This window comes from Rhineura floridana, chromosome 22 (genome assembly GCF_030035675.1).
Source record: "Rhineura floridana isolate rRhiFlo1 chromosome 22, rRhiFlo1.hap2, whole genome shotgun sequence".
Lineage (NCBI taxonomy): Eukaryota > Metazoa > Chordata > Lepidosauria > Squamata > Rhineuridae > Rhineura > Rhineura floridana.
The window spans coordinates 12,893,833-13,127,556 of record NC_084501.1 but is presented as its reverse complement, the minus strand read 5'-3'; the positions used below and the strand labels follow the sequence as shown (position 1 = coordinate 13,127,556).

At 46.3% G+C, this 233,724-nt stretch overlaps 8 protein-coding genes, 1 long non-coding RNA gene and 1 pseudogene across 37 annotated transcripts; 3 read left to right on the top strand and 7 right to left on the bottom strand.

The window, feature by feature from the left end:
• Positions 1-2,167: 2,167 nt before the first annotated feature.
• On the top strand, positions 2,168-29,283 carry LOC133375166 (hepatocyte nuclear factor 6-like; annotated as a pseudogene).
• Positions 11,072-18,633, bottom strand: LOC133375042 (uncharacterized). The gene is made up of 3 exons (XR_009760053.1): positions 18,556-18,633; positions 17,208-17,286; positions 11,072-11,422 (listed from the first exon to the last, which is right to left on the bottom strand). It is a non-coding gene; the product is annotated as an uncharacterized LOC133375042 (long non-coding RNA).
• A 3,605-nt stretch (positions 29,284-32,888) lies between the features above and the next one.
• On the bottom strand, positions 32,889-57,191 carry GOLPH3L (golgi phosphoprotein 3 like). Of its 3 annotated transcripts, none has more exons than XM_061606227.1 (5): positions 57,115-57,191; positions 43,160-43,358; positions 34,837-34,968; positions 34,610-34,724; positions 32,889-34,055 (listed from the first exon to the last, which is right to left on the bottom strand). In XM_061606227.1, exons 2-5 carry the CDS (start codon positions 43,340-43,342, stop codon positions 33,628-33,630), a joined length of 858 nt encoding a protein of 285 aa, XP_061462211.1. In that variant the 5' UTR covers positions 43,343-43,358; positions 57,115-57,191; the 3' UTR covers positions 32,889-33,627. The 3 variants fall into 3 exon arrangements, with proteins under 3 accessions (XP_061462211.1, XP_061462210.1, XP_061462209.1); XM_061606226.1 differs by lacking the exon at positions 57,115-57,191 and adding an exon at positions 46,670-46,783; XM_061606225.1 differs by lacking the exon at positions 57,115-57,191 and adding an exon at positions 46,481-46,663.
• Positions 51,053-71,707, bottom strand: HORMAD1 (HORMA domain containing 1). 2 transcript variants are annotated; one of them, XM_061606223.1, is made up of 15 exons: positions 71,618-71,707; positions 70,001-70,068; positions 68,581-68,725; positions 68,101-68,164; positions 66,824-66,860; positions 66,671-66,691; positions 66,536-66,562; positions 61,256-61,323; positions 59,212-59,363; positions 58,445-58,662; positions 58,195-58,267; positions 57,115-57,191; positions 56,186-56,269; positions 54,066-54,158; positions 51,053-52,180 (listed from the first exon to the last, which is right to left on the bottom strand). In XM_061606223.1, exons 2-15 carry the CDS (start codon positions 70,031-70,033, stop codon positions 52,100-52,102), a joined length of 1,173 nt encoding a protein of 390 aa, XP_061462207.1. In that variant the 5' UTR covers positions 70,034-70,068; positions 71,618-71,707; the 3' UTR covers positions 51,053-52,099. The 2 variants fall into 2 exon arrangements, with proteins under 2 accessions (XP_061462207.1, XP_061462208.1); XM_061606224.1 differs by lacking the exon at positions 54,066-54,158.
• Positions 71,708-73,975: 2,268 nt separating this feature from the next.
• Positions 73,976-85,169, bottom strand: CTSS (cathepsin S). 2 transcript variants are annotated; one of them, XM_061606222.1, is made up of 8 exons: positions 85,004-85,169; positions 82,113-82,248; positions 80,378-80,500; positions 79,462-79,617; positions 78,470-78,694; positions 76,658-76,823; positions 75,486-75,591; positions 73,976-74,450 (listed from the first exon to the last, which is right to left on the bottom strand). In XM_061606222.1, the coding sequence occupies exons 2-8, from the start codon at positions 82,242-82,244 to the stop codon at positions 74,351-74,353; spliced, it is 1,008 nt and encodes a 335-aa protein (XP_061462206.1). In that variant the 5' UTR covers positions 82,245-82,248; positions 85,004-85,169; the 3' UTR covers positions 73,976-74,350. The 2 variants fall into 2 exon arrangements, with proteins under 2 accessions (XP_061462206.1, XP_061462205.1); XM_061606221.1 differs by having other exon boundaries at positions 73,977-74,450; positions 82,113-82,245; positions 85,004-85,168.
• Positions 85,170-89,579: 4,410 nt separating this feature from the next.
• On the bottom strand, positions 89,580-101,120 carry CTSK (cathepsin K). Of its 2 annotated transcripts, none has more exons than XM_061606578.1 (8): positions 100,910-101,120; positions 98,024-98,156; positions 97,391-97,513; positions 95,714-95,869; positions 93,297-93,515; positions 92,151-92,316; positions 91,701-91,806; positions 89,580-89,857 (listed from the first exon to the last, which is right to left on the bottom strand). In XM_061606578.1, exons 2-8 carry the CDS (start codon positions 98,153-98,155, stop codon positions 89,758-89,760), a joined length of 1,002 nt encoding a protein of 333 aa, XP_061462562.1. In that variant the 5' UTR covers position 98,156; positions 100,910-101,120; the 3' UTR covers positions 89,580-89,757. The 2 variants fall into 2 exon arrangements, with proteins under 2 accessions (XP_061462562.1, XP_061462561.1); XM_061606577.1 differs by lacking the exon at positions 100,910-101,120 and adding an exon at positions 98,426-98,651.
• A 4,623-nt stretch (positions 101,121-105,743) lies between these two features.
• ARNT (aryl hydrocarbon receptor nuclear translocator) lies at positions 105,744-152,966 on the bottom strand. 11 transcript variants are annotated; one of them, XM_061606568.1, is made up of 23 exons: positions 152,868-152,966; positions 140,613-140,718; positions 139,540-139,584; positions 138,048-138,092; positions 131,052-131,096; positions 125,658-125,871; positions 123,818-124,031; positions 123,310-123,409; positions 123,012-123,077; positions 121,386-121,471; positions 120,636-120,712; positions 118,220-118,354; positions 117,593-117,673; positions 117,303-117,422; positions 116,304-116,455; positions 114,485-114,595; positions 113,906-113,981; positions 113,346-113,469; positions 111,893-111,992; positions 110,061-110,232; positions 109,370-109,529; positions 109,066-109,220; positions 105,744-107,973 (listed from the first exon to the last, which is right to left on the bottom strand). In XM_061606568.1, exons 2-23 carry the CDS (start codon positions 140,714-140,716, stop codon positions 107,884-107,886), a joined length of 2,472 nt encoding a protein of 823 aa, XP_061462552.1. In that variant the 5' UTR covers positions 140,717-140,718; positions 152,868-152,966; the 3' UTR covers positions 105,744-107,883. The 11 variants fall into 11 exon arrangements, with proteins under 11 accessions (XP_061462552.1, XP_061462548.1, XP_061462550.1 ...); XM_061606564.1 differs by lacking the exon at positions 152,868-152,966 and adding an exon at positions 147,964-148,106; XM_061606566.1 differs by lacking the exon at positions 152,868-152,966 and adding an exon at positions 147,964-148,106 and having other exon boundaries at positions 109,066-109,217.
• On the top strand, positions 151,083-152,049 carry CTXND2 (cortexin domain containing 2). Its single transcript, XM_061606358.1, has 2 exons — positions 151,083-151,116; positions 151,829-152,049. The coding sequence occupies exon 2, from the start codon at positions 151,873-151,875 to the stop codon at positions 152,047-152,049; it is 177 nt and encodes a 58-aa protein (XP_061462342.1). The 5' UTR covers positions 151,083-151,116; positions 151,829-151,872.
• A 173-nt stretch (positions 152,967-153,139) lies between the features above and the next one.
• SETDB1 (SET domain bifurcated histone lysine methyltransferase 1) lies at positions 153,140-184,113 on the top strand. 8 transcript variants are annotated; one of them, XM_061606036.1, is made up of 24 exons: positions 153,140-153,260; positions 153,992-154,086; positions 155,579-155,687; positions 156,757-156,982; positions 157,740-157,900; positions 159,017-159,054; positions 160,962-161,061; positions 161,831-161,959; positions 164,605-164,806; positions 165,774-165,847; positions 166,353-166,558; positions 167,065-167,194; positions 169,026-169,164; positions 170,669-170,836; positions 171,559-172,161; positions 174,781-174,897; positions 176,459-176,628; positions 177,665-178,272; positions 178,585-178,613; positions 179,633-179,765; positions 180,123-180,291; positions 181,679-181,881; positions 182,317-182,405; positions 183,720-184,113. In XM_061606036.1, the coding sequence occupies exons 4-24, from the start codon at positions 156,768-156,770 to the stop codon at positions 183,835-183,837; spliced, it is 3,801 nt and encodes a 1,266-aa protein (XP_061462020.1). In that variant the 5' UTR covers positions 153,140-153,260; positions 153,992-154,086; positions 155,579-155,687; positions 156,757-156,767; the 3' UTR covers positions 183,838-184,113. The 8 variants fall into 8 exon arrangements, with proteins under 8 accessions (XP_061462020.1, XP_061462021.1, XP_061462023.1 ...); XM_061606037.1 differs by lacking the exon at positions 153,992-154,086; XM_061606039.1 differs by lacking the exon at positions 155,579-155,687.
• A 2,631-nt stretch (positions 184,114-186,744) lies between these two features.
• On the bottom strand, positions 186,745-231,189 carry CERS2 (ceramide synthase 2). Of its 7 annotated transcripts, none has more exons than XM_061606141.1 (12): positions 230,983-231,189; positions 230,676-230,814; positions 205,015-205,185; positions 199,294-199,411; positions 195,851-195,969; positions 194,753-194,810; positions 194,580-194,630; positions 192,270-192,362; positions 191,819-191,947; positions 191,069-191,175; positions 189,458-189,611; positions 186,745-187,609 (listed from the first exon to the last, which is right to left on the bottom strand). In XM_061606141.1, the coding sequence occupies exons 3-12, from the start codon at positions 205,182-205,184 to the stop codon at positions 187,454-187,456; spliced, it is 1,155 nt and encodes a 384-aa protein (XP_061462125.1). In that variant the 5' UTR covers position 205,185; positions 230,676-230,814; positions 230,983-231,189; the 3' UTR covers positions 186,745-187,453. The 7 variants fall into 7 exon arrangements, with proteins under 7 accessions (XP_061462125.1, XP_061462126.1, XP_061462127.1 ...); XM_061606142.1 differs by having other exon boundaries at positions 231,078-231,189; XM_061606143.1 differs by lacking the exon at positions 230,676-230,814.
• Positions 231,190-233,724: the final 2,535 nt, after the last annotated feature.

Genomic DNA, 233,724 nt, shown 5'->3' with positions numbered 1-233,724 from the left:
CACACAAAAATAGGCAGCTAATATTGCCCTTCTGTGTGTCACACAAATATATTTGGCTGTAATGATGATTGTTGTTTTTTGAAAAACCAGCGGACAATTTCAACCGAAAACCACCTGGTTATGGCAACACAAAATGCAATGTCAATAGTGGCACTGATGTGCACCAGCAAAGGTCTCTCTCTCTCTCTTTTCCTTCCCTCCATTGCAGTTTTCTTTCTTTCTTTTATTTTCAGTCTCCCCCAAACATTTTTTTTCCCTCCTGGATCCAGGGCCGACTGGGTTAAATCAGGTTGGCTTCTGATTGCGATCTGTCAATTTTTTAGGGTGGTGACGTGGGGAACGCAAGAAAGCAGAGGGTTTGGGTTGTGGAATCAATACGAGTGGCTTTGGGCTGAAAGAAGCTAGCAGGAGCAGAGCTCTCTGGAGAGAGGGAGAGGAATCAGAAGGAGAGAGAGAGAGAGAGTGAAAGAGACAAAGGAGGAGGTTAGTTGAAGCTGGACCCATTTCAGCCAAACCGAACGTGGACATGGACACCAGCCTTTTCAAAAAGCAGATTTCAATGCATTTGATGGATTTGTCTCTGGAGCACACCCACCCACCCACAGCCACTCACTCCATTCCGGCAGCCAGCCAGTTTGACAGATCTGAAGAGAGTGGGACTTTTATTTTTTTTCCCCTTTTTTTGGCTTAAGAGGGTGGGAAATGCAGATGGGTCTTTTAAATTTTTAAGCCAAAGAGGGAGTTTGAATGTCTGTGTGTTCAGGAAGTGGTTTGGTTTTTCTTTTTCTTTTAATTTTTAAAAGCACCTCTGAAGCCAGCGAAAGGAGGGGGAGGAGGAGAAGGACGGGGGGGGGCTGGGGAGGGAATGCATTTGAAGAAGGGGGATTGGTGAAAAGAAATAAACAAATGCAAAGGTTGAAAAATAATTTCTTCTTGGTCTTCCTTCTTTCCTTCTTCCCGCGGTCCTGCATGCTTCAAAAATGCTCAGAAAATACAACACTCAACACTAGGTAAGACACATCATCATCATCATCATCATCATGAGGAGGGGGTGGAGGAAAGGGCTGTTTTTGCACTTTTCCCTGGGGCTGAAAGCAAGGGAAATATATTTATTTCCTGCCCTTTGCATTTTGTCCCTTCATCTCTTGGTTCCCCTCAAATCCACCTTGAATTGGATGGGGGGGGGGTGTCCCTCACTTTGCATGCAGAGAGGGGGGTTCCTCCACACCACCACTTACTTATAGGGCAAGAAGGTCCTGTTGTTCTCTCTGCTTATGTTTGGAAGCTGTGGGCATCGTCAAGCAGTCTCCCTCTCCTCTTTACAATGCAGATCTGCCTGCGTCCAGAGCCTTTAAAACACACACGCTCACAGAGATGAGATGAGCTTCAAAGTTTGGCCAGTGCATGCTTAATTTGGCCCTCTTGGTGAATCCTTGATACACTTTTTTAAAACTCAACGGCATTCTCTTCCACGCCTGTGTGCCCCCTCCCCATATCCCACTTACAGCACATAATTTAATTATGGGATTTGTGCCCCCAAAATGTAATGACAGCAGCTACCAACTTGGATGGCTTTGAAATAAGATTGTTGTTGTTGTTGTTAACAATAATAATAATAATTTGATTTATTAGCCTCCCTTCAGCCCCAAGGCCCCAACAATTGCAAACACAGCATTACAAAGAGTTTAAAATGTGTTCCAGTTGCAAGAATGGGGGAGGTATTTTAAGACAAATTCATGGAGGAGGCCATCAATGGTGACTCGCTTCAACGGTTATGTTCAACCTCCCCTGTTGAAGGCAGGGTGCTCCTGAAGGCCACTTTCTGGGAATCGCAGGCAGGGAGAGGGTGCCGCTATGCTCAGGTCTTGCTTGTGGACTTCCCACTGAGGCATCTGGTTGACCACGGTCCGAACACAAGGCTGGATTAGCTCGGCCTTTGGCCCCATCCAGCCCAGTTTTTCTTATGTGTTTATGTTCTTCTGTCTCCCTGAAGGTTCTCAAGAAGGATCATAAATACCACCCTGGTCCTGCCCATCCATCCAAGCATCCCTCTGCCTTCCAGAGGCCACCGTTTTATTTGGCCAGAGCTATCAAGGAGCCAGAGGTTTAAGATTGGGTTCGCCAAATGGATGGGAAGATGATGGCCTAGGAGGGGGGTTGTGGAACCATGAATGTCCAGTTGGGTTTGGAGAACGGCGGGGACATGTCTGTCCAGGAGCAAGATCTCATGCACACTGACAGCCGGGCCTTGCATTCTGCGCTTCAGAGACCATCGCTGATGGCCTCTGTCTTGGAAGGAAGCGAATACCACCGGGCCGAGCATGCCTTGGCCACCACCCTGCACCCCGGACTTGGCTTTGGCGGGGAGTCACCCTCTGCCGGGGCGGGCAACAGCTACACCACCTTGACCCCCTTGCAGCCTCTCCACGAGAAGTTCCACCATCAACACCACCACCACCACCACCACCAATGTCTGCCAATGGGCAATGTCATTGGCAGCTTCACCCTCATGAGGGAGGACCGGGGGCTGGGGACCGGCGGAAATTTTTACAGCCCGTACCACAAAGACATTGGCATGGGCCAAAGCTTGTCCTCGCTGCCCAGCCCGCAGCTCACCCCCATGCACAACTACACGGGACACTCCGCCGGGCCCCTGGGCAATGAGAAGATGGTGCTCAGCAACAGCTTTGATGCCCACTCAACCGCCATGTTTGGGAGGATGGACCAGCACTTTCCGCGGGAAATGTCCCCCTCCCAGAACTCTACCATGGCCTCCCCAAACGCCATGAGCCAAACCCCTTATGGTCACCCCAGGCAGGACATGAACTCCAGGCCCAACCCGCCCATCGCCAGCCAGACCACCGTCCTCTCCAGCCAGCTGGAGGAGATCAACACTAAAGAGGTGGCCCAGAGGATCATTGCCGAGCTCAAGAGGTACAGCATCCCTCAAGCCATCTTTGCCGAGAGGGTCCTCTGCAGGTCGCAGGGGACCTTGTCTGATCTCCTTCGCAACCCAAAGCCTTGGAGCAAGCTGAAGTCTGGGAGGGAGACCTTTAAGAGGATGTGGAGGTGGTTACAGGAGCCAGAGTTCCAGAGAATGGCAGCTTTAAGGTTAGAAGGTAAGATAATTTTTGGGCCCCTCCCCAGCCACAATCAGGGACCCGAGGCTGGGACAATGCTGTCCTACTGACAGCCAGTGGAGACTGGCGGCTCCGACGTCAGTGGGGCAGCGAAGCTGAAAGCACCTTGGACAGCTCCTTCACAATGCAGACAAAAACCCAGCGCAGATTCCCTGCCCCACTGACATCAGAGCCACACTCTCCACTGCTGAGAGCAGATCCTTTGAAGTGCATCAACATGACTAACTTAGGTTAGTTGATTTTAGTGGGTCCCCTCTGAGCAGGACATAGTTGGATGCAGACCTAGGGACTGGGGACGGCACTGTTGTCCCTCTGTCCCCAACGTCCACGACAGAGGCAGCCATCCTCTGTGCCCACTTACTTCGGAGTTGAGCCTCATTGAACTCTGTCAGGCTGACTGCGGAGCAAGCAGACGTGCTGCGGATCGCGTTGCATGCATGCTTACTCAGGAGGAAGTTCCTGTCCAACATGGGGATTTGGGACAGACAAAAAGGAAGGACTTCTTCACAGAAGTTAAACTGTGGAATTTGCTCCCCCAAGGGGCAGCAGTGGCCACCAATGTGGATGTCGTTAAAAGAGGGTTAGATGATTTCGTGGAGGAGCAGGCTCCCAAGGGCTGATTGATTGGTATTGGAGGCAGAATCCTTCTGAACACCAGTTGCTGGAAACCGCAGGAGGGGAGAGTTGCTGTTGCGCTGAGGTCCTGCCTGCGGGCTTCCCATTGGGGCATCTGGCAGGCCACTGTGAGCACCGGACGGTGGATGAGACCAGCCTTTGGCCTGATCCAGCAACCAGGCTCTTCTGATATTCTTACAGTGGGGCATCCTCAGAATAAGCATCCCAGACGACATGACAATGAGCCCAATTTTAGTTCACAGCATGACTGTAGTGGCAGGGTCCCTTCACAAAAGTGCACCGTGCCCCTCACAACCACGCCCCCTTTCCCACTTTCCCTCATGCCCCTTGCTTTCCCTGTCATCTCTGAGTCCACACTCCACTACAACAGAGGTCCCTAGGAGCCAATCAGCATGAAAGGGGAGGCTGTGTGTTAGCTACCGAGAAGAGTCTTCTCAGTGGCCAACTCACCTCCTTTCACTCTAATTGGCTCCAAACACCACGAAAGGAAAAGGGCTCTTTCTCAGTGGCTAACCCACTCCCCTTTCATGATGATCAGCTGATACATAGGGACCATGCTCCCAAAAATGTAAGGAGTCTACAACCCCCCGCAAGCCCGGACAACTACACCCCTGGGTGGGGGGTGGGAGGTCTTCAGAGGTGGAGGCCAGAAAACCACTGAATGCCATTCCCCAGCCACAGGCCAGGCCAGAGGCTTCAATGGTGGGGGCGCCATCCTGCCACAGGCTCCCTCCCACTCAGTCCGCTCTAGGTCGACCACAACAGGTTTCATTCAGGCCTGCAAAATGGCTGCGTGGGTCTGTGTAGGCGGGGTGGTGGTGGAAATGAATGGTTTTACTTCCTTGCTGGACCCAACATCCTGGGCTGCAGAGTAAGGTCATTCTCCATCCCTTGCAAACAAAAACAGGAGCTTGCTCCCACCACGGAGAGGCTGGCGTAGAGGGAGGTGGGCGGGTGGGAGAGTCAACACTCGCAGTTATTTAAAAAAAAAATGGAGTGCAAGCGAGAGGGGAATGAGGCAGAAGAAAGAGGCAAAAGGTCACCATTAGGGTGACATCTTGGAAATGGTTAAGTCCTGAATACTGGAATGCTAGAGGAGTAAATCACCCTCCTGGAACCATTATTGTTGGGTAATATGAATCTCGGCTATTGATTAGGCTTTTGTGATAGAGAAGGATCCAATATCTATAACAGCAGGAGAGGTTGCAAATACACACACACACACACACAGAGTGGAGGCTGGTCCGTTGGGGCTGGCGGGACACTGCCCCACCAAACTCACTCAGCTCTCAGCCGGCCTACATCTGCCTGCCTTCTTACTTGCAACCAGGAGAATTGGGGATCTCCTAACAGCTCTCAGCACCCTTCACAAACTAATCTTCCCAGCATGCCTTGGGGGAAGCCATGGCTGTGCAAAGTGGAATAACGATGGGATAAATGTATGATGTGATTGTCAGGCTTGGTTCGTTAGTCCCACCTCTTCCAGTATAAGAATATCGGAAGAGCCTGGCTGCTGGATCAGGTCAAAGGGGGTCCGTCTAGTCCAGCATCCTGTTCTCATAGTGGCCAAATGCCCCCAAGGAGATAGGAATCAAGACAGACTGTCTCTGGACCTGGAGGCTCCCTAAGGTAATCAGAAGAGCCCTGCTGGATCAGGCCAGTGGCCCGTCTAGACCAACATCCTGTTTTCACAGTGGCCCGCCAGCTGCCCCAATGGGAAGCCCACGAGCGGGACCTGAGCGCAAGAGCAACTCTCCTCTCTTGCAGTTTCCAGCAGCCAGTATTCAGAAGCCATCCTGCCGCCAACAGTGGAGGGAGACCCCTAGCCACTGTGGCTAGGAGCCATTCAGTACAGCATTGCTCACTTCCACCTTCCACCACACCCCTTTTCCCCTCAAACCAAAGCAGGCCCTCGCTCTGGTATAAGATGATTTATAAACTAGCAGAGACAGCCGTGTTGGCTGCTGTGATTGTTGTTATCCCGCCTTGCTTTGAAGGAGCCGAAGGTGTAATGCCTGGTTCTCCCCCCTCACCTTCTTATTCTCACACAACAACCATGTGAGGGAGGGTAGGCTGAGAGACAGCGACTGGCCCAAGGACCCAGCCTAGGGACAGCTGAGTGAAGATTTGAACTCAGGTCTCCCAAGTCCTAGTTCTACATACTAAACCGCTACACCATACAGGTATTTCTGCACCACCAAAATGCAAACTGTGTACACAGCCATACCTTTAATGCACTTTTAAAGCCTCCAAAAAGAATCCTGGGAACTGTAGTTTACCCCCTCACAGAGTTACCGTTCCCAGCGCTCTGAAATAACTACAGTTCCCAGGATTCTTCAGGGGGAAGCCAGGCACGTTAAAGGTTGCATTAAAGGTTTGGTGTCCATGCAGCCACACACAACACCACTGTGTGGCCCTGTTTATGTTACTCTTTGTCTTTGTGCATCCAGCTCTCTTCCCCTGCTAATCTGAAACCTAAACCTTGGGCTCTGTTCATCCAGTGTGCAATACGAGTCTATGCCCGAGTCGAGGGAGGGAGGGAGAGACACTGCAAAAAGGATCTACCAAAGGAATCAATGTCTCTATACTTAGATATGCTGAGGCGCTCTCCTTCTAATAATATTTCCAGCGTGGTGGCGCGCCCTGTCAAAAGCTGACTGTAAACCCTGGCTTCACTCTGCTGACCATTGCAAATGATGTATAATGGCCAAGTGGGCCTTGATGGGAAATTTAAAAGATTTTCTTTTCTTTTTTTAAGATCACTTAACTCGCTTTTAACTGGTTAGTTAAAAAGAGAGAAAGAGCGAGGGGGGGGACACAATGTTGCATTTAATACACAAGTGTGAGAAACAACTAAATATCATCGTCTGTGCGATTCGAAGGAGACCTTGCTGGGGACCCCTTTCTTAATTGTGGAACTGAGCTCCCTCCACGGCCTGAGCCTGTGCTTGTTCAGGGTATGGTGCCAAATATTGGAAGTGGTTGAGAAAGGGCCACAGGTCAGTGGCAGAGTACCTGCTTTGCATGGTCCCCAGTTCAATCCCCAATGGCATCTCCAGGTAGGGCTGGGAAAAGACTCCCTGCCTGAAACTCTAGAGAGCTGCTGCCGGTCAGTGTAGACAGTACTGAGCCAGATGGACTGATAGCCTGATTCTGTGTAAGGCAGCTTCCTGGGTTCCTAATTAAACTAGTCCTATTGGGGAAGGGCCCATAGCTCAGTGGTAGAGCTGATGCTTTGAATGCAGAAGGTCCCAGGTTCAATCCCCAATGGCATCTCCAGTTAGGGATGGGGGAGAACCCTGTCTGAAATAGGTGGGTGAGAAATCTGATTTAGTTTGCATTTCAAGCCGAATCTATCAAATTTGTACTTTCCAAAACAGTCTGAGAACCGAAACATAGCTGTCCTTCAAAATTTGCACTTCTTTGAATTTTGCAATGCAGTTCACTAACCAAACAGTGTTTACAAAAATGCATACATGAGGGGAAAGTGCATAAAAATGAATATATGAGTGAAAATAATATGCAAAAATGCATTATATTGGGAGAAATTGCTTGCAGAAACATGTACATTAGTCAAAACTCCCCCCAAAAAGGTGTCGATTAGGAGAAATTCGCACTAAAATGCTGAAGAATTTTCATGGGGATTAAAAAAAATCTGTCTGGAGATGTTGGAGAATGAACTGGGGTCCTTCTGCATGCAAGGCCAATGCTCTACCACTGATCTTCCTTCCCCCAAGGATCTGGTTGGCTGCCGTGGGAACGGGATGTTGGACTAGATGGGCCACTGGCCTAATTCATCAGGGCTGTTTCTGTGTTATTGTGAGCCAGCTAAAAGATGACTCTCAATAAGAAGATGGGAACATCTTAAAATCAACCCAAACACTTGGCAAAAAAAGGAACCATCTTCACACAGGTGTGGGGAACCTTTGGCTCTCCAGATGTTGCTGAACTCCAGCTCCCATCAGCCCCAGCAACCATGTCAAATGGCTGGGGATGATGGGAGTTGTAGCTCAGCCACACCTGGATTGTCACACCTGTCTTAGCAGATCACTGAGAAGCCAACAGGGGAAGGGGAGAGGCAGATTGGCTTTCTGCAGTATCAGCCAGACATCTCCAAATCTGGGGACCACAACTAAAAAGGCCCTGCCTCACATCTCAACTAATTTGAACTTTTGATGGCAGCAGGATGTGGTTTGGGGATTCGGATGAAGATTGCAGTGAAAAGGCAGCTCCACAGGGGAGAAGCTGTCCAAGTATTCTGGCCCTAAACCTTTTAAGGCTAGCTAATTGGCTTATAACAAGGGTTATAATGGCTAGTAGGCAGACACTACCTGGCCACCTCTCCAGGCAGGAGCAGCTGACAACAGGGATTGGTTATTGCTCTCGTGCCCTAATTTATGGACTCCTTGAGATACCTGGATGGATGCTACATCGGGACACATAATGCTAAGCTAAGTGGGGCCTTTGGTCTAACACAACTTATTTTGTATCTGTTTTCTCTGCGGCAAATGTACAAAATAACAACAACAACATTGTACAGTATAGCCAGGTTCTGGGTTTCATCTTGTAGTGACATACTGCTACACAATCCCTGATAGGTTGGCCATCCAGCCTCTGCTCAATGGCCCTCTTTCAATTCTATGGAATTCAATGGCTCTCTTTCAATTCTATGGAATTCAATGGCTCTCTTTCAATTCTATACAACAATCCTATGGAATAGTTTCAGTTTGGGATATAGATAAGTGGTGGGGGAAGGAGAAACAGTTATCTAAGCTGTGAGGCAGAAATGTTCCCTACTTTCCTGTCCAGTCCATAACAACAATGTTCACTGAACTAGTTCTTTTAATCAATAGTTAGACAGAAATTTTTCTTTAATAGTTAAGATAAGAGATCATGCATGTGACTTTGAAGAATCCTAGAGGTGTAAGGGTACCTCAGAGGCTATCCATTCCACCCCCTTGCCAATGCAGGAACATCACTGCTACACAATCCCTGATAGGTAGAGCCCTCCAGCTTCTTCTTCAATACCTCTAATGAAGAAGAGTCCAACACAGTTCTTCCTAATGTTGAGCTGAAATCCTCCTTCATGTAAGTGGAACCCTTTGGGTCCTACCCACATAAACATCGGTATATAATTTTGCTCTGTCATCTACTTATTTATTTATAAGGTTATTTATATAAACCACCAACTCATAAAAGATAGCATGGCAGTGAACAGTAAAATCATTGCAACAATATCATAAAAACATAAAACACAAAACAAATAACTGAAGCAAAAAAACCCTCAAAAAATTATTGCCAAACAAACAATGTTTTAGCAGGTGACAAAATATCAGGATTTTAAGTGCCTGTCTGGTTTCAAGAGGGGGAGTTCCAGATTACCGATACCATTACTTTTAAAAGCCTTAGTTCATCTAGTCCAAGCAATGCCCCTTCAAATATATCATACCACTTCTTCAGGCCAGGAATGGGTGGATCTGTCAATTTTGGTTATCATCGTTTCTTATTTTTCCAATCTTAAATTTGGTTCTCCACATTTCTGCAGCAATTTGCAATTTTTTCCTTTAAAAAAAACCCTCATGAAAAATCTTAAGCATTTTAGTGCAGTTTTCTCCCAACACAGTTGAGACTAATGTACATATTGTTGCAAACAATTTGAGTATAATGCATTTTTAGATGCTGATTTCTCTAATATATTCATTTTTATGCACACGTTCCCCTAACATATGCATTTCTGTAAACATTGGTTGGTTGGTGAACTGCATAGCAAAATTCAGATAAGTGCGAATTTCGAAGGATGGCTGCGTTTTGATTCTCATATTGTTTAGGAAAGTGCAAATTTGATAGATTTGGCTTTACATGCAAACTGAATCAAAGTTCTCACACGTCCTTACTCATGCTCAATACAAAAGCCACAGCCTAATAATCAGACAAGGTTAATATTACAAATAGCAAGATAGGGGAGTGAGATAAGGTAACTCATTCCTGGACACCACCTGAGTTTCTGTTAAAACCAAGATATGAAAGGGGTGGTGGTATCTGGTTCATACTACATGCCTTTAACCACAGGCCTCTTGTTAACTCCATCTGCTAGTTTTAAAGTATGTTATAAAAGCAAGGGGCTGACATTTATTTATAAATGAAGTCTGAATGACAAGTGACAGCTTTGCTTTCAAATCTGATTTCAAAAGGCTGGGTGGTGCCTAGTCCTGGATAATGCAAAATGTGATTTAGAAAGGAAACAGCTGTTCCAAGCATATGCAGAGTGAGATTCCTCCCCACCAGTGACCAATCAGGGCACATCCTCCAAGACTGCACATATGCAAAAATTTAAAATAAAGTAGGGGGACATTCTTGTAAAAATTCGAACCATCCCACCAAGAATTGCTGCTTAAAGACTCCCCCCCCACTGCTATTAGAAAAGGACATTGGACATCCATTGTATGCCGTAGCAGTCTATTGCATGCAGACGTTTCCCAAAACAATACATGAACCGCAACACAGCTACCCTTCAAAATGTGCACTTCTCTGATTTTTTGCAGTGCTGTTCTCTAATTCCCAAATGTGCATATATTAGCAAAAACAACATACAAAAATATCTGGGAAAATTGCTTGCAAAAATGTATACATTAGGAGAAACGCACTCAAAAACACAAAAGATTGTACTTTTTTTTTAAAAAAAAAGGAATATGTGGGGAGGGGACACACACACACACACACACACACACCTTTCTGGCCACAGCACATGAAATGACAAGGCCGCATGGCATCCCAGCACTCATGCACACACGTTTATGTGCATCCATTCCCCAGTCAAGGAATTCAGCTTCTAAAGACCCAGAGAAGGGGCTGAAACCCAAACAATTACAAGTCTTACTAACTCTCCATTTAAAAAAAAAGAATTTCTCAGAATCTTCTTAAGAGGTAGAATGGGGACAACAAACGTCCATGGTAAATCAGGACCATCAGAGCCTATGTCCTAGTCTCTCCCCACAGAACTCATCAGGTTCATTCATTACATTTTTAGCCTTCCCTTTCCCCAAAGAGCTTAGAGAGCTGCCCAGCCCACATACTCTTTCCTCACAACAACCCTGTGAGGCTAGGCTGAGAGCGACCAACCCAAGGTCACCCATCAAGCTTCAAGGCCAAATGGGGATTTGAATCCTGGTCTCCCCAGGCCCACTCTGACACTAGAACCACCACACCATGCTTCCAGGTAGCTTGCCTCTTTCCAAGCAAACCACTGGACACATTTGCACATTTAAAAAAAAACAGTGGCTTTTTATTCATGGTCAGTGTTGATGCATCTCCTTTCAGCAACTGATATTTTAAAAATACATCCAGCCACTGTTTCTCTCTTGCCACTGTTCCTCAGTGACCCTCCCTGGCACCCCATTGTCTCCATGCACCGCTCATGCCTTGTGAGTGCCATTTCCCTGGCAGTGCATGGGGCTGCATCACCTGCACTGAGAGAGCAGCCTCTTGCTTGTTAGGAGGTAATGAAGCTGTCAAGTGGGTGATGGATCCATCAGAAGAACAGTCATGCACTGGGATGCCCCAGGGGCCCAGACAGCAAGCGATGGCACGATTTCTCTCTTCCCTGGAGCAGCAGGGAGTTCCAGACCACATTTTTGGAACAGGCTTCCCTAGGAGGAAGTGAGAATCAACAGTGAAGGTTCACGGGGGATGATCCAGCTCTGGTAGATCCTGCTGATTTCTGTGGCAGAGAGCTGAATATAAGCTTGACTTAAAGCTTGATTTAAAAATCAGCAGGACCCAGAGGTGCTGTGCAAGACAATACTAAGCATGTTTACCCAGAAGTAAGTCCTATCAAGTTCTATAAGCCCTTATCTCAAGTGGTTCAACACGAATCCAATCCACACTTCCTAGAACAATGCATGAACCAAAACACGTCTTTTCTTCAAAATTCACACTTTTTTGAATTTTGCAATGCAGTCCTCCAGCCCCACAATGTACATATTAGGGAAAAGTGTGCATTAATTTGCAAATGTTAGTGAAAATAACGTGTAAAAATATTCAGAATTTTTTTTGCTTGCAAAAACGTGTCTATTAAGGAGAAATGCACATAAAAATGCTTGACAAATTTTCACTTTTTTTTAATTGAAAACTGTGGGCAAATGAACTTAAGGTCAGAAAAGTGAGAAATTGAAATGCCTCCTGCCTAGGGCAAGTGCCGCTTTCTGAGTTTGGCTGGACAATGCCAATAGTATCTAGTAGGGGTTGGTGACTCCATGTCAGTGGGGCAATGGAATCCACTCCAGGTTTCAGTTTGAACTTTCAAGGAGCTGTCCAAGGTTCTTGCACCTTGAAGACTTTCTTGATAATTTGGACTAAAATCCAGAGCGGATTTCACTGCCCCACTGGCATGGAGCCACCAGCCAGCACTGATCATATAAGAGAGAGAGAAAAAGTCTTCTTAATTTTACAAATGGGATTGACGCGCTAGTCCAAAAGGGTGGTATTCAATGCTAATCCTACTCAGAGTAGACCCACTGAAGTGACTAATGTAGGCTCATGAATTTCATTGGGTCTACTGTGTGTAGAATTTAGTTGAATACAACCCAAAGTAAGCAATAAGAACATTTGTGCAGAAAAGTGACTGTAAACAAAACCCACTTTTTAATTAATTAATTATTGGGACGGTCAACTTATTTCCTTAATTTTTGGTCCATCAATCACTTTCCTTTTTAACCAATAAACTGACTTCATTTAAATGTAAATTTAAAACCTGTCCATTCCCCAAACCTCAAGATTGCTGGCTCACTTATTTTTAAACACGCCTCTCCCCATGGCTTTCTAGAAGCTCAAGAATGCAGCTGAACACTTCATTTGTTAAAACTAGAGTTTGCACTAACAAATTATATTGAAAGTACAATTTACTTAACAAAAAATCCGACCATTGCTTTTGTGAAAGAAAGGTCATCTTTACACATTTTTAGACGTCTGTAGTGACACCCTCAGCACCAAAACCCTGCTCCCCAAGAATTAAACCAGGTGCATTCTTAACATGCGTGTTGGGCTTTTGATGAACACCCGCCTAGAGCAATTAACCAACTTGAATGTACTTATTTGGCATTAAGTCCCAATGAACTCAATGGGGCTTATTTCTGAGAAAACAGACATAAAGGCAGCACTCTTCAGCTTGAATTGATCCATTTAACCGGCCCAAGTTGTCAGCCCTGATGCTAATATTAAGGCTACAGGATTCCGTCAAGAGATTAATAGGTGAGGGGCGTATTTAAATGGAGGGGCAGTCAGTGCCAGATTAGGCTCAATCCTAATTAGTAATGGGGGAGGGGAGCATCATTTGGAATTTTGGCCATCAGGCACTCGTGGGTCAGGACTGCTATGGGAGACCAAGGTGCGCTGTTGCAGGAGCGCATAAAAGCTGACATGTATGAATATCAAGATTTGGGGATGTTTTCCTGATGGGTCAGCCATGTTGTCAAGAGTCCAACTGTACGGCAACTGGATATTAATATCATGATGGCCACAGATGCATTTGCAACATCTCTGTGTGTGTGTGTGTGAAAACCTTGGTATGAAAGGTGGGCGATTTCCTACTCCCCTCCCCCCAGTCCACAGCAATTTAGCAGCTATGTGGGGCAGGACGGGGTGGGAAGGAAAACCATTATATTCCTGCCCCCCTCGCCCTCGACCTAGTGAGGGACTTCATATAAAGGGAAGCCATTGATTTTATTTTCTGAGGCAGACACAGTCACAAGCTAGCAAGCAGTGCAGTCCCCCAGAATCCTTCTGCTCTGTTCCCCAGGGTGTTTTGTTCTGCAAAGCAAAGCATTGATTTTTTTTCTCTGTTTCGATTGGCCCAAAATTGCCCCTTCTTGGTTTTAACCCTGCCCCCAAGTGTGGGTTTTTTTTTGTTCATTTGATGGTGGGGGTAGGTGGGTGGGAAGAGAGAGAGAGAGAGAGAGAGAGAGAGAGAGAGTTTTAATTTCTGGATTTTCCCGTTCCCGTTTGACCCTATAGTTATTGAAAACCAGAGGTAGGGGACCTGTGACACACCAGATGCTGCTGGACTCTGATTTCCGTCAGCCCCAGTGGAGGAGAGATTCGATTCAGTTTTCATTTTAATGTGAAGCTACCTAATTTGCACTTTCCAAAACCCATGAACCAAGACGCGGCCATTCTTTGACATTCACACCTCTCCAAATTTGGCGAAGCAGCTCTCCAAATAAAGAATGTTTCCAAAAATGTGTCTGTTAGGGGGAAAGTGGGCATAAAAATGCATATATTAGTGAAAACAAAATGTAAAATGCTAAATTGCTTGCAAAAACTTATATAGCGGGCATAATTTGACAGCCACTACGTGTGTAGTGGTTAGAGTGTTGGACTAGGAGCCGGGAAACCAGGGTTCAAATACCCACTCAGCCATGAAGCTTCCTGTATGACCTTGGGCCAGTCACAGTCTCTCAGCTTAACCTACCTCACAGGGTTGTTGTAAGAAAAACAACAACAGAGAGGAGGGAGAACCATGTATGCCACCTTGAACTCCTTGGAAGAAAGGTGGGATATAAATGAAAGAATAAATAAATAAATAAAGTTGCATTACAAAATGTTTATATATAAGAGAAAAACATGCTAAAATGCTGACAAATTTTCATGAGGACTTTGGGGGAAAAAATCACAGATGCAGAAATGTGGAGAACTGAACTTCAGACCGAAAAGCAAGGAGAAACTGAAATGAACATATTCCTGCATCTCCAGGGGTAGTCCAGCAACATGTGGAGGGACACAGGCATCCCTTTGTGGTGCAAATCGCTCTCGAGATGCTTGTATATACCCCCCCCCAAAAAAGCATAGGGCTCGCATTTAGAGACCCAGGCATACCACCGCATCTGGTTGGAGGAAGTTCACTTGAATGAGGCAAACTGCATTCAAGCAGAAAACTTCAAAAATAAAATTTAAAAAAATAGTAAGAATTACTGGCTGAGAGGCAAATCGTTTGGCAGCCACAAGTGAGGTTAGTGGTCATTTTTTGTTTCTACCAGTATCAGGATCAGCTTGCTTTTGATCCCAAAGGAGGGACTATACATGTGATACCCCCATCACACTGATTATCACAGGGTACAATTAACTGTGGGGGCAAGCAGATAGGGTCAAAGTGGGTGCATTCGTTGCCAGAAGGCTTAGATGACTCTAAAGAAGGAATTGACCATTTATGGAGCAGGGTACAGCTTTTAGCTGCGGTAGCTAATGAACCCTCTGAAGGCAGCATCTTCATGGAGGGCGGTGGGAAACAGAGCCCAAACAATCAGGGTTCATAGTCTCCAGCATGCCTGGCTTGTCAGTTTCTGAGCAACCCTGCTTGTCCGTTTCCTACACCGACACTGGGTGATATACTTGGTCTGGGCATCTGGTTGACCACTGTGCGAACAGGATGCTGAGCCAGATGGGCCACAGGCCTGATCCAGCAGGGCTCTTCTTAGTTTCTTAACACTGCCAGAGGCCTGGCTCCAGGTTCATCTGGCAAGAGCTTGCATGGAGCCGTTTGGGGGGGGGCACCAATGAGATCACTTTGAAACTGTCACCTCCAAACCTGTGTGCTTGCTTCTGCATCCCCAGAAATGTTCTGCTCAACCTGTCCAGAAGGACATTATTCTAAAAGTTAAAATCTGACCCACTGTTCTGGGAAGGGAGAACACAAAACTGTAGAAACCTCTCCCTCAATGGGTTTGCTCGCTCTCTGCACCCCCAAACAGGACTCCCGTGTTTCCAAAGGGCGAGCGGGACCCTCATCTCCTTTTACTGGTGTCGGGCGAGCCACTGATCCCACCCAGCAAGGGTTAACGCAAAACCGGCTGTTCTTTCCAGCCGGCATAGCTTGGATCTGATCAATATTTTCTATCAGCGTGCAGCCAGTGCAAAGGCGGGGGGGGGGGAGCTGAGCCCACTCAGGGAAGAGGTGGAGAGGGATGGGGGAAGATGAGAGAGTGAAGGCAGCCTGTCACGTTTCACGGCCGCAAGACAGATGCATAGATCTTGGCTTTAAAATGGAAAAAAAAAAAGACTCGCCAATATAGGCCAAAGGTGTGTTATTAATTAATAATTAATAATAACGATATTTTCTAATCCACCTTTTCAGAATTCAGTTTCATTCTCTGGCGTCTCCAAGCTGGCCATGTTCTGTAGCTGCTATTTCATTTTTATTGATCTTGTTGAAAACGGGGTTGTATCTGTTGAAATCAATGAACCTAAATTGGCCATGCCCATTAACTTCAGTGGGTCTACTCCTGAGTAGGACTAGCATTCAATGCAACCCTAAGATTCCTAGTAATGGTGACAGATGATGAATCAATGTTGATCATGGGTTGTAGCCAGCTAAGTCTTGTTCAGAGTAGACCCACTGAAATCAGTGAATCAAAGTGAGTCATGTCTGTTAACTTCAGTGGATCTACTCTAAACAGGATTAGCATTTGATACAACCCAATGTTTTTGTGCCAACTTTAAGTTGACATATAATAAAGAAACACATGGTTACTTATTACTATTGAGTTGTATCCTCCGCAGAGCAGACTCACTGAAATTAATAGACATGGCTCACTTAGGATCATTAATTTCAGCGGGTCTACTCTGAGTTGAACATAATTGGAATACCACCCACTGTAATTATTTTCTAATCCACCTTTTCAGACTTTCGTATCTCTGCCCTGGCACCGTGCTATAGCTACTATTTTATTTTAATCTTATTTAAATTATGTTTATGCTAAATTTGAGGAGCAGGCAAGGGGGTGGTTGGAAACCTCCCAAGGCAGCGTACAATTAAAATATAATAAAATCATTAGAAGGCAGTAAAAATAAACCACAAACATCCCTCCTCCTCTCCCAAAAAATTCAGCATTTCACTACAGTAAAGGGCATCTGCCGAACAAGCAAAGCTGTCAATGAATTAAAGCTGTTCAAAAAAGATTTTTTTTAAGTGGATTTTATGGCTTTTTGCTCACATTTCAGGTGACTTTTATTTCTTTTTCCTTTAGTTCCTTACTGAGACCACACTTTAAAAATATAAAATTAAAATAACCAAACTGGCTTACAAAAAGAAAGGAGAAAGTGAGAAATGTGACATAGTAAAAAATGTAAAAACCAGTATTACACACCCATTTTAAAAGATAAAAGAACAGCCACTGACAACATAGCAAGCTGCCTGATACTGAGTCAGGCGGTTGGTCCATCTAGTTCAGTATTGCTGACACTGACTGGCAGTGTCAGACAGGGATTTCCCCCAGCCGTACCTGGAGATGCTGGGGGTTGAACCTGGGACCTTCTGCATGTGAAGCAGATGCTCTGTGACTGAGCTACAACCTTTTCCCAAAAAGCAAAGTAAGATTCTGGTCATTGCTCTGAATAAAGGGCTGCCTTAAACAGGAATCTAGAAAACTAGTTGCTTTATACCTGGTCAGGCCACTGGTCCATCTAGCTCAGTACTGTTGATTCTGATGGGCAGCGACTCTCCAGAGGCTTCAGATGGTTTCTGAGATCAAGAAGCAGGTTTTTGTCTACACTGGGATACAACTGGATGCCATTTTCAATCAAGATGGCAGACTGAACCTTTCAAAACAGCCCTGGTTTTAACCACTGATTTATAAACTGCACTGATTTTGGGGTTTCTTAGAATTCCTGGGCAAGGCTGGGTACTTTCTGCTAGAAAAGACATATATAAAACAACTGCATATATATACATAAAAAACCAAAGGAACATAAGAAGGTGTTCTCCAGGATTTCAGGATAGAGTCTTTTTCCCAGCCTTATGTAGAAATGCTGGAGATTGAATTTGGGATGTTCTACATGCTAAGCAAAGGCTCAGTTACTGAGCTGCTAGAGCTGTTCCCTCAAGTTAAGATTATAGTGCTCACAGTTCTGAAGAAAAGGCTGATTTAAACAGGAACAGAGAAAGCTGCCTTACATCAAGTCAGACCATCTAGCTCAGTATTGTCTACACTGACTGGCAGCAGCTCTCCAGGGTTTCAGAGAGAGGGTTTTTCCCCAGCCCCACCTGGAGATGCCATGGGGCATTGAACCTTGGACCTTCTGCATGCAAAGCAGATGCTCTGCCACTGAACTACAGAACTTTCCGCTGTACGCTGGGCACTGTACAAAATATAGACTCTGAAAAGATCTCCTGCAAATTGTTAATTAAAATAAAAGACTCATTTAGAAATAAAAAAGTGAAAGGTTTTAACACGGGGCAATAAAATCTTAGCCCATTAAATGTTAATGGAGACCCTCTGCCAGGTTGCTTAACAACATCTTAGCTTTGCAAAATTACATCTTGTTTTAATATTATGATGGACCTGGGTCGCTAGTGCTATCATTTCATTCCCTTCCCTTTATTTTTATTTTTTTATGCATCGCGTCCCTTTTATGCCTGTTTTTGGCAAGGCAAATGGATGCAAGGGATTGCCAACTGATCAGAAAAATATAACGATCTGGCTGTTTGCATGCTTTTTACAGAACTTGGCAAGTCAACACTTTTCATGGCGTGGAGATGCGTTGGCAGTGCTCAGATTACAGGGGTCCCATTTCCTTTTTTAGTGCCCACCCTCAGCAAAGATGGAGAGCATTTATTCGGGTAAACTTGGAAGGACTTTGTCAGCAGGGTCTATGGATGTCATTAATGCCTCCACTTCCTCTTCCCCTCTTAACTGGATAAATAGGACCGGCTGCTGATATCTGCAGGTCTCGTGCTGCCGTTACAAGCAGAGGAAAAAGGGGCATTGAAAAAGTTGGCAACCATACTTACACAAAGCATTAGGGTAAAGAAGAGTCCCATCACATGAAATCAAGCATGGCCAGGAACAGAGTGATCTTAGAACAGGAATGCCATATACCTAAAATGGAAGAGTGTAATCTGGGTGAGGGGGAATTCCAAGGCTTTCACACACCCTGCCTTTGTGGGGGAACCTCTGCTTCTCTGCCCCTTAATATCCCACAACTGCTTTCCTTCTTCACTTCAACCCTCGCAGCCCTTGAGCTGCCACCTTCCCACCTCAGAATAGGGGGTATTTTATTTATTAAATTTGTTAGTTGCTTTCCTACACAAAGAAGTGCATTCAAAGTGACTTACTGTTAATAAAAAATTAAAATTAAAAAGTAATTTCTTTAAAAAATATATAAACTTAAAAACAAAACAGTCTAATAGGCAGTGGAGCAACTCTTCGTAGCCTGCACGACAGAAGCCCTCCAAAAGCCTTCCAAAGTGAAATTTAAATCTGGTTCAGAAATCTGGTTCAGTTTGCACTGAAAGGTGACGCCACTTAATCCGCACTTTCTGAAACAATACGCAAACCGTAACCCAGCCCTCCTTTGAAATTTGCACTTCTCCAGATTTGGCAGTGTCGTCGTCGCCACCCAAGTAACGTGTACAACAATGCACATGTGTAGAGGAAAGTGCACATTAAACCCTCCCCATATATTAGTGTAAATGACATGCAGATGAGCATTATTGTAGGCAAAACTGCTTTGCAATGATGTCTACATTCGGAATAACAGCATACAAAAATGTGCAACGGTGTACAAAAATGTGCATTGTAGGAGAAATTCACACTAAAATGTGGATGAGTTCCCCACCCCCTGCAAGCTCATGTGGAAATGTGGACAGGTGATTTTAAGATTGGGAAGAGGAGAAACTGAAATGGATGGATTTGCCCATCCATACCTCAGAAGGCCACCACTGGTGCCTTTAACAATTGCACAATTGTGTGTTAAGGAGTAGCAGCTCTGGGGTCAAAATGTGGGCCAACCTATTGGCAGAGATTTGGCAATCGCCTCCCACTCCTGTAAAACTGACCTGGCTTTGCAATCAGAATTACTCCAATTATATAAATGTACACGCTAGTGGCCACATTCACACCATAGATTTATTCCTCTATTATTCCATTTTAAACAGTCATCATGGCTTTCCCCCAAGGAATCCTGGGAAGTGTACTTTGTGAAGGGTGCTGAGCGTTGTTAGGAGACCCCCTATTCCCCTCACACAGCTACAGTTGCCAGTGTGCTTTAACAATCAATCCCTCTTCCCAGGGAAGTCTGGGAATTATAGCCCTGTGAGGGCAATAGGGGTCTCCTAACACCTGTCAGCACCCTTCACAAACTAGCCTTCCCAAGATTCTTTGGGGGAAAGGAAGCCACAACTGTTTAAAGTAGAACAATAATGGAATAAATGTATGGTGTGAATGAGGTCACTCTTTGGGATGCTTTGGGGGGGCAGGGGAGGAGGGAAGAGGAAGATCCCAAATTGCACATAGCCATTCTGGAAGCTTCCTGTAATTCACCTAGAAGTAACCAGGAAGCCCTACTTTACTGGATGGCTCATTTGGGACATAAATAGAGCAGGGTTTTCTTAGAGGGGAAAACTATATGGGGAGAAGAGAAGCACGGGCTTTGTAGGCAAGGAAGACTTCAGTCACCAGAGCTATTGATTTGGCATTAAATTCCTTTCTCTTTCTCTCTCCCTCCCTCCCTTCAATCCATGCAGTTAAATGCAGGCATAAAAACAATGGAGCCACATTATTTTAAGGTCGTCCCCTAAAAAGCAAAACTTTGACACGTTTTGCCCCTTTGCCAGTCCCACGCCCAGAGAAGAGAAATAAAGTAATAATGCAGAGAGAGAAATCGTATTTACAGATGACCCCCCCCCCCAGAGATCCAGTCAATTCACAACCTGCCCTTGCAGGCATCGCCCCCTTCCCCGCTGCATGAAACGTAGGAGAGTTCTTGTGGTTTTAAGAGGGGTGAGACAGGCAGACATTCAACCAGTATCCCCCTTCCCCCTCTCCCCCCGTTTTCAACCCCTTTGGTATAGGGAAGCATGAATCTGGCCTTTTTTCCAGTCCTAAATTCAGTTCTCCACATTTCCCATTTTAATTTGCAGGTTTTGTTTCCCAACAAAATCCTCATGAAGATTCATTAGCATTTCTAAGTGAATTTCCCCATTTTAATTTTTGCTAACATGTACATTTTGTGTGTGCACACATTATCCTAGGACGTGCACTGTTGTTCCCATTACTGGGCTGTAGAAAGGCACTGCAACATTTGGAGAGGTGAAGATTTCAAAGGAGGGCTGCGCTTCGATTCGCGTTATCATTTCAGAAAGTGCAAATTAGGCAAGTTTGCCTTTAAATGCAAAGTGGGCTGAATTTCCCTCTCGGCCCTACTCTCCTGACAGAGGCACATGCTAAAAGGAGAGAGAGCACACACAGGTGAAATTTCTCCGCTCCAAAGGGGAGGGAGGCCACGCCTGTGGAAGTTCTGCCAGGCATGCCACTGTTCGAAAGGTGCACGGCCCCTGCTGTCAAAAAAAAGAGATCACGGCGTTGCTGGATCAGGCCAAAGGCCTATCTAGCCCAGCATAGTGGACAAACAGGAGCAGGTCAGAAGGGCAACAGGCCTTTCCCACTTTTCCTGCTTGGCAGCCTGGAACTCAGCTGCATGGTACCTCTGAATCGGCAGCCTAGAAACTGCTAGGGCCTTCCCCTCCTCCTCTGTGACCTAGCAAACACGGGGGCCTACTGCCCCCCCCATGGCTGAGCAACCACTGTATACTTCCTCCTCCCCTGCAGCCTAGAAGCCTCCAGGGCCTCCTTCCCCTACAGCCTAGCAACTGCCAAGGCCTCCCCCCATGGCCTAGCCATCTTGGAGCCTCATCCTCCTTGTGGCCTAGCAACCGTTGGGACCTCCTCCTCCCCCCCCCAAGGCCTAGCAGCTGCTGGGACCTCCTTCCCCTGCAACCTAGCAACTGCCAAGGCCTCCCCTCCCACAGCCTAGCAACCTTCAAGCTTTCCTTCCCCCTGCGGCCTAGCAACTGCCAGGTCCTCCTCCTCCTGCTCCCCCCTGCAGCCTAGCAACCATTGGGACCTCCTTCTCCCCCCCCCAGCAGCCGCCAAAGCCTCCTTCCCTTGCAGCCTAAGCAACTGCCAAGGCCTTCCCCTCCCAGCCTAGCAACCTTAAACCTTTCCCCCTCCATAGCAACCACTGGGACCTCCTCCTTCTCCCCCCTGCAGCCTAGCAACCACTGGGACCTCCTCTTCCTGCTCCCCCCCTCTTGCAGCCTAGCAACAGCCAAGGCCTCTCCCGCCATGGCCTAGCAACCTTGGAGCCTCCTCCAGTGCTCTCCCCACTCCCCTGGCAGCCTATTCAATTCACTTTCAATTTATTTAATTGATATAAAGTTTAACCCTGCCACAGAAGGAGTCCCGAAGCAATTTATGGGGACGATAGCATGCAAGATAGCAGATTGTTGCTGTGAGAGTAGCCGATTGTTTTTAGATGCGTTTTAAATATGGCTGTTGTTTTATTTTTAATTGTATTGTTATAAGACTGGTGTGTTTGCTGCCCTGACCTCATCTGGGAGGAAATACAAGAGGGTCGTTTTATTTATTTATTTATTTATTAGATTTATATCCCGCCCTTCCTCCCAGTAGGGTTTGTTTATTCAATCAATCCAATACAGAATAAAATCAATTAAAATAAAAACATTATATCGAAAGCATTCATCCACAAATCCACAAAGTGTTCGCCCACAAGAATCACTCCAGGACACAAAATAACCACCACACCCACTTAAGAACACCCCAAACCCGCCAAAAGCCTCCCTCCATGTCGCCTAGCAAACGCCAAGAGCATTCCACACTGTCCCTGAGGCTTTAACTCTCCAGCATCTCCAGGTAGGGGTGGGAAATACCCCTGCCTGAAGCGTTTGAGAGCTGCTGCCAGTCAGTGTAGACAATACTGCCCTTGATGGATCAAGGGTCTGACTTGGTATAAGGCAGCTCTTTCTGCTCGTGTTTAAATCAGCCCTTTCTTCAGAACTGTGCGGACTAGAATCTGAAGTTTATTTTTAAGGGAAAGGCTGCAGCTCCACAGCAAAGCACTTGTGGCTATAGAACTTCCCATGTTCAGTCCTCAGCATCTCTACATTAGGCTGGGAACAAGACTTCTGCCTGAAATCCTGGAGAGCTGCTGCCAGCCAGTGTAGACAGTACTAAGCCACATGGACCAGCAGGTCTGACTGGATACAGACGCACCTTCCTCTGTTCTTCCTTTTGATGCCTGTGTGTGGTGTGTGAGTGACGTAGGGATGGGTGAGAAATTCTATTCAGTTCCCATTTCAAGTCGAATCGATCAAATCTGCACTTTCCAAAATGATACGAGAACCAAAACACAGCCACCCTTCGAATCCTGCACTAATTCAAATTTTGCAATGCAGTTTGTCAACCAAATAATGTTTACACACATGCTTAGCAGCAGAGCTTTTGCCTTGCATGCAGAAGGCCCGAGGTTCAACCTCCAATGGCATCTCCAGGCAGGGCTGGAAGAGACCTCAGCCTGAAACCGTAGACAATACTGAGCCAGACTGACCAATGGTCTGGCTCAATACAAAACAGCTTCCTGTGTTCCCAAACCTGTTGGGGAAGGGCCCATAGCTCAGGGGTAGAGCTGATGCTTTGAATGCAGAAGGTCCCAGGTTCAATCCCCGGCATCTCCAGGTAGGGCTGGGAGACAACCCTGTCTGATATAGGGATGGGCGAGAAATTCGATTCGGTTTGCATTTCAAACCGAATCTATCCGATTCACACTTTCTGAAACGATCCTAGAACCGAAACACAGCCCTCTTCAAAATCCGCACTTCTTTGAATTTTGCAATATAGTTCCCCAAACAATGTTTACAAAATTCATATGTTAGCTGAAAGTGTGCATAAAAATGAACATATGAGTGCAAATAACAGACAACAACGGCATTATATGACAAGAAACTGCTTGCAAAAATGTGTACAGGAATTAAAACTGCCTACAGAAATGTGTTCCTTAGGAGAAATTCACACTAAAATGCTGGAGAATTTTTTTAAAAACAATCGCAAATTGCTGCAGAAATGTGGAGAACTGAATTTAAGATTGGAAAGCCAAGAGGACCAAAACTGACAGATCTTTCCATCCCTCGCACTGATGCATTCTTATTTTCCTCCCCCTCTTTGCCGTCGCCCGCCAGCCTGCAAAAGGAAAGAGCAAGATCAAAGCAAAGCCGACAGAAACCACGTCCCTAAGCGCCACCGGCTGGTCTTCACGGACATCCAGCGCCGCACACTCCATGCCATATTCCATGAGAACCAACGCCCTTCTAAAGACCTTCAGATCACCATCGCCCAGCAACTGGGCTTAGAGCTATCCACCGTCAGCAACTTCTTCATGAACGCCCGGCGGCGGAGTCTGGACAAATGGATGGAGGAAGGCCGCTCGCCGTCCTCGGGGGGCCATGCCGCCAACACCGCCTCAGCCGTCACGTGTACCAAAGCATAACAGGCCATGCTGCGAGCCTTCCCATACCTTCCCTTACACCAAAGATGGCGGAAGGGCATTTGGCCAGAAGACAAAATGGCAGAACAGCACTTGGCCAATGCATTTTTAAAAAGGCTGGGGGGAGGAATAGGAGAGGGAATCCAATTCGAGTTTTTCTTCCTCTCTGAATCTAACTTCACTGCAAAACCTAGCGGGATCCTAGGTGAGGGCAAACATTTTTGTTACCTAAAATTGGGAAGAGAGAGATTCTCCCCTTGCAAGGATGGTGTCTACAGTCAAGGCTATTTCAATAACTTTTTGCTTCGATTCCCCTGTTGCGACCTGTTCCATATTGTTCCTACTGAGGAGGCAGTGCCATCTAGCGGTGAGAGGGAAACAAAAAAATTGTATTTGGGGGAGGAAGGAGGGAACCTGGATTATTTTCATCTTTCTAATTCTATTTTAATGGGAAGGGGGCAATAGTTAAAAAGAAGGAAGTGTCTTCAGTCGTTACCACCCTAGAAAAACAGGGAAAACTGATATAATTTATTCCACCTAATAATTATAATTTATTCAAAAGACCGGTGATTCATACTGATACAGAAAGGGGCTGACTTTTCTGACCAGCGCGTTGACCCATCTAAAAGCTGGTCTCTCATGCAAAAGCACATTCATTCATCAGCTTGCACAACTCAAAACTTAGTTAATGGATTCCTTGTGCTTGAAGCTATGGTCCCCCAAACCTGGAATGTCTGTTTTTTTCCTCTTTTTACTGAGGCCTCCTTTGCAACCTCAGACACTTTCTTAGTTGGCCCTCCCTACAAAAGCCAGTGCCAACCGTTGCCTAGCATTGCTCATACAAGCCAAGCAGGATACACACAGGCTGGATTTCCAGTATGCTTTAGGCCGCAGATTCCAGACAGAAGTGCCATCTTTGCGCCTTGAATCTCAAATCATGTTTTTTCTCCCAGAAATTAAAAGAAAAAGGGCATTATTTCTGAGATGGTTTCAGGCATGACAAAAGCTAATGTTCACCCTGCCTAATACTTAATTATTTTTTGTAAAGGCATGCAAGCTCTGAACCAGTTTCCAAATCAGATAAAACTACCGAAAGAAAGTTTGCAAAAATAGTTTAGTGACTCAGGATCTGTAATGACAAAGAATGAACAATTCTGGGGAATGGGTGTTAAGACTAGAGCCACAATGTATTTAGTATTTTATATATAAAATGCTAAGAATCTTAAAGTGATATATATCACTTTAGCAGTCTTCCAACTGGTTTAGATTTGTAATTGTAAATCTCCTCCTATGAAAAGATAGGCTAGCATCTTAATAAGTTCATCAGTTCTGAGCCTGTAGGCACAGAGGTATCAAACAGGCAGTATTTGTCTGCTCTGGTGGGAGTTGGGAGTCCACCAATGTCTGTAGGGCCACAGATAAGCATGAGCATGAAGGAATTTGAACATTATCAACAGAACCACGTTGGGAAAAGTTCACTGGGTTCTACAGATAGGGATGGAGGAAAAATTTGATTTAGTTTGCATTTGAAGGTGAATCTATCAAAGTAGCACTTTCCAAAACAATTGAGGAACCAAAACAACAGCCATCCTTTGAAATTCACACCCGAATATTGTGATGCAGTTCTCCAAGCAAGCAATGTTTACACAAATGCATATATTAAGGAAAAGTGTTTATAAATATGACTGTATTAGTGAAAATAACATGCGAACACAATTATATTAGGGAAAATGGCTTGCAGAAATGTTTACATTAAATCAAAACTGCATACAAAAACGTGTATTTTCACATTAAAATACTGATGTAATTTTCATGAGGATTAAAAAAAAATCAAATTGCTGCAGGGATGTGGAGAACTGAATTTAAGACTGGAAAAATGAGAAACCAAGAAATCCATCCCTGTTTGCAGATCTCAGTATTTGGGGGCTAGCAACACTGAAGACACCCCCTCAAATTTCTATGCCCTTTAAAAGGGGGGGGCTCTTTTTTCTTCTGAATCATTTCATTCCAGGCCCTGGATAAAACAAATCTGATAGGGAATAGCAGTTACACTGGTGTCTGTGTACCAGGGTTAATCTTTCCCCTGCAGTAAGCCCCTACTTGCATCTCAGTCGGGGGCTTCAGACACTTGAGCTAGCCTTTTTTAAAAAAGGGAATTTACAGTTGACTCCCTCCATCACATATTACTTGCCCCAGACCCTCGGGACGCCAGCTAGATGCTCAAAAGGGCAACGGGACTTGGGGTTTTGAAGATCTTCTTGACATTTTGCAGTCAGAACGGAACGGGAGGGGTTGGTGTTTACACACAGTAGGCTTTAGAGAGTCTCAGCACTGGGGCAAGAGGAGTTGGCATTGGCAGGAGGCCTTTGGTGGAAAAGATGAAAGGGCAAGTTGTTAGGGATTCAGTGGCGGCCTGATCTCAAGCGAGCTGTGAGCACAGAAGAGCGCTCTGTGTTTAGAAGACAGTTTCCCAAATTACGGTAACTGTAGGTATGTTCTAAATCAAATAAGATACCCATAGCTCTTTGCACTTGAACAGCTTTATGTTTTGAGCAAGGAAGAAGAATCCCCCAGCCTCACAGGGGTGTATTCCTGGGGTGTCTCCCCATGAATTATGGTTCTGGGAAAACTTCCCAAACGGAAAGAGACCAGACCAGCACAGTAGCTCTCACAGAGAAGCATCAGCCAGCCTCTTTAGAGGACAGATCATTCTGCTGCAATCAGGAGCGACGGAACAATCCAGTTGTGTTTGATGGCAATAAACAAAGGAACTACCGACCCCTGGCCCCAACAAAGGGTTGTTTGAAAAGAAGCAAGCCCAGAGCAGGGAATCATACAGGGAAGCACTGGGCAGCCTCCAAGTTTCCTTCCAGCTCTAAACTTCTGTTATCTGTGGCTGGTACTATAGGCTCGCAGCCAACTTAATTTCATTATTTTGTGCACCACGCAAACTGTTGCTCTCGCAACATGCCCCAGCATATAGATTGTTGGGGAGTGATTGTCCCCAGTTCTTCCAGAAGCTGATGCCAAAGACCCATCTGCCGTTATTTCATGGTAAAGGCAGGTGCGGGGAACCTTGGGCTCAGGGGATGTTTGGGGCCCCCAGGCCTCTCTCTCCTTGGAACTCACCTCAGGCCACACCCCTCACCAGTCCTGCTTCACACCTTCCTGGAGTGTTTTTGCCCATTTTGAACGCGTCCTCAAACTCCTCCTGCTTGCCTGGATGGGGACAGAGAGAGGGTGAGGCTGCGTGTCTCTGTGTGTAGAAACTAGCCTACTATACAGGGACAAAATTTTCATGTTTTGCTCCGCCCACTTTTACTAATGGGCCCACCCACGAACAACTGGAATGTGGCCCTCAGAAGGTTGCCCAGGCAGGAATGTGGCCCTCAGGCCAAAATAAGATCCCCACCGCCCTCATTGTAAGAATTATTCAAATAATGTAAGGGACACATTTTTAAACCCCCTGAAAGGCCATCGCAAACAAACTGTGTTAGCCATATGCTTTGGAAGCCTGCTGTGGTAAAATTGCCCCTGCTGGCTTTGCTTCTCTCTGATTGGTAGCTGATACAACATATCCCAAGTTCACAAGGTTAGCTCCCCCCATTCCCACCCAACCACCATGCCACTGGCCACTGCCTCCTCTCCCCCTTTCCCATTGGGTGTTCCCGCTGTCTGAAATTTGTCAAAATCACACCGGGGGGGGGGGACGAAAAGAAACTTCTACCTCACTTTGTCTCTTGCACCAAAAAAAAAAATGATACCAAAGATGATTTTTGTTTTTGTTTTGCAAAGGAAGTCTTTTGTGCGTCCGCGTGGGTGAGCATGTGTTTCAAGGATGCGTGGGTGGACGGGTGCATCGTCCTATAGATATATTTCTATATTTTTCTTTTTGCATGGCTTCTCAAAAAGTAATCTGTTTTTGTGTCAGAACTCTCAGCCTGCGCCGAGCAGAGAGGGAGATGGTCTGCCTGCTTGGAGGGAAGGACCAGATCCCCAATTTATCACGAAATCTTCCCTTTCCCCGCCGTGTTCCACACGGATATTACTGCTATTGCCACTAATAAAAAATGCACTTTAGTATTTACGCCACAGGGTTAGGAGATGGAAGGTCCTTCTGAACAGGCCCTAAGCCGCAAAGTTAAAAAAACCCACGTTTTGTCAGTTCCAAAAAAACACCCTCGGTTCTTTGCTAAACAGTTATGGGTCTTGGGAAGAAATAAAAACACTCCCAGGTCAGACCATCACCTCACAAGATGCCACACTTACTGATCGGCCTCCCGGCCTCCCGCCACACCAGTCCCAAATGGGCAGCTCTCCTACATGTAAAAGAGGCATGCCTGCTGGGGACATTTGTGCACCAGTATATATTATCCATCTCTCGCTCAAGAGAAATTAACCACTGGGAATCACATGCCCTATTTAAACACTGGTTAGTTTCCCTCCGTGGCACAGAGTGGTAAGCGGCAGTAATGCAGCCGAAGCTCTGCTCACGGACGGAGTTCAATTCCAACGGAAGGAGGAAGTCGAATCTCTGGTAAAAGGGGTCGAGGTCCACTCAGCCTTCCATCCATCCGTGGTCAGTAAAATGAGTACCCGGCATATGCTGGGGGGTAAAGAAAGGCCAGGGACGGAACTGGCAATCCCACCCCATATATATGGTCTGCCTAGTAAACGTCGCAAAACGTCACCCTAAGAGTTGGAAACGACTCGCACTATAAGTGCGGGGACACCTTTACCTTTTTAGTTTCCCAACCCTGCTGTGACAATATGACCTCAAACACATTGTGTTGACAAAGCCCTACATTGGGTGGGCTGTGGTGGCAGATGGAATGCGCCTGTCAAGTTGACACTTAAACATACGTGTTTTAAATAGGTTATTTCTAAATAACCCCTTCACGTTGGAATACAGGCAAGCGCTATGGAGTGAATGGCAGCCCCACATAGGATCACCTTTTGCCATTGCATAAAAATGACAGATACCTTTCACCTATACACATGAACTCACCATCAAGCAAGATGTGGAAATTTACACACATACCTGCATGACAGGTAATTTAGAACGATTAGCTTCAATGTCCCGCTGAATTATGCCAGCCTGCACATCAGCATTGCCTGCAAAGTGCAGAGTGTTGAGCGGCTGATGTGCATCCTGGAGCACACACTGGGGGAGGTCTAAGCTATAGTGCCCATGGTGTTTGAGAATTTGTGTTTGCCCTTCACACGCAACACATTGTCTGCAGGAGACGCAGGCAGGACTCAGACCTGAGATTCAGGCTTGGAAATGACAAAACGACGACATTCGGAGCCAGTTTTTCATCATTCGACGGCTCCATTAGACAAGTCTCCTCTAACTGCTACATTTCCTATAGTCCAACTAGGATTCTGAGCTCTGGGACCAGAGAGGGCTCTTTCCCCTAAATATTTAAAGCGGGCTGCCTGCTTTCAACAAGACAACTGGAAACCAGGGAACCTCACTTATATCACACACAAAAAAATCCCTCCGCAACCTGGCAAAAAAAATCAAGCTCTATTTTAAAAGTGGCGACCCTGCGAATCTGGTAGCCATCTTTTTTAAAATTGGCGAATGCTGCTGTGCTGTTCACAGCAGCTCAACAGGCAGGGAAAAAAAGCACAAGCGAAGCTTTTTCAGGCACAGACAAGCTTTAAAGATGGCAACCTTATAAATGCTGATGCATTTCCTGTAACCCCTTTCTTCACCCCCACCCCCACCCCAATTCCCTGGTCGGTGTAAGCTGAGTGACGTGGTCATGTTTTTAATCAAAGCAGTGCATTATTATATATTAATAAACTGAATGTTTCTTTGTTTGTCGACCGTGATAACTTAAAAAAAAGAGAGAGAAAACCAAAGTCTTTTTTTTTGCCTGTAAGCGAGAAAAGGAAAAACAAGAGAAGAAGCTGTACATTTTATACCAAAGGTTTTTCCCCTCCTCCTTCTTCTTTGATACCTCATCCTGTACCTGTTTGTGGTGAAACGTTATTCACAAAAAGTAAAACGTCCTGAATTGAAATACAACATGGCTCTTCACGTTTAATGGGTGAAAAGGGGCGGAGTGTGTGTGTTTTCAGTTTATTTTTTTAAATGCATCCTTACAAAAAAATTTTTTAAAAAAGGTGTCAAAATCCTGAAAAGGGAGAAAATCCCTAAAAAAACCCAACAGCAACCGAACTGCTGGATAGAATGGGCAATCGATTTCAAACCATCAGGAAAGACCCAATAAGAAAGTCACCTGGCTCAACCCCCCCTTTAGGCCAGGTGTGGGGAAACGTTGACCCTCCAAAAGTTGCTGAATCACAGCTCCCATCAGCCCCAGCAAGCACGGCCAATGGCCAGGGATGATGGGAATTTTGTCCAGGAACATCTAGAGGGCCAAAGGTTCCCTGCACTGGCCTTACGCTGTTCCAACCCACAAAGAGCAAACGGCAACATTTTCCCATCGGCAAACACACAGCTTCTCAAAAATGGACAAGCCAGATGGCTGCTCCCACTCTTAAAGACTCCGGAGCCAATTGGAGCACACCTTTGTGATAGCCAATCTGGAGAGGAGGAGATCGGGAGGAGTGGCCACACACACCCTTGCCAGGGGAAGGACAAAAGAGAGAGAGCTCATTACCAGCTAAGCTTGTGTTGATCCAGAATCGGAGAACCTCAGAGCAAAAACTCTGGGGAGAGCTCTGCGGTTGCGCCAAGGTCCTCTTTTGTGGCTTCCCTTTGGGGTATCTGGTTGGCCACTGTGAAAATACGAGGCTGGACTGGATGGGCCCCCTGGCTTGATTTTCCCTTTTGAAGCCCATCTATGCTAGTCTTGTGGCAGTGAATGCCACCAGTTCATTCTGCGTTGGTCGAAGAAGCCCTTCCTTTGGGTCTGCGCTGATTCTTGAAAGAACACACGCTCTCAGCTGGATCAGGCCAAGGACCCACGTAGTTCTCACAGTGGCCAACCAGATGCCTCAAGTAGGACCCAAGCGCAACAGCAACTCCCCACTTGCAATTCCTAGCAATGGGCACTACTGCCTTCAATGGTGGAGGGAGAACATAAGCCATAGTGATGACCCATGACTGTTATTTATTACAAACGTCTATGGCAGGGGTGGCCACTCTGTGGCTCTCCAGATGCTGCTGGACTACATCTCCCATCATCCCTGACCATGAGCTGTGTTGGCTGAGACTGATGGGAGCTGTAGTTCAGCAGCATCTGGAGAGCCACAGAGTGGCCACCCCTGGTCTATGGTCTGCCCTTCCCAAAATGGTCCAATGGTGAATTGCGTACAGCTCAATGCAATTAAACCACCCAACACCTTCCACCCCAGGAGGCCTGCGTGAAAAGGTGCCTCTTGACCCAATGTCAAAATGTATGCAGCAATGAGGCCAGAGGGGAGGGTGTTCCATGATCTGGGGAGCTGCCACAGAAAAGACCCTTCTGCACATCACCACCACAGACTTCACATAGCAGTGTAGATCTGCAGGAGAGGTCCTGCTGGCAGGTCAACAGCTGGCTAGGTTGTTAAAGGAGGAACAGCTCCTTCAAATATTTGGGGCCCCAAAACGTTGAGAGCTTTCTGTATGCCAACATTAAGTATCTTGAATTAAGAAGCACACTGGCAATCAACGCAGGTCTTTTAAGAACTGGTGTATTATGAGCATGGCCAGTCGTGCCATTGCATTCTGTCTGCATTGCACAGAGCAGGAGTAACCAATGTGGTGTCCTCTCGATGTTCTGAACTATGACTCCCATCATCCCTGACCAATAATCCCTGATTTTGTTGCTGGAAACCTCAGGAGGGGAGAGCTGCTGTTACGCTCAGGTCTTGCACGTGAGCTTCACATTGGGGCATCTGTTTGGCCACTGAGAGAACCGGATGCTGGAATAGATGGGTCACTGGTCTGCTCCAGCTAGCTCTTCTCATGTTCTTATGACCATTGGCCATGCTGGCTAGGGCTGATGGCAGCTGGAGTCCACAACCTCTAGAGGGCTAGTGTCTACTGAATACATTGTACCGCACCCAAAACAGTGGCCTAGGTTCAGAACCCGAATGCGCCATTTCAGTACCTCACTGGGAATTACAACTACAGCTTAGTGCGGTTACCAAAATAAAGTCTAATACTTGCAATGATTTCCAACCTTCTTTACGGCGGGATGGACACTCTCACTATACAACGGGGGTGGGGTTAAGCACAACTTAGTGGCAGGTCACATGCTTGGATTGCAGAAGGTCCCAGGTTCAATCCTAGGTATTGCCCATTTAAAAAAGATAATCGTCAACAGGAACAGGTAATGACTCTGCTGTACAAGAGCCAGATTCTAGTCAATGCAAGATACAGCAATGGCCTGACTCTGTTTAAGGTAATTGCTTCTGGTCATCCTTTGTGAAAAAGACATTGCTCAGTGGGCAGAACATGTTTTGCAGTTTAAAAGAATCATGAGTACAGAAGGGCTTGGAAAAGCCTACCCAAGACCTCGGAAACTCTGAACAAGGTGAACCAACAGCATACCCCTGTCTAAGGTAGCTTTGCATGTTTCAAAGGTGCTGAGAGTTGCTGGGAGACCCCTGCTCCCCTCACAGAGCTACAATTCTCCAGGTTCCCTGAGGAGAGGAATTGATTCTTAAATCACTCTGGGAACTGTAGTTCTGTGAGGGGTATAGGAGTCTCCTAACACCTCTCAGCACCCTTCACAAACTACAGTTCCCAGGATTCTTTGCATGACTGTTAAAAGTGGTATAAGAGTGCTTTAAATGTACAGTGTAGAGGACACAACTAAGTCTGGATCCAACATTTAATTTGTCATTATCCCGGAACACATGGAACATCAGTTATGGGTATTCCCTGCATACTTAAGCACGACACGCAATTGGGAAGGGGATGGAACCCCTCAGAATCAAAAGGGGGAGGAATCACACACAAGAGATTGCATAGAGATTTGTGCTGTAATGGTCTTTTTCAGCAGAACACAAGGATAAACAGCACAAGGAAAAACTGGATCAAAACACAAGACCGGGCAGAACAGAGGTTGGAATGATAAGATTAAAAAATACACACACAAAAAAAGAACAAAAAATATCCCAAACGCACGTCGCAATTCATTCTTCCCTAAAACAGCAAAAAGGAAAAGGGGTTGAAATAAAAGAAACAGACGGCTCAATCCATTGCTAGCAGACAAAGACCTTCATTTTAACGGCATGGGGGGGGTGGAAAGGGAGGAGGGGAGAAAGTGTTTCAGGGAGGAGGAGAAAACGGCGCACGAACTTCTCAGCTCATTCTTTCAACCTAACAAATCCCCAATCTGAGGAAGAGGAGGAGGAGGTGGTGAAGATATAGGCATTCCTGTAACAGAATGTCGCCCACCATGCCCAACAACTGTGGTGGTGGCGGTTGGGCATGGCAAGTCACCAATGCCCGCTGCTAAGGAGCATGGGAAGATTCCACAGAACGAAAGGTTCAATCCTAGAGAGGAAGAGGGTCAAAACCCACTCAGAACAACCTCACCCAACTGGGAGGAATTTAGGACTTATTGAAGGCCGCCAACACAGCCCAAATCATCTCAGTGCCACCTGCTTTGGCGGCCTCCACTTCGGGGTCTCTATCTAGAAGGTCCTTGGACCGGTTCATCGCCACGTCGTATTTCTCGTCGACCAGGCTGGTGAAGACATTCTCCAGCACGTCGGAAGCGTGGGCCAGGACCAGCAGGGCTAAGGTCCGCCTGTCCATGCGGTGGGGGTCGTTGACCCATCTGTCCAGGACGCACTCCTGGAGCTTTTTCACCAAGCGCTGCTTCTCTGTGGTGTTGGTGACTGGGTGGGTGGTCATGTCGAAGAGGAGGAAGTTCTGCTTCTCGGTCGTCAGGATCCCCTTCTCCACAAGGTTCTTGGCGATCCGCTCGCGGACATTGCGGAGCTGGTACTGCAACTTGAAGGGGTTCCAGGTCTCGCCTGCAGGGCACAAGCGAAGATCGTCAACAGTAAGAACAAGCTGGGACAAGTCACTAGGGAGCAGAGGAAGCCACCTTATACCGAGTCAGACCCATGAGCCCATCTAGTCCAATACTGTCTACACCAGATGTTGCTAAATTATGACTCCCATCAGCCCTAGCAAGCACATGCAATGGCCAGGGATGATGGGAATTGTAGTTCAGCAATATCTGGAGGGCCAAAGTTTTGCCATGCTTGGTCTACACAGACTAGCAATGATTCTCCAGGGCTTATTATTATTATTATTATTGTTATTAATTAGATGTATATCCTGCCCTTCCTCCCCATAGGAGCCCAGGCTTCAGACACAGGTTCTCTTCCAGCCCAACAGGGACTGAACGCGAGATTTGCAGCATGCAATGAAGGCACTCTACCAGTGAAGGTGTCCTATGAGGGAATGGGGCCCTCAGGCTGAGTCACTGGAAGGTGTGGGGATTGGAGGGGGAAGAAATAAGTAGAAGCCACAAAGGTTAGGTAGCCCCACCATGCGCATAAACGCTCCCCTCCCACCTCACCTGTCAGCAATTCAATCCAGGTTTGCACGGTCTCAGCAGGCTCTGTGGCTTTAAGGTGTCGCAGCGTCTCGTCCAGGAGCACATCTCCGGTCGGGGCATCTGACTTCAGAAGAACCTAGAAGGCCAAAGGAAAGGGAGACAGAGAGGCACTTCTTCCAGGCTCGAGAGGTATCAAACAGCTCCCCCCCCCAAATATAACACAGGGCAGGGTGCAGAAAAATCCTCACCTTCCGGTCAAGCAGGCGTTTTTTCCTCATAGTCTGCGGCTCGAGCTGTATCCTTCCTCTCATCGCCAGCTCAATGAGGATGCCCCCACGGAGACCTGAGGAGATGCAGTCGTTCCAGAAAGACGTGTAGCCCTGAGGAGGAGATCAGGAATGAACATCAGCAATGATTTGAAGAGGCAGAGAAAGAAGCTTCAAAACCTGCAAGGTCAGGCCGTAAAGAGTGAATCGTTTGTTCCGAGTCAGTTAGAGATGATCAAAAGGTAGAATTATTAGCCAAGGGTGCTAGAGTGGCTTTTTAAAAAAAAAAAAAGGAATTGTGGTTCCCCCCCCCCCCCAACAGTTAGATAAATTTGTGGAGAAGGCTATCAATGGCTCGCAACCCTGGTGGACATGTTCTACCTCTACTGTCAGAGACGGTATACTTCTGAATACCAGTTATTATTTATTAAATGTATATCCCACCCTTCCTCCCGGTCGTTGGAAACCGCAGGAGGGGACAGTGCTGTTGCTCGTAGCTCCTGCTTGCAGGTTTCCAATAGGCATCCAGTTGGCCACTAGATGGGCCTGGTCAAGCAGCCAGGCTCTTCTTATCTCCTTAGGGCTAGATGGCACTGCCAGGCATGGAGCATCAACCATCAGCTGCTTCACCCGTCTTGTAAAAAGACTCTTTATCTTCTTTGCCCACGCTTCCACCAAGCAATAGAATCGGACCGCGATTGACGGGTACGGATCCTCTGCATCCCTGGTTTATTTGATTCGATATTGGCTTTAGGATGCTTTTTTGTTTTAATGGATAGTGTTTCTGTACTGCACACTGAGAGATTTTTAAAATGTTAAGCGGTTTAGACATACGGGGCTCTTGCTCAGTGGGTAGAGCATCTGCTTTGCGTGCAGAAAGCCCCAGTTTTAATCCCCAGCGGTATCTCCAGGCAGGGCTGGGAGAGGCTCCTTTCTGAAATGCTGAAGAGCCACTACATCCAGTGTATGGAGCAATGGTCTGGCTCCGTATAAGCAGGTTCCTATCTTCCTAGATAAAATAAAACAAATCAGACTTTTGTTCTGATCCAACTGGGCTCGTCTTAATGAGCCGGGGCAGAATGGGGGAAGGGAGGATTTTCAGTGATAGCTGGAAACACAGTGCAAGAGGCGTGGAGAACCTTTGGCCCTCCAGATGTTGCTGAACTACAACTCTCTCACCCCTGGCCATGCTAGCTGGGGCTGATGGGAAGTGTTGTCCAGCAACAACTGGAGGGCCGAAGGTCCCCCACACCTACAATATCTACATATAGATATATTTTTTACATCTACGTCCCACCCTTCCCCCAAAAGAACTCCAAGGCAACAAACACACAAAGTGATTAAAAATATTAAAACACCTAAAAACAATTCCAATACAGATGCACACATTATATTTATTGGTAGAGAGGTGGTAGTACAAACACACACACATTCAGCACAGTGCTCCTTTTCTAACTGTTATCAGTTATCGGTTAACTTTTGACAAAGCTGTTCCAAGTTGACGAACAAACCCAGATTCCTTTAACACAAAATGCAGAGAAAGGGGTGGGTCAAAAGAACAGCAGCCTGCCACCGGTGATGCATCCTTCCTGCGCAAACACAGCCAACCTACATTTCACCTGCTACTTTGACTTATCCCCCCACTGCTTATTTCAGCTTAGGGGAAAAAAGTTTAAAAGCCTACTCACTCCAGTATGTTTAAGCTTACGCAAGAGAGCTTGCCTTCGCAAACATTTAACAGTCAGAATCGGTCTTTTATTTACCTTAAAAAAAATATCTCTACTTCCTTATAGCTCAACATCCTGGGTGTGTTTTGGGAAGAACTCAACAAGAAAAGGTCTCTTTTATGCCAATGACCTTTCTGGTGTTTCTCTTAAGATACTGAAAACAGCCTTAAGTTCAAGTGTTTATTTCTTAAGAAAGTAAGTCCTGTGACATCGATGGCCACATGTTATACCAGCTTTCAACAGCGCAACTTCGCTGTGTGTATCTGTGATACAAAGAGAGAAGTTGCGTATATCAGTGTGGAATTTGTAACCACAACTCATATCTCATTTGGAATGAAGAGCAAGGCCCTAGTCCTCCTCGGCAAGAAGTTACTCAGGATCTGAAAATTCACGTTTTACGGAATCTGGCATCTGCGATTTCATGTTAAAAATCAGATTTATAGTAACCAAATGTGTCTGTGCAGTCTTGGCTAACCTCTGAGCTGCATTTGTTCAGGTGTCACCTTATTTTTGCAGACCTTCAGGGCACAGTAAGACTGGCCCTGATAATAGAACCGTATCACAGATTGTTTTGAGCACTGTAGTTTAGATTATGGTTTTCCTTTTGTCTTTAAGGTTGCAGTTTTAAATGTTGCTGGCTGCCCCAAGCAATTTATAAGGGTGGGCTATAAGAAATAAAAATGGATTGCAGCCAATTAAGTCCTACTCAGAGGAGACACATTGAAATCAATGGAGCTAAGTAAGTTATGCCCATTCATTTTAGTAGGTCTACTCTAAATAGGGCTAACATTGGCTACAACCTAATATAATGCTACTAGAAGCCTGAAACGTGCTCCTAAATCCCAAGAATTTCTTACAGAAATTGAAAACCTACGAAAACAGATTTTGAGTTTCAGATATTAAGTCTGATACCGGCATTCTTGCATTCTAGATTTCAGGATTGATACTTCAAATTATTATTAAACATTTTATAACCTGCATTTTTGCATCAGACAGGTTCAGAATAGATCTGAAAAAAAGAGAAACAGTAAGTCTGTCAATAAAACCCACAATTTCAAGAGAGTGTACTTCCAAGTACGTATGCCTCCGATATCACAGCCTCCGATAAGCAAGCAAAATCGGCTATGGATAATTCCACAGTCTTTTGTTGTTGTTTTCTAAAGGACCCCCAGTATTAACGCTTCCTCTCTCGGTCATAAAGTTAGCAAGTTAACATCTGGAAGAGTGCCTCGCCCAGCCAGAGAAAATGAGGCTGAAGAACCAGTCTGAGTCAAACTACTGAACTGGAAAAACATACAAGGATTAGAGTTCCGGCATGACTAGGGCTTTAAACCAAAAAAAAAAAAAAAAAAAAAGTTTTCATTTTAAAAAATCACACACAGAATTACCACCAAAATGCTCAAGCTCTTGGGGTGGGCTGAGCCGCACTTTCTTCTCGAGGTTCCAAAGCTGACTGGCTTCGAAAGCACATAGTCAGGCCCAGTTAAAATGGATCAATGATCCCTTAACACAGGAGTAGCCCATGTGGTGCCCCCTGTTAATGCCGGGCTACAGCTCCCACCATCTTCCCTGGTCATTGGCCACGCTGGCTGGAGGGACTGATGGGGGATGTAGTCCAGCAACATGTGGGGGAGGCACCAGGCTGGCTATCTCTGCCTTAACACATTTCAACTGTTACACAGCTAGCGCAGGCAAAGGGCGACAGAGAAGGTGGGATTCTCTGCTGCCACTGCTGTGTGGTAATTAAAGAGTGTCTTACCTTAATCCTCAGAACAAATCGTTATCTTGCTGCCTAACCTACCACCTACCTCACAGGGTTGCTGTAAGGATAAGAAAGGGGGAACGCCCAGCCCTGTTTTCCTTGGAGGAAAGGCCTGATAAAATTTCTACTAGGGGATGGTATCCATATTCAAAGTCTGCTCCACTCATGACTTAGTTTAGTGAAGCATTTATTTCAGATATTTATATACCACTTAATATCCAGAATTTCTAGGCCATTTACATTAAAGGTTAAAAAGAAAAACCTTACAGTGAACAATAATTAAAACGCATCGTTTTAAAAACAACAACTCAGAAATGCCTACTGAAATAGGAACATCTTTGTTATGCACCTGAAGTTCTGCAAGGCCAACCGGAGGCTGCATCCTAGCTTCCATGCAAATGTCACAAGGTCTCTCTGCATCACATGCACCCACACACCTCCCACCACCCAGGCAATGAAGAGGCATCGCTGCAGCGCAGAGGCACATTCTAGCCAGGCAAATGCACCTGAGGAGGGCTAAGTGCAGGGTCTGTGAGAGAGTCATGGAGGCCTTGCGACAGAGCCACACAGATGCCTGTACGTGGCCCTCACTGCTGCACTGGCTGCTTCCCTTTCACCCCAAGCTCCAAGCAACCCCTTCTCTTCTGCTACCAGAAGCTGGGGGTTCCCATCACCAGGCCTCCTTTCTGCAAATACACACATGCACAGATCGGAAAATCCCCTTCTTACAGTAAATCCTTGCCACTGCATCACACAGCTTTCAAGAGCAAGAGCCACCTTTCGGATTGCAAGATCTGGGATAAGAGCGCCACACATGCCAGTAATTTCGCAACCCCCTCAAAAAAAAAAATCCCCCCAGCATGCACCCTGTTAAAGATGCGGTTGTAAGAAAGCCTGGCCCGGCTTCTCCATGGAGGAAGTCAACAACCGACTGTCAAAACATGCCTGTTTGGTGTGAGGCCATGAAAATGCGTCTACAGTTACAGGGAAGTGGGAAATGGATGCCCCTGGGGAGGGAAGAGGCAGAGAGAGTACAAAACAGGTGCAGTTGTAGTTGGGATGCCATGACTTCGTTGAAAAGGGTTCCCCAAAGGACAAGGAGTTACTTGCATAACACAGCAGGATAATAACCGGAACCAAGAACAGCACTGTCTTTATGGATTGGCAAGCAAAGGGAACTCTCCGTGGTCCCTAACAGAGGTGGATTCTTGTTTTTTTTAAAAAACGTGCAAAACTTCAGGGCTTGTACAGGAATACCCCACATTAACGTACGCAATGGGTTCACAGCGAGTACGTAAACCGAAAATGTACTTAAATCTACACTACCTTTTTTCACTTGCACCGCCACTGTGCCACCTCTCCTTCACGCGGAGCCTCAAAGCCCCGCGCTAAAGCCTCTGCTGCTGCGCCGCCGCGCCTCCCAGCTGATCGCAGTCGTGCGATCGCATCTCTTTCCACCACCCCCACGCACCGAAAGAACAGGCCACAACCAAAGGTTAGGTGTCCGTTCTTGCGAAGCGAGCGTATGTAAACAGGGGAATGGCGCTACTGTAAGTATGTCTGTACTCGCGAGTGTCCTTAAAGTGAAGGTCTGTATAGCGGGGTATTCCTGTATTCTACCACAGTGCTATATCCCCATCCCAAGATAGGGACTCCAAAGACAGGGATGCATTTTAAAAATTTATTTATTTATTTAAAAATGTTACCCCGCTGCTGGAAGCATTGCACTGGCCGCCCACAAGCTTCCAGGCCAAGTTCAAGGTTCTAGTTTTGGTGCACAACCCCCCACCACACACACACAGCTTGGGACCAGGATACCCGAAAGATTGTCTTGCCCCTTATATACCCAGTCGACCGCTACGCTTTGCAGGCGAGGGCCTCCTGCAGATACCATCTCATCAGCAGGTCTGCTCCGCACAACACAGGAAGCGGACCTTCAGTGCTGTGGCACCTGCCCTGTGGAATTCCCTCCACTTAAATACAAGACAGGTGCCATCTCTGTTATCTTTTTTACTGAAGACCTTCCTCTTTCAACAAGCCTTTTAAGTAGAAGCCTTATTCCAGTCTGCACCTGCACTGGAATTGCTTTTTAAGATGTTTTTAAAGTTGTTGTTTAAAGATGTTTTTTAAGATGTTTTGTTTTAATACGTTTAAAACATCTTAAAAGCAAAAGACTTTAAGAGTGCCTTTAGTATTTTTGCTTGCCACCCTGAGCTCCTTCGGGAAGGAAGGTTGGGATGTAAATTTAATAAATCAATCAAAATCATTCAATCAATAAAAAGTCCTCTCTAAGTAGAAATGGAGGGGGATGCCAAATCATAGGAGCCCGGGGCACAAGCCAGCAGGGCGGGACAGAAGCTATCAACGGCTATGCCCTCCCTTCCCTTGCGAAGGCAAAATGCATCTGAATTATCCCCATTGCTGGGAATCGCAGGTGGAGAGAGCTGCTGTTGGACTTAGGTCCTGCTCATGGGCTTCTCATGGGGACATCTGGTCGGCCACTGTGGAAACAGGATCATGGACTAGATGAGCCCTCTTTGACCTGATCCAGCAGCCAGGCTCTTCTGATGTTTTTAAGAGCCTGGCAGAATCTAATGTCTACTGGTTATTCAGCAAATTGGATTCTATTTATCCAGGTTCTCTCTCTCTCTCTCGCTACCAATATTAACTAACATTTTGGGTCTCACAGCACATTTTTTACAAACCAAACGAGGATTATAATATAACTCCTCCCTACCCTGCACTACTTGACAATGAGGGTCTTGGCAGTCCTCTTATTAATTTTTCTGCCTGTTGTAGCCATTGAAATGTGGTGTGCCAGATGCTGTACGATTTTGATTTCTACAGACACACCATGGACCACCTTAATGAACCTTGCAGATCACTGGTATCCCATGGACCACAGTTTGGGAACCCCTGTAACAGCAACTGCACCAGGAGATCTCCAATGATCTAGCAGTGCCAAAGGGTAGTCCTTTGTAAGAGTGATTCTGGGATACGGCTCCCAACTTCCATTGTGGGGGCGAGGGGGGGGGAGATACGTTACTAAACACAATCAGCGGCAAAAGCTTGGACACGCTTGCCTACAGAAATACTGTGCAAATGTGCAACTCCAAAACATTCTGCTTCGAAAATTACTAACAGGAACTGCCCAGTGTTTGTCTGACACACCTTTGGACAAGGGATTTGTTGCAAGGAGGAGGAGAAGAAACAAATAAATAAAAGATGCCTACATGGTACATATACCAGTTGGATCAGTTCAGAACTGGTTTTAAAATGCACCCCACCTATTCTTGCATGGACACTGCACTCCTTCATGAAACTTTTGCTCAAAAAACCCAAGTCAGTTTGAACCTCTACAGAAGATCAGTGGGGTTAGAACCAGAATTTGTCGGCAAGTTTGATTTTATTTGTTTAGGACTCCATCGAAACCAATATTCTCTCACTCACAACAAGTGTTAATTTAACTTAGTCGATAGTTGCCAAACATCACTAAGAAGACTGTCTTGGGTTTTATTAGTTAGTATTTTGAATTCTCGCCGTGTTTTATTGACCTGGCGGCATTTGCTTGTTTTTCCAATGCATTTAATTGCTTTGAATCGTTGCTCTAAAATGTTATTTATTTCATTTGTATGTTGTTTTTAAGAACATAAGGACAGCCCTGTTGGATCAGACCAGTGGCCCATCTAGTCCAGCATCCTGTTCTCACAGTAGCCAGACGCCCCAATGGGAAGCCCAGAGGCTGGACCTGAGTGACACAGCAGTGCCTTCCCAACTTGTGATTTCCAGCCACTGGCATTCAAAGGCATCCTACCTCTGACAGCGGAGGTTTAAATAGGAAGATTCTGTTATATTACCAATTATTGCTGCCAGGGATGATCACTGTGCTTCTCTTGTATGTATTTAGCCTGGGCAGAGATTGAACCTCTCGCATTTCATAGCTTTTTGACCTATATATATTTACACTGCGCCAACTTCATACACCTGACAAAATGGGCTCTGGTTCATTAAGCTTACGCCATAATAAGTCAGACACCTTTAAAGAATAGCAAAAGACTCCAGGTTGCAGCCAACTGAGTTTTACTCAGAGCAGACCGGCTGAAATCAATGAACCTAAGTGAGCCATGTCTGTTAACTTCAGCAGGTCTACTCTGAGTAGAACTAGCCTTGAATATAATCCAATTTTGTGCCATGGTTGAAATGTGGTGTTGGAGGAGAGGTCTGCGGATACCATGGACTGCGAAAAAGATAAATAATTGGGTGTTGTAACAAATTAAACCAGAACTATCACTACAAGCCAAAATGATGAAGGTGAGGTTCTCATACTTTGGACACATAATGAGAAGACGTGATTCACTAGAAAAGACAAAAATGCTGGGAAAAACAGAAGGGAGTAGAAAAAAAGGAAGGCCAAAGAAGAGATGGATTGATTCCATAAAGGAAGCCACAGACCTGAACTTACAAGATCTGAACAGGGTGGTTCATGACAGATGCTCTTGGAGGTCGCTGATTCATAGGATCGCCATAAGTCATAGTTGACTTGAAGGCACATAACTACTACTACTACTGGGTAGGAAATAGGCAAAGAACACTCTGCACCAGAGGGCATCCACGTTCTGGGCCAGAATTAGGGGTGAGAATCAGTCGAAATGTTTGCACGTGTGTATTCAGACACTTCTTTTGACCCGCTTGTTCTGCCTGTGACAAAGACCGGCTTGGCGAACTGAATTCCACAACCATGAACCACTGGAAATCTCGCCCTCCTCTCACCTAACATCAGGACCAGAAACGAGAAGCACTGTTGATGGTTCTGTACCTCTTTATCTTTCAAGCCCAGGAGCAGCACCTCCTCCATCAGGGTGAGGCGGATGTCTTTGGAATCGCTGGGATCTTCCTCGCCCAAACACTGGTCTGGCGCCGAGTCCTCCTCGCCCTCCGTCCGCTTGTCAACATTCCGGCCAACATCCGCACGCCTCCCCCGGTGAATTAATGTCGTCATGGTCTCCCCGTTGTGCCTAGGAACAGAGGGAAAAAATATGTATATATAGACTGCAAATAGTTCTTGGCAATGCCATTTGCTCCTGGCCTCTGGGGAAAGAGCCATAGCTCAAGGGTAGAGCAACTGTTCTCGGGAAGATCCTAAATTCAGTCTCCAGCATCTCTGGGTAGGGCTGGGAAAGACTCCCTGGCTGACACCCTGGAGAGCCACTGCCAGTCAGTGCAGGAAATCATGAGCTGGATGGACCAATGGGCTGATTCAGTATAAGGCAGTTTCTTCAAGCACATTTCTTCATTGCTTCACACAAGCAAAGTCACCTACGTCAAATCACATCATCCCTGCTTAAGAGGTTCTGTGGCTCAACCTCCTCACCACGAACCCACACGTGAAGGCCTTCTCTTCCTCCCCCAGAGGAATTGGATTAGTCACTGGTGAGGAAAAGGTTATCTACACATGCTCAGAAGCATTCTCCTCTATGATTACTTCACCTATCCCGGTGCTTAGAAACAAGTTCCAGAATCAAGCTGTCAGTCACATTAAAATCACACGGATTGCACATCATCTGTCAAGTTTATGGATCCTCTCTCTAGCTGTGGCTTAGAAACAGACCATTGCTTGGTTTCCTACGGCGAGTCAGAATAGTCTCCAGGAAGCCAGAATGTAAAACTTGTGTAAAATTAGACAAGGCGCCCCCCCCCCCGAAAACACACCTCTTTATGTTTTTGAAAGGCTGCAGCTTTTACATCGGTTAGAGTAACAAAGTTAGGAACATTTTAATCAACCAAACAGGGTTCCCCAATTAATGAGGCAAATCTCCCCCCCAAAAAATATAAGTGTGAGGGTTAATTATTTTAATCAAAGTATAAAACTGAGGAGGACAAGCTTAGAAGCAGCAATCTCCCTTCACTCTCACACACGAGCAAATGCTCAGATTGCATCTGCAATGACATGTGTACATATCGCCTAAATGCAAAGCAGAAGAAAATCATAAAACGTATGCTTTTTTCCTGCAAAGCTATTGTGTGTCATATGGAATGTATGAAGGCTTAAACTGATAGATCAAATCTCATTTAATTAACCGGCTTACTTCATCACTTTCTTGCATTTATATACTATTTACCCCAAACAGCTGGTACAGCACAGTGGGGAGGAGAGCCTGGCTGGGAGTCCAGAGTCTGCGAGTTCAAATCCCCACTCGTGTCTCCTAGGCGTCAACGGCCAGCTAAAGATCACCCCCACAGTGAGTGGCTCAGGGGTTACGTGCCCTGCCACCTGTGCAGCCGTGGGCAAGCTGCAGAGTCCCAAGGAGCCCAGTTGTCCCCAGCTGACAGTTGCGGACAAGGAAGGGGCTGGCTTGTGCAGCTGTGGCAAGCTGAGCAGGCCCTAGCCAGCTGGGGAGGACTAGCCTCAGAGGGAGGCAATGGGAAACCCCCTCTGAATACCGCTTACCATGAAAACTCTATTCATTAGGTCACCATAAATCAGGAGCAACTTGAAGGCAGCCCATTTCCATTTCACTATTTACCCCAAGAAAACCGCACTAACACGGTGGAGAATTTTCATGGGGATTTTAAAAAAAACAGTTACTGATTGCTGCAGAAATGTAGAGAACTGAATTTAACACTGGAAAAATGAGAAACTGAGGGGGCAAAACAAGAGAGGAGGGCTACAGCCTTTCCTGCACTGCTTGTGCCTCTCCTGTCTGCCTGGTGCTGGAAACAGGGCTTCCAGACCAGACGAAGCTTTGGCTTGATCTGGCCAGGGTCTTCTCATAACAGTCTGCATTGGAATTGCTTTTTAAGATGTTTTTACATTTTTTTTAAAAAAAGTTGTCTTGCTTTAATATATTTTAAAGTCTGCTCTTAACATGTTTTTTAGTGTTTTTGTTTGCCACCCAGGGCTCCTACTGGGAGGAAGGCAGGGATATAAATTTAATAAATAATGACAACAAGGCAACTCTATAGACCCGTCCCCTCTCTTCAGGCTGCCTGCGATCGCTAAATGGACCCTACATAGCCAGGGGCAGAGTGTCACAGGCCCTGCTGCAGTGGTAGAGTGCCTGGTTTTGCATCCAGCAGTGTAGACAACCCTGCGTAAGATGGGCCAATGGGTCTGACACAATATAAGGCAGGTCCCTGTCATCCTATGATCAGGCTACACGGACACGTATACACATGTGGGTTTTTTTTTCAATTTCTCCTTCCTAACCCCCATAGGATGAAGGAGTAATGCTACTGTAGCTGCTTGGCCAAAGCTGGAGGAGGCCTCAAAAACCACATCTTTAGCTAGACGATTCTGCCACCACAAAATTAGAGTTAGCCTCCTTTAAAATAACAACAGCAACTGGTCTTCCTCCTGCACCGCTCACAGCGCCTGAAGCGTTTCCTGGCCCAGGTTCAATCCCCAACAGCATCTCCAGGTAGGGCTGGCAGAGACTCCCTGCCTGAAACCCTGGAGAGCCGGCCGCTGCCAGTTGGTGCGGACAATACTGAGCCAGATGGGCCAATGGGTCTGACTCAATAGAAGGCAGCTTCCTATGTCCCTATTTAAACCACCCATTTATTCAGAACCATGAGGACTGGAAGCTTAGTTGACTTTTAGGGCAAGGGCTATAGCCCTGTAGCGGAGTACTCGGCTGGAACGTGGAAGGCCCTGAGTTCAATTCCCCAGCATCTGCAAGTAGAGTTAGGGGAGAACCCTGCCAGAATCCCTGGTGGGGATTTGAAGCCTGGCCTCCCAGGCCCTAGTCTAGCACTCTAACCACGTAACCCCCTTTCTCTGTAGTCCACCCCATTGCAAAAAGATCATTTTAAGAAGCAACGCGTCTGTGACTTTATCTGCATTTTACGCCCCTTCAAAATGCGCTTCAAACTCAGAGCGGCTTGCAAACGGTCTCAGGAACGGAACAAACACAGTAGCTCAACATGTATTGCTCCACCGTTACAATCAGGATTATTTGGGTTTTGTTTTTTTGCTTTTTAATTCCCAGATCGGGGGGGGAGGAAGTGAGGGGGGGTCAGCAACAACAACCCCTCCCCCACCTCTTTAAATTTACGTATTAAAACGAAGACTGGGTGAGATTCCTTTTGCACCCAAGGGTGCATAACCGCGGAGAGAAAGCCCTTTTCCCAGACTCACCTGTAATAATCTGATCTCTCCACCTCTTGCTCAGATTGTTTGCTTGCCTCTCAATAGGAAAGCTGGAGAATCCCAAGCAGTGCAAACTTTACTTCCTGGTTCATCTACCCAAAAGGAAGGTTGCAGAGGAGGAGGGGGGGGAAATACACCCCCCGCACATCAGCTTCCTGGTATCCCTGAGAAACCTACCCTGGTGTGTCTGCAAAGGACAAATGAGAAGACCCGCTGCAAGGCAAGGCACCAATAGGCTCCGTAGAAAGGCGGGTTTTCTTCTCGCTCTGTTTCCACAGCCAAGCTTGCAAAAGAGGGGACACGGTTAATTAACTAAAAAAAGGGAAGGGAGGAGCTAGTGGGATGGACAGCAAGGGGACCAATAGGGAAGAAGAGAGGGTGGCTGGCTTTCCAAGCCCAAAGAGCCAATGACCTTTTTGCACGTGCGCACACTCGCGCGCACACACTCGTATACCTGCACAAAAAGCAAAAATCGATGTACAAAGTTCGGTGGCGGTCAGAGAACGGTGCGAAAGGAATGCAAGCAAAGGAGTCAGGCCGATGTTTGCATGCAAACCCTAACCCGGGTTAGCAAGCATTTCCCGCACATCTTTCCTCTACCCTTCCCGTTCCTTTTTCCTTTTGTGTCGCGTCTGTTAGAGTGTGAGCCTGGAGGCAAGGGGCTTTTCAGAGCTTGGAAATGTTACTTTTTTGAACTACAACTCCCATCAGCCCAATCCAGTGGCCATGCTAGCTGGGGCTGATGGGAGTTGTAGTTCAAAAAAGTAACTTGTCCAAGCTCTGCTTTTACTATGGGTTTATATTTGAGGTGCTTTTTAAAGGAGATTACAGTAAGTGAAGCGCAAAGAGATTTCCTTGTGCAAGTAAGCGTGCACGAGATTACAACTTTACACCCCTTCTGTCAGGATGGCCACTGGAAGAACTGATCTTCCGTCTTGTACGTTTTCCCTGGATGCCATGCCTTGCCTTTTTAATTGGAATTAATTTTCATTTGAATCTTGCCTTTTTTTAATTTGAAAGCCTGATCACAGGGCCCCATCATCATTGATGTGAGCTGCTTTGAAAGTAAGTGCGAAGGCCTGGGGGAAAACTGGATTTTTTTTTTGGAGGGGGGAGTTTTTTTCTTCTTTTTTGATTGTTCAGTTTTTTGGAGAAAACTGAAAAAGTGTGTTTCCTGCCCAAATGTGTCTTTTTTTCTGGGCCTCCACATCTGTTTGATGTGCAAGTATTTGCATTGAAATGGTTTGCTCGGTAAATAGCTTGGAGGTTGCCTGTGACAGAAAGCAGTCTACGAACACTCAAAATAACTATATAAATGTTAGGCTAGGCAGCCAAAAAAAGGACATTCTACTAGAAGTTCCTTAAACACACACACACAATTTGGAATTTTATGCCTTCTATGTTAAATTTTACCCTTGTAGTCCCCTTGAGTACCACTCCATGTATATTATGTGTGTGTATATATATTGTATTTTATGTATTTTAACTGTATTTTATGTATTTTAATTTATTTTAATGTTTTTGTGATTTTATTGTTTACAATTTTATTATGTACATGTCTGATTTTATTTTTGTAAGGCGCCCTGAGTGCCCTGTTACAGGGTAGAAGGGTGGGATAGAAATATTTTAAATAAATACATAGTAAATAAATAATTTTATCCATTTCTAGCTGTGAGCCTAAGGTCTTTTTAGTTTGACCCAACGTTTCTCTGCAGGAACTTCTCCTGGGGCCAAGAGCGTGTCATTCTCTAATTTTATATATTTATTTATTATTCAATGTATATCCCACCCTTTCCAGGGCAGCAAACAGCAAGTGACAAAACACAAAAAACTGCTTAAAACCAAAACATGTTAAAAAAAACAACCTACACTTCCAGTACCGAGGCAGACTGGGATAACGCCACGCTCGCAAGAAAAGTGGACATGACGGCGGTCCCTGTGAAACCGCCTTTTGAGACATCATTACAGGGCAACTTTCCTCTTTTCAACTAGGACCTGGAAGAGACAGGTTCAAATCCCAACTCGGCCATGAAGCCCACTGGGCCAGTCACTGCCTCAGCCTAACCTTGCAGAGTTGTTTTGGGGATACAATGGAAGGAGGGAAGAACTATGGATGTATGCCACCGTGAGCTCCTTGAAGGAAAGATGGGATGTCAATACAATCATGAATAAAATAAAATGTTTTGGGGGGAGTGTCTTCTGTTCCAGCTTTCCCCCCGATTTGCGCTCTTTTCCTCCACAGATTCAGGAATGGAAAGGCTGCTAAAGGCCGCTCGTGCGGGAGACAGGGAGCTGCCTCCATTTTGTTTTAGTACCTCAGAAGATACGCCTCAGCGCTGCCGTTTGGCTTTTATTTTCTTGTATCGTTTATTAATTTTTATACCCTTTAAAGCCAAAATAGGCTTCTTGCCACATTACAGCCTGATGAGCAGAAGGGGAAAACTGGCCGCCTTTCTCTAGCCTGCTTGCGCTGTCGCTGTGAGGCACTGAGAGAGCAGGAAGCTGCTGGTAACAGTGCTAAGGTTTTTTTAAAAAAGGCGGGAAAATAGGAAAGGCCTCATGTAACTCGGGTTCACTGCCTTCTTGGCTGCTGCTGGAAGCCACTTTGTGACCACCGAGGAGACAACGAAGCAGACGTTGGACTCCAAGCTGGCCACATCTGAACCATACATTTAGAGCACCATTATATTTATTAAATTTATATTTATTTTATTATTTATTTATTATTTGATTTATATCCTGCCCTTCCTCCCAGTAGAAGCTCAGGGCAGCAAACAAAAACACGAAAAGCACTTTAAAACATCTTAAAAACAAAATACTTTGAAACCTATTAAATAAAACATCTTGGAAAAGTTATTAAAACAAAGCATCTTTGAAAAGGACCCCAATAACTTTAAAAACAACTTAAAAAGCAATTCCAACACAGATGCAGACTGGGATAAGGTACCTACTTTTCTCCCAATATACATGTTTTTGGATGCAGTTTTGCCTAACTTGCATGTTTTTGCAAGCAGTTGCCCCAATGTCTTTTTTTGTATGTTGTTTTCACATATATTTTTATGCACTTTCCTCTAATAAAAACATTTTTATACACATCTGTGTTGCAAAATTTGGAGATAGCTGCATTTTGATCATATTGTGGTATCAGGAAATGCAATTTAGGTTCACATTAAAGTGTGAACCAAACTGAATTTCTATCCCATTCCTATTCCACCATTGCATTCAAAATGGCAGGCACGTAGGAGAATCTGTGGAACGCCATGGTAATGGCACTGAGCAAAGTGAAGAAATAAGCATCCTAAGTAAAATTCAAACAGTGCCACTCGATGCCTGAACTCTGCTGCTGGCTAACAAAGAACCAGTCTTGGGAGGTTTACTTAGGCATATTTATACCCTACATTTCCACCCAAGTTGGCTAGCAATATAAAATCCAAGAAACAATATAAAAAACCCCAATAAAAACAAACCAGGACTCTTGGTGCTATTTTTGCTGGAGGACGCTGCCTGTCAACCAAGATGGGATATTTCTCAGAATTACTGGCTGCTCCCACCCCAAGAACGAATGGGTGCCACCAGTTTTTTTTGGCAGGGTGTGTGTGTGACATTCAGGAAATAAATTCCTGAAGACAGACTATGGGTCCGGGTGCCACTGCTTCTCACCAGATTAACACAATCATCTCCTTCCATTGCTATTCCAGTATGCTTTTGCTTCCTTAAATCACCCACCTGTGGATTACGTCAGTGGTGGTTGCACAAATATCTAAGTCATTTCTTGCTCTCCATCCAGTATTCAGAAAAAGTTGACAACGAGGACATTGAACTTGTCAAGGATTATCAATACCTTGGCACAATCCTTAACCAAAATGGAGACAATAGTCAAGAAATCACAAGAAGGCTAGGACTGGGGAGGGCAACTATGAGACAACTAGCAAAGGTCCTCAAATGCAAAGATGTATCACTGAACACTAAAGTCAGGATCATTCAGACCATGGTATTCACGATCTCTATGTACGGATGTGAAAGTTGGGCAGTGAAAAAAGCGGGTAAGGGAAAAATCAACTCATTTGAAATGTGGTGCTGGAGGAGAGCTTTGTGCATACCATGGACAGTGAAAAAGTCAAACATGTTGGAGGAGAGCTTTGCGGATACCATGGACTGCGAAAAAGACAAATAATTGGGTGTTAGAAGAAATTAAACCAGAAATATCACTAGAAGCTAAAATGATGAAACTGAGGTTATCATACTTTGGACACATAATGAGAAGACATGATTCACTAGAAAAGACAATAACTCTGGGAAAAACAGAAGGGAGTAGAAAAAGAGGAAGGCCAAACAAGAGATGGATTGATTCGATAAAGGAGGCTACAGACCTGAACTTACAAGATCTGAACAGGGTGGTTCATGACAGATGCTCTTGGAGGTCAGATTCATAGGGTCACCATAAGTCGTAATCGACTTGAAGGCACATAACAACAATAACAACAATCACAGAAAGATTGGGAAAACCCAGTGATGAGGCAGGAATCAACATTTAAAGCAAATGTTCTGAAAAGAGGCGGCTTGTTTGAGTTGTAAATATTTTATTGTGGCTATAAAAGTGGAAGGTCTAAAACAAAGCACATGGATTGCAGACCTCTATAAACATTTAATTAGAAATCAATGTTCTTGAGTCATACTTCCATTATGTTTCAAGAATTATATAGCATAAAATTATTAACGTTTTCTCTAGTGTTACACTTCTAGTAACAAGAAACAAAATAACTATTGCTTTATAAGTTAATTGTTAGCTCCAGTCCAGAGAAAGTAAGATGTGCCTAAGAGGTATTGAAATCCATGGGCCTCTGAAGTCAATTTTGTGACATCTCATTTCACATGACTTAGATGTGATTAACTTTTTCTGTGGGTGAGGCTATTAGTTACAATACCCTGCCCCAAGCTGGTGCCCATTTCGCCTTTTTTAGACTACAACTCCTGTCAGACCCAGCCAGCATGATGTAGTCCAAAACCAACTTGGTACCAGCTTGGCGAAAGTTGGCTAAGGTTACAAACATTTAGCTTTTTCCTTCTAATTCACATGGCATCAATAGTGTTGTGTGAAGTTATTCCAGTTGGAATCAATTTATCAGTTTCTTAAGGAAGTTTTCCTCAGGCCCAAGTTAAAACTGCAGCTGTTGTCTTAGTTTGTTTGCACATGCAAAATTAAGCACACGAGACCCATAGCCAAGGCACTCTCTATGGATAACAGCCGAGAGACCCAAGTTTAATGTGAGCCTGGCTATGTGAAATGGCACCTGGATTACCTTTTGTTTTTGCATGTCAACCATTAACATTTAAATCAGGCCTCAGATCAAAGCAACAGTTATTTTATGATGTCTTCAGACAACAGCAACATCCCATCCCCCACCCCCAGGCTGACAGATGACATTTGAGTGTTATGAGACTGGATTTCATGTATACCTGAATTTGACTGCAAACAAAAGCACTGAAAAATGTTTGATGGCTTCAACAGTTTAAAATATAGCCCCATTAAAATATCAAACTACTAGGTATAAAGAGAAAAACATTGGATGGTTGGGGGTGGAAATAATAAACATTAGGAAGCCAATATTAAATCCGCTCCTTTGGTTCACTAAATTTTCTCCGTTTGGGACCTGAGTCTTGACAAGATGAGAATTCAAGATGATAGACCTAAAAAATAATATAACCATGAAGTCTTTGTAAAATGTAACACTGAACATAAATCATTACTCTGTTCATGGATTATATCCAAGTCCGACTTAGAGTAGAACTGTTGAAATTACCATGCTTAAGTCATCATGACTAATTTACGTTCATTCATTCTAATGTGCCCACTCTTGAGTATGACTTATTCAGAGGGCAAAGAGCTTAGTATCATCTTTGCTGGTTTTTCAGTGAAAGGGTTGCTACAATAGCCCTGTGAACTATTTGTCTCCCAAACAAGATCACTGATCAAACAGGAATTTTAATTCTATCTGATCAAATGGGAATTGTGCACTTTTACTAAGCAGAGCTATAAATTAGCCGTTCTCAAAGTGAGAGGAAGCAACTCAAGGAGGCTCAAGCAATTGCCAAGAGAGACAAGCACCTGAACAATTTTTTAAACTCTCTGAAAATGCACCTTGTGCAGCAATAATCCTCAATCACTTATAATGCAAGACAGTTCCACACAGAAGCCAGTATGAGGTTTTTGAACATATATTTCTTGACTTCAGTTTCTGCCCTAAATGAAGAGCAGTTGTTTTCTCCAAGTGAAAAAAAGGTTATCTCTAGCTACAATCCTGTATACGCTTATTTGAGATGAGAGCAAGGCCCACTGAACTCAGTGGGACTTATTCCTGGGCAACAAGCATGCATAGGGTTTGCTGTATGTGGCGTGTGCGTACATATGTCTGAGGCAGTGCTGGCATCATTAACAGAGGGTCTGTGCAGCAGAGCAGATTTGGGGTTCCATTCAGCTAGCTGAGCTGCATCCTCTGCCATGGTGACTCTGGCAGCCCAGTAGGCCCCACTGGGGCTATGGATTTGCCCCACAATGCCTGGTGCTGGTGTCAGGTCTGCCAGGCAAGGAGTCTGTTTCGGCTCTGATCAGCTTCCTTGCTTGAGAAAGGGAGGCTTTGAAGGTGCAGATTGTGAGACAGCCAGCACAATCTGCACCTTCAAAGGCTCCAAGCTAAGAAACAGCTGGTGGAGGGTGAATCTAGAAACACCTCCCACCTCACAAACAGCATTTTGTTGTGTGAGCCCTCATTTGTTCACTGTAATAGCTACAACTGGGGGGGCATAGAAGTGTATAAAATTATGCATGGCATTGAGAAAGTGGATAGAGAAAAGTTCTTCTCCCTCTCTCATAATACTAGAACTCGTGGACATTCAAAGAAGCTGAATGTTGGAAGATTCAGGACAGACAAAAGGAAGTACTTCTTTACTCAGCGCATAGTTAAACTATGGAATTTGCTCCCACAAGATGCAGTAATGGCCACCAGCTTGGACGGCTTTAAAAGAAGATTAGACAAATTCATGGAGGACAGGGCTATCAATGGCTACTAGCCATGATGGCTGTGCTCTGCCACCCTAGTCAGAGGCAGCATGCTTCTGAAAACCAGTTGCCGGAAGCCTCAGGAGGGGAGAGTGTTCTTGCACTCGGGTCCTGCTTGCGGGCTTCCCCCAGGCACCTGGTTGGCCACTGTTAGAACAGGATGCTGGACTAGATGGGCCACTGGCCTGATCCAGCAGGCTCTTCTTATGTTCTTATTATTTTCTCCACTAAAGGCTACAGTCCTAGACACTGTTGGAACCCCATTGAAACACAATGGGACTTTACCAAGTAAGCATGCATAGGGTTGTGCAGTAGGTCACAGGGAAATCAACAACACTAACAAGTGAATGAGGTATTGGATGGCTGCCCTATAAAATTAGCTAATTTTCCAAGATTCTAATTGCCACTTAACAAATGACAACAAAACAAGACTTCTGCTGGATTCATGAAGGGGGGGGGGAGAGAAATACAAGTAACAACCTTGTTACTTTCTACATAATACTGGTAAGAACTTACTGGCTTGCCTGATTCCGAGTTTCTTCTTTTCTGAGTGTCTATAGGATGCTTTGCTGCTAACTGCTTTTTGTTGCTGCTGCTTTCCACATCACCCTTTACAGAGACAGAGGAACCGTTAGCCCTGGAAAGGAGATCTGCAGGTGGCTATTAAGAAGCCTTCCGTGCATCCATAGGCTGTTACTCTTCCTCAACTTGTGTTAAAAATTAATGAAGGGTTCTTTAAGAGTGGCGACAGGAAGGGCAAGCCTTCGCTTGGTCATGACGGCATATGGTTTACTTTCACCGTTGTGCATTCTGAAGGGCATTTCCTAAGTTGCTGATTCTGGCAGAATCTTTCCCACAGTGTTTATAGGTTAAAATGTTTATGTCAGTAAAGCAGCTGTAGCAGGTGCATACAAAGGTTTATTTCTGTACAGACCTGGTACTGTGCAGAACAGGACCAAGCTAGGGAACAAGTTAGAGTAGAAACAGCATTGGTTTGATGGAAAGAGAATGGTGAGTCACTGTGTGTAAAAGAGCTGAGCTGAAAGATCTTTACAGAACTTTTCCAGCTCAAAAGCAGGACCCTCTGGATCTTACTGTTTTATGAAACTCTCTTCCTACTTGACTTTGTTGCTGTTGCCTGTTTCATAATCCTTTGGTGGCAGCAATTGCACTCCCATGCTCCAGCTGCAGGTGGGCAACTTTTTTTAAAAAAACAATGTTTTGGAGAAAGAGCAGGAACTATTTATAACTCTGAGTAGGTTTCGTGACCACCATGCCATGTCATCACGCGACACATTGTCATGACACAACAAGACTGGAGGCAACTCTTCCTGACCTCACTCTAGACTAGAGCCTTGTGGGTTAAACAAAAAAAAATGCAACCCAACAACAGCCAGAACTGGAAAGTTCACCCACATTTTACCTCTGCTTGCACCATCAACACTACCCCCAATATCACTCAGATCCCTCTGCAAATTTGTACCTGCAAATCAGGCCAGTGCTAGCTACTATAAATGTCAAGGTTCCTGTGCTGTGACATACACATGTCATAACCCTGGGGAAGGGGTGGTGAACCATTGGCATCTTATTTCACCTCCCAAACTGTAGTTTCATTACAGGTTACAGAATCTGAGGTCTCTCCTTAGAAGCACAAAGTAACAAAATCTTGTAAAACAAGAAGTAAAAACCTCTTTCAATGCATAATGAAATCTATTCCCTAAGCTTGTTTACAACTCATTTTTTACATTTTTAACACAGCCTGCCTCAAAACCTCAGTATGGGTAACAATAGCTTTGCCTGTTATTCACAAGCCTGTGAACTGGTATTTTATTGTTAAAAATGAACTAAAACGAATAAGTCACCCTGCTGCTACTACTATTGTTTTTAAAAATTTTGGTTGCCTCCAGACTATTAGTGTCTTGTAGGAGGGATTCAATCGTATACCAGAAATTAGCTTTGTGCAGCAATTAAGGTGGACTTGAAGTGCTCCGGAGTAACAAATCCACTTTCAAAGACAACAGACTTTTTAAGACTAGAAAAGTGATGGGGAAATGAACTAAAAAGTGTGGGTTAAATGAAATATAAATGGGAAGGTGTATAGCCTCCCTGAGAACAAATCAGAATGAATGCTCAATAAGGAGAGGGCACGTATAACCTTCCTGCAAACTTTCTGCAAGCAAGTTAGGATGAATGCTCAACAAAGCGGTCACCTGGAAGAGCCCTTAGTTAGCGCTCAGACATGCTAAGCATGAGAGAACATAGCAATGGTATAGCCACTGGAGTCTCAATCAAACATTTCCCAAAAGCTCAATATGATACTGTGAGAATGCTGGACTCGGATGCTGAGGGCCCAGGCTCAAATTCCATTCATCTGTGCAGCTTAACATGTAGCCTTACAGAAGTCTGAAGCCCTGGCGAGCCGCTGCCAGTCAGTGTAGACAATACTGAGCTAGATAAACCCATGATCTGACTCAGTATAAGGCAGCTTCCTAAGTCACAAGCTTAATGTGGGAATAACTAAGGTGTCATAATGCATTTGGAGTACTATGGGGAAAATATTATGGAAATGAATTAATACTTTATTAACAATTAATAATAATCCTGACTTTGTTAATTCTTTTTAAAACGACACTGACTGTGTTGCATTGAAATCTCCTTCCACTTCTTGTCTTGCCCTCAGCTACTTCAAGTTCTGATGTCTTATTAACTAGATGCTCCACCTAAAAACAATTAAACAGATATATAATTTAAAAGAAGAAGATTGTTCCAGCTTTGGTCTGAGCTTTTGGGTTGTGTACAAACATACTTAGAAATTCATTCACCCCCTTAAAAAATAAATAAATTATGAATAAAAATCAGGTTTTTTGAAAGGAAGAAACTGCCTCAGCATGGTGTGTGAAGGTGGATTCATGATGTCTCAGGAGCTACCCAGTTGGTACTGTGCACACAGCCAACTTCTGCAGCAAACCAAAAGAACCAGTGTTCCCCCCCCAGCTTGAACCTGAAATTAAAGCTTTTCTTTGCAAAGACCATGGTGAGAGCACTTCCTGCCTGTGTAATCTTTCATCTGTAGTTTCACTTGGAGTTACAAAAGAAACCAGCAAATATCTAGATTGCCAAGGCAGTGGATGAGACTAGAAAATAATGTGACTATTAGTTCATCTTTGAAAGCTTCTTTATGTGGAGGTCCTAGAGCATCCAAAATCTATATTCTGCAGGAACTTTTCAGCAAATTGTCAGATTCTGTTGCACTTGTTGAAATGGAAATGGACTGCCTTCACGTCGATTCCAACTTATGGAGACCCTACAAATAGGGTTTTCATGGTAAGCGGTACTCAGAGGGGGTTTACCTTTGCCTTCCTCTGAGGCTGAGAGGCAGTGACTGGCCCAAGGTCACCCAGTGAGCTTCATGGCTATGTGGGGATTCGAACCCTGGTCTCCCAGGTCATAGTCTAACACCTTAACCACTACCCGCACTTTTTACGTTTAGCAAATATTTAAAAATGCAAATTCAGAAAAATAAATGGAAGCAATGTTGGAACAGAATGAAAATGCAGCTTAATACCTGAGAACTACAGATGGAGAGAGTTTGGCTGTCTTCTATTCTCATGTTTTCATCTTCTTCACATACTAAATTAAGTTCTGTGAATGGCAATGGAAATAATTGTACAAATCCTTAGAACACTGAACAAACAAAGAGCTTAGATTTCTTTACATAGTAGAACATTCTTAGAAGGCGACTGACAGAAAGAGAGAAAGGCTGTGTACACACTATGCATTTAAAGCCTCATGGCCTCTCTGAAAGAGTCCTGGAAACTATAGTTTGTTAAGGGTACTAGGAACTGTAGCTCTGTAAGAGGTAAACTACAGTACCCAGGATTCTTTGGGGGAAGTAATGTGCTTTAAATGTATGGTGTGTATGCAGCCACAATGATAAGGCTTTGGTCATCTTTGAGTGAAAGGCAGGCCTTCCCTAGGAGGTACGGGCAGTTGCTAGAGGAGACCAAAGTTGCTCCTTAACACCTTCTTATCCCAGTTTGTGAGGATATTAACTGTGTGAAGAGGACGGCAGAATACTGTCCTCTTCCTGCTGTCATCACACGTTCAGACTGTGAAAACCCAAGTCTTGAACAGGATTAATATTTTTGTGATGAAATGTATGCAAAATGCCATCCACTCATTGGGTCTTTTAATGCTTCAACTTTGTACATTATTAGCTTTTGTTTTACTTCTATCATACAGGGGGAAATTACTTGTTTTTCCAATGTTCTTTGTGGTGATTTTGTTTTTTAAAAAAATCAAATGTTTAGCCTATTTAGTCTTATTTTATCATTATAATCCTGCCCTTTCTCCAAAGAGTTGCCCAGGGTGACAATGGTAAAGCACTAAGGGTTATATCTGACTAAATTATGCTCAGAGTAGACCCATTGAAAGTGATGGGTAAAGTTTTTCAGTGGGTCTACTCTGAGTTTCATTAACAATGGATATAGCCCTCTGAATACAAACTGACAATTATGGTCCAGAGCCACACACACAGTTTCATAAAATTAAACAGACGTGCAGAAAAGGTGTTGCTATGGAGAAGACATAACTGTGTACAGAAATAAAAAACAGAACAGGCCTAGACTACATATGCTTGGTGTACCTTTAGTGTGGGTATGAGGAGCTCTGTATGTGTTTTTCTGCTTTCTCATTCTATTTTCTCCAACAAAATCTTCCTGTGTGAAGAACACAAACAAGAACATCTTCAACAAAGCTAAGGGTCTTGTTAAAAGCATTTTAAAAAGATGGGCAATGCAAAGAATGCTTTCTGGGAATTTCAAGCAGCAACAACAACATTAATAATAATGCCAAAAATCATTACAAAACTACAAAAATAAATTTCAAATTCTTACATCCATTTCATCACAGGGCTGTCGTGCCTTTGGAGAAGTCAACGCATTGCCTGGCTTTAATAAGGCTGTGTCAATATTTTCCGTTGTCACTTTAACTTTCAATGTATGAAAAGGGGTCGGAACCTCACCGACACTTAGGTACATAGGCTCCCCCTCAAATGCCATCCCTTCGCAATAACCCTCTTTGAACCCTGGAGGGTGGTAATCAGGTGGTGTAACTAAAAATAAAAGTTTAGTAATAGTCCATATTTATTTATTCATTTGTTTGTTACATTTATATCCTGCCATTCCTCCCAAAAGCAGCTCAGGGCAGCAAACAGCTGCCAAAGCACCAAAAACATCTATAAAACATCTTAAAAAACATATTTAAAAACAAAACATCTTTTTAAAAAAATCTTAACCAATTCCAACACAGATGCAGACTGAGATATGGGCTCTACTTAAAAGTCTTGTTGGAAGAGGGAGGTCTTCACCAAGCACTGGAGAAACAAGAGAGATGGTGCCTGTCTAATATTTAACAGGAGCAAATTCCAAAGGCAAGGTGCTGCCACACTAAATATTTGCTTCCTATGTTGTGCGAAGTGAACCTCCTGATAAGATGTTACCTGCAGGAGGCCCTCACCTACAGAGTGCAATGATCGACTGGGTATATAAGGGATAAGATAATTTTTCAGGTATCCTGGTTCCAAGCTGGGGAACATTTGTTTCATCTGCTATGTTTTTGACATATCTATGTAGTTAAACAGAACTAAGATTTGAAATGGTACCTTCATCATAATAGAACAGCTTCATTGTCAAACAAACATCATCAGGCAGAGGGCCCAGGTTCTGCATCAGGACATAAATCTTCCGTATCATCAAGATACTAGCTTTTTTAGTATCTGCACATGAGATGTTGGAATTACTTCCCTGTTTTTTACTAGAAAAACACAAAACATCCATTAGTCATATTGCAAAGTAGGGATGGGTGAATATGTCAATTTTGGTTTCTCTCAGGCTATGAACCCACTAGTAGCCTACAGCTCCACTGGCCACACCTGGTGGGTGAACGGGTTGATCTGCTGAAACCTTTTTGAAGCTATTTTAAAAAAAAACACGCACTCAAGTGTTTACCACGTTTTACAGTAAAATGGGCTGGGATGACTAGTGTTGAATGCCACTGTTTTCATTAAAGAGAGGTGGAGACACACTAGAACCGGCAGAACAGTAAGTGTGCCTCTACCCTCCGTTTCTGATTTTTCCAATCTTAATTGATTTTAAGCTGGTGCCCCTACATCCTACCCACCAACGTATGGTATGTTTACACCACCACCATTGCCAATCTGTCCATGCAGCCTGCCCCAGCTCCACCACAGCATCTCCCACCTGCGCTGCTGTCTGCCTATCATTTTCATTGCAAAAATGTTACCTACTACAACGCAAGAAAGGGCAAGCCAAACAATCTGGGGCTGCTGAAGCACCTTCTCTACAACGAAAGGATGAAGTATTGGGGGCATTTTAGTTTAGGAAAAAGGATGACTAAGGAGGGACATGAAAGTAGTTTATAAAATTCCACATATTGTGTAGAAGGTAGATAGACACTAGACAGAGAACTTTTTTCATACTCAGAGCCATCCAATGACACTGATTGGTAGGAGTTACTAAAGGACAGACTTCTTCACACAATACACAACTTACAAACTTTGCTACCCTAATTTGCAGGGATGATGTCATAGGCCCTGTACACACCATACATTTAAAAGCAAATGACTTCCCCCAGAGAATCCTAGGAACTGTAGCTTACCCTCACAGAGCTACAATTGCCTGCACCCTTAGCAGCCCCCAGGGTTCTTGGGGGAAGTCATATGCTTTCAGTGTGCTTTATAGTCATTAGCTTAAATGGATTTAAAAGGGGATTAGACAAATTCATGGCAGATAAATCTACAAATTTCTTAAAATCATGATGTTCCCTATTCAGAGACAGTATGCCACTGAATACCAGTTGTTGGGGAGAAGCAGCAAAAGAGGGATATTGCATTCATGCCCTGCTTGAAAGCTTCTTGGAGGCCGGGTTGGCCACCATGGGAAGCAGGAGGCTGGATTAGATTCAACTTTAGTCTGATCCAGCAGGACTCTTCATATGTTCTTATGAGCATCCCATATGCTACAGTAGCTACAGAGGCAAAGCTGCCTTGGGCCAACAATAATCAAACCCTTAAAAATCAACCGAGTTGCTGAAAGAAGGGCTCATATACTCTAAATGATGTTTCAGCAAATTCAGTACCCCTTAAATAAGTCCTGATACAAAACACAGGTATGGAATTCTTATCAAAGATGTCAGCTAGCACTAGGTGCAGCAGACAGATTGTGCCAGGTGTTCCTGGTCTGTTCTGGGACACATCCCAGGATATAAATTTGAGTGCTGAAAAACATAACTTGCTCCATTTTTCAGTATCTAAAAAATGTGTTTTATAAAACATCTGTATTCTGGAAAGCGAATCTATATGTACATGTTTCTACAGAAGAAACTAGGAACTGATAAAACCAAATATTTGCTATTTGATAATATTTCCTGTGCCAGTTCTATTATGCCTTTCTAACAAATGTGACTAGAGACCAATTGAGGGCTGACTGTTATTGAGTATTTCTTCTGCAACAACAAAATGCCTTTTGTTTGGTGAACTCAGGGATGTGTTAACATACAGTTCCTAGAATCAAAGAACACATTTTGGTTTTTCTCAACTCATTAGGACAGATAGCTAGAAAAATGTCTTGTAAAACTACATGGTGAAAGCAGCAAGGTGAGGTAGGGGTGGGGGAAGAAGAAAATACCTTGTGAAATCCATGGATGGCCCTTGATCAGTATATTTGAACTTAAATTGGTAGCATTCTGTAACTGTCTAAACACAAAACGTAGTAGTTATATTTGTAGTGTGCAAGATGGGAAATGGCAAGCAAAATACAATATCAGGTCTATTTTGCCATGCTAAAAAATAATTTGTTTTTATCTCAGCTTCCTCCAACCTCCAAAAGCTCAGGATGGAAGATGTGGTTTCCCTTTCCCATGTTTTGTCACAACAACCCTGAAAGGTAAGTTAGGCTGAAGAAGAGTGACAGGCCCATGAGTGAGCTTTATGGCTGAGTGAGGAAATGAATCCAGGTCTCCACAATCCTAATCTAACCACCCTACCACATTGGCTCTCAATAGCAAGGTATACTGATAAGGTTGTATCTAATGCTCGTCCTACTCAGGGTAGACCCAATGGAGTTAATAGACATGACTACCTTAGGTTCATTAATTTCAAGGGGTCTACATAGAATTTAGTTGAATGCAACCCATAGTTCATAGTTTTTAACCCACTGTATCGAAATATTGGAGCAGAAGTAGGAAAGCAATCTGGCTAATTAACTGTGGTACTGAAAGCATCTCCTTATGATGGAAAGGCTGGTTTTAACCGTTTTAAATAGCTAAATAAATTCATCCACACTGATTACAGAATGACTGCATCCAGGCCACCCAAGCGGTAAATTCACAAGCCAAACCAGCAATTTGTTTCAAGGCTTCCCTGCACCATTCACTTCAGCAGAGGGAAGATCCACATTTGTTGTCTTCATAGAATGGCAGAGCTGGAAGGGGCCTATGAGACCATTGAATCCAACCCCTTGTTTCTGTGCCTCAAGAACAACCCCTCCACCGAAGCAAAGAGAGCAGCCCACCCATACCTGCACAGAGCTATCGGTGTACAAATGAGAATGGAAAGGGCCCTGGGTAAAAAGGCACTGGTTTAGACTGGGTTTGGGAATTAATGGTGCTGATGACATCAATACCATTTCCCAGTGGGCAACACACAGGGCAGGGCTGTTGCCTTCTTTACACCCTGCTTGTGGGCCTTTCAGATGAGCCTGTAGGAAACTGTAGGAAACACGATATTGGGGCAAAGACTGTCCTCATTCAAGAGGGCTGTTCTGCTGTTTTCAGACAGGTGAAACAGGTGTGCTTTCATCCAGGATGGCTAACTTGTGGCTCTCCAGGGACATTGATTGGGCTGTAACTTCCATCATCCTTGACCATGCGTCATTCTGGCTGGAACTGGAGTTTAAAGTCCAGCAGTATCTAGAGGGCCACAGATGTTCCCCATCCCTGCTTTAAACTACATCAGTACAATGAACTGGAATGTGCTTCAGCACAGAGTTTGATCTGACGCTACCCTAAATGTTGCAATCCAAATTTTATCCCTTTTTTTATAACCTCCTTTCCTGTGTGATAATTTGGATATTTTCTTAAAAAATAAAACTCACATTTTTCTAAATAAAATTCCCAGAATTAGGGTCAGCAAAAGCATCCACCGCATGCCAATTATAAGAAAACTCCCAAAAGGTCAGGCTGCAACTTTCTTTAATGTTATTATCACAGCTAGTATAGCACAGTGGGGAGGAGAGCCTGGCTGGGAGTCCAGAGTCTGCCAGTTCAAACCCCTCCTCTTGTCTCCTGGGTGTCAAGGGCCAGCTAAAGATCACCCCCACAGTGAGTGGCTCAGGGGTTACATGCCCTGCTACCAGTGCAGTAGTGGGCAAGCTGCATAGTCCAAAGGAGCCCAGTTGCCCCCCAGCTGGCAGTTGCAGACAAGGAAGGGGCTGGCTTGTGCAGCTGTGGCAAGCTGAGCAGGCCCTAGCCAGCTGGGGAGGACTAGCCTCAGAGGGAGGCAATGGGAAACCCCCTCTGAATACTGCTTACCATGAAAACCCTATTCATAGGGTAGACATAAGTCGGGGATCAACCTGAAGGCAGTCAATTTCCATTTTCAATATTATTATCATCACATCAAATAGAGGGAGAGTGACACCTAGTGGCTGGCTATTTTATCAAGGAATACAATTTAGGCTGCAATCCAGTACGTCTCCCCAGAAGTAAGCTCCATTGGATTCAGTGGGACTTACTCCTAGCTAAGTGTGTATTGGATTGCAGCCTTAATCGGCTTGTTCCCAATGAACAGAATGGTCAAACTATAGACGAAACTTGGGAGATCTGTTTCCTTTTCCACCTTCAAAGTCATGGCAGGGAGGTTTAACTCTTTCCCCAAGCACTGTTTTTCCAGTCTGAATTTATTTATTTATTTATTATTTATTTATTTGTTAGATTTTTATACCGCCCGACTAGCATAGCTCTCTGGGCGGTGTACAGCAAAAATACAGATACATATAATAAAAACCCATAATAATACAACAAGAACACATATAAGAAAATGAAAAATCTAAAATCAGTTATAGCAAATTTAAAACTAAATTAAAATTTAAACTAGATTAAAATGCCTTAGAAAAGAGGAAGGTTTTGACTTCCGGGAAGGGTGACTTAGCCTGTGCCTGCTTTTGAGACGGGCTCCTGCCTCAAAAGAAGCTTATTCAGATATATCAGTCAGTTTTTTCTTTTTTTTTTTGACTGATTAAACTTCTCCCGGGTAGGGAGAAACGAAGAGATTAACCTCAAAGCCTATTTTTGTTGGGACGACCAGATCTCATTAATTTATGGGACGAGGTCCAGCCGACGAAGGTGGGACGGATTTTCAACAGCAAGCTCTATCTGATAAAGCGAACGTTCACCTTATCTTCTAAGAGAGAACGCACTAACAGGCAAGCACCCTTCTTTCTATATTTTTCTTTTACTTGACTTAAATTGTTGCTGTTTAAAAGAGATTTGCCAGATTGATCGGTTTTTGACATCTCACTGGGGAGCCATAACTTCTCTCTGCTACGCACTAATTAATAGCTTATCTCTGTTTTTGTTGCAAAAAGCTGTCCTGGATTTGCATTCTAAAGATATACACAGAAGAGGGATTTCTATTCCAGATTTTTATTTTGAAGAATATTATATTGTCTGAGACTACTCTCTTTTTGGTCTATTTTATTTTGACGAATCTGTTTTCTGACGACTGCCATTAATTGTTTCGATCCTGGGAACTGCATTTTGTTTACTTAACTATGGAGAGATAAGGCTGTCTGCTCTGTTTATACTGTGATGTCACCAAGTTTGGAGTATTAACCCAATTGTTGCTGAAATAAGAAGTGGTTTTCCTATATTTTTCTTTTAAAATGGCAATTAAGAAAGTGGCTGAGAATCTGGAAATAACTATGTTTCAGAAAATAATGGATGAGATTGAGATAATGAAACAAAACCTGCGACAGGGTTGTAAGGAGTTGAAAATTGAATTGAGTAAAATGACGCAGGAGATTAAAGATATAGGGGTCCCTGTGAGAGAGGTGACCCTGGAAGGGGTCCCTGTGAGAGAGGAGACCCCGGAGATTGGAACAAACGTGGAACAGGAAAAAGATTTGGAGTCTATGGACTTTAGAAATAAAATCTATTGTTTGGAGACACAGGAGATTAAAGACATAGGGGTCCTTGTGAGAGAGGAGACCCTGGAGACTGGAACAGGGGTCCCTGTGAGAGAGGAGACCCTGGAGACTGGAACAGGGGTCCCTGTGAGAGAGGAGACCCCGGAGATTGGAACAAACGTGGAACAGGAAAAAGATTTGGAGTCTATGGACTTTAGAAATAAAATCTATTGTTTGGAACTCAATGTTGTCTCTGAAGAAATTGGTGAAGATTCTAGAGATAAAGTTATCAATGGCATGGATAATCTTCTGGACTGGAATGACGTGATGGAGCCCAATATAGAGAAAATCTATGGAATTGACTGCAGCCATGTGACAATGGAAAAACTTTCAAGAGATGACCCAGTGTATTTTGAAAAAAAGAATAGAGATATGATTTTACAGCAGTGTTTCAGCAGCCTATTCGGAATGGATGGCAAGAAAATGTTTGGGATGGAGGTGATTCCCATCAGACTCTTACTGTGTGACTATGGCTTTGACAGCAAGATTATTATGGAATACTGATAATGGAAGATTGGATACTGAAATTACTGGACTTAACAAGACTACTGAAGATGGAAGATGGAAAATGGAACTAATAGGGATAGTGGAACAATGGCTACTGAAATTACTGAACCTAGCAGATTCTGATGTGATGGATTAATTGAAATGTTTATTTTGACTATGGTTATGACAATAAGATTATCATAATTAGTAATGAGATGGATTAATCGATATGCTTATCTGGAAAAAAAAAATTGATAGATATATTTCTTAAAGAATTGAAACCTCTCTTTGACTTTTTGTGGAAAGAATAGAGTGATGTTTATGAGATTTGATGATTAAGTGGGATGGCTATTGGAGGAAAGTGATTTTGTAATATGACTTAAGAGACAGGATTGTTATATGTTATAGATTTATAACTGATCTGATCTTTGACAAATGGGAAGTCAATATTTTACTCTTTATTTTTTATTTTTATTTTTATTTTTATTTTTATTTTTTTTTGTTTAACTATTTTTGATTTTGTTTTTTGTCTTTGAATGTTTTATGATTTCGTCTTGTATGTTTTATGAAAATTTGAATAAAAATTATTGAAAAAAAAAAAAAAAAAAGAAAAGAGGAAGGTTTTAACTTGGCGCCGAAAAGATAGCAAAGTCGGCGCCAAGCGCACCTCATCGGGAAGACTATTCCACAGTTCAGGGGCCACCACCGAGAAGGCCCTAGTTCTTGTTGCCACCCTCCGAGCCTCTCTCTGCGTCGGAACTCGGAGGAGGGCCTTCGATGTAGAATGCAGTATGTTAAACCACCATCCAATAAAGCCCCACTGGGGAAAGCATACAGCATTAGTAAGATTGTAATGGAATGTACAGTCTTATCTTACTACATGCAATTTCTCAGGCAACTAACAAATTCATTGTCTTGTTATGGACTGGAAGCTTTTAGAGAGTAAAAATAAAATACAGTATGTAGGAAAAAAGATGCTGTTGCAATGTTGGGAAATTAGGAAATGATTCATATTATTATAAATTTCAGATAAACCATTCTCTTAGCTGTTTTAATGATTTCGATTAGTTGAGTCCTGTGAACTTTGATAGTTGTCTGCATCGGACACTGCTCAATGAACAAACAATCCACATTTATCAAAACGTGTTGTCACAAAAATTCTAATGTATGTTTTGATCCAGTACAAAACATTTATTATTTAAACTTGCACTTGTAAATGCAAGATCATAAACATACCTGAGGGTCCTCTTGATTGGTATAGACCTGTATTCAAAGATAAATAACATGATCAGGCCAACACAAAGGAAAATACAGCAGATAAAATATGAATTTATTATGAAATATGCGCATTAATTTTTTTTAAAAACTTACCGCCAAGACGATTAATCTGAGCTATTTACCCCCAACAAATAAAGTAAAAAATTAATTAGAAATTGGAAGCATTTTAGTGTGTTTAATTAGAAAATTACTAAAATGAATCTGTGAACATATAGTTGCTTATTAAAGATAAGATCATATACTTACATATTTTTTCTGCAGTGCATCGTAGCATCCTAGCATCCTGTAAAAATCAAACAATACTGCTGCTTTACACAAGTGCCTGCATTTGTTTATTTTATTTTTTAAAGAATCAGTAATGTATTTACTGTCTCCCTCACTACTGACTTTCATGAGAAATGTAAAGACATACCCGTTTACCCAGGCATCTCATATTGGCTATAACAACCTTAAATATGAAACTGTGGGGGTATATGACTTTAAAAAAAAAAACTGTTTTTAGATGGTTCTTACATTGTTTTTAAATGTTTTAGATGGTTTTAATTGTTTTAAATATATATATATATATATTGTAGTGCTTAACATTTTGATGTTTACTGCCCTGGACCCTTCTGGGAGAGAGGAAAGGACACAACCATCTTGGGTGCCTTTGCAGAAAGATGGTATATAAATGCGATAAATAAAATTGAATAAATAAATAAAACTTAATAATACTACATATATGTATTAGGATACAACAACCTTCATCGCAGTCCAGCACTCTGCAGCCATAACCTATCATTGCTTTGGCCACATCACCTTCAGTCTCAAAAATGCCTTCCACTCTTCCTGAATCCTGCACAAGCCCTCCACCATCACCTTGATTTCTTTACTCTTTCCTCTAAAAAAAAATCCCCCCCATAACCATTATTCTTCTAGCTCAGCCTTTCCCAACCGGTGTGCCTCCAGATGTTGTTGGACCACAACTCCCATCAGCCTCAGCCATGGCTGAGGCTGATGGGAGTTGTGGTCCAACAACATCTGGAGGCACACTGGTTGGGAAAGGCTGCTAGCTGTATCACTCTGAAATGTCTGACATTTAAAGCAAATGCCCTGCCCCCCCAACAAGAATCCTGGAAACTGTAATTTGTTTAGGGTGCTGGTGAATTGTAGCTCTGTGAGGAATAAACTACAGTTCCCAGGATTCTTTGGAGGAAGCCCAAATGTATGCTTTAAATGTATGGAGCATACCTAGCTTTGCTCCCTTGTTGTCCCTTAGGCTGGAATTGCTTCTCAGAATGCCTCTGTTATGCTGCCTCTCTACTTTCTTAAATCCACACCTTTTCCATTCAGCCTTTGACACAACCTTCCAGTCAGAGTATAGTACTAAATCTAAATGCATGTTACATATTCCTTCCTCCTTTGTTCAACCTTGCCTCCATATTCCTTCCTTTCCTTTGTTTTGAATGATAGATTGTAAGCTCCCTAGGGCAGAGACCTGCCTCCTCTCCTTATTTGTAATGTGGAAATCACAACCTACTTACCATTTCACCAGCTGACTGGAGCCAGGGCAGTTTTTATCTTCCCTCAGTATTTTCACACAGAGGTCTTTAAAGACACAAACAAAATGAATTTAAGAAACCTTAACTACAACATTTGATTATGCTATCAATGACAACTTGTTTTCTTTGCTTTACATAAGTGCAGGATTTTTGTTGTTGTTATTAAACAGCAGTTTGCAACAATAACCCTGCACTTTCAAATATTTGATTTGATTATGTGTTGTTTGCTTGTTTTAAGGATTGTCGTATACTGATTGTATTATTTTATTTTTATTGGTATTGTACCCTGCTTTGGGATCATATTCTGATGAAAAGCAGATAATTTTTAAATAACCTTATAAATAACCTTATGCGCAAGTACTTTTTCTTGGATATCACTGTTTTGTAACCTCTGGAGATCACACCACATATTTATCAACCACACTGCAGAGAAAGTTTACTGTTGTGTGGAAAGGCCGTTACCATCTAAATATCTTGTTCCATATGCACATTCTGGGAATATCCCTCTTAGGTAAGTAATGCAGGATACAGCTACTGCCAGCAGCCTTTTCACCAATACCAGAGATTGCAGCTCTGTTGATATTTTGTTAGGAAATATTACTGCACTCTAAAACACAAAGAAGAAAGAATTAAGGAGAACTTGCAATTCAGATTAGTTCTATGTATTCTTATGTTAATGATATTAAGCATACAAGCGACCTCTAAAAAATACTGGGACAGTAAAATCACCTTATGAGTCCCAAGACCATCACGTTGCATTCAGCCAAGTCCTACACAGAGAACTTACTGAAATGAATGAACCTAAGTTAGTCAACTCCATTATGTCAATGTGTCTACTCTGAGTAGGATTTAGTTGAACACAACCCATTGGTTTTCAGTCAAAACAAATTCTCAGTCCTCATAGTGGCTGAAGTGCTTTAAATGTGATGGACACAAATGTCAAAAAATATGAAAAGAAAAGGAGTGAAGATTCTTTTCAGGTCCATGTCTGAACATGTTCCCCTCTCCCCCAAAGGTTTAATATCCCCCCCCAGTTCAGTTGAAAATGGGTTTTAGGAATCATGCAATAATATAGAAGAAATGCCAATTGTCTGCCATCTGCTACCTCCACATTAATGAAAATGGCATGCAAACAACATGCAAAAGAAAAAATATGCAAAATAACTGCAGCCCTCTGTTGTCTTCCACTTGTTGCACAGATAAATATAAGAAGTGCTAGAAAAGTTTTCCACTTACAACAGAATGGAGGTGGGTTTCTTTCCTTTAATTTTTTCCTTATTAAAATAGCATTCAACATACAAATGCAAGAATTATTGCTCTACAAGTTAAAAAAAACTGAAAGAAAACACAGGGTGATATCCAGGTAAGTCATAGTCAGAGCAGAACCACTGAAATTAATATGACTATGACTAACATTGGATGCCACTCAGTGTTGTACACATGTATAGTAATTCTATATAATTGGACTGCTAAAATGAGGCGAAGGGGGAGGAGAAACTGGGACAGAACAACAGGTAGGTTTGAGGAACATTTGTGGCCCTCCAGAAGTTGCTGAACTACAACTCCCACCAGCCTAGCAAGCATGACCAATGGCAAGGGATGATGGGAGTTGTAGTTCAGCAACCTCTGGCTGGCCAAAGGTTCCCCACACCTACTGTAAAGCACCTGGCTCATTTTAATTTTTAAAGAGTGGGAACTTTCCAGCAACTGTTTGGATGAGCATGCTTATTTCTGTCCTCTGTTCTGATGCTTATCTCAACTCACTGCAACATTATGTGCATTGTACTGAGTTGATGTAATCACTGATTCTTGTAAACATATAATTACTATAAAAACCTTATTAAACTGCAGGATAAACACAATTTAAAAAATGGAACCATACCAAAGAAGTTCTTTGCTTTTGAGCAGTTGCCATATTTCGGGTTCTTTCTGAACTGTTATTGCAATTAACTGTTAATTTTTAAAAAAATGGTTGTATTAGTACATACACTGGTAAGAAATTCCAGTTTTCTAAATAAGAAGGAATGATTGGTCATGTAAAAAGGTTCACTTCTGAATCCTGGGGCTAATGCATGTTTTTGTAAGAAGCCCTGCTAGCTTTAAATGACAATTTAATAATTTAGGTTGTAGCTAATGTTAGTCCTACTCAGAGTAGACCCACTGAGGTTATTCACCATGACTAACTTAGGTCCATTAATTTCACTGGGTCTACTCTGAATAGCCAAACAAGAGATGGGTTGATTCCATAAAGGAAGCCACAGACCTGAACTTACAAGATCTGAACAGGGTGGCTCAGGACAGATGCTCTTGGAGGTCACCGATTCATAGGATCGCCATAAGTCGTAATTGACTTGAAGGCACATAACAACAACAATAACTCTGAATAGAACTTAGTTCGATACCACTCTTAATATTTATTATTAAAATATTTTATGTTCTCTTTAATATTATGAGATTTTAATGGTTTTAGATTATATTTTATTGGTTTGTTTTTACCTACCTGGACTATATGTCTTCTCTAAAGCCCTGCTCTGAGGGTTGTATCAAATGTTAGCTCAATTCAGAGTAGACCCACTGAAATTATTGGGCATTATTAGCTTAGATTCATTCATTTCAATTGGTCTACTCTGAGTAGAACTTAATTTGCTACAACCCCGAGTGGTTTTGCCTGGCTGAAATGTGTTCTGGAACTGTGATCTGACCTAGATTGCCTAGGTCAGAAGTGAGAAACCTTTGGCCAGCAAGCATTGCCTATAGCCAAGGATTATGGGAGTTGTGATTCACCAACATCCGGAGGGCCAAAAGTTTGCCACATCTGGCTTACATACAGAGACATTCCGGTGTGGGTAAATATCTCTGACTTTTGCATGGCTAGAATGTAGCCTCCTGCACAAGGGCTATAGTCACTTCCGTTGCACTTTTGCTTCTGGTCCTGTCCATCACTAGCATGCAGCCCCTGGAAGGTTGCCAGTGAGGGAATGTGGCCCTTGGGCTGCAGAAGCTTCCCTGGCCCTTCCCTACACAGTTTGGTGTCTGTGTGTTCAGACAAACATCTGAACATGCCCTCTGTCTCCCAGTCGCTGCTTACTTAGCATGCGGGGAAGTTGCTACTGTTGGTGGTCGCATTGAAAAGAGGACAGGGCTCTTGCACTTTTAACAGTGCTATAAAGCCTTCTTCACCCCTGTTAAAAGTGCAGGAGCCCTGTGGCCTCTTTCCTAGGTGATCACCCTATGTCCTACTATAGCAGGTGTAGGGAAGCTTTTGCCCTCCAGATGTTGCTGGACAAATCCCATCATCCCTGACCACTGGCCATACTTGCTGGGGCTGCTGGAAGTTGTCCTTCAGCAGAAACATCTGGAGAGCCAAAGGTTCCTCACACCTGTACTCCAGGGATGTTGCTGGATGACAACTCCCATCAGCCCCAGCAAGCATAGCCAACAGTCAGGGGATGATGGGAGTTGTCCTTCAGCAACATCTGGAGGGCCAAAGGTTTCTTACCTGGTTTCCCCAACTGAAATCCCTTCCCTCATTTACTCCACAGAGAAGCCTGGAAGGAGCAAGGGTTGCCATGTGGATCTGGAGAAATGTATGGGAAGGGTGCAAGTTAACTCCTTTCCTCCATCTCCCAGCACCACAGCCCACTTTTATTATGTTCTGACCTCTGGCCATTAAAACACAGCTGCACAGGCCAATTTAGCAACTGGTAACAACGCAACCCAGCTGCTAGCTTCAAGATGGGGGCTAGAGGCTGAAGGGACCAAAACAAACAATGGCGGGGGCCTGATGGAGAAGCACTGTAATTGTCTTGTAAAGTGCTCTCTCTCTCTGTCCTTTCAGGCGATTGTCTTGTTGTAAATTGCCTTGTTCTCATATATCCCTTCAAAAAAAAAAATCCCCTCAGGGCGGTTCCCACACGCTCTCCAACCCACCTTTTGCCTCCTCGCCTCCCCGCTCCCTCTTTCCCGCCGTTTCCCCTCCCTCCGGCTGCCTTAACGGACGCTCGCGCTCCCCTTACCCTGCCTAACTTTTTTCCCGCCTTTTTGAAACGCCTCAGGCGAGCCTTTCGCTCAGAGTCGCTTGTGGACACTAAAGCAATCATCCTTTCCTGCATCGCTTCACGTTTTATTTACCCTCCAGAGTTATACGCTTCACATTTCTGACTTTTCCACCGAAAAGGTTCCCAGGCCGGCTGAGGTGGCTTTAGCTCGTATCATAAACGTAATATCTCCGTGTTGTTACTGTATCTCCCACACAGAGTAGACCCACTGAAATCTGTAGCCACAACTACCTTAGGTCCATCGATTTCAGTGAGTCAGAATATGACTTAGTTCAATACAAATTCTTCTTTGGTCATATTCAATGCTAGTCCTACTCAGAATAGATCCATTGAAGTTAAAACATGACTAATTTAAGCTTATCAAGTTCAGTGGTTCTACTCTAGTTGACCTAATAATAATAATAATAATTTTGAATTGCCCCTTAAAACAGAACTATGGTGTAAGTATAAAAAGATTCCATTCTTTTATACCACACCCCTCCTTCAGATTAATATCCCCACCTCCCCCATTTTTTTCTTTTTATTACTGCCAGGCAGGATGAAATTTTCCAGGTGAAGCTTTCCCCCAGCAATTCATACCTTCCTGACAGGGATAGCTGAGCCTGTTATAATTTCTTGCCAGGCACGGTTTTAAAGGCACACAATGGGTTTGTGTATGTGTGTGCGCGCGCGTGTGTGTAGGGGATGTAGCCTTTTGTACAAGGAAAGACACTTCTAATGACACATATATGTACATTATATGCCCACTACCACATACTCAGAGGGATTGCCCTCAGCCTCCTTTGCAGACTAGCTACTAAAGTTGCCAGCTGGCCAGAAAAATATATTAAAGACCTGCTCCTCTGCCTGTAACAGAAATCAACACATTATATCCTTAACAACGCGCTGTGGCTGAACCTGGCATTCAAAATATGTCCTGACAAATGCGCCATATGTTCAGAAAGAACTGAAGGTGTAAGACAATAGGTATATATGTCCTTGGGAAATGTGCCGTGTACCCTTGCAACACATGAAAATTCCAAAAATTACAGGCAATGTCACCCAAGACATTTTGCTGACTGAAGTGGAAATGGCACCTCCCTTCCTTCATGGTCCCAAAGGCTGGCCAAGATATTTTGGCACCTGGGGCAAAAATCTCACAAGTCTCTCTCCCTGGGAATAAAAAATAAAATAATATTTGTTGCCCTTTCATGATACTCAAACTCACTCTGCTCAATGGTAGGACTGGCTCTGATTACTATAGTTTTCTTTTATGAACTGCATTTTATGTGACAGTATTCACTGGTACCTCTTTTTTTTGCTGCTCATGGCAGCACAGCACTTTTAACAAGATGCATAGGAGTACCGGCACCTTTTTTTTTTTTAAGCAAAAAAACCACAATATCTGTTTGCATCAATCTGTTTACTTTATGGGGGGCGGATGTGGCCCTCCAAGCCTCTCCATCTGGCCCTCAGAACTCTCACCAGGCCACACTGCTCACTGGTCCTGTTTTTGCACCTTGAGTGTTTTTGCCTGCCTGGAATGGGTCCTTGAACTGTGTTAATGCCTCATTCTGGCCTGGATGGAGAGGTGTGTGTGTATATAGAGACTGTAGCCTACAGTACAAAACTGTAGCCTACTGAACAAAGGTAGCATTTACATTTGTTCCTTCAGCCACTTTTGCCTCTGGCCATGCCCACCACTGGCATGTGACCCTTGAAAGGTCATCCAGAAGAGAAAGTGGCTCTCAGATTGATGAAGCTTCCCCACCGCCACTTTTTACTTCCATCTTTGTAAAGTGGCTTGCTTAACATTACCGGAGTCACTTTTTTTTTTTTTTTTACCTGACACAGCTTTTATTCCAGCACACCTTGAGGTGGCAACAGTGATTCTACTCAGCAATTACATAAAGTTTTGGTTGTTCAGAGCAGAACTACTGACATTACATTATTACATGATTAAGCCTCACAGCAGCACCCATGAGAGGGTTAGCAAATAGCATGATAAACCAAGATAAACCATCATTTTGGCTGCTTGTCTCAGATCTACCAGGTGGAGCTGACAGGAAGATCTTGCCTTTGGAGACTAATCATTCTTCTTAGAGCTGTTTGATTTTTTTAAAAGCCTACAGTTTAGTCGCCTAATTGGCTATTTTTCCAGTGAAGAAAAATCCATTGGGAGCTGCAAAATCTCTCTAAATTTGTGGATAGGAGCAGTCGCTGGCAATTCCACACCGATTCCCGTGGTTCCTTGCAATTCGAATATATCCTTGATCGCCAAACTTTTCACCCCAGCTGTTGAAATAACAACGAATAAGATATTAGGAGAACAATTGATACTTTTTTTTGCAAGCAAGGGACTCCTCCTTCATGGGTCTAAAAATGCTAATTAAGGAACTAAGACCTCCACTACGCCAGAGAGTGCCATACAAACAACTATCATGTAGCTTTAATATCTTATGCTGTGGATGCTTCACTTCCACATAAGAACATAAGAAGAGCCTGCTGGATCAGGCCAGTGGCCCCCTCTAGTTCTCACAGTGGTCAACCAGATGCCTCTTCTGGGAAGCCCGCAAGCAGGACCTGAGTGCAACAGCACCCTCCCCACCTGCATTTCACAGCAACTGTTGCTCAAAGGCATGTGGCTTCTGCAATGGAAGAACATAGCCATTGTGGCTAGTAGCCACTGATTGCCTTATTCTCTTTTATGAATTGGAATTGAATATGCCAAGCCTGGGGTGGTCTTCATGCAATGTTTGTGGTCTACCACTGAGCTATAGGAAAATAATATAATAGCGTCACTTCAGATGCAACTTGGTGTCCAAAGCATATTTGTCTCTGGTAAGTTGGGCAAAGTAGTACCGCTTGGACCACAAGTTAGACAAGATTACTGTTTTTGTATCTGCCAACTCAATGGAAGTTAACAATTTAAGTCCTATGCATGATCCCAGAATACAGTCTGCTTTAGAAAGTTTCAAGATAGCTAACTAACTGACTTTGTAAAAACGTAGGATATAAATCCATAAATAAAATACTCATGTACCAAAAACAAAGAAAAAATACATTCTGCTATTGAATTCACATTTATGGTAAATGCTTTAGACTAGTGTTCTTCAATCTTGGGCTCCAAAATGCTGTTGGACTACAACTCCCACCATCCCTAACCATGGGCTAAACTGAATGGGGATGATGGGAGTTGTAGTCCCAACAACATCTGGGGGCCCAAGGTTGAAGAATGCTGCTTTAGACCAAAGTGTCTCAAAATGGATGGGGACTGTGATGTATACAATGTTGGGCTCAGCAGCTGGATTCCCTGAAGGATATCCTCACCTGTTCTTCACAAGCCAATAGTCTTTGCCATCTTCTGTTCCATATCCAACTACAAGGACTCCATGATTTATATGCTGAGAAGAGCAGTCTGGATCATCGTATATACCTAGATGAAAAGGATTTAGAATTACTCTCAGGTGTGTATGAGTGTACGGTACATTTTTTTAAGTGAACCAAAGATGGGAAGCTGCCCATGCAAAACAGTCATGCTAGTTTAGGGTCAAGAAAATGTGCTGGTAGTTAACAGTAACAGCAGCTCTGTTCCAGTGATGGAATAGAGAGAGCTCCCTTCAGGACTGCCCCAAGACATTTTGCTGCATGAGGTGAAGGCTCCCATCAATTCCATGTACAGAATCTGTTCTGACTGGCGGCTGAATCTTACTTCAGCAGTGATGATGGGTCAACTTCTTCTATAGTAGCATCATGATAGCTTAGTGAGCACAGAGCAGGGTACTTTAATAAAGCCAGGGGAAACAGTGGGGCTGCCATTGGCCTTGGCACCTTCCTCAATCTGCCTAACAGCAGGACCGGCCACAGCTGCTTTATACCAAGCCAGACCATTGGCCCATCTAGCTCAATATTGCCTACAGTGATTGGCAACAGCTCTCCAGGGCTTCAGGCAGGAGTCCTTCCCAGTCCTACCTGGAGATGCCAAGGATTGTGTCTGGGATTTTTTGCATGTAAAGCGAGTGCTCTGCCATTGAGTTATATGAGGCTTTTGGTGTCATAGGCAAGCAGGAACCATAGGTGCATAGAGAAAATCATAATGTGTTACTAATCATTAACAATTATTTTACACCACTCATTTCAACACAAAAGCCATTCATTTCTAGGCAAAGGAAACAGTGTGTGTGTGTGTGTGTGTGTGTGTGTGTGTGTGTGTGAGAGAGAGAGAGAGAGAGAGAGAGAGAGAGAGAGAGAGAGAGAGAGAGAGAGGGAGAGAGAGAGAGAGAGGAGTAATCAATTACATAACATTTGCTGACTGAAAACAACAACAAATACCGATTGCATGCACTGGATTGATTTCTGTTCCAGACATGAGACAAATAAGCAAACATCAACAAATTCCTGTTCTGTCGGAATTCTCTGGCATCCCTAGTTGTGCCCATTGATTTCAATGGGTGTACTTGGAGTATGACTTAATGGCTACAGGGAAGGACCATAGAACTCACCCCGTTTAAACAGAAAGAATGATACTTGACTTGCATCTATGCCAACTGATACAGGCCCAACATTGGCTACGGCATCCTTCAGGGAAGCTTCATCTCCAGGTGGAAGAGCAACATATTTAGAGCAGGTAGCAGCTCGTGCAGAAGGATCATAGCGACATGTTCCATCCTGAAAGAAGCAGAGAGAAGATCAATCCTATATGTACCCTTAAGAAGGAGTGAGCCCCATTGACCACACTGGGCCTTACTTCTGAACAAACGTGTGTAGCAGCTATGGGGAACCGTTGGCCCTCCAGATGTTGTGGCACTACAACTCCCACCACCCCTCACCATTGGCCACGCTTTGCTGGGACTGAAGGAAATTGTAGTTCAGCAACACCTGGGTGTTCCCCACTCCTGATGTACAGTCATGCTCAGATCTATTCAAGAATGTTTGACTTAAAAACAAACTAATCAGCAACGATGCTTTCCATCTTCCCTCTAATTTTTTTAATAACAGGTTTTTAATTTTGGGGGACCACTGCTGGATCAGGCCAAAGGGGGCCCATCTAGTCCAGCATCCTGTTCCCACAGTGGCCAACCAAATGCCCCAAAGGGAAGCACACAAGCAGGACCTGAGCGCAAAAGCAACTTTTCCCACTTGTGCTCTCCAATGAACTGGAATTCATGAGCCAAAACCAAGCTCTTTTGAGGTGCTAGAGTAATCAGAGATCAGAGTTGGCCCAGTCTCAGTGACTGCAGACTTTATTCTGCATTGAGAGTCCTTTTAGGGTGCAAAAGCAGCTTTCACGTTTTAATATGAATAAATAAAAATGGATTAAAACTACCTGAAATTATGGCGAAGATCTAAGCTTTTACTCCTTTGTACTGGTTACACTTGGCAAGCAGGAAGATGATTAAAGAGTGTTAAAGGGGTAACTGACCTTTAAAAAGTGTGCCGTGACTAATGCTGTTACCCGACTAAAGAAATCAGCTAACAATCCCATGCATTTTAGTTGATTTGTCAAGTAAATCATTGATTTAAATTCTGCATAAATGTTAAGGTAAAAAGAATCATATTTCTAAAGAAAAACGGGATAACTATGAATTAGATGGTGCACACATATGATATAGGAGAGATCGTCTTGAAGAGGTGTGTGAGATACTTTAACTTTTGTATATGAGAGTGCATTTTTTCAGCTCTTGTATTAAAATAATTAAGGTGGTTTTTAAAAAATGCATGAATAGTCAGGGTCACATTGTAGCCAATCCAGAGGTTCTTACGTCACAATCCAATACATGTTTACTCAAATGTAGGTCCCACTGAATTCAATGGGGCTTACTACAGGGCAAGTCTGCATAGGATTGCAACCCCAAGTTAACTAATCTAGCCAATTAATTAATTTGGGCTGCAAACTTGAACTCGTTTACCTGGACGTAGGCCTCATTGAAGAGATGGATTGATTCCATAAAGGAAGCCACAGACCTGAACTTACAGATCTGAACAGGATGGTTTATTGGAGGTCGTTGATTCATAGGGTTGCCATAAGTCGTAATCGACTTGAAGGGATATAACAACAAAGGCCTCATTGAATTTAGCAAGGCTTACTTCTGAGTAGATCTGCTGGAGATTGTAAGCCTCTTTGTGGATGAAGTTCCTCAAAAAGTGGTGTACAAATTTTAAAATAAAATATGCTGCAATTCATTTGCAACTATTTTAATCCATTTGAATCTATTGCTAGCAGTCATGAAGGGATATACTCCGGGATAAATCTGCAGATGCTTTCCTCTGTAGCATTTTATACTTACATTCAAGATATATTAAATGATACAAACCTTGGCTTCATATGGGTAGGAATCTTCCGAATCAATGCCTTTGTTTTCTATTATATACTGGAAAGCAGCGGTAATGTACCCTCCATTACACCCATGGTTTCCATACTTGCTTGAGCAGTCAACAAGGTTCTGTGCACTGAGGGACACCAGTTTCCCTGTTTTAAGTTTCAACTGGCCTTCCAGGGACCCAATGGCACTAAAGGCCCAGCATGCACCACAGGAACCCTGAAATGCAGGAGATGGCCATCAGTATCTGTGGCAAACTAAGACTTTCTATGAAGAACATAGAGACAGAGGTTGTTTCCAGACAGGGATGGGCAAGAAAATTAGATTCAGTTCACATTTAAAGATGAAGCTTCTTAATTCTCACTTTTCAAAAAGTATGTGAACTGGAACAGCCAGCCTTCAAAATTTGCATTTCTCTGAATTTTGCAGTGCACTTCACCAGTCAAGTACTATGCACAAAAATGCATAGACTAGTGTCAAGTGTGCCTATAAATACATATATTAGTGAAAACAAAATGCATTAGGGAAAAATTGCTTTGTAAAAATGTGTATATCAGGCAAAGTTGCATAAGGACACATGTATATTAGGAAAAATTCGCTGATGAACTTTCATGAGGACTTTTTTGTTTAATTGCAAACTGATGTGGAAATGTGGAAAATTTAAGACTGGAAAAATTACAAACTGAGAGAGACCAAAATTGACAAATTCGCCCATTCCTACTTCTAGATGACCTGTTTATTGAACACTCATTCTGATTGCTTTGTGGGGAGATTAGACAACATTACATCAATCGTTATCATCTCACATTTTCCAGTGTCTTTCCCCATCACTTTCCTTATCGCAAAAAGTCAGATCTTTTGGAAAGTGGGTGGTTGCACAAGAGCCCCAAATCAGCTTTAATTGCACAACCTGAATTTGCTGATATTTGATTGAATCCAACCATAAAATAGTGACAATTTGAAAGTACTCAAAGAAACTCTCTCACCTGGTTCTTAACATCCGTGACACACCCTTTCTCCCTCCAGTCCACAGCTTCGGGGAGGGCTCCGGTCCCCATACTTGACCTGTAATATGTTGAATTCTGCCTCCGTGTCTCAGAAACTTTCAACCCAGTCAACAGAGCAGTAACCTCCTCGCTGGTCTATATCAAATAACATTTTCCAGAGGAAAATGTGTTAGTCTCTTGCAAGAAAAACAACGAAGAATCTTGTGGCAGCTTAAAGACTAAGAAATTTAATGGTTGTGACATAAGCTTTTGAGAACAACATTAATCAGATATATGAAATAAGAATGGAGAAGAAATTTGATTCAATTTGAATTTTAATGCAAAACTGTCTAGCGTGCAGTTCTTGAACCAATACGTGAACAACAGCCAACCTTCAAAATTCACACTGCTCTGAATGCAGTTCTCCAATCAAGAAATGTGTGTAAAAACATATATGTGGGAAAGCATACATAAACATGCATATATTAGTGAAAACAACCCACAACAATGCTTGCAAAATTGCTTGTAAAAATATGTATAGGGAAAATGGGAAATTGCAAAAATATGTATATTAGTCAAAACTGCAAACAAAAATGTGCTTATTTAGGACAAATTTGCACTAAAATGATGAACTGCTGTGGAAATGTGGAGACCTGAATTTCATACTGGAAAAATGAAATGAGAACTGAGAGATTTGTCCATGCCTAATGAAGGAACATACATGCATTTAATACAGAGCAAGGGTGGGCAACACTTCTATCAGTCTTAAATATATTTTAATTGTTCTGGGTTTCCCCCCTTCCCAAACAGGAGATAGTTCAACCAGTTCCAATCCTTTGGCTTCAATCAATGGCATATTTGTTTTAATATGGCAGAATTATTCACTCTCGTCAGTCAAGTATATTTGTTTACTAACCATATCGCCTAGATGATTCATGCCAAGTTCATAGGAATGCAATCCCAGTGAATATTCAAGGTTGTGCAACATTATAAACTGCAGATTCTTCTCCCAAGTCATACGGCGGTCTCCTTCCTCTTTCTAAAAAAACAAAAAAAACCCCAAAGCAGAAGCTCACATCACACAAACCAGAAGACATAGTTATGAAGTAAAATTATTCTTATTATCAGCCACTTTTCAATATGAATATGCTCAAAGTGGCTCACAAACGCAAAACCACAAATCAACACATCACTACAATAACAATCAAATGCTAAATTATTTCAGAACAGAAAAGTGTAATTATATGAACATTATAACATTTTGAAGTCATCACAAAACAAACTATTGATAATTAAAACATGTCAATATTTATTCATTTTTAAATATTTTATATATAGGTGTGTATGTGTGTGTGCATGCATGTACGTATGCACCTTTTTCACCCTACAGTGTGTGGTTTGGGGCTGATTTTGCCACACTCATACAAACAGAACCTGAACTTATCTCATCCCCTACCACTATATTTCCAGCTACATGCCAGTATAGCCTGTTGGTAGAATCCTTTTCCCCCACAGCCAGCCCAGAAAGTGGAGAACGTTGCAGGAGTTTTTTTGCTTAGCATTATGTTATGTGACCTTTCCTGAGATTCCTTTTATCACTCTCTACTTCAGTTTTCTAAGTGGCCAAACTATTATATCAACTTAACATCTGGCTGTGAGAGCCAGTGTGGTGTAGTGGTTAAGGTGTTGGACACTGGGTGACCTTGGGCCAGTCACTGCCTCTGAGCCTCATGAAAACCCTATTTATAGGGTCACCATACGTCGGAATCGACTTGAAGGCAGTACATTTACATTTTCAATATCTGGCTCTATTCTCTGCAATAGGGGTGAGGAACCCAAGTGTCCCTGTAGATGTCGCTGGATTCCAACTCCCATCATCCCTGACTGCTGACCGGGCTGATGGGAACTGGAATCTAGCAACATCTGGAAGGCCACAGGCTCCCCCACTTCTTCTCAGAAATCAAACCAGGCTGCCTTTGCATCTGGACTACCCTGACTCTTGCTCGCGTTGCCTAAGAGACTTAGCCTTATCTATAGATCGTGCCTGATTCCCCTGGAATCACTGGGTGTTCTTTTTCCTTGCATATTTGTGCTTTCATCGCTCTTGTGTTCAACTGGCACCCTTCTCAACCATTTCCTGGTTTCAGTCTGTCTCATCAAACCTTTCAAAGCCTTCTGCGTGGGCTCACTCATTCAACCCATCATTATATTAAGCACAGGGCTGGCCCTAGACATTTTGGTGCCTGAGGCAACAAGATGGCACCCTCCCTCCACTCCATGTTGAGAAGCTGCCTGGACTAGTGCATCCTCCATCAGACACCTAAGGGCAGAAGGTTAGCTTAGGAGGCACACGGCGGATTGTGCGGCAAACACAGCTGGGTCTTCCTCCATCACTCTGTAGCTTCTTCATCACTCTGCAACGGCCTCAGTCTGCCTAATGGTAGAGCTGGGCCTGGTTAAACATCTTCCTCCGGCTCAGTCCTGAAATAACACAGTGGATAACACTCCTAATTAGTCCTCAGCTGGACCATGTCTGCCACCTCTTGTTCTCCTGCTGGTCATGCTACTTGCTTGCTCCTAGAACTGGGGGACCTTACAAGTCATGGGGTTTCCACACCCTTAACACTCATGGCAACAGATTGTGCTTGTACCTCATTTTGATATCCTTTCCCATACTTTTTCTTCCAAAGCTCCCAATGCCTGTCAAGTGTGGGGTCCTTTTCCCAGTATGCAGATGCAGCAACAGCAGCAAAAGGCACAAAAAAACAGGCCCACGGCTTCATTCTGCTGAGACAGATATGGAAAGCCATTAAGTGTAGGGTTGTTGGTACAGAAGTAAGGCAGATGGCTAGGAGGGAAAGGGGTCTTCTCAGTAATTGTTGGATGCCCTCCCCCAGTAGGGATGCACCCCCCCCCTGTAGGGATATGCCAATGTCAGAGTCTCATTTTTCCAGTCTTAGGTTTAGTCCTCTGCATTTCCACATCAGTTTGTGATTTTAAAAAAAAAACTTCATGAAAATTCACCGGCATTTTAGTATGAATTTATCCTATTATCCACATCTTTCTATGCAATTTTCTCCAGTAAACACACTTTTGCAAATCAATTTCCCCTAATATAATGCATTATTGTATGTTATTTTCACTAATATATGCAGTTATATGGATACTTTGCCCAAGTATTTGCATTTTTTGTAGCTGGAGAAGTTCAAATTTCAAAGGATGGTTGCAATTTGGTTTGCATATTGTTTTAGAAAGTGCAAATAAAGAAAATTAACCTTTAAATACGAACTGAATCTACTCCCCAGAGAGGCTTGCCTGACACCTTTGGCATGAGATGAAGACTTTTTTAAAAAGGTAGACTATAAATGTAATAATATAAATAAATAGATACATTTGCATATATACATATAAATTAGCAATCCTGCACAGACATCCTGCACAGATGATAAAACCTGTATGTGAAAACCTCAGAGGATCATTTGTTCTTATTTTCATTATCAATATGAAGAGCTGATTTTTTTTTCATGGTTTATTGGTTTTTCCATTTTTTCTGTATGAGGAACTGATCTTGACAGGGGATTACTTGCTTCAAACCGCCATCTGAATCCACAGCTGATCTGAAGCCAGATCCAATTCTCACTCTCCATAGATACCTTGGATTTTTTCCAGGGCTAGTTTGGGGCATGCAAATTTGTGATAATAAGGAAATTGAATATATAATATTGTTGGCCCTACTGCAAACAGGGTGCGGAGGAAAGGAATGTCTGTTCCTTGGGCTGAAAGTTAGCTACATTGGCAGGGATGCGTCTTTCCAAAATGCAACTGAGCATTAAGTTTTCAGAGCCATGCTAAGTCTCTAAGCAGCAAAACCAATTGTGATGGCTTGAGTCCTATGGCCTTGCACAACAACAGCCAGAAAAAGGAAGCTCCATTGTGCATTTAATAGATTTCGTGGTTCTGACAAAGGCTCTGAAAGAGTGACATTCGAATGTTAAGAAGAGCCCGGTGGCTGGATCAGGCCAGAGAGGACCCATTTAGTCCAGCATCCTGTTCTCTCAGTGGCCAAACAGATGCCCCAATGGGAAGCCCTCACGCAGGACCTGAATGTAATAGCACTCTCCTGACTTGCGATTCCCAGTAACTGGTGTTATCCAGAGGCACACTGCCTCCAACTTTATTCCTCCAAAGCCACTCCACTTTTATCGCACATAATGTGTCCACATAGAACAAGAATGACCTGCTTGTTCGTGGATAGCCACAGTGCCAGTTCCATGTTTTGGGAAGGCAGAGGCAGCTGGTTCCCAAAAAAAGGGCAAAAAGCAGGGAGGCCAACAGGAGGTGGAGCCAGAGCTATGAGAGGCAGAGTAAACTAATCCGAGTTTGTCCCATCTTCTTCTCCTCTGCCAAGTCCCACAGGGTTTAACTCTAAGCTTTTTTGCCCACCGCACAAGCAGCCAGCACACTGCCCGCCCCCAAACAAGTCAAGTAATTACTCCAGTTAATACAAGGTTATGCTTTTAAAGGAGGCAATACTTTCACTTTTTAATTCTTTTTATCTTTACTCATCTATTGCTTTTTTAGAAACTACCTAAAGGTAAAGGTGTCCCCGCACTTGTAGTGCGAGTCGTTTCCGACTCTTAGGGTGACGTCTTGCGATGTTTACAAGGCAGACTGTATATATGGGGTGGGAGTGTCCAGTTCCTTCCCCGGCCTTTCTTTACCCCCCAGCATATGCCGGGTACTCGTTTTACCGACCACGGATGGATGGAAGGCTGAGTGGACCTCGACCCCTTTTACCGGAGATTCGACTTCGTCCTTCCGTTGGAGCTTCGGCTCTGTTACCGCCGCTTACCACTCTGCGCCACGGAGTTCTACCTAGCTCTTATTAAATCCCATATGCCGAATTGCACAAAAACATATTTCACACTGCACAAGGGTGTTTTTTTTTTTTACACTGCCCAAAATGTGTCTAGGCACGGCTAGAATAAACTGGAGTCCTGCAAGGGCAAAGCCGAGACTAAGGAGGAGACCACCACCTGGGAACTGAAAGCATGTGGCCTTGGGTTCCATGACAGAAGGAAGAAAGGTGGGATATTAAATAAAATAAATTATTTTTAAAAAAAACCTAAACACATAAAAAACCACATGAATGTGATAAAAACGAGGCTAAGGTCAAGGAGCTGACGAAGAGTTCTGGAGAACCCAAAAGCTTGCCACATTTGTGTATGTGTGCGTGCGCCTTTTTGGTTGGTCCTAATGAAGGTTATTATTTGTTTATTTCTGTTTATTTAAAAGCATTTCTAAACCAGCGAAAATTTTAAAAATCTCTATTGCCCGACTGTTGAGGGTCCCACCCCGCACTTCTTATGAATCAACATGGCTACCCGTGGGTTAATTAAGAGCTGAGATTGTTCCTTAACACAAGGAACACAAGAAAAAGAATTGTTCCTTTTTCGAAAAGAAAACCCACCCACAAAGTTACTTCCTCAGTTACCAGTGATTTGAAAGAGGGGAAAAAAACAGGGTCTCTCTCTGTACATACCTGAATGTCTTTCAGCAGACAGCGGCTGAGAATTTCTGTCTCTTGACCTCTCAAGGTATAAGAAACTTTCTTCTCCCAGGACAGTCCTGTTCTGTTCGTTCCCCGGGCAAACTTATCAACAATGCCGTCCCTGCTGCACCCACATAGTGATGACAAAAGGGCTAGTTTCGATTTCTTATGCTGGTCACATGAGCCTCTTCTCCTTCATAAAGGAAATGGGTTGCGATTTTTGCTTTCATTACCATTGTGGCCAGTTTGAGCATTCGGTGATGACTGTGAATTGATTTGTTACATCCTCAGGCTTGTCCTAGGAGATTCTGAAATGCCTTGTGCAACAGTTTGACTATGTCCACACAACAGGGCATCCTGACCTGCATACATCTTCTTAATCATATCTTTGTCACTCTCTCTGCAGTTTGCACACATTGGGCTCAGCCAGTAAAAACTGGACTGCATTCCCCTCTAGATGTGTGTCTACATTATGAATTTAATCCAGTTTTGAAACACATTTAAGAATGTAAGATCTGGATCAATCCAGAGGTGGGGAACCTTCTTTAGACCAGGGGCCGCATTTCTCACCGGCAACCTTCCAGGGGCCGCATGACGCTGATGGTTCGGGCCAGCAGCCAATGTGGAACGGATGTGACTCTTACCTTTTACAATAAGCTCCCTTCTAGCCATACAAAAGTCGGAAGTCTTGACACACACCTTCACGTCTCTCCATCCTCCATCCAGACAAGCAAGAGGCACTATTGCAGATCAAGGATTCATTCCAGCCAGGCAAAGACACTCAAGGATGGTGCAGATGGGAGCTGGAGAGAAAAGGTATAGTGCAGGCAGAGTCCTGGGGGCCCGACAGAGAGGCCTCACTGGCCACTTTTGGACCCCAGGCCTCAGGTTCACTCTGCCTGCGCCAGTCTACCATTGCATCTGTAATAGTGGATAGTGGGAAGCCTCTGAGAAGGATATGAAGATGGCTTTCCTCTCCTTAGCATCTAGTGTTCAAGGGTAGACTGCTTCTGAACATGGATGATCTATTTCCATGCTGAGACAAACAGCTATTAATAGATCTGTCCTCCGTGATCTATTAGGAACATAGGAAGCTGCTGTATACTGAGTCAGACCCTTGGCCCACCTAGCCCAGTATTGCTGACACTGACTGGCAGGGGCTTTCCAGTGTTGCAGACAAAGGTCTTTCCCCAGCCCTATCTGAAGACACCAGGGGATTGAACCTGGAACTTTCTACGTGTAAAGCTTGTGCTCTATCACTGAGCTATGGCCCTTCCTCGGTCCTCCTTCTTCCATGCCAGCATGATAGTTGGATATACAGAGGGTTACTAATTTAGGATGCAGATGTCTCTGCGTGGCTGTTAGTCATGATGGCTATAAGAAACCTCCAAGTCCAGAGGCAGTCTACCACTGAATGCCATTTACGGGGAGCAACAGTGGGTGTGGGCTATTGGCTGCCAGCCCCACTTGTGAGCTTCCTGGAGGTATCTGATTGGCCACTGCAGGAAGCAGGATTCGGAGCAACATAGACTCACTTTGGGCTGATCCAGCAAGGGTCTTCTTTTGACTTCCCAACCAATCAGGAGGCGAAGCAAGGAGCCAATCAGCTTTGCTGGAATGTGGAGAATTTATTATTATCGTTGTTATTGTTGTTATTATTATATGCCAATACGGCTTTTTAAAAAAGATCCCTAGCCCCTTGCAAACCCTGAAGTAGCCGGGATTCTCTGGAGCAGGTGGAAGAGGCATGAAAAAACAAGCTGGTTTAAATTTAGGGAGCAAAGAGAGGTATAGTTATGTCACAAGCAGAACCCAGTGATTGCAGAGTTTGGCTTTGTTGTACTAGAGAGGGCTGAGAGAAGAAACGGTTTTCGATTCTTGCCTCAGTGAAAGGTTTATCTTGCACTCGCACGTACGCACAAGAGGGGTTCTGACTCTGAGTTGACTGGCCCAGCCAGTGCACTCAGCGCAACGCAGCTGGGGCCCTTCTTCCTGTAATCGCCAGAAAGGAGAACCAAAACTCGCCCCAGCTGCCCATTTTATCTTCTTAGGCTCACTTATGCTTCCTGCACCCCCCTGCACACTGTAAAAACCAGGCCACGCAGGGCCAGGTCCAAGGCATTCTGCTGCCTGAGGCCAAGGGCAAGATGGCTCCTTCCCTTCTGGTCCATGTACAGACTGGCACTACTTGAGTCTTACCTAAGTACACAGGAAGCTGCCTTATGCAGAATCAGGCTGTCAGTCAATCTGGTTCAGTACCGGCTGCGATCAGCTCTCCAGGTTCTGAGACAGGGAGTGCCTCCCAGTCCAACTTGGAGATGCTCCCATGGACAGGACCTGGGGCCGTCTCCAAGGAAAACAGATGCTCTACCCGAGCGATGGTTCTTTAACACAGGAAGCTGTCTTATACCAAATCTTGGTAGTTCTGCTGCCCTCGGTAGTTTGGGGGCAGGATGGTGACCCAAGAGATGGCATTATCTCTGGTAGCCCCTTAAGCTGTGGAATCCCTTCCCCACAGAAGGGGAAGGTGCCTGGCACCTTCATTTGCGTAGTCTCCTCTTTACCCTGGCCGTTGACACTGTGTGTGTGTGTTTTACAGGGGTGGAAAGATCTGTCAATTTCATATCTTCCCCAAATTTCTGCACCAATTTGCGAATTTTGTTTTAGAAATAGCCTCATGAAAATTCTCCAGCATTTTAATGCAAAGTCCTCCTAATAAACTCATTTTTTCTTGGCAGCTTTGACTAATGTACACCGTTTTGCAATAAATTTCTCCTAATAGAATGCATTTTTGTATGTTATTTTCACTGACATATTCATTTTTAGGCATACTTTCTCCTGACATATGCATTTTTGTAAACATTGGTTGGTTGGCGAACTGCATTGCAAAATCTGAATAAACACAAGTTCCAGAGGTGGCTGTGGTTTCAGTTCTCATGTCGTCTTGGAAAGTGCACATTTGATAGATTCAGCTTGAAACGCAAAGTGGATTAAATTTCTTGCTCCTCCCTAGTGTTTTAAGACCCACTCTATTATTCTGATGGTAAATTGTTCTAAACAATTTTTGTTTTGCCAAAGGTGTTTGTTTCCAGAGACAAGAAAGTTCGGGATCTCCAAGACCATGAAACGCACTTGTGAAGAAGGAAAATTTAGTGCTTTATTGAAGCAAAGCTGTTGTTTTTGGCAGGCAGGCACTAAAGCTCTTAAAGCAGTTACTGATGAGCACAGATTTTATCTTACTTTCTCCTTTTCCCTGCTGGAAGCCCCAAGCAGCAACAGCAGAGAGATCCCTGTTTGGATTTACACCGTGCCACACTTCCCTTCAGGCCGGTGTTGAGCCTGGAACCTTCTACATGCAAAGCAAATCACAGGGGAGGGCTGGTGCCTTCTTGCCCTGCTTGGGGGCTTCCCAGGGGCATTCAGCTGACCTCAGCTGGAAACAGGATACTGAACTAGATGGGCCCCTACCTCTAGCAGCGACCTAGATACAGATGTAGAGGGCTGAAGAGGGGGCAGTGGCAGAGACTGGCAGAACACTTGGCCTAAACACCCCCCACACTCTGAAATCCCAGCTACTGCTGCCTCCAAGTCCATTAAGGAACCACCTCCTCCCCTCCAGGGCCTCCTGCCTGCTGTCCAATACAGGCAATGTACCCAGTGGACATTCACGGAGTATAAATGGGTTCAGTCAAGACTGTGCTCTGTTTGGGAGAAGTTGGGGGCTCTGTCGGGGACCTAAAAAGAGTAGCGCTTGACCACCTCTGTCTACTCAAATCCTGATCTGGGATTGAACCCTGTCTGGCTGTTTCATGCCTGGCCTCTCCCCTCTGCCCCAGACCACCTGTTGAACCGTGCATCCACCTGACTGCTCATGGGCTGTACCTGGCCAGGACTGGTCACTCATGCAGTGTGTGACATGGCTCACTTACCTGAGTGACCTATGTGCATTCCTTCTTGCCCTGTCTGCCTGTGATGTCCCGAGGCCCTGAACTGCATGCATCAGGGATGGGGGAGTCTCAATGCGGCCCTCCAGGCCTTTCTAACTGGCCCTTGGGACATTCCCCAGGCCATACCCCTTACCAGCCCTGCTTTGCATCCTCCTTGAAGGGTTTTGCCTGGCTGGCGTGTTGTCCTTCAGCTACAATAATTACTTCTTGCTTGGCTGGATGGAGAGGGATGCGCAAGGGGGAAGAAACTAGCTTACTGTACAAAAGATAAAATTTACATTTGTTGCTCCACCCACTTTCACATCTAGCCCCACCCACAACTGGCATTTGGCCCCTAGAAGGGAACGTGGCCCTCGGACTGAAAACAAGTCCCCTACCCTTGGCATGAATTGCTGCCCGAGAACTGGTAGGTGTTTCCCCCACCTGACTTCCCCAAAAGACATCAGCATACTAAAATGGCTCTTTCTTGTTAGTTCAAATTGTCGTTCTGCTGAAAAGGGTGCCATTAATCTACATTGTATATGGATTTTGTATTGGCAAATAATGAAGGTGCAGGGGAGAGATCCTAACGTTAGCAAGTTTCCCTTTTTTGCAAAGAAAAAAATAAAGAAAGTGCAACATTTTGTGTAAAAAAAAGAAAAGCCCTTTAATATGCTGTCAGAGAATCACTTATTGGCGACACAAAATGGCTTTCACGCTAGTCCTTTGCTCCTGAGCCAAGAGGTCAGCTCAGGAATCCAGCCATTTGCCGACACGTGGCCCAGAACTGGTGTGGCCTGGCACAGCGATGTGGGGGAGTCACATCTTCGGGAAGCTGGCCAGGTTGGCAATCCCGCAGGCGTTGTCCATATTCCGGGCCATCAGGACATAGCCCTTGTCACCCCACTCTTCCCCCCAGCTGTGGGGCAAAAGGAGAGAAAGAGAGAGAGAGGAGATAGTAAGAGCTTCTGTGAACACTCTCCATCAGTCAATGCAGCCCACAATCTTATTTCTGTTTGATCCATCTGCACAGGACGCCTATTTGTTTCTTGGCTCTGTTCAAAGTGGCCGTGATCAAGGCTGGAATTGTCTGGGACAAGGAGAGTCAGGGGCGTAGTGGTACATTTTGATGTGCCTGAGCTCACAATGGCTATGCCTCTGAATAATGCCTGTTGCTGAAAACTGTAGGAGAGGAGAGTTGCTCTTGCGCTCGGGTCCTGCTTTGGGGCTTCCCTTCGGGGCATCTGGCTGGCCACTGTGAGGACAGGACGCTGGACTAGATGGGCCTCCTTGGGCCTGATCCAGCTGCTGAAGGGCTGTTCTCATGTCCTTATGGAACCTCCAGGTCCAGAGGCAGTCTATCTTGGTTCCTAGAGTCTTGGGCATCCGGCCACTTTAAGAACAGGACACTGGACTAGATGGGCCCCCTTGGGCCTGATCCAGCAGGCTCTTCTTACGTTCATCATAGGATAACAGGAAGCTGCTTTCTGCAGAGCCAGAACATTGGGCCATCCAGCTCAGTGTTGTCTGCACTGACTGGCAGTGGTTCTTCAGGGTTTCAGATGGGAGATGTTCCCAGCTCTACCCTGGAGATGCCGACATGCAAAGCAGGTGCTCTAGCCCTGAGCTGTGGTCCTTCCCCTAAAAACAGACTCCAGTCCTCACGGGCCTGAATTAAGGGCTGGTTTAAATAACAACGCAGCAAGCTGCCTAATGCTGACTCAGATCTATTGGTCTATCTAGCTCAGTACTGTCTACACTGACCGGCAGCAGCTCTCCAGGGTTTCAGGCAGGGGACTCTCCCAGCACTACCTGGAGGTGCCATTAGAGAATGAACCTGCGACCTTCTGCATGCAAAGCAGGTGTTCTACCCACTGAGCTATGGGCCTTCCCCATGACAACAAATGTGGCCACGCCACCCCAAGGACAGCCCAAAGATGAAGGGAGCAAGATTGGCCTATTATATATAACACCACACACTAGCACAGAGCAGAATATCCAGTTTATTAGGATTAGCCTGACTGCAATCCTGTGCATAGTTTTTTAGGGGTAAGCTCCATGGAACTCGGTGGTGCTTGCTCCTCTGACTGTATAGTCTCAAAAATACAGGGAATATCTTGTTCAGGAGGGGCGGGGGCTGCGGCTGAAAAGCAATATAAAATTGTATTATTTAACTAATAATAACGGCATTGCCTCAGAGCTTCGGCTATGGGGCGGTATATAAATGCAATTCATCATCATCATCATCTTAAACAAAGACACATGCCAAACCAATGCCTTTTTAAAGAAAAGAAAGGATTTGGCAATTTCCAGATTTTTAAGTCTCATGCAGAAAATTTCCCAGCTGTTGTTTGCAACTGTAACCTTTTTGCCTTTGAAGATGAGCCCTTCACTTAGATGGTGGAATTCACTTTTTTAATGTATTTTTTAAAACTTGTATTCATTTATTATTAGATTTACACCCCAGCTTTACTCCAAGGACCTTAAAGTGCTACATCATTCATTGCACACATACACACCATTCCTTATCCTCACAACAACCCCGTGAGGTAGGTTAGGCTGAGAAAAAGAGTGACTGCTGCAAGGTCACATCCAATGAGCTTCATGGCTAAGAGGGGATTTGTGTATTTCTTCAGTGGTTAATTCTTTTACACATAGTTGTAGCATTGAGTTTATATACTGCTTATTAGGTGGTTGCAAATGTCAAAATTCATTTTTTTAAAGATTTAAGGACATAGTTTTAGTAAACTCTGGATTTTTACCTGTTTTTGATGATCCAGTGCTTGGTTCCCTTTTGGGTCCCGTAGCCCACAGCCAGGACAGCGTGGTTGATGTTCTCAGCATTGCAATTCTCGTCATAATACACTCCTAAGAAAACCAGGAGGAGAAGGTGTGCCTCAGTTATCCTATTGCAAACTCTGTGCTTCTCAAATAGGGATGGACATACCTGTCAGTTCTGACTTTTCCAACCTTAAATTCAGCTTGCCAGATGTTTGTGTCACCTTGTAAATTTATTGAAAAGCCCTCACAGAAATTTGTCAGAATTGTACTGTGCATTTCTCCTAACATACACATTTTGGTACACAATTTCCCCTAATATTCTACATTTTTGCATGCTGTTTTCAAGAACCTACACTGGTTTATGCACACTTTTTCCTAATAGACACATTTTTGTACCAGTTTTGCCTTGGAAGCCCACCATCCTCTCTTACCTCGGCTGTAGAACTGGAAAGAGGACAAACTGGCATCGATGCCCACGGCGATGGGGCCTATCCGGGCCACGGCTCTTTTCAGGGCTCTCTCGTTCCCTTTGGGGACCTCCCGGTAACCACGGCACTTGGCAGCTTTACCGGTTGGGTTGTACATGCAGTTTTCATCCTGGAAAACAGGAGAGGGTGAATATAGAGAGCGTGGCAGATTATGCAGAGGACGAAGAGGGTTTTGGTTCAGAACCCAAATTTTGTTCCTTTCTGCTGGGGTTGGGGAATACTTTCCACTCCCCAAATACGGATTGTCCCAAGCACGAGCTTTACCGTGAGTCAGACCATTGGTTCCATCCAGCTCTGTCACTGAGCTACGCTGTTCCTTTTGTGCTCAAATAGCCAAGAAATTTCACAGGGCTTAAAGTGGGGGGCAACTAATTTGGGGCCCTCCAGATATTACTGGATTCCAACTCCCATCATCCTCCCTGACCCATTTGGGCTGCTGGGAGTTGTGAGTCTTAACAATATCTGGAGGGCCGCAGGTTTCCCATCCCGGTGCATTGGATTGATCCTTAATTTTTTTTAAAAAAGCAACTCCAATTAGATTCATAAATAAAGCCAGAAAATCAAAGTGACTTATGCAGTAAAAATAAAACAACAAAGGTATTAAAACCAGATAAAAACAGCAACAAGCACACACAAACTAAAATAGCCACCCGGCAATATATTTAAAGGAACAACAACAACAACAACAAAGAAATAATAATAAAAAAGCAAAAATCCATTTCCATCTGTAACCAACAATAAGATTATCCCATCAATTCTGTTTTAAATGTATACATTAATATAAGCAGTCCAAATAGGTGTCCAGAGGAAATTGACGCTTATAAGCCAGGCATTCAAACACAGAAAGGGCAGTGAGTTCTTCAAACTGCTGGATGATATACTGTGGATGTTTGCCCTTCCAGCCTTGCAGGATAAGTCTCTCAGGCTGCAATCCAACACATGTCTACTCAAAAGTAAGCTCTACTGGGTTCAGTGGAACTTACTCCCAAGATTGCAGCCTTAGTCACCGTAAGGGCTTGCAAAACCCCACTTTTGTTGCCAATCTGTTAGTTACTAACCCAACCTCTAACATAACCTGAGTAGTCTTACCTGGCCGATGTACGGGTAGGAATCGTCCGAATCGATGCCTCGGTTCTCCTGCACATACTCAAAGGCATTGGTCATGTAGCCACCCCCGCAGCCGTCGTTTTTGGTGACACAGTCCACTAGGTTCTGTGGGCTGAGGTTTAGCACCTTGCCAGTCTTCTTCTTGAGTTGCCCCTCCAAGGCCCCCACAGAGCTGAAAGCCCAGCAGGACCCACATTGGCCCTGCCAAGAAAGGGGGGGGGCATGAACTTAAAACGAGAACTGGTCATTACAACAGCCTTTTACCAAACTTAGTACCCTCTGGGGTTGCTGAGCTGCAGGGTGGATAAGTCTCCTAAATCTCTGCATTGGGTATGTAACTGGATTAGTCCATGGCTCTCAAAACAGAATTATTATTTATTATCAGTACCATGGCTCCCTCCCCCCCCAAAAATATTATCATTTATTATCATGGCTGCCAAAACAGATTTATCATCCTAATTTTCGTGGCTCCCAAAACAGCTTTATTGCCATGGCTCCCAAAACAGAATTACTGCTATTATTGGTGTTCATACACAGCTTTTCCTCCTGAAGGAGTCCAAGGTGGTGCACAGCATAATAAAAATACAACCATTCACACACAATAATTAAAATATGTAAGAACTACTAAAGTAAAACAGCAACATAAGAACATAAGAAGAGCCTGCTGGATCAGGCTAGTGGCCCATCTAGTCCAGCATCCTGTTCTCAGTGGCCAACCAGGTGCCTGGGGGAAGCCCGCAAGCAGGACCCGAGTGCAAGAACACTCTCCCCTCCTGAGGCTTCCGGCAACTGGTTTTCAGAAGCATGCTGCCTCTGACTAGGGTGGCACAGCACAGCCATCATGGCTAGTAGCCATGGATAGCCCTGTCCTCCATGAATTTGTCTAATCTTCTTTTAAAGCCATCCAAGCTGGTGGCCATTACTGCGTCTTGTGGGCGCAAATTCCATAATTTAACTATGCACTGAGTAAAGAAGTACTTCCTTTTGTCTGTCCTGAATCTTCCAACATTCAGCTTCTTTGAATGCCCACGAGTTCTAGTATTATGAGAGAGGGAGAAGAACTTTTCTCTATCCACTTTTTCAATGCCATGCATAATATTGCAACAATATTAAACCCTGCTAGATTCAAAGCAGATTTTACTTCCAATGCCCAGGAGAGTGATTGATGAAGAAATGCATGGAAAATTCCCCTAAGGCAGTGGTTCTCAAACTTTTTTGGTTCGCGGCGCACTGTAAAACATATAAACATTTTCTGGCACACTTCGTGTACAAAATTAAAAATATATTAATATATTTTAAACTATGAATAAAAATAAACTATAGAAAACTATTACTTACCCTATACAAATGGGTTTCTTCTCATTTTTAAAATATACTTTCATAATATTTGAGGCACACCTAGCCACCTCTTAGGGCGCACCAGTGTGCCTGGGCGCACCGTTTGAGAATCACTGCCCTAAGGGGAGAGATCTTTTTTTTTTTTACTTTCTTGCTCCCTAAAACTAAACTTTTTTCGGAGGAGGATGTTAAAAAGTGAAGCATACTTTTGGTTTTTGTTTAGCAAAAAATAGGCTATCAGCTATCAGATGTCTGGCTATCAATCAGTGACTAGTAAACCATAAGAAAATCCCTGTAGCTGGATCAGGCTAAAGGGGGCCCATCTAGTCCAGCGTCCTGCTCTTACAGTGGCCAACCAAATGCTACCTGAGCGCACGTCAACTCTCCCTCGTAACTCTTGCTAGCCTTCTCCTCCATGAGTGTGTCTAATCCTCTTTTAAAGCCATCTGAGTTGGTGGCCATCCATCTGCGGGAACAAATTCCACAGTCTATGCGCCACTGGGTGAAGAAGTCCTTCCTTTGGTCTGCAATGGGATCCTTGGCCTCAGCCAAGAAGCAAACGGCGTCACAGAGAAGTAGGGATTTTGATTCGGTTCTCATTTAAGCTGGATGTATCAAATCCACACTTTCCGAAACAACAGGAGTACCAAACACTCCCATCCTTCAAGCTTCGCACTTGTTCGAATTTTGCTATGCAGCTTGCCAACCAAACAGGCTTTACAAAAATGCATATATTAGGGAAAGCGTACATAAAAATGAGTATATCCGTGAAAATGTTACGAATAGTTTAATTCTATTTTAATTGTATATTTTTGTATGTTTTTTTACCTATGAGTAGTTTTTATTTGTAAGCCACCCTGAGTTCCAGTTTTGGAAAAAGGGCGGGGTAAAAATAAAGATTCATTCATTCATTCATTCATTCAAAATAACACGCAAAAATGCATTATAGGCTTAGGAATGGCTTGCAAAAATGTGTACATAAGTCGACACTCCCTACAAAAATATTTGCGCTAAAATGCTGAAGAAGAAAAAAAAAAGAGAGAGAGACAAGGTGAGTTCACCTGATTTTTGACAGGGGTCACGTAGCCTTTCTTTCTGTAATCCATTTCGTCAGGGACCCTCTTTTCCCAGTCCGGGATATACAGGGTGTCATTACTGGGCTTACGTGATGGAGGGACTTTGAGCCCTGTCATCTTCTGAACAACCTGTTCACCGGTCTGGGGAAGAGGAGAAAAAAGAAAGATGGATACCCGCATTTGGTTGTGGTGATGGCAGGGTGGGCGGGTGGGACACGCAGCAATCCCCCCATCCCCGTGACCAAGAACAGGAGTCTGGATGCCTTCAGATACTAGGAATGGGATTATTTGTTTATCTCAACCATTTATATTCTGCTTCACACCATCATCTCTAAGCAGTGTCCAACAGGATGACAAAAAGGAGAAGATACAGTGAGTTATATCCTGTGCTAGTCCTACTCACGGTAGACCCATTGAATAGTCACGGCTAACTTAGGCTCATTAATTTTTGACAGCCTCTTCATTGTAAAAATTAGCTGCAGACAGCCTAACAGAGATAAAATTGGTTACAAAAAACTTGTTACAACGTCTGCTGAAATTTTAAAAAGTCTTCACCAAGCGCCAGATGTTCAACAGGGCAAGGTGCCTGTTGGATCTCAGCTGGGCAGGAGTTCTGCAGAATCGGGTCCACAATACTGAACGCCCACAACTCCTGGTGGATAGGAGCTGGGCATCTGAGCTATGGGGGAACACTAACAGTGACTTCCCCGAAGACCTCAGTGGTCAGGCACAGATTATAAGGAATCAGGGGATCCTTAAGATATCCTGGACCCAAGCTGTGAAGGGCCTTGGACATGCATGCCTCTAGGACCATCGCCAACATCACCTCTGAAAATTTATCATAACAGAGCAAGTGCCACTCCAGCACTGGTGTTTTATTATGGTTGTATTCTGAAACATGTTCTTGACATAACAATAATACATCAATGGTGCAGAGCTTGGAAAAGTTACTTTTTTGAACTATAACTCCCATCAGCCCCAGCCAGCATGGCCACTGGATTTGGTTGATGGAAGTTGTAGCTCAAAAAAGTAACTTTTCCAAGCTCTGAGGTGGGGATATTCAGCTGCGGTACGGACAACTTCTTGGAAGTTCAGAGTGAAATCCAGAGCAGATTCCACTGCCCCACTGACATGGAGTCACCAGCCGTTACTGAGCTATAGCAGGATAAACCCCCCAGAACCTTTGCAGTATGAAAAGTTATCAGGATTTCAGCAAGAAGTTATGGGCTGTGCACTGAAGGGAAATGAAACCTTTGCAGGTGCATGTAATATTGAAAGCGGGGTTGTGTGTGAACACCCTGATAGCATCATGACCACAAATCATCGCGCATGCACAATAAAAAGGACATCTGCGGTGATGGCGGTGCACATTACTACGCTCTGCTGAAACTGAGTTGAAAGGATAGCAGAAGCGAAGCCAGATTTGCAGATGTGAATTTTGGAAAAGAGAGAGAGAGAAAAACTCCTTCTGCCATTTGCTTCGAAATCTGGTCAGATTCCTGAGCTGGTTAAACGCACGGTGGGTTAACCGAAAGCGCTGATGTGGATGTAAAAGGAAGCCAGCCTTTTGCATAGGATTTGTCAGTTATAATTATGTATCATCACGGAAGCCAAAAGGTTGCCAATCCACACATCGAAGAGTTCCCTGCCACCTCCACCTACCATATCTCCCAGGTGGTTCATAGCCAATTCAAATGTGTGCCTTCCTAGGGAAAATTCCAAGTTATGGGTGTTGATGTATTTAAGGTTCTTCTCCCATACAAGTCTTCTGGAGACCTCATCCATCTGTGGGTTACATAGGCGAAGAGGTTAGTTCAAGATCATTACACACATTACAACTGAGTAAAAATCCCTGATGGCCCTAGGGATGGTACGTTCAAGAATGGGGCCAGGTGCGGCCTGCAGCCAGGTTTCATCGGGCCCTCTGGTTCCCTTCAAGACCATCTGCAATCCAGCAGGGAGGGGGAAGGGTTCTGATCTTGCACAAAGAGTGCAATTTCAGTTGCATCCTCTGCAGCAACATCTTTCTGCTACCAGAACAAAGGACGGGTGTGTCTCAGCAGAGAGGTAGAGTGGTGTTCCTTGCCACGATGCAAAAAGCAGTCCGTTTTGCAATGTATTCCACAAACTCTTGCAATGGCTGTCCATTGGGGACTGAACATTCGGGCAAAGTGGACACTCTGCCATTGAGCTATGGCCTTTCAGCACATGGATCAGTAGCTCTTGCCTTCAGAGAAAACCAGCTAGGGCCAGTGAGACCTCTTCCACCGCGCCGCACAGCTACCACGGCCATACCTTGCCGTTATATTCTTTCTTGTGGGTTTTCTTCCAGAGTTCCCACTGAGAGTCCAGTGTTCCATCCAGAGAGGCATCGGTAGCCTTTGCAATCGGCAACAGGGCAGCCAGTAGGAAGGTGACTCCCCACATCCTGGAATGGCAAAAAGCAGAGCTTGGAAGATTACTTTTAAAAAGGAATAATTTACAATTACCGTTACATGGCCCCAAAAAGGAATAAATTACCATTGCCATTACAATTGTTCTGAAAGGAATTGATTACTTTACCATTACTCAAAAGTAATCGTTGCAATTACACTTCAGTTACTTAAAAAACAAACAAACACTAGAGTGCCTACAAGGTGCTGGCTTTGGCTGCTGCACACTCAGTTGCCTAAAACAAAATTAAAAATAAACACACACAGAGGTAGCAGAATAATTCTTTTTATCCGTAAGATGGTCTCTCTGCTGGTAAGGGAGGCGGGGAGGGAGGCAGAGGGCACTTGATCTTTGCACATCAAACCAAGTGCAACTCTCACTCTCAGCCAGCAAGCATAATCTCTCTCACTCAACCACCTCCTGGACCTTGCCCTGCCACCAACTAAAGGCTTATCCATACGGGAGCATAACTTTGTGCTAAAGACACTTTCTGTTTTCTGTTTGCACCGTCCACAGTAAGAGCTCAATGCCAGCTGCAAACAGGTGTTTTCCAGTCACACTTGAGGGGATGCATCAATCATGCAGTTTCCTAAAGATCACGCCCTCTAATTTAGCATCTCCACTCCCTCTGGTTACCTAGCAACTGGGCATGCTCAGTTCCTCCAAATGATTGGAACAGAAGAGAGTCACATGCCACGGGACAGCTGGTTCCCATTAACATGCCAAACAGCACAATACATCCTCCATTTTCGGCAAAACCGAGATCCAGTTACCCAGTTGCCTTAGCTTCCCCTTCATTCAGCTCCATAAAGGATAAAAAGCACGCAGCAAAAACCAGGGACAGTTAATCTTGATGGAACTATGCATGTCGGGCGGGGGGGGGGAACATACGTGGCCCTCCAGATGTTGCTGTATTCCAACTCGTAGGAACACAGGAAGCTGCTTTATACAGAGTCAGGCCCCCTGACCTATCTAGCTCAGTAATGTCTGCTCTGACCAGCAGCAGCTCTCCAGGGTTTCAGGCAGGGAGTCTTTTGCCAGCCCTACCTGGAGAGGCCATTGGGGATTGCACCTGTCTGGCCTTCTGCATGCAAAGCAGGCGCTCTGCCACTGAGCTACGGCCCTCCCCTTAAAAATAACAGTAAGATTCTAGTTCTCATGGTTCCAAACAAAGAGCTGATTTAGACAGGAACATAGGAAGCTGCCTTATACCGAGTCAGGCCCTGGTCCATCTAGCTCAGTATTGTTTACCCTGACTGGCAGCAGCTCTCTAGGCTTTCAGGCAGGGGATATTTCTAGCCCTACCTGGAGATGCCAGCAGACTGAACCTGGGAGCTTCTGCATGCAAAGCAGGTGCTCTACCACTGAGCTGCGGCCTGGCAGCCAACATGGCCAATGCTCATTAACAATAGGAGCCAGAGTCTCAACAACATCTGGAGGGCCATGCCTCCCCCATCCTTGCTGTACGTCGACACACTAAAAAGGAAGCTCAGGCAAAATTTAATCGGAGTGCTTCCCCAGAACTTAATTTCAACGCCAGTGAGGAGCTCCCATCATGCATGAAGTAACACTCCTATTTTTTTTTAAAAAAGGCAAGAGTGCCTCTGAGTTGCTTCCTCTTCAGTAGCTACAATCCGTGCAGTATCTCTGCAGCGAAGTGGCAAGGCTCTTAGGACAGAGTGACTGCAACAAGAACTGACAGGGTTAAGTGACAGGAGGGGAGATTTTGGCTGAACCTTAGGAGACGCGTCCCGACGGTAAGAGAGACTGACAATGGAGAGGCCATTGTCTAACAGGGTGCGGGCTCCCCCCCACCAGAGGTCTTCAAGCAGAGGCTGTGCAACCATATTTTGGGGACGTCCAAGCTACTCCATGGATCAAGCAGGGTTGATCTAGACCAGGCGTGGGGAACCTGTGGCCCTCCAGATGTTGCTGAATGACAGCTGCCATCATCCCTGCGCTTTGGTTGTGCTGAGGCTGATGGGAGTTGTAGTTCAGCAACCTCTGGCAGGCCAAAGGTTCCCCACACCTGATAGATGACCTACAAGCCCCCCCAACCTGTGACTCTATTCCTTCCAGAGGTGTAGTCGTCCAGGAACTCAGTGGGCCTTTACTTTTTGTGGAGCAGGGTCCCAATGTCTCCAGCATCCTGTGAGCCAACCAGCACGAAAGGGGAGCATATTAGCCCCTGAAAAGAGCCTTCTAACATGCTTCCTTCTCCTTTCCTGCTGATTGGAATCAGTCAGAGTGAAAGGAGGTGAGTCAGCCACTGAGAAAACTCTTCTCAGTAGCTAATATTATCTTCTTTCATGCTGATTGGCTCCTAGGGATGTCTGTTGTTGTGGGAGAAGGCATTAACGAGGATTTCATTCTCAGCCTAGCAGCAAAACAAAACGAAAGAATGGGAGGGGTGTGGTTGTGCCTATCAAGAAGGTACGTTTGAATTTGCCACTACACTGCTGATTCCTTCTACAACACACACGAAGGAATCATATTAAGGGCAACCGCTTGCAAAAATATGCACTTTTATCCAAACTGCTGGCAAAAAAGGTGTGTATTATCAGAAATGCACACTAAAATGCAGAAACTTTTTCATGAAGACTGAAAAAACACAAACTGATGCAGAAATATGCCAGACTGGATTTAAGATTGGCAAAATGAGAAACCAACGGTGGCCGCTTCGTTGCCCCCTCCCCCTGCCCGCACCCCAGTCACCCCCTACCTTCCTTCTGCAGCAATTTCCCTTACCTGAGTGAAAACCAGCGGTTAAAGTCAAGCCTGAGGAGAGGACAGATCTGCACAACAGAAATTGTTTTAAAATTTGCCCCTGAGTGGATGGATGCCTGCAGGCCACTTGGCTTTATGCTGAGCTGGTTTTGAGGAAGTCTGGCTGACAGTGGAAAATCTGGGCTGTTTGTCTTGGGCAAACTTTACTCAGATTTGCAGTCTGACCGATTAGGTGAAAGAGGGAGAGGGGAGGAAGGGGGTGGGGAGCAGGCAGGCAGGCAGGGTTGCGGGAAGAGGATCAACTTCCTCACATGATCCTCTGGCAAAAATCACATCAGCTTTCCAGCTGGCTCAGGCTGCACTGACAGGAAGGAGTCAAGGACGGAGCTTTAAAACCAGAGAGATCATGTTGTTTTGCTTGTTGGCGACAGCTTTATAAATTTTCATGTACATAAAAACTTACCGCATGGAAATCAATAGTAAACATAAATAGCCGGAAATGGCTAGATGTTTTGCAGACATTAAACCAATTTTGCAAACAACCATAAACCCAGGTTCGCAAACTAAAGAATGACAACAAGAAATTGCAAGGCGTAGGAACTCCACCATTTCCCAAGATCCTGTTCATTTTCAGGGACTTGCACAAACCGTTTTGAGAACGACAGAGTTAGGGAGAGTTCTGTGCATCTCCTGTTTGACAAAGATTCCTGGGAACTGTAGTAAGTTGAAGGTGCTGAGAGTTGTTAATAGGGTTCCCTCTTCCCCTCACAGAGCTTCAGTGCCCAGAGTGGTTTAACAATCATTCGTTCTTCCCAGGGAACTCTGGAAATTGCAGCTGTGTGTGGGGAACAGGGGTCTCCTAAATTAACTCTCAACACCCTGAACAAACTACAGTCCCCATGATTCTTTGGGGGAAGCCATGACTGTGAAAGTGATAAGGTTACTTTAAATATATAGTGCAGACAGATGTGGCCAAAATGGCTTCTTTAACCAGTTTTTTTGACCCATGGCAAATCTCTGATGTGCAATCTCTCAGAACCAGTGAGGTGCAGCATGGTGTAGTGGTTAGAGTGTCAGACTAGGAACCTGAAAGATCTGGGGTTCAGATCCCCATTCACTGATGAAACTTACCATGTGTGACTTTGGAGCAATCATCTCACTGCCTAATCTCCCTGACAGGGTTGTTGTGAGGATGAAATGGGGATGGAGAGGACATCGCCTTGAGCTCCACGGAGGAAAAGGTGGGATATAAATCTAAGAAACAAGATAAAGAAATAAATTAAAGCTTATTTGTTCCAGAGCACCACGACCCCAAAAGACAGAGTGGATGTGCCCTTATCAGTTGCTGATATTTAGCATTGCGAGGATCTATCTACAATGCAGACGTATTTCCATGTGAAGTATTTCTAAAAGCCGTCTTTTACAAAGGCCTCCCCTGCTCCCCGCTTCAATCCATGCCCATTTTATCAACTCAGATTGTTTACTATCAGGATACTCAAAGCTGGAGAGATAAGGAGGAAAATCTCGATCAAGACAGGTTGTCCTGATAGCTTCAAAAGGAGATTTTGGGATTGCTCAGAGGTGGCCCATTTTATTTCATCAGGTTATTCACGTCTTCACTTTAGATCCTGACCTTCCACCGAAGAAGCCCAGGGCTTTATTCCTCTTCTCGCACAGAGGCGCTGTCCAAATTCTGGATTAGACTGGCCCAGGGTGCTGCTGTGCCCTATGGCTGCCTGACGGACAGAAGACCTTGGGCTCACCTTGACTGGCAAAAAAAAGAAGTATATTCCTCATAAGCCGACGCTTGTGTGTGTCTTTATGAATAACAGGGAATTTCCAACTGTAAATTCATAAGAAGCCACATGATGACCCAGAGAAGACAAGAGTCATATCTAACACAATGCATCCTGACTCCCTAACAAGGCAAAATGGAGGCCAGGAACACTTCAGGTCAACGGTAATTTGATTTTATCGTTTGAATATAGCCAACTGTGCCAAGGTAAGAGGCATATCCATTGCTCCACCTACTGTTGCCTCTGGCCCTGCCCACCACTCACACATGGCCCCCAAAAGGCTCCCTATAAAGAAATGCTGCACTCAGGCTAAAATAAAAAATTCCATCACCACCCTTGCTCTAATGTAACCAAGCCTAACTATTTATGTACAATTGAAATAAATACATATTCCCCCCAATCTACCCCTGCCTCCCACGTCAAACAAACCTCAGATTGTATGCCCCTTGAGGCAGAGAACCGTCCCCTTGTCCTTCTGTGCCAACTTCCATTTCCCTCTCTGTTATTTATTAAATTTATATCCCGCCCTTCCTCCCAAAGGGAGCCCAGGGTGGCAAACAAATGATAAGGCATTAAAAACAGAACATCTTGAAAATGTCTGTCGACTCTTGTGTGCCACATTTTAGATTCTAAGACCCACTCTAAGACTTTGAACAGTATCAAGCACACAGGTGGTGCCTTGGGCCGGCCAGCCCAACCCAAGGGTAAAAGGGGGAGGGGGGCTACCATGTATGCTATCTTGAGCTCCTTTGGAGGAAAGGTGGGATTAGAAATCTGATAATAGATAAATACATAATAAAAACATTATATAGATCCTTTCTGACGTGCCTCAGGCCAACTTTGCAAACCGATTACTGGCGTCCAGGAAAAAATTCAGAAGCGAACCTACTTCTCTACTGCCTCATCAACTAAAACGTTAGTTACAAGATTAAACTTTGCACTCCCATTTTCTTTTAAAAAAAAACTTTAAAAAAATTATTAAGTAACAAATGCTACACAAAAAAATGAACATTAACCCAATATAAATCATTACTTATAGTGGCAAACCGTGGAGGTCAATTACTTACCAGTTATAATCATATTATTGTTGTCATTACTGAAAAACAGAGAGGTTGCAGCACTGAGGAAATACCTATGGAAGTTTAGGAGTTTTTTAATTTAGGCATGGGTGGAGGAAAGCCTAAGGATGAATTACGACAGGAGAGAAAGAGATGCGTTACATGAAAACTTGTGACAAAGTCAGGAGCTTCTGACTTCTCCGGGATTAGGATTTTGCTGAAAACTGCACTTCCTCGCCTTCCGGAGACAAAGCAAACGCAAGAGGTTTTGATTTGCAAGAGACAGCCTCACACTGCAAAGGGATCCAGCATTCTTGATTAGCTGATGCCCACCCTTTGCCAACCTGGTGCCCTCCAGCTGGTTCGAACTACAACTCTGATCAGCCCCCCCCCCCGAGAGTCGTAGTCCAAAACAGCTGGAGGGCATCAGGTTGGCTGACACTCTCTCTCTCTCTCTCTCTCTTCTAGAGCTTTGCATAAAAGGCAGCCTCCAACACATTTGGCAGCTGCCTCCGCAGGAAGCAATTCAACCAGGGACATGTCTGGAGTCTCACTCTGCTAGGAAAAGCTTCACCTGATGGCTTGCCGCCTGTCCCACAGCAGCTGTTAAAAGCACAGGAGCTGGAAGGGGGCAAGTTGAAAATGTATGACTGTAGCTATGGTGTTTTTTTGGGGGAAAGCAAATGGGAAATGGGTCTTAGGAACGATTGACAGCTTCATTGCAAGGCTTCAAGCTGCAAATAGATCTTCTTCAGCACAGGGGCCACTTCCCAATGACAGTTTATTCATTACAACTTCACTTCCCTGGCCATTGACCAAGCATGCTGGGGCTGATAGGAGTTGTAGTTCAGCAACATCCACAAGACCAGAAGTTTCCCATACACATTTAAGAAAAGCAAGAGCGCTGCCTGGTGGGAGCAATCAGGAGTGCAGATACAGGAAGGGAAAAAAAGTGTAATTCCAAAGGCATCTCGGGGAGAAATGTAAGAATCTAAGAAGAGGCCAAAGGGGGCCCATCTAGTCCAGCATCCTGTTTTCACAGTGGCCAACCACAGTAGTATAGCGGCAAACTCAGAAGTGTAGGTCCCTTCATGATAGTCACACACACCCTTTTTGCTGCTGGGTTGGGAATGAGATCCTTGTTAATGCCTTCACCCACTACAACAGATGTGCCTAGGTGCCAATGAGCATGTTAGCTACTGAGAAGAGTCTTCTCAGTGGCTGACTCGCCTCCTTTCACTCTGATTGGTTCCAATCAGCAGGAAATGACAAAGGAACATGTTAGAGGACTCTTTTCAGTGGCTCATGCTTTCCCCTTTCATGCCGATTGGCTCACAGGATGCTGGAGACATCCAGCTCCCCAAAAAGCAAGGGGGTCTAAGACCCCCTGAAAGACTACATCCGTGGCCAACCACATGCCCCCAAAGGGAAGCCTTCAAGCAGGACCTGGACGCAAGAGCAACTCTCCCCTCCTGCGGTTTAATACCAGAAACTGGTACTCAGAAGCAAACTGCCTCTGACCACTGATGGTATGGAAGACTAGCCCTTGACAGCCTTCCCCTCCTGCCTGAATTTGTCTCATCCTCTTTCAAAGCCATCCGAGCTGGTGGCCATTGCTGCATGCAGAAGGTCCCAGGTTTAACCTCTAGTGGCATCTCTAGGGAGGGGTAGGGGGAAAGACTCCCTGTCTGAAGGCCTGCTGCCTGACAGTGTGGACAATACTGAGCTAGATGGAGCTGTAGATCAGGCACCAGCTGTCAAATGTCCCCCCCCGGCAATGGCTCACATCTGGAAACAAACTCAAAAGGCAGCCCAAAGGTATTCTGGGCCCAAACATCATCTGGGGGGGAAAAAAACACAGTTTCCCCCTCAGAATGAATTGGCGCAGCATCATTACTCTGGCCTTGCAAGGGCGGCGCATTCCTATCTCCAAACCCGTCAGCCGGAACCGAAGAAAAAAAAAAAGTTCATCAAAACCGAGTACACTTCATACTAAACAAATGTATGGCATATCCTTTATTTTGCATAATTGCTCCATAAGTCAGGGTGAGAGTCAAGCCCAAAAACACTGACAGTTTCAGAGGCATGGCCCACACAGATCCTTGAGCTTATCCTCTCAGCCGTAAGGGCTAGAAACTTGGCTTTTAAAAATAAAATAAAAACAGAAAATTCTCAGGATGCTGAATTCTGTACTCATTACTTTAAAAATGTCCAAAGTGGCCCACTGTCACATTTTCAGGAGCTTATCCTTATGCGCTGGCAGCAATGGCTGAGTTTTTGCAAGGTAGAAATGAGAGTCTCTGGAGGGTTTTGATCGTGACGATAGGTTTTTCTTTTTTTCCCCTCTCGGAAAAGACCGCATTCCCTTGTTAAAAATGGCCACCGTCATACATACACCACAGCTGGAACATGGGAGGTAACCTCCTTCTTCTCTGTCCAGAGCACACCTGCCACGACTGGTGGTGATGGAGCATGGCCACCTTTCACCAGTGATTTCTGAATTAAAATGGGCTGATTCCAAGAATTCCAGCTTCTCTACAAATGGAAGCCCATTTCGATGAAGATCGCAGGTCTCCAAAGGAAGATTCCCGTCATCTAGTCTGACTTTCCCCCAGCCGATTCCCCCAAGAGCAGGTGAGGAAGAGGAGAAGGTCCAGATTGGGGCAAAGAGGGGCGTGTGTGTCTTTTCGTCCCACACTGAAGGGAGGAGGGAAGGCTCAACATGCACTCCAGGAACACAGGCAATCTGCTTAAATTAAATCCGCTGTTTCTGCATGCGTGTATGTGTGTGGGCATGCTCGGGTGCATGTGCGTCCAAAGAAACGATCACGCCCCCGTCTATTTCACATTACAGACTGTGAGGGACACTTAAAGAAATCCACACGAACTTAGCAATGTCCAACAACACAAAAAGCTTTCTGTGCTGCCTTTTTTTTAATGGCTTATACTTTCCCCTCCCCCCTCCGGGTCTTTAAGCATATACGAGAAAGAAAATGTTAAAAGGCTTAAAAAGAGAGGCGAGGAGAGGAGAGGAAGAGGCCGTTGCTAATTAGCAAGGCCCACTTTAATTGCACAGGCTACGGAAGGAAACAGGGAGGGGCATCCCAGTGAAACTGGCTTCCCATAAAAGGTTGGCAGCTTGAGACTCGTCATCTGGGGAGGGGTGGGGGAGAACCGAGAAGGGATGCAGAAGTCTCTTCCTTGCTCGTTTGAGTTTCTACATAACGGAGGGATCAACAGGCTTCCTTCGGGAGCACTAGGCTGGGCAAAGTCTTGCTTGGCCAACCATGGCCTGCCTCGATGCCTCTCCCCCACCCCATCCCACAGCCTTCCTTGTTGCTCCAGTTCCAGGACACACACACAGCAGGAGGGTCCTGGCAGAGGGGCTGGGATTGGTTGCCACTGGCAATAGGAGGCCCCTTCTCAAGGTGCTAGCCCCACAGGGCAAGCCAGGGGTGGGGGTTGTGTGTGTGTGGGGCGGCTGGGCTGGATGGCATACTCCCCCACTCCATTTCATTAACACTGCTTGAGGGAGCTACATGCAAGACTCTGCACATGAGTGTGGATGCGCATGCGCACCAGTGAAAGAGCTACTTGTGTGGCGACAAGTTCCTAAAGATGCCTCAGTGTTCACAGGTGACAGAGTTACATAAGGTTTTGCATTATTTGGGGTACACATCCTATCCCCTTTCCCTGACAATGTCTAAACAAGAATACAATTTTGATATATATATATATATGTATAAAAGATTATGGCATAGACTGTCTTTTTTTAAAAAAAATCCGCTGAGCTTTTAAAAAATTCCTGATGATCGCACTCGGAGCATTTCCACGCCCGCCAGGTGCGGGGGAGCCCTCCCCACCAAATGACTGCTTCTAAACTTGCACTTGGAGCCTTCCAAAATGCAACCAGTTCCACGGCAGGCTTGGGAGGGGGACCAGCAGCATGGCCTCGCCGGAGACTCTGCCCATGTTGGCAACGAGCCGGCCTCCATTTGCAAGCTCTCGCCGGACGCTTCTGCTTCCCGTCGGCAGTCTTTGAAAGAACTGAAGAAAGAGACAGAGAGCAAGCCCCTTCGCTCCTCCCTTTCCACGTAGCTACACAGAAAACTGCGTCGTCTGCACGGATCGGTTTCCGTCCTTATTCCGAAAAGGGAGGGAACATATTCAACTCGGGAAATTCTTCATTGTTGTAGCTGGCTCCCTGTTCTCCCAGCATGGATAACATGTCCTATAAATGAAAATTAATAATACATATATTTTAAAAACAAGATCATTATTCCAGGGGAAGTAAGAGTACATTATATATTATCGGTCAGATGTTCCAGACAACTCCCATCAGCCCCAGGCAGCACACAAATCCCCGGACGGCCTCTGCCAGTCAGTGTAGACAGTCCTTAGCTAGATGGACCCCAAAAGTCTTTCTCGCTATAAGGCAACTGTGATGTTCCTATATTAATGTATATATGGTAAGTGTTGGTTGTTTAGAAGATACATGGTAAGTGGAGTGAAAGAGGAGGGGGAGTGAATGGGCAGTAGAATGCTAGATGATTGGCTGAGTGTTTAAAATGGCTGAACGTATAAAAGGAAGAGAGACAGTGGAATCTGGGAGGTGGTGGTGGTGGATGAGGTGAACTGAGTGGGTTGCTTGGTGGGGTTTAGAGAGTGGTTTGCCAGGAGAGTGTGGAGAAGGAGAGGGGTGGAGTTCGGATTAGTATTGAGTAAAACCATATGCTTATGTGCCTTAAGAAGAAATCTTGTTAATCTTGTTAGCTTTGTTATCTGTAATAAATACTTAATTTGGTTTACCAAAGGCCTGATCCTTGGCTGGGGTTTCACAGACCAGAAGGGAGGGTAAGGTAATGACCAAGGCTGAAGGGGAACTGTAACAAATGGTGGCAGCGGTGAAGAGAATAACAATACCAGTATTCAGAGTCTCTGGGAATACTAGTATTAGGACGTGACTGGTGGTTGCCTAGCAGGGGGATCTGTTGAGATCTGTGCTAGAGCGGGGAGAGAAAAAATAAAATAAAGGACAGTCCGGACTGGTGGAGTCCCTGGTGGTGCCTAATGACAGGCAGTAGCCACGCGCAGGTAGGAACCTGACAGGGAGAGCCAGGGAAGGGCGTCACAGCAACTTCCCACATTCCAAATACTTGGAAATAAAGGCTGGTGAAATGGGACAGAGTTGCTTGCAGGAAATTTAAATCCAGACTTAGGTTCCTAGCAAGAGGGGCCTTGGATAAGTCAGTCGGGCCTCCGAAGATGAAAGGGGGTGATGAGAAACGTTCCAGGGGCCACGGCAGAGGCGAGTTTGGCTTACCGGGAAGACTTCTGGCTGGTTTGGCTGCTGCTGCTGGGTGTGTGCTTCACCTGAGCTCTGTCCGTGGTGCTGACCCTGCCACTGTGACCAAACGCCAACCCCCTCTGCTGTCCGGGCTTGGAACGCAGCTGCGGTCTGCCCACTCTCTCCGGCTGCTTCAAAAGAAACAAAACGGGGCTAGGGTCCTGGTAGGAGGCGGGATTCCCACTCTCTTTATGCGCACCCTCCACAGCACGCTCTGGCCTGGACCGATTGTCTTTGGGTGCTTCCCTCTTTGCCTCCAAGGAAAGCCGTGAATACTCACCAAAGCTGGCGTTCCGGCTGGTGAGGCTCGGGTAGGCGGCCCTGCCTGGCAAAGCCGTGGAGCCGGGAGTTGCCATGGCGCTGAAGGAGGACGGCGTGCCCTGGAAAGCGCCCATGGCAAAGGAAGGAGGTCGAGGCTTAACAGCCTGGGAAGCCGCTTGCTGGAAAGTGTTGGGGGGGGGGGAAGTAGGTAAATAAACGGCATTGGTGGGTTGCGAGTGGCTGGAATGTAGTCTTGCACTAAAGAAACTGTCGGCCCTACAAACCTGCCACTTCACAAGTCAGACCGTCGGTCCATTCGCTCGGGCTTGTCTACACCGGCTGCCAGGGGCATTCCAGGCTTTCGGGCGGGGGTCATTCCCTGCCTTACCTGGAGACGTCATCGAGGACTCTTCCATGCAAAGCAGGTGCTCAGCCTCCCAGCTGCAGCCCTGGCTCAAACTCTTCTCTGTCGCAGCCCCCATGTACAGAATGCTACTTTCCCTAGGGAGGACTGCTTGGTGACAACCTTGTCACCATTTTAGTGCCAGGCAAAGACATGCTTCTTCTCCCCGAGGGGTTTGGGCAGCAGCCTATAATAGGGGATTGTTACTATACTGTTGAATCTCTTTTTAACAATGTTTCTGTGGAGAATCAACACACTTTTTTAAAAAAGGGGGGTGTTGTAGGAAAAGCCAGGAGACAAAAGTTACTTGGGCTGTGAAAGGCGGCCGTGTCGTCCCGGAAGCCCAGGTGGTCCCAGAGACCTGATCGGGATTGGAGTGGCGAGAGATCTGGGCCAGCATCTGGCCTGCTGATGTAGAGTGCGGCGCTGGGGGCAACTGCTGCTGAATGACGTTCACGGGTGGACCCATTGTGCTGCTCCTACCAAAGTGAAGAAGAGGGCAGAGTTAACGGAAGGCCAGCGTGCCTGAGCCGGCACGAAAAATGCCAACGTTCTCCTCACATTTGCGACGCCTGGCCAAACGGGAAGGTAACATTAGCTAATCACAGGAGTTTTGATTGGTTTGGTTTTCTTAAAGAAAAACATTAACCACATATCTGTTCAGAATAAAATTTCTTCAGGGGGAGGAAGACACACTTGTTTTTAGATTCTACACGCAAGCACCAGAATGTTAGAAGTGACATTCTTTCACATGCGAGTAAAGGCAGAATGCCCATTCCAGGATGGAAAATACTTGGCCTAAAAATAATCACAGTTTAAAAAAATAATGATAAATGAAATCTGTGAGAGAGAGCCAGTGTAGTGTAGTGGTTAGGGTGTTGGCCTATGACTTGGGAAACCTGGGTTCAAACCCCCACTCAAAGCTCACCTTGGGCCAGTCTCTGTCTCTCTCTCTCAGCCTAACCTACCTCACAGGGTTGTTGTGAGGATGAAATGGGGAGGGGAGAACCATGTTTGTATGCCACCTCGAGCTCCTTGGAGGAAAGGTGGGATTTAAATGTAAGAAACAAATAATAATAGAAATAACATAATCATGTTTTCAAAAAATAAAAACGAAGCCTGCACCTTTCGAGTCGAACCAAATATTAATCCCCAATTTTTTTAATCCAAGTTTATTTTGACAGTAGGCTACACCTGCCAAACTGGCACCCTCTGGACTTCCAACTCCCAGCAACCGCAGCCAGCACAGCTATTTTGGGCTACAACTCCCACCTGCCCCTGACGCTAGCCCCAAACAGCTGCACTGGCCGGGGCTGGCGGAAATTGGGAATCCAGAAACCTCAGGAAGGCGCCAGGCTGGCGAAGGCTGAGCTGAAACGAATCCACTAAAAGTTGCATCCCAACTGGAAGGGCTTTGACGCAAACAGGAAGTTTGCCAAAGGGGTAACAGAAGCTCTTTTCTGCTTGGATCTGCAGCACTCGCGTGACCACAGAGCACTTTACTGGGGAATGGAGACTTGCTGAATTTAAAAACAACCCCCCCCCCAAAAAAACCACATAATGACATGCACCACCCAAAATGCCTTGGTTCCCCCCTGCAATGGATGTTACTCTGCAACGCAGCTGTCGCTAGCTAGCAGGGGACAAAAGAGCTGCTGCAGGGATGGGACTGTGCTGGGACCATCAAGGGGCAAGCATTTCCATCTGCCTTGCCCCACCTCTCTGCCTGGGCCTTATCAGGAAGAGCTGCCGACTGAGACATGCTGCTGCAGGGACGGGACTGTGCTGGGACCATCAAGGGGCAAGCTTTTCCATCTGCCTTGCCCCCCACCCCTGCTCTTAGTGACATTTTTCTGGGGACTGCCCTTTACCAGGAAGATGAATGCTTTTGGTTTGCTGCTCCTGTTTTTTTTGGAGATGTTAGGACTTTGTTAGTTTGATTTTTTTTTCTGTAAATTGTATTGTTTTTATTTACATTTTGTATTTGTATTTTTATTTGTGTGTAAGCCGCCTTGGGGGCCTATTTGGCCGAAAGGCGGCCTAGAAATAAAACGTAACATAACATAACATAACACCGGCCTCCACTGAGGGGGGGTTGCAGGGGACACATAAAAGGGACCCGAAGCATCACGGCATTACCTGAAGTTCTCGGTGGGACGTGGAGCGACAAAACCGTTTCCCTGGGAGAAGAGAGACTGGCTGGCGGGCACGGCGGTGGCGGGCACAGCCTTTGTCTGGTCTGCAAGAGAGGGGGGGAGCAGGGTTAGCCCTGTAGTTAAAGCCCAAGAAGTGTATATAGGAAGACGCCTTAGAACGAGTCAGGCCTTTGGTCCATCTCGCTCAGGACTGTCTACACTGACCGGCAGCAGCTCTCCAGAGTTTTAGGCAGCTGATGTTCTGAGTCTCACCTGGAGGACTGAACCTGGGATCTTCGGCGGGCAAAGCAGATGCTCTGCGGCTGAGCCACGCCCCTTCTCTTAAAAAGCAATAGGAAGATTCCAGTCCTCATGGTTCTGAATAAAGGGCCGATCTCGGCGGGAGCCCAGGAGGCTGCCTTCTACCAAGTCAGAGCACTGATCCATCTAGCCCAGGGTTGTCAACACTGACTGGCAGTGGCTCGCCAGGGTTTCAGGCAGGCACCGGAAGAACCTCAGAACAGCCCTGCTGCTGCTGGATTAGGCCAAAGGGGGCACATCTTGTCCAGCCTCCTCTTCTCACAGCGGTCAACCACATGCCTTTCCCAGCCCTGCCAGGAGGTGCTGAGGATCAGACTGGGGACCCTCTTCGCAAGCAAAGCAGGCACTCTACCACTGAGCTACGGTCCTTCCCCACTGCTCACCCCAAGACATCTACCTGCCGCCCCAATGGATCTGGTGACTGGGATATATTAAGGTAGCCATGGGGTGGGTGACTTTGTCCTCTAACCGCTGGCTAGAGGCTTCTGGGATTTTGGAAGCCTCTGTCTGCCCCCTGCCATGTCCCACAGTTTGCTAATGCACTTTAAACCATGTTTTGCCACTAATCTACAGGCCCAGCATTCAGAAAGAATGCTTCAACGTAGCTGAAGGAAACGAAACGTGCAGTGTAATGACCAAGGCTCTCCGAGTTGTTGTGCGCACATTTAAGATGCGTTATCTCTGCATTCCTAAGGCCTGGAAACTTGCCCTTTTAAATTAAAAGGGAAACCTGAATTCCCCAAGGCAAGCATCACACATCTTAAATCCATACATGGCGATGTGCTGGATGCAAGGAACAGTTGTGTCTCTGGCCTTGGGCTGGAAATATATCGTGGTGGCCGCAGCGTGATTTTTCCAAGATTTTGTTTTTATCTTCTAGTCAATGGCGGCTGGTGGCTCCAAGTCAGAGGGGCAGTGGATTCCGCACCAGGTTTTAGGCTGAACTTTCAAGGAGCTGTCCGAGGTGCTGAGCGGATTCCAATGCCCCACTGACAGGAACCCACCGGCTGCTGCTGTTCTCTACACCTAGATGCGGCAGTCAAGGTTGAGCAGAGGGGCCTGGCTTCTGAGTCCAGCCAACTTCATAAAGGCTCCTCCCCTCAACCCCCACCTCTGCCCGCCCCCAACACCCTCACCTGGGCTGATCCCACTGTAGATTTCGCTGAAACGAGGGTCCCGATCCTGACCAAACAGGTTCTCTGTTTTCTCAACAGGTTTGCAGTGGTCCGAGCCAGCGGTGGTCACCGGTTGGACAGCAGCCTAGAAAGAGGTTGGCACACAGGGTTGTATCCAACTAAGTTCTATTCAGAGTGGACCCAGTGAAATTAATGGGCTTAAGCTAGTCACATCCATCAGTTTCAATGAGTCTACTCTGAGTAGGGCTAACATGAGATACAATCCACCAGAGGTTCGGTGGCATCCAACCAAATCTCACCCAGACGAAACCCAGTGAAGTCAGTGGCCACGACTCACTTGAGTCCACTGATTCCAATAGGTCTACTCTGAGCAGGGCTAAGCCACCCATCCAGCTTAACACGAACAGAGACGTATGCGTGCTGCTAAATGAATAAAGTAATTAGTGCAGCTGCTGATTTCATTTTCTATTCCCCACCCCATCTCAAGAGCCCAGTTGGAGGCAAGATGGTGGGATGAGATGGGTCTCTATGGAGGCCTTCGAAACCTTTGCCGATTTTACCTGCGCGTGGTCGTAACTGGCCAAACTCTCCCTTCCAGGGACCACATCAACTTCCGTCGGCTGTGTTGGCGGCTGCCTAAAACGCAAGACACCATCAAGTGAAGTCAAAGGCCCTGTCTACTCCGTACGCTCAAAACATTACTATAGCAACTTTAAACAGTCATGCTTTCCCCCCAAAAAAACCCCAGGAACTGTAATTTAAGGGTGGTGGTGAGAGTTGTTGGGAGACCCTCTTCCCCTCAGAGGTTTACAATTTCCAGAGTATTTTAACAATCCCTCTTCCCAGGGAACTCTGGGAATTGTAGCTCAGGGTCTCCTAAGACAACTCTCTGCACCCCTATCAGCATTTCCCAGGATGCAGCAGGGGAACCATGATGGTTTAATGTGACATCATACTGCTTTAAATGCATGATGCGGATGGGGCCTTACAAGCACAGAAACTAGGAAGGGGACTGCCACATGGCTATGAGCCACCTCAACCTCCGACTGGCAGAACAGGACACCCCCTCTCGCTTCAGCTGACCATGGCAATCTGGGCCCCCGGGGTGACTTGAGCAAGCCCTCCGAGATGGATCTTACCTGGTCGGCAGCTGTCCTGGACTCATCTCCAAAGGCAGGCCGGCATTTGGGCCCAGCTGGGGCCTCTGCATCGGGTTGGACAATGCAGGCCGTGAGTCCTGGCTGGCATTCCTGGAGCAGCATTTGGAAAGGAAGGGGTCAGAGGAAGCCTATCTCAATGGTGGGGCAGAATATTCCAGTAAGACAGGTGGTTTTGGTTTGGAAACCTCCACCACCCCTGGCCCAGGCAGGAATTCTGGTTCTCTGACAAACTGTGCCTAATTATGTGGGCTTTCATGACAGTAAATTCGTTCATAAGAAGAGTGCTGATGGATCAGGTCAAAGGGGGGCCCACCTAGCACAGCCTCCTCTTCTCACAGCGGCCAAACAGACGCCCAAATCAGAAGCCCGCAAGCAGGACCAGAGCGCAAGAGCAACTCTCCCCTCCTGCGGTTCCCAGCACGTGGTATTCAGAAGCATGCTGCCTCCGACCGTAAAGGTAGAGCACAGCCATCGTGGCTGGTAGCCATCAACAGCCTCCTCCTCCATGAATTTCCCTAACCCTCTACTCATCTTTAAGGTGCCTCAGAAGGGTCTGTGCTCTCTGTGCTGAATTACAGTGCCCTGGTTGGCAGTTTTAATAAACAAAATAACAACTGGGCTTAGGTTGATGGCCTCAGTTTGCCCCTCGTTGCTCTTCCTCCTGCCTGGCTGAATGGGACACCGCCTCCGGAGAACTAGTTCATGAGCACTGCCCAACTAACATTCAGTCTCTATTCGTACGTTTCCCTGCCGACCATCAGTGGACAGCGGCCTCCGCCTTTCTTGCTTCTGGGCACCAGCCAAAAACTTGTTTGCTCGTTTGTTTAGGATACCCTACCCAGACCTGTAATTTTATTCTGCATATTTGTTTTAAAAAGGCAGATCTTTTCCTTTATTTTGATAAATGTTAGGCCACTCAGAGGTGTTTGTTGATTAAGCGGTATAAACGTCTTGTGAAATAAAAATAAATTAGATGCAAAATCTGGCTTTGATCATGGTACACGTCCCCATCAATTCCCGTCTGAAGCTGGCATATGGAAATGGGATGGATGTGCATGTTCCCCTTCCCCAAAGAATGGGAGAGAGAGAGAGAGAGAGAGAGAGCAAGAGAGAAGAGGAAGAAGAAGAAACTTTCACAAGCTTAGTGCCGCAACACTCCTGCTGGGAGGAAGGGCGGGATATAAATCAAATAATAAACAAACACTCTCTCATACAAAAAGTGAGAGCTTTTCTTTTGTCTATGCTGTATATATTTCTGCGCCCAGATTCCAACTGTAATCAACAAATTACCATTTTTTTTTGCAGAAGCGGCTTTTGTTTCATCTTGATCATCCTGGAACCTCTTTTGACTGGGCCCTGGATTTACGACAATTTCTTAGGTTGCAATCTCACTGCGTTACAATTTGCGTTCTGTAGAATTCAGATGGTAACGCAATGAAATACAATGTAAGAAATAAAAGAAGCGACAAAAATATCATTAAAGAGCAACCTGAATGTTTCACGCAATGGATGTGCCTCCTCCCATCTTCAGCCGCAAATCCAGAGATGTGCCGCGGGGTCACCTGAATGAAGCTCGTGGACCACTGGTGGTCCGTGGACCACTGTTTGGGAGCTAGTGCTTTGAAGTGTTTTGCTAAAAAACAGGCTGAGATGAAGCTGGTGTGTGTGTTGGGGGGGGGAGAGAGAAAAAACAAGAGAGATTGCAAAGCCCCTGAAAGCAGCCTGGCAAGTCTTTCAAAGGAGGGGGGACAGAAAGAGGAAGCCCTGCTGTGGGGGCAAGGCAGTTCCGCGTACGTACTTCACGTGGGTGTTGGTACAGATGATGTACTCTATCTCATCCGAGTAGGGGTTCTGGAAGGTGAAGGAGCTAGTTCTCATCCAGAGCCATTCTCGGTTCTTGGACCGGAAACGGAACATGACAGACAGAACTTGGCCTTTTAACTTCACCACCTGGAGAGACCGGGGGGGGGGGGGAGGGAAGGAGTTTGATGCCGTCAACAGCAGCAGCAGCAAAAAAAGAAGCTCCCAGGCATGCCTCCTCAACCTTCTGAAGAGACAGCACTCATCCTCAGACCTAGGGGTTGCGGGCGAGGAGGAGGACTGCAAATAAAGCTCCACGTCTCTGGATCCACCCAATTTTAGCACCCCCTCCCCTTCATCACCCCGTCGTTTTCTAAAAACCGTCGCCAGCAGAAGAGGTAAAGGGGTGGAGGCAACGACCTCTGCCCTCTGGTAGCACCATTACTTGCCACATTTCCCCCTCGCTTTTGCTTTCCAAGGTTGCTCTTGCTGGGGGAGGAACCTCGGGCCCCAAGGCTGACCTACATGGCCCCTGGAATTCTTCCCAGGCCACGCCCCTCTCCAACCCCGAACGGCACCCTTCCTGCAGCGCTTCTGCCTGGCTAGAACGTGACTTTGGAGTCAGATGATATTTCTCGCTTGCCCAGATACAGGACGGAGAGGGATCTCCAGCGCACGTCAAGGCCAGCCTACCATGCAAAGGCACAATTTACATGCATCGCTCGGCCCATGTTGCCTCTGGCCGTGCTCACTCCTAGAATGTGGCCCTTGGAAGGCTGCCCAGGAAGGAACACGGCCCTCGGGCTGTGCAAGATTCCCTGCCCTTGGCCCCTGGCAGGCATTTCCATTTTTCCCACGCGGCTTGGGGAGTGTTCATGATTATGGGGTGGAATGCAGTGCTGTGATGATCCTCATGAAAAGCCAGCTTCTCCTTTCTCCCTGCTCCAACCCCCCCCCCCCGCCACTTTAAAGAACAGCCTGAAATTTAGCTCCGGACCTGGAAACAAGAAGAGGCAGACAAAGAGATCGATCCAAGTCGGGCGCTGGGGAACCTTCGGCCCTCCGGACGGCGATGGGCTCCAACTCCCATCAGTCCCAGCAAAGCACGGCCGGTGGCCTGGAAGGACGGGAGATGCCGTTCAGCGCCATCGGGAGGGCCGACGGTTCCCCACGCCTGGCTAAAGGAAAAGCAGAATGCGCTTGCTGCTTAAGGCGGCCCAAGAAGAGCGTGCGAGGTTGCTAGAACGGCATCAGCCGGACTCAGTTTCGTGTCTGACGGGGACTTACTGTTACCTGCTGGAAGCTGTCCCTCAAAAGCTGCTGGTCTTCTGGGTGGCAGAATTCCACTATGTCCTTCCCCAGGAGTTCCTAATGGGGTGGGAAGAGAGAAAGAGAGGCAGAAAATAAAGCTGGGCTCAAGCAAACAAGCCAGGCCTCTGCTGCCCAACCTTCTACGGCTTCTGGACACACGGGCAGCAGTAGCTACAAGCAGTGGCGGCCGGCGGCTCCAGTGTCGGGGGGCAGTGAATCCGCTCCGGGTTTTAGTCTGAACTTTGGAGGAGCTTGCTCCTCCAAAGTTCAGACTAAAACCCGGAGCGGATTCATTGCTCCCACTGACACTGGAGCCGCCGGCTACCACTGGCTACAAGGGGGTCTTCCCCCCCCTCTTTTACGAGCCCCTTGTCAGACACCGAACTGCAGGGGTGAAGAACCTTTTCTTTTAGTCAAACCCGCTGGCTTCCCACTGGGGTATAAGGCTGGCCGCTGTGAGAACAGGGCGCTGGCCTGGAGGGACCCCCTTCGGCCTGATATGAGCTACAGGGCTCGGGGCTCAATGGGCTTTTTGGTCTGATCCGATGAGCCAGCGAGCAGCCGGTTTCTGATGGGCATCCCCCTTCTCCTCTGGTTTCCCACCTGTGGCTGGTAGCCGACTGTGGCCACGCAGCGGTGGTCGACGAAGGTGAAGAGCCCATCAGTGTTGTGGCGGGAGATGAACTCGGTCGGCTGGCACACGGTGTTCATATCCACGCAGCTGGGTGAACTTGTGACCTGCGAGGCAGGGAAACGCCACAGCGTGAGCAACCAGCTTGGGACAGAGTTCCAGGTGGGAAGGAGCTGCCGGCGCCTAGAAGAGACTGCCCTTCTCTCCTGTACGAAGGCGAGCGAAGGAGTGGGGGGGGGGGGGAGGCAGAAAACTCTGCCCCTCAAATCCCAGCCCCATCCAACCTCCTCCCATTATGGGTGGTTTTCGTAATCCTCCGAGTATACAGAAAAGGATATAACAACAAAAGCATGTGAAACCAAACGGGCACGATTCGGCAAACCAACAATCATCACTAACATTTCCTCTCAAAATACTGTCCATCTGCAAGTTATATTCCCTGTGCACTTCGCGATCCCATTGCGTGAGCAGCCCAGAAACCGTCTTATACAGAGTCGGACCCTCAGCCCATCTAGCTCAGAAAGGTCTGCACTGGCTGGCAGCGGCTGTTCCGGGTTTCAGTTGGCAGACAGTCCCAGAAAGCGTCTTGTCTCAGATGTCTTTTTTTAAAAAGAACTTCTCAGACAATGAGCTCTTTTTGCCCTTGCAGCCAACTCCCGGGTCTCCTCGTCCCACTCATTATAGAAGGCATACGCACTTGCCCGTGCTTTTTTGCAAATGCTACCCTAAGCTGCTGCAGCCACGCAAAATCTTCCTGACTCTCTCAAACAACTGAGTAAATAACAGACTGGGCACGTTATAGAAGGGCTTCTTTTCGAGCCTGCTTTGCGTGCGTGTAGAAGGCTGCAGGCTCAGTCCCCACAGGCACCTCCGGGTAGGGCTGGGAATGCCCCTTCTCTGAAACCCTTGGGGAGACCTCGCCAGTCCGGGCAGACCAGCCGTACCCAACCATTGTGTCCCCACATGCTGCTGGACTACAGTTCCCATCATTCCTGGCCACTGGCCATGCTGGCTGGGCCTGATGGGAGATGCAGTCCAACAACATCTGGAGACACAAAAGTTGGGAAAGGCTGGTGTAGATAACACTGAGCCGGTGATGGAGCTCCTGTTTTGCATGCAAAAGGTCCCTAGTTCAATCCCCGCTCATTTCTCTCTTTTGTGGCAGATTCTCCCCGAGAGCCGGGAGAGGGAAGGGACTGGAGGAAATGGCTCTGCAGCTCCTTTTTTAAGCTACACACCCAGGGCTGGCGCCACAGGGTGGCCAGGTTGGGCCCTGGCGAAGGGCCCCTGAAGGGCCCCTCCTTAGAATGGGAGGGTGGAACTCCCATTCCGTGATCTGCAGCAGCGTCGGGTCCTGCAACCTGAACCTGCCGTTGATCACGAAGAGGGGGCTCCCAGGCGTTCCCCCCCCAATACAGACAGCGCGGGCTTCAGTGAGCCCACCAGCATGCCCCACCTACCTCTCCCATCAGTGTGAATGGCATGCGCACTGTGTGCGCATGCTTGCCATCACCCAAGATGGTGGTGGGCGCTTCCCTAAAGGGCAGATGACCCATCACCACCATCTCAAGTGTTGGCAGGCATGCGAGCTACATGCACGTCATTCACTTGACACAAGCCAGTGTGGTGTAGTGGTTAGAGTGTTGGACTAGGACCTGGGAGACCAGAGTTCAGATCCATATTCACCCATGAAGCACCCTGGGTGACCTTGGGCCAGTCACTGCCTCTCAGCCTAACCTACCTCATTAGGTTGTTGTGGGGATTAAATTGGATGAGGGGGAACCATGTACTTTGAGCTCCTTGGAGAAAAAGTGGGATATAAATGCAACAATAAATAAATAAATAAGACGTGGGTGGGGTGTGCGTGGGGGCTTATTGGCCCTGTGCTACCTGTAAGGGGGAGTGTAGTGCTACATTACCATGGGCCTGGGGCAAGCTAGTGCCCAAAGGGCCAATCATGCCTGCCACTGGCCCCGTACCCTCACGCACTCACCTAAGCGGCCTCAAGCTAGCTACTCTCTCTCTCTCTTCACCCTTTCCCCTTGCTGCAACAAGAATAAAGAGCCAGGATGGTGTAGCGGTCACAGTGTCGGACTAGGACCTTGGAGATGGACCTTGAGCCAGTCACTGCCTCTCAAGCCTAACCTACCTCACAGGGTTGTTGTGGGGAGGAGGGGGAGGACCACATACTCCACCTTGAGTCCCTTGGAGAAAAAGGTGGGATATAAAGGCAATAAACAAACAAACAATCGTGGGGGTCAATAATTCTGGTTTGGCTTTTGAGGCTGTCATATAGGGACATTCCTGATCCGATCGCACGGAGAGGAAGTTCAACAGCAACCCGGACCCCACAAGGTTGTCCGAGGATGGAGGAAACAGCTAACCTACCTGCAGCCTGCCGATCGCCACCAGGCAAAACTTGCTCCCCTGACCAGCATCCGGGTCGTCATCTGGCAGCGAAACCCCTGCGAGGTGGAAGGAGAAGGAGCTTAACTCAGAGCCAGGCAATGCTTTTTCCCACTGGGCCCCCTCCCCCACTTTCTGATTTTAGCATGCTTTTTTTTTTAAAAAAAAGTTTCTTACTTACTCTTCCATTGCAGGTGCAATGCAGGAGTAGGTTACAATTAAAACAAATCCTTGTACGTAATACAATTGCTTAAAAATATATACATATATATAACGCCAAGGCAAGTAATTCTGGTGCCAGGATTCTCTCCAAAAGCCTGGGCTGATAACCAGCTACAGTGTTCAACTAGCTATGGGCAATTCGTTTTTGTAGATTTATCAGTGCTAGCTGCCTTGCAAATAAGCTAGGGTGCAAATTTAGAAATGAGTTTAAAAACTGAATCAAGAGCAGGCCAGGTCTTCCTGCTGAGGAGAATTCTGAAGGCTTCAGGGATTCCCTGGGGAAAGGGTTTGACTGTTAAGCCACTCTGAGAATCGCAGCTCTGCGAGGGCAACGAGAAGGTCTCCGAACAACTCTTAGGACCCTTAACAAACTACAGTGCCCAGGATTCTTTGGGGAGGCGGGACGCCATTAAAGTGGCACACAGTGCTTTAAACATAAGGTGCAGATGGGAGCCTGCGTACGCCCCTCAACGTCTGGGCTCTTCTGGAAGGAGACCCAGGCAAGGTTACCTGCTGGCGGCCAGGCTTTTATGTAGCCTGTACAGTGGACCACAACAAAACAAGGCTCGCCGTCCTTCATGGCACCCAACCCGTTCCTAAGGAGGTGGAGGAAACAGAAAGAAATTTGTTGCTGGGGCTTAAAGAAAGAAAGGGGGAAAAAACGAGAAAGAGCACACCAGAACCATGCACCAAAGGAACCCTGATTCCGTGTCGTTGAAAACCTCGGTTCTGCAACTTGCATCTGTTATCCAAATGTAAGAGAGCTGGTGGTGGTGTAGGAGTGGTGGCCAAAGGTTAGATTGTTGGACTAGGTCCTGGAAGACCAGGGTTCAAATCCTCCACTTGGCCACTTGAAGCTCACTGGATGACTGTGGGAGAGTCGCTATCCCTCTCACCCTAACCGACCTCACAGGGTTGTTATGAGGAAAGGGGGGGGGGAGAACCATGTATGCCACCTTGAACTCCTTGGAAGAAAGGTGGATTATAAATATATTCACTAATAGGCAAAAAACAACGTGTTGAGATTTGCTAGAAGCCCTATTCCCCTCACAGAGCTACAATCCCCAGAAGAGGGGCTGACTGTTAAACCACTCTGGCCACTGGAGCTCTGTCAGGGGTATAGGAGTGTCCTAACAACTCTCAGCACACTTCACAAACTACACTTCCCAGTATTTTGGAGGGGAAGCCATGACTGTCTAAAGTGTAATAAATCTCTGGCGTGGGTGTGGCTACCTGATTAGCCAAGCCTAACAGCTGTGAGTCTGGCTTTTAGAACACTGACAGTTGGTTCTTACTGATCATGCCCAATGTTATAATAGACTTCAATGTTAAATTTCTTAAATTAATTAAAAATCAGCCATGCGTTTTTTTAACTTTTAAACTGCAGAAGATGAAGGTCAGAGTATGCGGCAAGGTTAGTAATAGGATTACAGATACTCCGTGAACATGGCTTTTTAATTAATTTCAACAAATTAAGAGACCACAGACAGAAAAAAGTCCAACAGGGGTCTGCATTTGTTTTATCTTGCTTTACACTTTGAATTCTTGATTCTCTCCGAGTGTTTTGTGTATCGCCATGAAAATTTAGAGGGTTGTTAAGCAAGTATTTCTGAGTTCAGGACTATAAGTTTTGTAAGGTTTTGTTTTGAAATGCAGTTAATGGAAGCAGCAGAAGGGCATGGGGGTTGTTTTCAATTTAACATTGCAGAATGTGAAAAATCCATGCTGCTTATTACTATTGTTGTTGTTATTATTTAAATGCCCTACTGTGGCTCCCTGTAATGATCAGCTTGGGGGTTCTGGAGGGCCCTTGACCAAAAAACTCTCCATAGGCCTCCTCCTCACCACCACCAGCTTCTCTTCCTCTTCCTCAGCATGGCTACTCGCTCGCTTGCCAGGCAGAGAGCTGATGAGAAAGCAGGCTGTGGCAACCACTCCTCCTCCTCTCTGCCACTGCCACTGCCAGGACCAGAGCGAGAGGCGGGTGAACAAGCAAGGAGGTTGCTGTGGCAGAGAGGAGCAGGTCTGTGCATGTGCAGGGGTGCTCTTGTTAGTGCCCCTCCCTGCAGGTGCCCAGCAATCCAGGCCCAGCCCTGGCTTTTTATGCAACCTGCCTTCTGGCCCTTCCAACTTTACCGGGATCTGCTTCTCATAAAGCTGAGGCGGTTCATGGAGACGGGATCCACCGTGGTGTTGCCGCATCTGTGGAGCGGAGGACAGAAAATAAGGCTTACTTCCTCTTCACCCAGACAAAAGGTGTTTTCCCAAAAGAAGATTCTATGTTCTCCTAACTTGGGGGCCAGGCTTGCCAACGGCCTTTCGCCTGCTCCCCTGTAGCAACTTCATACAGATCTGCCGTACAAACGCAATTCATAAATCCCAAAACCACAACCGGGAAGCACAACAGGGCAGGCGGCCTGCCTCACTGTCATACCTCATTCGGCAGATGAAGGACCTCCGGGAGCCCATGCACATCCGCATGGATTGCTGACCTTCCTTCTTGACGGTTCCAGTCTTCAGATCAAGGATGCGGCCTGAGAAAAAGAAATCATCACCATAAAGAAGTTGCTTGGGCAACACCTGGAAAACCCACCCGAGTCCGGAAAGACCCTTCTCTGCCTGAGACTCCAAAGAGCCACTGGGCTGGCTAGATGGGACCAACGGCAGCTTCATATGACCACAGGAAAATGTTTCCTTTTCTCCGAAGATGCTGCCCAAGATTCCAAGATGTTCCCCGGAATCTTGAGGACTAGAGCCTTGCTTTTCAGCCAAAGGAAACGTTAAGCCGAAAAGGGGTGCTGGGGCGGCAACCAGGGTCTCATCGCTAAGGAGAGATGTGCTCCTCTGTGTCCTCCTCTTCTGAAAAGAAGTTTGAAGAACAACAACAGAAAGGCAGCACCTCCCACCCCAAGAGGGAGAGCAGCGGGACGGAGCAAGCTCACCCGTGAGGGCGTTCTCTGCCGTGGACAGCTGTTCCCGCAGCTTGTCCATGTCGTCGGGGTGCACCTGGTCGTAGAGTGTGCTGCCGAACCACTGGGACTGGGGCTGGTTCAGGACGGGCGTCACCGAGTCGGAGACGTAGACCACCCGGCCGGTCTCGCAGGACACGATGAAGAGAAAACCGTCGGCCGCCTCCAGGATCAAGTGCTTGAGCTCCTGGACAGGGAGAGAGATGGGGGGCGTGAAGTTGCTGCCACCAAAAGTTCTGGCACCAGCAAAGCAACCTGGGCTTCCTCAGGTGTCAGTATTTTTGCTCTGCGAGAGAAGAGCTCTTCAGCCTGTCACTCGCAGCCAGCGTACCCTCCAACGGGAGGGCTCTGCACTCCCTCTGCTGTGCCGAAGGCAGGAGAATGCCTCTGAAGAATACCAGCTGCTGGGAACTGCAATGGTGGAGAGCTGGTTTTGCACTCGGGTCCTGCCTGTGGGCTTTCCTTTGGGGCCTCTGGCTGGCCGCTGTGAGGACAGGATGCCAGATTAGAGGGGCCCCCTTTGGGCCCAATGGCTTTAAACGGGGAACCAATTCAATGGCAACTAGCTGTGATGGCCGTGCTCCACCTCCACAGCATGCGCCTGAATGCCAGCTGCTGGGAGCTGCCAGTGGAGAGAGCTGCTGCTGCGCTCGGGCCCCATTTCTGGGCTCCCCTTTGGGGCATCTGGTTGGCCACTGTGGGGCCACAACGCTGGACTTACACGGGCCCCCTTTGGACTGCTCCAGCAGCACAGCTGTTCTGATTTCACAAACGAAGGAGACGTCGCGCACAAGCCACTATTCTCCTGCTAAGGATCACACTTTCTTTCTGCCCCGTGTTATATATTGAAAGTGCTGTTCGGCTGACCTGCACTCCTCCAGGGACTCCCAAATCCCAGCAGCCAGTCAGGGATGAAGGTGGGACGTTGGGAGCCCAGCAAGTTTTATCGCATTCTACTGTCTATATTTTTCTTGTACTGATGGGCGGTTCACCAGCAGCATACAAAGAAGCTGTAATAATAACAGGAACTATAGGAACCATTGGGTCCATCTAGCTCAGTATTGTCAACACTGACTGGCAGCGGCTCTCCAGGGTTTCAGGCAGGGAGTCTCTCCCAGCTCGACCTGGAGATGCGGTTGGGAACTGAACCTGGGACCTTCTGCATGAAAAGCTATCTGCTCTACCCTGGGGTATGGCTCTTTCCCGAGAAATAAACTAAGGTTGCAGTCCTCATGATTCTGAATAAAAAGCTGATTTAACAGGAGTATAGGAAGCTACTTTATACCACCACTGCTGCATCAAGCTCAGTATTGTCTACGCTGACTGGGAGTGGCTCTCCATCATTTCAGAGAGGGAGCCTCTCCCAGCCATACCTGGAGATGCTGCTGGAGATTGAACATCAGGCCTTCTCCATGCAAAGCAGGCGGTCTGCCGATGAGCTACGGCCCTTCCCCAAAACAAAGCAAGATTCTAGTCCTCATGCTTCTGAACAAAGGGCTGATTTAAACAGGAGCATAGGACACTGCCTTCTCCAGAGTGGCAGACAGGAGCCTGTCTCCCAGCCCTTCCTGGATATGTCAGGGATTGAACGTGGGACCTTCTGCATGCAAAGCTGGTGGTCTATCGCTGAGCTACGGCCCTTCCCTTGATAATAAAAATATTCTCTGGGTGCCAAGTTCAGTGCCCAACACCAGTGGCCACCGATCATCAAGACCATGTAGGCGTGGGATGCTTGCGGCTCTTTCTCCGCCAACATCTCTGGCCTGTTTTCCCTGCCCGGCTCTTGCCGTGACTCAGGCCTGAGGACACAAACCTGGTCGGTGAGGAAGGAAGGCTTGTAGGTGCCGTCGGTGGAGGTGTTCCCAGTGCCCCGGAGGGACTTCATGTGCGAGACGGCCATGCGCAGGATGGTGAGCTTGTCCGGCTTGCGGGCCAAGGCGCTGCAGGTGGGCACCATGTCCGAAAGCTCTGTGATGTAGGCCGTCATCTTGTTCCTCCGCCGGCGCTCAATCTCGCTGTGGTTCTCCCTGCGGGTTGGCAGAACAGAGAAAGGGAGGCAGGTCATTTTAAAAAGCTAGCCGAAATGGGCGTTAAGTGGCCGACTCTGTGCACGGTTTTAAAAAAGGGTGTGGGGGGGAGAGAGAACAGGTGCGGCACTAGGAGTCATGGTTAGAGGCTGCAAAAACATTCATGCCAGACATGCAACAGGGAAGGAAAGGAGCAAGAGGAAAACTTCAGCCAGTTTTTTTTAAAAAAATCTTTTTAAGAATTGTAAAAGCAGTGTGATTGGGCCAAAAGGTCCATCGAGCCCAGAGTTCCATCTCCAAAGCAGCAGGCCAGTTAGGTACCTTCAGGATGCTCAGAAGCAGGGCACGGACAGCAGCCGTGTGGAACCTTTGGCCCTCCAGATGTCGCTGAAGTAAAACTCCCACAGCAGTGGTCCAGTGAAATCTGGAGAGCCAAAGGTTCCCCTACACCTGGCACAAAGGTTGGCAATTGAGGACTAGCAGCATGGCAACTTAAGACACGATGGCAAAAAAAAGGGTCCACCATGTTCAGGGGCAGTCTATCTCTTTACACCATATGCAGGGAAAGGGCTGCTCATGTCTTCTGCACATGCCTGCAGCCTCTGTGTAAATAAGCCCACAAAAAGTCACTGTCCTACAAAAAAAGCAACGCAATGCACACACACACACACACACAGCTGGATCTGGTAGAGGAGGGATGGTAAGCTCCACCTCCTCCTGCAGCCGCCCATTGTCATTTCTATGCCTGGCATAGAAGGGGGGGTCCTTCCCTCCTGCGACAGCCTGCTCGAATTCTAAGTTGGGCACAGGACAGGATGGGACCACAGCATGCCTCCACCACTAGATCAGTCATTCGCCTGCAGGCCTTTCCCAGTCACCTATGGCTACCACATGAGTGCTTAAGCACAAGTAAGCACCAGGGCTTTAAACTGGATAATGCCGCAGCTCCTTGTTAAAGCAAAACCTGATGAAGGGTTCGGGGTCCTCTTAAAGCCACCGCTGTCAGCAACCTCCAGAACATAATATAATTTCCTAGAGTTCTAGGGCAGAGCAAGATCAGCGAAACCAATTTCGCGATCGTTTTTAGTATTGCGGTGCAGACATGCCCTGTAACAGAGGAGGCAATTTTGGACTGGTTATCGTGGCCTGGTTCACACATAAGACAGAAGTCATAGTTTATTAAACCGGGGTTCCCAGACTGTGGTCTGTAGACCACAGGCGTCATTCAGGCGGTCTGTGACGTCCCTGTACTTTTGCGGTTGAAGATAGGAGACGGCAGATCAACTGCATTAAATATTCATGCTGGGTTTTAATTGCTTTTTAATTGTTCCTTTCATTTCTTATATATTGCATTCTGTGGAATTCAAATGGTAATACAATGAAACACAACACAGAAGAAATAAGAGAAGCAATAAAAATATAAGATCATACAGAATCTAGCACAGCACATTAAAATCGCTACAACAGGCAGACAAATCATTACGACCCTCGGCAATGCTCAAGTGGTTCACGAGGGGGGGGAAATTGGGAGCCACTGTTTAAACCATGTTTTGTTTGATCGTCTGAAGCTTAACTGTGGTTTGCCTTCTGCTAACACACCACAAGCTGAATCCACTGTTTCGCTGTTGCCTTATGAACAGTGGTTTCAACTGTGGCTTGGCTTTACGTGAGAACCCAGCACCCTTCCTTAACCGTGGTTTGCTCAGCCACCCATACCCCAGACGCTCTCCAACCTCCAAAGGCACGAGGCATGTGCAGCTGGGAAACGAGCGAAGGCATGAGGAAGCAAGCCATGGTTTGCCTGATCCATCTGTGGGACAACACATGGTGAGCTTGCGGCTAAACAAGACCCTTGTTTGGCATAATGTGTGAACCAGACCAGTGAATAATGGCTGTGATAATGAGACACAAGCCACTTTAAAGGGAACTGTCGTGGCCCCGAATGTGAAAGCCGCTCCCCTCTTTCCCCAATCCCCCAAATTATTCTGGGTTTCCTATATAAGAGAAAAACGATCAGGTTAGAAATGACGGAATGAGTCTGATGCATGGGAAGTGTGGAATGGGAGACGGAACTGGGTGGGTGATGCAGCGAAGGAGGGGAAAGCACTTTTTAAAAACAAAACAAAAAAAGTCTTAGCATTATCCACCCTGTCTATTCCCTCAGGGACGACAGACACTTTGGGCGGGTGGCTCTGCCTCTCAGGACGACACACAAAGCTCTTGAGCGAACTCTAAGAAAAAGGGGACTTTTGCACAGAGGAGTCTGAAACGCGCCATGGAAATTCCTCCGAGGTATCAGTGTGACCTCGCTGTGCACCCGCCTGTGCACCATGGACAGGAATCAAGAGGGATTCACGCATGTGCAGCTCGGCAGAGCGACAGAATAGCTTGGCTCCGGCTGCATCGGGCGCCTGCGGGACCCTCTGCGCATCTTGCAGGGCGCGGCTGTGCGGCCCTTCAGCTGCCCTTGCATGCGCGTGGATCTGCTGAACACCTGGAAGGAAGACCTGCCGGGAAATGTGTCAGATATCCTGACCATTCGTTCTCCCAGCCGCCACCCCTCCAAATCCTGACATCTCAGCAGATGAGACGATGGCAGCCTCAAAAGGCTTCTTTCAGCCGTGGAATGGGGGAGGCGCCAGATAATTGTCAGAACTGCAGCTCCCACCAGTATCACCACCTCTGACCGCTGGCCAGGCCAGCTGGGGCTGAGGGACGCTGGAAACCCACAAGATCTGGAGGGCCACCGACATCTGCAACTGCGTCGGAATCGTTTTTAAGATGCTTTTTCTTTAAAAAAAGATTTTTTTTTAAAGGGTTTTTTTGAAAAAAAAGATGATTTGTTTTTAAGGTATTTTATATATGTTTTTAGTGTTTTGTCATTTGTTTGCTGCCCTGGGCTCCTTCTGGGAGGAAGGGCAGGAAATACACTTAACAAATAATCTCTCTCTCTCTTTCTGTCCCAATCTCTCTCTCTACCTTCTTCATGACCCCCTAAACATTGCACCTGGACAGCTATATATATTAAAAAAGCATCCTTGAGGGGCCTGGTGGTCTCCTTCACCAGCCCTGGGGCCCACAGCCCAGCATATTTCACCCTGCGGGCTGCTAATGGTTGGACGTGACAGCCTCCCTTTCTCAATAACGTTCGGCAAAGATCCTGCTCAGGCCAAGCTTCTGTGTCCGCTATCTGCTGGCACTCGGGTGGATGGCTGCCCTTCTCTCTGACCAGCCCAGACAGCAACGTCCACCCTGGCTGTCCCACCTCCGCTTCCAAACCCTGGCCAAGGAGTATACTTCCACTGAATGTCCTGCCCCCCCCAAATACCCCAACTCAATCTATTGTGCCAGGCTTTACTCCTCTGGGTCAGACGCGCAGTTTGGAAATTAAGAACCCAAGAAGAGCCCGGCTGCTGGACCAGGCCAAAGGGGGCCCATCCAGTCTGGCTTCCTGCGCTCGCAAGGGCCAGTTACGGATGCCCCAATGGGACGCCTGCAAGCTCTGTGAAAAGGGTGGAGCAGAGAAGACGTTAATAAATCCCAGAGTTCGGGGAGGGGAGAGAGAGACAACACTGTCAGCAAGCTTTGACGCCAGCCCTTGGATAAAAATCAAGAGTAAGTTGCAAAAATAAAAGTGGTTTAAAAGCGGTGGCTACCTACAGCATCATTGGTTGTGTAGGCTAAATATCCCACCACCCCCACGCCTTCCCAAAAGCTTAAGTGAAGGGGGGATCAGTCGCTCTGGCAACCTTTTCAGCAGTGACTCCCCATCTGAGGAATGCCCTCCCCGGCAAGGTCTCCCTCATTATTGACTTTCAGGAGGCATTTAAAAACATTCCTGTTGACCCAGGCATTTTGATGGCAGAAGGAGAGCGGTCCCGGCAGCCCGGAGATCACTGGATGGAAAAATGCTTTTTTAAATCAGTTTTTAGAATATTTTTATATGTTACTGGTTTTAAGAGTGTTTTTTTTTTAAAGTAATTGTTTTTAGATTGTTTCTGTTAAAATACTGCATTGGGCCCCATGTCACTCTACATTTGTTATTTAATTTTATTTGTTATTATAATGTTATTTGTTACTTAATTTAATTTTTGTAAATTGTATTGCTTTTATTGTATTTTTATTGTAGTTTTATACCTGTGTTTATTTTTCTTTGTAAAGCCGGCTTGAGGGCCTTTGGCCGAAAGGCAGGATATAAATAAAATTTAATAATAATAATAATAATAAAAAAATAAAAATAAAAAAGCAGGCTGCCATCAATTTCCCCCCCGGCAGAAGGGGATTACCCATATGCCTTGAGCTTGCCACTACTTGGGGTCCACTTTGACCCTGCCCAGGTGGCTAGCTGCTGACCCCCGCCCCCTCACCAAAGCCCCTTCAGGCATTCGCCAGAATAGCAGGAAGCACAGAGTCAGACCATTGGCCCATCCATGTCAGGACCACCTTCTACCCTGACCAGCAGCCACTCTCCAAGGTTTCAGACTCGGGGGGCATCCCTCGCCTTTCCTGAACCTGGGACCTTGTGTATGCAAAGCAGGTGCTCTGCCGCTGGGCTACAGCCCTTGCACCCCCCAAAACAAAGCAAGATGCCAGTCCTCAGGGTTCTGAACAAAGGGGCTGTTGCAAGTGGGGACGCAGGGAGCTGCCTTCTATCGAGTCAGCCCACCGGAGTCTGCCTGGCTCAGCGCTGTCTCTGTATTGACCGGGTGCAGCTCTCCAGGGTTCCAGGAAGGGAGTCCTTCACCAGCCCCACCTGAGAGGCCATTGGGGACTGAACTGGGGCCCTCTGCATACAAGGCAGGAGCTCTCCCCAGGAGCAACCTGGGCGCACAGCACGGGTGGCTCTTGCCAGCATCCATTGTACCCTCTCTTTAATGGCAATTCAACTCTGGAGCAACATCTTAGTCATGTCTCTTCTACCAGCACATCATTCACCCTGCTTCTCCGAGGCCGCTGAGCATGGCCACCCATCTGACCAAAAGGCGTGTCGACGTCCAGGTAGCCCTCCTGTCCAGTTTCAAGACCTCGATGTGAAGAGGGAAACAGGGACGGAGGGAAGGCGGAGAGACTATTAAGAGGAGGCAGGTGGGTCACAGAAGAGGAGGAGGACACACTCTGCTTTGCATGCTTAAAAAAACACACACACAAAATTAAAAACCAAACACAACCAAACCTCCTACCTGGCCAGTCTTTCCTTATCCGCTGAACTCTGCTCATCATCAGACCTAGAAATAAAATCGGTGAGCTAAGCTAAAAATGAAAAAAAAAAGTATCTTAAAGTAACGGGAAATTAAAAAAAGAAATGGAGGGGGGGAAATGTGGTGGGAACCCCAACTGTATCTGCACGGCTCTTGCATTAAGAAGCAAAACGAGGAGGCGGAAAGAGTCACGACTTGGCTGGCGTTTCTGAACCGTGATGTGTAGCAGCCGCGGCTGCAGGCTCGGTGCACGCTGTGTGAGGAACAGGTCCCTGCCCGGAGGAGCTTACAAAGTGCTCGAGACACACAGAATGGAGGGGGGGATGGAGAGAGAGAACAGAGGCGGAGAAAGGAAGGAGAAGTGAGGTGGCACAGCAGGGCCTCACCAAAGGCTTCATTTGAATAAAAGATTTACTAGAATGTAAGCTCCGGAACCCAGTTCCAACGCCGGGGGAGCTGTTGCCCCCCCCACCACTGCAACATGCCAAGTGCTTCTGAGAGAGCGCAGAGTGCCTTTCCCTTGCCAGCGGCCAAACTGCATCCATGTGGGGTTATGGGTAAGTGGTGCCAAGGGAGGCTGTTAAACGTGGACGTGGAGAGCCACCGTGGCAAGTAGGATTTCGGCTGAAGCTTCCACTCAAGCTATGAAGATGTTTGGATGACCCTGACATGGACCCTGCCTAACCTACCTTGCAGGGCCGTTGAGAGGGTAAAAGCGGGTAATCAGCACCCATGCACGATGCTCCTGAGTTCCACAGAGGAAAGGTGGGGTCCTTACATGATTAATAATAACAATATGATATGGAATGGAGTTCTCACTGGGCATTAACTCAGATTTCTTTCAAGCACCAAGTGAAAAACTTAAAAAAAAACAAAAAATCCCCAGGTTTCTCATTCTTCACGTGCAGTTGCACTGCTTTAGTTACTGCTCCCTGTTGTTCATTTATGGTATGGCTGCACCCCTTTAGCAGTTTTTTTAAAAAAAATAATATTGTTGCTTATAACTCAATTTCTGTCAGCCATCTGGAAGTTATTTGTACCCTGGAGGGGAGACACTGATAAAATAAAGCCGCTTAGAGTTTATCCTATTTATGCACTGTTTCACACAGCCAAAAGACCATAAAATACAAAATATGACAACACAGTAACGGATCCATTAAAACAAAACCAAGGGCAGAGACACACTTACTATTTTGCTGGTTCTCCATCTCTCTTTTCTGAAAACGACCCTAGTCAAATCCTGCCCCTTTTTACTGTAAAACCTCAGCTTGAGAGTGTGCATGGTTCTTGTTCTAATTAAGCTTCAAACAGATTTCGCAACTGATCGGCAGATCAACCCATTGCCCCTCCAGATGTGGCCAATGGAAATGCCTTGCTGTAGGCGACTGGCGTGCCCACAGCCCAATATGCTAAAAAGCATTAATCCAAACAAAGTAAAGCAAGTAGAAGAGCCACTTCCCCAAAAAGTAAAGGCTAAAAATAGCCACCAAACACCAGACCCTTAGATCTGCCCAAATGCCTGGGTTAATATTGGAAATTTGTTAATTAGAAGCCTGGAAGGCATTGAAAGCGGCCTTACACTGAGTAAGGCCATTGGGGTCCAACTAGCTCAATACTGTCTACACCGGCTGGCAGCAGCTCCCCAGAATTCCAGGCAGGGGACATTCCCAGCCCGACTCGGAGTTGCAGAGACTGCTGAACCTGGAACCGTCTGCATGCACACACAGGTGCTCTGCCAACTGAGCTATACCCTTTCCCCTAGAAATAAAGTAAGGTTCTAGTCCTCGAGGTTTGGAATAACGGACTGATTTAAATAGGAACATAGGCCGCCCCTTTATTCCAAGTCAGACAAATGGCCCATCTAACTATCCGCGCTGACTCTCCGGGTCACAAACCGGAATTTTTTCTTCTCCTGGAGATGTTGGGGATCGAATCTGGGAGCTCCTGCATGCAAAGCAGGTGTTCTACCCCGAGCTGACTTAAGCCTCACTGCCTTCCACTTTCAGAACTTAAAATGCTGTGGTTTTGAGAAGTTTGGTGGAGAAGGGAGCCCTGTACTGGGCTGCAGCTTATAAAAACCCAGGAGATGACTCATGCAAGAGCAGGGGAGCAATGTCTACAAGTCCAGGAACAATTTATGTATTTATTTATTTCATTTGTATCCCGCCCTTCCTCCCAGCAGGAGCCCAGGACGGCAAACAAAGCACTAAAACACTTCAAAACATCATAAAAACAGATCTTAAATGCGAAGGGAAACAGAGAATCTCCACGCTACTCAAACCAGAAGTTACCCTCCGGAACTGAGAAGCAGGAACCCCGAGATCATTTCCGGGCAGCCGTCCCCAAAGAACAGCAGCCACCACACATCAGGAATGAAAGGGGATGTGGGGGCCGATCCGCTGATGCAGCGGAGGGGCGACCAGCATCTTCTTTTGGGGCCTGTCCCATCTCAGCTGGTCATCAGAAGAACTTGTAAATAAGGACTTCCGGGAAGTGGTGCTGGCTGGTGGTTGTCTCTGAGGGAGCTCTGCCTCAGAGGAAGCTTTTTTCAGGTTAAAAGTCAGCCAAGAGGAATCTTGGACTGGCTTAAATGTTCTCCAAGGTACAGGAGAACCGATCAGATCTTCCACAAGACTTCGTTGAGCTGTCGGCGGCTGGAATTGATCAGGAAATTCCTGAGATAAGAAGGCAAGCCGATCGGCTGAAGACGGAGTCAGGATTTTCACGCAAGCTGGACTGGAATGAAGCGAAGCGTTTTTTCTTTTCTTAAAAAAAAAACGTTCTTAACCAGCGAGCCCACTTCTGCCTAAACCTTATCATTTGGCTTAAATTACTGCAATAAAAGGGATTTGTTTATGAATCAGCAATTGAGAAACCTGGGTGAGTCATACTTTTTCTCTTTTAAATATAATTAAGGAAGAAAGAAAATATAAACAACTTATTTACTTTTCTACGACAAAAAGCTGGCCTGAATTTGGAGTTTTAAAGTTTAAAAACGGATGAGAGGTAATTATTATATTTTGGACTATTTTTCTCTTTGGACTATTTCTTGTTGGATGAATCCGCTGCTCGTATATGCTACTAATTGTTTAGTCTTGGCAACCAGAATTGTTTTGCATTCTTGGATGCAGATAAGGACTGTGTTGTGCTGGCTGGATTCCAATTACAGGCCTGGAATATTAACTCTTCTTTTTGGTGGAGGGAAAAAAAGAAGAAATAGACTGCCCTTAGGTTCTGAAACAGTGATTAATTTTAGAAATTAAAGGCCTCTTTTTGAAAATGACAACTAAAAAAACAACTAAGGCCCAGGGGCGAAGAGGTTCTATTGATACACAGGAAGAGGATATACCCCCAGAAATGTTTCAAAAAATAATGGAAGGGATTAATGCTATAAAACAGGAAATTAAACAGGAAATGAAAATTGAATTGACAGATATAAAAGACTATATTAAAACACAAGTGGATGAGATTAAAGGGACAATTGGGCAAATAAAGGAGGATGCAAAAAATACTAAAGAAAAGGTACAAACCTTGGAGAATAGAACAGATATACTAAATCTGGAACTAGAAAAAAATTTGGACTATTTAGCTATGACTGAAATGAGAAATAAAGAGCATTGTTTGAGATTCCGTGCAATCCCTGAGGAAACAGGTGAAGACATTAGAGACAAAATTGTTAATGCTTTAGTAAAATTTCTGGACTTGAATGAAGATAGGATGGAATTTGAAATAGACAAAGTTTATAGAATTAACTCCAGATATGCAACAATGAAAAAAATTCCAAGAGATGTGCTTGTTCACTTCGTAAAGAAAACGACCAGAGATATGGTTTTACAGCAACACTTTAAATATACCTTTAAAATTGATGGTAAGGAAATACTGGTGATGAAGGAAATTCCTATTAGACTTTTACGTAAGAGAAAAGAATATGCTTTCCTTACAGAAAAACTTAAGCAATGCAAAATTCAATTTAGGTGGGACGTTCCAGAAGGAGTGATTTTTACATTCAGACAACAGAAATATAGATTGAATACTGTTCAAAAAGCAAGGGACTTCTTGAGAAAAGCTTCAAAAGATATGGAAGAAGATAAACTCAAAGATATGGATACGGAATACTGATAATGGAAGATTGGATACTGAAATTACTGGACTTAACAAGACTACTGAAGATGGAAGATGGAAAATGGAACTAATAGGGATAATAGAACAATGGCTACTGAAATTACTGAACCTAACAGATTCTGATGTGATGGATTAATTGAAATGTTTATTTTGACTATGGTTATGACAATAAGATTATCATAATTAGTAATGAGATGGATTAATTGATATGCTTATCTGGAAAAAAAAAATTGATAGATATATTTCTTAAAGAATTGAAACCTCTCTGACTTTTTGTGGAAAGAATAAAGTAATGTTTATGAGATTTGATGATTAAGTAAGATAACTACTGGAGGAAAGTGATTTTATAATATGACTTAAGAGACAGGATTGTTATATATTATAGACTTATAACTGATTTGATCTTTGACAAATGGGAAGTCAATATTTTACTCTTTATTTTTTATTTTTCTTTTTTTTTTCTTTTTTTTTTTTTTGTTTAACTATTTTTGATTTTGTTTTTTGTCTTTGAATGTTTTATGATTTCGTCTTGTATGTTTTATGAAAATCTGAATAAAAATTATTGAAAAAAAAAAAAAAGAAGAACTTGTAAATAAGAACTTGAACCCGGGTTTGCTGCTTTCCTCCTCCCTCTCAATCCATTTTCCTTTTATGCTGTCTTTTCTTAGATTGTGTCTTTTTTTAAAAAACAAATTGTATACTTTTTACATTCAGAAACAGATAATGAAATGAAAAAATTATAATAGAAAAGATATGAAAATGAAGGGATATTCAAGTGATGCATAAGCCTTCTTTGGCTGAAGAGTGGAATTAAAAAAATCTAAATAAACAAACAATTTTTTATGTTACGGTCCTGTTGCGCTCTAAGAGGAGCTCATTTTACCTTCTTCCTTCCAAAAAGGTTTTCTCCATGCTCGCTAAGGTAGCTATGTCCTTACCCCCGCAGTCATGGAAATCTCCTATTAACTGCAGCCTCTGCATTAAGATACTCATTTTGTTGATTGAGTAAATAATCCTCCAAGAAATCCCAACTTTAGCGATCGTAAAATGGGTTGGTGGGGCGGAGAGAACTCTGGGGTGGAATATATACATTAATACGGGCACATTCACGCCATACACTTATTCTACTCTAATCAGTCACGGCTTCCTCCAAAGAATCCTTGGATCTGTCGTTTGTGTTTGAGAGTTGTTAGAAGACCTTCCCCTCGCAGAGCTACAATTCTCAGAGCGCTTTAACAGTGCTCTTCCCCAGAAACTCTGTAAATTGTAGCTCTGTGAGGGCAATGGGAGGCCCTCCTTACAACTCTCAGCACCCTTCACAAACTACAGCAGGGCCCCACTTTGCAGCTCTCTGCTTTGCAGCGCTCTACCGATACAGCGGTTGTCAATTGCAGAAAGGCCCCACTCCTATGGCGCTTGTTCCACTTTTATGGCGTTTCTCGGGCATCGGGCGCCATTTTAGACAATGTTAGTCAATGTGTTCCACTTTATGGCGGATTTCGCTTTGTGGCGGCGGTCCAAAACAGAACCTGCCGTATGAGCGGGGCCCTTCTGTATACTTCCCAGGATTCTTGGGGGGGGGGAGCCGTGGAAAAATAGTGCTTGAAATGTATGGTGTGTGTGGATGCAGCTTAAGCAACAAGGATGCTACTTCCATTATCATCCCTGACTGTTTTCTGGGCCAGGCCAGATGCTGGAGTGTGGAAATACACCCTGCTATTGCAGGACAACTGCAAAAAGCCTTATTCCCCCTGCCCTGAACTGGCTGAGTAGAGTCAGAGATCCTGGAGCGAGTGGTACTGAACAGCCCTGCATTTTGAGGCTGGGTTTAGAACTGGGCCAAAGAGCCCAGGATTACAGGCTCCTCTTGCTGACTCACGGGCCAGCTCAAGAGATTTCGTGCATCTGACAGACGCCAAAGATAATGGCAGGGAGATGGTTGGGGTGGGCTTTCCCCCCTTAAAAAATAAAAAGGCCAGTTTTTGACCTTTGTGCTGCGAAAATGACCTCGCTTCAAACCGCCTTCAAACCAGAACTGTGCTCTGAAAAAGTCCCAGATGTCGAAAGACATTCCAGGCAACAGAGTTGCTTGTGAGTGATGCAGAGATGCCTATCTTTGATGAAAAAAGGAAAGGACACCCACCCACCCCCAATTTAAGACATTTTGCACAATTGCGTTCAAAGCAGGTTAGGGATTACAAGAAGCCGCTGGATGGTTGAGCATGTGAGGCATTCCAACGGGGGGGGGGGAGATTTAGGGAACCAGATATGAGAAAGTCTCATCTGCTTGTTGAGAAAGTGTGGCAGGCTGTAATAAGCCACTAGATTTTAAAAGGTTTATTTCTGCCGCAAATTCTTATCAGGTGCCCGCCTCTCTCTCTCTCTCTCTGCCTCAGTTTCCCATCTGGCGCCTGCCTTCTTTCTCTACCCCCCCATTACTTCTGCATCTGTTTCCCCACCCGCTGCCTGCATTCTCTCTCTTTCCCCAGCAAATCGCTTTGAGAACTTTGCCATTTAAAACAACAAGGACATTTTTTATAAAACAGGCTTTTTTGTTGTTTCTAAAAAGGCAACTGTGTTCCCTGAACTTAGCTAAAACCCTTCCAGAATGGCTGCAAGCCCCCCAAATTCTGAGAATGAGGCTGCTTGCTTTGCTGCTTCGAAGACAGTGCTTTCTTAGGGATTGGGGAGGGGGGAGACGGCAGAGCGGGAAAAAGAGAGTTGGGTCAACTTGGATGCTTAAAATTAGGTAAGACATGAACGAACAACACCTGAAGCCCGCATGAATGGTACATGTTGAGGTTATAGCCCCTGGCTTTGATGTTTTCCACAAGGCAGGGTTGAAAAAAGTCTTACCTAGCGAATCTCTCCTTGTCGTTCGGGAGCTGGTCATCATCGCATCTAGAAAAACATTTGGAGAATATGTGACAAAAGGCACTTTCTGATTTTCCCTTTGACTACAGGTAAACAAAAAGAGAAAAAATCTTGGGGGCCCTCCTGACACGTTAACAGCGCATCGAGGGTGGATTTTGTTCTGCATTATCGCTCGTTCTCTGTTGCTTCCCTAGTGTTACCACATTACAGCTGTCCGGAGGGGCTACAGCGCAACAAAAGTGGGACAAACAGAAACCAGAACATTTGTGGTGTTAAAAAAACCCACGGCGTTTCGGCAAGGAGTTACGGGATGTGCACTGATCGGAAACGAAGCCGTGCGACCGCACCAAAGCTTTTCTAGGTGCAAGCAAGTATTGAAAGAGGGATTGTGTGTGACTGCCCCAACAGCATCATGAACACAAATCATCATGAATGCACAATAAACAGGATGTCTGGGGAGGCCTTTAGCCTAGAAAATGGGAGAGGATAAAAACTTGTGGCAAATGCAGTGGCTATAAACCCATCGCCTCCTGTAAGAAAAAGAGCCTGGAAACAATAATTTCCAGACTGAAAAAAGGAAACCATTTCACCACTGCAGTGCCTGGATTTATTATAACATTACGTCTATTAAATCCTACCTTCCCTCTCTGAGGTGCTCAGGGTGGCACAGTTCTTTCCCCTTTCTCGCTTTTTTATTTCATTAGCACAACCACCCTGTGAGGTAGGCTGGGCTGAGAGACAGGGGCTGGCGCAAGTCACCCACAGCAAAGGAAAACTTGCACTTTTAAAGCAAGATTGCCCCTCAAAATATTTTGCCCATACTAAAAATCAGTGGGCATCCAACACGATAGATGGGAAGTAGGTTCAAGAGGGAAGTTATGCTTGATCAATGAACTGAGACCACTGCGCTCCATGAAGGAACAGACAAGATGCACAGTGGTTTACAGTCTAAAGAACTTGCCAGCCTGTTTCTCCTGCCGACAACCTCACTGAGGCTTGAAGGAACTGTCCTTTTGAATGGTGACTGTTTCAAAGCCATAGCTCATCAGAGATCTTACACCGGATGCAATGATGCTGAGGGCTATGTATCAGACTTGGTTATATACCAGTATCATTAAGGTCAAAACAAAGTCTATAATAAGTGATGGCAGTGCTTCCTGTGCTGGACACATAGGCCATTCTGGCCAATCAGGGATCCCTCAAATAAATGCATAGTTCTTCAGCCATTGTGCAATAATCCTAGAAAAACTTACAAAGGCCCTCTCTCTTTACTTTTAAAACTTTTATGAAGAGAATGAACAACAAAAAACATGTAATCACTGAAGGCAACTTGCAGACAGAGCAATCTTACCAAGATTTCCAGTTTTCATTTTCTGATGAACCTTTACATGAAAATGCCCCTCCTCTCATTTTGGCTCTGCACAAGCACTGGAGTCTTATTCACACACACCCCGGCAAAGAAAGCCTGTCTCACCTGAGAAATTTACTGTTCCCTTCACCATCGTCATCAAAATCGAGCCTAAAGAACAACAGCAATGACAATTGTTATCTCAGCTTCAACAGCTACCATGTTATCAGGAGGTCCATTCCGCACAACATAGGAAGCGGACCTTTAACATCGTGGCACCAACACTTTGGATTTCCCTCCCCTGAAATATGAGACAGGCGCCATCTCTGTTATCTTTTCAGCCCCTGCTGAAGACCCTCCTTTTTCAACAAGCCTTTTGAAGTAGAGGCCTTATCCCAGTCCGCGTCTGTGTTGGAATTGCTTAAGATGTTTTTAAAGTTGTTTCTTTTAAAGATGTTTTGTTTTAATATGTTTTAAAGTCTTGTGTTTATAAGATTTTTAAAGTTCTGTTAGTGTTCTTGTTTGCCACCCTGGGCTCCTTCTGGGAGGAAGAGCAGGATATAAATTTAACAACACACACACACACACACGACTCCTATTGTCAAAGGCCAGGGTAGAAGAGGCGAGTCTTCAGCACATGACAAAAACTGTACAGAGAAGGTGCCAGACACACCTTGGTGGAGAGGGAGTTCCACAACTTAGCAACTCCTGCAGAGAACGCCCTCACCTGGGTCAGCACCACCCAGTACTTCTGAGGGCGGTGGAACTATCAAGGGGTCTCTCTGTGCTGACCTCGACACCCATGGGGGTCTGAAGGGAAGGAGGGACTCTCTGGATTTTGTGTGGCTGGCATGTATGCTTTTTTTGGCACCCATTTCTGGGTTGGACAACTGCGTCACAAACCTCAAATTCACAAAGCGTGAATTCCGAAGGCCAGACTTTGCCCCCTCCTTGAGTGCTTTTGCCTGGCTGGAACGTGCCCATGAACTCGCATATGGCCTCTTGCCTGGATGGGGGACAGAGGAGGGTGGGCAAACGTGCATGGGAACCAGCCTACTGCGCAAAGGCAAAGAGTCACATCCATTGCTCTGCCTGCTTTTGTCTCTGGCCCCGGGAGGTGGCCCAGAAGAGGATACGGCCCCTGGGCTGGAAAGAAAAAAAGTCTCCCACCCCTCCTCATTCCAAGTTACCACCCTTACCCTGTCTTCCGCTTGTTCGTTCTCTGGACGATGCCTCCTCCGGAATGCGTGCTGGGTCCAGGCGTCCCTGAAGCACAGCCCAAGGAGGGAACATCCGATGCCATTTCTGGAAGCAGAGGGAAAAGCCGGGAGAGGAAATGAAAATGTCATGCCCTGTCGGGATACCATCTGCTTCAGAGTGCTCCACCAGCAGGCTGGCTTGCCAGAGGCCTGGAGTGTCAGAGGAGTCGAGGCTCCAACACACACACATACACAGAGTGTACACGCTGGAGGTGCCAGTCTCTCTAGCGCACCCTTGTGAAGAACGTGGCCAAAAAACCCACAACCAACTGTTTAGGCGCGCTCAAGCTCAAACAGCACACGGAAAAGGAAAAAAAGTGTGGATCGCATCCATCTGAGCAGGAACGGACAAGGAAGCATGTTAGAAGACTCTTCTCAGTGGCTAACACACTCCCCTTTCGGATGCTGTAGATATAGGGACCCTGCTCCCAAAAGAGTAAGGGGTCTACGACACCCTGAGATGACTACACCCTTGGTGCCGACAACAGTAAGCTAAGTGGCCCATTGCCTGACTCAGTATACGGCAGCTTCCTATGTTCTGCAATCTTCCTGTGTTCTGCAATCTAAAATGAACACTTCACAGACTTGCTGGGAGGGTGGGAATAGTGTGGGCAATGGAGTGGCACAAGGGGCTTCGACTTGCACCCGGCAATTCCTGCATTAAGAGGTCCAGTGAACCTGAAACAGCCCATGACTAGAAGGAAGCTGCCTGCAGACTCTCTGTGTGATTTGCTGTTCTTTTCTTGGCCTCCTTCCAGGCATGCAGTTCAAGGGACATCTGTGGCCCTGCTGGATGCTGCTGGCCTCCCAACACCCCATCAGCCCTGAAAGGCAGCAAGGTCAGGGAGGGTGACGGGAGGTGAGCATCCGGCAAAGTCCAGAGGGCCACGGATTGTCCCCCACCCCTGGTTTAGGTGGGTCGTCCGGTATAAGATGAATCCTGTGAGGAAGGCGGTCGTTGCACATCTCCTCTGGCCTTGCCGATCAGGAAGGAGATTGCAGAAGCAGAAATGCTGAGGCAGGATAGAGCTTCTTCTTTCTCTTTTAAGCCAGTCTATCAAATAAAAAGGTTGTGGATCAGCTCCCCACAGAGTGCTGTGAAACAGCACACCCAATTTTGATGGGGAATAAAGAAACTTGAGGAACCTGTACAACTGAAAAGGCCTGTTTCTAAACCCGATTATATGACTGAGGAAGAAAGACTAGAGCGTAAGAAGATAAGAAGAGCTGCAGGATCAGGCCAAAGGGCCCCCATCTAGGCCAACATCCTGATCCCACAGTAGCCAAACAGATTCACCAACGGGAAGCCCTCAAGCAGGACCCAAAACCAAAACAGCACTCTCCCCACATGCAAGCCCCAGCAACTGGTATTATTCAGAAGCAATACTGCCTCCGGCAGTGGAGGTACAACCTAGCCGTCGTGGCTAGTAGCCATTCCTGGCCTCATCCCCTTCCATGCATTTCCCTAACCCTCTTTTGAAACCATCCAAGTTGGTGACCATCGTTGCCTCTTGTTCTGACAGCAACATGTGGACTCTGGGGGGGGGGAAATACTTGCATGCCATCCCAGAATAAACACCCATCTGGAAGCCCCCAAAGCCTACAGGCGCCCAACAGAGGGAAGCGCAAAAGTAAAAAGCAGAAAGGTCTGCCCCCCTCCCCCAAACCTTCTGCTGAAACAGGCCCCCGCAGATGGAAGAACTCTCAAAATAACATCAAAAATGCACGACGGGCAAGGCATGTTTTACACTGCAGCGCTCGCGGGAAAGAAAAATAATACCCAGAAAGATCATTTAAAACCATGCTGCAGGCTTCTCCTAGGACTCCATTCCCAGTTACAGCAGAGCTGATCTAATTAATACCACAAGGCTGTAAAACACAGAGAACAAGCCATAAACCATCTGAAGTGCTCTTAGGGGCTTCTCTCTCCTCCCCCTTTTCTTCCTGGTGAAGAGTTAATAACATCATATTCACGCACAAAGCCTTTCGAGACTGTCCAGAACTGAAAGAAGCCGGCGAAAAGAACAGCAGTGACGCAACTCAATACCACGTCCCGCTCCTTCCAAGCATTTTACGAACTGAAAAATCAATTTCTGCCCAGAGCAGAGAAGGAGCTTGCCGCCAGTGAAAGGTTTTTCTGGCAAGGAAATGCAGAAGATCGAAAGCCCGCTCACCCCCTCCCAAAGGAAAAAAGGAGAACACAAACTCTATTCTGTTAAATTTAATGATGGAAACCGTTTACAGGCATGCGCGCACGCACGCTCCGTGGCGATATAATTTTGAGTGCAGCCCAAAACAGGTGTAGCACTTTTGCAAAACTAACAGGACCTTGCTAGTCTCTTTTTAAAAAGTCACTAGCCCTCAGGGTTGCAAACACCTGTCAAACACACACATTCTGTGATTTAGCAGCAATCCAAGGACACTTCCACACCATTCGTTTAAAATGCTCCCCCAGCTGGCAGTTGCAAACAAGGAAGGGGCTGGCTTGTGCAGCTGTGGCAAGCTGAGTGGGCCCTGGCCAGCTGGGGAGGACTAGCCTCAGAGGGAGGCAACGGTAAACCCCCTCTGGATACCGCTTACCATGAAAACCCTATTTGTAGGGTCACCATAAGTTGGGAGCGACTTGAAGGCAGGCCATTTCCATTTTTTTTACTCTATTTGAGTATTGCATTTATAATATGACTGTGCTTTCGATAAGTACAGGAAAGAGGGCGCAAATCCATCTTGCGTTTAGTTAGTATCTCATTTTTCCCTTCTTACTCACTTCTCAGTCCTTCCTCCTGTCCAAAGGCAGGACTGGAAATGTCTGAGCAAAATCTATGAAGGCAGTCCATTTCCATTTTATCCCACTTTGTCATGTCTTCCCCCCAAAATCCTGGGAACAGTAAGTAGCTTGTTGAGTTGTCACGAGGCGCCTGTTCCCCTCATAGAGCTACAATTCCCAGAGTTCCCTGGGAAGAAGGATTGATTGTTAAACCACGCTGGGAATTGACTTGGGAGTCTAAAACCTCTGCAAGGCACCCGGTTGGCGAAGGCTGATTTTGTGCACCTCCTTTTGTTTCTGCATTGGTGCCTTTCCTCCTCTGTAACGAGGGGAGAGCAGAGATTCCCACAGGCCTCTGTGCAGAACCTCTGTCTTGGGCTCCTACTGCAGCCCTGGGCTTCTACTGGGAGGAAGGGTAGGACAGAAATTTAACAAATAATACTGTCAGGCAAGAGAGAGGTCCTTTTCAGTTGTGGCTCCCCATCTGTGGAATATGCTCCTCCAGTAAGGTCCGCCTGGCACCTTCATTGACATCTTCTCAGCACTGCAGAAGATGTATTCCCGCCCCCAGGCAACTGATAGACTGAGATGATGTTGTCTGTTATCACCATGCTGCCAAAGTTTCCTGTGGCTGTAGGGGGGTGGTTTTACTGTTTCGTTGTTTGTTTTGTTTTTATAGCATGATATTTTTGTTTATGTTGTAAGTCGCTTGGAGACCTTCAGTTAACAAGTGAAGAGTAATAATAATAATTATTACTACTACTACTACTACTACTACTACTACTACTACAGTTCAGAGAGAGATGGGGAGGCTCTTCCAGCTGTCAACGTGACAGTTAGCAATCATGCTTCAAGCGCCCTCCCTGCCAATTGAAACAAAACCATGCAGACCAACTTAACTGCTGGAAATGTTTACTCTCTTCGGTTCAATAAAAGGCTAGTGGGCAACTGGGGCAAGCTGCAAGCAAACAGTGCTCCAGATCTGATGGCCAGTTCTTGCAGACATCCGACATCCCCAAAAGCTTCTTCGCAAAAAATCCAGCACCAAACTGACAGCACCAACAGAAACGTATATCCTGCCTTTACTTCAAGAAGTTCAGAGGTGGTGTACACAGTTCTGCCCCTCCCCACCTTATCCTCACAACAACCCTACAAGGCAGGCTAGGCTAAGAGACAGTGGGAGGCCCAAGTTCACCTGTTGGGCATCACAGCCGTGTAGGGATTTGAACCCTGGTCTCCCTAGTCCAACACTCTAACCGCTACACACCGGTACCATTTGTGACTGTGGCACAAGTCAACCCAGGTTGTGCCAGATCTCTATAAAGGGGAGCCAAATGGGATGCCCTCCAGATGCTGACAGTCCAGTGTCACATTGGCTACTCCTGCTACAAAGCATGTGGTAGCTGGGAACTATAGTGCAGTGTTGATTAGGTGGGGGGAGCTATATTCTTCACCCTCCCACACTTTTTCCCCTAGCAAATTGGTTACTTCTGGTTGGAGAGCTCCACCAGGAGAAAACCGGCTCCATTGAGAACATTGCGTTTGCATGGAGCAGTTGTGGGACAAAGCGGTTTAAACTGATCCCCACCTGGACCCGGCCTACCCAAGAAACCAGGTCCTGTCCAGTGTTCCATCATGACCTTTACAACTGGCTGGGAGCACTGTCTTTGTATACACCCTGGATGAAGACAGCAAGGTCGTGGACGTTTCAGCTTCCTGTTCCTCAGCTTTGGAATTCTCGCCTCCCTGGAGACCTCTCAAAGTCTGAGCCTGCACCTCTTCCAGAAGCAGATTTTTATTCATATTGGCCATACGATTTAGCTCACTTCTCAAAAGAACGTAGGAAGCTGCCTCTCATACTATGTGTGACCATTGGTCCATCTAGTGAGCATTTTCAACAACGGCCGGCAGCCACGGCCGTTCCTTACATTGGCGAGGGTGAGAGAGAATAAATATTTTGCTACGACCTGTCCTGAGCCCTTAAGGTGGGGTGGGTTATAAGCTCACACTATCAAGAAATAAATAAAACTAGGATTTAAAAAAGAGCTGTTGGGATTCAGAGGTAAAAACTGCCTCTGAAGATATTGGTCACCCATTTAGTTTTCCAACCTAGGGACATTTCCCCTGGACACCTCCTCTGCCAAGTGGGCGTAAGTAGGAAGGGTGATAGCTCGGTTCTACAGCAGCTGCTTGGCATGCAGAATGTCCCAGGTTCAATAACCCCTGGCATCTCCAGGTAGGGCTGGGAGAGAATTCTGTCTGAAATCCTGGAGAGTCGCTGCCAGTCGGAGTGGACAGTACTGAGCTAGACTGGAGCAAAGTCAAACCAGAGTCTACTCAAAGAGCTTTGTTTTACAACAGATCATCAAGGGCTTGCCACTCACTTGCTCTCGCTCACCACCACCACCACCACCACCAAAGATTGCTATTCACTACCAACCCCAACTTAAGACTCCTGAAATGACATAAGCTTGAGAGAAGCTAGATAACAATTTTGTGTGCGGAAAGCCTGTGAGCTCAGTTCAGACGCTAAAACAAGTTCTTCGGTTGTGTTTGAAAGCAACTCGTCCCTTAATTCTAATTTTTGAATCTGCATCTCCCCCAACCTGGCCTCTTGTTGGGTAGGCCTTGGGGGTCCAGGTTAAAAAAAAGGAGATGGCTCCATAAGCCTAATGCCTGCTGTGTTTTTGGGTGCCACTGAAAAGAAGCAAATTGTCAGGTATCTAATTTACTATTGAACATTTACCACACTGTAGGACAGCACTGGGAGTTTCCTGACTCCTCTTAGAACCCAAATCTCTCAAGACAATGCTTGTCCCTGCCTCCTTATATATCCGTTGAAATGGACTGCCTTCAAGTCGATTCCAACTTATGAACAGGGTTTTCATGGTAAGGGATGTTCAGAGGGGGTTTACCAACAGGATTTTGTGCCCCCCCGATTTTCCTCTAACCCCAACTTCTTGCCCTCACCTCGTCCATTCCCACCCCACCTTGTCTCCAAGACCCTGCTAAGAGATAGCCCACAATCATCCACTGCAAAGCCAACCCCTCGCTTGGCTTGCCAAGGCATGGTGCTTCCCCCCCCCCGTTCCGTGCATTAATGTGCATGTCGCCTTCCTGCGTCTCCCTATAGCTCAGCTTCTTCTCCACCCTCGTGTTCCAGAAGTCGTCCCAGTCAACTTCGTCACCCACCCACAGCCCCCAGTTGCGCCTCCGAGGGCGTGTTTCTCTGTGGTTTGGGTCATGCCGGAATCTTTCCTGAATTTCGTCACATTTTCTGTTTGTTTTGTTAGCCAATATGTATGAATATCTTTTTTTTTTTGCTTGTGAAATAAAGGTGGAATATTAATCCATTAATAAAGAAAACGGTTGTTCCTTTTGGCGGTGCCTCTTCTCCAATTCAACCCTTTCCTCCCCAACCCCTCCACACGTGGCAGCAATCGTAACCCCTAATAAATCCCTTCCAGAAGGGTAGAGGTGTTACTCTATTGCAGCAAAAAAGAGATTTACTGTCATCCACGAGAGCTGATGCCACGCTAAGCGTGTTATTTAAAGTACTAAAGGACACCCTGTTGTCTGCGTGGCCCATGTATGTCACTCAGAGCCCTGAGTGCCCTCCGCCCCACTGTCCTCTCATCCCACAACCAGCACTGCACGCTCAAAGCTCAGTTACCCCTCCATTTCCCATCTTTACCTTGCTCTAAGGGCACCCCCCCAGTATTAACTCTTCTTTCGCCACTCTCACAGTCAAAGCACCCCCCAAAAAAACTCCCCAGATTTCCCATCATGCTGCTCCAGGCCCCCAACCTATCACCCTGAACCCCTCGCAGACCCCCCCTTACCCCATAATACAACACAGCCCGGCCTCGGCCTCACACTCCCTGCAATTCCCCCTCCTGAATTTGAAGACCCCTCAATCTATAGCCCCCACCTGCTCACAGACCCCCTTATTCCGCATTTCCCGCCTCCTGTCAATCCAAGCTCCCAAGTCAATGACTCTGCCCCTTTTGCACCCCAAACCTCCCTTTCTCACAAGTTTCCCCTCCTGCTGCTCTTCAGCCCTGAAATTTCCCCCCCTTTCTCCTAACAGGCCCCCTTCACCCCTTAATTCGCCGTGGACCCCCCATCTCTCCCTTGCCTCCTGCCACTCTAAGCCCCCACTCCAGAGCCACCATCCTCCTCTGGCCCCCTCCCAGCACCCTGCAAATCCATAACCCTCAGCCCCCACCCCTATAACTCCCGCTTTGTACCCCCCCAATCTCACACTCCCCTTCCTGCCACTCTAAGCCCCCCCAGACCCCTTTAATCCCATAATTCCCACTGGCTCTCCTCTCCCCATTCCAAGACCCCCCATCCACTACACCATGCTCCCCTTCCCTTCATGTCAGACCTCCCCACCCCCCAAAATACCTCCTCTTGCGTCACTCCAGCCCCCGAACCTCTTAACCCGGAGCCCCCCTCTTCCTCCCCACACGCCCCCTAAGGCAGGCCGAGCTCCCCAGCCCCCCCCCCGGGCCCCTCACTCACCCTGGCCAGCAGCGGCGGTTGCCATGACGACAGGAGGAGTGGGAGGCCCCCCGCCCCTCCAGCCCTGCCTCAGTTCTCCCTTCTCGCAAAGCGTCAATTCCAAGATGGCGGCGACTCAAGCTGCGGGCAAGCTGAGAAAGGGCGTGGCCGAGTGGCGAAGGGGGCGGGGATAAATCCTCTCCCATTGGTGCGCTGCCGACAAGGGGCGTAGCATCCCTTCCCTCCTCCTCCTGCAATTAGTTGGAGGCGTCCCTTCCCCGAGAAGGCGGCGAATGTTGGGAGGGGGGCTGGTTAGAATTAGGGCGTGGCCCGAAGGGGGCGGAAGGAAGGCGGTTCGAAGGGTTCCCGTGTGATGGCGCGCGTTGTCGGGAAGTGGTTGACGTCAGAGGCGTGACCGGTGACGTTGCCTTAAAGGAGCAACTGCGGGTTATGTCACTGGTGACGCAATTCTGCTGGAAAAGGCGGTCCTGGTGTCACGCCATGGGCATTAAAAATGAAAAGGGGGTTGAGGATGATGGTGATTTTTTTTAAAAAAAGGAAGAGAGTGGGGTGTCCTGGTGACATCATCGGCTTTAACCTATGGTTATTATATTATTGCCACTAGTAGTAGTAGTGTTTAACACGTGCCTCAACATTTAATATCAAAAAGACTAAAGTAATGACAACAGAAGATTTATGCAACTTTAAAGTTGACAACGTGGACATTGAACTTGTCAAGGATTATCAATACCTTGGCACAGTCATTAACCAAAATGGAGACAATAGTCAAGAAATCAGAAGGCGGCTAGGACTGGGGAGGGCAGCTATGAGAGAACTAGAAAAGGTCCTCAAATGCAAAGATGTATCACTGAACACTAAAGTCAGGATCATTCAGACCATGGTATTCCCGATCTCTATGTATTGATGTGAAAGTTGGACAGTGAAAAAAGCAGATAAGAGAAAAATCAACTCGTTTGAAATGTGGTGTTGGAGGAGAGCTTTGCGCATACAATGGACCGTGAAAAAAAACAAATATTTGGGTGTTAGAACAAATTAAACCAGAACTATCATTAGAAGCTAAAATGATGAAACTGAGGTTATCATACTTTGGACACATGAGAAGACAGGATTTACTAGAAAAGACAATAATGCTGGGAAAAACAGAAGGGGGTAGAAAAAGAGGAAGGCCAAATGAGATGCATTGATTCCATAAAGGAAGCCACAGACCTGAACTTACAAGATCTGAACAGGGTGGTTCATGACAGATGCTCTTGGAAGTCGCTGATTCATAGGGTCGCCATAAGTCGCAGTCGACTTGAAGGCACTTAACAACAAACATTTTATAAGTGCCGCGTAACCCACATTAAAAGGTTGGGCATGTCTGTGGCTCACAATCTAATAGACAGGATACAAAATGAAAAAGGAACAAGGCAGGAAGATAAAAAGCAAGCACTGAAGCTCCTTCCCTGGCTGATGGATGGGGCTAGGTTGCCCTCGGGCCTTAGATTCAGATACTTATTAATTTGGGGACATTTGATAAGTTTTGCCTCTTGTTTTTATGTGCATTGGACCAAACTGTGATATGCTCTCTCAAATTTAAGCAAATGCGAGAGATGCGGTTTGGTAAAAGGCTTTTGATGGTTGTTGTTAACCGATATATGCTTTGTCATGTGCCTTAACATCAATTGCAACATTGTACGAAAGTGAGATTTCCCCCTCCTCAATAATTGATGCATTTGAACAGAAAAAGGCTAGAAAAACATTTGTTAAATAACACAAAAGCAATTTTTTGTCTCACTAATTCCCCTCCTCCCCTTTGGTGCTTTATTTTGTTTTCATGCATTGGCATTTCTTTATTAGGACGAAGGGCCTCAAAAGCTGGAAGTGGCCAGGCCTCCCCAAGCCCCTGAGAAGTAGTATTAAGACTAGAACTCAGGAACAAATATAAGGTTGAAGCCATCCTCAAAAAGCTTGTTACCTCAAGCCAGGATCCTTAGGGCAACAACTGTCCAGTTGGATAAGCAAGGGGGGGATCATCACCTTGCTGGATCGTCACCTTGTAGTGGTGAGTGGGCTTGCGTGTTGCAGCGAACCCTATGAGCGATGCCATCGGGAGTCATGTACTCCCAGCAGGGTCACCCATGGCGGTAAGGTCAAGGGACAGGAATCAGACAAAGAATGATCCAAGAATGTCCTCAACAGCAGAACAGGCGGAGGATAATGTGTCTGTTACAACGGCTGTGAAGGCGGATGATGGCTTCAGCAGATAAAGGACTTCCAATCGTCGTGGTACCCATGCCATTGGACCAAAGCCTTTTTCTGTCAAGATTGTGTGTTGATCGTTGTGTGCTGATCTCCCCACATAAAACAAATTCACGCATCTTCCATAACAAAAGTCCCATGGTGATCGGCGAATGGCGACGGGGGCAGGACTGTGAAATCCAGAAGCCCCAAGTCATGGACTGGCATATTGGCGGGTGGATACAGATTCAGATGGATCCATTGTTAAAGACTTTACTTTGGAAGACAATCTTACTTGGTCACGAGTGATCGCGAAGAAGCATAAGCAAGGCCCCAGTGCTGCTCAGAATGCACTCTGCACATGGTTAGGGGTGCTAGCATCTTAATCAGGGGTAGGGAACCTTCGGCCCCTGGGCTATCTAATCCCTGAGGGCCACGCCCCTTACTGGCCATGCTCTGTGCCCTCCTCAAGTACTTTTGCCACGCTGGAATGCTTGAGGATGCCTCAGGCCCCGCCCATCATTGGCATGGGGCCCCCAAAAGGCTTCCTCCACGTGGGGATGCAGCCCTCAGCCTGAAAAGATCCTAACGAATCCTCCACGTGTTCAAAGGCGAATCCTGCCTCTTGCTACTTGATCTGTTCTACCCTCATGCCTGATAAGCCGCAGCCTGCCTTGGACAGTGAAGGGGGACATGGAAAGATTTACTGAGCAACAGAGGAGATGGTTTTAATGGGCAAGGGATCATGTCAACCCTCATTACCAGGAGTGCATGAAATGTGATGCCGCCCCAGCTTGTGAAGTATTCATGATACCTTGAGGAGACAGTAGACAGGGAGTTGGAGGTGCTCAGCGGTTAAGACGTCTGGAGGCGAGTAACCCGCAGATTTTTTTTGCAACGGACATCTCCGTGTCAACAAATTCCTAACGTCCGGTAGGAGCCAAATCCAGTTGACTTCATACTTCTTAACCTTTCCTTCGGGGCTCTTCCATTTTCCGCTCCCCTGCATTTGTAGTGTCATTTGTTTGACGAATGAATTGACTTTCAGTACTTCACGATCGGGGCTCCCCCAGTGTGCCCAGCGTACCAACCGCGATAGATTTCCTCCTTGTATCCCTCCCTTTCCATTGTTCTCATTTCCTCCAGTCTGACCAGTTTGTCTCTGCAGCATGCATTCAAATAGCTCGGCTCTTCGACTGCATACAGGGATCGCTTCGTTTTCTTGCAGTTCAGTGGGGAGGAACCTCAGACCCAAGGGCCAAATGCAGCCCTTCAGGCCTCTCTATCTAGAGCCTGGGACTCTCCCTCGGCCACCTCCCTCACAGCTGTCCTTTTGCACCCTCGGCTGAGAGAGAGAGAGAGAGAGAGAGAGAGAGTGCGCATGCAGAAACTAGCAGAAACATACATTTCTCTGCCCACTTTTGCCTCTGGACCCTCTCGCCACTGGCATGTGGCCCCCAGAACGTTGCCTAGAAAAGAATGGCTGGCAGGCTAGAACAACCGACCGGGGCGGGGGAGGGGTGAGAAAGAAAGAGAAAACAGCACGCTGCAACATTTTGTTGCCTTTCCGACTATAACAGTGAATGGTATGGCCATGGGGGCTCAGCCCAGAAGGTTCCACGGCATCTTGCATTTCTCCCCGCAGGTGAACAGGTGATGCTTTCGCTTGGCTGATGAGAAGCAGGGCCCATGGAGAATCCGACGCCGCCGGAGACCTTTGTGGATGTGGACAAGGGCATCTGCATTGGGTTCCTCTCCCTGATGTGCTTCTTCCTGATGCTCATGATAGTGCGGTGTGCAAAGCTGATTGTGGACCCCTACACCGCCATCCCCACCTCCACCTGGGATGAAGAGCAGCTTGACTGACAGCCCCTATCAGTGTGCAGGACCCATGATGGTGACGGGGAAAGACTTGGGCAAACGAGGGTGGAAAGAAATTGAGGGCTAACAGTATTAATTGCCAGAAGCAGTATTAGCAATAGCGTTTTCTACCCTGTTCTCCAGAGTAGTGGAAAGTTCAGGCCAATTTTAGTTTTTAATTTTCTCTGGCCATTTGCCTTTCTTGCTGGGGCTGATGGGAGCTATAGTTCAGCAACATCTGGAGGGCCAGAGGTTTCCCCACGCCTGATATGCAATCAGGCTTCGCCACCCTGGTGCCCTCCAGTTGTTTTGAACTATAACCCCCATCAACCCCAGCCAGCACAGCTTTGCTTTCCTGAGGCTGATGGGAGTAGTGATCCGAAACAGCCCTGCCATCTGGGGCTGATGGGAGCTGCAGTCCAAAAACCTGAAGGGCATCAGCTGGGCAACATTTGATGTGCACATCCATATCTGAGTTACTGCACAGATCTGGGGCTGAAGCGCAATAAAACTGCCCCGCAGAGTTGCACCTAGACGTCATCAAAGGCAGGCAATCAATACTATTGCCCCCCTCCTTTAAGCCAGGGATGGGGAACTTTTGGCCCTATAGATGCTGCTTAACTACAACTCCCATCATGCCCGGCAATTGGCTACGCTTGCTGGGGCTGATGGGAGTTGAAGTTCATTAAATATCTGCAGGGCCAACGGTGCTCCAGGCTTGCTTTAAACGATACGCGTTTCCTTTTGAGTAGAATAGGCTTGTGCTGTGAGAACTGTTGGAGGTGCAGGGGCTGGGGTTCAACTGCACCGGCTGGATTTCCTACCTTTCCTGTCAAACGGGTGGAAGGAAGAAAGGCGCTGGGATTTTGTGCAAAATGTCCTTGCATGCTACTGGAAAGAAAGGCAAAATGCACTCTGCCCCTATCCAAGCCGTTGCCTGAAGCGCATGCGTAGTAGCGGGGGAACGCTTCCAGTCTCCTCAGCCGCCTCCAGCGCGGTCTTTTTTTTCTAGCGGCGCATGCGCACAGCGCCTGTCAGGCTCGGTGGGTGTGTTTTTTTTAAAAAAAAACAATATGGCCTTGGGCATGCGAGGTGGCTCCACCCCCGGAAGCACGTTGAAAGAACTTCCGGTCCTTCCTAAAGTGCCCTCTCCAAGAGACCAAATTGGTTCCAAGCAAAATTATTTCCCCCTTTTTCCCCTTAAAGGGGGGGGAGAAGTAAGTATGAGGGAGGGGCTGGGGGTTTGGGTAGGGGGGCTGCTAATGGGGGGAGGGGCCTGTCTGTCAATCAGGGGGATGGCTAGAGAGAGGGGCTTTATTATGGGGAGGGGAGTGAGTAGGAAGGGGCTAAATGGGGGGAGCAGAATTGGGGAGGGGGGTTGTGAATGGTAAGACTGGTGCATGACTTAAACCTTGAGGGGTTTGGTGGGGGGGGCTCGCCCTGAATTTGGGGAGGGGGCTGCAAATTGAGGGAGAGCTTGCCTGGGGTGGGGCAAGGATCTTCTTTATAGGTGGGGGTCGAAGGGGTAAGACATGTTGCATGCTTTAAGTTGGTCATGGGGAGGGGCTGAATTTGAGGCGGGGGCTGCAGCTGGAAGGGAGGAGGGCCTCGTTTTTAGAGGCAAGATGGGGGCTGACTAGGGAGGGGGGGAGTCAATCTCTCTCGGAGGCCAGGGTTTGTGAGATAAAGCTGTTGCATGCCTTTAAAGGTAGATGGTTGAAAGGGGGAGTAGGAGATGGTGGATTTGGGGAGGGGGAGAAGCATTTGGGGGAGAGGAGGGGAAAGGGCTGGCTGACCGAGGGGCTGTTGCTCCAGACCTTGAAGGGTAGGCATGATTTGTGTCTTAAAATATGAATAGCTGGAAGAGGAAAACTGGGAGCGGGGGAGGAGGGTTTGAATTTGGGTCGAGGGCCTTGAATGAGAAAAGCGTTATGTGAATTCTTTCTAGAGGAACAGGAGTGTGAATTGTTGTGACATCCAATGAAGTGAACAAGAGGGCTGGATTTGGTGTCTATGTCCACTGAAATTTTAGACCACTTAAAGGTGAATGGTTGGAATTGTGGGGAGAGGGAAGATTTGAAACAGGGACACATCATTTTGTTTATGTGCTTGGTTAAAAAATAATTACATCCCACCTTTCTATCCTGCTTCTGAGTAGGGAAGAACATGGAAAGCCGCCTTATACAGAGTCAGATCATTGGCCCATTCAGCGCTGTTTCCATGAGCCACAGCAACTAGATTCTTCCTCCACTGTCAGAGGCATTATGTCTCTGAATACCAGTTGCTAGAAATCACAAGTAGAGAGAGCTGCTATTGCCCTCAAGTCCTGCTTGCTGGCTTCCCATTGGGGCATCTGGTTGGCCACTGTGAGAACAGGATGCTGGACTAGATATTGGACTGATCCAGCAGGGCTCTTCTTACAACCGGCATCAACTTTCTAGAGGCTCAGACAGAATAAAAGTCTCTCCCAGCCCTACCTAGAGATGCCTGGGGTGGAACCTGACACCTTCCGCATGCCAACCAGATGCTGTACACACTGAACTATGCTCCTTCCCCATAAATGATCTGTAGTCTATTAAGTCTTAAGATCTATTAAGTATCCTAGGTAGTCACCAGAAACTTGTCTATGTCCCCTGCTGATAACTTAGGGCAGGGATGAGGAACCTAGTGTCCTGCAGGTGTTTGTTAGACTACAGCAGCTCTGATAATTGACTGTGCTGGCTGGGGGGCCAATGGGAGTTATAGTCCAACAACATCTAGAGAGCCACACATTCCTCATTCCTGCCTTAGAGGTTTATTCGCAGGGGGCCACTCCATGTTTATTTATTTATTGCATTTATATGCTGCCTCATAGCCAAAGCTCTCTGGGCGGTTTACAACAATTAAGAACATTAAAAACAAGTATACAAATTTAAACCATACCAAATTAAAACCCATAAAAACTGTTATCTCCCTCCCCTTCTGACACTCAGGTTCCCAAGAGCACATGTCGTAACAAAACCAATAGGCAAGTTAAAACACATGCTATTCAAATGCTGTTAAAAATGCCTGGGAGAAGAGGAAAGTCTTGACCTGGCGCCGAAAAGATAACAGTGTTGGCGCCAGGCACACCATGTCACAAAGATCATTCCATAATTTGGGGGCCACCACTGAGAAGCCATCCTCCCAGCTTCCCTCGGAGTAGACACCCGGAGGAGGACCTTTGATGTTGAGTGTAGTGTATGGGTGGGTTCATGTCGGGAGAGGCGTTCTTCCATCAGGTATTGTGGTCCCAAGCCGTGTAAGGCTTTATAGGTTAAAACCAGCACCTTGAATCAGGCTTGGAAACTTACAGACAGCCAATGCAAACGGTCCAGAATCGGTTTTATATGTTCAAACCATCTGGTCCCTGTTACCAAACTGTTAAGACTGTTATAGTCCTTAAGGAAGCTGTATTACTTGTGTGTGTGTGTGTGTCAAATTAAAGAACTCACTTCAGAATAAAAAGTATTTGAGAATACTTACAAACCGCCAATTATTATATTCTGAATTCCAGAATAACCCATAGAAGAGGCAAGCCTGATGTGAGCAAGAAAACTAAGTATGCCATTTGATCTTTACTTGCTTCAGAATCCTCCGGATGCAATTCCTTAACTGACGGGAAAGTACGTTGCAGGACACTGAAATAAATATAAGATGATAATCATGACATACAGAACCCTCTGTCAAGTACTGTAGTTCTACAATTTTAGAATAGGTGTGGGAAACTCTTGGCCCTCTAGACATTGCTGAACTATAACTCCCATCATCTCTGGCCATTGGCCCTACTTGCTGGGGCTGATTTGGAGTTTATTTATTATTTGATTTATATCCCGCCCTTCCTCCCAGCAGGAGCCCAGAGCGGCAAACAAAAGCACTAAAAACATTTTAAAATATCATAAAAACAGACTTTAAAATACATTAAAACAAACAACTTCAAAAACATTTTTTTAAAAAGCTTTGAAGACATTTCAAAAAAAGGTTAAAAATATTGTTTTTAAAAAAGGTTTAAAAACATATTAAAAAGCAATTGCAGTTCATCAGCATCTGAAGGGCCAAAGGTTCCCTATGCCTGATTGAAGAGAACATGGCTAAGGACACTCAGATCTATTCTGTAGGCTGTCTAACCCTTTTAAACAATCTGTTTGAAGCCCCTCCGTCCACAGAGTTATTTTGTCATTATTGTATTTATAAACACAGAAGACACGATTAACATTTTATTTTGGGTCATCATAAGAGTGGGCTGCTGGATGGATCAGGCTGAAGTCCAGCATCCTGTTCTCACAGTGGCAAAGCAGGTGCCCCAATGGGAAGCCTGCAAGCAGGACCTGAGCACAGCAGCCCTCTCTGCACATGAAAGTCCCAGCAGCTGGCATTCAAAGGCATCCTGCCTTCTCTGACAGTGGAGGGTGAACATAGCCATCATAATTTGTTGACCTCCATGAATTTTGCTCATCCCCTTTTAAAAGCATCCAATTTGGGATGTACAACCAGCAGACATTTCACTGCCGTCTGTATACATTTATTAAATAACAGCATACATACACACATTCCTCTTCAGACGGTTGGCAAGAATTTAAACTGGATAGTGCCAGTAACTACATAGGGAAGTAGCCCACACTTAAAGAGCAGGCAGAGTTGAACAATGTCTTGGGTGCCGATGTTTGGCAAGTATCTTCTTTTTAACACCTTCAGTTTCTGCCACTATGGCAGAGTCCCAAGAGATGATGGAGCTGCAGCGAGAGGTGATGGAGGAACTGGGGATCTCCTTGGAGGATCTCAAGCAGCTAATCGACGAGGAGCTAGAGAAGTCAGAGTGCATCAGGCAGCGGAAGCAGGAGCTGGAGCGACTGGAGGAGTGTGTGAAGCAGAAGGAAGCTGAAGTAGCCCATGTGGACCAGCTCCTTGACAGTGCTGTGAAGTAAGCAACAATCAGGGCTGTGGGGGAGTAAAATTGTTCCACCGTTTTGTGCTTGGTTTGATTGTTATAAAATGGTTATTTCTCCCTGGCAAAGCTTACGCCAGTGAATGCATGACCCTCCTATGCGCCTCTTCCCCCTGTGAACTTTTAACCCTCCTGTGCAAGAGAACCTCTAAAGCAGGAGTAGCTAACCTGTAGCTCTCCAGAAGTTGCTCAATTACAACTCCCAGCATTCCTGACGGATGGCTATGCTGACTGCAACATCTGTTCTTCTGCATGTCCTGTTTCTAGCAGAGGTAGAACAACAGAAGGGCTTTCATTGTGGAACTCCCTTCCTCAAGAGGGAATCACTTTCTTCATTGGCTAAATACTTTGTTTAGGCAGGCTTTTATTTTTGCTCAAGTTCTAGTTTCCTGTTCTACTTTGCTCTGCTGTTCAGTGTTGTTTATTTCTTGACCTTTTGTTTTCAAGAAGTGAAATTGGATTATTTATTTATTTATTTAATATATATCTCTCCCTTCTTCCCAGTAGGACACTGGTTGTCTTACTGACTTTTAGCATCGTTGCGGTATTAGCGTTAAGTAGGTGGTAAGCTCCCTTGAGGGCTTCTACATTGGAATAAAGGGATGAGCGAGTAAAACAACGATCCTCCACTAACAAATCTAAAGGCATTTTGGGGAACATTCTCCTGCGCTTCCCCAAAGAACTGGTTCTCCCGGAATTGCTTAATTTCTCTTCTCACTCACTATGCCAACAGGGCCGTGGACAAATGTGAAGTGCTGGTGAAGGACATCTACACGAACTTGGGCCTGGAGTACCGAGAGGCTGACTCAGAGGACGATGATGCCGCCTCCAGGCCTATGGAAGTGATCGAGATCCCCGATGAGGACGACGAGGATGTCATGAGCGTAGATTCAGGTTAGACGTCTGGGCTGGGTCAGGTCAGGCCAGGTGTGGGGAACCTTTCTCCGTGCAGATTTTGCTGAAGTCCCATCATTCCTGACCTCTGCCCTTGCCAGCTGCTGGGAGTTGAAAGTTCAGCAGCATCTGGTTCCTTGTCCCTGTTCTAATGACTACATTGGCAAACTATATAAGGCTGAGAAGATGCGGTCCCCAGATGTTAGATCTATAAATAAGTGGAAACTCTGCAATACAGCTTCGTTCCCAGAAATGGAAACCCTGCAATACAGCTTGGTTATCTGCATTCTTATTTCCAAAAATGCAACTTTGAAGTTAACAGCAATATGAGGAAATGCAATGGTTGTTAGGTACCATCTTTGGCAGCTGGAAATCTGCAGATTATTTCAGTACCCTACGACGAAAGTATCGTGCAGTATATCTCTTCCCCCATAAAAATGTCAAGATGGTTTTGCAAGTATGAGAAAATGTGTGTGTGTGTGTTAGTAGTAGTTATAAAAACTGCAGCTAGTCTTGAAAGGAGTATGGTCCTTTTGCTGTGCCTCTTAAGATGCCCTCCTAATACCTCTATGTATATCTAAATGGATCAGGCATGGGGAACCTTTGGTCCTCCAGATTTGCTGAACTACAACTCGCATCATCCCTGGCCATTGGGTATGCTTGCTGGGGCTAATGGGAGTTGTACTTCAGCAACATCAGGAGGGCCAAATGATTTCTATGCAGGGAACGGAAAACACATTTTTTTACCCCACTGTTCAGCTGAAAGAGGCTCTTGGAGCAGCTTACAATAATCAGTAATAAGACAGTCCCTTTCCTCAGGCTAAAAATCTGAGAGGCATGACACGACGAAAATGGGAGGAGGAGGGAAAAGGGTGATGTAACACAAGAGGAAAATGGCATGAGGTGAGAGGAGGCAAGGGAGGGGAGAGTGTGCAGTATTTAGAAAAATCAAAAGTGTGTGTTTATTCTACACCTCCAATCCCCCCCTCCCAAATAATTGGGTTAGGCATATTAAAATTTATTCAGACTTAATTGATTAGTACTCATTCTAAACAGACAGCAGTAGTACAAGCTTTTTATATTTACATTTCATGTTTGTGGTTTTTCTAATTACAGCAGATGCAAGTAACAAAATTGCAAAGGACCAGTCTTTGGTGAGTTTTTTTCAGGTGTGTCTGTGTGTGAATGGGTGGCTGGCAACTGAGCCAACAAATCAGCCTGGCAGTTGCATTACCTTATATTTCATCCTTGAACCACCTGGTGTCCTCCAGATGCTGCAACTCTCATCAGCTGCTGTGTTGGATAGGGGCTAATGGGGAATTGTAATCCAAAACAGCTGAAAGGCACCAGGTTGGCAAAGGCTGCTTCAATTAATCTTCTCTTTCCCTCGCTAGTTTTGTGGCAGATCAGGTGTGGGGACTTTTTTGTCCTCCAGATGTTGCTGAACTACAACTCCCATCATCTCTGGCCATTAGCTGTGCTTGCTAGGGCTATTGGGAGTTGTAGTTCAGCAACATCTGGAGAGTCAAACATCCCCATCCACCCCCCCGGTGGTGGATCCTCAGAGGCAGGGGCTCCTCTTTTGGCAGCTGCAACTGGCCTTCTGTCACTTGGTGATGCTTACCTCGCTGGTTAGCTTATCTGCTACATCTCACTCTCCACAAATCTGTAACATGGAGAGATTAATTCTGGGCTAACTAAGTGCGGTATGGTAAAAACAGGACATCCGTATCCAAATCTCCCCAGGGAGGGAACCTCCAGATGGATTGAAGTTTCCCAAGTTGCTAGACCTCCGCAAGAATATCTGCCCACCCAGCCATGTTGTCCTGCTTTTTTTGTTCTCTATTGGCAAAAGACTTTTATTTCTAGCTGCCGCCACCAGAGAGAGTATCGGGGTCTCCCAGTAAAGTATATCTGATTGTTTTGCAATACACTGCCATGCTGTAGTGGGCAACTTCAGGGGCTAGGGTCCCAGTCCTCATAGCAAAACACTCACGGAGAATCAGTCCAGATCCAAAACACAATCCAGAGGCAAAGACAGCAGGCCAAGCGCTAGAACCAGGAGCCAAAGACCTGTGTTGTTTCCAGCAACTAGGAGGCTCAAGAGAAAGACCTTATATATACTCTGGCCTCCTAGACCACACCCTGACTGCAGCTGCTGGCAGTGAAGGAGTAACGGGGATTGCTTATTCACAAGTAGGCCCCTTACTCACGAGCCGCATGGAGACTCAGGGGAGGTCCATAGATGCGTGCTTTGCCGTCGCTCCTTGGCCTGGACCCAGACCCTTTGGCGCCAGTGTTCTCGGGGGGGACGGGGGACAGACACATGACTCCACCTCCTCGTCTGACAGCTGCAAGGGTTCTTCAGCAGGTCTCTCCCCTCCTCTCCCGGAAGGCCCCTCGAGGGGATCCTCATCCCTGGTTCCAGGGACCCCTGACTGCTCCTCAAGGTCCTCAGCTGGTGGCATGCCTGGTTTTCCCTCTGAGGACTCCGATGTCCGGCACTAGCTCAGGGCTGGGCATGACGCACACGCCAGCCATTGTCTCATGACACTAGGACATCTTCAGCGCCCCTAGTGCGAGTACCAGAGAGGAGTGTGGGGGTTTGGTGGCTGGCTTAACCTTTCCCCGTTCTTTGCTCTTGTTATTCCTCCCTCCTCCCCAATGCTTCTCCATTTGCCGCTCAAGAGGGGTGGGAAATGGCTGGAAGTGGGGGCAAAAAGTCCCGGGAGAACGGGCCAGCTCCCCCAAAAGACATCGGCCACTTCCCCTCCCCAAACACCTCCTCCCCTCTGCCACAGTGAATGTTGGCAGTGAACAAGGGGTTGGGAATCCGGCGGTTGCCACCAAGTGCATAACTCCGCCTCATTCCAAGGACTCCTGAGAGAAACTGCTTCTGCTCAGCTAGCCTGGAAAGGGCTTGCCGTTCCCCCCTCTCTGGCCAACTGCCAAGGTGGCAGGGTGGAGCGTAGGGCCCCGGGTTCGAGGCCCATGCTCGCTCACACCTCTTCCCTAGAAAAATGTGAAGTGACTTAAGACATGCCTGCCCTTACTCCCGCAGCTTCGAGAAGCCATGGCCGCCATGAGAAAGTCCGCTCAGGACGTTCAGAAGTTCATGGATGCGGTGAACAAAAAGTCCGGCAGCCTGGACTCTCAAAGAGGTAGGTGTTAATTGCCCACTGGGCTGGCTTCAGCCCCGTGGGCAACTTGCTCAGAAAGCCAGTGGATGGGCTGTTGCCTGGGCGGCAAAATATTAGACCTATTTGTAGTACGTAAATGGAAAAACATTTATATTACGCATTTCTAGCATATTTAAAACAGCACGAGAAAGCGCTTAATCTGTAATAAGAGTATAACATTCACTATATGTCTCCCAAAGGATTTTTTCCCCTTGGCTGTCATTCATGACCGGGCTAGTTTTTGTTCTAGTTTTAAAGACTTTTTCTTTTGCATATTCACAATATAGTTTTACAGCCTGTGACAGTTTTTCGTGGTATCCTGAAAGCCGTCTTGAACTTTTTTTTAGGGGGGGGGGGGAGACATGTACCCTACAAGTGCTTAGAAATATTAAACTTATTGAAAGAGGATTAAACAAATTCATGGAGGATAAGACTACCAGCGGCCGCTAACCACAATAGCTACGGAGACAGGATTCTTCTGAATACCAGTTGCTGGGAGTCACAGGTGGGGAAGAGTGTTGCTGCTGCACTCAGGGTCCAGCTTGCAGGCTTCCCCGGAAGAGGCATCTGGTTGGCCCCTATGAGAACAGGATGCTGGACTAGAGCAGGCCCCTTTGACCTGATCCGGCAGGCTTTTTTTATGTTCTTATTTAAGTGTTTTTTTTTTTAAATAGCAGCGACCGACCTGGAGCACGTAGAGTCAATGGCAATCGAGTCTCAAGTGTCCTGTTTCTTTTTCTGCCTCTTGCAGGATCCCAACAACTGAGCCCCGGGTGCGAGCTCACCCACGATGGTGACCTGTCGGTCGGAGACCGCGTCCTGGGCAAGAAGCGCACCAAGACATGGCACAAGGGCACGCTCATCGCCATCCAGACCGTGGGTGAGTGTGGCAGCCTGCCAGCCAATTGCCTTACCTGATCCCGGGCTGTTCTGCTAAGGCAATGGCCTGATCGCCCTTAACAGCAGCTTGACTCTTGAGAACCTTGAGGACTAGAAGCATACTTTATTTTCAGGGAAGGGCCATAGCTCAGGGCAGTGCTGCTACTTTGCATGCAGAAGGTCCCTAGTTTAACCCCCGCTGGCAGGTAGGGCTGCGAATGTCCCCTGTCCTGGAACACCTGGAGAGCTGCTGCCAGCCAGTGTCGACTGAGCAAGGATCTGACTCGGTGCAAGGAAGCTTCTGGCACAGGTCATTACAGTCCACCGAAAGCTGAGTTTTAAAAGGATGCCTTCTGGTTCTGAACCACTGGGCTGGAAGGAGGCTGTGCTTTGTTCTGCAACCCTTGTTTATTTTTATTTATTTCTTTATTAATTATTTGATTTATATCCCACCCTTCTTCCCAGCAGGAGACCAGGGCGGCAAACAAAAGCACTAAAAACACTTTAAAACATCATAAAAACAGACCTTAAAATACATTAAAACAAAACAACTTTAAAAACATTTTTTTAAAAGCTTTAAAGACATCTTTAAAAAAAGGGTTGAAAATGGTTTAAAAAATATTTTAAAGAGGACTTCCGGGAAGGGTGACTTCGCTTGTGCCTGCTTTTGAGACGGGCTCCCGCCGCAGAAGAAGCTTATTCAGATATAAATCAGTCAGAACATTTTTTTTTTGACCGATGAAATTTCTCCCGGGCAGGGAGAAACGTAGAGATCAACCTCAAAAGCCTGTTTTTGTTGGGAGGACTGGATTTCATTAATTTATGAGAAAAGGTCCAGCCAGCAATGCCAGACGGACTTCCGAACAAGCTCTATCTGATTAATGTGATACGTTTATTTTTCTTCAAAGAGAAAACGGACTAACAGGCAAGCACCCTTCTTTCTATTATTTTTTTTACTTGGTTTAAATTGTTGCAGCAAAAAGAGATTTGTCAAATGAATCAGCTGTAAAGAACTTCTGGGTGAGCTATAACTCTTCTCTGTTATTCACGAAATTAACAGCTTATCTCTGTTTCTATTGCAAAAAGCTGTCCTGGAAGTGCATTCTAAAGATATAAACAGAAGAGGGATTTCTATTCCGAGGAACATTATATTGTCTGGGACTATTCTCTTTTTGGTCTATTTTATTTTGACGAATCTGCTTCTTCAAGACGCCACTAACTGTTTTGATGCTGGGAACTAAATTTGTTTTGTATTCTTGAACGTAGAGAGATAAGGCAGGTTGCTCTGCTTATACTGTGATGTCATCAAGCCTGGAATATTAACCCAATTGTTGCTGAAATAAGAAGTGGTTCTTCTTTATTTTTGTTTTGTTTTGTTTTCGTGGTTTTAAAAATGGCAATCAAGGAAGTGGCTGAGAATCTGGAAGTAATTATGTTTCAGAAAATAATGGATGAGATTGAGATAACGAAACAAACCCTGCGACAGGGCAGTAAGGAGCTGAAAATTGAACTGAGCAAAATGACGCAGGAGCTTAAAGAAATAGGGGATCCTGTGAGAGAGGAGAATGAGATCAGAGATGAGAAAAGAAAAAATAAAGGGAAGATACAAGCCCTGGAGATTGGAACAAATGTGGAATTGGAAAAAGATCTGGAGTTTATGGATATTAGAAATAAAATCTACTGTTTGGAATTTAACGTTATCTCTGAAGAAATTAATGAAGATATTAGAGATAAAGTTATCAATGGCTTGGATAATCTTCTGGACTGGAATGACGTGATGGAGCTTGATATAGAGAAAATCTATGGAATTAACTGCAGCCATGTGACAATGGAAAAACTCTCAAGAGATGAGCCAGTGCATTTTGTAAAAAAGAAGAACACAGATATGACTTTACAACAATATTTCAGCAACTTATTCAGAATTGATGGCAAGAAAATATTTGGGATAGAGGAAATTCCCATCAGACTCTTATTATATGACTATGGCTATGACAGCAAGATTATTATGGAATACTGATAATGGAAGATTGGACACTGAAATTACTGGACTTAACAGGACTATTGAAGATGGAAGATGGAATTAATATGGATAATGGAATAATGAAATTATTGGACCTAACAGATTTTGATGAGATGGATTAATCGATATGTTTATTTGGACTATGGTTATGACAATAAGATTATTATTATTATTAACAAGATGGATTAATCAACATGTTTATTTGGAGAAAAATTGATAGATATATTTCTTAAAGAATTGAAACCTCTCTTTGACTTTTTGTGGAAAGAATAAAGTAATGTTTATGAGATTTGATGATTAATTAAGATAACTACTGGAGGAAAGTGATTTTATAATATAATTTAAGAGACAGGATTGTTATATATTGTAGACCTATAACTGATTTGATCTGTGACAAATGGGAAGTCAACATTTTATTTTTTTGTTTAATCATTTTTGTTTTGTTTTGTTTTTTGTCTTTGAATGTTTTATGATTTTGTTTTGTATGTTTTATGAAAATTTGAATAAAAATTATTGTAAAAAAAAAATATTTTAAAGAAAGGTCTTTAAAAGAACATATTAAAAAGCAATTCCAAGACAGATGCTTCTTGTTCTTGACCATCTCTCTCTCACACGCCCATTCCTAGGTCCTGGGAAGAAATACAAAGTGAAGTTCGACAACAAAGGGAAGAGTCTGCTGTCGGGAAACCACATCGCCTACGACTACCACCCTCTGGCTGAGACACTGCATGTCGGGAGCCGGGTGGTGGCCAAGTATAAGGACGGCAACCAGATGTGGCTCTACGCCGGGATCGTGGCCGAGACGCCCAACGTCAAGAACAAGCTGAGGTCGGCGGCGTGTGTGTGTGGGAGCGCAGGAAGCATTTGCATCTTTTTTAAAAGAATGAACTGTGTTTCAGGGTGGTGTTTTTCCCCCCCTGGCCAATTCATAAATGGGAAGACTTTGTATTTGAATATGTTTCATTTCAGAAACCAGAAGGAAAGAGGGGCAGGGCAGGAAGATCTGCCCAGCAGCGGAGAACCCTTTGGCAGCCCAAGGGCTGCATTCCCTTCTGGGCAAACTTTCTGGGCACCACATGTCATTGATAGGCAGGGCCAGAGGCCAAAGTGGGCGGAGCAACAGCTGCAGATTTCCCCTTTGCTCAGCAGTCTGGAGTTCAAGGGTGCATGCCAGGCAGGCAAAAGCACTCAAGGACAGTGCAAAGCAGCCCCGGTGGAGGCCTAGAGGGCTGTATTTGAACCCAGGGCTTCAGCTCCCCACCCTTGTCCTGAGCTGTGGTTAGCCTTAGGTGTAAACTGGGCCACAGGGATCTACTGGTAGATCTCCGGGCGGTGGTTGCAGTACATCAGAAAAGGGTCCCTGACTCCCAGTTGCCTTGACTAATAGCAATATTGTTCTGAACGGAAGGATCTGTGAGCTTGGCTTTGGCTTGTGCTGAGAGGCAACCCTGTTCCCTTAAACCCTTAGCATACTTTGCCAGGCTGAGCCACTGTTTTGCACTTGGCCCCTGCTGGTGGAGCTCTGTGTTTTGTGTTTAAAAGAGATCCCCCGCCCTGCAGATCTGAAGTCTGCCCTGCCAGGCCTTGCCTAACCTACCTCTCAGGGTTGTTGCGAGGACAGAACAGGAAGGAGAACCACATTCGCCACCTTGAGGTCCTCGGAGGAAAAATGGGATGGCAACATACCTCCCTAGAAAATGCAGGCTACGGCCCATGTATCCTTTCCAGTCTCTGCCTTGTGCGGTGCATTAGTAAGGTGATGAGCTTGGCCTAACCGTCACCGTTTCCTTTCCAGGTTCCTTATCTTTTTTGATGACGGTTATGCCTCCTACGTTGTCCAGCCGGAGCTCTACCTGATCTGCCGGCCTCGTGAGTTGTTTATTTTATTATTCGTTGATTTTAAGCTACTTCCATGCCTCTTTTTATTTTAAAAAAAAGCCTTTTCAAGTTTTTTTTAGTACAATATATAAGAACAGTTATACACATATATTGCACTTAACTAAAACAATGGTGTTAAAACAGGGGAAGAGCCATAGCTCCTGGTTTACATGCAGAAGGGCCCTGGTCCAATCCCCAGTGGCCTCTCAAGGGAAGGCTGGGGGAAAACCCCTGCCCTAAAACCCAGGAGACCTGCTTCCAGCCAGTATAGACAGTGCTGGGTTAGATGGACAATTGGTCTGGCTGGGTATAAGCAGAGCTTGGAAAAGTTACTTTTTTTGAACTACAACTCCCATCAGCCCCAGCCAGCATGGCCACTGGGGTGGGCTGATGGGAGTTGTAGTTCAAAATAAGTAACTTTTCCAAGCTCTGGGTATAAGGCGGCATCCTGCGTTGCTGGCCTTGCTTTTATTCCGACGTGTTTCCCACCCGGCAGTCAAGAAGTCCTGGGAGGACATAGAAGACATCTCGTGTCGGGATTTTATCGAAGAGTACGTCACGGCGTACCCGAACCGGCCGATGGTCTTGCTCAAGAGCGGCCAGCTGATCAAAACTGAGTGGGAGGGGACGTGGTGGAAGTCCCGCGTGGAGGAAGTGGATGGAAGCCTGGTCAAAATCCTCTTCCTGGTAGGAACCGCTCAGGTATTGCTCACCTTGGTGTTTGAATACTTACAGCTCCGCTGGCCGGCGTCCCTCTGCGCTGGGATCCATCGCCCCATCCACGTCCTCCCCATGACGTGAGATTTGTTGTGCTGGACTGTGTGTGTGTGTGCGCGCGCGCTCACATGTGTGCACATGCCCCCCCCCAGGACAGGGGGGCATACAGCATCAGAAGCCCAGTGTGTCCAAGAGACAAGTTGTGAACTGCTGGACCTCTCGTGTGTCTGTGTACACCCTCCTATAGGACAGGAGGGTGTATAGCAACACAAGTCCAGAGTGACCAAGAGACACGTTCTGAACTGCTAGACCACTGGTGCATGTCTGTGTACGCTCCCCCTACAGGACAGGAGGGCATATAACACAAGCCTAGTGTGACCAAGAGACAAATGTTGAACTAATGTATGCATTCATTTATCTCTCGACCCCTACCCAGCCATTATATTTTTGTTCTCTCTCTCTTTCTCTCCCTCCCCCCTCTGCCTGCCCAGGATGACAAGCGCTGTGAATGGATCTACAGAGGTTCCACTCGCCTGGAGCCAATGTTCAGCATGAAGACTTCGACCGCCTCCACCCAGGAGAAGAAGCAGGGTGGGCAAATGAGGACCCGCCCTAACGTTGGTACGCCACCCCCTTCGTGTTACTTCCCCCCCTCTTTTCCCCTCTCCTTTTTAAAACGGCTATCATAAGAAACAATTTTTTTTCCAAAATTACATATACAGCATAAACACATCTTAGACGGCATAGCCATTTATAACGACGCATGAAAACGTGAAGTCCCAGGTGCAGAGAAGGATTTCTTATATTATCATTTTTGCATTTCTCCGACATTTCAGGCCCTCTCAGGGACTTGCCTTCGAAGTGGCATCTCCCAACTCTGGACTGTTGTTGACCAAATTTGAATGAACCTTTTTATGAGTCCCATATCTGTGTAGACCTGGGCTGGGACTTGTGTCTCACCTCCCCGTATCCTCGATTAATAAAAGAAATGAAGTCACTCCAGGTTGTTGAAAATGAGTCAGTTGCCTTTGGGCTTCTTAGCGACTTAGGGTGGCATGTTAGTTCCGCCATGATTGCCAAGCTCCAGAGTTTGGTGTACCAGTTCTGAATATTCGGTCTCGATGCTAAGAATTGCCATCATCCCCGTTGTTGGGAAGAGGAGGCGTAAAGCAAAACCACAGGTGTTCCTTGTTCTTGTTGACAAGTTGTTGTTAATAATAGTAATAATAATACTAGAATTGATACACCCCCTTTCATTTCAAGAAGGAACACCCAGGTGGATCACAAACCAACAAAAGCCGGCAGCAAAATAAGAATAAAACCAGTGACAGAACAAGAAAACCCCTAATGAAAAGGCATAGTGAAACGACGACATCAAAACATCCATAATATTAAAGGGTATAATCAAACAAAACCTGTTAACCAAAGCATAACCGTTAAAGCGGATAAAACAAACATAAAAGTAGGAGATTAGAGTCAGAAGATGAGGGAAGCGCTTGCTTAAACAAGCATGTCTTCAAGAACCGACAGAGTGCCAATACGTAAGGGGCCCGCTCGTATTATAGCGGGGAGAGCAATTTGTGCATCCTTTCCCACTATGAAAGTCCCAAAGTGATTTAGAGTTTAAAGTAAAACGACGACAGCCACCGTAATCATAATAATTATATCACATAAATATTTGCTGTCATATCGTTGGTGCTGCCCAAATGCCTAGGAAAATAAACATGTCTTTGCCAGGCACCAAAACAATGACACAGTTGGCACTCAGGCGGTCCCTGGGATAGCATTCCGTAAACGGTGGGGGAGGTCTGCTACAGAGAAGGCGCAATCTCTCGTGGCCATCCTCGGGACTTTCCTCAGAGACAGCATGCAGACGGGCCTAAGACGATCTTGGGGTCCGGCAGGTTCCTAGCGGAGAAAGGCAGCCCCTTAGGTGTAGAGGTCCCGAGACGTTTAAGGCTTTAAAGGTCAAAGCCAGTGCCTTGAACTGGGCTCAGAAACAGATTGGTAGCTAGTGGAGTCATGTTCTACCCAGTGTTGAGGCGTTTTTTTAATGAATTTAAGCAGTGTACAAGAATGCAAATAATAAGTTTGACAGAAGGAAACGAAACAAAGAGACTAGATAAGCCTTTCCCAATCTTTGGGTCACCGTATGTTGCTGGACTACAGTTCCCATAATTCCTGACCATTGGCCATGCTGGCTGGGGCTGATGGGAGTTGTAGTCCAGCAACATCTGGGGACCCCAAAGGTTGCGAAAGGCTGGACTAGATGATAAAGGATTGAACAACAGCAACTGCAGTTAAGCTTAGTTAGATTTTGTTGTGGTTGGGTGTGATGACTGCGTGTCCTGGATCTTCCTACCCTCCCTTTTTTTGTACACAGCTGTATGAAATCAAATTGGATCTTTCTCTCTTTCTCCCACTCAAACTTCCTGCTTCTCTCTCCCGTCAGGGGCCGTCCGGAGCAAAGGACCGGTGGTCCAGTACACTCACGACTTAACCGGGCCCAGCCAACAGTTCAAGCCTGTTGAACAGCCGCAGATGCCTGTAGTGATGTCCCAGCCGGTTTCCCCACAGTTTGTGGAAGTGGAGTAAGTTGCCAAGGAAGTTCCCCCGATGGAGAAGTCTGGAAGGGTTTTTGTTTGCTTGCTTCATTGCTGACATTGTTATTAGAATCACAGAATACTAGAGTTGGAAGGGACCTGTAAGACCATCCAGTCCAACCCCTGCTCAACACAGGAAATGTTGCTATTGTTATTATCATTTATTTATATAGTGCCATCAGGCGCACATGGCACTGTACATAAAATATAACATTAAAAACAAGTCCCTGCCCCAAAAGGCGTGCAATCTAAATAAAATAAAGTGAGGACAACAGAGGAAGGGAGGAGAAACAGGTGGAGGACAGAACGAGGACTTCAAATACACATGCTCTAGTATCCAAACTATAGAGGGAGGAAAAACCCAGAAGCTGAAATTCCAAAAAGTTTGGAATAAAGGAAGGTGTTTAAATAAGACGTAAAAACTGAAATTGAAGGGGCAGTCCTCAAGTGCTGCGGGAGACAAATCCAGGAATACAGAGCAGCGCGAGAAAATGGCCGAAGTCGAGCTAAGAAGCCAACAGCCCCAAGGCGGGTAAGGAGGCCAGAGTTTGAGAAGCTGCAATCCCGAGCAGGGCTAGAATGCGAAGTAAGAACGGAGAGGTAAGGAGAAACGAGATCACGTAAATGAGAATCTGCCGGGGAGGGGGGGGGGAGGTTCAAGGAAAGGCATGGGAGGGGAGAGAATGGTGGTCTTAACCTGGACTCGAGCCTTAAAGCAGGCGTGGGCAAACCTGCAGCCTGATTTGTCAAGCCCTTGTTCAGGTAATCACTTCTGAGCTATTTTTCCTCTTTCTGATGAGAAAAGAGGGAGGCAGAAAGACCCACACTTTAGCCCCTGGCCCTGTGCACAGTTGGCATGCCCCCCGCTGCCTGCCAGATTACTCCTTAGGGAATGTGGCACTTATCGTGAGGGGGGGGGGAGGAAGGCATCCCGCCCTTGAGACATTCCCAGGCAGAAAGCAGGCCAAGGTCCAGCGGTAGGCCTCTGGGCACTTTGCAGAAAATCAGCAAGTCCGCCGGTAGTCTTACAACAACAGGCAAAACAGCATCGCTCCCAGGTCTGCATGCAGACGGTTCCAAATCTGGAGTCTGGCTGTAAAAGGATGAAACCGCTGGTGATGGGGAAAGACCTTTAACGCTTTGATTTGGATTCCTACATTGAGCGGGGGGGTGGTTGGACTTGATGGCCTTATAGGCCCCTTCCAACTCTACTATGATTCTGTGAGACCCTGAAGATCTGCTGCCAATTAGAACCAGGCAGCCATGCGATCAGCAGTCACGCCCCTCAACCCGGTGCCTTCCAGGTGTTGCATCCCTGACAATAGCTCACCCTTGCTTGGCGGGAGTTGCTGATGGGAGTCGGAGTCCTGCTATATCTGAAGGGCACCAGGTCAGGGAAAAGAATTCTTTGATTATACTCTCCTTGCCTTGGGAGTTTTGTACTGAAATATGATCTCCTCCCCCCCCCCCCAAAAAAAAAAACCTTTTCAAGCAGTAGTCCCGAGAGCCAACTCGCTCAAGCCAGGAAGCAGCAGGTGGCGAAGAAGAGCACTTCGTTTTTGCGCCCTGGATCAGTTGGGTCAGGGCCGCCTTCCCCGACTTCCCCCATTCTGAGCGAGGCGCCTCCTGTCGGGAGGACGGGGGTGACCCAACAGTTCCGGTGAGTTTTTGCATTCTTAAAACACACACAGACCTGGAAAGCAAATAGAAAGGCAGCACAAATGTGACTTTGTGTTTAGAGTTGAGTCATCTATGGGAGAAGTGGCAGGGCATGTGTACGTGTGTGATCCCCCCTTTGCTGTTCCGTCCCGTCCCCCCCAGTGGGTGAGTAGCCCCTCTGAAATTAATGGACTTGAGTTAGCCATATGTGTTAACCTCAACGGGCCTGCTCTGATGGCTGAAGGAGGCTGTTCCTGGCAACCTGGAGATTGCTAAATGGAATAATGTGTTATCTGTAACTGTTTTTGGAATGGCTCCAATTGGTTTTAGAATGCTTTTTGTTGTTGTTGAAATGCCTTACTGTAGATGCGTTTGCTACCCTGGGCTCCTGCGGGAGGAAGGACGGGATATAAATTTAATATATAAGTAAAGAAAACTTTGAATAGCAGTACAGACCTCTACGGTTTGGAGACCACTCTCAGCTGAAAAAGTGGGATCAAGAAAGCATCTAGAGATGTGGAGGCCTGGGGAAAAAACGGGAAAAATTAAGGAAAAACGTTTCCCTCCAAATCTTCCCAAGTATTTGGGAGGGTTCCAAGTATCTCCATTCCCCGCCCCCCCAGACCTTCACACCTCTAAATCGGCATCTTGTGAACAGGGTTAGGTGGATCATACCTTGGCCGCTACGGCCTGGCTCACCAACCATCTCTCTCCCCACGGCAGGTTCTCGGGCGCCCAGTCCTCTAGCGGCCCCGTCCAGCCGTTCTACGGTATGCTGGACCGCATGCCCAGCGACCCCTCCTACCGGGCCCCCGTGGAGAAGCTCTTCTACCTGCCCCACGTCTGCAGCGCCACCTGCCTGTCTCGGGTACGCCCACGGCGGGCCGACCAGTACCGCAGCAAGAACCCCCTCCTCATCCCGCTCCTCTACGACTTCCGCCGCATGACCGGCCGCCGCCGCATCAACCGCAAGACGGGCTTCCACGTCATCTACAAGACGCCATGCGGCCTCTGCCTGCGCAGCATGGGCGAGATCGAGCGCTACCTCTTTGAGACGGACTGCGATTTCCTCTTCCTGGAGATGTTCTGCCTGGACCCTTACGTCCACGTGGACCGCAAGTTCCAGCCTTACAAGCCTTTCTACTACATCACCGACATCACCAAGGGCAAGGAGGACGTCCCCCTCTCCTGCGTCAACGAGATCGACAACACCCCACCGCCCCAGGTGGCCTACAGCAAGGAGCGCATCCCCGGCAAAGGGGTCTACATCAACACCAGCTGGGAGTTCCTGGTGGGCTGCGACTGCGAGGACGGCTGCAGGGACAAGTGAGCGTCTTCCTGGTCCCCAAGACCCAGGGCTGGAGCAAACCCCCTTTTTGGCAGCCCAAGGGCCACATTCCCTCCTGGGGGCCTCATGGCAGGGTGGGCAGGGCAGCCAATGGGACGACTTCTGCGGGAGGCTGGTGGTTTCCTTTACCCCACAGACCATTTGGGAACTGCTGAGGGTCCGGGTGGGCCACTGCATGGTGTTTTCTCCCCCTCCTGCCAGTCGTAGCGACCGTCATGTCCCGTTCTGGTGGCTGTATGGTGTTCGGTTGCGCTTCTGTTCCTTCTTCCATTTCTTACCTGTTGCATTTTCTCGCGTTGATAATTTGAAGTCTACCACTTGAATTGTATTTTTATTGTACTACAGTTTGGGTTCTGTGGAATTCAAGTTGTAGTATAATGAAGTACTGTATATAAGAAATAAAACAAGCAGCAGATATAGATATAAAATAATTATGAATGTTAACGCGATGGGGAAGGGCTGCAGCTCAGCGGCAGAGCGCCTGCTTTGCACGCAGAAGGTCCTGGGTTCACGAGGACTAGAATCTTAGCTCAGCGGCAGAGCGCCTGCTTTGCACGCAGAAGGTCCTGGGTTCACGAGGACTAGAATCTTAGCTCAGCGGCAGAGCGCCTGCTTTGCACGCAGAAGGTCCTGGGTTCACGAGGACTAGAATCTTAGCTCAGCGGCAGAGCGCCTGCTTTGCACGCAGAAGGTCCTGGGTTCACGAGGACTAGAATCTTAGCTCAACGGCAGAGCACCTGCCTTGCATGCAGAAGGGTCCCACTTGTTCAGTCCCCAAAGGCATCTCTGGGTAGGGCTGGGAGAGAGACTGTGTGCCTGAAACCCTGGAGAGCTGCTGCCAGTCAGTGTGGACAGTTCTGAGCTGGATGGACCAAGGGTCTAGCTTGGTCCAAGGCAGCTTCATACATTCCTGCATTCCTACATCCTATGTGTGCCATCTCGTGTCTTCAACATCAAATCCACAGACGCAGATCACCTGAATGAAGCTTGCGGACCACAGTTTGGGAACCCCTGCATTTATACCATTAAGCCAGAACGAAACCACCCCCATAACAGCCACAGGAAGCGTAGGGAGCAAGCTAGTAACAAAAACAGCGTCATCTTAGTCCATCAAAGGCCTGGGGGGGGAAATAAGTCTTTACCTGGATTCAAGCAGACCTCACTGGGGAGAGCATTCCACTGATGGAGAGCCACAACCAAAAAGGCCTTCCCTCGTCGTTCTCCTCCAAGCCGTCTCCAGGGTGCTGGGGGCGGGGGGCAGCAGAAGGGCCACAGGCTGGGGTGATGCTTGAAATGACTTGCCCAAGACCTTGTAGGTCAGACATTTTGAAAGGTTCAAACACAGTGCTGTATTTGGGGGGACAAAGCAGGCACTGGCTGCCCGTCAGCTACCAAGCCAAGTTCAAGGTGCCTGGTTTCGGCACATAAAGCCTTACACAGCTTGGGACCAGGATACCTGAAAGATTGTCTCATCCCTCATAGACTCAGTCGATCAGTGCGCCCTCCAGGTCAGGGCCTCCTGCAGATACCATCTCATCAGGAAGGCCATTCTACACAACATAGGAAGTGGACCTTTAGTGTTGCAGCACCTACCCTGTGGAATTCCCTCCTCTTCAGCATTAGGCAGGCACCATCTCTGTTACCTTTTCAGCACCTGCTGAAGACCTTCCTCTTGCAACAAGCCTTTTATGTAGAGACCTTACCCCAGTCTGCATCAGTGTTGGAATTGCTTTTTAAGATGTTCCTTAGCGCTTTATCATTTGTTAGCTGCCCTGGGCTCCCTTTGGGAGGAAGGGCGGGATATAATTTTAATACGTTTGCAAGCCATCTTTAATCCACTCTCCCGGCTGGGCTTCTGAAGATCTGAATGGGAGCTGGATCCCAAACAGCTCTAAGGCTCGAGTACTCTGGCCCTTAAATGCCTCTGGAGAGCCAGTGTGGTGTAGTGGTTAAGGCAGCCTTTCCCAACCAGTGTGCCTCCAGATGTTGTTGTACCACAATTCCCATCTTTCCTGACCATTGGCAATGCTGACTGAGGCTGATGGGAGTTGTGATCCAACAACATCTGGAGGCACCCTGGTTGGGAAAGGCTGGGTTAAGGTGGACTAGGACCTGGGAGACCAGGTTTCGAATCCCCACACGGCCATGAAGCTTACTGGGTGACCTTGGGCCAGTGACTGCCTCTCAGCCTCAGAGGAAGACAATGGTAAAACTACCTCTGAGTACCGCTTACTGTGAAAACCATATTCATATTTTGTTGTTGTTATGTGCCTTCAAGTCGACTACCACTCATGGCGACCCTATGAATCAGTGACCTCCAAGAGCATCTGTCATGAACCGCCCTGTTCAGCTCTTGTAAGTTCAGGTCTGTGTCTTCCTTTGTGGAATCAATCCATCTCTTGTTTGGCCTTCCTCTTTTTCTACTCCCTTCTGTTTTTCCCAGCATTATTGTCTTTTCTAGTGAATATTCATATTAGGGTCTCCATAAGTGGGAATTGGCTTGAAGGCAGTCCATTTCCATTTTAAATGCCTCTGGCCTTACCAATGCAGTCGCTGAGCAGTTTCCTAACTCCTGTTCTGTGTTTTTCTCTTCCAAGATCTAAATGCGCTTGCCACCAGCTGACGACCCAGGCGACGGCCTGCACCCCTGGGGGCCAGATTAACCCAAATTCTGGATACCAACACAAGAGGTTGGAAGAGTGTCTTCCCACGGGGTACGTTTTCAAAATGTGCTCATTTAAAATAACGTTTGCCCCACTCTGTAAGCCCGTTCAGAGGAGGGCGACCAGGATTGTAAGGGTGGTGGTGGTCTGGAAGATAGGCTCATTAAGCCGAGAAACTATAGCCATCTCCAAATATCAGAAAGGCATCATTCACAGAGAAGACGGGGGAAGACTTGGTATCTGTTCCTTCATAGAATCGTAGAGTTGGAAGGGCCCTATAAGACCATCTGGTCTAACCCCCTGCTTAATGTAGGAATTCAACTGAAAGCATCCCCAACAGGTGGCTGTCCAGCTGCCTCTTGATTGCCTCCAGTGTTGGAGAGCCCACCATCTCCCTCGGTGATAGGTTCCATTGTTGTACCACTCTAACCATTAGGACATTTTTGCTGATGTTCATCCGAAATCTGGCTTCCTGCAACTTGAGCCCATTATTCTGTGTCCTGCACTCTGGGACGATCGAGAAGAGATCCCAGCCCTCCTCTATGTGACAACCTTTCATGTACTTGAAGAGTGCTATCGTATCTCCCCTCAGTCTTCTCTTCTCCAGGCTAAACCTGCCCAGTTCTTTCAGTCTCTCCTCATGTTTTTATTGTGGTTGTTTTTTGACTGGTGCCTTTTTAGGTTTTATCAGTTGTGTGTGTTTGACCTGGTTTTTAATTTGAAGCTTTGGGGCACTTTGGTGAGAGAAGCATCTAATAACTATAAATAATAGCAATAATAATGGTAATAATAATAAATATGTTGTTGAACAGCAGAACAGACTGCCTCAGGTCTCTTTTGCTGGATATTTTTAAGCAGACGTCGGGCAAGCATCTCTCGGAGATACTAAAACAGGGCCCTCTGTTGAGCAAAAACCTTTGACCCTCACAGCTCTTCCTGGTCCAGCTCTGTTGGCCGCGATTGCTGGGGCTGATGGGAGTTGCAGTTCAGCAACCTCTGGAGGGCCACAGGTTCCCCGCCCCTGAGCTGTGACATTCTCCTAGTCCTGCCCTCCAGAAAGGCACATTCTCTGGGTCTGTCAAGCAAAGGGGAAGGGACATAGCTGAGAGGGGGAGCATCTGTTTTGCACACAGAAGGCCCCAGGGCCAAACCCCAGCATCTCCAGACGGGGCTGGGAATGTTTCCCACCAGTTAGCGCTACTGAGATAGATGGACCCACAATCTGGTTAATATTCAGGCAACCTTCTGCGTTCCTGTTTAAATAAGCCCTTTATTCAGAACCACGAGGACCAGAACTTTGCTTTCTTTAGAGGAAGGGCCCTAGCTCAGTGACAGAGCGCCTGTGTTGCACGCAGAAAGCCTCACGTTCTGCCTCTAGCATCTCCAAGTAAGGCTGGGATTGTCCCCTGCCTCAGACCACGGAGACCTGCTGCCGCTCAGTACTGCGCTGGATGGACCAAGGTCTGGCCCAGTCTAAGTTAGCTTCCTGACTCCAGGAACGTTGCCATTCGTGGTCATCAGACAGGTGAGAAAGGCGAATGCCGAGTCTGACGGGAAAGGCTTTTCAGTGCCGGACTGTGATTTCTTTATCCTCTTCCTCCACCTGCGCCAGAGTCTACGAGTGCAACAAACGCTGCAGATGCAACTTGAACATGTGCACCAACCGCCTGGTGCAACACGGCCTGCAAGTGCGCCTGCAGCTCTTCAAGACGCAGAACAAAGGCTGGGGCATCCGCTGCCTGGATGACATCGCCAAGGGCTCGTTCGTCTGCATCTATGCAGGTACGGCGTTCTGCCTCAAGCCTCTGTTTCGCTGTCTGTGCGGCTCCCGTCCGAAAAAAGAGCTGCACCACGATCGTGTGTGCACATGCGTCCTGCGTAAGCGACAGTTGCATCAACCCCCCTGGTACAGTCCTCTGTCCGTCGCCTGCTTTGGCATCCTGAGGATTTCTTCATTCATAGTGGGTTTGCAGCTCAGTTGCAGAACCTGAGATTTGCCAGCAGAATATCCCAGATTCCATACTCGGCATTTCAACTTAAAACCGATTAGGTACCACATGCTGGAAAAGACATTTCTCTCAACTGCGTAGAGCAGGTGTGGGGAACCTTTGGCCCTCGTATTGCTGTACTGCAACTCACATCAGCTCCAGCAAGCATTGGCCAATGGCCAGGGACAATGGGAGTTGTTGTTCAGCAACACTGGGAGGGCCAAAGGCTCCCTACGCCTGGCATAGAGCCACTGAAACAGAGCCAACCCCTAGTGCATCTTGTGATAAGCTGTTTATTTAGCTTGATGTGTTCCAGAGATAACCCTCCTTCATCAGAAGCTATAGACAACAGAGCTGCATGTAACACTAAACCCTGGTTTAACAAACCACAAGCCATCTCACACACGAGCAAAGTAGTCATGGTATGTTTCTTCAAAACTGTTTCCCAGCTGCTTATGTCTCTATAGTTTGGCAGCAGGTGCCCAGGATTGGGTGGTAAAACAAACTGTGAAACCATAGTTAAGAACAAGCCATTGTTCCTAAGCCAACAGCTACCTCTGGCCTCATATCGTGGCTTGTTGGCAGAAAAACAAACCATGGTTCATGTAAACTACACTTTGTCTAAACAGTGGTTTAGTGTTACATCTGAACTAAGCTTTTCCCAAGTTGTTCCTCCAACATTGAGCTCAATGGGGTCCAGTCCCAACCTCTTCCTCCCAATGGGCCTCCAAACCAGAAGCAAACCTGGGGCTTGTACTGCTCACCTCATATTTGGAGTGTTATGAAATGCAAAATAAGAGGTTCTCCCCCTCCTCCTCGCAATCCTGCAGGGAAAATCCTGACGGACGATTTTGCCGACAAGGAGGGCTTGGAGATGGGCGACGAGTACTTTGCCAACCTGGACCACATCGAGAGCGTGGAGAACTCCAAAGAGGGCTACGAGAGCGAAGCCAAGTGCTCCTCAGACAGCAGCGGTGTCAACCTGAAGGACGACGAGGATGAGAATTCCGGCTCGGAGGAGCCGGAGGAGTCCAACGAGGACAGCTCGGATGACAACTTCTGCAAGGACGAGGACTTCAGCACCAGCTCGGTCTGGCGGAGCTACGCCACCCGCCGCCAGACGCGGGGCCAGCGGGAGAACGGCCTCTCTGAGACGGCCTCAAAGGACTCCGGCCTGGTGCGGCAGGTCAGCCACGAGGAGGTGCCCCCTTGCAAGCCTCCCCTCTCGGAAGAGACCTCCAAGAACAAGGTGGCCTCCTGGCTGAGCTCCAACACCATGGCCTCCGGGTTCCAGGACAGCGACAGCCGGTCCTCCTTCCGGATGCACGAGGCCGGCGAGGCGAAGCCGCCAAAGGCCGAACTCCCAAACAGCGAGAAGATTGTGGCGGTCAGGCTGGCCGGTAAGGAGGAGTTTGGCCTGGAGGCAAAGAAGAAAGAGGTATGGTCTGTGCAGGGAGATGGGCCCTTGCGGTTTTGGGTAGATTCCCCCCCCCCCCCGGGAGAGTGTTGCCGTTGTGCTCAGGTCCTGCTTTGTGGGTTCCCTTTGGGGCATTTGGATGGCCACTGAGAGAACAGGATGCTGGACTAGGTGGGCCCCCTTGGGCCTGATCCACCAGCCGGGCTCCTCTGATGTTCTCATGAAGTGCTTGTCTGATTGTCATTTTTACATTGGGGTGGGAGGAAAGGGGAGAATCTGAGAGAAAAGAATGAGACTTGCAAATACTTCTGCCTCCTCCCTTCTTTCCCGTAGGAACCTGAAGACCACGGCAAATCTATATTGTAAGTCTTCTCTTCCCACTCTTCTTTCTTTGGGAAAACTCAGGCCTGGTTTTTGCTGTCGACAGAATGGAGCGGTGTAGCTTTTCCTGGATTGGACTTCTCTCGGCTGCAGGGAGCAGAGGTTGCATTTCTGAAAGCTCTGCCATCCAAAGAGCTCCCCGCAAGCAGAAGATTAGCATGTCAAGGGCAGGGGAAGTGTCTATCTTATCTTTCTTCCTGACATGCTAGCCTTCTACCTCCACAGTCAGAGGCGGTATGTTTCTGAATACCAGTTGCTGGAAACCCCAGGAGGGGAGAGTGCTCTTTCGCTCAGGTCCTGCTTGCAGGCTTCCCCCAAAGAGGCATCTGGTTGTCCATGGTGAGAACAGGATGCGGGACTAGATGGGCCACTGCCCTGACCCTGCAAGGCTCTTGTTATGTGCAGGGGAGGCTTTTATTCTTCCCAGCTGGAGAACCTGCAAACACACGCTGATCATTTCCGTTGGGCTCATCTGGGTAGCCCTGTCCATTTAGGCTTTGCAAGGAGGATCAGAACCAGTTTTAAAATCCTCCCCAAATTCTCATGATGGGGACATCTCCAGCTAAGTTATCCCGCTCATTTTTGAAGGATACCTTTGGTCGCTGTAAGCCATATTAGTAAAAATTTGAGAGATTCTTGCCAACTATTTGGCGTTTCTGTTGTATAGATTGCTTTTATTTATTACTTACAACCCACTCTTTTCTCCTAACCGGAGCCCAGGGAGGCTAACAGTCCTTCAAACCTTACAAATATCCTAAAACAATAAAAATTTCCAGAAAGGTAACAACCAGCTTTAAAACAGCAACAGCCAAGCGTTTCTCCTCTCTACAGTAGAACACAATTTCACCTAGCAAAATAAAAATGCCTTTTAAGGTGGTGCCGGAACAATGGCAATAAACTGGCCTTCTATTTGCATCGCTGTTCAGGCTTGCTGGCATCTTGTAGCGAAGGAGCATTTGAGCTACTGACCCTGACTCTGTCTTGCTTTGCCATTTCCCAGGGTGTCCAACCTAGGAAGGTTGTATGGCTACAATCCAAACCCACCGTTACCCGAAGGAGTCCGGAGGCCTCTCAGCAAGACGGCCATGCTTCAGAACCGGCGGCAGACAGAGCCCCACCAGGGGCCCGCAGATGTAAGCACCTCAAAGCTTATTAAAATTGGGGGCACACTCTACTCCTGCACATAAACTTTTTGATTACATCCAAGTGGTTTTAATATTGCCATTCCGGCATCTCCAGATAGGGCTGGGACTAGAGACCCCTGTCTGAAACTCTGGAGAGCTGCTGCCAATCAGAGTTGACAGTACTGATCTACATGGACCCCACTGTTCTGGCTTGGTATAAGGCAGGTCCCTCGGTCTCTGTGTCACCCACAAAGGGATGAAGAGAATCCCATCGTAGGGCACAGCCAGTTCCAGAGTTTGAGAAGTGCTGGGGTTCCTTTTGGCCAGAGCGAGCAGCAGTGGGTATTTTCTCTCTTTCCTTGCCAGGATGTGCTTATGCTCTCCAGCAGCACCGAGAGCGAGGGAGACAATGGGCGGGTGACCTCCGGGCAAGCGCAAGGCAACGCCAACGACAGCGACGACATCCAGACCATTTCTTCTGGGTCAGAAGAAGAGCCAGGGGCGGACGGGAAGAAGAACCCGTCTTCTGGTCTGGGTGAGTCCGGCGGCATTTCGGCAAGGAAGGGCGGGGCCGGAGGGATTTCTTGGCAGTAGCATTTCATTTCAGTCATAATAATAATAATAAAATTTTATTTGTGAGTCGCCTATCTGGCCGAATTAACGGCCACTCTAGGCGACGTACATTAACACAATAAAATAAAATACAATATAAAATCAATACAACGACACTCAATAATTAAACTAATCACTCCTCTTACATTTAATCAACAGCATTAAAAACTAACCCACCCCAGCGATCCCGTAGGCCTGCCTGAACAGCCAGGTCTTCAAGGCTCGGCGGAAACCTATCAAGGAGGGGGCATGGCGAAGGTCGAAAGGAAGGGAATTCCAGAGGGTGGGGCCACAATCGAAAATGCCCTCTCTCTGGTCCCCACCAGCCTAGCTGTTTTAACTGGTGGGACCGAGAGAAGGTCTTGTGTGGCTGATCTTGTCAGGCGGCATAATTGGTGATGCTGGAGGCACTCCTTCAGATAAAATGAGAATCTCACAACTTGGTGGTTATGCATATGGGACGGTCTACCTTTTAGCATAGGAATAGGGAACCTGTGGTCCTCCAGGTGTTGCTGGACTCCAACTCCTATCACCCCTGACTATTGGCCATGCTGGCTGCTGGCAGTGCAACAACCTACTAAAGTGCATTTAATATGGGATCCCTGATTAGTTGAGACATGTGTCTAGAATAGGGGTGGGGAACCTGTGGTCCTCTAGATTATCCTTGATCGTTGGCCAGGCTGGCTGGGGCTGATGGGAGTTGTAGTCCAACAACATCTGGAGAGCCACAGGTTTCCCCCATCCCAGACTTAGCAGATACTGGTAAGCGTCCTTAATTACTGCAAAAGGTCCAGCAGGGTTCCCCCCCAAAAAGTAAGTTTTTTTAAAAAAATGTACTACTAAATTTCTATCCCACCTTTTCCTCCAAAGAGCTCAAGGTGGCATATATAGTTCCATCCCCACCCCCATTTTATCCTCGCAACAACCTTGTGAGGCAGGTTAGGCTGAGATATAGCGACTGGTCCAAGGTCACAGCCAGTGAGCTTCATGGCTGAGTGCAGACTTGAACCCTGTTCTCCCAGGTCCTAGTCTACCACCACCAGCACTTACAGCCGTGACTGAGAAGAGATGGATTTTCACAAACAGGGTGCTGGTCCCAAGAAGGCCCTGCTACAGACCTTGGAAAGAAGGGGGAAGGATCTTTAAAGGAATGGGCATTGTAGGCGAAGGAGATCAGCCACTAAACACCCAGCCTACTAAATCTAGAGAAAGTGCCCAACAGCCACAAATTGTTCCAGGATGGCCAAGTCCCTAAAGCCCGCCTCAGTTGCCCTTTTTTAACGGCTCCGTCTCCCTTGCTTGTTTGGCAGGACCAGTGAAACGGCAAGTGGCTGTGAAGTCCACCCGCGGCTTCGCCTTGAAGTCCACTCACGGCATCGCCATCAAGTCGACCAACCTGGCATCGGGAGAGAACGTGCTTGTCCGGAGGAATACGCGGCAATTCTATGACGGGGAGGAATCCTGCTACATCATCGATGCCAAGCTGGAAGGCAACCTGGGCCGCTACCTCAACGTGAGGATCCTTGTTTTATGAAATTTGGTTTATGCAGCCGGAAGTTCAGCTCCTGTTTGATGTAACTTTCATAGTTTTTAAAACGTTTGCTTTGTGACGGTCTGGTGCCTAGATGCAATTTTGTGTCTGCACCTTGCCTTTCTTTCATCAAGGAACCCAAGGCTGAGTACAGTTTGTTTTCTTTAACAAAATTTATATGCCGCTTGAATGTAAAGACCTCTAAGCAGTTGACAGGTGGTCTCCCATCCAAGCACTGACCACCAGACCCAGACTTGCTTAGCTTCAGCAAGGGGGTGGCCTCATGTCCTTTCAGACCAACATACTCTGGGACCTGGAATCTCAAATGGTATACGAACATCAGTCAGCACAGAGAATTTGCCCTTCTAAAACTCAGTATTTCGTTTCTTTTGTTTTCTTTCTGGGGTCTGCGTCCAGCATAGCTGCAGTCCTAATCTCTTCGTGCAGAACGTCTTCGTAGACACCCACGATCTTCGCTTCCCCTGGGTGGCCTTCTTTGCAAGCAAGTAAGTGTCATCCAAAGAGCAGCTTCTCCGGGGATTCTCTTTTTCCTGCACAAGTGATTTGAGGCTTGTCTCTTCCTCCAGCGGACTTTTTCCCCTCTTCTCTCATTCCCCTCCACTTTTGCATGAAGTAAGCTGTTGCTTGGAAAATGCTTCTCTCTCTCTCTTGCAGAAATACGTTTCCCATGATTTCCCAAAAGGGGAAGAAAGTTTTGTTTTGTTTTTCAAAAAAAGAGGCAAACCCCAACCCATCCTATTTTAAGTTTTTACTGTAAGGCTGAACTCCACAGAGCTTCTAACTCTCAGCACCTTTCACTTCCCAAACTACACTTCCCAAGATAACTTCCCATGGGGGAAGCCATGACTGTTTCAAGTGGAACAAATGTATGGTGTTAATGACGCCTCTGTCCACTTCCTCCACACCAGCATAATTTTATACGCCTCTATCTTGACACCTCTCACCACGCCTTTTCTCCAAACAAAAAAGCCCCCAATACTGCAACCTTTCCTTGTAGGGGAGTCGCTCCACCCCCTTGATCATTCTGGTTGGCCGTTTCTTAACCTTTTCCAACTTTACAATACCGTTTCTGAGGTGAAGCAGCCAGAACTGTGCACAGTATGCAAAGTGCAGTTGCGCCATAGATTTGTATAACAGCATTGTGATACGCCAATACGTGCCGTCCTGTTCCCGTTTTACAGACTTGGAGAACAGACTGTTCACGGCACTTTTCATCCTTAGGCTGTCTGAACTCTTTCTGATTCTAAGACGCTGTTTCGAAAACTGCAAAGCGCTCTGGGTGCTTTAGAATGCAAGTTCCCAAACTGTGGTCCGTGGGTTTCCTTCAGGTGGTGCCTGGCGTGTCTACTTTAAATGTTCATATTGATTCTTAATTGTATTTCTGTTGCATCTGTTATTTCTTGCATTGGACTTTATTAGAAATTGAAATCCTTAGAATTCTGTGGATTTCTAATTGCAATGCAACGTAAGAAATCAAAGCAGCAATATAATTGCAATTAAAAAACGTAGCGCATCTAGAACAGCGCAGTACGATGGCTACAACAGGCAACCCCCCCCCCCCGCTGTCAAACTGTCCACTAATAACCTCAGCAATTTTCAAGCAGCCTGTGGTGGTGGGGAGTTTGGGAACCCCTGCTTTGGAACAGTATTCTTCAGCTCCCCTCATTCCCAACCGTTGACTAAGCTGGTCGGGGCTGGTGGGAGCTATAGTTTTGGGGACGCCAGGTTGAAGAACATTGCTTCAGAAGACCAGCTGTATACAACAATCATAAAAATACATAAGGTCTTACCTCTTGCAGGAGAATCCGAGCTGGGACCGAATTGACGTGGGACTACAATTATGAAGTCGGCAGCGTGGAAGGCAAGGAACTCCTGTGCTGCTGTGGAGCCATCGAGTGCCGAGGGCGCTTGTTGTAAGACTTTTCTCTCTCCCCTTGCCCGTTTTTTAATTTGGCCCAGGGATCTCTTTTCTTCAGAGGAAAAAGAGCCACAGACGAGAACACTCCCTCTGGCCACCGGACCCCCTTCCCCTCCACGCACACGTCTCATTTGCATTTCCATGGCGGCCAGCCATTTCCCCCTTTCTGACCTTGTCATCGTCTGTTAGCTGCTGTAGAGCAAGATGTCTGTGTTTTGTAAAGGACTCTTTCTTTCTTTGTTGTAAAGCAATAAAATAACCATGTTTACTCTCAAGTTTAAATTCACATATTGCTTTTTTTTAAAAAGGACCCTGGTGGGTTTTCTTGTAAATTGTATTTGCTGATCAGTAGTGAGGAATCATGAGGGCCCAAGTATATTCAGGCCTATCTGACCCTTACAAGGAGGAGAATCATAGAATAGTAGAGTTGAGAGGGGCCTATAAGGCCATCAAGTCCAACTCCCTGCTCAATGCAGGAATCTAAACCAAAGCATTCCCGACAGATGGCGGTCCAGCTGCCTCTTGGATGCCTCCAGTGTCGGAGAGCCTACTACCTCTCTAGGTAATTGGCTCCATTGTCGAACCGCTCTAACAGTTAGGACATTTTTCCTGGTGTTCAATCGAAATCTGGCTTCCTGCAACTTGAGCCCATTATTCCATGTCCTGCACTCTGGGATGATCGAGAAGAGATCCCGGCCCTCCTCTGTGTGACAACCTTTCATGTACTTGGAAGAGAAGATGGGCATGTGCCATGGACCAGTGGCAGAGCACCTCCTTTGCAGACTGAAGGTCCCAGGTTCAACCCCAGTGGCATCTCCAGGTGGGGCTGGGAGAGACCTCCCTGCCTGAAGCCCTGGAGCCGCTGCTGCCAGTCAGTGTAGACAACACTGAGCTAGATGAACCGGGGTCTGACTCAATGTGAGGCACCTTCCTATGTTCCTATTTAAGTCAGCCCTTTGTTCAGAACCATGAGGACTGGAATCTTACTTTATTTTTAGGGCAAGGGCTGCGGTTCAGCGGCACAGCACCTGCTTTGCGTGCAGACGGTCCCACGTTCAAGCCCCGATGGCCTCTCCAGGTGGGGCTGGGAACGTCCCCTGCCTGCCAGCCAGGAGAGCTGCTGCCAGTCAGTGTAGACTGAGCTACGTGGACCAAGGCAGCTTTTTACGTTCCTAAATAGGTGCGTTTGGGGAGCAGCTGTGCTCAGCCTCTACGGCCAGAGGCATCAGAGTTATGGATGCCTGTTGCCAGAAACCACAGGAGAGCGTTCTTGGGCACAGGCCTCGCTTGCTACAGCACCTGGGACAGGTTCTTGAAAGCGCTGACTAAAACCCAGAGCAGATTGCACGGCCCCGCTGATGTGGAGCCGCCAGCTGGCACCGAATAGAGTAGCCCTCTGCTGGATACAGCCGTGTGCATGTGTGTGTGCATATATAAACACTCGCAATATTGGTGTATCAATGCCAGCAGAGATGTTTGCAACCACTGGAGAGTGCTGCCTACCATGGCAGTTTCCCCAAAGATAATCGATCATCACAAATTTCTTTTTTTACAGAAGTTTATTAGTTTTATTTAGGTTTTAATATATTTTTACTTTTTTCTTAAAAAAAAAAAAAGCAACACATTTTGGTCTGAAGATAGGTTCATGGTCCTTTTGTAACCTCCCCTCCCTCCCCCCATGCCCCTGGGCTAGGAAAAAACATAGAGATTGCAATTTGATCCTACAGGCAGAACAGATCCACTTCACAATTCTCTCTGGAGTTCTGTTTCAACTGAATCATTTAATAACAAGAAAGATCCTTCTGTTTTGGTACTTGAAAATCCTGTCTAATAAATTAACAAGAAATAATCCGTGTGTTCCCTTAGGGGGTGGTAAAGTGATTTGGGTGTACCTTTCATTTTTAATAGGATGAGGAAAGGGTTTTTTTGGGTTTTTTAGGGGGGAATTGAAGAGTAAAGGAAATAATTAATTTCCTCCCAGAAGTGGGCAGATGGGAGAGTGAAGTGGTGTGCACTGAGTAAATTCTATACAACAGGAAGGTTGTCCAGTTTGAGGGATGAAAAAAAACTGCCATCACTAGTTTCTTCAGGCTATTGGCATCACTGACCTATCCAAAGTTGCTTGCCATTAGCATCCCACCCCAGTACCCAGAAAAAGGGTGGGGAGCAACTATAACTTGCTTTCTTCTGAATATTTGACTCCTTAAACAAAAGGAAAAACAACTCTCCACCCATGCACCCATCTTAATCCAACCACTTCTCCTTATTAAATACTTTTTAAATTTTATTTTTGCAATTTGAAATACTCTAATTATCGAGCTACAGAGGTGGGGGGGTGGACGGGAAGGCAGCAATTCAGAAAAGACAGGTGGGGTTAGGGAGCTGAGTACAGGACACATCTTGAGAACCAGATACATTTCTACTTCTCTCCATTGCTTTTGGTGTAGCTATATAGCTAAGAAAACATGGCAACTCTTTGCAAAACAAAAAAACAAACAATAGCTTCAACCCCCTCCCTGAAAGAATTAAAGACTTTGCAGTGGTAGGAGGACCATGTGTGAGACTTCATGCCTTGTGTATGTGCGTGAGAGAGAAAGTGTCTGTGTGTTGTGCTAGAACACAAATATGGAATCATCAGGCTGCATTGAGAGTGCCTGTTCTACTCAGTTCTCCCGTTTGACAACTCTGGCAGGATTAAGGTGCAGACAGCATCCTAAAATAAAAGAGTGAATGCAGAATGGAGCTAGCAGGGATTGGCGCAAAGCCCAACCTTCATCTCCCCCCCCCAAATAAGCCACCCACCTGTATCCCAAAAGATTTGTATCTTCCATGTGGGTAAAAAAAAGGCCAGGCTTCCTGGGGGGAGATCTGTGCAGATGTTTTGAAAAACCTAGCACAAAGGACACTTGGGAGGGGAAGGAACCCAGCTTTCCCCGACACGCTTTCAGCAAAAGGCCACTGGCATGGGGAAGGAGGAGACCTCGATGAGGACTGGCAACTTGACCATCGGCGTTCTTCCACTGAAGTGTCCTTCATTACAAGTGTCCAACATTTTCTTTTTAAGTGATGCATGTGTGTACTTTGGAAGGCTGCGGGGGGCCTTGCTGGTTCCTTGCCTGCAGCAAGAAAATTATTAGACGTCGATAAATGATTGGGGGCGGGGGAAGTTCCTCAAGTTTCATGGTTGCTTTCCAAGAAGGATTTAAGGCAGGTTGGTGAGGAAATAGGAGGCAAAAATCAAGGCCATGGACATCCCCCCCCCCCATTTTACCCATAAAGAGGGGAGAAATAGATCAACAACTTTCAACTGTTGCAGCCTGTGTCTAAAGAGGTGGTCTTTAAAGGGTGTTTCCTCTAAGCAAAATTGTAACAAGGTGGGGACGTCTGGGGTCCCTCTCAAGATGAAGCCAGCGCTTCAACAGGTATCTAAAAGAAAGGGTCAAACGCCCGAGAAAGGAGCCAGGAGGAGTGAAAGGTGGTTGCACTTCCTGCTGCAATTCCGGAGTTCTCAAAGGTAGTTTTTTGGCTTCAAAAATAAAAAAGACCTCATCTTGTGGCAGAGAGGCCAACTGGAACTGGAGAAGGGCTTGGGTACCAAATCAGAGACCAAGCAGATCATTCAGCTTTCCGGTGGTTATTGTTCAAGACGGGGTGCCCGTTGGTAAGCGGGCCATTCTTTGTGGCTCCAAGCCGGGGGGCGGCGGCAACATTCTTCTCCTCCTCCTCTGTGTTATCTGTCTCGTCGCGGTCGCTGCGCTCATCCTCCAACACCTGGAGGAATTCAGGAAAGGGAGAAACCCATATCAGGAAATTGAGCCTGCCAAGAGGGCCTTCTCTGCGGTGGCACCCTTTTTTTAAACCAACCAGGAAATTAAGTGTGACCAAGAGCCAGGGTCATTTCTCTGGTGGCACCCTGGTTTTAAACCAATCAGGAAATTAAATGTGATGGGGCCTTTTCTCTCATGGCACCCCAGTTTTGGGAACCCTTTTCCTTGAATATTCATCTTTTAGATATCCGGCTCATTTCATCCTGTCTGCAAAGCTTTTAACAATCATTACTCTGATTTTAGCCACCGTTTATGATCTGTTGGAGGTTGTGGCTGTGATTTCATCGGTTCTTAACTGAGTTTTAGAAAACGTTATCTCACTTGTTAACAATGGTATTTGTATGCCACTTTGAGGGCTAGGTTGGGGGGAAAGCCAGGTTGTTGTTGTTGTTTTTTAAGTTCTTTAATACATCATTCTGGAAGTTAAAAAAAAAACCTTTCGGATTCAAAATTTGAGGGATGCAGTTGGAAATATTTAACCAGAATTCAGAATCTGATAAAATTCATGTTCCGCTTTTCCACAGGTTGGTGTATTTTTTTCAAAAAAAGGTTCACTTATATTTAGTTCATTTTATTTTATTAATCTCCTGCCTTTCCTCGAAAGAGATTGAGCTGGCTAGCAATAAAATTTAAAGTAAGTACAGCAGAACAGCAGAATGAAATAGAAAACACAAGCAGCTATTAAAATCCATTTCATTGGACAGCCTCCAGCAATTAAAAAAGCACTCATTCCCTAAAATACCTTCCTTATAAGGAAGTGCCAAGTATCCACCAGCTCTTCCACATAAAATTCTGTTCCAACGCACAAGCGTAGAAATTGGTTTGGGGTATGGCAGAATCTAGCATCCTGAGCAACTCTGCTTCCATTATTGGAAAGAGAGAGCAAAATGTAAGGTTCTAGACCATATGATTACAAAGACAGAGTCCCCAAAAAGTACATGGTCACAGGGAGGCAGAATTCAGCTCCTCTTTAGCGCAGAATACCTACACCAGTGTGGCATAGTGGTTAGAGCAGGGGTGCGGAACCTTTTTGGCTCTATCGGACAGAACCTTATCAGGATTGGCCTCATGGCCAAATGTGACCGGTGGGTGGAGCCACCCAGCTGGCAATCACCTGACAACACAGGTGATTTGAAGCCCCAAAGTTGGCTTCAAAGACCCTCTCAGGCAGCAAGGCTGGGGAAAACCTTTGCTTTTACCAGGGGTTTTAGCCCCTGATCAGAAACGGTGTTTTTGCATTGAACCCTGCCAAAATGAGCAGGATTTAACCCGCCCACATACTCATCAGCTGATGAGCAGGGGGTTAAATCCTGCTGTGCGTGGCAACTGCAAGGAGCTGGCATGAACGGCCAATGCAGAGAATTGAACCACGCCCACCTTGCCTACTGGAGTGAAGTCAGTTGATTGATGGGCATATTTCTAAGAAAATGGCCTCATGGGCCAAGACTACTCTGCAGGCCCGAGGTTAGAGTGTTGGACTAGGGTCTGGGAGGCCAGGGTTCAGCTTTCAAAGGCCTTGGGGCCATTCACCAGCCTACCTCACAGGATTGCTTTGGGGATAAAGTGGGGAGGAAGAATGTAGCCAACTTGTGCTCGACAGAAGAAAGGAGGGATATGTATATAAATAAATAAATGTACAGGTTGGGTTTTTTTTAAAAAAAAATTAAATGTGCAGCCCTCTTGTTTTGACTCTCCCAAACCCCATGTAATAAAAAAAGTTTATTTCATTTCATTTGCCCAACCCTGTTAGACAAAACATACACTTAAGCAGAACTTATAAAAGCCAACTTGCCTTTCCAGTTATGAATTTCCAGGCCATTCGGATGATGAAATATGCCCAAAATACTTGCAAACATTGCAGGATGACCATCATGGTGTTGAAGAAATAGTAGCCAAAGAAAGGCGGGTAAAGATCCAGTGGGTAGACGACCGTGCAATGCAGAATCCTATTTTAAAAAAAAAGAATTGACAGAGCGGAACATTTTAAAATATAAAGATCACGACACATCAGGATGCAGAAGCTGCATCTTTAAATAGCTTCTCAACAAGCAGACGTTCAACGGGCAAAAACCTTTCCCCTCACCATTGCACATTCCTACCAGAAAAAATACAACACTGGTTTAAAATTAGCAGTTGTAAAGCCAAGCTGGAGAATGTTTGTGGCTCTCTGGGTGTTGCTGAGTTACAACTCCCAGTGGCCAGCATGACCAATGGTCAAAGAAGGGCACGGGAGTCCAAAAACATCTGGACTATTTTTTTTTTTTACTCAAAACAGTGTCCACGACCAAAGGATTAAAAAAACAACCATCTAAATGGATTGAGGACTTTTACTATTCTACATGCATTTCTGAACATTTATATGTTTTAACTCGCTATAGGATCGTCTTATTCGATTTTGGGGAGTTCCATTGCGGTGGTCACTGGCTACAAGACCTGAGTGGCTGATCTTTTGTTCAATCAAAAGGCTTTTGATCTATTAATCTCACAGGTCCAACGTATTTAAAACAGCAAAGCCCTAGTGGTAAGAAAATGAAGGGGGGGGGAATTAAATTTTCTTTTTAACACCATCACTTGTGGTTTAAATTGGGACAAAGGATTTTTATCACATTACATGTGCCACTTAGCTAACCAATGCCAAGATCTCTGTGCTATCTGTGACAGTTTTTCATGTGAACTGTTCCCTGTCCTACTATAGATGTTATTTTTATTTATTTATTTATCATTTGATTTATATCCCGCCCTTCCTCCCAGCAGGAGCCCAGGGCAGCAAACAGAAACGCTAAAAGCACTTTGACACATCATAAAAAGACCTTAAAATACATTAAAACAAAAAGTTAAAAACATTTTTTTAAAAAGCTTTAAAACATCTTTTTTTTAAAAAAGGGTTAAAAACATATTATTAAAGAAAACATATTAAAAGCAATTCTAACACAGACGTGGACTGGGATAGGTCTCAACTTAAAAGGCTTGTTGAAAGAGAAAAGTCTTCAAAAGGCGCTGAAAAGATAGCAGAGATGGCGCCTGCCTAATATTTAATCATCTCAGCAATGCTGTGTAAATTATCACCTTTTGCTGAGTAAACAATCGCCTTTTAAAAAAAGGTTAAAGGGGTGCCTGTCTAACTTACATCTAATAGCCACCAAATGCAGTTTTTGCATCTCATCGCAATTCAACTCCCACCTCGCCATTCTTCTCCCGCAAAGGCCCACCAACTAAGATTTCACTGCAATTCATCTTTCAAAGTGGGCTTGAGTTTGGGAAGCTTGTGCTGTAGTCATTTTGTTAGTCTTTCACAGGGGCCAGAAAAATCTCTTGCCGCAAAGGCGGCTACCGCTTGAGACATTAAAAAACAAAACAAACACGATTGGCATAATCCGTGAACACAAATACACAAACGTCTCACCAGAATGGAAGGATGATGAGCCGCGTAATGATGAAAACAATCGCAAATACGATGAAGATGTTATTGCATGTGTTTTTCCATCCTGCGTAATTGAACATTTTTGCTGACTGCAGAGAGAGAGAGGAGATCATATTCTGGAGATAGGTCTGGAGGCCAGAGGCTGAAGGTACTGTGGTTTTGGACAAGAAAGGTGGGGAATCTCAGGCTCAGGAGCCACATGCAGCCCTCTGGGTCTTTCTGTCTGGTCCTCGGGGTTCGCCCCAGCCCAAACACCCTCCTTGAGTACTTTAGCTGGGCCACAATGCGTACTTGTACTCCGATGATGCTACTTGCTTACCTGGCTGGAGGATATAGAGAGGATCGTGTGTGGGTGTGTAGAAACTAGCCTCTGGTATGCAGGTACAACTTACATATTTATAAAATCCGAGGCATACGTTCCATCAAGCCCAGCCACGCCCATCCTGACTGGCAGCCATTCTCCAAGGTTTCGAGGAGGGGACGTTGCCAGCCCGAACATGGAGATGTTAAGGACTGAACCCGGGACTGTCTGCATGCAAGCCAGATGCTCTGCCACTGAGCTGTGCGCCCTTCAAAATCATTTCACCCTTTTCATTTCCAAAGCAGCAACCACACACTGCAAGACGGCTGGCGAGAGGTTCCCTGAATCAGATGATTTATACCTCCAGATCTGAGCTCTGGACTGCCCCTCTGGGTTCCCCTGCAAAGGACAGAAGGGCCCCAATCCCTCACCTCCAGGAAAGAGTCCGAGGAGTCGTGCAAGGCCATGATGAGGGTCCCCGCGCGGATGTAATTTGTGAACCAGGAGAAGCTTATCAGGACAATGGTGGTCACATGGTGAATGACTTGCTCCTTGAAGTCCTATCCGGGGGAAAAACAACATGGAAAAAGGACATTTTTTATTTGTCTAGCAACCTCGTATCCAGTGCTGCTTAGGAATTCTGGAAACCACAACAACAAAAAGTGGTGTCCAGTTCTACACAAACACAGATAAAACTTTGCCCCTCGATCTCAAGAACCATCATGCAACATTTGGTTAGCATCTCTGGAGACGCCCAAACTGTGATCTGCGGACCACTCATGGTCCAAGAGCTTCATTCAGGGTCAAAGTAAGCCACTCTCCCGAGAGCTCGTAGGGGCACCCCCACCCTGGATTTGCCCATGAACCAACCCTTCTACTTACCTTGCGCTTCACATCTGAGGCAACGCTGAATAGCAGAGACAAGTAAAAAGAAAGCTCAAACATGTAATACCAGTACTGGGATGGAAGCAGGTCCTAGAGAAGGAAGGAAAAGTCAAATAGATCCAAGTCATTGTGCATTCACACCCAACACTTAAAAAAAAAGAAAAGAAGTAAATACAATAAAACTGACAAATCAAGTGAGAGGAAAGAGAGGAAGGCAACTTTTTGATTAATTTTGTGGAGAAATGGAGGGTGTTAATAATGTATCGGTGCAATAAAAGATGGGAAAACACAAACCTTTATTTTAAAAAATCAAAAAGATCAAATATATTTTATTTATTTAAAATATTTCTATCCTGCCCTTCTACCCTACAACAGGGCACTCAGCGCGGCTACGATAAAAGCACACATATATAATAAAATACACAATAAAAACATAAACATTACAGTAAATGTCATGCTGTAAACCGCTCAGAGAGCTTTGGCTATGGGGCGGTATACAAATGTAACAAATAAACAAATAAATAAATTAAAATGTATAAAATACTATTAAAATACATAAAATGCGTTATGCATGCACATATAAAAGAGTGAGAATAAAAGAACTTAAAAGACAAAAATAAAAGATAAAAAAACTTTGAACAGTGTCAGGCTGACCCCTCAGTCCCAACCAAAGGCTCTCCGGAACAAAATAGCTTTTACAAGTTTCCGGAAGACCATCAGGGAGGGAGCAAAGCGGGCTTCTTGGGCAGGGAATTCCAAAGTCTGGGAGCCACAACTGAAAAGGCCCTCTCCCGCGTGCCTGACAGTCTAACTTCTTTCATTCCAGGCACGCAAGAAGAGACCAGAGGCAGATGATCTTAAATCCAGGGTAGGAACATATGGACGTAAGCGGTCCCTTAAATACACTGGTCCAAGCCCGTTTAGGGCTTTAAAGGTCAAAACCAGCACTTTAAACTGGGCTCTGAAAAAAATATATATATACACACACACTCTCTTAGGGATGCTGTAAATCATTAAAGTAAATATATACACACACACACTGTTTCGATAAAACTAGTTATTATTATTATTATTAGATTTATATCCCACCCTTCCTCCCAGCTATTCTGTTTATTTTGCGTGGGTATTTCATATTTTTCTTGTAGCTATATTTTTGCCTGATTTGCATCTGACTGACAACGACCGTTTAAAAAAACCACAAGTTGGGTTTAAGCATTTTGGTTGTCTTTTGTTTCTGGGTAAGAGCCCAAGGCTGGCGGCTTGATCAGACCAAGGTCTCTCCTGTTCTCCCAGTGGCCAACCAGATGCTCATGGGAAGCCCAGTAGCCAGACCTGGAGACTCCTCCTTCTGCATCCTTCTTTCCTAGGAACATGGAGTCAGACCTGTTGGCCTATCTAGCTCAGTACTGTCAACACTTGACTGGCAGCACCCTAATTGGAGATGCCAGGGGTTATTGAACCTGGGACCTTGTCCATGCAAAACAAATGCTCTAACACTAAACCACAGTCCTTCCCCCCCCCAAAAAAAATCCCTTTCCTGCTGTGGGCAGGAACCATCTTGCTTTACATATTTACTTAAAAGCATTTATACAACCACGTAATATTTCAAAAATATCTCTAAACTGCTGCACACATCCTGCGGCTCAGTTGCAACCACAGAACGTCAGCTGTCCCGGCCTCCCCATTTATAGCTTTCTGAACCTTGTTTCAATGTGCATTGTAGATCTTTCCCTCAGTCCCCTTGGAGATTTTTATTTAAATCGAAGATATATCTAAAGGTGGGACAGAAATATTCTTGCCTAAAAACTTAACTCACCTGAACAGCAACGCTGGAAATTGAGGCACATGATGCAGGCATGCGCAATGATATTTTGGTTTGGGTCTGAAATTGTTTGCGTTAACTTTGTATTGACGAAATCCTGGAATTTTGCAGACATCCATGTACTTTTAAATTCCTGTTACATGGGGATCAACGGCAGGGCAACAAGAACGGATTTTACGTGCCCTAAAGGTCGCTAAGAGACTTATACTTCGAATCTGGAAGGACAATATCCACCAGCTGTTGTGCAATGGTTTGATGACCTAAACACCCTTGCTGCATTTCTAGAAACTCCCACTTGGTCCAGATACATATTTGAACGTTTGGGTGGCATATACTGATCTCTACGTTTAAACCAAAATGGATGTATTCAATGTTCTGTTCAAATGCACTGATGGAGGTTCTGTTGTTGGGTTTTTCTTTTTCTTCTTCATGAAATCGCATTTTTTAAAAAATCAATTTTTTTCCTTAGTTTTTAAAAAACTCACCTGAACAGGGTAGCCGCTCCAAACTTCCCGGAGGTCATAAAACCAAGGTTTCTGCAAGATCGGGGGAGAAAGATAAAAAGACAGGAGCAAGGTTAGGAAAATGCAGCATATACAGGATTTCCAGAGAGGGAAATTAACTGCGGAAGAAGGGGCAGGGGAGCCGTTGTACTTACGTCTGCTATAACAGCCATGCCAGCAATGAAAGCAATAAGGTAAAAGGTGAATCTCCAACTGGAAAAGGAAGCACAAAGTCTGTTTTTTGTCCCCTGAACAGATGAAAAAACACATCAAGCATGTCAAGAGTGCCGCTGGGCCACATGCAGAGTGCCTCTCCTTTGCCACTGGGGCACCTCTCTACTGCCAGTGGCAGGGAGATCGGCAGGAAGTGGAGGCAGAGCCACCCCTTAGACTAGTTGCCCTCCAGTGTGTGTAGAAACTAGCCTACTGGACAGAGAAAGGTTTTGCATTCCTTACTCTGCCCACTTTCACCTCTGGCCTCACCGGATTGGGGAAGGCTGCCATTAGGCTGAGAGGTGGGCCCAGGGTCACCAAGGGAGCTCCGTGGCTGCCTGGGGGATTTGACCCATGGTCTCTGCAGTCGCTGGTTCGACAGCAAGGTCCAATTGCCAAGGACATGGATGGGGAACATCTGTGGCCCTCCAAATGATGTCGGACTCCAGTGCCCATCAGCCAGCATGCTCTATGGTCAGGCATGATGGAATCTAACAACATCTGGAGGGCCACACGCTCCCCATAACCTACTTGACACCTTGAGAAGTACATTTGATCATGGGATCCCTGATTGGCTGGACATGTGTATAGGGCAGAAGTGGGGAACCTGTGGCCTTTCAGATGTTGGTGTCCACCTCCCCAGCCAGCTTGGACAATGGTCAGGGACGATGGGAGTTGGAATCTAACAACATCTGGAAGGCCACAGGCTCCTCATGACTACTTTACACCTCAGTAAGTGCATTTGACGATGGGATCCCTGATTGGCTGGACATGTGTATAGGACAGAAGTGGGGAACCTGTGACCTTCCAGATGTTTCTGGACTCCAACTCCCCAGCCAGCATGGCCAATGGTCAGGGATGATGGAAGTTGGAATCCAACAACATCTGGGGGGCATTGGTTGGAAATATCCAGCTGCCAACCAGTCTCTCATGAAGCTTTTGCAGAAGGAAGAAAAGAGTAAAACAGAAATGCAGAAGATGCATTGGGGTGGGGAGAGTCTGCTATTCATCCACGATGAGCCACACCATTGCAGCCCTACCTGCACTCCCGAAATTTTTTGAGCAAACTGGGTCGATCCTGATTGCGACGCCGCCGGAACCAGCGCTCTACCTGTCGCGGGGTGCAGCCGCTTTTCTTCGAGAGCGCCTCGATGTCGGCCTGTGGGGGCAGAGGAAGAAGGGGAAAAAAACATTCAGAGGGAGAAGGAGCCAGAATCATGGAGACCCTGTTACAAAAAGCCCACAGAGGTAACAAAGCCATGGAATCACATACACAGCAGTGGAGATTGCAAGCCTAAAACACATTTGCTTTGTTTAACCTTTCCCCCACCTTTGACATGCTAGGTTTCTAAATGCAAGGAGCATGCAAGATTATCTTGACCCATTCCAGTCTGGGTTCAGGCCTGGTTATGGGACTGAATCGGCCTTGGTCGCCCTGATGGATGACCTTTATCGGGAGCAGGACAGGTGGAGTGCGACCCTGTTACTCTTACTTGATCTCTCAGCAATGTTTGATACCATTAATCATGGTACCCTTCTGGGCCGACTTGGTGAGATGGGGGCACTGTTTTACAGTGGTTCTGATTCTATCTTCAAAGTCGCATTCAGATAATAGCATTGGGTGACTGTCTTTTGGCCCCCTGGCAATTGTGCTGAGGGGTGCCGCAGGGTTCCATCTTGTCCCCCATGCTGTTTAACATCTATACGAAGCCCTTGGGAGTGGTCATCAGGAGATTTGGGGCGAGGTGTCAGCAGTATGCTGATGTCACTCAGCTCTATTTCTCTGTAACATCTGAATCGGGAGAGGCTGTGCAAGCCCTTGACCACTGCCTGGACTCGGTGGTGGGCTGGATGAGGGCCAATAATCTGAGCCTGAATCCTAGCAAGACGGAGGCCCATGTGTTGGTGGTTCCCAAGTTTGGATAATTCGTCAGTTGCCTGCTTTGGATGGGGTAGTACTCCCTCTGAAAGAGCATGTCCATAGTCTGGGGGTGCTCCTGGATCCATCTTTGTCACTAGAGGCCCAGGTGACCTCTGAGGCTAGGAGTGCCTTTTACCAGCTTCAGGTGGTAAGACAGCGGCAGCCGTTTCTGGACCGGGATAGCCTGTCCACTGTTGTCCATGCACTGGTAACCTCCAGGCTGGATTACTGTCATGCGCTCTATGTGGGGCTGCCCTTGAGGTTGCTCTAGTACCTGCAGCTCGTGCAAAATGCGGCATCGAGACTGCTCACTAGGGCAGGGTATCACCAACATGTCACCTCGCTGCTGAAAGAATTGCACTGGCTGCCCATTTGCTACCGGGCCAAATTCAAGGTTCTAGTCTTGGTGTACAAAGCCCTATACAGGTTGGGACCAGGATACCTGAACGACCGTCTTACCCCAGTCGATCACTGTGCTCTGCAGGTGAGGGCCTCCTGCAGATACCATCTCATCAGGAGGTCCACTCTGCACAACATAGGAAGCGGACCTTCAGTGCTGCGGCACCTGCCCTGTGGAATTCCCTCCACTTAAACACAAGACAGGTGCCATCTCTGTTAGTTTTTCAGTGACTTCTGAAGACCTTCCTCTTTCAACAAGCCTTTAAGTAGAGACCTTATCCCAGTCTGCGCCTGTGTTGGAATTGCTTTTTAATATGTTTTTAAACCTTTTTAAAAAAACAATGTTTTTAACCTTTTTTTTAAGATGTCTTCAAAGCTTTTTAAAAAAAGTTTTTAAAGATTTTTGTTTTAATGTATTTTAAAGTCTGTTCTTATGATGTCTTGAAGTGTTTTTAGTGCTTTTGTTTGCCGCCCTGGGCTCCTGCTGGGAGGAAGGGTGGGATATAAATCAAATAAATAAATAATGCGCTCACCCCAGAAAAGCCTTTGGTTTTATGAAGAATTTGAGCACAGGCTTTAGGAAATGACATTTCCAGCTGTAACACCAGCCTGGAGCGAGGGGAAGGCTTGTTGATTTGAAGCCCTGTTAACTGACCCCAGAGTTTTTAAACACTGAGCATTCAATTGACTGAATTATGTTTTCAATCTGCAACTACTACACGAAAGCAGATTGAAAACATAATTCAGTCAATTGAATGCTCAGTGTTTAAAAACTCTGATTTAGTTTCATGCCGATGCAATTTTGCATGTCCTATTGCTGGTTTCTGGTCATTTTGTACTGTTTCAACACCTTCACCAAAGGGTAGCCTCTCTGGGGTTCTGAGGTGGGAGACATTCCTAGCCTGACCTGAAGATGCCGGGGATTGAACCAAGGGCCTTTTTGCCACTGAGTGACGGCCCTTCCCCTAAAAAAATAAAATTAATAATCAAGGTTCCAGTCCTCATGGTTCTGAAGAAAGAGCCATAGGACTACCACTGAGCTAAAACGCTTCCACAGTTTGCTTCCCTTTTAAAAATGCTTCAAGAGTACAGTCCACATGTTTGAAACTCCAGGGAGGACTGTACCTCACGCTATTCCTGCATGCTGGCATCGGCCCTCAGTTTAAGGAGCAAAGAAAATGGAACATGGGCTGCTGCCTTATAAAAAGTCAAATCACTGCTCCGTCTGTCGTTCAAGATTGTCGACGCCAGTGGCATGGCCCTCCAGATATTGCTGGAGTCCGCTTCCCATCAGTCCCAGCCAGCAGGGCCAATGGTCAGAGACAAGGGAAGGTGTAGTCCAGTAACATTCGACGGGCCTACTCTGCCAGCCAGTGGCTCTCTGGGGTTTTAGACAGGGGTTTTCCTGGAGGTGAAAGGCCACAGCTCAGTGGCAGAGCATCTGCCTTGCATGCAGAAGGTCTCAAGTTCAATCCCCAGACAGAGCTGGGAGAGACCCTGGCCTAAGATCCCGGACAGCTGCTGCCAGTCAGTGCAAAGAAGACTGAGCTAGATGGACCAGTGATCCGACTCAGTCTTTCTATGTTGCTATAAAATGCCGTGGGTTTTGCCTGGGACCTTCCACAGGCAAAGCCTTTGGTAAAGTCCTTCCCCTTAATCAAGATCCCAGTCCTCATTGTTCTGAAGAAAGGGCCGATTTAAACAGAAGCATAGGACACTGCCCTAAACAGGGTCAGCCCATTGGTCCATCTAACTCAGCAGTGTATATACTAACTGGCAGGCAACGCAAGGGCTAAGGTCCTTCCACTAAATGCGAAATAAGGTTCCAGTCCTCTTGGTTCTGAACAGTAAACCAGGAAGCGGCCTTATATGGAGCGTCGCTATTGCCCCATGCTTTGTTCTCAAAGGATGTTTAGAGTTAATTACCTGCACACAACAGTAAGAGCCCCAGCGAATTTCTGCAAGGCAGACTTGCATGTGCCGCTCGGTGCCAACGAAAAGGCAGTTCGTTTTTCAAGAGGCGCCTTTTACGTCGCCGGGCAGAAGTCACGGCCACCGGCCTCAGTAGTCCGCTCTGAACACCTCCTCTCGCTTATTGGGGGGGGGGAGAATTCATCCTCGTTCCCATTTCTCCCATGCATTCTACTCCATTAGCCAAGTTACCTGTTTGGGGCTTTTACAGGATGCGATGTAAAATTTCTCTAGCACGGGATTCGGAGTCGCTTTTAACCGGACTTTCTCCTTGATATTCAGAAGACCAGCTAGTGGAATTGCCACGTACCTGGGGGGGGGGGGGCAAAATGGGGGGAAGCAACAAAACGGGAAATCAGAGAGAGAGAAAGAGGGAGACCGGTCAGAATCCTGGAACCTCCAGTTCTACAGCAATTGCCAGGCACTTAAATTCTGTAGACTTTTGCAACAAACCAAAACTTGTGAGCTAAACCTGGCACAGGGCTGGAAAACTGAGATCAGCTGAGTGTCTTTGAAGGTGCACAGCAGCGACGGGGAATCTGAGGGCTGCATTCCCTACTGGGCAATCTTCCGGGAGCCAGTGGCGGGGAGGGCCAGAGGTAAAAATGGGTGGAGCAAGGAATTTATTTAGCTTTTTACATATCCTATCCGACCCTTTCTCCCAAAGGAGCCCAGGGCAGCGTTTTATCTCTGCACAGTAGTCTAGCTCTTGCACATGCTCACGCACACTCCTTTCTAATCCTCCATGCAGGCATGATCAGACTTCAAGGACAACATCCCAGCCAGGCAAACACACTCAAAGAGTGAAGCGGGGCCAGTGAGGGCATGTGGGAGAGCCCCAAGGGCTACGTAGAGAGGCATTTGGCCCCTGCGCCTGAAGTTCCACTCCCCTGCTCTAACCACTACACCCTACCGCTGTAGGCATTCTGTATGAAAGAGGAGCTGGATTCCAGGACCCTGAACTTTTTTGGACTTTGTAATCGTAAAGACTAGAAGCCCCATCCCAAATAAGAGAAGTGGAGAGGCTCAGGACGCTAGCCACTACACCACACTGCCTCCCACGCCTCAGCCAGCAGTTTTAAACCTCATGGCGTTGCCTAACCTCGAAACAGCTACCGTTTCATCTCTAGGCTGCAGGGTGGTGGTGGTGGTGGGGTTTGCAGGGGGCTCATTGCAATCTTTCCAAAATTAATCTTTGCTATTTTAATTTAAAAAAATGTTAACAGAAGCCATAAAGAGGATGAAATAAATCAGAAGACTTCAGAAATAAACTCAGTACAGAACTTCTGATTCAGTATTTCTAACCCTACTTAAACAACAACCTACCTGTTCTGGAAAACTGCAGAAGGGTTTTACTCCCCACCCCCACCGAGGGAGCAATTCCCCAAATTTGAAAAAAGTGGGGGAAATGATCCCCTCCAAATAAAATAACCCCTTTTTCCTCTCTGGACTTTTGTACCTCGAGGGTCACATCCACACTATACATTTCAAGCAGTATCATAACACTTGAAATAGCCACGGCTTCCCCCAAAGAATCCCGGGAACTGTAGTTTGGTTCAGGGTGCTGAGAGTTGAGGGAGGCCTCTTCACAGAGCGACAACTCCCAGAGTGCCCTGGGAAGAACCAGCGATGGTTAAACCACTCTGGGAATTGTCACTCTGCGGGGGGGAGGAGGGGGTCCCCTAACAACTCTCTGCACCCTGAACAAACGACAGTTCCCAGGATTCTTTGGCGGGGAATCCACAGCTGTATCACAGCGCTGAAAATGTACAGTGTGGATGTGACCCCAGCTGTCATCCTGAGCCTTGTCCGGGGATCAAATTTGTGCCGCTTTTGGAGCGCCTGTCCACCTAAGTGGTGCCCAAGGGGCCAACCTTGCAAGGCTCCAGTGATGCACGGCAAGCAAGTATGCCATCTCAATATTCTCTCCTCTCCCCCGCGCCTCTCCTACTGCTCTCAGCTCAACTGGCCAACCGCAACAAAGCTCAGATTGTCCCTCCATGGAGAGAAAGGACTGGCAGGGAAAAGAGAATTATCCACCACAATAAATAATCGCTCTTTAATTCTTCAGCCTTGCCGTCCCAGGCTCATCTGTAGACCCTGCTGACATCATCGGGATTGCCGCCTCTCCCCCCCCACGCCCTGACACAGGGGGACACAATGCCACAATTATGCCAACGTGCTGCAGTTGGGCCTCTCTCAATGCCAGTCCTGCTACCCACTCCTCTTCCTCCCCCCCGATCGTTTTCTTAGCGATGGATCCGAGCAAAACTTCTCGCCTTCACCCTTAAACTCTTGAGGAATTTGCGGCACCCCACACACGGCAGGCTCAGCTCACTGCCAAAAATGTACATGTGTGGCTTCTTGTCGTGGTATTTCTCTGGGGGCGGGGGGGAACGACGACTGAGGAGATGTGGGCACGATCAGGGTTGGTAAAATTATGGCGGGGCAGAGCGGGGAAGGACAGGGAAAGTTTCCTCCCTCTCTCTTTTAACACCAGAAACTGATCTATGTATTTATTTATTACATTTCTATACCGCCCCATAGCCGAAGCTCTCTGGGCGGTTTACAACAATTAAAAACATTAAAAACAAGTATACACATTTTAAAACAGACAAAAACAATTTAAAAACACAATTTAAAAATATTTAAATAAATTTAAAAACAATTTTAAAAAAAACCCTAAAACTAATGCTAAGAAACACATGCTAAGAAACTAATGGGGGTTATCCAATGAATCTGGGGAGATTCAGGACAGAGAAACGGCAGGACTTCTTCACGCAGTTGACCTCTGGAACTCACTGCCCCAGGAGGCAGCAAGGGCCACCCTCTTGGACAGCTTCCAAAGAGGACGAGCCAAATTCGTGGAGAAGGCTATCAATGGCGACTAGCCCCGTTGGCTATGTGCTGCGTCCACGGTTGGAGGCAGGATGACTCTGAAGGCCAGGCACTGGGGATCCCAAGTAGGGAGAGTGCTGTGACACCCCAGCCGTGCTTGCTGGTTTTTTATCCAGGCATCTGGTTGGACGCTGTGAGAACCGCGCATTTGGGCCTTTGGTCCAACCCAGGAGGGCTCTTGATTACATTCTGGTGGCAAGATCAATAGCTATAGCTATTTTATACCATCTGTATCATTGAAAATTCTGCACCATATACCCAATCGTCACATTGGTTGCCAGTGGGTTAGGCATGGGGTTCCTTCACCAAGGCAAAACTCGCCTTAACCAAACCAGTCCTTCCTGGTTTCCTCCTCCTCAGGGCTTTGTCAAAGGGCCACTTCCTTTGGCAGCGGCCCTTCAGCAGGCATCCTGAGAAGTCACCAGCAGCTGCAGCACTGGGGGACTGGAGAAGACCTGCCCTGGGAGCAAGTACTTGAGCATCTGGGTACTTGCTTGCTGAAAGAATTGCACTGGCTGCACATTAGCTACCGGGCGAAGTTCAAGGTTATTTTGGGAAGTGCTTCACAACGCCTTTTCAAGTTTCATTGCTTCAGACCTCTTATTGATACGCTTCGCTTTTCTACTAACATTGCAAATGGCTAGCTGTTTGCAAAATATTTCGGGGTACTCTGGACTACCTCGCCTCTCTGGCCTTGAGATTCTCCCCAGGCCACGCCTTTCACTGCCCCCACTTTGTATCCTCTTTCACTGCCTCGGGTTGGTTGGGTTGGGTTCTTTTTTTACCTGGGTTGAATGTGTTCGAGCTCCTGACATTTGACTATGGAAATCTAGTGTCAAATATTTGCATGTGAAAATTCAGATCTCCTTGTGGGTGGGTGGGTGTGCGCATGCACATATAAACTCCACTAGGGGGACCCACTTTTTCCCCTCTGAGTCACCTGCAGGAGAGACCATTGCTCAGTGGGTGGAGCACCTGTTTTGTACACAGACGGTCCCAGATTCAATCCCTGGCATCTCCTGTTTAAAAAATCAAGCAGCAGCTGATATAAAGATCTCTTTCTCCCTCTCCTCTTTCTCTCCTTGAGGCTCTTCAGAGTTGCTGCCAAATGAGTAGAAAACCGGTAGTCAGTGTGACTGTTACTGTTGGACTCCAACTTCCATCATCACCATCCCTGACCATTGGTCATGCTGTCTGCTGGTGCTATTGAGAGTTGGAGTCCAACAGTATCTGGAGGGCCACGGTTCCCCATCCCTGACCTGGACACACATCCCAACCAGCCAGGAATCCTATATCAAATGTACTTTTGTTGTTATGTGCCTTCAAGTCGATTACAACTTATGCCAATCATATAAATCAGCGACCTCCAATAGCATCTGTCATGAACTACCCTGTTCAGCTTGTAAGTTCAGGTCTGTGGCTTCCATTATGGAATCAATCCATCTCTTGTTTGGCTTTCCTCTTTTTCTACTCCCTTTCGTTTTTCCCAGCATGATTGTCTTTTCTAGTGAATCATGTGTTCTCATTATGTGTCCAAAGTGTGATAACCTCAGTTTCATCATTTTAGTTTCTAGTGATAGTTCTGGTTTAATTTGTTCTAACACCCAATTATTTGTCTTTTTCGAGGTCCATGGTATGCACAAAGGTCTCCTCCAACACCACATTTCAAATGAGTTGTTTTTTCTCTTATCTGCTTTTTTCACTGTCCAATTTTCACATCCATACATACAGATCGGGAATACCATGGTCTGAATGATCCTGACTTTAGTGTTCAGTGATATAACTTTGCATTTGAGGACCTTTTCTAATTCTCTCATAGCTGCCCTCCCCAGTCCTAGCCTTCTTCTGATTTCTTGACTATTGTCTCCATTTTGGTTAATGACTGCGCCAAGGTACTGATAATCCTTGACAAGTTCAATGTCCTCGTTGTCAGTGTTAAAGTTACATAAATCTTCTGTTGTCATTACTTTAGTCTTCTTGATGTTCAGCTGTAGTCCTGCTTTTGTGCTTTCCTCTTTAACTTTCATCAGCATTCATTTCAAATCATTACTGGTTTCTGCTAGTAGTATGGTATTGTCTGCGTATCTTAAATTATTGATATTTCTCCCTCCAATATCCACACTTCCTTCATCTTGGTCCAATCCCACTTTCCGTATGATATGTTCTGTGTATAGATTAAACAAATAGGGTGATAAAATACACCCGTCTCAAACCCTTTCCGATGGGGAACCAGTCGGTTTCTCCATATTCTGTCCTTACAGTAGCCTCTTGTCCAGAGTATAGGTTGCGCATCAGGACAATCAAATGCTGTGGCACCTCCATTTCTTTTAAAGCATTCCATAGTTTTTCATGATCTACACATTCAAAGGCTTTGCTATAATCAATAAAGCACAGGGCGATTTTCTTCTGAAATTCCTTGGTCCGCTCCATTATCCAAGGTATGTTTGCAATATGATCTCTGGTGCCTCTTCCCTTTCTAAATCCAGCTTGGACATCTGGCATTTCTCGCAAATGCACTTACAGAGCTATAAAGCAGGGATGGGGAGCCTGTGGCCCTCCAAATGTTATTGGACTCTAATTCCCATCATCAGCCCGGACCACTGACCGTGCTGGCTGCTAGGACTGTTGGGTTCCCCATCCCTGTCTTAGACACACATCCCAACCAGTCAGGGATCCTATATCAAATGCACTTGCAGAGGTATAAAGCAGGGATGGGGAGCCCGCCACTCTCCAGATATTATTGGACTCAAACTCTCCTGGGCCCCAGCAGCCAGCATGTCCAATGGTAAGGGATGGTGATGATGGGAGTTGGGAGTCCAACAACACCAGGACGGCATCCCGTTGGCAATCTCTGGAGTGAATAATGGTGGGCTCAGTGCCATCGTGGGTGCCTTTGGGGGGAAGGGAGGGATCTTTATTTAATTATAGCGGTAATAATGATGGACCTTCCTGCGTCCTCCTGTTTTTGGTGACAGGGATCGCCCTCCTACCCTCCCCGCAACCGACGACACTCACATTTCAAAGAAGTGTCTGACAACGAGGAAGATGAAAGCTAAAGGGATGGTGATGTACAAGTCCGCGGGCTGAGGCGAGACCCGCCCATTGCTGTTGACGTCGGCCCAGGTGAGGTTGGACGGCAACCACAGCCGGTCCCACCAGAAGTAATTGTATAACGTCTGGAACATCCTGCAAGAATAAATGAGAAACAGAGGTTGAGGGGGGTGGGGAACGGTTTTTGACGGGGGATGCCATGAACAGAAGACCAGGCGACCCTTTTTCCTTCTCTACAGACCCTGTTTAGAGCGAGGTGTGCAGCAGATAGCGGGAGCGGAGAACCTTTTTTGCAACCCAAGGGACACATTCCCTTGCAGGAAACCTTTTGGATGCCAAGAGTGGGCGGGCCCAGGGGCAAGAGTGGGCAGAGCAATCGATGCAGCTCTGACCTTTGGACCAGCCACACAAAATCACACACCCACACCCCTCCCTCCAGGCAAGCAAGGGGCATTATCACAGGTGAAGGACACCCTCTTTGCCAGGCAAAAGCACTCGAGGAGGGCACACGGTTGACACGGGCTGGATAGAGACACCTCAAGGGCCGCATTTGGCCCCCAGGCCTGAGATTCCCCCTCCCCCCATTGTAAAGCTGTACCTTACATCAGGTGTGGGGAACCTTGGGCCCAGGAGCTGAACGTGGACCTCCAGACCTGTCTATCTGGCCCTCGGGACTCTCTCCAGCACACAGCCCCCACTGACCATGTTCTGTGACTCTTTGAGCACTTTGGATTGGCTGGAATGTGTCCTGGATGTATGTGGGGGGGAGGGATGCACAAGGGCCATAGCTCAGTGGTTAGAGCATCTGCCTTGCATGCAGAAGGTCCCAGGTTCAATCCCCAGTTGCATCTCCAAGTAGGGCTAGGAGAGGCTCCTGCCTGAAAGAGACGAGGTGCAGGGCAGCTTCCTGGGTCCTATGTTGCTGTGTTCCTAGAAGCCTCTGACTTTTCCCAGGCTGGCACATAGCCTGCTCTATGAAGTTAAGAGTTGCATCTGGCCCCACCCACCGCTGACATGTCACCCCCCCAAAAAAAATGTTGCCCACAAGGAATGTGGTGCTTGGGCCGGACTAGGTTCAATGGCCCAAATATGCCCCCAAATTCTGTGTGCCGTCTGAATCTCCCACACCAGGAATAACCAGAGTGCCTCTAAGCATAGGCAGAAAGCCACCTGTTTCAGAGAAGCAAGCCCTCAATCCCATGCATTTTGGGGACTGACGTGAAGAAGCTTTAAAAACCCTGCAGAGGATGCCACCATCACCAAGCCAAGCCCACTTTTTAAAATAGAATGCCTGCAAGAAAAGAGGTGACATGCGAGCCAGCCTCTCCTTTTGATTTTCCTCAGCCAATCTCCTCGAAAACACTCCAGGTAGCACATAAAAGGTTCATTGTGAGACCCAGCCCTGCCAAGGCGTAAATCAATCGCCTTTTACAACGCAAGACAGCATCAAAAGAAAAGAACCTGGGCCCAGAGTTAACAGATCGCGACGGAAAGAAAAGAACTCTTTCCATCATCTCCCAGGCAGATCAATGCCGCTGTCAGACCAGACAGGATCGGTCCAGACCAGGCCAAGCAGAATTTTATCCTCTTTGGCCAGTCAACAAAACCTGGGCATTCCCCTCCCCGGCCTCATAAAGCCACACAGAAGCTCCCACGCCTTTGCCATGGGTTTGCGGGCACAAGGTGCTACACGGATACAGATCAAGTTGTTATTTGTGCTTATAGCCAGCTGGTGTCAGCGCAGGTTCCAAAACGTGTAGACCATAGTTAAAAAAAGTAGAATTATTATCATAAAAGAAAAGAAAAAAGCCACAGAAAGAACCAGCATCAGAATCTCAAAAACTGCAGCCGTGTGCAGCAGGGAAGGCACCCGCTTAGCCACAGGTCTGGGTAAAGATGTGCCAATCGCTGAGATGCAGCTCGGAGGGGAGGTCGCTCCACAAACCTGGGATCCACAGCCCCACTAGCGATTTGTTAGTGGGATTTGCTGGCATTATCCATTTTCAACTGTTCCTCTTTCCCCAGGGAAATTCAACGGCCTCTGGGTGCCTACTCCGAGGGAAGCTCGTAGGATGGCAACAAGGGAGAGGGCCTTCTCAGTGGTGGCCCCCCAAATTATGGAATGATCTCACTGACAAGGTACGCCTGGCGCCAAAGCTGTTATCTTTTCAGCACCAGGTCAAGACTTTCCTCTTCTCCCAGGCATTTTAGCATGTGTTTTTAAATTGTTTTTTTAAAATGTGTTTTTAAATTTGTATATTTGTTTTTAATTGTTGTAAACTGCCCAGAGAGCTTCGGCTATGGGGCAGTATACAAATGTAATAAATAAACGGCCAAGACTGTGGGCACCTTCCTACCTTCACTCTAGCTTACATCCACACAGATTAAAAAAAAAAAGTACACATATGCATACCAACAGTGCAACGGTACATACATTCCGGACAGAAAGTCCATCACGCAGCGGCAGAGCAGCTGCTTTGGATGCAAAGAGGTCCACGGTTCAATCCGCAACCGCATCTCCGGGACAAAGGCCCTGCCTGACATCCTGGAGAGCTGCTGCCAGTCAGTGTAGGCAGTGCTAAGCTAGATGGACCCAAGGGTCTGACCCAGGATAGACAGCTTCCTAGGTTTTTGCTTTCAGGGCAGTGTTGGCGGGTGCCCACTGGGACTGAGTAGGCAGAGCTAGAGAGCCAATGACACGCAGAGCCAAGCAGGGCCGGATTTAAACTTGTTGTGGCCCCAAGCTATAACACGAGTGAGGCCTTTCCCTCTTCAGCTAATAATAAATGCAAAATTCGGGTGGTACAATTAAAAGGCATTTGACAGTCGTGATACAGGTACTAAAAATGCAAGTTATACGTGTGCACATTATTGAGCAGTTTGTCAAACACATTACACAATTAAAAAATATGATATAAGGTTATGATATATAAATTAGATGTAAATCACAATAAGTAATTATTTGCACATTTTCTTTGTTTTTTGTATGATGTTTATGGTTTCCGGTGGCAACGTTGTAAACGTTTTCCCCTCTAACTTTCCTTTCTTCCTTTCTAATGTGAGGCCCTAAGCTGTAGCTTGTTTAGCTTGTACGTAAATCTGGCCCTGGAGCTGAGTGATTCTAGGTCTGCTCCCATCGTCATTCCTGTTGAGTTCTACAAGAGGCTACTCCCTGGACTGGTTGCAATTAAGAAGGCCGGAAGGGGGTGGTGGGGGACTGAGGTTGGTGGGGCACTGTCCCGTCGCCCTAAAGGACTAGCTTCCACTAGAATTAGCATGAAATACATCATTGCGAAGTCTGGAGAACAAGAGAGAGAAAGTCTGGGGAAGGGAGCAAGGAAAATGACTGCAAACAAGAGTTTGCCATAAGCCCAGGCCTCGGAGATTTGCCTTCCACAAGTCAGGGCAAGAGGATTCATGGTGATGCCGAACTGGAGAAGGTTGTGCACTGACTCAACCTGGATGTGGTCCCAATAGCCACCCACGCTCGCTACTGACAGCTGGCTGCCTGCCTGCCAACCCGCAGGGATGCACATTCTGGATAGAGCTTAGAACAGGGCTCGGAGTTCCCCATGCTGAGAATAAGCCAGGTGAGTTTTCTCTTTGGGAGTGGGGGGGGGGAAATTAAGGGTAGGTTTCTAGTTCTCATGAGACCCCACTGGGAGAAAAAAGGTGTGCATGAGCAGGGAGGGTTTTCCAAGTTGGCACCCTCACTCACGGCAAGCAAAATGATGTCAGTGACAAACTTAATAGGCACACTTTCTGAGATTTGACAATGCAGAATTTATTTACTACTACCAGGGCTGCAGCATTTAATCAGAGAGATTAAACAATCGTACCAACTTTTAACATCTTCAGAACTTGCCAGAAACTTGCGAAGAAAATGGTAGGAGGCATTTTTCACAGACTACAATAACCCTCACACACACACACACACATTCATGAGGACTAGAAACCTAAAAGGACTAGAACGACCATGCAGACTAGAAACTTGTCATACAAGGTACAAGCCTGCTAGTAAATCACAATAATCATAAATTAAATGTAAGTATAGAAAGGATGTATAATTTATTAAGTTATTATTCATTAAATTTATATCCCGCCCCTCCTCCCAGACGGAGCCCAGGGCGGCAACCAAGCAATAAAATACTAAATGCATCTTTAAAAACATCTTAAGAACAAAACATCTTTAAAAACACCTTACAAAGAATTCCAACAGCCTGGAATAAGGTCTCTACTTGACAACATTTATCTCAGTGGTTTCAAAACTATCAAAATGTATCAAAAACTGGACCCTTCTCAAGATCGTGTAACCAAATTTTGCACGACGGTTCCTGTCTTAGGTTTGGATACAAGCAGACACCATCTTGAATCAAGGTGGCAGACTGAACCTTCCAAAACTAGACTGAGCTCTTGGTTTCTTAGAATTCCTGAGCAACGCCAGGTACAAGGGCTGCCCGTAAATCATAATCATCCTAAATTAAACTTAACCACAAGGAAAGACAAGAGGGCAGGATAAATACGGGAAGAGGTAATGCAGTCCTTAGAATGATGGAAGCTTAGTCACAGCTGCGGATGGAAATTCTTCCAACAGTCAGTTTTGTTAAGACACCTTCAAACAGGCCAGGGTGGAAAATAATATTTTCACTAAAGAATAAAGTGGCCCTTGTATCAAGGGTGGTGGCAGAGAAACAAAGAGAAAAGGTAACTCCTTATTTATGGCTATTAGCTGCAAGAGCAAAAATGGAGCCTCCATGCTCAGAAGCAGTATACCTGATGCTGGGACCTAACAGGGGAGGGGCTTTGCCTTCGCTTGGGCTTCCAGGAGGCCTATGGAGGGGGCCAGTGTTACAATCAGAAAGGCTGGCTTTTGGATAGAAGTTTGGCCTGATCCAGCAAAGCTTTCCTTTTGCAAATGATTGCAAAGCAACAGAAAGAAAAAAACAAGAGGAATCTAATACCTTGGGAATCTTTTTTGAAGACAAAAGCTCCTGAAAACAGCCCGTCCCAAGCAGAGCTGAAGAAGAATAAGCGAACTCTATATCCACCATGTGTGTGTGTGTGTGTGTGTGTATGTGAGAGAGAGAGAAGATGGAAGGTTGCTAAGCCTCTCTTTCACGTGCTAGCCAAAGGTTCTGCCCTCTGGACTCCGCTCCCTAGCGGAGTATGACGCGATCCACAGTACAGCAAAAAAGGAATTCATTAACGCTTAGCAATTTGGAGGGCGGGGGGAGAGCGCTCCTGTCCAGCAATCTGCAGCTGTTACACACCTTACAACACTGCTCAGGCAGTGCCACAAACCAGATTACAGGGCACCGGCGGGGAGGGACAAGGGCAAAGATTTGTCCTTAATGAGGTCTAGCGGCTTGCTGGCCCTCTCTGAACACAGGAGGCGAACTGGTTGTGGCCATGTTTGTGTGCCGTGTCAACCAATAACTTGACAGTTTGATCTGAAGATACATAGGGTAGTAGTACTAATTATATAAAAAGAAGAATTAGCTAAGATGTGCTTGTACTTTATTTCCCACTCCCTTTTCTTGATTTTGCCTTTGTTGATAAGAAAAAAACATTCTGTCAGGTGTTGAAGTGAAACACTGAAGTTTGTGTAACATTTTTATTAGGAAAAAAATGAAAGATTTAGTTGTTTTCGTGTGCATGCTTACGTGTTTACATACACACACAATGCCCCTTTAAACATCCCTTTTCTTGTGCATTATGATGATTTGTGCTTACAGTGTTATATGGGAGTGTTTATATGCAATCCCACTTTATTCATTTATTTATTAAATCGATATCCTGCCCTTCCTACCAGAAACAGCCCAGGGCAGCAAACAAGGGACAAAATACTAAAAACATCTTTAAAAAAACCAAAAACTTAAAAACATCTGAAAAAGCAATTCCAACACAGACGCAGACTGGGACACGGTCTCTACTTAAAAAGCTTGTTGGAAGAGGAATTCTGTTTGTGTCTGCAAATGTTTCGGGACGGACATGCCGCTTCCTTTTCCGACCTGTGCAAACCCCATAATGTTCTGCTGAAACCCCGTAACTTTTCACACTGCAAAAGCTGCCCTACTTTTGCTGCGGAAAGATGCCCCTCCGGATGGCAATAATGAAGTTACTAGGTGGGTCCCCTTTGGCCTGAGCCTGTAGGCTCTTCTAACGTCCTTAGATATATCTATCTATTTGGTAAGATGTTGGAAGGAATTAACGGTACACACATAATTCCTTCCCGGTTCAAGCCTCAAAAAGTCAGACGACATTTCATTCATAAACTGAGGAAACACCCTAGCTAACCTGACTGTGACTCCCCGATGATGATTCAGGGTAAGCAATCTGGGTTAAGCTATCTTGAGTCACTGAGCCTAGCTTGGGAAGCCAAAAGCCGCAGAGGGCCGCAGTCCAAATTGCATCAGGCTGCTTAATCCCCAAAGGAGCCCTTTTTTCCCCTGCCTCAACCTGCAAGACAGAGGGGGCCTACCTTACAGGATTGTTGGTAAAGCGCTCAACCGGAAAAATGGATGTAATGCCCCTGAAAATATTTTTTTAAGCAATATTATTATTAGAAGATCTTGGTGAACCAGGACAAAAAGGTCCAACTTGTCCAGTATTTTGCTTTCGACAATGGATGGCTAGATGCTTGTTGGGAGGATCGCAAGGAATGTATAAAAGGCAACAGAGGTGTGCTTGTCTTTCCTGCTGGCATGCAGGGGAATACAGCCTCTGATAGCGGAAGGAGAATCTAGCTTACTGACAGCCAGCAAAAGCTCTTTTAAAGAGAGGACCCACTGACGCCATCGTTACCTTTCCGCGCAGGTTTTATGCTCAAAACCGCCACCGCAAACTGGCAAAGAGAGAATCGCTTCCAAATGTACGTCGTTCCATTTGCGGACACTTGCATTTTGTTTTCGCTGTAAAAGCAACAGCATAGCCGGCCTGGCGCAAGGTTTAGAAGGAAATTCAGACAGCTTCAGTGGTAGGGCAGGTTTAAGGAGCTGCGCAGATCATCTTCTGCTCGGGGCCAAATGATACTTTGCACATCTACTCTCTCCTGGGTGCTAAATTCCACCGGATCCCTTAATGCAGGGAATCTTGGAAAGCTCTTCTGAAGGATGGAGAGAGAGAGAGAGAGAGAGAGAGATGGCAGCTAGCCTGCCCTTCAGCTGGGAGCCGGCCCTTCCGAATTGAGAGATCGCAAACTGCTCCAAGATGGAGACAGGGGAGTAGGAAAGCAAGGCTGTGGAGTCGGCACGCCAAACCTTCGACTCCGACTCTGACTCCTCTATTTTTCTACTGTCCGACTCCGACTCCACCGAAAATTGCTTCTTGTCAATCAAAATTTATTTGGAAGTCAGAGTCGGTACATTTCTACCGACTCCAACTCTGACTCCACCCAAAATTGCTCCCGACTCCGACTCCAAAATTGCTCCCGACTCCAACTCCACAGCCCTGTAGGAAAGGGCCTCTCGTAAACACGTCAGCCAGGCTCTGCTTTCCAGCCATTGAGCCACCTGTCCAATCTGCTGGCTGACCAGACATCGGAACATGAACCTAGGAAGAGGCCTGATATGGAGTCTGACCACTGCTCCAGCTAGCTCCATATTGTCTACACTGACTGGCAGCGGCTCTCTTCCAGGGTTCCAGGCGGGAAATGTTCTCAGCACTACCTAGGGATTCTGAGGGTTGAAGCCTGGGACTTTCTGCGTGCAAATGAGGTGCTCTGTACTGCTGTTGCGGCCCTTCCCCTCAAAATAAAACAAGATTCCAGTCCTCCTGGTTTTGAAGCAGGGGCTGATTTCAACAGAAAAACAGGAAGCTGCCTTAACCCAAGTCAGTTCCTTTATCTAGTTCACAACTAGCAGGGGCTCTCCAGGTTTTCAAACAAGAGTCTTTCCCCAACCTAACCTGTAGATGCCGTTGGGGATTGAAGCCGGGACCTTCTGCATGCAAAGCAATCGCTCCGCCACTGAGCTACTGCCTTTCCCTGAAAATCAAAGCAAGATTCTAGTCCTCATGGTTCTGAAGAAAGGGCTGCATTAAATACAAACCTAGGAGGTTGCCTTCGACAGACCCATCTCAGCGAAAAAAGTAAAGCCCAAAACAGCACCCCATTTCCACCAATGAGCACGGGGGGGGGGCCACGATCCATCAGAATTTCTGCTGAGCATCCCCAGGGCCAGAGAGGGCAGTGCTCAAGCTGGGACCAAACTGTGAACTGACCTACACATCTCGACACAAACAGAACCGCACCCTAACAAAAGAGGGTGCCAAGGTTCAGCCCAGCCTTCGTCAACCTGGCTGGCGCCCTCCCAGAGTGCCCTGGGAAGAAGGGTTGCTTGCTAAACCAGTCAGAAAATTGCAGCTCTGCCAGGGGATCAGGGGTCTCCTAACAACTCTCGGCGCCCTTCCCAAATGACAGTTCCCCGGATTCCTCGGGGGACGCCACGGCCGTTTAAAGTGATGGTCGTAGCTCTATAAATGCCTCTGGGTTGTATCCAGTGCTTGTCTGACTCAGAGCAGACCGACTGAAATTAATGGACACAACCAACTTGGGTACACTAATTCCAATGGGTCTACTCTGGGTAGGACCACCATGGCCCTGGTTACAGAGATGTATTCCATCTCTTTTAAATTACAGTAATTCACGACCGATAAGGCGATCAGTGGCTACTAGCCACTATGGCTACATCCTACCTCCACTGTCGGAGACAGCAAGCCTCTGAAACATCCCAGGTGCTGGAAACCAAAGCCACACTCGGGTCCTGCTTGAGGGCTTAGGACCTTAGGAAGCTGCCTTTGGTCAGACCACTGATCTGTCCGCACTGGCTGGCAGCAGCGGCTCTCCCAAGTTTCAGGCAAGATTCTCTCCTAGTCCTACCTGGAGATGCCACAATGTCGATTGTGATGGTTATTGCTATTTAACTGTTGTAAATTGTGTTTTGTAAATTGCATTGCTTTATTGTTTTACTGATGTATCCTTATATTGTATTTTGATATTTGTGTCTTTTGTAAGCCGCCTTGAGGGCCTTGGGCCGAAAGGCGGGGTATAAATAATTATTATCATCATCATCATTATTAACATTATTATTAATATTAATAATAATAATGCCACCGGAGATTGAACCCGGGGCCTTCTGCATGCAAGGCAGATGCTCTCCCACCGAGCCACGGTCCTTCCCTTTGGTGCATCTGGTTGGCCACTGTGAGAACAGGATGCTGGACTGATGTTCTTAAATGATTTCTACTCCTACACATATAAGTTGGCAGTGGAACATTTGATCCAGACCCGTGTCCTCTTTTTTCCTTTTGGTGATGTATAAGTGACCACCCAAAACTTCCCATCATCGTTCATGACTATTGGCCATGCTGGCTGGGACCAATGGGGAGATGGAATCCCACATAATCTGGAGGGCCACAGGTTCCCCACCATCCCAGGTTAAGGTCCTCTTCCAAGGCGCTGCTCAGAGCTACCCCACTTTCCAAGTTCCATGCACCAGAGCCTTCTCAGCTGCGACTCTTCACCTACAGAACTCCATGCCACTGGAAATCCATTGGAAGCCTGCCACATTGCTTCTATGCAACAAGTCTAGCCTCTTTGGCCTTCTCCGGATTCTAAACAGTAGGTGATGTTATCACTGTTTTTTTTTTGCCTTCTGACAAGAGTCCAATATAGTATTTTAATATATTTTTCTTGCAGTTTTAAACATTTATTTTCAAAACCTGCCGCCCTGGGCTCCTACTGGAAGGAAGGGCGGGGTATAAATAAAATAAATAAATAAATAAATAAAAATAAACCTCAGAAGCCACCTCAAGAGAGGATCTTAGACCAAGAGACCGCATAACAATAATTAAAACTCACACAAACAAACACAAAAACCCTAACAGCAAACAAAGCAGGCAATTTTTATTTTTATTTTACAAACTGCCCTGTTTAAACAATGCCTCTGTTTACAAAGAAGGGCCTCTTGTTTAGTAGAACTCTAATAAATTACGCATCCCCATTTGGCCTTTGGGGAGAGGATATCTTTAATTGTTATTTTTTTTAAAAAAAAAACAGACATGCATTCCCCAGGGCCTCTAGCAGCTAAATTGCCAAGCCAAGGGCGATAAACTTTCAGCATGCGCACGCAGAGGCAGGGACACCAGCCAATCTGCAACCCCTCTCGTAACCAGCTGATTCTGATAGAAAAAATGTTCCTGAATGCAGCTGAGCTGTATGGATCGGGACAGAGAGAGCCACTGAGGGGTGGAACAGTCTGTGAAAACAGTTTTCAATACATACACAGGCAAAAAAGGAAAGGAGGAGGGGGAGGGAGGAAAAAAACTATCCATTGTATCGGACAAGCCGTCTTCCCGAAGCCAAGGGAGGATTGGCTATGGCAGGGGGACTGAGTACAGGGGGAATGCATGCACAGATCATTTTGCTAACCAAGCTACTAAAATATAGATCGATCTGGCTGTTTCCCCTCCCCTTTGGCTGTTTTTAGTGCATGCACTTTAATCACAGATCATCCAGAGAAGCGCTGTTAGTTGTCCCCAGTGTTACAGAGACCTGACTGGCGTCGACCAGAAGTTGGGCATATAGTGTTTATTTATTTATTTATTTATCACATTTCTATCCCGCTCTTTCTCCTGGAAGGAGCCCAGGGCGGCAAGCAAAAACACTAAAAGCACACTAAAACATCTTAAAAACAAAAAGACTTTAATGCATATTAAAGCAAAACATCGTAAAAACAGCTTTGCAAACACGGCCAAGGGAGGCAGGGAAGCAGGGATCTCGGAGACTTCAGGGGCACCAGAAGAAGATCTCAAGGGCACCATGTTGGAGACCCCTGCCTTAATGGAGCAAGCACTTTCTTTTTTGACAGTTCCCACCTCCAAACTTGTAAAAACAAAAAAAGGAATACTTAAGTTCAACTCCTCAACACACCCACAGAACCCAATCCAGTGGCAGTACATTCTAGCAGTGACAAACCTGGGCCAACGGTCAGGGCAATTATGATGATGGGAGTTAGGAGTCCAGCAACATCTGGAGGGCCACTGAGAGTCCCCATCCCTGAATTAGACAGTGTAAGCGCCTCGGGGCAGGGAAGCCATGCTTTCGCTCTCTCTTGAAGTGCTACATAAATGAACAAAGGAATTCATCATCATCATCGTATTAATGGGAGGAGCAGGGCAGATATATGGAGACCCTCAAAGCAAGGATAGGAAATTATAATTATTCCCCATTTTCTGGTTTTAGCTATTTTCTGTTGTTTTTTCCTGTTTTACTGGGTTTTAATGTTGCATCTGTTCTTTATGTTTTTATAAGGTTCTTCTTTTGTACGCCACTAAATGTTTTGAAAACATTAAGCGCTTTAGAAGTGCTTCAAAATAAATAACTTACAAAGATGACTGTTTTTGACTGGGATACGCAGACGATGCGCAGAACCATTCCAATGAGACTCTAGGGGCTAGGACATTAAAGTTCCTAGCCCCTGGTAAATTGTGGCCCCTATTTGGGGGACTTTGGAGAAGCCTTTTTTAAAAAAAGAAGTTGGTAGCGCACTGGCTCCCAGAAGTTAAATCTCAGAATGTCACAGGGGATGCCCTCTCACCTCGTGAGCATGAGCACATCAATGCGAGTGCATAAACATTCATGCGCACAGGGAGCCTACCATTTCACAGTCCTTACAGCTGCAGAGGTCTGTTTTGAACTGTTGACAACCAACACCAATGTGCTTTTTCCCCTGCCACAATACATCTAAAGAACAATGCTCGTATTTGGCTTCTAAACCCAAACAGGACCGGGCAGTTGGAGAGCACATAAAACAGCGCATGGAAGCCTTAAGCAACAAGTCAGTAGGAGGAAGGCAGCCTAATCAGTGACCACAAGTGCAAGAACTGAGAAGACAAGTTCCTCTTTTCATCAGATTTTGGGAAGGTGGCAGCGTCAACAACACAAATTTATTCTCCGCAAGAAAGCTCTCTGCCACAGCTGCAAAACCCCAGGGCTGGGGGCCAAATGCAGCCCTCAGGGGCTCTCTGTCTGGCCCTCAGAACTCCCCCCAGGGCACACCCCTCAGTGGCTGGAGTGTGTCCACAGAAGACAGAGAGGGCTTTGGGTAGACCCAAGCTGACTGCACAAAAAGTGGAATCTACATCTGTTGCTCCACCCACTTTTTGCCCCGGCCCCACCCACCTCTGGCTTGTGGCCCTCAGAAAGTTGCCTGGAAGAGAATGAGGCCCTCGAGCTGACAAAGGTTCGCCGCCCTGGCTCTGCCCAATCTCAAGCAGGCCTGCTCGCTGCCTCCATGGACAGCATTCTCCATTTAAAAGGTAAGCCACGCAAACAGGGTGGCTGAAGCCTTCCACTCCTTGCGACAACTGGCTGGGCTTGGCAGCTTTGCAAAAAAGACAATGCACTCAGCACAACCCCCATTTCATTTTATTTTCACCAAGAAGGAGATGGCGGCCCAGTTGTTCAGCCGCCACCAACTGAACAATCCCTGACATGTTTTAATTGCTAGGACAAATACCGGTCTACCAGCTTGAAAAAGTTTAAATAGATTTGAGGGGGGAAGAACCACAGGATTGGAAGCATGAACACTCCTTGCAGGAGCACTTATGTCTGTTTATCTTTCCATCTCCAGTTCAGAGTCGATTATCAACAAGGGCCATCCTACAGCTTATGAAGGATGAGGATTACGCATACACCATCTCCCACCCTTCCAAAAACAAGGAAGCCTCAACCAATCCTGGGCATTTTTGCTAAACGGCAAACCCCACTTTCAAAACAGCAAGCCCCGCTTTCAATATCCAAGAATACAAAAGGAGCTCTTTTATAACCGGCCTACAGAAGTCCATCTGGTCTTCACAGTGGCCAACCAAATGTAAACATGAGAAAAGAGGAAAGCCTACAAGGAGGACATGAAGACAAGATCCTTTTCCTCCCCTGTTGTATTTTCCCAGCAACTGGCCTTCTAAGGCATGCTGCCCCTAGACATGGAAGTTCCACCGGTCAGACTCTCACTGCTAATAACAGCTTTAAGCAGAGCCCTGCTGAATCAGAGATGAAGGACCATCTTGTCTGGCAACCCACAATGGCTTACCACAAGAAATATTCATTTCTTAATAAATAAATAGATTTCTGCTGCCTGCCTTGCTCTGCTATAGTCATGGTGGCATTTATGATTTATTTTGTTTTTTAAAACTCTGTTAATTGAGTTTTTTTTTTTAAATAGAATGTCTGGTATCTAATGCCCTGGGGACCCTTGGGTGAAAGGCCAGCTACGAATACCTAAAAAAAACCCCACACAGAGAAATACATTGGCAGAGGCTAGTGCAGGCCATCGCTCAACAGATAGAACCCCTCCTTTGCAGGCAGAAGGCCCCAGGGTCAATCCCCAACAGCATCTCCAGGCAAGGCTGGAAGAGACCCCCCCTCCCCTGCTTGAAACCCTGTGGATCTGCTCGGTGTAAGACGGCTTCCCACGTCCCTAAGATAATACACGGGGTGGAGAAAGTACATAGCGAGGAGAGAGAAAAAATTCTCCATCTTATATCATGCCAGGAACATCCAAAGAAGCTGAATGCCACACGGCGCATAGTTAACCTAACTTGGAAGGCTTTTGTTTTGTTTTATGTACTTATTAATTTTATATCCCGCCCTTCCTTCCAGAAGGAACCCAGGGCTTTCAAAGAGGGTTAGGGAAATTCACAGAGAAGGCTATCAGTTGCTGCTGTTTTTACACTTTGTATTTTTAATTTTATCTTTTTCATATCATTCTCCATATGTGTATGCATATATATATATATACATATATATATATATATATATATACACAGTACATGTCTGTCTGTCTGTGTGTATATATACATATATATATACACATGAACATAATTGTGATTAACCAAACAGGTTTTTATTTTATTAACAAAACGTTTCAGTTTCCGCCTTCATCAGCTGCTAACATAACATCAGGTGGTATGTTAGCAGCTGATGAAGGCGGAAGCTGAAACATTTTGTTAATATAATAAAAACCTCTGTTTGGTTAATCACAATTACGTTCATATATATTTTTAGGTGATTAACGGAATCCTTATAGGGATCCAGAGCAAGCTTGAGTGAAGTTCTGTTTGTTGCTTTCAAAACTGTCTTACATATATATATATATATATATATATATATATACACATACACACACGGTATTGTATGTATTTTAATGTACTGTAACATTTTGGGTTTTTATCCTGTATACTTTTATTATGTATGCTTGTGATTTTATGGTGAGCCGCCCCGAGTGCCCGATTGTAGGGTAGAAGGACGGGACAGAAATATTTGAAAGAAAGGAAGAAATACTAGCCACAGTGCTTATGTTCCACCTCCGCTGTCAAGAGGCAGCAGGCTTCTGAATGGCCTGTTGCTGGAAACTGTAAGTGGGGACCGCCTGGTTGTTGCGCTCTGGTCCTGCTCGCGGGCTCCCCAGAGGCATCTGGCTGGCCACCATGCGAACAGGACGCTGGACGAGATCGGTGGCAGCCCCAAGGGCTAGGTTGTCTCTCCACTGTCAGAGACTGTATGCCTCCAGGCACGGGTTGTTGGAAATCATAAGTGGGGAGAGAGCTGCAGTTGCACTCTGGTCCTCCTTGCAAGCAACTGGTTGGCCACCGTGAGCACAGGATGCTGGATTAGGTCAACGGCGACTAGCCACAGTGGCTATGTTCTACTTCCACCGTCGGAGGCACTGTGCGCCTGAATGCCCATTGCAGGGGATCCCCAGCGAGGAAAGCACTGCTGTTGCACTCAGGTCCTGCCTTGGGGCTTCCCTTTGAGGAATCTGGTTGGCCGCTGTGGGAACAGGACCCCGGACTAGATAGGCCCCCCCATTTGCCTGACCCAGCTGGTGAAGGGCTCTTCTGAGGTTTTCATGGAACCCCCAGGTCCAGAGGCAGTCAATCTCAATTCCGAGGTTCTTAGGGGCATTTGGCCACTGTGAGAACAGGACGCTGGACTAGATGCCCCTCCCGGTGGCCTGATCCAGCGGCTGGGCTCGTATCCGGGTACCCAGCGTCAGAGAAGGAGTTGGAGATGGAGGCTTGGCTGGTGGAGGGCGAGGGGAGTTGTGGGGTCGAGAAGCAAAAGAGGGCAGCCTCCGCTACAAAGGGCTGAGGCAGAGGCAATTATTAACTGCATGGAAGGCGACTGCGAAGGACTTAAAGAGACCTTTGAATTGGACTGGGAGGAGCTCTGTGCTTTTGGAGAGGGCAGACGTGTGTGCGAGAGCGAGAGAGAATTTGGGATGGTCAAAAGGCAGAGGTAGATTGAGAGAAAGGGCGAGTCAAGAGGGGGAGGTGATGGGTGCTTTGGACTCAGGGCCGGCTCCAAAGGGCAGCCAGGTGGGGCCCTGGCTGAGGGCCCAGCAGTCCACAGGGGCCCCTGAAGGGCTCCTCATTATGGTAGGGCAGTAGCGCGGATCGCAGAGAGGGAGCTGCCCGCCCACCTGTTCCCTCCCTCCCTTGCTCGCCCTTCCGCCCAACCTCCTGCTCTTCCGCCTACCTGGTAGGTAGGTGGGGCGTGTGTGCACCAGGGCCCAGGGCAGGCTAGTGCCCAAAGGCCCCAGCATGCCTGGGGCCGGCCCTGTTTCGACTACACCAGCCCCTGGGAAGCACGGCCACTCCGGACTACACCTCCCATCAGCCCCCAGAGGAGAGGGTGGAAAACCTGTGGTCTTCCAGATGCTGTTCGACGCCAGCATGGCCAATGGTCAAGGAGGAGGAGGAGAGCTGGAAGCCAACAACTTTTGGAGAGTGGCCAGGTTGGTGACAGAGGCAACCGCTTCCCGTTGAGAACTCTCACATGCTTCTTACATCCTACCACCTCTGGTCCAACTGGGTTCATACTCCCGCTCCCCAAAAAGGGAGCAAAGAATGAAGTTAACTATTAGCAAGCCGCAAGCCTCCCTGCCCATTTTTTAATGATATGCATTCAAACCCAAAGGTGGGATTTCAGATGCCAACCCGAAAATGTAATGTGTGAATGTGACCGGCGTGGGTGTCTCAGCAGAAGGGGAGGCCAATCCAATGGCAGGCCTGGATTTCTCTGCATGACTGTGCAAAGTAGCCAAGAGACTCCAGTGGGATGACAGCCTGTGCACCGGGACACTCACAATTGCTCAGGGACAGAGCACTTGCTTTGCATGTAGAAGGCCTCAGGTGTCTCCACTTCAAGGGACGGCAACCGGTGATGGGAAAAGAGCCCTCTCAGACTGATGCCTTGGACAGCTGCCGCCAGACAGAGTAGGTAAGACCAGGCTAGGCGGACAAAGAAATCCAACCTGGTATAACGTCGCTGCCTCTAGCCCCAGAAACACAGAATTGGGTGTATGGGAAGCTGCTTTATGCCGAGTCAGTCCATTGGTCCATTTAACTCAGTACTGCCTACACTGACTGGCAGCAGCAGTAAAGAGGAAGCTACCTTTTCCCAAGTCAGGCTCCTGACCCATCTAGCTCAGTATTGTCTGCACTGACTGGCAGCAGCTCTCCAGGGCTTCAGATGGGAGACTTTCCCTGCTCTGGAGATGCCCATTTTTTTCAACCAGGGACCTTCTGCATGCAATGCATATGCTCTTCCACTGAGCTGCAGCGCTGCTGCCGCTGCTTCAAACAGAGAGCAGGAGGAGATGACTCAAGAACGGATAGATTTGGCCCAGGTGCTGCCAACTGGCAAAGGCACCGGGAAGATGAAAAGCTTTGCCCTCAAAGGATGTTTAGAGTTAATTACCTGCATGCAACAGGAAGAGACCCAGCAAATTTCTGCAAGGCACACTTGCACTTGCTGCTTGGTGCTGGCAAAAAGTGAGCTCGTTTTCCAAGAGGCGCATCGTGCGCAGGGGAAGAAAAGCGTGTTTCATGTGGCCGGCCGCAGGCCAAATCCACTGGCCTTCACAGTCTGCTCTGAACCCTTCCTCTCGCCTACTGCAAACAACCTCCTGAGACAGCATCCTCATTCCCATTTGGGGCCCCACATGAGATCATTTTATGTCTGAAAAAGTAATTAACGGCATCGCCGCCCTCATGTCCGGCTTGTGGGCTTCCAAGGGGCGTCTAGTTGGCAACTGTGGGGAAACAGAATATTGGACTCCCTCACCCTTCGGTCTGACCCACAGGGCACTAATGACACTCTATTGGAGGGTCTCCAAAGCTCTAACCTGAGCAGATTTCATTATTTGGAGTGTGTGTGGGGGTGGGGGTGGGGGGAATGGTCTTGTTAATGGCCTGAACCTGCAAAGGTTCTGGAAAGTTGGAAAGCGGAAAAATCCATGCAGAACAGCTTTGAAACTTACCCTCAGGCTATTTTCCTTCCTCCCTCAATCAAGATCAGAAGCAAAGATGCGGTGATGGGGGCAGAAATCATTAGGAGCATTAAGTCCTGGCCTTGTGTCCCTTGGATCAAAGGGCCAAGTAACCCTGCTTTGAGGCTTGGACAACAGCCAGCCACCCACCTCTTGGGAGGCCAGCAGGGTACACGCAAGATAACCATCCAGTGATTTATTCCTTGCATCTAGTAGTCAGAAAGTCATACATCTCTCCCAGCGACTTCTTGAAAAAACGCTTCTCAACAAGGCACTTGTTTTGCAAGAAACCTTACACACACACCCTAAGCCTTCACCCCAACTTCCATTTGTGCGATGACATTTCGATTTAATCTACTGTTATTTGGAAGTTGTTTTAAATTGTTCTTTAAGGGTGGTATTTTAAACTGTTGTCACCAGCCCTGGGACCTCAGGGGGAAAGGCGGGTAATAAATTTAAATGATGATGAAACATTTCTTAGATGTTTTAAATCAAAAATAAATGTCTCAAGGACTTAACAAAATAAAATGCAACAGATCAATTAAAATTTAAAAAGGCACACAATGCAACATTCCTAAAATGCTCATCCAACAACACAATACAAAAGGCAAGTTCTGTCTCACCCCATGGTAGAAGCTAATTTAACCACCAAAAGCCTGGGTAAATAAAAATGTCATTGCCTGGCACCGAAAAAACCTGATAGTGATCGTGCCAGGCATGTTTCCTTGGGGAGATGATTCTACAAACCGGGGGGGGGACCATCCTGCTTTGCCTTTCTTTAAGATCTTCCAAAAATTTTAAGATCTTAGGGTTTCCCTTGCTGTCACCAACATAAAATTGTAAGCTCATTGGGGCAGAGATCCGAATGGGAGTTTCTTTGTTTTACACTGCAAATAAACGTACATTGGTGGTGATAGCATATTTTTAAAATAAAGCAATTTAAAAAACCCAGAATAAAAAAAGCTTTTCTTCCTCTGAATATGGGAGGGCCCATTCTTGGCTGTCAATAACAACAACAACAAAAACCACCCACCCTTCACCAGCAGGACCCAGGATAGATTACAATTCAAAATTCAATATTAAAAACCATTAAAACAAACTACAGTCACAGGAATAGGGTAGGTCCTGAAAGCACATATCTCACATGTCAAAGGCCAAGGTAAAGAGGTGCGTCTTTAGCATAACAGCCACAGAGACCACCCCACCCAGACGCACACACACACACACAGAGAGAGACTTGTCTAGCCAAGGCTGAATTTGGTTAGCTGATAAGCAGAATCATTCAATTGCCAGTCACAGAGAATTTATTGTCTGCAAGGCCCAACAAGGCAAAAGGCACCCAAAATAAAGCCAGGTATTTGTTTAAGCATTGAGGCCTTGCTGATCGACTCAAGCAAGAGGTATTTTCCAGTTTCCGGGGGGGCAGAAGAAATGCACGATCGAAAAGATCGCCTAGCGATTCGAGCGACAAGATTGCATGTCGAGGATTCATCCTCACCTGGGGAAGAGCCCTTGCGTTGCGTACGGAGGGTCCCAGGTTCAAGCCCCAATGACATCTCCAGGTACAACTTGGGAGCGTCTCTCATCTGAAATCCTGCTGCCAGTCAGTGTAGACAATACTGAGCCGAATGGGCCAGTGCAAGGCACCTGTCTACGTTCCCAGTCTTTATGATAAGGATGAGCTACCTCAAATGGATTCATATTTGTATATTAAGGGATTGTTCCTTCCAATAAAGATTCATGGTGTATTAAAGGATTAATCATGGCAATAAGGGTGAATCATTTTGGGTGGTATCCACCTACTGACAGCAGGCCCACCGAAATTAGCCATGTTTATTAATTTATATGGGTCTACTCTGGAGCAGGATTAAGACTGGCTACAATCCTATGATAAGGATTAATCATCATGGTAAGGATTAGAATGAGGAGGAAAATGGCATATTAAAGGATTAAGCCTGAAGATAAGGGTTTCTTGTGTAAAGGGTTATGAATTATGGCGATTAATTTTGTAAAGTCAGGATAATCATTATGTATTTACCGTCTATGGGTTGTATTCAGCTAAGTCCTACTCAGAGCAGACCCATTGAAATTAACGAATCTAAGATAGTCATGTCACCTGAATGAAGCAACAACAAAAATTGGAAGTTACAGGCCCAATATCCTAGTGCAGTGGTCCCAAAACTACACGCACACATACAGAGGCCACTTGAAAATTGATGGGGGTCTTGGCGGACCACTTAATTTTTTTTCTGTCTGTTATAGCAAATGGAATGCACTGTGCTAGACGCAATTGCAATGCACTGTGCTAGACGCAATTGCAATGCACTGTGCTAGATGCTGCACGAATTTAAATAGTATTCTATTGCTTCTCTTATTTCTTATGCTGGGTTTTATTGCATTACAATTTGCACTCTGTAGAATTCAAATTGTAACGCAGTAATATACAAGAAATAAAAAGCAACACAATTACAAATCAGTATATGGGTTTTTTTAATGTGGACATGCTGTGGAGCATCTGAATGAAGCTCAGGGGCCACTGGTGCTCCATGGACCACAATTTAGGAAGTCCTGGCCTAGAACCTTCTTGTTAAGAATTTATTTACATATATTTACTATTTATATGAATTAAATGCCTCACCAAACAAGTTATTTTTTGTTGTTGCACAACATCAGTTTAAAAACATTTAATAATACAATGTTGCACTAGAAAACACTAGCCATCTTTGCTATCTTTTCGGTGCCTTTTGAAGACTTTCCTCTTTCAACAAGCCTTTTAAGGTGAGACCTATCCCAGTCTGCATCTGTGTTAGAATTGCTTTTAATATGTTTTCTTTAATAATATGTTTTAACCCTTTTTTTTTTTAAAAAAAGATGTTTTTAAAGCTTTTTTTAAAAAAATGTTTTTAACATTGTTTTGTTTTAATGTATTTTAAGGTCTTTTTATGATGTTTTAAAGTGTTTTTAGTGTTTCTGTTTGCCGCCCTGGGCTCCTGTTGGGAGGAAAGGGGGGATATAAATCAAATAATAAATAAATAATCTTTAAATGACCCAACCCAGCATAAGACCCAGGTCAAAAAGGCAAGCCCGATACAAAGCAAAATCCACAAGCACTAAATCCACCAATCACATCACAGGAATGAGCTCTAGGCAGGGCTAGTGAAGGTTGCGCCCCTCCAGATGTTGCTGGACTGGCTCATCAGCCCCTGCCAGCCTCACCAACTGGCACAAGGGATGATGGGAACTGTAGTCCAACCCCATTCAAAGGGCCACGGGTTGGGAAATGCTGGTGTGGGGTTCTTCAAGTACTCCTGTACAACCACCACCCAGGGTATTATCACTTCTCAACTACCAGATTTTGTCACAGAGGTAAGATTCAAACAGCGCATTTGCAAGTTTCCAGGCTGGCTTTTAAATTTTTTTTTTTAAGGTTTGCAACACACCATAATATGCGTGCTGCAAAGCTTTTTAACTGGAGACCTTATGTGAGTCAGCATCTGCACTGCTTTTTGTTTTTAAGATGTTTTGTTTTGAGATTATTTTAGCATGTTATTTGCCACCCTGGACTGGAAGGGCGGGAGATATATTTAATTAATAATGACGATGTTGCACTGCAAAAAATTTTTAAATTATGCTGTAATTGCTTTCTGTTAAAATCAGCCTTTTACTTCAAACTACCTTAATATCTTGTTATGGCTTCATATTAATTTAATGTTTAATTTTTATTTTTGCCTAGAGGAGGTGCTCCCAACCTTTTTGGGCCAGGGGGCAGAGGGCATTTGAAAATCCAAGAAGCTCTTCCATGCACCACAGGATATCCATTTCACAGAGGAAAAACCGACAATACTTTCCCCCCCCCAAAAAAAACAGGCAAAATACCTACACAATCCTCAAAACAAAATAAATTACGCACAGACACAAATGCAGGCGGCCTGCAACCAAACAACAAATGCAACAACTCAGTTTAAGAAAAAAATTGGAAAACGCCCTTACAGGCACTGGGGTGTGTGTTTCAGGGTGCCGTGATGCCCAGAGACAGCACACAGTGGACGCCAGGCCTAGATACAGCATATGAGGCTTTCCGAGAGGCTGCCTGACCCTGCAGACAGGCACACCCACTAAACGAGACTAAGCAAGACTGTCATCTTCAGGTGCATATAAATGCAATCCTTCCCATCCCTGAGAGACACAGACAGTATTCAGGAAATGTTTGCTACCGTTCCTGCTATTATTTTGGTGCCAAGGACCTGGCAAGGATATGAAGCCCGCCTATTGCTGTAGGCCTGACTATTCTACTCCCTCCTCTGCCATGGACTCATTTCAGGGCCTTGGGCAAATCACTCACGCTCACACCCAAAGGCTGGATTTTCCACATGCGAGGTAGCAGAGTCATGAAGAATGGACCGGGTGACTTTTGACTGCAAGCAGTGAGGAAATGTCCCAATTTTCAAAGGCTCCCCTGTGTTTAAAAGAAGAAGCTCCTGCAAGTGGAAAACTGGGCAAAAACAAAATTCCCTGGTAGGCTTGCTTTCTACTTGCAAGGCATTTGGAAAAGAGCAATGCTATGGATTTTTTTTAAAAAAAATTAAATGATGGACCGCCAAGAGTTACTAGCTTAGTAGCCTTTTGTTCACAGAGGTTCAATTGGTGGTTATTAGGAGGTTGCATTATATGGTGCCACACTAGCTGACTCCATACATCTAGTTCAGTGATTGGCAGTGGCTTTCCTGGGTTTCAGCCAGAGAAGGGTCTCTTCTGGACACGCCCAGGGCTGAACCTGGAACCTCCTGCATGCAAAGCAGGTGCTCTGTCACTGAGCTTCACCTCTTCGCGAAGTCATGGCGGCCATATAGAGAGCCTCTACTTTCAGGGGCAGTGTACCCTAGAAAGAGCTATGAGGGAAGACTATCAACTCCTCACTCTGCTAGGAGGTTTTCTGGAGGCAGCTGCAATCCCTGCCCCCCCCCAGACTGCCTGAGATGCCTCCTATCTGCTTCCATGCCAAGCTCTGCCAGGATTTTGGGTGGCAAAACCCAGCTTTATCAAGACAAGTCCTTGACCCGGGATCTGCACGGCTCAAACTTGGAAATCAGCAACAGGTTATTATTATTATTGAATTTATTTATACCCCGCCTTTCGGCCAAAGGCCCTCAAGGCAACTTACAAAGAAAAATAAACACAAGTATAAAAATATATCGATAGAAGGTTACGCAGAAGCCTTTGCATGGAGCTTAGCCCTGCCAATGGCTAGCAGTAATTAGCAATAATTAACAGTCCCCAAAATTAGTTTCCCTAGAAGGCAGTTTATAAATATTGTACAGATAAATACATTTTAGTTTATCGTCACATTTATATCCCACTTTTCCTCCAAAGGAGCTCAAAGTGGTGTGGATAGTTCTCCTTCCTCTCCATTTTATCCTCACAACGACTGTGTGAGGTAGCTTGGGCTGCCTAGTGAGCTTAACTTGCAGGGGATTTGAACCCCAGCCTTCCAGGTCCTAATCCAATTCTCTAACCACTATACCCCACTAGCATAAAATAAAACTCGGCATACATCCTAACCGCTACACCGCGCCACATAAAATGAAACAAAACCTAGCTAGGTGGTACAGAGCGAAACAAGTGCCAGGGATGAGTTGGGTGTTTTTAAGCTCCACACCCTAAAAATGAGATTATGACATCAGCCTGTGCTGGCACCTTTTTACTTTGGAATAGTCTACTGCACAAAACACTAGTCCCTATGATTGCCATTGCTTCTTTTTAGCCTGCATCGCAGCCTCCCCTGCCCTGGTGCCCACCAGATGTTTCGGACTACAACTCCCAACTGTGCTGGCTGGGAGTGGTCGTGCAAAACATCTGGAGGGCCCTGGGTTGGCAGAGGGTGCTGTGCCCCAAACATTTCCATTTCCAGGCCGATTCTAACAGAACCACCACACTGCAAATTCAAACAGCTTAGCTTAAGAAAAAGCATACAGAATTGCCATGACTTTGCCCACATGCCCTGCATTTAAACACACACAGATGCAGCTTCCCCTGCCGCCTTCCAAGGCCTTAGCGATCAAGTTAGCTTGGACAGACCTAGCTGCAACAACTCTCTTTTCACAAACAAGGGGGGGGGGAGGCAAAAATAAATAACCAAGCCCAAAACACACACACAGGGGACAGAATAAGAATTGCTAACTTATTTCGGGGAGCTGCGCTGCATTCAATTTGCAAAAAAATATATCTATAGTGGGTGGCAAAGATTTGGTGTAGGCCTCAAGAGGAGACGGGCACTTCCTGGATCTAACAGAGAGGGGGAAGGAAAGAAGAAATTGAGCCAGGGAGAATGCACACTTGGGGGAAGGTGGACTTAAAATATTCCACAGGGATGCAACGTATTTTGGGAAGGCAAGCAGAAGCATCTCCCACTAAAACTAATAATAAAGAAGAGCTATCATGCACAAACATGGCTTTCAGGCACTGATGGGCGGTGGGGACACCATCCACAATCTTAGCTGAACAGGGCTAAACAAACAGAACATTGTCCCAACCACAATGGCCCAATCACCAGCAAAAGCCAGAGAGATGACCCCTCCCCAGCTAGCAACAGTGTTGGACGTTCAGGGGGCGGAGGGAGAAAAACATACATCATACCTCCTATCTCCCCCTTTCTTTGGCTAAACATTTGTAGTCAGCTGCAAAGAACTCTTCCATTTCTCAAAACACCAAAGGCCTTTAACAAAAAGCTGCTTCCCCATCCCAGAGAAACAACACAAGCTGGGAAGAAGGGGGGAGGTCGGGGTTCTCCCCCCAAAAAACCCCTAAGTTAAAAAAAAAAACTTTATCCAACCACAATCTTTTTCATATATATTTTTAAAAGATTTTTAAAAAAGGAAGAGAAAACAAAAGGGGGGGCTTATAGATTTGAGGAGAGGGGAGAAGACCTGGAAAGGGCCCCCACCCTCTATAGAATAGGATTTCTGAGAAACAGCATCAAAAAGGAGGGAAGGGAATGATCATTACTCTAATTTTCCAAGAAGAAAATGAACGCCAGTGTTGTTTCTGCAGCAATGAATCAGATCCGTGGGGAAGGGGGGGGGCTGTGAATTTACACTGCCCCCCCAAATCTCCTTATAAAAATTAGTCGGGGGCGGGGAATGCACAGCTCAAGGAACACACCCGGCCTCAAAGTAAGTTTAGCTATTAAAAGCAGCTTGCCCAGAGCTTCACGGCCATGATCCCACGCACCTTTACTTGGAAGTAACCGCCCTTGAACACAGCGGGGCTTCCTTCCAAGTAGGCTGCAAAATCCTAAGCGTCTGGGGCGGGGGATCTCCCTTACCTCCGAGTAAACACGCAAAGGGCTGGGCTGCTAACGGGATGAGTCGATGCGAAAAGTTCACCTTGGGAGGCAAGGGGGAGGGCTTCTTTACTTACGAATAAAGGCGATTCCCGCCGGGCTTTGCTTGGGAGTGAAGAAGCCCCCGGGGGGGGGGGGGCTTACTTTAGAGTAACGATGCAGCGGAACTGGGCGGCGCAAACTCTTTCGAGCATGAATTTCCTTGGGGAAAAAACGCCTAAGCGCTCCATGCAATCAAAAGCAGGACTGGACCCAACCTTGGCCACAAAGTAGGCCTGCTGAAATCAACAGGCACGGCCGGGCTCCGTTAGTTTCAGTGGGTCTCCTCTGGAGTAGAACTTTCCTGGAGGCCAGCCCGCAGCCGATCACACATTTCCCAACTCTAATTCGAGGGAGACCGCGCCACCCCAGCCATGCCTACTCGGAAGTAAGTCCTCTTGACTTTCACGGGGCTTACTCCCAGGTAAGCGGGGTCACGAGCGCCACCCCAGTCAGGCTCAGAAGAGACAAACATTCACACACCCCATTTGAAACCGATGAGCTCAAGTCTACTCTAAAAGTAACTTGAATTGTTGGATAACCCCCATAAGCATTTTCCCCTTAAAGGAAAGAAAAGAGACCGATCCAACTTAATATTTTGCTCACCCGATGAAGGAGAGAAAGAGAAGATGGGGGGGGGAAGGACGGAGGGAAAAAGGAAGGTCACCCCCCACTCACCCTCTCCGACCCCAAATGGCTTAAAAGAAAGGTGCCTGGCGCAGACCATTGAAATTAACAAGTCTAGTCAGTTTCACCAGAGGAGGCAGAATTGCTCCAGACTGGCCTGCTTTGGCTAATCTTTTCCTGAACCCAAAACTCGTTGGAAGAAGGAAGGATTGGACAGGAGGGGGACACTGAAGGAAGGAAAGGAGAGACTTGTTGCAAGGAGGAGAGCTCTAGTTCGTTACACTCACGTTTGGCAGGAAGTCAAATGGATATATAATATATATATATTCCCCTTTCTTACTCCGGCGCCGGTTTAATTGATTTTTTTGCGGGGGGGGGGAGGGATGAGGGAGGGTCTCTTCTGCGGCGGCGGCAAAGCTCTTCCCCCTAGATCCGTGAAGGGAAAGCGCAAAAAATAAAAAACAGGAGAGCGGTTTGGTTTTTTTTAAAGAGGGTTTGGAAAAATGACGTTGCTCGGAGATATCAGGTTAACAGCTCGGCGCAGCCCTGGAGCAAGCCATTTGTAAGACTTCCTCCCCCCCAATCCACTCTCACCTCCCCCCCCTTGAGCCAAGCCTTAGAAATCGACAGCAGAGCCTGGCAGTGTGGGCCTCCACCCTTTGCTCGCATCTGTCCACCTACTGACTCACCCCCTGCCCAGGGGAAGGGAGGGGATTATCCCATTTTGCAACAAGGGAGGAGGGGAAGGGCCGGAGCGGCTGCCTGAAACCCAGGGGTGGGGCTCTCTGGTTTCCGGCTAGGGCCCCTCCCACCCAGAGGACGGCTTTTTATTATTTTTTTCCTGCAAAAAGGAGTGACTTAATTAGAATTTCCTCCCTCGTCTGACTCATCATCCTCACCTCTGACGCTAGTTCTCAAAAACCAGCAGATGAAGCTGACAAAGTTTAAAAAGGGGGGAGGAATCCAACACACACATGCACTCACGCACCCCCCCCCATTTTTTGCTTTCCAGTTAGGGAGGGCTCGGGCTGCCCACGTGCTTATCCCCTATTCCAAAAAAAAAAAAAAAAATGGAAAGGTAACGAGAGAGAGAGAGAGAGAGAGAGAGAGAAAGCGATCCCTCCATCTTCAAACAAAGTAAACATCTAGCAACTCTTGCTCCCTGCCCTGCAACGCTAGTTTTCTAAAGGCAGGGAGTGTGTTTATTTATTTATTTAGAGTCATGCATTGTTCTTGGGTTGTATCTAATGTTAGTCCTACCAGAGTTGACCCGTTGAAGTTAATGGGCATGACTCACTCAGGTCCATTAGGTTTCAATGGGTTTACTCTGAGTGGGACTAACAGGGCATGCAACCCACTGAAATTAATGGGCAAGGCTACCTCAGGTCTGCTAAATTTCGGTGGGTCTGCTCTGACCTGAGTTGGATACAACCTATTGAAATGAATGGACAAGGCTAACAGTTAGATCCATTTAAATTTCAGTGGGTATTATTTTATTTATAGAATTTGTATCCCGCCCTTCCTCCCGGAGGAGCCTAAAGCATGCTGGACAAAACCCATTGCTACTACTATACTGTACTATTACTACTATTGCTACTATATATTTATTTTATTTTAGGCGGACTCCTTCCTGAAAAGGGGCTTGCAAATGTATTATAAATAAAAAAATAATCAAAATGTGTGTGTTCTTCTTTCATGCTACTACATTTGTATCTTGATTCTTCTTCGCGTAAGGCAAGCTCTGACACCTCAACCTGTGGGCCGGCATCAGCCCTCTGTGGCTTCTGCACCTTTAAAATAACACCAAAAACTGTAATCATGATAATCATCTTTAACTGCCAGAACAATGCAATTGCAAGAGCAACACAAATGCAATTGCAAGAGCAATGTCTTATACAAAGTGGCCATCTTTAATTTCTGAGACCAGAAGCGTCAGAGCTCATGCTTTTTTTGGAAATATAAATTGCCTGGCCCTGGAAGGTCTTCCCTCTCCTCCTTCTGAGGTGGGCAATAGACAGGCAGTCTGCACGAGGCACTCTGCTGTTTATTACTTCACACACGTTCCATTGAATTCAGGCTCCAGCACTGAGTTCGATGAAGCTATGGAAAGTTTCTGGCCTAGCATTTTCCGTGGTTGGTCACCTTCATGGTGACAGGCCCTGCAAAATAAATCCTTAACACCCCCATTTTACAGGCAGGGAAGACTGAGGCTCAAGTATAGCAAATTATCCAATGTCAGCTTGGTGAGTTTTTAAAAGCACGCCCCCCCCCCCCCCGCCATGGGCAAATAAAACATAAAAAATAATAAAGGCACTGAAAAATTGCTACCCTTTCCCAAATATGCCACCTGATTGTACCATGGTAGTACTGGCTCTGACCTAGAGCAATCATCCTGTCCGCTACACTGGGGATGATATTGCCTCTGAGCATAAACAGAGTTCTTTCCTCACTGCACTGACCAGCCACAACCAGACCCCACAGACCTCTGGGTACAGTGTGGGTGTGGCTTCCAGGCAGGAACAAGTCACTGAACTCATTTCTGTTTTAGAAATTAGTCAGTGTGTGGAGGGGTGGAGGGATGTTTGGGAAGATACTGAATGAGAAAGGATGAGGACCTGTTTGCCATCCTTTAACCCAGCAAGGCTCTTGCAATTTCATACATCTGGGTTACCTGCAGAAATTCAGCAGGTGAAGCTTTCCCACAAATCTATGGTGCAGCCGCATTTGGAATACTGTGTACAGTTCTGGTTGCCTCACCTCAAAAAGGGTATTGTAGAGCTGGAAAAGGTTCAGAAAAGGGCAACTAAAATGATCAAGGAGATGGTGCAACTCCCCTACGAGGAAAGGTTGCAGCATTTGGGGCTTTTTAGTTTAGAGAAAAGGCGAGTTAGAGGCAAGGTGACAGAAGTGACTGGGCTAAGTTCAAGGTTCTGGTTTTGGTGTACAAAGCCCTATACAGCTCGGGACCAGGATACCTGAAAGACCATCTTATCCCTTATATAACCAGTCGATCATTGCGCTCTGCAGGTGAGGACCTCCTGCAGATACTATCTTATCAGGAGGTCCGTTCCACGCATCATAGGAAATGGACCTTTAGTGTGGCGGCGGCACCTACCCTGTGGAACTCCCTACCCTTAAATAGTAGGCAGGCACCATCTCTGTTATCTTTTCAGTGCCCATTGAAGACCTTCCTCTTTCAACAAGCCTTTTAAGTTGAGACCTTATCCCAGTCTGCTTCTGTGTTGGAATTGCTTTTTAATATGCTTTTAAACCTTTTTAAAAGCTTTTTAAGGCTTTTTTAAAAACATGTTTTAAAGGTGTTTTGTTTTAATATGT

Coding starts and splice junctions, on each gene's coding strand:
- GOLPH3L (XM_061606227.1), bottom strand. CDS start 43,342: ATGACGACATTAATTCACCGGGGGAGGCGTGCGGATGTTGGCCGGAAT. Junction 34,969..43,159: donor TGGGCTTGAAAGATAAAGAG/GTACAGAACCAT, acceptor TCTCCTCCTCAG/GGCTACACGTCTTTCTGGAA. Junction 34,725..34,836: donor AACGCCTGCTTGACCGGAAG/GTGAGGATTTTT, acceptor TTGGCCTTCTAG/GTTCTTCTGAAGTCAGATGC.
- HORMAD1 (XM_061606223.1), bottom strand. CDS start 70,033: ATGGCAACTGCTCAAAAGCAAAGAACTTCTTTG. Junction 56,270..57,114: donor TCTCCATCTGTAGTTCTCAG/GTATTAAGCTGC, acceptor AATTGTTTTTAG/GTGGAGCATCTAGTTAATAA. Junction 54,159..56,185: donor GGAGATTTCAATGCAACACA/GTCAGTGTCGTT, acceptor GTCTCTGTAAAG/GGTGATGTGGAAAGCAGCAG.
- CTSS (XM_061606222.1), bottom strand. CDS start 82,244: ATGAAGCCGTGGGCCTGTTTTTTTGTGCCTTTTGCTGCTGTTGCTGCA. Junction 79,618..80,377: donor TGAATCATCTAGGCGATATG/GTTAGTAAACAA, acceptor TATTTGATATAG/ACCAGCGAGGAGGTTACTGC. Junction 74,451..75,485: donor TATTGGCTTGTGAAGAACAG/GTGAGGATATCC, acceptor TTATTTCAACAG/CTGGGGTGAAAAGTTTGGCG.
- CTSK (XM_061606577.1), bottom strand. CDS start 98,619: ATGGATAAGCCTTTAGTTGGTGGCAGGGCAAGGTCCAGGAGGTGGTTG. Junction 97,514..98,023: donor AGAAAGAATATAACGGCAAG/GTATGGCCGTGG, acceptor TGTAACCCACAG/ATGGATGAGGTCTCCAGAAG. Junction 93,516..95,713: donor TGACCCCTGTCAAAAATCAG/GTGAACTCACCT, acceptor CTTTCTTGGCAG/GGCCAATGTGGGTCCTGCTG.
- ARNT (XM_061606564.1), bottom strand. CDS start 147,988: ATGGCAACCGCCGCTGCTGGCCAGG. Junction 140,719..147,963: donor AACCGCCGCTGCTGGCCAGG/GTGAGTGAGGGG, acceptor CTCTGCTTCCAG/AAATGGCATCGGATGTTCCC. Junction 131,097..138,047: donor GACAAGGAGAGATTCGCTAG/GTAAGACTTTTT, acceptor TTTTATTTCTAG/GTCTGATGATGAGCAGAGTT.
- CTXND2 (XM_061606358.1), top strand. CDS start 151,873: ATGGAGAATCCGACGCCGCCGGAGACCTTTGTGGATGTGGACAAGGGC.
- SETDB1 (XM_061606035.1), top strand. CDS start 156,768: ATGGCAGAGTCCCAAGAGATGATGGAGCTGCAGCGAGAGGTGATGGAG. Junction 165,848..166,352: donor CTACCTGATCTGCCGGCCTC/GTGAGTTGTTTA, acceptor CCCACCCGGCAG/TCAAGAAGTCCTGGGAGGAC. Junction 170,837..171,558: donor GGGGTGACCCAACAGTTCCG/GTGAGTTTTTGC, acceptor TCCCCACGGCAG/GTTCTCGGGCGCCCAGTCCT.
- CERS2 (XM_061606141.1), bottom strand. CDS start 205,184: ATGTTCCAGACGTTATACAATTACTTCTGGTGGGACCGGCTGTGGTTG. Junction 194,631..194,752: donor GCATGGCTGTTATAGCAGAC/GTAAGTACAACG, acceptor CCGATCTTGCAG/AAACCTTGGTTTTATGACCT. Junction 192,363..194,579: donor GGAGCGGCTACCCTGTTCAG/GTGAGTTTTTTA, acceptor TTCCTTCTCTAG/GACCTGCTTCCATCCCAGTA.